General features: G+C 40.0%; 2 protein-coding genes across 5 annotated transcripts; both read left to right on the top strand.

Annotated features, from left to right (window-relative positions):
* Nucleotides 1–4,867: 4,867 nt before the first annotated feature.
* cpne9 (copine family member IX) lies at nt 4,868–113,275 on the top strand. 3 transcript variants are annotated; one of them, XM_014410837.3, is made up of 20 exons: nt 4,868–5,556; nt 8,570–8,610; nt 36,665–36,711; nt 42,440–42,543; nt 44,293–44,332; nt 48,280–48,356; nt 74,199–74,262; nt 79,724–79,827; nt 82,250–82,354; nt 84,853–84,894; nt 85,216–85,291; nt 87,503–87,556; nt 87,782–87,843; nt 88,277–88,323; nt 91,675–91,856; nt 93,484–93,611; nt 96,283–96,385; nt 96,961–97,018; nt 102,960–103,033; nt 110,315–113,275. In XM_014410837.3, the coding sequence occupies exons 1-20, from the start codon at nt 5,477–5,479 to the stop codon at nt 110,495–110,497; spliced, it is 1,671 nt and encodes a 556-aa protein (XP_014266323.3). In that variant the 5' UTR covers nt 4,868–5,476; the 3' UTR covers nt 110,498–113,275. The 3 variants fall into 3 exon arrangements, with proteins under 3 accessions (XP_014266323.3, XP_014266322.3, XP_076734539.1); XM_014410836.3 differs by having other exon boundaries at nt 4,869–5,556; nt 48,277–48,356; XM_076878424.1 differs by lacking the exons at nt 4,868–5,556; nt 8,570–8,610; nt 36,665–36,711 and adding an exon at nt 41,965–42,255 and having other exon boundaries at nt 48,277–48,356.
* A 15,083-nt stretch (nt 113,276–128,358) lies between these two features.
* LOC101470285 (Krueppel-like factor 15) lies at nt 128,359–141,965 on the top strand. Of its 2 annotated transcripts, XM_023153953.3 has the most exons (4): nt 128,359–128,527; nt 129,201–129,309; nt 130,337–131,906; nt 138,682–141,965. In XM_023153953.3, exons 3-4 carry the CDS (start codon nt 130,423–130,425, stop codon nt 138,857–138,859), a joined length of 1,662 nt encoding a protein of 553 aa, XP_023009721.1. In that variant the 5' UTR covers nt 128,359–128,527; nt 129,201–129,309; nt 130,337–130,422; the 3' UTR covers nt 138,860–141,965. The 2 variants fall into 2 exon arrangements, with proteins under 2 accessions (XP_023009721.1, XP_004570065.1); XM_004570008.5 differs by lacking the exon at nt 129,201–129,309 and having other exon boundaries at nt 128,360–128,527.
* The last annotated feature ends 67,529 nt before the right edge of the window (nt 141,966–209,494 follow it).

Raw genomic sequence — 209,494 nt, 5'->3', positions numbered from 1 at the left:
ATTTCCCTCCAGTTCAGGCGGATCTTCTGCAGAAGATCTTTGAAAACACAGTCCTTGGCAAAGTGTGCTCCCCCACACCGGTAACACTCCAAAAGCTCCCTCGGTTTGCCCCTCACACTCCGAGATACATGATGCACCTCGGTTGAGTGCATATTGTTGTTAGCTTTCCGAATGTCTTTAGTGTTATTAGCTGCCGTTTCTATTGCCTGAGCAATTTCCAAAGCTTTCTTAAAGTCCAGTGTGGGCTCCCCCAACAACTGACGCGTCATGCCATCATCATTTATACCACACACCAACCTGTCGCGGAGCATGTCATCCAGCACGCCTCCAAACTCACAGTGCTCCGATAGCTGTCTCAGCTCCGTCACATACGCAACCACCGAAACTCCCGGCTAGCGTGAATGAGTGTGGAATTTGAACCGCTGAACAATCACGGAGGGTTTCGGGCAGTGATGATTTTGCACCAATGTCACCAGTTCTTTGAAACTGAAGTCGCTGGGTTTCTGAGGCGTCGTCAGGTTACGTATCAACTTGTAGGTCCTCGCTCCACACGCACTGAGAAGAACTGACCTTTTTTTTCCTTCGTCCGAAATGTCGTTTGCCAAGAAAAAGTGTTCCAGCCTCTCGACATATTCAATCCAGTCGCCGTCTCCCTCGGCGAACTCCGTGAGCAATCCGATCGTAGCCATAGATGCGAAGCGGTAGTCCGACTGCAAAATCCGTAGCAAAAACTCAAAACTGTCCGCGTTCGGCTTTTATCCTCGTCGCCAAAAAGGTGTTATAACCTCAGGATAAAAATGCTCGGAAACTCAAGTGCCAGTTTTAGGATGTTTACTGACCACTTTTAGAAACAACCACAGCTAGTCGCACACATACAGCAAACTGTCCCACACATAACATTCCGGCAGGGAGAACCCTGAAAAACCTCTGAAGGTTCCGGGGTGCAACGCCCCCAAACATACATTAACAACAACACTGTCTATAACAGAAATCATCATTAAGATTGGCCCATCTACAGTAGACTTTTTGGCATCACACTTGGAAAATAACATCAATCTTTCAACCAACTTTCCTGGTAACTTTCTTTGAGAGCAGCAGGGTCTAATTTAAACCTTTACCATTTAAACCAGGGGTCCCCAATCCCAGTCCACGAGGGCCAGTGTCCCTGCAGGTTTTAGATGTTTCCTTGATCCATCACAGCTGATTTAAATGGCTAAATGACCTCCTCAACATGTCTTGAAGTTCTCCAGAGGCCTGGTAATGAACTAATCATGTGATTCAGGTGTGTTGACCCAGAGTGAGATCTAAAACCTGCAGGGACACTGGCCCTCATGGACTGGGATTGGGGACCCCTGATCGAAACTCTCATGTTCTTTTTGCTATTAAAGTGTGTGGAGTAATTAAGCCAAGATGTTAAGAACCATTTACAGGCTTTAGAAATTTCTTATGTATATGATTCCAAAGAGTCTGGCAAGGAATTTAAAAAAGAGATCTCTAAATTATTTGAAATACATCATACATAACAGTCAGCCCAGGAGCAGACTGTTTGATGTGAAAGAAGTCTCCAATAAACCCCAAATTTCATTACATCATCTGCAGGCAACTCTTGCAACAGCTGGTGTCAAAGGAGAGTGATTTCATGAATCTGAATAGCATGGGATCCGTATCCAAAAGTAGAAGAAAAAAAATCTCACATTCACTGCAGCTCTTGTTGGTGGAAATATTTCAGTTTGGGGTTACTTTGCTCCTTCGGGAACTGAGAAGCCTAAAGTCACTGATTTAACTATGGATTCCACATCATGCGCTTAGAAGGTAATGTAAGGCCATCTTTCTAAAATTTCATTTTGAACTAGGATAGGACTTTTCAGTAGGGTAACAAAATAAGTTAGCTTGCAAATCCACTAAGGAATGGCCTAGAAAGAAGAAATGGAGGATTATGGCGTGCTCTGGTGAAAAAAAAGCCTAGATTTTAAACCTTCTGAATTAATATTTTTCAGCAGAGGAAATTTTATATGGAACAAATTTAGGTCAAACATTTAGGCAAACCCAATGGCAGACTCTGGCACAGTTATACAAAATGCTTCCAAGAAGGATTTTCTGCTAAAGGGTAAGGGGTATCAGTTCCTGATGGTAAGACTATATTAGCTATAAGAGTTTGTATGTTCTCCCTGTGTCATGAATTCTGGATGAGAACCCCAAATGCAGACTATAATATAGGCAGGTGAAATGACACTTACAGCATACCTTAAATGAATAGCAGCTGTAACAGTCCAACTGAAAACAAGTTGAAAAGGGGAATAATATTCAAGGAAGACATAACAGAACTGTCACAAAAGACTCTGTAAGGAAAAACTAAAACCAAAAATGACAAGAAACACTACAAACAGACAGTAAACAGTAAAAGCAGACTGGAAGCAGTTCAGGAGGACAAACAAATGCACTGACAAAGGACTGAGTGGGCTAATATGCACACTCACTGACGGATAATGGGAATCAGACACAGGTGGAAGGAATGACACAGCTTCACACAATCGGCAGAAGAGTGGAGGAACACAGGAAACACCTAACTACCAAAATAAAACAGGAAATGAAGAACAGTGACTGACAAAAACTGACAATGACTAAACTGAAAAGTAAATAAAACTAACTGAACCTCAGAATATAAACAAGGCAAAGACAAACAGAAAAAAAAATTAAACTGGAAAACACAGCTCAAACACCATGGCTATGAGCAAACTACGATTCATATAGAATTAGATAATTTGTGATAAGATAATTGGTGTTTAACCAGATAATTACTCTGGATGGCATTTCCTTGGCCTCAGGTAACACTGTGAGGAATCTTGGGGTCATTTCTAAACAGGATTTGTGCTTATTAAACTAATATGTCAGGCTACGTTCTTGGATTTGTGCTATATTTCTAAAATTAGATACATTGTGTCTAAATTATTAACAGCCTGTAGTTGATCCAAAATGCTGCAGTAAGAGTATTGACAGGGGCTAGAAAGAGCGACCATATTTCTCTCGCTTGGCTTCTCTTCATTGCCTCCCTGTTAAATCCAGAATTAATTCTACATTTTCACGCACAAACTCTTGAATAATCAGGCCCCATCTTATCTTAAAGACCTCATGTATACCTCGTATAACTCCATTAGAGCACTTCACTCACAGACTGCAGGCTTGTTGTGGTTCCTAGGATATTTGAAAGTAGAACGGGAGGCAGAGCCTTCAGCCTCCAGGCCCCTCCTCTGTTGAACCAGCTCCCAGTTTGGATTCAGGAGACAGACACTCTCTCTTAAAATTAGGTTAAAACTTTTCTTTTTGATAAAGCTTATAGTTAGGGTTGGATCAGGTGACCCTGAATTCTCCCTTAGTTCTGCTTCAGTAGGCCCAGGCTGCTGGGGACTTCCCATTAATGCTTCTTCACTCGCTTTTTTTCCACTCACTGTGTGTTTGCACACCACTTTGCATTTAATCGTTAGTGATTATTAATCTCTAGCTCTTGTCCACAGTGTCCTGTTTTGTCCTGTCTCCCACGCTTTATTCCCAACTGATCATGACAAATGGCTGCCCGTCCCTGAACCTGGTTGTGCTGGAGCTTTCTTCCTGTTAAAGCTGAGTTTTTTCTTCCCACTGTCCCAAGTGCTTGCTCATAGGGTGTTGTCTGATTAATGGGGTTTTCTCTGTATTATAATAGGGTCCTTACCATTCCATTATAAAGCACCTTATTGTGGATTTGGCACTATATAGATGAAACTGAATAGACTACATTGCATAATATGGCGAACTTGAACTTGAACTCTGAGTCGAAAACCCAGGACCACAATGCCCTGTACATTGCTTCGGGTGCTGTCACTTCCTTCCACCGTTCAAAGACAAAGAAATACCTGTAAATGGAAACTACTACTGGATGCTTTGAGTCATCGGGAAGACTATAATGCTATAAAAACACAAGCTACACTTTTTCCAAAGAAATATTAACCCACTACTGCACAGTGATGTCCTCAGCAAATGGAAAACTGTGTTTGTGTCTGTATGTGTCACTGCAGCCAAAAGGAAATGGTCAAAAAAGTACCAAAGAACAGCCCGATAAGGTGTGGGAGTCACTATTCACTGTGTGGAGTCACTTTTTTGTGACTTTGAATGTTATCACATATCGTATTTATGTGAACAACATAGACTTTAAATAATATCTGATAATGATGGTAAAAAAAAGATAGACACTTAGGCCTACTGTACCTGCACTCAGTAGATACACTGCTTCTGCCAACCAAAACATGCCTGTCCATTCTCTCACTACACTACAACAACCTAATATTCTCCTGTTACATCCCCCAGATTGGAAAGGCGAGGAGAGGAACACAGGGTCACTCAGTAATATTCAAGATGACTAATACATGACCTTTTAACCAATCTCATAAATCATGAGTTGATCATTTATATAACAGGAATTCATGATACATTAATTCACATATTTAATCACCATGCAGTTGTTATTCTTACCTACATAAATAGCCCTAAAAAAAAGCATTTATGCATTCTATTTTTAGTGTACAGCTGACCCAAGAAAGGCAAAAACGGAGCTTGCATCACCCTCTTGTTGCATAACATTTAATACAAACCATACACTTGTGTGGAAGAGGATTAGGGCCACTGGTTAAAAGCAAAAACAAACATACACACAGAAAAAGAAAAATAGAGGCATCTTGGATTTTTATAAATGAATTTTGAGGTATAAATTCAGACTTCAATCTCTTGAATCTTTTTTTTTTTTTTTTTTTTTTTTTACAAAAGACGCTGCCCCCTCACCACCAACACACACACACACACACACACAGACACAGACACACATGCTTTCCTCAGTGGTCCAAGTCCTCGTCCATTGTTACATGTCGTCTTACACAACTTAAACGGATAATTTGGGTGCGTCTCTGGCGCCACAGAACAGAAAAGGCGTTACATTTTGTCACACGTGGAAATATTCTGCCCGCTGGTGACAGACAGGCAAAGGACGAGAGGAAAAGATCTGAGGAATTTTACTCACTTAAATTTATTTTAAAAGCATGTAAGCTCCAGAAAATATTTCACAAAGGAAGAGGACGATGAAAAGAGAGAGAGGGAGATAGAGAGGTGGAGAAAGCACCTTGCTGTTGCCGGTGCCTCCGGTTGGCTGCGCTCGCCTCCCTCCTCTCTTCCTCAGCACCGGACAGATACCGGGAGCGCACGGTGAACGCACGAAGGATGAATGAACTTTAAATTTGCCTCACAACTTTCCCCCCCTCTCTCTCTCTCTCTACCTGACAGTTTCTCCCCCCTCCCCCGCCGCTCGCTGTTCCAGGAACGAAACCCCTAGAGAGGAATATCTCTACAATGGATTTACCGCAATCACGATCCAGTAGTGATTAAATAGATTTTTTCCCCTCTCACCCTCTTTTCCTTATTTCTTTGCGGATGCTCATTAGCTTCGTGAGTCGAGATGATGGCATCAATAGGGGAATTCGATCCTCTCAACACCAGAGTCCCCGCAACTAAAATAGAAGTTACCGTGTCCTGCAGGTAAGGGCAAACTCCCGTACACATACTGTAGATGCTTTTCAGTTTAAACCCTGATCTAGAGTCTGTTATTTCACCCACTGTGGGTAAAATATGCTGAAAAATTAGTTCATCAGATGTGCGTGAGGAATGTTTTGTTCTTTCATGTAACACTGATGTTTTCTATCTATCTATCTATCTATCTATCTATCTATCTATCTATCTATCTATCTATCTATCTATCTATCTATCTATCTATAGATGACCTTATGCTTTCAGATGCCCTTTGCTCTCATGGTTGCCTCCATATGTATTAAAGCGGTTTAAAAATCGTGGAAAATATTTTCATATGGCATCAAGTCTGGCCAGTGCCCTAGCGTGCCACTGATATTCATAGACATGCCTTGATGGTGAGCTGTGTGTTAGGCACAGTGCAATAGCACGTGCAGTTACAGAGTGTTAAAATGCTGCAAATAAATACACTGATAACAGCCGTTTAATTTGTCCTGTTTAATTTGTAACCCTGCAAGAGAACTTCTACAGCTGGATTTACAGTTTTACAGATGCCTTAGCTGAACAGTTGACTGAGTGACTAACAGACCAAGCGGAGAAGCTCACCCAGGGCTTTTCCAGACTGTCAGTCACCCTGCCTACCTGGGTCTGCTGACGGTCTTTCCAATTCACTCCTGAATAATGAATAGCTGTTGCTCCTGTGCTGTCCCTTCTAAGATCAGACAGATTTGAAGTGGCTAGACACCTGACAGCAGTGTGAGCTAAAGGTGAGCTCAGATGAAGAGATAAATGATAAAGTTCTTTGTGTTTTTTTGTTTGATTGTTTGTTTGTTTTTTACCTTGGGTTTGCACACTGAATGCATGACCGTATCTATGCCTTGAATTACTGAATTTCTGTTTGATACAATGACAAATGGAACAGCTGACCACTTAATATAAAGACTGGAAGCAGGAGGAAACAGTATGTCTAGCTCTGTTTAAAAGTTTAAAAACCAGCATAATGTGAGTTTCTGGGCACTGTGTGCAGGACAAAACATGAAGTAATACATCAGGGTATTAACCAGACTGAACAGACCTCTATATAACTCTCTTTAATGATGTTGGAGGTTCTGGTAAGCATGTAGAGACGGGCAACTGATTTTCTTTAGATGGGCAAAATTGCACTATTGCATTTCATTTTTATGATCCCTCTTCTCCCAAAGATAGAGTTATCCTGCACACTGTTTCTGGATTTTTTTTGAGCAACAGCTTGATATACTGATACATTTCAGTGAGAAATACTTTTTCTTTTTTTCAGACTGACACGAGACAACCCTTGGGGCTTTAAAGCATGTGAAATCTGAAGCCAAATCATGGCCTTAACCAAGTAGTTTTGTTGACTAAACCTAACAAAAGTAGGGTTGAAATGATACAGTAGAAAGATCCATGTACACAAACCAAGGGAAATCTTTGGGATTACATCACACATAAGGCTTCTCTGAATATTAGTTTACTTGTGAATTAACCAGTGGAGTAATTAAATCAGTACTTTACAAACGTATGAATGTCATGACATGAACTTTTGTTAGAAATGATTATAAAGACTTTTACAGCTAATCTATGGAGTGTTTTACCCTCATAGAAGAAATACGAATGCACTATTTCACTCACTGTTTCTGCATTTTGGCTTAATTTCTGTTATTAAATAATAACATGGTGTAAAATGTCATGTTTTGTGGTTATTTGTCTAGTTTCAAGACTTGCTAAGGACCACATGATTTGCATTATTTGCTGATATGTGAGCAAAGGTGTGTGCTTTCCTTTTTTTTGGCTTTACACTTCATGGCTCAGAGTGGTTTTACATGATATACAATCACGCTGTTTGTGGATGTTGAAATGCAACCAAATCATAAATTCTGTGGACATACAATGAAAAGGCAGAATCATGTTACATAATGTTTTGGACTATAAAAAGTGTAAAGCCCATAGATTATGTGATAATATATGATTTGTCTGTTACTTTGGTTCATTTCTCAGGTGACAGTTGTCCAAATAAATATGTGAAGTCTTTCACTTGATTTTGTAATATGTGGACAACAGGAAGTACCTTCTTCATTCTGTTTGGTAACTTGTCATTACTGCCTACAAGTTGCACAACTGTTATTTTTATATACATCTTTCAGGTGTGACGCTAATGACAACCTGTCGCTAAAGAAAGCAGAAGGATTACCACGACAGACTCCCAGTATTAGTTTGTTCTTTTAGAGTACAACTGCACACAGTAGAAATATTCCGTTTCTGTATGTACTAGCACTTGTGTGAAGATTGAATAAAAATACAGTTATTTTTCCTCACATTAGATGCAAATGTAAGCGCTCTTATTCCACAAAGTAACTGCAAAACCTTGTGCTCTTGAAATCATCATCTCAAGCGTATTCACTGTGATGCATAATAGCAGGTACCTTCAGAAAACTAACAGTCTGACACATCAAGTCATCACTGGCAGAGAAATATGTATGTATGACAAGACAGGAAAAGTCATTGTGGAAATGACTGGAAATCACCAGCCTGTTTCACACAGTACCAAAGGGTTTGAGTTTTTCATTTTTGTAGGACTCATTAATTGACATTAAAACTTTTTGACACATTAATGTAAAAACCTTTGGCGAGCTAGAGTCATGTAGTGTTTCTCTGCTCATGTTTTGGGAAATTAATCTTTGGTTCTGAAAGATATTTCACAAAATGTGCCAGAGTAACTGAGTCACCAGCTACCTATTTATCTTGCTGATCAGTCCTTCACTAATCATTCAGTGCTTTGTTTTTTAATTTTTTCTTTCATTTTGGCTTAGCGTTACTCAGAAAGGCTTCTCGTGATTTTTGTTTTCACAGAATAACTTGGGGAGCAGTTTAAATTTGCCCATGACCTAACTTTCAGGGTTTAGATGAAAACCTTTGTAAACATGCAGGAGAGTTAAGAACAAAAGAGATAAAAATAGGATGGAGCGAATGTTAATGAATGAATACATCTTTTTTATTGTTTCCACAGGAGTCTACTGGATGTGGACACATTCTCCAAGTCAGATCCTGGTATGTATGAACCATTTAGAGTCTGAAGTGCTGGTACTGATGATTAAGTTTAAATAAAACTGTTTGCTGGGGATGGATTTGGGTTATTTTTTTGTTAGTTTGTGTTACCTAAAATGAAGTTAAATACATTAAAAATAATAAAACAAATAAGGCACACCACAGATAAATGACTCATATTTAACTTATTTATTAATACACAATACTGCAAGATGTAGTATTGATCTGAAACAAAGTAAATACAAGATCAGTATTGATAATACCAAGTACTGAAAGTACAGCTACCGGTACATTGTGTGCAGTGTAATGATTTATGAAGTGAATACATCTTCCGAATGCTAAATGTGAATACATTTTAATGAGCACCAAATGACTTTTTTACGTTCCACTGTTAATTAGTTTACACAACAAAACATAACTTTCACAGTTTTTCAACTTTTTAGTTTTTTTGAGACCTAAAACACATTTGCATGGAAAACAAATATCCATCTGTGCAGGGATCTTTATTAAAACAGTTTTTTCCATGAATTCATTTAAAAAAAAGATCTCATTTTATATAAAATACCTCATATTCAGAAAAAAACACTGCTGACATGAGGATAAAATGTTTATCAAGTTTACAGAATGACCCGTGTACGTGTGGACACAACCATGTTCTCAGTCACATTCAGGGTGACAGTCTGATTAAGGTGTTAGGCTTGTTAGTTTTGCTAGCAGTGTGCATGTGTCAGGTTCTTATTAGACCGGTGTGTGGATGCACATGTCTCTGTGTATGTAAACATGATCAGTCAGATCCAGCAGCTTTGACAGATCATACATTTTATATGGTACAAAATAGCCTCAGAGTTGTTAGACAGCTGGGGAAAATTGTGACAGAAAGTTTTGATAAAGGAGTTCATGCACTTACTTTCTCCTACTGTTCTCCCCATAATGCCATTGGCACGATAGCTGTTGGCCACAGTGGATTTGAATGCACCAGCCGGAGCTAAAAAGTTCAGAGAATACAAGTGTTGCATACAGATGTACCTTCAAACACTATTTTTGAGTGGTTTCCATCAAACTGCTACATTTCTAAACACCAAAATTGTCCATAATTACGCCTCCATGGCAGGATGTTTTCCACCCCCACTGCTGCACTCACACATCTTGATTTTACAAACCCATGTAGAAATTTAGGTGATATCTCAATTTTTTCCCTTTTTTGGGGAGTGGGGTGGGGGGTGGGGGGTTGATTCTGAGCTGTCAATAGCCAAGCCATACTGAGAACATTTCACAGCCACTCACCTCCACAGCAGCAAGTCTGGCTGTCTCTCCACCACCTCGTGTTCATTTTATTTTCAAAGCACAAGTGATTAAAAAAAGGACTAAGACATGCTGGCCAAAAAATGGCAGTTAAAAGAAAACATGATTTTCAGAAAAGGAGAAATTAGCAATCGTCAGAGTGAAAGGAAGTCAACAGAAAAAGAGCATAACAGCTTGAGTTCAACAGGTTCACGTGTTGTAGTCAGTGAAATTAAATGCAATTGGTGAATTTAGATATCAGTTATCTCCACTAGAATAGACTAGAGAATACAATCATAGCAAAAAAAAGTGTGAGCCATTGCATCTGATAATCTGACTGCTCTGTAATAGTTTTTTGGTGTTTCCCCTCATTTGCCCTCCTGGCACCAAAGCTTTTTGCAGTCTAAGTAGAGCAGTGTGGTAAGCTTGAGAGGCCACAGGGCTTAACTATCTCAGACAAGAAATGATACCTTAAGAAAGCCTAACAGTTGAGCTTTAAATGAGTTACTCAAATCACAGCTTGAGAGCACAGCTGTCCAACCACCGGTCTTCAGGCTTGGGCGATGATGACTGATCACAGATGTGAGGGCTGCCTGAGGAGCGACTGGGCTCCAACCAGTACAGACAGGGTGAAGTAGTGCGTGAGGTTCGTCTTCAGTCCAGCACACACAAGCAGATGTTGGAGAACAGCTCTGAGCCGCCTGTTGCTACATGCACTGCAGCTGGAAGATGTAATTAGCGGAGATGCTATTATTAATCAACAAACAGAGGCAACAGGGAAGATTCAAGATTTAAAACTATTTAAAAAATAATATTTCAAGCAAAGAGTAGAGGTTGGATTTTATCATTAAGTCGCTTATTTTTTGTGCTCTCTCTCGGATCCACAGAAAATTGAACTTGCACAATAAACGTTTAACGTGCAGCATTAACAAAAAGTGCAAAGCTTATGTTAAAGACTTCCATAACTCTGATGTGCATCAGTAGTACAGTCTTTAGGAGGAGCTATTAGATGTGCAGAGTGTGCAAGATTAAAAGTCATGTTAAAGAGGATTAAAACTTTTGTTAACAAGGCAAATGTTCTTGATTCACTTCAGAAGAAATGCAAATCTTATGATGTACATCAATAGTAATTCTAAGAAGATTCAGTGCACTCATGTGGCACACTAATTAGGGGTATATGTAAACAGTATTGCATTTACTGCACTTATTGCTGATGTGAAAAGCAGCAGCTTGCTGTACATCAGCCCTTTAACCAAAATACCAATCAAAAACTGAGATACAGCTTGACATGAAAAAATGAAAAAAGGCCATTTAATATACAGTCAGTTATCATTATGAAATCAGATGATTCAATGTTGTTATGAACTGTTAATAATCATCTTTTAGATTACCTTAATATTATAAAATAACTATTGCTGTCAGAGTTAATCTTGTTAAAATGACGTTAACGCCATAACCGCATTAATGCAGCAAATCTCTGTTAGCGAGTTAGTGCAGATCGCCCCTTGCATGACCTGCATGGCGTCAACGCGTTAGTTCGTTTAGCTCTTAATGCGTTAGCGCCGTGCAGCCCCAGGCACAGGGCGATCCACGCTAACTCGCTAACGGAGATTTGCCGTGTTAATGCGGTTATGGCGTTAACGTCATTTTAACAAGATTAACTCTGACAGTACTAAAAATAACCTTTTTGTTTTGCAGGGACACATTTTCTTTTAGGTATTTTGATAAGGACATTTTATTTCACAATGTCAACTTTTATACTTCTTTTAAGCTAGCAAGCCCAATATGTGCTACCAAACTTAGCTTTTATGTTTACGGCTACTTAGCTAGTCAGCTAACTGTCTAAGCCAGTGTGTGGGTTAGTGTTATAAGCATTAGAGTTAGTGGTCTTTGCTTGATTTCTTTTTCTCCAATTATAAAGTTTAGGTGTAATATATGTAGATACCACAGTGGTTCCATACAGCTTCCCACCATGACATTCTTCTAAAATTACGCATACTTGCATGATAGAAAACCCACATGAATTTTCAGTTCATTTTCTAGCTCGAAGGTTTGTGACAAACAAATTTATTATTTTGATGTAAGAGATGGTAAATGCACTACCTGAAGAGCTTTACACAACATGACTCATTCACCCATTTACTTTTTTTCTGTGCTCAAGTGGATTTTACTTAATATTCACACACAGAGAAAAATACATCACATCTGTAAAATCAGTTTTCTTTAACTGAATAAAAACACATCAGCTAAATGTTTGATTGAAATTTAAAGCTTTTTTTTTTTTTTTTTTTTGCTTTCTCTTCACTGAAAGTTGGCCTAACTTAATATATCAGCTTTATCAGGACTCTCAGTCATCAGTTAGTTTTAGCTTGAAAGAAGAATTACTTAGTGTGATGCATCAGCAGCAACATATTCACCTCAATAATGCCACAGTCACATTAGGGAAAGCAGTGGTCAGAGACCATGACATGAACAAAATAATTTCAAACGTGTGGAATAAATTTGGGATTTCATTGCCTTTGAAATGGCTGCTTCACAGACAGGAACTTTGTCTGCAGCTTGTAGCAGTTTCTATCTTTAAAGTGACTTTGGTGTCAAGACGTTGATAAAACGGCCATAAGACGAATTAGTCTGCTATCGGGTTGCAATTGAATGGTGTCAAGGTAGCAATTACATGCATTCTGTTTGTGATAATAGGTCATTGAATGTGATAAATTTGCTAAAATTGCCTAATTACATTCAGAGTCGAGCCAGAACCTCATAGATTCCGCAAGTAGTGATGTAGTTTTTGCTGGACCGAGATTTGACTGCACAATGAATGAGGTGCTTCAAAGCCTCTTTTTTGTATAGGAAGATAACCAGAACACAAACAGTTGGCAACCATTTAAGTTGAGTCTTGTAGTGCAAAGAGATGCGTTTCAGAAAAGTTGTACTTGTACACATTGACTCAGATTAATTGTAATGTATTAGAAACCATATATAAATTAGACAGCAGTTATTTGCAAACCTTAATCAAGTCTGTCTGAGTGTGACTGCAAGCAGTGTAAGTCACACTGCAATTGTTTGGAGACAGGTTGCCTCCAATCACGTGACCTTAATATAGGTTGCCTTAATATGGTCACCCAGTAGTTGCTGATGTGCACAGTCGACCTCTGAGTGAGAAGTTCGTTAGTACAACTGCTTGCATTTACGTAATACAAAAAATATAATCAATGCAATCACCAGGCATTTTTACTAGTCCCTTTTTTTCTTTATGTAACTATAAAATATTCTTGGCTCTTGACATTTTAGGTTTCATTTGAACATTTCCACATTTAGCTCTGAAACTAGATGAAATGTGTGGGTGCCCATATCCATAGTCTCTAAGAAGTGCATTATATCTTTAAAACACACATGCATGTTCAAATGATTAATAAGAATACCATTTTTAAAATATTTTTAAGGAAGCATTTCCCTCTGGCAACATAGACATCCACAGCTGCCAATTAGCACCTCCACATCTGGCTAAAGTCAAATGTATTTTTACTGCAGCAAGATTTTATCAGTCCTCAGCAGCTGAAATACCTTTCTTATTCTGTAATTATCAAGAGTGCCTGTGTTCCTTATGAATTTCTGTGATATAGTATATGTACTGTCTTAGTGGTCTTTCTGTGTTTATAGTGGCAGGAAGGTTTAGCATGGCTCACAGGAACTACATACTTTGATCTGTAATAGGAACCAATCATCTGGATATGTCTGCCATCCAGGAAATTCTGCTGGATAATCTTGCACGCCCAAGAATTTTGTGTGAATGGTGCACTTTTACAGTTCAATTCACAGTTGTCAGAAGAAACGATAAAACGATTCCTGCTGTGTTAACTAAGTTGTGAAATTGCTTGACTAAAAAGCTGCCTGTGAGTTCTGGCATCAGATAAGCCTGCAAATGCACAGTTTTCCTAGGTAATATTTCACTGGTACCTGGAAAAACACAGAACACCAGCGCCAACCTTTGCAACGCTAGAGTGCTGTGGTCTGAATGCTCTGTAACTCCCCCTCATCTAACAAGGTAGAAAAACAACTCCTCACTGCTTGCCAATCAATCCTACTTGGAGGAGATCATTGTCAAAGGAAGCAAAAATGACTGACAGGCTTAATAACCTCTTATTTGAAAACATGTTCTGTGATCTCCAGGAAATTGCAGCTACTGAACTGATCACAATCTAACAATACCTCCACCCTGTCATTCTCAATTTATTTTAATATGCAGAGAGCTGTTATACAGGCATGCATCTGTATACACTTGTCTACAGGTATTTTCGTAAGTCAGACCAGTTCACTGATTTAGTTTCTGTTGACAGATGCTCCCTGATGCATGCATCCGGGCTTTAAGACTGTAGAGAGTTAGCTGTTGGATGTTGGGCAGTTACAGGAATAAATGCTATGGCAGTAATAAGGCTGCAGCGTATGACAGGAAGGAAGCTTAAAAAAAGGACTAAAGAACGTGGCTGTGTAACAAGAGGATACCGGCCCGTTCAATCAATCAGACGTTCTTTTTCCACTTCACATGTGAATGTTTTAATCAAAGTATATTCACCCAATCAGGGCTGCGTGCACTGCATCATTGAAGCTTCTGTGATTGCTAAATATAGGAACTTTAGATGAGATAGCAAAAATAACACAATATGCAATCGGGTCAAAAAGAGCATCTTGGCCTCATAAAACTGCAGGCGATTTAATTACTTTTAATATCGTTCAGAGATAATTTAGTAGGTGGTACTCATTAAATGGGTCACTTCCACTTTCACGGAGGTGTGTGAGGAGTCAGGAAGATGTTTTTTAATACTGTTGTCCATTTTTCACCGCATAGCTTAACTTATTACAGTCATTTCACAGAAGATGAGACTGACTAAAGCAGGGCATACATTTACACAGACATCATAAACTGCTGTCTTCATCAAAAATGCATTAAAGTGCCTAAATTACTCAATTCAAGTAAGGCAATGATCAGTGAAAATTTAAATTGTTTGATCACTATAGCCCTCTTGGGTTTCATTAACATAATGGATGGATGAGGGAGAGATGCTTTCTGTTCCCCGGTGATTCAGCTCTGTGTTTCAGATCAGATTTTAAACCTTGCACAATTACAGGACTTATTTGAAGGTTGTGAAACTGACATAAATCCACTTAGAATTACCCCAGACTCACGAAAACCTGTTTTTAGTATCAAAGTAATCCAGTGTTAGTTCACTATGCTTCCAGACAGAGATCGATCATGTATCCATGTATCTGTATACACGCCACGTCTCATATTTTTACAAACAAGTCATCTGTATTTAAAAGATGGGCAGTCATAAACTTTGTGTTTTACTCAGTGTGACCTCAAATTAGTAAATACTTTCATAGTGAGACCATAACATCACTAGGAAAGTGTTTTCTCAGGTCATAGAACAAAACAGCTGAGGGCTGTTTCCCCACAGACACAATATAACTGTAAGCTTTGCAATCAGACGAGTCGCCCTCTACTGGCCATTAAAAAGGATATAGATTTAGCGACACTTCCACAGTATAGACAAGTTAAATACTGTTAGCTAGATAAACAATAATAATGCCAAAGGATTGTGCGACTGTTAGAAATCGTACGTACCATCTGTGTTCAAAATCAAATCCTAGCTATGTGTTAGGCAATGACTGCCTCTGTGTTTTGGAGCACTCTGTTTTTTATACAATTGTAAACTGAGTATTTTGCTAATTAATATTTATATAGAGATCTATATATTATGTATACTGTAAATACCATATATTCCATACCACTGGTTTTTTTGCACTATGACAGAAAGACAAGCCTCCTCCTCCTCATTGATGTACAAACTTGGAAACAAATGTAATAAAAAATGTTTCTAATAATATCAGTCACAACTTAGTCATTTATTTACATTCCACAATACCACAATAGTTTTGTTTAACTTACAGAGTGGCTTAAAAAGAACTAAAGGAGTTCTATAGTCTGGATTTTCAGGTTCATGGTTATTCACAGAAATGTTTGGGAACTGATGACATCCCTCATGATTTCAGTATTGAATTATTGTTGCAGCATAGGAAGGGTCTTTAGGATAAAATAAAATATGATACAAAAACTTGTCTGTTGAGGGAGATGTAATGATTCAATTTGATTACATTCAAATTCATTTCAAATACATTTAATTCATATGTGCCTGTTTAGGCTCATTTATCTGCTTTTTTAGTGTTTCTGTTTTCTCTTCATGCTCTCCTAAATGCATGCTCTGTCCTTTACATTAGATATTGTGATTGAGTTGTTTTTGAAAATGCAGCACTATTAGATATGACTCAGTTTCACTGAAAAGTAGAAAGAGATTAAAATGGCAGGTAAAATTACGTTGTGACAGACCAGTTCACTTTTTACAGCTTTGTCTGTCAAAATGATGGACAATGAAATGCAACCTCTGGTGTTACCTTGTGTTAAAAGCTCTGTATTTGCTCACTTCTCTTCTCTCAGTGATTGACTTGGATAATGATATCCCTGCATCCTGGTCTGTGCTGGTCTTGGCTGAATGTAGTGACAAGGGGTTTCTGTTCAATGCCAGGGATACTGGCATTGTACAGACCACCAGCCACTGTTGTCTTCTGTGTAAATACAGGCCTTTTGATGTTGCCGAGCTCACCGCAATAAACCAAGCTAGTGATGTGGTCTCTGCCAATATTCCCCCTACATTACTATGCAAAGGTCATGAGCCATGACTGGATCCCATTTCTTTAATTAACTCATTAGAAAAAGACAAAGATAACACAATTTGACTGGCATATGATGGTATTTTTGCATCAACAAGGTGATTCCCAAAGAGCTATTAGCTGAAAACTCAGGAAATCTTAGCATGGTGTGTGGTGTGTGCTCGAAGAAATTGAAGGAAACTGGACAAGTGAAAGACAACAGGAAGAAGTGGCATGTCTAAAAAATCTACACCGGATGAGCAAATTCTGAAAGTCATGTCCTCAAAAAAAAGAAATGATGTCACACTATTAAGCTATTAATAAGGTATTAGAAGGTGCTTAATTCATCATTTATGTATCTTTACATCATTACTGCTCCTTGGTATGCCATTTATAAATGCAAATATACTGTTATGACTATGATTCTGATTATTACTAGCAGTGATAGCTGTACATAGATAAACCATGTACAGCAGTGATGCACATGCACATGCTCATTATATTAATGCTGCTATCCTGTATATATTGTACATACTATTGTTTGAGTACTTACGATTGTTTTTTTTGGACTTTTTATATTTTACATTTATATTTATTATTGAAACTTGCACCAAGGGAGTGGCACTCCAATTTCGTTGTACTCTGTACAATGACAATAAAGGCTATTCTATTCTATTGGTGTAACAGTAACAGATGGATAAACATATCTGTATTTATAAATGACATACTAAGGAAGAATAATGATGTATAAATGCTGAATTAAGCACTTGCTAATAGCTTACTAATGTTGAATAGTGTGACAGTATCATAAAGTTGAGTTGAGTTAATCTGCTTGAATTGATTCATCTACTATTTGACGAAGCCTCATCAGAAATGGTGTCAGTGGAAAGATGTCTCTCAAGACAGCATTCTTAAAACAAAAGAGTAAGAAAGGAAAGAAGGCTGAGGTATGACAAATTACACAAAAACAAAATATAAAGAAATTGGTGTCGTTTGAGACTTTTGTACGCTACAGTATTTTGGTAATAGATTTATTATTTTGTCATAATGACCTCCAGATTTTACAAATTTAGTTAACCTCCTAGGGCCTGATGTCCACATATGTGGATGTCATATTTTGGGTTGTCTAGACCAAAGTACTTAATTTTGTTCTACAAGGGCCTGATATCCACTTACAAGGACATTATACTGACACTGTTCTATCGACATTTAAAACAACTGTCCTCATATGTGGATCTCATTCTTCTCAGTAACAAAAATCCGGTAAAAAAATAAATAAATCACGTAATTCTTTGTTTTTACATTCATCAGGTCCCAGTCAGCCCAAATAGCAAAGAGAAATTAAAAATGCATGCCATTGAAGAGTTTGGGTCTTAGGAGGTTAAAGATAATAGCCAGACTGGTCTGTGAAACCGTTTTTTGAATGAATTGACTACAGTTACAGTCTGCAAAACAGTTTTTCAAAAAACATATTTTTCAAATTCGGGGATCAGTGATCAAAACAAATACGAAAGCACATGGCTGCATCTTTGGTTTAAAAATAGGCAGACCAAATTACAGATAGACCCCAGTGCTTCTGAACTTTGATGGCACTTCATATCAAGTGGTACTCGACGAAACCCAGTGATCCGGTTGTTGATATTCGCTATTTCAGTGCTGTAGTGAGTCTCTTTTTTCATACCTAGGTAGCTACAGCTTTGGACTTTGGTAATGATTGGATTTTTTTCTCAAGAACACAACAATAAATATGTGATCTCTTTTCTCCTGCATTCACATTCTGAGAATTTCAGCTGTTCTTGTCAACAGCTTTGAGCTAAGAGGTTGTGCTTGTTTGCGTCTGTCTGTCTGCGTATCTGTCTCCTGCTCATGAACTTGTCTGTCACAGCTTTCTACAAGAATGTGTTAGATGCCAAACACTCATCTCTTCAGGCACTTCTTCTTATCTAATTTATTGATGACTCAGCGTTTGTCCTTGGAGATGTTGTGTCACGTTGCCTGGTCGTTGTGTAAATTTAATTTGAGTTTCTCTTACTCCACCATCAAATTAGCTGATGCCTCTCTCTCACCGCCCACACAGGGATGGAGGATGTACTGTATACCTGCACTGTTCATGTGCTCATCTGTGTAAAGTACAGGACTGTTAAGTTGGCTTGCAAATAGCTTTTTTTCCCATTTAGATGGACATGAATAAACATGATGCTTTGAAACCAGTAGGCTAACCAGTAGGTTTTTACAAAGAATATATTGAAGATTTTGTTGTTCTTTTACTTTTGTGCTTAAATGTAAAGCGATTTAGGAAGACCAGGTGTTTGAATGTTTGCTTTCGGCCAAATGTGACACTGTGCACTATGATTATGCATCTTCAACCCTTCCAAAAAGGCCATACTTGTACAGTCTTTCTCTAATTGTACTGGTGTGAGCTTGTGTGTAGCTCTTTGGTTTTGTTGCAGTTTCCCTGATTGCATGGTCTGACCTTGAGGTGACTTTGCTGGGCATAGAGTGCTGTGAAGACTGTGGCACTGTGTTAACACACCTGAATGCTCCAGACTACAAATTGGCAAAGATTCAGTTTTTATGGAGGTGCTCACACATGCTGGTGATCAATTAATGAAGTGCATTTGACTAGCGGCACCTGGCTTCTACACTTTGCTCATCCTGACATGCTTTACACCACTGATGCCTGACCTTCGTTTTTGCATTTCATTAATGTGTTTACTTTCATATTTGTTGCAGGTCTTGAGCTGAGTCTGTAGCAACCATTAAACCATTAAAAACTAATTTAGGTCAGAAAAAAAAATTGCAGGTATACATTTTGATTTGAAGGTTATCTTTAAGGTATCTTTAAGGTTTCTCTATTTTTCACCTATTCTAGTTCTATTGATCAATCATCTTTGAAAGGTTTTCATTTCCTAGAGGTAACCACTCCATTTCTTATTAAATCTATATCTATATACACGATGTTGCTGAAAGTATTTTCACATCTGTCTATACACTCATATAAACCTGAGTGACATCCCATTTTTAGGGTTTAATATGGTGTCTGCCCACCTTTTGCAGCTATAGCAGCCTCTTCTGGGAAGACCTTTCATAAGATTTAGGAGTGTATTTCACTTTCTTTTTTTTCTTTTCTACCATTCTGTCAGATGTCATGTATGAGGTCAGACACTAATTTTGGAGCTTGCAGTCTCCACTCTAATTCATTCCAAATATGTTTGGAATGAATTGGTGATGTGGTGTAGAAGAACTTGACTGGCCTGCTCAGAGTCCTGACCTCAAACCCACACCACGATTCCCCCTCCGCCAATCTTTACACCTGGCACAATGCAGTAACACAACTACCGTTTTTCTGGTAACTGCCAAACCCAGACTCGTCCATCGGATTGCCGGATCGAGAAGCATGAGAACATGTTCTCTAGCGTCCACCACTGTTCTAGAGTCCAGTGGTGGTATGCTTTCCATCACTGCATCAGATGCTTTGCATTGTGCTTGGTGATGTGAGGCTTGGACACAGCTGTTCAGACATCCAAACCCATTCCAAGAAGCTCTGTGCACTGTTTTTTTGTTTTGTTTTTTTTTGCCTGTCCCATTTGGTTCTTTAGCCATCAGAATTGTTGTCTGAAGACCAACAAGGATACCCAATGGATTTACTTTGCCAAATGGATCATCGTGGCATTACTGTATTGGTCCATTTGATCGACCTTTGTTTTTATTATTTATTATATTTTATTTTCAGATGTTACAGACGGGACAGACATGAGTGAGGGATAGGAAAGGGAGAGAGAAAAAGGAAGGAAAAGAAAAACAGAAGGGGAGAGGGACAGTGAGAAAGGGGGGGAGAAAAAAAAATCTCCTGGATCACCTGTTGAGAGAAGAAGAATAGAAAACAAGCAAAAAAACAAAACAAAGCAACATACTAAACACAACACCATCGCATTAATCTAGCTAAGTGTAAACAGCAGTAAATACTAAATATTCAATGTTGTTGTGCAGCACGCAGGACAGACAGCGCACAATGTGCTTTGAAGTAGCAGCCAAGAAAGGTGTAAGTCTACGAGCAGTGAACACCCGTGTGCATACCTGTGTGGATCAGCGCGCTTGTATTTAAATGGTTTCCATATGTAATGGTCTGCAAGATGATGTAGCAAGCCATAGCCCCGTCCCCCAGGGCATGAAGCAGGCATGGAGGAGATCCAGGCCCCAGACATCCAGAGGCCTCAGAGTGCGAGAGCCCAAGGAGGACCACTGGAGGGGCATCCGTGCCACCCTCATGGGAAGGGCTGAGATTCCCCAGACGAGGCGTCACCCAGGAGCCACTGAGCAGAAGCTAGAGGGGGCTGCACCGGCGTGCCCGCTGGCTCTGCCGGCAGCCAGCTGAGCCAGAGTGAACCGAGCCGCAGGCCCAGAGGCCAGAGGCCCGAGGGCCCACCACACCCCGGAGGAGGCCTGACCGAGCAACAGGCGCCAGGCCCCGCCAGGCCCCGCCAGGTAGGCTAACCAGTAGGTAGCCGCCAGGTAGCCACCGGGAGTGAACCGGTACATACCTGGGCGCCCAGCCCCGGACACCAAGAACCACCACCGACCCCTGAGGGCATCAGTCACCGGCAGGGAGTGTGGTGAGGGGAGATAGGCCTTGGAGGGCCTGGGAGTTCCCAGAGAGGTGGAGTCTAAGACCCGACCTGACATATAGACACAGAGAAACAGGCACACACAGACACAAACATGCATTCCCACCCTCATGCACACATATACAAACACTCAGAACTCACCCAACGTAAGGATTGACATAAATGGACATGTATACACAATCACACTCCCCAAACATACTCTATACCCCGGGTCCAGGTACCCTCGCCCCCAGAGGGGGAAACAGAACCCATACCCAAGAGATGTTACCCTTCCCCCCGGGGTGGAGGCAAGCAGACCATCCCAGGCTCCGCAGCAGCAGGGAGGCCAATCGGACAGCTAACATCTCCTCCCAGCCCCCCCGCCCCAATGGCTAGCAGAGAACGGGGGTGTGTGAAGACCCCATACCTCCCTCCTCCCGCTCATGTGTAGTGTTGCTGCGTGTTGTTCTAAAGTGCATTTAAAACAAGGGAGAGCATGGACGCCGTTAACGTGCCCACCCTCAAGGCCCTATATACAGTGGGGCAAAAAAGTATTTAGTCAGCCACCGATTGTGCAAGTTCCCCCACTTAAAATGATGACAGAGGTCAGTAATTTGCACCAGAGGTACACTTCAACTGTGAGAGACAGAATGTGAAAAAAAAAATCCATGAATTCACATGGTAGGATTTGTAAAGAATTTATTCGTAAATCAGGGTGGAAAATAAGTATTTGGTCACCTCAAACAAGGAAAATCTCTGGCTCTCACAGACCTGTAACGTCTTCTGCAAGAAGCTTTTCTGTCCCCCACTCGTTACCTGTATGAATGGCACCTGTTTGAACTTATCATCTGTATAAAAGACACCTGTCCACAGCCTCAAACAGTCAGACTCCAAACGCCGCCATGGCCAAGACCAAAGAGCTTTCGAAGGACACCAGGAAAAGTATTGTAGACCTGCACCAGACTGGGAAGAGTGAATCTACAATAGGCAAGCAGCTTGGTGTGAAAAAATCAACTGTGGGAGCAATCATCAGAAAATGGAAGACATACAAGACCACTGATAATCTCCCTCGATCTGGGGCTCCACGCAAGATCTCATCCCGTGGGGTCAAAATGATCATGAGAACGGTGAGCAAAGATCCCAGAACCACACGGGGGGACCTGGTGAATGACCTGCAGAGAGCTGGGACCAAAGTAACAAAGGTCACCATCAGTAACACACTACAACGGCAGGGAATCAAATCCCGCAGTGCCAGACGTGTTCCGCTGCTGAAGCCAGTGCATGTCCAGGCCCGTCTGAAGTTTGCCAGAGAGCACATGGATGATACAGCAGAGGATTGGGAGAATGTCATGTGGTCAGATGAAACCAAAGTAGAACTTTTTGGTATAAACTCAACTCGTCGTGTTTGGAGGAAGAAGAATACTGAGTTGCATCCCAAGAACACCATACCTACTGTGAAGCATGGGGGTGGAAACATCATGCTATGGGGCTGTTTTTCTGCCAAGGGGACAGGACGACTGATCCGTGTTAAGGACAGAATGAATGGGGCCATGTATCGTGAGATTTTGAGCCAAAACCTCCTGTGTGGGTGAATGTGGTGGAGCGGGAAGAGGGAGGTAGCCGGGGATGGGGAGGAAAAGGAGGGAGGGGAGGATGCCCCTCCCTAGGGCCAGCTCCCCTGCTGACCCCAGTAGGCACCCCCCGTCCTCTGGTACCCACCAAGGCAAGGGAGCCCAGGTCCATCCAGACCGGGGCCTACGGTAGCACTGCCAAGCCCCACAGGACCCGGGGCAGCCCACCCTACCCCACCGCAGAGGAAACTGTACCCACCCCAACATTCAATCGTCTCCCAGACTACACAAGACAACAGACACCCAGGTTAAGTTTATTCTCCACCTCTCCTATGTCTCTCCCCCACCTGCAGAGTGGACTCCTGCAACGATGGAACAACCTCCCTGCCAGTTGAAGAGCCCCCCAGTTAGGCCGATGCACAAGAGGCCCCCTGCGCCAGGGCTGAGCCCCCATGCACCCACCCGCTCACAACCTCGGTGACACACCGACGAGGACCGAAGCCCCCAAGGCCCAGCCAGAGCCCCAGCACGGAGGCAAAGCACTCCCGAACCCCAAACCCCCACGCCTGCCCCGGATCCACTCAGGGGCAGCCAGGCCACCAGGCCAGTAACCTACGTCCACCAGTACAGACCATCCTCCAGCCCCGCTGCATGCAGCCACGAGGAGAACAACCTCTAAGAGCGACCAGAGCCACTAACCAGGTTATGAACACAACCCCCGGGTTAAGCCCTCCAGGGATAACATCTCTAGGGGTCCTCCAGGCGCCCTAAGCCCATCCCAACTCCATATGAACCACAGTAGCTAAGGCGGGACCAAACCACGACCCCCTACCCCCGCTAGGTGATGGAGCCGATCAAAGGAGCCCAGAGGGATTGATCTAATGTGGTGGCAGAGGCTATATCGAGACTAATGTGATCTATTAGAAGGTTTCTATATTGGCTAGAATTAAGATTATTTTTATTTTTCCAGTTCATGAGGACCGTTTTCTTGGCGATGCATAGGGCAGTAAAAACCATGTGGACTGTATTAGTTTCTGTAGTGACCTCATCCAGTTTTCCTAACAAGCATACTAAAGGGGAGGTTGGAATTTTACATTACATTCTCTGTGCACTGTTAATGAACTAATCTGAAGGCCACATGATGTTTGGAGATCTGTAGTGATTGACACTGCAGAAAGTTGACCCATTAACTCTGCTGTGATTTTATTTGGCTTATGACTTTCTTGGCTGAGATGCTGTTGATCCCAATCACTTCCACAATGTTATAATACTTCTAACAGTTCACTGTGGGATATTTAGTAGTCAGGAAAATTCACAACTGGATGGGTTGCACAGGTGGCATCCTATCACTGGAATTCACTGAGCTCCCATTCTTTCTAAAATGTTTGTAAAGCAGTCTGCATCCCTAGGTACTTGTTTGTATACACTAGGGCTGGGCCATATTATACCGTTCACGGTAATACCAGTGTAATTTTGGGCAACGATAGAAAAATGAAATATCGCGATAGAATATGAGTAAAACGCGCATGCGCAGTGCCTTTGGTTTCATATGCACACGTCGGAAAAAGCATGGCGGCGAAAGCAAATTGTTGAATGAATCGGATAAACCAGAATTGGTTTGTAAAAATGCTGCAACTTCAGTGGTGTGGAACTGGTTTAGCTTTTGTCCGTCAGACACACAACAAAGCACTATTTTTGGTAGAGCATGCTAGCGGGCCGTCATTATTACCGTGTTTTTTTGGAAAATACGGCACAGAAAAATCAGAAAAAAATCAACCCTTTGATTTTTCTGAAAATCGACAGTGCCCCTTATAACCCCGTGTGCCTTATGTATGGATTCTGGTTGTGTTTACTGACCTCGAAACGATTTTATGTCGTACACGGCGCTCGAAAATCTGTCAAATGTTTTAGTACTACTTTGCTAAGCTACGAACCTGGACTGCTTGATGGATTGTCGGAGCATTACGGCTACCGTAGTCAGGAGCCTGGCGGAGTGATACGTACTGTGCTTCAACATAATATTACCGTATTGTGTGTGTATAACCTCTTTTTTAAGTGTTGTGGATATTATACATGGTTATGCTGAGGATATGTCGGCCAATTTCCACTGGAAATCCTGAAAAGATGAATTATGCAACGAATCTATGAATTATAAAACAAACATGAACTTAATTGTAAATTAAAATTTAAAGCAGACCTCTGGCACCTACAATACTTTTGACAATAAATCATATCAATGGCCATTGGATGGGTCAGGAAGTGTCGAGCTGGCTAGACCAGAAGACTCTTTGAGGGTCTTCTGATCTAGCCAGCTCCCCACTGGCTCTAGCCTCCTTTTAATCTCCAACTGGCTACTCCCAGTAATTCTTATTATAGAAAGCATCCACACATGCGGGTTTATGTACAAGTCTGTCTGTTAATAGATGTTAGTTTGCTTGCTAGATTGTACCATATTATGCTAAGTCACAGTAACAAAATTACAGATTTTTTTTTTTTACATGAAAACAGACAGACCAGTATAAAAAATGTAACCCTTTTTTTGTTTAAATCCCTCACTCATATTACTTGGTGTGAAAGCAGGTTGCACAGTCATGGAAACTGTTTGAGTTTGGGCCATATGCAAAAATCAAATCCGTCACTCAGCAGTATACTACACTACTATTTTCTCCACCAAGGAATGAAGTTATGTAAGTTCCTTTGAAAAGAACTCTGGCGTGCTGTGTACCAACCTGTCAGCCAGCGTTTTAAAGGAGGTGTCACTTTTTAAAATGATGATAGATGTTTAATTTTGAAACATAACTCCTTTCATTATTAATATTACATGCTCTGCAATGCTGTTAGGCAGCTGGATATGCATTTTTTCAGCCTTGTCTCAACCAGATTTTAATGAATTCCAGGCATGCGTGACCCCGACCACACAGACTTTGCCCTTGGACAGATGCAAACAGGTCTTGTGCGTTTCAGAGAAAAAATTCTCTCCAAGTACGGCTCCCTGAAGAGATTAGGGGCTGGGAGAAATAGAAGAAATTTCAGTCTTTTAGTGAAATAGACAAATATATCTGTCTGATAGATTGCTGTGGTCCCGGATACAAAATAATGAAATTCATGAGATATTTTTCTTCTCATTCCCAATAACTTTGACTGTACCGCTTTGCTCTTTTGGGCACAGCACTGAAGTGACCTTTTAAACTTCAAAGAGCATAATTTACAACTTTAATTCCTATCCAGATGGGATATTTCACTGGTGGTGGAGCTCTATTACACAGAAAATTACTGATGACATCGGATTGCTACAACTTTGAAAGTTTAAGAGAAGACACTTTAAAAGTAGAAGCAATCTCATTCAGCTGCTTCATGCTGTCATCCAGCAGCTCCCAAAGCTACTAGCTCAGGAATTATCTGACTCTTTTATTTCTATCCACCACCATCTAAACTGCTCTCAGGCTCCCATATGAAAACATCCCACTTCTCTTATGTAACATCATTTGCTGGTGGAGTACTGACAGTTTCCATCCACATGCATGGGTGTTTCGCTCCATTAAAATCTGTAGGAGAGGCAACCCCCCAGCTGACCGTCGGTCCAGGAGTATATAAAAGTAAAATCAATTATTGTATCAATTATGATTACTCTTTGTAGTCTCTCATTGCAAGTTGGTGAGTCATGTTTATCAAATTCATCACATTATATGGTATTTCTTTTGCATTCATTTAGCTGTAGCTGCTCGAGGATTGTGACTCATCAGCAGGTAGGAGTTAATGTTTTGTTGTAACACAGAAGGTGTGGTTATAGTTTGGAGAGCTTGTCCACGTCTCCTAAAGATCTCACCATTATATTCATTGTATATGGATGAGTTTTTTATATATATATTTTAATATATATATATATATATATATATATATATTAGAGATGGCACGATACCACTTTTTTATGTCCGATACCGATACCGATATCATAAATTTGGATATCTGCCGATACCGATATGAATCCGATATAGTGTTTTTTAATCAACAAAACTGTTTTTTAAAATATCTTGCTGCATTTTGCAAGTCTGCAAGTTCATACTCAAGTTTAAAACAACAACTACACTAAAGCTATTCTGTTATACCTGTATACAAAAAAAATATTTCATAGTTCAGCAATACTGATCAATCTAATAAACTTAGACCTACACCATCCTCCCTATTCTGGTATTTTAAAGAGTACTTAGCGTAAATATTAAGCAACCTAACTAATAGGGTTCCAACTCCCAGCAACAACAAACATAAATAAATAAAAAATAGGGAACCACCCCTCATGCTCCACCTCATGATGCTTAATCAACGTAATCAACCTTAATTTGATGCAGTGTGAAAAAAAATGCACAGAAATCAATTATTTTTCAAGAAATATTAAATAGATTCAACATCTTTCTTCAACAAAATTGCAGACTGCACAGATGGTACCTTCCCAAAGTAAAAAGTACTATAGCTTACTAGGGTATATATATTAGACTTAATAGTCACTATATACAGTAATTGACTTCTATTCATTTTACATCAAATTAAAACTTTGGGTGTCAGATAATTATTTATTAAAAGCTCGACATTTTAAATGAGAATAAGAAAGAAAAGTATGTCTTTGTGCCCCCTTTTCCCTGTTCATGCCCTATCGGCCCCCCTGGCTAAACTTTGCTAGATCCGCCCCTGCACAGTTACCAGCGTCAGCTACGTAGAAAAAGATCCTGGTGTAGAAAGAAATATTAAATAAATTCTAACAACAGCTTATCAAGCTTAAACGTTCTGCTGTTGTTCAGCCGCTGGTTTCCTCTTTCTGGTGCAAAGTGGGCCAAAAACAAACAAGAGACACGGACTCGCGACAGAAAAGCCGATCAGCTGATCATTTAAGCAGTTTCACGATTGAAGTAGCAGCCGGAGAGCGAGAGGCAGTCGCTTGTTAAGCTTAACGCAGGAATGCTTTACAAACATTCAGAGATGGACTTACACACTTGCTTTACTTCTCTCGGGGATAACTTTGTCGGAGATGAAATGCCAGGTTGCTAGCGAAGCTCCACATGCTATCCAGACCACCGACAGGTCCGGCATGCCACAGCTGCTCTATCACGTGATGCATACTGCTCCGACGTGCTAACGTTCTGAGGCGAGTTACGGTGTGTTGCAAGTTTTGCGAGGTGCTTTCGTGATATTTAATGGATCGGATTACATTTTTTATTTTTCTCCGATATCCGATCCAGTAATTTAGGTCAGTATCGGACCGATACCGATACGTAATATCGGATCGGTCCATCTCTAATATATATATATATATATATATATATATATATATATATATATATATATATATAGAGAGAGAGAGAGAGAGAGAGAGAGAATGATATATATGTAAAATAAAACACCCAGCACGCCCCAGCGGGCGGTTTAACCTTCAAGCTCGGGTCCTCTACCAGAGGCCTGAGAGCTTGAGGGTCCTGCGCAGTATCTTAGCTGTTCCCAGGACTGTGCTCTTCTGGACAGAGATCTCCGATGTTATTCCCGGGATCTGCTGGAGCCATTCGCCTAGCTTGGGAGTCACCGCACCTAGTGCTCCGATTACCACAGGGACCACCGTTACCTTCACCCTCCACATCCTCTCGAGCTCTTCTCTGAGCCCTTGGTATTTCTCCAGCTTCTCGTTCACACAAGTACACACACACACACACACACACACACACACACACACACACACACACATATATATATATATATGTAGAGAGACAGAGAGAGAGAGAGAGAGGGAATGATATATATATATATATACTTGTGTGAAAACAGCCGGGACACGTGAGGCCGAATGCCTCTTGCAAAATAAAGGATGGCAGAATTTTACTATTTTTTGTCATCCATTGTTTACACATTAACATGGGAAGTTTTCTTTCCTTCACTTGGTCAATTATATTTCAATAAAGGCTCAGTGGGGTGAGTAAATGCAAGGCCTGAGTCATACCTTGAAACTAAAGGTCACTGGTCTCTAATTACCCCCAAGGTCTCCTAATGAGTTCTGAGGAAAGAGTGAGCAGCCCCTGTTGATTCAGACATCGAGGGTTGTCCATTCCACACCCACAACATCCATTAACCACGACCTACCTGAAAAGAGCACTTTAAAAAAAAAATCAGGAAGTATAAACAGAGCATTAGGCATGCTATTATTACAGGGTTTAGCTTTAGCTTTCCTAGTGAGTCTGGACATTCTTCATCTTCCAGGTCACTATAGCACATGGATCCATATATTTGATTTGATACTATTTCACGTGCAACACTCTCAGGGTTTTGTGTTTTGAACTGGAGACCTTTTGCATGTTATTTGAATTTGTTCAGCACTACACTATGAATATGTCCTTCATATTTATTATACACTGAGTGATAACTGAATGCTAAATAAATGACCTTGATGCCTGATTCCAATAATCAGATGCTGTATGTAGCCATTCACTGAGCATCTAAACCTCACGCGTACACCAAGGGGACCTGTTATGCTTCTCCCTGTTACATGGCCAAAGTTCGAAATAATTAGGTCAGTGTATGTATAAGTAATTTCTTGTGTAAATGAAAACCTCAGGGATTAGACTAAATAATAATTTTAACTGTATTTTTTTCCGTTGTAAAATACATCAGTCAAAGAAGCTAAGGCTCACTGATGCATATGGAGAGCGAAGGCTGGCATGTGTGGTCCAATCAAATGGGCAACTACTGTAGGTGGATTTAGTGCAGTGGTGTCGAACTCCAGGCCTCGAGGGCCGGTGTCCTGCAGGTTTTTGATATCACCCTGGGTCAACACACCTTAATCAAATGATTAGTTCATTACCAGGCCTCTGGAGAACTGCAAGACATGTTGAGGAGGTAATTTAGCCATTTAAATCAGCTGTGTTGGATCAAGGACACGTCTAAAACCTGCAGGACACTGGCCCTCGAGGCCTGGAGTTTGACACCTGTGATTTAGTGGATTGTAGTGGATGGGTTCAAGCTACAAACCTATCACGTAGTTTATCGGCCAGTTCTGATGAATCACATTTTCTTTTACAACATGTAGATGACCGGGTTCTTGTGTGTGGCTTAGCTGGAGAACACCTGGCACTGGGATGCAGTATGGGAAGAATGCAAGGCAGGGAAGGCAGTGTGATATTTTGGTCAGTGTTCTTTTGGGAAATGTAAGAAATGTTTACAAGCTACAGCCAGTCAGAAGAAAGCTGGTGTAAAGCTATATAAGAGGGAAGTAAAATGACTGATTTTAAGGCTCAGTAAAAGTTGTTCATAGGGATTATTAATTTGCAAATCATACAAAGCTACTCTTTTAGAGTCCAAGAACAATGGCAAGGAACTTAACATCAGCACAATAAGTCCGGAAATGTAGCTAGAATGTGGTCACCTTAGCTGAACATAAAGTTTGTAAGGCTTAGTCTTATAAAATTTAAAAAAAAAAACAACACTTCCAACTGGACTGGAATCATGATGATAGACTTGATAAACTGGCAGCTTGTGCCACCGGCATCTGCCCATCTTTCTAATAATGACTTTGCATGTTGTCCTCAGTGGTTGATATTGATGAATGAAAGAATCAATGAGGTTCGAGAATTTAGTCTCCAAACATTAGCAGATCAGCAGATTTGTGAGGAAGTGCTGCTAACCTAGCTAACTCATATGACAGTCTTATAGGACAGTTTGTGTATCAGTGAAGGATTTTTGACAGCTGAGGTCTTAAACCTACTCCTTCTTTTCCTAGCTAAAATCTTACACTGCCTCACTGTGCTGGAATCAAATTTGCACTCCACTTCTCTTTGCCAAACAATCATCTATCCATCTCATCTCTCTGTCTTTATCTCCTCTGTTTTCCTACTCCCACCCAGCCTGTCTAATATTCTTACTCCACATTCCCTCCCTGTCCTCACCTTTTAGCTAGATTTCTATCAGTCACCCCTTTCTAGCGCCATCCCCCCACAGCCCTACATTCCATCTACCTGACCACTTTTCTCTTTCACCTCACAGTAAGCAGCTTGTATCCTCAGCCCGTAACTAAGTCTGTGGAATCTTATTTGTGTCTGCCTTCACTCTTATGAAATTCTCCTTCAGTGCAAATCTTGGAGGCAGGCAGCAAGAAATCCCCAGCAGACAAATAAAACCTTCACACAGGTGACTGTTGATGTAACTGTTGCTCAACCGAGAGTATGCTCTGGCATTTTCAGCTACTCTCAACATACTTGTGGGACAGACATGTTGATATTGAAGGGCAGGGTGTCCTGGAAGTTATCTGATGGGTATCTCTTTAAGAAATCTGTAGACAAAATAAAATGCACAGCAGTTTAGATGTGATGAAAATCAGTGCTGGAGGGTGCAGGACACATAGTGTAAATAGTTCAAGCCACTTCCCCTCATTCCCTTTGCTAAACATAATATTTGTAGCAGTTGTTAATAATACATCTACTGTTCCTGCTTCTGCTGATTTCTGCTGTTTTATTTAGAACTGTTCATTACATCAAAACAAAGGCCGAAACATGATTTCCCTCAAAGAAAGTAGCAAAGCTACTCATCATATAACAATGTGTAGTGCTGTAGGACTGTTGCACAAGTATCCTGTGTTTCCATATTTAGTGACAGTTTAGATAAGAAGACACTGAAATTGAAATGCAGACTGGGAATTGTTATCAGAGGGGAACAAGGAGCCACCTCACAAATTTGCTCTCATCTAGCTTGAAACCTGAGCTCTCCAAGTGAGCTCAAATGCACCTTTGATGTGCTGCAGAAAATATTCATGGAGGAAGAACCTAAGAAAATGACATGTAGGGTGTGCAGTGTGAGTGCCAAGCTCTAAATATTAAATCAGTCATATTAGTGTGCACTGCATCCTTTGCAGGTGCACAAAGTTTTTGGGATATTAAACATGTTAAGGCTCACAATAGCAATTGAATCATGATGAAAATTCTGGCAATATACTGTTAATATGACTTCAATGGCTAAAATTCAGTCACCTTGTTTTGTGTGAAATAGATGCGTGTTTGTTTAGGTAAATATGAGGCGTTTCTTTCAAAGTTCTCTGTGACATTCTCTGTTTTAGTGGTCTAAGTTTTCTCTGATCGTCCGACTCACATGGCAAATATATCCATAAATACATGCTGGTGCACCTGCACTGGCCATCAGTGTTTAAGATGTTGTTGTATTATCTTGTATAGCTGGAACCATATGATTTCTATGGTACATACAGCAGTAAAAAACTCTCAAACCCGGGTCTAGAATATGGAGTGAAATCTTCAGGATGAATTTCCCTACACGCTAAAAAAAAAAAACAATCACATGATAAATAGCATTCTTCTTTATCCTCCTTTTTGACATAAACTTTTTTATATTCAGTATGATTCAAAACTGACTGAGTCCGTGAGGAAAGGCAGTCTGCAGCTTTTTTCCTATATATTTCTATGTAACTGGATACTGTAACTGTATCTGGAAATTTTTACAACCCTGCTGGCCGAGAAGGCCTGCAGTGCAGCAATATCTGAAAATGTTTTTGTCAGTGCTAGCTAGTAAACTGTGTTTATGTGGATGTGGATCTGTATGATCTGGCTCGTGTGGCTGAGCTATTTGATATTTACCTGAAAAAAAAACTGGTAGTGAAGTAAAATGCTCTTTTCTCTTTTATCTGATTGGCTCTTTGTCTCTCCGTGACAGACACAAGGAGCCAAGATAAAAGCAAAGCAACATTGTTCTTTGGAAACCAGACTTCAAAACATCAAGTGGCCAAATGATCTGAAATCCTGGATTCATTTGCTTTAGAAGAATAGTAATGGTATAATAATCATTTGTGTGTTTGGACAAAAGATTCTGGTATGAATGTGTTAACATCCTAATATGCAGATTCCTGTTTGCTGGAGATATTCTATTTCTGTAGGATGACCTGTACACTGCTAAAATGTCCATTCAGATTAGAACTTGATATGATTTGTGCTCAATTCTGAATCATTCATGTTTAGTGTCCCCTGTGTGGCCAGCCTGCAGCCAGACTGTTGTCAGGAGTCATGGGAGGAGGGATATGGAATTGCCTTGTGATTTGGCCGCTGTGCAGTTGACCAGATGGGCTCCTTCCTTTGTCAGTCACTTTCCATAAAGCAGGCAATCAGTCAGGTTCTTCCGAGACGGACGACACTCAAATGGCTTTACCGGGGATTAGTATTTAGTATTTATTTATTTATTGTCATTGTCAAGAACAATGAAATTGCGTTTGGGGCTTCCATACAACCCAAAAAAAAGAAGAAAATAATAAATACCCCTTAAAACCCAAGTGTACATATTTAACCCAGTGTGACTCCAATGCAATAAGACAATCCTTAGCAATAATGTTCGTAGAAATTCAGACAAAGACCTGAGAAACATGACAAAATACAACAATGCAACCCATTCAATATTATTGTACTGTGAGATATGATATCAGATATGATAGTTATCTATTTAAGAAAGAGGGGGGGGGGGGGGGGGGGGGGGGGGGGCAGGAGGGGGAAGAGAATAAAGATATGATGCACCAATGCAGACCAGTTCATTGCTATTAAGAAGTTGGATATGGTTATTGTCCGTGAGAGGGGGGCAGAGAGTTCAGGAGCCTCACAGCCTGTGGATACAGGCTGTTGGCCAGTCTGGATGTTCTGGCCTGTATAGACCTGTACCTTCTCCCTGAGGGCAGCAGATGGAAAAGGTGGCGCGCAGGGTGATGTTGGTCCCGCAGGATACTGTGCACCCTCCTCAGACAGCGAGTGGGGAAGATATTACTGATCTCTGGCAGACTTGTTCCAATAATTCTGTCAGCTTCTTTCACCACCCGCTGGAGTGCTTGCTGATCGGCCTTGGTGCAGCTGGGGAACCACACTAGAAATCCATACGTCAGAACGCTGCTGATGGCACAGTTGTAGAAGTTCAACATCAGAGATCTGGGAATGTGTGCGCTCCGCAGTCTCCTCAGGTAGTAGAGGCGCTGTTGTGCCTTCCGTACAACTGAGTCTGTGCTGCTCTAACTCTGCAACCTTCGGGGAACATTAAGGTCCCAAGACTCTGATCTCGGTCAAAGCACCGTGCTCTCTCTCAAACATCATTATTGCAGTTAAGAGGTATGACTTTGAGACAAACAGATTGAACCCCTGATGTTCATTTGCCTTCAATTTTTTATTTTCTGTTATTCAATTGTGGGCTAATTCACTAACTGATTAACTTGGATTAATCAGATTTATAAACCTCATTTAAGCAGCAATATTCCTGCTAATAGTCAGACAAAGAAAAGATTGTTTTATTTCAAACCCTCTGCCCAAAACGCTTGCTGTCTGCTCTTCTTTCTGTCTTATCTCGCCTCTCTTAATTGCTCATTAGGAGGGAAAATGTGGTTTTAATCGTCTGTCGGTCCAGACAGTCTGAAGTTCATTAGAGCTAATGTCCAAACTTCACAGAGGCACAAAGTGGCTGATGGTTCCTGTCTAGACACAAACAGCAACACTTGGCCAATTATTAATACACCTCATAAGGGCCTTTCGTGAGTGTTACTTGTTAGCTTAGGCATGAACATGTTTGTGTTTGAGCTTAACATGATAAACATAATAAATCTGTGGGTTATAATTGGTCTGGCTCTGTGTTTTTGCATATTTATGCTGTTTTAAAGTAACTTTTGCCCTCAAAAGACAGACATAATGTTAAACAAAGCACCGCAGGACACGGTAAACATTACAGTAAAAATTGTAACCAGTTGGAGAACTTACTTAGGCCCATTTTATTTTAACAATTCAAGAATTTATACCGTAGTCACGAAAAAGCTAATTTGTAAAGGCTGTAATGCTCGTCTGTGAAGGAAAACAATTTGACTAATCAAGAAATTTTTTTGAGACTTAATGAGTTACTGTAAAAATAAGCCAGATTACAGTGGCATTGCTATTGATTATTAAGTAAAGGTAAATTCTTTGCTTACAACAAAAAATGTCATATTAAGTCTTTTAAAATAAACCCTTTCTGCCTTAGCCTTTCTAGGCTAAAACGCTTTAGCCATGCTAAGTTTAAAAAGGCGGTCTCTAAGGCTTTTGGTAAATGAACTATCCCAGCAATTACTGAATGCTGTGAAATTCTGGGTCCCCATAGAATGGATCAAAAAAACGTTGGTCATAGCATCACTGGGCGGCTGATATTTTTGTACTTTGTCCAATGAAAATAGCAGATACACAATCCACTTATAAATTGGAATATGCTTGGTGACTTAACACTTCCTCTATGAGATCAGCAAACTGTTTTGAGTGAAATATAACTCAACAACCTGTTGGTGAATTATAATCAAAATGTAATAAATCTGATGCATTTTTGTTCAAATCTTTATCAGAAATATTGTGGAAGAACTAAGTCAAGTATTAAACTGAAGTTAAACCTTTGTTGGTTTGGTCATTTGCGTTTGTAGACATGTAAAGACAAATACGCTGCTAATCAGTTTGGTCATTGCACTGTCCTCTGCTCAGAATGACTGTCTTTCTGTAATGTGTTTTATGAACAAACACAATGACAAATCTAATGACATCATGGTTATTATTATTATTATTATCCAAAGAAATACTAGGAAGCTAGACTGAGTAGACTGTGGTAACAGTTAGACCTTCATACCTGCTAAATGTCAGCATGTTAGTACTGTAATTGCGAGGCTTTCATAATTTAGCTCAGAGCACTGCATGGCAGGAGCAATGCATTAACAGAGCCAGGGCAGCTGTGGTGCTTCAGGTGCACTGTCACAGACTGTATATATAAAACATTTTAAACATTTTAAAGCCTAAATCTGTGTTTGCTGGTGCTTTACATTTTTCATGAAGCAAAGATTTGGCTTGAAGGAAAACAGGGGACAGGCTACTATGAACACTATGTGAAATATACGACTCACAATAAGTGATTATAAATGAGGGGTCATTTCCCCATACACTTCTGTTTACTTCTTTTTTTCAACTAAAAGAACTTCAGGATTGCAGTTGTTCATCTGATATTTATAGTTTCTGTTCATTATTAGATGTGAGCTTTGGAAGCGCTCACTGCTCACTACATAACCACTCCAGTTACATGCATATAAGTATCTTGCAGGGTTATAGCAAGAGGTAACATTTTCAGTTATGTCAGTAAAGACATAAAGATCAGAAAGATTTTAAAAACATGGATGAAAGGTTTCCGTGGAAACCTTTTTTGTTTACATGGAAGAATAGTATTTTTCATGTAATACATTACAGTATTTTAGCCAAGCCTGTTTGAACAAGGATATGCTAACATGCAACACTGAACACTAAGTACAGTTGAGGCTGATGAGATATCATTAAATTTGTATGTGTTTGCTCACAACTGATTCTGTTATTTTCTCTGAGAGGGGAGTTTGCAATGGCACTCTACCTATTTGGTCTTTAGATCCATGCCTTGTAGCACTTCTGCATTTTTTTTTGTAATATTCATGCATATTAATAGCCAGAGAGAGGCCTGGCTGAAGGTGGTGACAGCATATCTGTGAGGCAGAAAATGTAGAGAATGATTACTCCCTCACAGTTACGCAGCGAGATCAGGATGAAAAGTGTGAAAATGAGAGAAATGTACAATGAGTTGTTATTGTTCTAATGGACAGCTGTTTTATTAATAGAGTGTAAATATCACCACTGGATATTGAAAATTCCACATTTTTTAAATGTTCTTTCATTGCGTTTAAGAAGAAATTGTTTACTCTGCTTGCGGCTACATCAGATCTAACTGAAATATATGTGGATGTGAGTGTGTTGATATGTAGGTGGCAACATGCAGAAACCATTACACTAGTGACTGAGATTAAAAAGTGTGTTTTTTCTTTTCTTCATGCTTCCTTTTTGGCCTCTACTCCTCCACTTTCCCTTCCAGTTGTTGTGTTGTATCTGCAGGCTGTGGGAACCAAAGAATGGAGGGAGGTAAGTTAAGCAACCTTTCTATTGCCAATGACAATATCCAATATTTTTGTCTACATATCTGCCAGATTTTTTTATTTTTATTTTTTTTATAGGGAATGAAATAAATGAGTTGTCTTCAGTGTTAATGATTTTCAATCAGAACTTAAAATGGGGGTTATTAAGCTGAAGTCCAGAGGCAACTCACAAAAACCCCTGAGAACATTTTGTAGAAAATTGGAAGTGTGAGCCTCTTCACTTGCCCAGAAAGTGAAACCACATCTTGAACACCCGGGGGGGGGGGGAAAGCCCCACATATCAGACCCAAACTGGTGAATTTATGTTGGAGGTGATGGAATAAATAAATTAAAAGACTCATAATTTTATGATGTTGAATGAAATGGATTCTTGTCATGACTCAGGGCAGTGAGAGAAAGAAGGTCAGTTCTTTTTCCACCTCATCAAAAATGCACCATCTGCTCCCCTTGACATCTTGCTGTCTCATCCACTGTCACTGTTTTAAAGGCAAGGTCACGTGACATTCCATTGCTCATTAACATTTTGAATACATTTTGATCTGTTAGGTCCCTCACACAGTTCATGTCTCACATCTTGGCGCTACATTCCCTCATCTAGTTTGCCTACACGTTGCCTCTAGTCACTTTGTGTACTTTAGTCACACTATTTGGCTACCGTTGATCCCCTCATTTTAACGCACCTCACACCTTTGCTTTCCATGTGGTGGGGCTTAATCAAAAAGCACTGCATGAATTGCAGCACAATCAGCAGAGTAAATATCTCTCTGCCAGCCTTACATATTGACACCTCGAGGAGATAATTGCACATGGATGGAAACCTGGAAATCCTTTGTGTGCTTTTGACATCATTATGCATTATGTAAATAATCTATATGTCATTTGTAAGTGCAATTCATGCAGAAATTATTCATTAACGTTCAGTTACACTTACATGCAAACGTCCTGTGAGCATGATGGGTTTTTTTGTATTGTGTGACTGTTTTGTTTATTATGTGTGCGCAGTATATAAACCTTGTCCATCAAAATAAGGTGCAATAAATTTGTATAATATTTCAAATGCACGCAGTAACCATGTGATGGGAAGGACTCAGCAAATGAAGAATCATCTTGACACTGTATCATCTTACTTATAGGCCATATTTGTTATGCAAAACAAAGCAATCAGAATCAGAAAGGGTTTTATTGCCAAATGTTGAGCAGGTTTACAACATTAGAAAATTGCTGCGGTACTTAGTGCAAAACATTCTGTAAATAAACATAAAAATAAAAATTAAAAGTGCTAAGTAGATAGGTATATACATGAGTGCAGGTGGTGATCAGTGCCAAACATGGAATGATGCAGTGAACACAGCGTAGGGTCATGTGTTAGTGGTGGGAACAGTCATATGGTTATTGTTCATGTGTCCAACAGCAGAGGGGAAGAAACTGTTCTTATGGCGAGAGGTTCTGGTGCGAATGGACCGGAGCCTCCTGCCTGAGGGGAGCAGGTCAAACAGACTGTGTCCAGGGTGAGAAGGGTCAGCTGAGAGCCGAGCTGCACGCCCCAGTGTCCTGGGGGTGTACAGGTCCTGCAGAGATGGGAGTCTGCAGCCAATCACCTTCTCAGCAGAGCGCACAACACGCTGCAGTCTCTGTTTGTCCCTGATAGTGGCTCCAGCGTACCACACGGTGATGGAGGAGGTGAGGATGGACTCGATGATTGCAGTGTAGAATTGCATCATCGTCCGTGTTGGCAGGTTGAATTTCTTCAGCTGCCTCAGGAAGGAACATCCTCTGCTGGGCTTTCTTTATGACAGAGATGATGGTGGGCTCCCACTTCAGGTCCTGGGTGATGGTGGTACCCAGGAAGCGGAATGAGTCCACAAAGATGATGAGGGTGTCAGTCAGGATGATGGGGGGCAGTGGGGCTGTGCGCTTCCTGAAGTCCACAGTAATCTCCACTGTCTTCTGGGCATTCAGCACCAGGTTGTTGTGGCTGCACCAGGACACCAGACGTTCAACCTCCCTCCTGTAGGCAGACTCATCCCCGTCCGAGATGAGTCCAATAACGGTGGTGTCATCTGCAAACTTGATTAGCTTGACAGACTGGTGGGTGGAGGTGCAGCAGTTGGTGTACAGGGAGAAGAGCAGAGGAGAAAGAACACAGCCCTGAGGTGCTGATGGTCCGGGAGTCCGAGACCGAGTCTGAGACATTCTTTCCTAGCCTCACATGTTGCTTCCTGTCCGTCAGGAAGTCAGTGATCCACCGGAAGATGGGATCAGGCACATTTATCTGGGAAAGCTTGCCTTGGAGATGGTCTGGAAGGATGGTGTTGAAGGCAGAGCTGAAGTCCACAAACAGGATCCTGGCATAGGTTCCTGGGGAGTCCAGATGCTGCAGGATGAAGTGTAGAGCCATGTTTATAGCATCGACGGAGGACGGAGGGCCAGAACCAAAACAAGCAAAAACAACGAAGTAACAAACCCTCACAGGTCACAGTCCCAAAGTCAAACCGTGCATCCCGCAGCGGTGCAAAAAAAAGAAAAAACCCCACAAAACAGTCTCAGGCGGCCCATCACTACAACAAAAGAGTTCAAGTGGCCTACCTCTTGTCCCGTGATAGGAAAATATAAATATAAACATACACTAAAATACATGAGCCCTGGGTCCCTAGACCCAGGCCATGACAGTTTACTCATTTGTTTTATGATCACAAGCGGTTCAGTTTTCCTCTGTGAACAGCTATGATCCTCCACTTAAAGGTCAACAAATCAGCAGTAGTACCCCATAGATGACTGCAGACTACTCCGTCTCAGCTCTTTCTGTGTGATTACATGCCCTTAAGCCAGAAATGAAGGTAGAGCTACACTGGCAATGGAATTTTGTGGTGATACAAACTGTATTTCATCAAATCAGTGTTATAATTGCATTCACTGAGCAGACTAAACTCTAGGAAGCTATAGTAGGTTATTAAGCTGGTACTTTTATTTATCATCCTCCCCACAACAAAGGAATCTTATTGTCTTGTTAACGGACAGAAAGCATGTGGATTTTTTTTCTGTCTCTAATGAAAGTCTTTATAGAATTAAACCAAGGAAAATCACCAGAAAACAATCCTAAGAGTTAAACAAGTCCCAGATTGTGTTTCTGCAACTGTAATCATCTATATGTTCTCTTCCCATAAACCTTGTACAAGTTAATCTGTGTTTCATGTGTCCAAAGAACTTTTATTAGAACTGTGCAGATTCTTTTAGACGTTTCCTGCCGAGGTTTAATTTTGTCTTCTTGTTCTTGAGTGTAACCAGTGGTTTGCACCTTCTTGTAAACCTATATGTCCACTGATGATGTTGCCACCTGATGGTAGACTTTGACAGTGATACACCTGCCTCCTCAAATCTATGTCTAGATTTTGTGAATTAATTTTTTCTCACCATGGAAATAATTCTGGCATCATGCACTTCAATATTCTGTGTTTTTTACTATCATAGATTGATTTTGTTTTCTCAGCCTATCCCAAAAGGTTGATTCTGTTCATCTGGACGTTGCGTTTTCAGTCGGAGAAATGTTTCCTCACTCATCCGAGTGATTTCTTCAGTCTCAGCTGACTCCAGGCTTCCCCAACCTTATAAACAGTACATTTGCGCAATAGCTGAAACTAGCACCACTGAAGGAACAATGGCCTGGGAGGTCACCCTCATCATAATTATGCAAATTATCTTGACCACTGATCAAAGCCCACTGATCAATGTCCATGAGTACCATTCACAGAGAGCTGGGGAATGGCTGCAATCACAGGATTGCAAGATGGCGAAAGATGTACCCTTAGGCCCCCTCCTCGATTCATCCATCCATCCATTCGCTTCCGCTTATCCTTTTCAGGGTCGCGGGGGGCGCTGGAGCCTATCCCAGCTGTCATAGGGCATTATAGGACACAGACACAGCAAGATTGCTATCCTACTACGGATTTCGGGGCGTTACTTCTGTTGATTCACTTGAAACATTTCTGTGTTCGTCTTTAATGAGAGTTTCTCTCACTTGCTTGAAGTGGGTGGGAGTTCATTCCCTGCAGCAATCAGGATTTTGCAACCTTTGAATCAAGATATGATGACAATTATGGGGTTGTTTTCTTAAGATGTCAAGCCTCTGCTCATTAAATTTGTTCAAAACACACCCACACAGTCCTGGTGAAGCAGATTAGCTTGATAGCTAGTTGAACTCCTACCTTTAAATCTGATTTCGGGTTATTTAATCATGACTATTCAATGCTACAGAAAAAGAACACTTTAAGTTGAAAGAACTTTTGGATTTGAAAGGCTTTAAGATCACATTTAAGATGGCAATTATCGCCTCTTCCTATAAGCTGTTTGAATTGTTGCTTGTATACATGTTAATTTGGGTTCTGAGTGCTAAATCCAAGATCAGTTTACTCTCGGGCAAATATGCATCCATGTTGTGCTAAGGAAGATACTATTGAATTACACCAATTACAATATATGTGGTAGTGCTGAATTCTTATTCTAATACCTGTCAAATATGCTTTCAGACATGTCTACTTACCAGGCTGAGAACTGCAGATTTCCAAGGAAACAAATCTCTTTAAACCCTCTGCAACAAATGGTTCAAAGATCCCTTATGCAGCTTTTGTATTACAGTCTCTATGAACTCCATTTAGCTTACCCAATAAACGTAAAAAACGCTCCCATAACAACATACACGGAAAACAAATTGAAGAGCAGGTCTTTCTTCTGTGCACCAATGTTGTTGTTATTTAACAGTTTTTTAGCCTTGAGTCAGTTTTTCTGTGACCCAGTGTATTTCTGACAGTGAATAAATGTTCCCTGGCAGTACTTTAGTGAAAAACAATAGATGAAAGGAGTGGAATGTTGATAAAAAGCATGTATGTGTAATAGGATTACATCTGTAACCAACTCATTTTACAGTCTTAGCTCCTATGCCGACGCTGCCTTTAAAACTCCTTACTTACCCAAGAATAAGAAAAAAAAAATCACTGACAAAGCCATTCCTAACCTTTGCCCACAATGCTCTAACATCTATTAACCAATCATGTCAGAGTCAGATTATAAACCAAAGGCCTCCATCCCTGGAAATAGTAACACCGCAAGAAAATATCACGGGCTTTTCCCTGCGGGTCGATACGGCGGGTCAGTTCTAAGGTCTAATATAGTAACCTGCGAGCCCTTGGTAATGGATAGGCTGGGGACACGGTTGATAGCGCGGATTATGTGCGCTGGGCACTAAGGACATGAGTCGAGGTATTGTGGCTGTGGTGAGGCAGTGCTAAGATCAATAGCTCATTACACGGTGCTGTCAGGCCATGCCACAGCCCCGCGGCCGGCAGTCCACCGGGGGATTACTGGCGTGATTGTCAGTATGATGGAGAGACAGTCTGGCCCAGGAGAGAGGCTGGGACTGAGTCTCTGTGGGCTCGCAATGTGGAGAGCCTCCTCCAGAGTAACACTCTGATTTCTCTAGGGAAACGAGGTTCAGCAAAACACAATGCAGCTCAGTGTCATACTGAGTTTTGCAAAGGTGAATTTGTGTCTATGGATTCCAGTTCTGTGTATAAATTTATTAATGACTTGTTGCTAAACCTCATGAATTTTACTTGGTTGTATCTCTGGTGTATTTTTTCTTAAAACAAGTTTTATAGCATATATATAAAAAAAAATCGATGCTACTGTTACCGCCAATTATCACTTCTTTTTTTCTGTAGTTTGGCAGGACAGAGGTTATCGATAACACTCGGAATCCTGATTTCGTCAGGAAGTTTGTCCTGGATTTCTTCTTTGAAGAGAAACAGAATCTAAGGTTTGATGTGTAAGTAGCCTGACTTTGCTTGCTCTTAATAAATCTAAAGTAATTTAAACATGAGCACACTGTGGAAAAACTGAAATGTGGAGGCAGAGATAATTAACCTAGTAATGCCTTTGATTACACTTCAATAATTTATTTTCTCTGTAGATCCTCAGTTTATTGACTTTACTAAGTAACAGACCAAAGTCAAACACTCGACTGTTCACAGAATAGTGAAGTGGTTAGCACTGTCACCTCACAGCAAGAACGTTATTGGTTTGAATCTGCTGGCCAGTCTTTCTGTGGTGAGGTCACACGGTCTCCCTGTACGTGTGGGTTTCAGTTTAACTGGTGGTTCAAAATTAGCTGTAGGTGTGAATGATTGTCAGGCCTCTGATGAACTGGCGGCCCAGCGACAGCTGGAATAGGCTACTTCCTCTTCCCCCAGCACTTTTCAGTATCATATACATGTACATATACCCATACTTAAGGGGCATCCACATGGAAAGAGACTAGCATTAACATAGAAACCAGAGACTATGAGATGCTAGCAGAAACAAAGTGGGTGCACATGTGGTCCCACTGTAAAGTTTTTTTTTTTTTACTTTTAGGCAGGCAACTGAGTGGCAGCAAAGGATACTCAATGTTTGATCTGCCAGGGGGATGTAAATATGTTAAACTACTCTAATGCGTTTAAGCAGTGTATATTACTGCATTTCCATAGTTTATTAATTTATACTGCTTATTATTTACTTAAAAACAAATTGTTTGCTGATAAATACAATCACGTTGATGTGATGCATTTCAGAGGAAAGATCCTAAAATATCATTAATGTTGTTATTCATTAATTTTGAAAAAATAAAAAAATGTGAGAATTCTTAAGAAATATTATTATTATTATTATTATTATTATTATTATTATTATTATTATTTATTTTGGTTTATTAAATATAATTTAGGTTATTGGAGATTATAAAATCATAGACTGTGTATAAAAGATGGATGTAGATGGCATCAACTGGTTAGTGAAGTCCTGCTGTGAAGCTGAGGATATTTTAGTGTTGCCAGTGTTTAAGACCACATTTCACACTTTCACACTATGCAAACAAAAGCCTATTTTACCAAAGCGTCGCCCCCTGCTGGTAGCGATAAATAATGTTCGTTTAGGGTACATTCAGACCTGGAAGCATTATTCACATGCTTAAAAATGTCTTCCTGCTAGATAACCCAGAAGATAAAACTCTGCAATTGGTCCTATAATCAGAATTTTCTGCTGAGTTGCAAAGTCATGGCATCACAGTAATGTGGCTCATCACTACTGTGAAGAAAACAAGTAACAGAAAAATCATGCTTCTCTCCTCTGACCAGAGTTACTCTACTACACTTTTCAAAACTGTAATAAGCAGGGCAGTTGTGGAAGGTTTTGGACTAATTTGAAACAAATATTCAAGACCTATGTGTGGCTTTTTATCCAACTTTTGGACTATACTCTAACATTAAGTAAGCAGACTCTTTTTTTGTTATCACACCTGTTGGTTCCCATGTGAAAAGAAAAATCAGTTTAAGAGCTTATTACTCTGACTGTTCAAACCTGTGTGTTTCAACTCCAGGGTTAACATAATTTCTCTAAGTTAGAACTGCTGCTTTCTGAATAAACACCCTCATTGTTCCCAGACTAATAACAAGGAAGCCCATTTATGCACTTGTCCAAAATCTCCTCCAATATAAACTCACAAGTTCTTCCTCTTGTGCCATCTATTTGTTTCTCACAGGTACAATGTGGACTCCAGAAGCTGTAACATATCCAAACACGTAAGTACAGTATGTCAACCTCAAACGACAGTTTTGACTCAGAGCTGAAGGCTCCTGGCAGCATTCAAATGTATCATGTTATTCAGCATTACTCACGCTGTAAATGCTAATTTACAGTCAATGAGTGCAGCAGCTGACAATGAATCAGCATGAAGAAAATTCCTGTTTAATAAGTGGAATTCCATCTCATGACAATGTCTTTTATTCTTCTTCTTCCCCACTAAAATAAATCACACTGGAGAACAGAAGGTGAGTGGTTTCAGCTGAAGAGTGTTGGTCTCATGAGTCCTTGTATTATTATGTCCTTTATTCATTTTATTTTTTTTATGTTCCAGTATATTTCAGCATCCCCAGAAGAATCTTGTGATTTTTCTGTGTGTGTGTGTGTGTGTGTGTGTGCGTGTGTGTGTGTGTGTGTGTGTGAGTGTGATTCACTCCCTTTAATTTCATCATATTTTTTCTCCCATTCTTTCATCTCATTTCATCAAGGACAAACAGCAGCAGCTCCCACCTGGAAAGCCCCCCTCCCCGTAGTGTTGTTCCTCATTTTGTCTGTCTGCATTTTATCATTAACTCAGGTAAAAGCAACTTTCACAACTCCACTTCAAAGTGAAAGCAGCTGTCGTTGTTGTTCCAGGCACTATACTACAGCAGATTGTGCATGTCAGGGCATTTACAGGAGCTACACGCATACCCGCTTTGCAGGACTTGCACCTACACCTGCTCGTGCCCACACACCGCAAACATCAACGCTCTGCCCTCGTTGCTGTGCAGGAGTTTCATTATGTTGTGTCATCGCCTCTTTTTTTAATGTTGCCATATGGTTTTCTCTGTAGTGGTTGGGAAGGTTGTAAACTTCCAAATCTGTTGTTGTCAATAAAAATGCTGAACGAAGGGGAAACCTTTATTTCTACTAATAGGACATTTGCCCCACACACAGTGTCGGCCCTTTTAAGAATAATCAATCGGTCAACAAGCAGCTGAATAATGCAGTCCTCCAGGACTTCCTGGGCTTGACCTAGTTGGAATAATGAATGCTTATGTAAATCATGGACTCAAACTCGGAAGTTAATGTTTCATTTAAAATGGCACTTCAGTAAGATGAGATTAAACTTTAATGGAACTTTAATAACTTTAATATCTTTGATAATATCCCTATTGATTTTATAGTCTTTCTCAACTGTTATAGAGCCCATTATCTTTAGTGTTAACCCTTTAACGTTAAAACACTGAAGAGCCAGAGGTGTCTAGTCAGATGTTTCATAGAGTTTAATGGGCTGGTTCCCTCATTGCCAACTTTTATAACTCTAGTGGATAAAGTTGAGGAGCTGCAAAATGAAACGAGCATGTGCTGTCACAACCCAGGCCTACAGGACAGGGCAAGACTCGCAGTGATCCACATCATGAGTCCAAGCAAACGCCAAAATAAGTGATACCAGAGCAAAGGTGAAGGGAGGCATGGGGTGGCGCTGATCCCCCAACATTGTGTTGTCACATATTGCAATGAGTACTGCCCTCCATTTAACAAAAATTATTCCAAAGGTGACAACAGCTTGTCCATCAGGGCCCCTCAGCTTTGGATTACAAATAGACGAGTCTCAGGAAATCTGTGACTTCTTTGAAATCACTTGGACAAACCCATTTTTATAAATTTGCTTTTATCTAATGTCTATCTCGTTTGTCACTCTCATTTTAGACCTTAAATGCTATTGTGTGTATATGTTTTAACTGTTTTGTGTATGTTTGAATTTAATATCAATATATCCTATATCCCAATGTCTCTTTAACTTGGCTCCATTTTATTTCTAGAATAGAATAGAATAGAATACTTTTTATTTGTCAATTTCTTCAAATGTACTTGCCATACAAAGGAATTGAAATTACGTTTCACACTGTCCCATGCGTAGACATTGACAACAATAAGGTGCAGATGCACAACAAAAACAGCCCTAACAGTAAGGTAATAAATAGTAATATAATAATATAAATAGTGCTAAAAGAAATACTAAAATATATATATATAGCAGCAGGTGTGTGCAATTGCAATGCAAGTCAGGAATGTTTTCAGTTCTTGGTTCAGAGAGTGTTTCCTTGTTGGAGAGTGTGCGTGGGGGGGGGGGGGGGGTAAGAGTCCAATCTGTCTTCCTATACTTCTGCCAATCTGGTGATTCTGCTGGCTGGGAGCCGGGAGGGAAGAGAGTTCAGCAGTCTCACAGCCTGGTGGATGAAGCTGTTGGTGAGCCTGGTAGTGCTGGAGCGGAGACTTCTGTATCTCTTTCCAGAGGGCAGGAGGCTGAACAGACAGTGCGCGGGGTGGGTTGCATCGTTGACAATTGTGATGGCTTTGCGGGTGAGGCGAGTGGTGTAAATGTCTTGCAGGGAGGGGAGTGGTGCACCAACTATCCTCTCAGCTGTTCTCACAATGCGTTGTAGAGCTTTTCTGTTATAGTCAGTGCAGCTACCGCCCCACACAGTGATGCAGCTGGAGAGGATACTTTCAATAGTGCCTCTGTAGAATGTAGTCAGGATGGGTGGTGGAGCACTTGCCCGCTTGAGTTTGCGCAGGAAGTAGAGGCGCTGTTGTGCTTTCTTGGCCAGTGATGCTGTGTTGGTGGTCCAAGAGAGGTCCTCACTGATGTGCACCCCCAGGAACTTGGTGCTGCTCACCCTCTCCACCGCAGCGCCGTCGATGGTCAATGGGGGGTGACAGGTGTGGCCTCTCTGGAAGTTGACAATAATCTCCTTGGTCTTACTGACATTTAGCAGGAGGTTGTTGTCTCTGCACCACGTGGTCAGGAGCTCAACCTCTTTCCTGTAGTGGGTCTCATCGCCCTTGGTGATGAGCCCCACCAGCGTTGTGTCGTCCGCAAACTTCACAAGGTGGTTGGAGCTGTAGGTTGGTGTGCAGTCATGTGTCAACAGGGTGAAGAGCAGAGGACTGAGCACACAGCCTTGTGGAGCCCCCGTGCTCAGGGTGATGCTGTTTGAGACCTTGTTGCCCACACGCACCGCTTGAGGCCTCTGGCTGAGGAAATCCAGCAGCCAGTTGCAGAGGGAGGTGCTGAGGCCCAGTCTGTCCAGTTTACAGATGAGTTGTTGTGGTATTATGGTGTTGAATGCTGAGCTAAAGTCTATGAACAGCATTCTCACATATGAGTCTTTCTTGTCCAGATGAGTTAGGGCTGGGTGGAGGGCAGAGCAGATTGCATCCTCTGTGGATCGTTTCGCTCTGTATGCGAACTGGTGTGGGTCCAGGGTGGGAGGTAGGGTGGATTTGATGTGTGACATGACTAGTCGTTCAAAGCACTTCATAATAATGGGTGTCAGTGCCACGGGGCGGTAGTCATTGAAACAGGCTGGGGATGGTTTCTTTGGCACAGGTATGATGGTGGCAGTCTTGAAGCATGATGGGACAGTGGCTTGCCTCAGGGAGGTGTTAAAGATGTCTGTGAAGACATTCTTCAGCTCCTCTGCGCAGTCTTTCAGCACACTACCAGGGATGTTATCTGGTTTTTGTTTCTGGTTTCTGGTTATCTGGTTTTTGTTTCTGTCCTGGTTTTTGTATTTTACTCATACTTGCATGTCAAAACACCCCGTACTCTGTTTTTAAAGGCGTTTAAATGTCATATGAGTAATAGCAGTAGTATTAGTTTATCAAAAAACTATGTGTGAACGATTTCAGGGGAAAAAGAATCACAATACCCTTTTGGTGGGAAAAAGCCATTGTTGCACACAGTGCATCCCTGTATATGTAACTATGTTATTTAAAATAACATAATAATAACTATCCTGTAGGGTCTAAAGTTAAAAATGGCTCCATTATAATTATCTGCAGGCATATATTTATATTTCTACTGTAGTGTATTTGAGCCTGTTTTGAGGCCTGGGTTATTGATTAGTACTGTCTTGCAATTAATTGTCTTCTTTCTACCCTTTCCCCCTCGAAGGACTTTCTGGGCCAGACCTTCTGCACACTCGGAGAAATTATCGGCTCCACAGGAGGAAGGCTGGAGAGGACCCTCTCGTAAGTCCCTCACACCCTTTCTATTGTCTCATTGTGAAATGACTTCCCTCCTTTTCTGTTTATTTATTTATTTTCTTTAAGCGGTGAATCATAAATAGAAATTATGCACATAAATAATTTCTTCAGCTGGGCAGAATGAAACGAGTCCCCCCTCCATCTTTTGTTTCATTTTTATCGATGGCTGCTGGGGAAAACAACATCTCACTGATGCAGTGTGCACAGACTCGCCTGGCTAAATAGCCTCATCTATTACAGCGTTAGATCAGAGTAAGCGAGACCAGGCAAGCCTGCTGTATCACTGCACTCTGAGCTGTTGCTCCTGAAGTAGTATTGAGTTTTACTGTGTTGAACGAAAGTGGGATGTGCAGTAGAAGTCAATATAACGTTGGATACAGATATACAGAATGCGCTCATATTTTCTGCCAGGCAGCATGTTGATAGTAGAAACCAATGCTTTTTTTTTTCAGATAATAAAAGGTGGATTAGTGTGCACTCTTTGTGAGCTCAACCCCCCCTATTTTTTTCACACTGCATCCCTGCAGTGTTAGATAACACCCAGTGTTCTGAGGAGTGAACAAACTGCTGGGAGACAGAGAGAAATGTGAGGTCAGAGCAGTAACCGGCCAGATTTGAACCCATTTTATTGCAAGGACGAGGCATCTCGCTTTTTCTCTGCCTATACAGTTCAGAGTTCATCTTAAAGGGTGCAAGGAAACAATTCTTCTTCTCAGTGGCCCTCACAATAGCCCTTTGTGGAGCAGCACATAAATTAGAAGCTGGATTATATGAGCTCTGTGAGTGTCACTGCTGCTTTATTGTCTTAAATTTTGACTTAAATTTCCTTGATGTAAATGATCAGTGGACTCACTTTATGATAAACTGTCACTGACTGGGAATGATATACACATGACTGGAGGTTAAATCCTGTGATGAAGGTAGTCACACTTGTCGAAGTTTGACAAAAGAAAATAACATTTTTAGACTCCACATTTCTCGCTCATTTTTCTCTGATCTACTACAGACTATAGATAAAAAAGTAGCCTTTTGGCTATCTCTGGCATGTTTATATTGATCTGTCCCTTTAAAATAGATACATTCAAAACTCAAAAACTTTGCTTTTCTTCAAAACATTGTAAGGTACTGACATGTACGCCACCAGGTAATAACCGCAATTTAAACCCATGCAATGAAACTAATCTGAGTTCAAAAAGTATCTGACTCAGAACTGTGCGATTCTGACTACACCTCACCTTGTAGCACTGATTCTAATGTGTTTAAAGTGTTTAAAGTGTGTTAAAAAATGGGACAGTTGCCCAGTCTCCAGAATCCAAAGGGATGTACTTAAGCCTTGTTTTATTCAACCAATAGTCCAAAGCTGGATTTAGTTTATGATAACATCAAACAGAAAAAAACATTGGAGGTTGGTACCACAGACTGTATATAACAGATGGATGCAGACATTGTGATATCAATCAAAAACTCAAGTTTGTCATTTTAACCAACAATTTATGAGATTTTTTTTTTTACCAAACATTACAATATTTGGGCAAGAGTGCAGAGGTGGGGAGTTGTCATCTAATGCTAGTGTTGGTTAGGGTTGGTTTCCCTAAACCATGAAATACTTTCTAGAAAAAGTGTTTATTGAACCTGCTGACAAATTTTAAAACAACAAATCTAAAACTGTTTTGTATCTATGAGTTTTAATTTGTATTATTTTTGCTATATCCACTATTGTTATGCATTATATAACAAAGTTTTACTTAAAAAATTATTAAATATTAATAATACATTTTGTTTTACAATTTTTGTGTGTGAAAACAATCACATGATGATGTAGAGCGCTTAAAAGTTCACAATAACTCATGAATCAGCCGAGAGATATAATCTCTCCAGCGTGTCCCCGGTCTGCCCCGGGGCCTCCTCCCGGTGGGGCATGCCCGGAACACCTCACTCAGGAGGCGCCCAGGAGGCATCCTTGTCAGATGCCCGAACTACGTCAGCTGGCTCCTTTCGATGTGGAGGAACAGTGGCTCTACTCTGAGCCCCTCCCAGATGGCTGAACTTCTCACCCTATCTCTAAGGGAGAGGCCAGGCACCCTTTGGAGGAAGCTCATTTCTGCTGCTTGTATCCGCGATTTTGTTCTTTCGGTCACTACCCACAGTTTGCGGCCATAGGTGAGGGTAGAGACGTAGATCGACCGGTAAATTGAGAGTTTCGCTTTTACACTCAGCGAAACTCTTCACCACGATGGACCGGTGCAGTGTCCGCATCACCAATCCGTCTGTCGATCTCCGGCTCCCTTCTCCCATCACTCACAAACAAGACCCCGAGATACTTGAACTCCTCCACTTGGGGCAGGAACTCATCCCTGACCCGGAGTGGGCACTCCACCCTTTTCCGGCTGAGAACCATGGCCTCAAATTTGGAGGTGCTGATCCTCATTCCGCTGCTTCACACTCGGCTGTGAACCGTTCCAGAACACAAAATGTTTAAAGGATAAATATTACACCAAAGAAACACTGAGATAATTCATAGGACCAATAAAAAAAAAAACTGTCTAGTGGTGGTACAAAAATCAGGGGCTTGTCATAATAAACAGAATCCACATTTTGGGACCATGAAACTTTCAAAAAAATGATGTTATGCTATCTAATTAATTATTAATGAAACGTAGATCAAAGATGACCAGACTAACGGTGGCCAGACTAACCTAACATTTTGACTAATTAGTGGTCTCTGTTTTTTAGCATGACAGATACAGAGACCACTGGAAGAAAGTGGACCTTTAATTAAGGAAAGGAAAGTAAACAATACCTACAAGTCAAATTCAAACATTTTTCATCTTCTCTGTAGAATTTCTTGTTGTTGTCTACGCTTGCCAGTTAGTTCTTTTGCACTCCCAAATGCCTCTTTGACGTTGCTCATGGTGGTTTAGCTCAACAAACAGCAACAGTTCAGCTTCTAAACAAATACAATTTCCAGTCTATTGATAGCAAGTCTGTGTGGGTTTGTCCTGACTGGAATGGTAGTACAGTGTGTGAATCACTGCTTCTGACTTTGGCTTGATGTGGTGAGTCAAGTCGGATAGAGGCTAGCTTATGTCCCCCTCAGCTGTCCCTTGCCAGAAGCCTTATTGACATGTTTTAGAAAGCTTATCATGCTCAGACAGACCAAACAATGCGCCTGCTATTGTCCACTTTCTGCCCAAATGCCATGGTACTGTGTGAGTGAGGGATGAAGAGGAAAAACAAAGAAAGTGGTGAAAGATATCTATATTTTCATTTTTGCTTCTTTGGAATGTAAAGTCGATGTGCTGCCAGTGCTTGAATAGCAGGCACGAATACAAAAAGGAGCCATTAGATGCGAGATTATAATAAAATACATTTAATTTTACTGCTTTTGATTTGTCTTCTCTTAACTATGGAACACGCACTCACCACCCCCTACTTTTCTTTTAAATGAAATTGGCTTTTAACGATGGGGACAATTACTCAAACTCATCACAAACCTGTCGGAAGTGCCATGCCATTAATCATCTTTTCACTGTATCCATTATTGCAATTCACCTTGAGGAGAGAAATTACAAAAGTGACATAAGTGAAAGGTTACATGCAATAAGACCCCTGACAGAGGAATTTTTATTAATGACTGATTCTGTGATTGATGGGGGATAACAGCACTTGGAGACAATCACTGGGGGATTTTCCAACACTATCCGACAACCGAAGGTATGATTGTGGAAGAATTCCTTTTTGTTCTCATGCCTTCAATGGGGTATATATTTTATAGCTTAGATTTTAATTGAATTGTATTAAATGTTCAGTAAAACTTGTAAATGTCAGCAAAGGAAAATCTTAAGACTGGATAAACATTTTAAACGATATAAGATCATCCCTCCACCCATCTATCCACTATGGCAACAAGCAGGAAAAGTCCAAACCTCATTTTCCTGGGCCACCTCCTCCAACTGTTCCAGAGAGGAAGCCTAGATCTTCTCAAGCCAGGCGAGAGATCATACCCCAGGGCCTGGTCCCATTAGGACCGCCTGAAACTGCGTTAACCATGTGAACTGGGCAGTCAAGGGCAGAGGCCCAAGAATCACTTGAGCGTGCTTCTGAAATTATGTTTCTTTTCTATTTAGTCTCTATAAGAGACTGCTGTTGTTTTTAAGAACTTGTGGCTTAAAGTGGAATACAGTGGTATGCCTTTGCCATGGTTATTGCATCTGTATTCACTACAGTACTGTATAGTATACTGTATTCACTTAGTGTTCTTTTTGCATCTTTGGGACGTTTTTTCTTCTTTTACCTTCTAGTTATTTCCATCAGATATAGGCGAGGGAGGGATTTGAAATTGCAGGTTCTTCCATTTTCATGGAGCAAAGGTTTCAGACTGGCTAAGATACAGAGCAGAATGCACTCTCTGCCACTGGAAAGACAAGTGTGTGAGCAATTTTTACAAAGGTTGTGGGGAAAACATATCTCTAGGGTTTGCATGGACTCCCCAGTTATGTATATATATTTCTCATAACTTGACATAATTTTTTAAATTTTCTTTAATTAATGCTTTTTAAAATTATAAATGTTTTGGGCTCCCAGCGGACCCCAATTAAATGCACCCAATTCTGCCTATTGCATGTTTAAGAACTGGAACTGTTTATTCAGTTAATGTTAACTATAGGCTCTAAATTAAAGTGTCATACAGCATCAATGGGATTAGGGGCACTCTGGCAGTCACTTTAAATTAGAAATACTTCATTCTACATTCATTCATTCTACGTGGGGAACTTATCAGATGTCACTGAATCTACTTGTGACAGCTGGGCCATACCCTGGCCATGCCACACATGAAAAGGAGTGGTGCTACACTTCAAGCTCTAATCCAAGCAGCAGTAACCCTCCTGGGAGTGAGGGAAAACTCCACCTGCTGACTGTCTAATGCACAGCTGGAAATCTGCTTGAAAAAGGTGTTACCTTTGCTCCTAAATCACCGACAGGAATATTGAAACCTTTTGGCAGCATGCCCTGAGCACAGCATGAGGCAATATAATAATAATAATATAATAATAATGGATTGCATTTATATAGCGCTTTTCGAGACCCTCAAAGTGCTTTACAATTCCACTATTCATTCACTCTCACATTCACACACTGGTGGAGGCAGTAGGTGAAGTGTCTTGCCCAAGGACACAACGACCGAGACTATCTGAGCCGAGGCTCGAACCGGCAACTTTCCGATTACAAGATGAACTGCCAGTTCTTGAGCCACGATCTCCCTCAAATTGTGTGCTACAGTGTTATGTAGTGTGTGTTTAGCATTAGCCATTTTTAATTATTTCTTGTCCCTGAAGAGCTTGGTTCATATTGCCGGCAATAAATCAGAAGCGTTCCTGTGGGCGTGGGGTCTCTACCACCTTTGTCAAAAATTCTGTTAACATCTATGGACAGAATTTACAGACGCAGCTGAGGGGTGATCTCAGGATCTCATCTCTGCTTTTTGCAGATGATGTGGTTGTCTCTCGTTCTCACTCTCTCTTGTTAAAGTGTGATTTATGGTTCTGCAAATGATTGCATACAATATTTGGATTTTTCCGCTCAAAGAGGGCATGAAAGGGGTTTTCACCCACCCCACACACGCTCCCATGCAGTTCTCCAACATCCTGTCTCCTGGAAGCAGATGACATATGCAACATAACTGTTTTTAACACTTTTATTGTTTTTAGCACACAGTTTCACTTCAGCCCTTTGTATGTTATTACTCAGTCTTCTCTGTGGCTGGCTAACTGACCAACAACAATACAAGCAAGAGTGACCTACAGATTGATTTTACTGCATAAACTTTGCAAGCATAACTCTGTAAGCAGACAGACCATACTTGGACTCCCAGCGGACAATGAATGTGGTGCCTCTGCTGTACCATAATTCTGCTTAACCCTTCATCAGGCAGTAACCTCCAGCATGCCCGGAGGTGGTTTGCAGCTGAGCATGAAGCATCAGGAATGAGTATGGGCACCTCCAAGTCTGTCACCCTGCTTCTCAGCCAGAAAAGGTTGGAGTGCTCACTCTGGTTTTGTTCATAAGTAAGGTGAGAGCAGAGGCCAATGGCAGGTAGATTGGTGCCATGTCTTCTGTACAGATGTTATACCTGTATATTGCACTGAATAGAGACCTGGGTGTGAAAGTGAAGGTGGCAATTGACAGGTCACTCTAAGTTCCTGCCCTCACTTATTCCGAGCTATGGGTAGTGACTGAAAGAACAAGATTGCTAAAACAAGTGGCAGAAATAAGCTTCCTAGTTGCTTCCTGTGTGGATGCCCCTTAACACTAGAACTGCTGACATTCCAAACATAACACAATTAAAAACATACAAAACTCCCGAGTGCCTCAGGAATTGTTGTATGCCATCAACAATAGAGAAAAAGCTTGGTCCAATGGTACATCTGGTGCCACTCCAGGGGACTGCATGTCCTTTCTGCAATAAAGAAACATCTGCACCCACTTGATTAAGAAGGCTAAATCAAATTACTACCAGTCATTACGGTCCTCATGTGATTATGGAAATATCATCTTGTGAGAATATGAAAGGTCACGTCTCCTGCTGCAACTTATAGTAGAATGTGGTTACAATTCTAACAGCCTGACCAGCGCTCAGTGTTTCAACTGTCAGTTCTTAACCATTGTTTTTTATTTAGTAGAGAGAGTCACTAAAGCCTTGATCTTCTTCTATTTTCTTTGAGTTTGGTGACTGGTGTAAATTTCCATGGAACCTTAGAATAATTTTCCGCTAGTATTTACTTGGTTTGACTCGACTAACCTTGGGTTCTGTCATTTTACATTACAATCGAGTACCGCCTAATGTGCCTAGTACTGGTTATAGTGATGTGGAGGTCCAGCAATGTCATTTGCATGTGACACAAATGCCACAAAAACGGAGGATGTCAAGGCGATGATATACTGGCTCCTTGCTGTATGGCTTTTTTGCCATGTCCACACTAATATGTTTTCATATGAAAACACATCTTTTTCTCTGTGTTTTGGCCTTAAGTCTACACTGAGACTGTGTTTTCGATCAAGGAAAAGCGGATACATTTGAAAACACCGTTTTCACGTCGCAGTGTGGACAGCGTAACTGCAGGCTTTCGTAAATTGTGCTATACAAATAAATAAAATAAATGATGACGAAAATTATATGATGCAGTTCAGTGACCGATTGAACTAAGATAGCGGAGGGCATTATACTGCAGTTGTTTTGTTTGCTATCAATTTTGACAGCCCTATTAAAGATTAATATCGGTTTGTACATGCTTTAGATAGCTTCTCTTTAAATTCTTTAATTCTCACTCACTTTTGCAACTTTGTACTTTTGTGTTACTCGCAGCAACAACTTCACCTCATTGTTAGTCCATTTAAAAAACCTGGTGCTTTTCCTCAACATTTTGTTGCGACGTTTCAAAGAGCCGGACAGTAAATAAATGGCAGACAGAAATGACGCAGGTCGAATCATCTAACATTTCACGTACAGGAACGTAAGCGTTTTCAGTCGTTTCAGTTTGGATGAACAACTGTTCTGAAATGATTGAAAATGACAGCCAATCGATGGCATGCAGTCTGCTGACGTCACATTTTCAGGTTGCATCACATTGCTTGGAACCCTGGCCGAGTAGGTACTAAAAAGGTACCTGGTATCAGATACTACTACCTAATGGAAAACTCTAAAAACCACCTTGAGCCATGCTGAGCCGACCCGAGTAGATACTAGTGTAAAAGAACCCTAAGTGTAACATTTAGATGAGACCTTTAATAGTAATTTAATTTCCAGCATAAACCTTTTCATCCTTGGACTCTGAGCTCCTCGGTTCATCTTCTGTCTTTAAGACTACCTCCTTTTTAAACCATCTTCCTTCAGATTGGTTGCTTTTTGTAAACATAATCCCAGCTGGATTATGTTGCCAATAGTAGAAATACAGTCTGAAGCCTAAGCTTCTAATCAGGGATTATTTGTACATACACTTAGCCACAGTTTTAAATATTAGGCTATGTTTAATATGAGCATCCACCACTGTAATATACAGTATATGTATATGTGTATGACAGCAAATAAGGAAAAGCATAATAGGTCCACTTTGAACAACTCACTAAATGTGGAGCCACAACAGTCTGGTTTTCCCCTGGGTCACAGCACAATAACAACTGCATTTTCACTAATTGGTAACATTTTTCCTCCACTGTGGATAAAAACAGTTCAGTGCTCCTTTTTTCAATGACCTCTCATAGGCATGTCATACCGTTGATCACTCAAGCCCTCTTAGCATCAGTAATGGATTTCCACAGGTCTTTATTTCTGGTCCATTACTGATTTCATTAAACAACTTTATTCATCTTGCTCAGTTCTTCGGTGCCCATTTCTTTGCAGATGGCACAATTTTATGTGCGCCACGCTCCAACTCATCTTCAGTTTGCTTTGATTGTTTTTCCTATTAACCCTTTACAGCCGATCGGAGCGGGCACGCTCTGTTTTGCGTAACTATTTTTAAATCCCGGTAGCTCTGCAACCACTTAAGCTAGCACAATAATTTCTTTTGCATATGAAACTGGAGGAGTTGTACTTACATCTTATGCCATCAGCTTGTCCTAGGTCACAGTTTCCTTCCACATATAGCTTTGCAAAAACTGCATAAAAATCACTTGCAGCAACAAAAACATGATATTCCAGAAACACGCTTCGCCGATCCATCAGCTGTTTGTAACACTTCCTACGTCCATCAGCACGAACTATCACATGACCGCATGACCTGCCCGAAACCGGAAGTGACGTCATTTTGCGGAAATGTAGTTTTTTACGATCGGGCCCTTATGAGCTTGTGTTTTACTTGTTATGTGTTTTAAAAAGTTATGTTTGAGTTTATGACTTTCTGTGTCGTTTCTGGGATGCTTAGGACTCATATTGCACTGCTGGAAATAGTTTATTTTGATGCATATGCTGTTATTTTGCAAATTTGCACTATAATATTTATTTTCGTTTTTCCTGCAGTATATAAAAATTGGTGTATTTCAAAAATAAAACTATGAAGACACTCAAAATAAATTTCCTGTGGTGGGAAACTAGTTTGTGTAACTTTTTTGTATTTACAGTTTTGAGGGATAAGCCTCTTAAATTTCTCTAACTAGAAATATATGTTAAAAAAACAAAAACGATTTTCAATTTTTTTGTAGTTTATTGCACTTTTTTGCAATTTATGTAATTACTATGCACCTAATGCAGACATATTATTAAAGTTTGGGCTATAATGGTTGTATTGATGTATAGCAACTTGAAATACTCCCAAAAATGGCTCCACAGCATGTAAAAATATAATATAAGCTCTGGCGAACTTGGTTCTATGGTAGGTCTTAAAGGGTTAAACACTAATTAAAGACAGGATTTCTTTCTTATTCAGAAAAGGCTAAGTACATGACATTCTCAACCTGCTCCAGTGACTGACTTTCAACATTCATATTTAGCAGTTAAATGATTATTAAAATTAAATAAGTAGTGGATTAGCAAAATTCCCACAATAACAGTGGTGTTACAGTATAGCACTCCTGCAATATCTGATACAACAGCATGATAATACCACTATAATGGTTACAAACAAGAATAATGCACATAATTGCTTCATGTCAGTGTTACTATGTGCACATTACAGCAATTCATCTTCAATTAGTTTTTCTGTGTTTCGGATTTGCATTCCCCCCAGCGTTTGCCAGTTTGTTTTTTACTACAATTTATTGTATACTTTACCCTTAGTCATTTGATAAATGCCAGTATTATGAGCCTTAAACTTTCAGAAGTTTGAGTAAAATTCATCTTTAGTGTCAGCATATTTTACTAAAAGTGTGGATATTTCATGCTAACATTGCTAATTCTATCACAGGAGGAAGCGTTATGATATATTGCTGGGGGAAATATTTTGTCACGCTCCATACTTCATATTTTCTTTGCTCTTTGTGTCTAATTTCAGCTTTCTTATTCAACATTATTATCCACACCATGAGATTGATTGGGTTTATGCTCTGTGAGGTATCCTATAACCTTAAACCCGAAACCCTGAAATCCTACACCAGTGGTGTCCAAACCCAGGCCTCGAGGGCTGGTGTCCTGCAGGTTTTAGATGTGTCCTTGATCATCATAGCAGATTTAAATGGCTAAATTCCCTCCTCAACATGTCTTGAAGTTCTCCAGAGGCCTGGTAATGAACTAATCATCTGATTCCGGTGTGTTGACCCAGCGTGATATCTAAAACCTGCAGGACACCGGCCCTCAAGGCCTGGAGTTGGCCAGGCCTGTCCTACACCATAGTATATGGTAGCATCTTCCTATGAATGTAACAACACTTTGCATCAACATTGTCCACAAAGACTGTGATTGTTTTGTTCACTATCAAAAGAGTTTAAATGGTTGTAAATGGTGGCAATGCATTTATACAGCTATGCCAAAGGTCCTACATAGTTCATCTATGTTTAACTTTAACTGTTTGTACTTGTGCTACGCTTTGCTTGGTGCAGCTGAAAACCACAAGCCACAGGAAATAATGGGCTTCAGGTGGCACCATTTAGGATGTTTTGCTAACTTTTGTATTAAAACCTTAATATTTTGAGTTGAAATATATCAGTACTAGCTAATTATTCATTAATAATAGTTTATAATGGGAAATGAATACCACATACAGTGGCTGACTTCTGCCCTTGTCATGTTTTAGTTGATTCTTAGTAATTAGGTTTTGTAATGCAGTTGAGATCTTGCATTTTAGAGCTTCTGTGGTCTCTACCACCCTCTCTAATAAAAATTATTACTTTTGGCTGCTAAGTTAACTAAAATTAGTTGCATACTGCAGAGTTAATCAAAACTTTTCTGTGCTGAGGGCAACTACAAAGCAGGTGGATAATGTGGGTTCATCACTATGCGTGACCCATTTTGCATTGTGCAAAGTTTTCAGTAACAGCAATCATAATATATTGTGACATGCATCGTATCAGTGTTGAACTATGCTTAACTGGACAGTGACAAATATCTAACCAAGGTTGGCATTTTATTTCCCATAATCCCAACAAATACTTTTAGTCTTTTTTATCTCGGTTGTTTTATGCCATGAATACAAAATCCTAAAATACCTGAGACAAAAATACCCGGTGGCCTCAATTCCCTTCAAAGACGAATGTTTTGAATTTTAAAAACTGCTTAAAACAACTAAAGCAACACAGCAAACATCCACACCTGTCAAATTATTCCCTAATGATCCCTTGAAACACCTCTTGTCCAATGCCTGCTCTACCTCAACACCACTCCCACACTACACCACAAGCCAGTCTTGACAGCGTGAAAGATTTAGTGAGAAAAAAATCTGAAAGGAACCAAAGGGAAATGGCAATACGAGAAGCATTTTGGGAAGAAAAGACTACCCTGGAAAAGGGGATATAAAACAGAAAGAGACCAGAGGAGCGCAATCACAATTCCTCCCATATGGTCAGTGTCTCTGATGGCTGCCTGCAGGGAATAGACAGGTGTCTGGAGCTTCTGATAGATCAGACACCACTAAAGCCCAGGGGGTGAAACGGGAAAGATGAAGGGGGAGAGGGAGTTGAAGAGGTGATAGAAAAGAGGTATGTGAAGGGTGACAGACAACTCAGTAGAGCGGGGAGACAGGTGGAAGGGAGGGAGAGAAGGGAATACAGCGAAAGGTAAAAAACAAATAAAATGGGTAGAGGCGACTGAAAAGGTGCAAGAGACAGAAAAGAAGAAATGAAGAGAGGGAAGAAATAATAAAGCTGGGATGGAGGAGTTGGGCTGGTAGAAAGAGCAAGATAGATGTAGGGCAGTGTAAATTTCCTTCGAGAGGCAGAAAGAGACAGAGTTGTGTTTACTTTCCAAACTGCAGAGTCCTCTCTATATGTGCTGTCATTTAGGAGATTCGCTGCACTTGTGGAGCAGGCTGGGAAACTACACACACACTAAGCTTGGACAAAGACAAATGCACAGTTGCTGTATATGAAAAGCATCAAATTGTACATAGGTTATTGATTTTTATTTTTGCTTTTTCTCCAATCGCTGTCATCAAACGCTCACGCAAATCCAGAACAACTCCAGGACATATATATGATTGTGGGAGCCTCCTTGTGTTGGTGGGTGTACATTTTTATAGGTCAACAGTTTTAGAAATGGGCTTCACGCTGCGTGGCGAACTAAGCACTCCTTTCCACTTACCTGTTTGTTGCCATGGTAACCGAGGGGGCTATTAGCCGAGGCGGTAAAAGTATAACAATGATCCAAAATACACCCTTTTGAACAAATAAATGGGGAGCTCAGCAGCATGTGTTATATGGACACCCATACAGCATGACCACATACTAGAGGTATTTTAAAACTGGAACTGATGTTAGTCAAGACCAGCATAACCCCACACACCCACATGCAATAACTAACATATGAATTCATCCGTATACGAAGCAGAAAAGTTATTTTTTTTTTACCATATCATCACCCTTCCTGGCTGACGAGCAAGAAAGCAAGCAGACAAATTACCCATTTGTGAACAAAATCAGAAAAAATGAGGTGGATCTATTAACAATCCCACACGCTGTCACCTGCCCAGATGTAGATTGATGAGGTGGATAGTGGACTAAATAAGCTGTCCAGAGGGACGGTTTAGCAGATGTGTTTAGGACAGCAAAACAGCCAGTGTCATGAAATTTCACCTTTTTTTTTTCTTTCTGCGAGACAGTGGTCAGTCTGTCGCTGCAGTGTGTCAGAGTTCATGGTGGGTAATTGGGGGCAGTTGGTGGGACGCCTTCTGCTCTGTGGCTGATGTCACGCAGGCAAAAGCCAACACATACACACATATACACGCAGTGCCACAAAGTTTTGGCAAAAAATACATTGTCAGGCAGACAAAATAACACATTTTCTGCTCTGTGTGTGGTAGCAAACAGTGACAGATTGCAGGCAGTATTATGTGATTGTTACTGAAATGCTGCTGGTGGAGAAGACATCTGCAGATTTCCTAATACTGCTGCACCACAGTGGAATACAGACAGGTGAGGATACATTGTTGGAAATTACTGAGAGTAAGGACAGGGCCCAGATTTGCTGATTAACACAGACTAGGTGTCTATTCCATTATTATTAATATGTACTAATCAGAGATTTGGTTGCATGCTGATGTCACCAGTCTATAGGCAAAATGCTTCTTAAACTTTACTACCTCGGGTAATTGAAAGTGAAAATTATTGGTTGGTTACTTGGTCAGTTCTAACACCAGAAACTCTTAACTGAAACCAGAAATCACTAAAATAAATTTTGTACCCTGATTTTGAACTAGACTGACCCAAATGGGGGTAGCAGATCATTTTCATCAGGTCATCTAATTCTCCTGGAGTTCTGCACATATGAATAGGAAGTCTGAAATACAATTGTCTAATCTGACCTCGGATTTGACCCTCCTTATAGGAGGAACTCTGTAATGCTACAAAGTAAAATAGACTTTTTAAAGTTTTTTAACAATATGCAGTTGAAGGAAATGTGACTCACAGAATTTGCAACATTGAGATGCATATATCCTTTAAAACCAGCATACATGATACTGGGTGATTAATAAAACTGACTTTTCTCCATGTGACTTCCCACCTATACCAAACAGCTTGACCTGGCCTGGTAGGCTGGGCTCTAAATAATGTAAATTCAAAGCAGTTTTACTATGCTACTATTCTTTTTATGTAATACTTCAAACTGATAAACTGATAAATGTATAAATATACAAGGTGGGCCATTTATATGGATACACCGTAATAACATGGGAATGGTTGGTGATATTAAAGTCCTGTTTGTGGCACATTAGTATATGTGAGGGGGCAAACTCCTCAAGATGGGTGGTGACCATGGTGGCCATTTAGAAGTCAGCCATCTTGGATACAACTTTTGTTTTTTCAATAGGAAGAGGGCCATGTGACACATCAAAGTTATTGGTAATTACACAAAACAATGGTGTGCTTGGTTTCAACGTAACTTTATTCTTTCATGAGTTATTTACAAGTTTCTGACCACTTATAAAATGTGTTTAGTGTGCTGCCCATTGTGTTGGATTGTCAATGCAACCCTCTTCTCCCACTCTTCACACACTGATAGCAACACCACAGGAGAAATGTCAGCACAGGCATCCAGTATCAGTAGTTTCAGGTGCTGCACATCTCGTATCTGCACACCATAGACAATTGCCTTCAGATGACCCCAAAGACAAAAGTCTAAGGGGGTCAGATCGAGAGACCAACTGGCCCACGATGACCAATCCACTTTCCAGGAAACTGTTCATCCAGTCCGTTCTCACTCCCGAGGCGTAACATGTCGACGTTTTGTCACGTCCCACGGCGTTCCTGAGGAACGCGAAAGGAGACCTTTGGCGTTCTTATGGTACGCGGCGGGTTATGGCTGGAATCCAGTGCAATGACGCTCCCACGGTAATAGACGTGCCAGCCCTGTATTCCAGCCCTAAACCTAACCTTATCCCTAGCCCTAACCATAAGCTTATTCCTGATGTTAACCAGGACTATAATGATGTTAAATAGTGTGTTTCTAAGCGATTTGAAGAAAAAGAGCGAACATGTGTAGATGGAGTCCAGACGGTTCTCATATTTCCTCTTTTTCCGAGGTCGTCATTTAGGAATGTGGTTGGTAGCCGAAAACGTAATATGTTGACGATTTGTCACCTAGCGTAAAATGTTACGCTTTGGGAGTGAGAACGTGTTGGTTCATCTAGGAATGCTCGGACCTGGCACCCATAATGTGGTGGTGCACCATCTTGCTTGAAAAACTCAGGGAACGTGCCAGCTTCAGAGCATAAAGAGGGAAACACATCATCATGTAGCAACATCATGTAGCAATTTCAAATATCCAGTGGCCTTGAGGTTTCCATTGATGAAGAATGGACCCACTATCGTTGTACCCCATATACCACACCAAACCATCACTTTTGTTGTTCCAACAGTCTTGGAGGGATCCATCCAATGGGGGTTAGTGTCAGACCAATAGCAGTGATATTGTTTGTTAACTTCACCATTCACATAAAAGTTTGCCTCATCACTGAACAAAATCTTCTGCGTCCTGTTCCAATTTTTGTTTTGCCCATTCTGCAAATTCTGTGCGCCAATCTGGGTCATCCTCATTGAGTGTCATGAACCGAAGTTCAGCGCACAAGCTGGACCCAGAAGCAGAGTCAACACACACAGGAGTACGAGAAAATAAACTTTATTTTAACTGAAGGTGTCCCGGGAGGGTAGAAGGAAAACACGCGTGAAACTAGAGATACCAAGGGACCGGGAGATGAGTCGCGCAGGAACGCCAAAAACGAGACTGTGGGAGGCTGCAACAGAAAAAGGAAAAGAATTATTGGGGCGCGGGGAAATAGCAGCATACGTGGGGGAAGAGTATGAGTCTTACGATGACAGCGGGGCTGTGGGAGCTGGAGGGAGGGGTGAGGGTCCGCAGGGGAGCTCCAGGAAAGTCGAGGTGGCGAGTACTGAAGGCGATTCCAGACGGGCAGGTGGACAGGCAGGTGGCTCAAAAAACACGCCGAGTTGTTATCTGAGTGCACAGGACAGAATTAGCGCTAGTTCAGACAGATGAGTTTTCACAATCGCTTTCCCGCAGGTGTACGTTACCGCTGTGAGACGACTACGGACTGGTGTGGAGCAGCAGGCTGGGCTGGATCAAATAGTCCACCTGATGATCGCCTGGGATGGGGTGCAGGTGTGGAGTTAACAGCCACGCCCGTGGGCGTGGGCATCCCATCAGCACCTCGGACGCCGGGCCGCAGACCATGACATTGAGATGCTGCAGTAGCTGGAGTTTGTAAGGGTGCCATTTGTGAGTAGCTAATATCGAAGGGATGTTCGACTAATGCCACTCTCCAGTGACATGCGGAGAGTGCTACGCTCTGGGCTCTTGTTTCTTCATTAGTGACAATTTTCTTGCGTCCACATTTTGGCAAATCCAACACTGAACCAGTTTCACGAAACTTAGCAAGCAGTTTGCTAACTGTAGCATGGGAGATGGGTGGTCTCGTAGGGTGTCTTGCATTGAAATCTGCTGCAGTGACCCGGTTACTGCGTTCACCAGATATCAACACAATTTCGATCCGCTCCTCACGTGTTAACCTCTTCGACATGTCAATGGCTGTGAGCAAAGAGAAACTTGTAAATAACTCATGAAAGAATAAAGTTACGTTGAAACCAAGCCCACCATTGTTTTTCTTGTGACATTACTAATAAGTTTGATGTGTCACATGGCCCTCTTCCTATTGAAAAAACAAAAGTTGGATCCAAAATGTCCGACTTCTGATTGGCCACCATGGTCACCGCCCATCTTGAGGAGTTTGCCCCCTCACATATACTAATGTGCCACAAACAGGACTTTAATATCACCAACCATTCCCATGTTATTACGGTGTATCCATATAAATGGCCCACCCTGTATAATAAATGATCATTTGAAAAAAAATCTTAGAAGGCCAAAAGGCCAGGTTAACCTTAGCATGTTAGCATTATCAATGTCAGGATGCTAACATATGTAACTGTAGTTTAACAGACCCTAAAGTCATACAAAATGTGTTAAGTGCCTCCTAAAACATGTAGAAATGATGGGAATTCTATCAAAACTCATAAGCCTTGTTACCAGTTATATCATGTAGGAAATACCTGTGACACAATTATGTAATGTGTAATGGTATCAACAGACCAATCCAAATTTAGTCTTAATTCAAGTGTGTCACAGGTCGAATATACATATTTTAACCTGTTAATATAAGTGTTAAGATGCTATAGTTTTAGTCCAGTTTTTATTTGCTAAACATTTCCCATGTACCCAGCAAAAGAGTCTACTTAAAATATCAATCTGAGCAACACTTCCCATTTTAATCTCTGTTTTGTATTTCTCTCTGTCTTCCTCATACACATAAACAAACACACACATCACCACCACCCCGTGGTTCTTCTCATTCTACAGCGCCGTCACCTGCCATCTGGCATGGCGGTTCAGGCCTCATCTGGCCTCCTCTCCTGTGACAAGACAAAACACTTCAGCTGCTGCTCTTCTTCTCTAGACAATATTAACTTTATTAGGCTTGAAATGAAATGAATTCTCCCTACGCTCCAGATGTGACGGGGAAAAAAAACAGTGCCGACATCCGTTTTTGGTGTCGAAGTTGAAGCTCAGCAAACCAAATATCACCTATCACCTGTGACACATGCTGTGCGATTAGACATGTGGCAGAATTGTTTTTATAAGCTCTGACTTCTCATTGAAAAAAAAGAAATCTGCCGCACCATCACCGACAGATGAATCAACACAGATTTACAACCGTGTTATCTTCCAACTGGCAAGAATTAGTTGCTATTTTATCTTGTAAACCAGAGACATGTTTGTACATGGCTGTGTTTGAGCAGGCATAAATTCGTTCTGAGATAGTTTTATGCTTGCCAGCTTTGAGCATCTTGGCAAATAATGTGACAGTGTGCGATACGGACAACATGTCTAATCTGTTAGCAGCACCACTTGTTGAAACAACAAACAATTCCATGTAGGAATATGCAGCTTCCTACATGGAAGAGGCAGAGGTACACAAACTTAACGTTTGGCTCTTGTATTTAAACGTTTGTTTTTTATGTTTGTAATTCTTTGCTGAGGTTTGAAAGTCATACTAGAGCAAAAAAAAAAGGAATAAAACCTATTTGCTTTTATTTTTTGAATGTAAATCCGTTAATGATGTTTGTACCTGTCCTCAGGAACCCTCCTGCTCTGTATCATTATTGCTGTAACTTTGCCGAGCAGCAGAGCAAAACGAACAGTAACAAATGAAACTCATAGAATAAGTTTAAACAGCACATTATTAACAACTCACAACATGTGGGTACATTGGAAATGTCTTGCCGGTCCTTATATGTAAACCCTCTGCTTTCCAATGTCTATTTTTGAAAACGCAACTGTTGTAAGCACAATGTAACTTCATCTCTGTGAAGCTTATCAGCCCCCCCTTCACACTCTCGCTAGCAATAAGAACAATATACTTTGATAAGATTTTAAGATGTTTTTCAGCCTCATTAAGTTATTATTATTATTTGTTTTTTAGATTAAGCTCTCTACAACAGGCTGACTTCTTCAAAATCACCTTACTCTCTAATACACACAGCTGACCAATCAAATTAAAATTTGGATTCTCTGTTATGTAACAGAGAATGTCCTGTTACGCCCACTACACATGATATAGACTGACTTTAATCCATGCCAATTTGTATGGTGCTGTTTATTATTAATGATATGGAAATAAGGTGCAAAAGTACACAGACTGTATGATTCTGTATGCAGCTATAGAGTATATTATGGCAAAGCAAACACTGAAGTATGTGTTAAATGGGTTTTATGCTTTCCATTACCATGACTGTACTAGAGTCTCTGTGATGTAAATTCCATCAGTAAATTCAAGCATCCATGTGTCCTGGACATTTTTTGTGAGTCTTCAGCTGATAAGTTAAATTGCAAGGCACCAACTATCCGTACACTCAGTCAATGCACTTTAAGCACACTTCAGAGATGTACAGTGGCTTGCAAAAGTATTCGGCCCCCTTGAACTTTTCCACATTACAGCCACAAACATGAATCAATTTTATTGGAATTCCACGTGAAAGGCCAATACAAAGTGGTGTACACGTGAGAAGTGGAATGAAAATCATACATGATTCCAAACATTTTTTACAAATAAATAACTGCAAAGTAGGGTGTGCGTAATTATTCAGCCCCCTGAGTCAATACTTTGTAGAACCACCTTTTGCTGCAATTCCAGCTGCCAGTCTTTTAGGGTCTGTCTCTACCAGCTTTGCACATCTAGAGACTGAAATTCTTGCCCATTCTTCTTTGCAAAACAGCTCCAGCTCAGTCAGATTAGATGGACAGCGTTTGTGAACAGCAGTTTTCAGATCTTGCCACAGATTCTCGATTGGATTTAGAGCTGACTGGGCCGTTCTAACACATGGATATGTTTTGTTTTAAACCATTCCATTGTTGCCCTGGCTTTATGTTTAGGGTCGTTGTCCTGCTGGAAGGTGAACCTCCGCCCCAGTCTCAAGTCTTTTGCAGACTCCAAGAGGTTTTCTTCCAAGACTGCCCTGTATTTGGCTCCATCCATCTTCCCATCAACTCTGACCAGCTTCCCTGTCCCTGCTGAAGAGAAGCACCCCCAGAGCATGATGCTGCCACCACCATATTTGACAGTGGGGATGGTGTGTTCAGACTGATGTGCAGTGTTAGTTTTCTGCCACACAGCGTTTTGCATTTTGGCCAAAAAGTTCCATTTTGGTCTCATCTGACCAGAGCACCTTCTTCCACATGTTTGCTGTGTCCCCCACATGGCTTGTGGCAAACTGCAAACGGGACTTTTTATGGTTTGCTGTTAACAATGGCTTTCTTCTTGCCACTCTTCCATAAAGGCCAACTTTGTGCAGTGCACGACTAATAGTTGTCCTATGGACAGATTCCCCCACCTGAGCTGTAGATCTCTGCAGCTCGTCCAGAGTCACCATGGGCCTCTTGGCTGCATTTCTGATCAGCGCTCTCCTTGTTCGGCCTGTGAGTTTAGGTGGACGGCCTTGTCTTGGTAGGTTTACAGTTGTGCCATACTCCTTCCATTTCTGAATGATGGCTTGAACAGTGCTCCGTGGGATGTTCAAGGCTTGGGAAATCTTTTTGTAGCCTAAGCCTGCTTTAAATTTCTCAATAACTTTATCCCTGACCTGTCTGGTGTGTTCTTTGGACTTCATGTTGTTGTTGCTCCCAATATTCTCTTAGACAACCTCTGAGGCCATCACAGAGCAGCTGTATTTGTACTGATATTAGATTACACACAGGTGCACTCTATTTAGTCATTAGCACTCATCAGGCAATGTCTATGGGCAACTGACTGCACTCAGACCAAGACCCTTTGCTCACACACCCCACTTTTCAGTTATTTATATGTAAAAAATGTTCGGAATCATGTATGATTTTCGTTCCACTTCTCACGTGTACACCACTTTGTGTTGGCCTTTCACGTGGAATTCCAATAAAATTGATTCATGTTTGTGGCTGTAATGTGACAAAATGTGGAAAAGTTCAAGGGGGCTGAATACTTCTGCAAGCCGCTGTAGGCCCATTATGGCTGCCTGTGTCGCAGGTGTTACGAGATGATTTTGAAATCACATGTTGTATCAATGAACATACAGTATATAGTATGATTCAAAAGTTGGAGACATGCTGCAACAAGCAAATCAGTAAAATCAACACAATCTGGTAATATTTAAGTAGAACGGAGGTTTTCTACACTAAGGCGTCCATGTTTGAAAATTCTATCTGGCCTGAATTATTGTAGGAAATTCTGTTTCAAAGAATAATGAAAAAACAAAAACCAAACCCACTCCTCTTTGCATGCCACTCTGTGTACTCTTAAATGGGCAAACATGATCCAGAGGTTAAAGGCGCTTAGTCAAGATCTATACTTGACATCTCTATATTAACAGCAGATGGGAACCTAGCCTGTTTTGTTGCCTTTGAGCTGTGCACTTCTTATGAAATAGCTCACAGCTGACTTACTCTGAGTGGGTGCCGTGGAAAACTGTAGAAATTCTAAATCAATACACATAAACTGGGGGTTGTTGTTATTTTGCAATCATGCACCTCAAGCTCGCAGCACTCCACACCATGCTGACGTCTTGCAAGTCTCTGTGGTATTGAATGCATCTCATGAAGAGAAACAAATCAGGTGAATACGTGTATAATCTCAGACAGATACGGAGAGCAGCACTGTTATTCTGGAGTTAGAGAGCTATTAAGGCTTGGACAGATACTCTAGAGTCCAGGCAGCTCTTGCATCTGGCGGGCTAGCTGGCGGGCGTACAGTTCGACACACTGCGTAGATAAATTCATAAATAATTCTCTCATTGTATAGCTGCTCACTACAGCTGGCAGGCAGAACAAGCTAGAGAATCCACCGACTTGAAAACTATGTCAGAACAGGCTCTGGGTTTACGAGCCAAGGCGAGAGCTTTCATCTATAAATCTTTAAATGAACTTGTGTCATATGATCACGTATTTTTCTCTTCTCACTTATCATCTCAGAGCGTTTTCTTTCAATAAGTCTGTGTCATCTGTGTCTCGATGTGGCTGTTATTCGACATTCTGCTTTATCGTCACACTGAACTGGGACACAACTGAAATATTCAGGGTGTCATGACCCTGTGCCTTCTCGGCTGACTCTGTATGGCTACAAGTGTTTTTGTTGTGCTGCATCTCCCTCTCTCCCCTTCCGCACACTGCGCTCTACCGGGGCGGAGTCTTGACGGCTCCAGCCCCTGGCTCGGACACCTGCAAACAATCATCTCACTCACTTCTTAAGGCAGCTGCTGGGAGTGCTTCCTCGCTGGATTATTGTGTAACACTCATTTCTCGCCAGCCTGAGGACCGCCGTTCGGTGACCTAAAGACCGGAGCCCGAGCTACCTGAGCTTCAGTGGATTGTGTATATAGCCGTTCCCTTCCCGTGCCTGTGTTCCCCGGAGACCCTCTTCCTGTGCCCCCTCACTTGTATATACCCGCACCTGGTGTCTACGTGTAATTAAATTGTGAACCTTAGTGACGGTCTGCCTCCGAGTCCCTCCTGAGCCTGACACAGGGTCAGTGGACAGCAGCTCATGGCTTTGGATTCAGGCCCTCGGTTTCCAACAAGTTGGATTTGGGCTCCAGTTTGGCACATGGCAGCAGATGAAAATGCATTAAAATCACAGTCCCGCCAAAAATAAATAAATAAATTGATACATAAATAAATGAAAGGCATCTAAAAATGGGATAATGACTTTTGATGAATATTGCAGAGACTGAGCACATTCATTCTTACTTTCACAACAAAACCATGATTCAAATTGAGCTGAAATGAATCACAAATCAAGGTTATAGCTGCGTCTTTAGCACCATTTATATTATTATGTAATGTTTTCTACACACATGAATAACATTTGTATGTCTCACAAAAGTGTGAATTGTGTGTGTGTGTGGAAAGGAAAAGGATTTGAAAAGGGTGTCTCGATATCAATGCAAACACCTTGTGACTGTGCCACCCAATTTAAATTCGCTGTCAGCGAAGCCGACAGCTGTGGAAACAATGGATGTCTCTCAATATACTTTTTCTCAAATTTTTCTAGTTCATTGTTTTTTCTTTTCTGCTTCAAGCTACACTCGACCACTGAATGAAACCAGGGCTGATGGAAAGTGAGAAAGTTCAGTCACAGAAACTACAAACTTACAACATAAAGTACTGAAAGCACTTGAAAGGCTGAAAAGTAAATGAAATATATGAAATATATGCAACCAGAAAAATCATTGTAGACTTGTGGGAAAAGATGGTTTGTAGAACTGGAACTTGCATGGCTACAGATATGTAGACGTTACATCCCAGTCCTCAAATTACAGTGTTTTTTGTCTCTTTGGTACAAAGTATAAACAAAACCAGGCCGTTCTTCTGTGCTTTGTTGCACAGATATTCTTTCTCCAAAAATATGTAATTTGCTCAAATGTACCTATTACCTACAACTACATATATACACTCACAGAGCATCTGTGCACCTGTTAATGTGTTCAGTTATTCAATCAACCAATCAAAGTGAAATCTAGAGCTTTCACTTAATGCTCAGATCAAATATCAGTGATTCTGACAGCAGCATTTACGGTGCTGCACAGAGTTTTTCTGAATCTTTGGAAAACCTTCTGCTAAGTTGCAGCTACCTTCACACTAAGGCTACATAAGGCTTTGCACAAACGTCATCTGTAACATATCCAAAGTTGGCTGAGTTTTCCTGCTCTGGGCCAAAATAAATAGAGCTCTGATGCAGTAGTGCAGTAGGTTTTCCATTATCATGAAGGTGCACACTGGAAAAGAATGTAGCCTGGTCTGATGAGTCTTTGTTTCTGCTGAGCGTGCAGATGGTCAGACTTTGGGCTAAACAGAATGAATCCATAAAACCTTCTTTGTCCAGGCCAGTCTCCCTGTGGTGGTGTGGAGAAATGTCATTTTGGTGCTCTCTGGGTCTCTATAATCAGACCGCCATAGTTTGACTGCTACTGTCGGTACTGACTGTGCACCAAAGTCTACCCAGAACAACATTGTAAAAGTGATTGTAATGATGTCCCTTTAGATTCTAACCCTAAGCATACATTTTGGTGAAAAGTCAAAGAGACAAACAATGAGGGAACACTTAATCAGAGTATAGCATCGAGTCAGTTAAACTTGATATTGATCTGCTCAGTTAAGAACAGAGGGGGTTGTTAATCAGTTTCAGCTGCTTTAGTGTTAATGAAATTAACAACTGCTGCACTGGAGGGACAACAATGAGACAAACCCCCAAAACAGTATTTCTTGATGCATGCTCAAGCATCCAGTTAAGTAAATCCCAAAAGGTTGATTCTGTTCATCTGGATGTAACGTTTTCAGTGGGAGAAACGTTTCGTCACACATCCAAGTGACTTCATCAGTCTCAGCTGACTGCAGGTTTCCCCAATCTTATAAACAGTGTAATTGCATAATGAATGAAACCAGCACCACTGTAGGAACAATGGGCTGGGAGGGAAACATTTCTCCGACTGAAAACGCTACATCCAGATGAACAGAATCAAACTTTTGGGGCCCCAAAACAGGAACGCTGTTACAGCTGGAGGTCTCACACATTTTTCCCTCCTTATCGTTCATGACAGTTTTTACTACACTACACGAGCTCAGTGATGCCCTGGTCCAGATCTATCCCAAGGACACCATCTATCGCCTCATTAGCAGCATGCCCCAATATTGCCAGGCACGCATAGAAGCATGTGGGGGCTAAGTGCTATTTTGAGTTGCAATGACATTTTGGCAAAATGGACTAGCTGGTTGCATCATTTGTGGCTCACACATTACCGGGTCTATATCAGTATAGATTTCCAGCATGATTTTTTTCCCCATTGAGATCTGACCTTTTTTCATAGTGTTCTGTTGATATTTTTGAGCAGTGTATTTTTTATATTTGCTAATTAGAATGATTATTTTCTTTGTTGCCTGATTTCCAAGACCTAATAGAGAAAATAATTTAATAAAGATAAAATAACAAATTCTGATTGCCTAGCATTATTGTTAGAGTTAAAGGTCACCGAGGAGGAATTAGACCTACCAGTGCATACCAATAATACGTCATTAAAACAGAACATTGTAGCGGGACAGCTGTTTCCAGGCTTACTGCGTCATTCTTGACAGTTCAATTTTACCTTGCTCCAAATACAAATTAAATGAATTTGGTTGTTTTGATAGTTACTGGCATTTCATCTCAGGGTGTAATATAATGTCATTTTTGCATCTCCCTGTTTTACAAACGTGTCCCTTTATACACCTGCTATGTCTATATCATCAGCTCAGATTTAACAGTCCTATTTTATAGACTGACAAAATCCACACCGGGTACCTGAACAGGTGGCACTTATTTAAAGATTTGTGAGCCAGGGGACTTTAGTTAAGGATCAGTTGGGATGTTTGTGTTTTGAAAAAGCTTCCTCTTATCAAAAGCCTGGGAATGACAGACCATCTCACCGTTGTCATAATCCAGTGCGTATAAATAAGACAGCACCTTTGACAAAGCTGTGTTAACATGATGTATGAATGAGAACAGGGTGAGATCGGTAAATTAAACCAGCCGATTCTTTCACAATGTCTTTTGTCTGGTCACAAAGAAATGTTAAGCTAAACTGATACAGAGTTACCAAAGGTAGCTTTGAGTTGTATGCTGTGAATTTAATTATGAGTCACAATCAACAGCCCCGCTCTTAGATGCATGTTGCTCAGATCTCGGATGTCAGAGCTTCCTGCCAGCACATGAAAGGACTGCATGTCAGAAACAAGCGCAGAGCAGGCTTCCGCTGTGTGCCGCTTCACCCTGGTAATGATGACAGTCAGTTTCTGAGACCGGGTACAAATGATAACCCATCCAATATGTGGCATATCAGGAATATCAAATGTATTAAAATGTGTGTGTGTCACTGCAGGCTACATGGTGGTTATAGGATGAGCATATTAGAGTTGAATTTACCCTGCACAAATTGACACAAAAATGGGTCTCTCATTTTTCTTTCAACTTAGACTTCCCAACTTCATGCGGACCCCAGCCAATTTTCTCTCTCCTCATTTTCAACTCTTTTAAAAATTATAATGAAACAGCAGTCAGGCTTGGCCCCCTTTGTGATCACAAAGTTACCCCTCATTTTTCTGCTCGTTTTCCCAGTCTGTTCCTCCGTTCTCTTTTTCTTCTTCTAAAGACATCCACTTTTTTCCTGTTATATCCTCTTTTGGAACGGTTCATTTGTCGGATAAGAAATACTGCAAACAGGTCATTCTCAAGGCTTCGCATTTAATTTAAGATTAAAAGGAGGAAGGAGACAAAGGAACGGGATAAAAGAATCATTGCCATCTTTAACCTTGAACACGTTGTAGAAAAGAATAGGGACAGATCAAGTGGATGGATTTGTTCACACGTATATTGCAAAAAATTTTGTTTCCAATACGCTACAGTTGTTAAAAAGTTTTTTTTCGTTGTAATTGCCTCTTATTTTTAGAAATGGCTTGCCCATCGGAAAGTAAGTCACTGTGTGAGCGTTTCTTTAACAGCAGTTTAAAGCTATGAATGACATCTGCTTGGCACTTGTATTATTTATGGCAGGCTACAATTACCCTCTTTTGCAATTTTTCCTTCTGTTTCTCGCTCCATCTATTTACGCTCTCAGCGGGATTCCTGGGAAGAAGTGTGGAGTCATTATCTTAACTGCAGAGGAGCTCAGTAACTGCAGGGTCAGTATACACACGTGCACAAACACATGCACACATACAACCCACATGTCACTGAACAATATTGCACTGTTAATTTTTGTTTTGTAGGAGTTTGCAGTCACATTAGTCTATTTAAGTTTTTTTATACAGGGAGTGCAGAATTATTAGGCAAGTTGTATTTTTGAGGAATAATTTTATTATTGAACAACAACCATGTTCTCAATGAACCCAAAAAACTCATTAATATCAAAGCTGAATGTTTTTGGAAGTAGTTTGTAGTTTGTTTTTAGTTTTAGCTATTTTAGGGGGATATCTGTGTGTGCAGGTGACTATTACTGTGCATAATTATTAGGCAACTTAACAAAAAACAAATATATACCCATTTCAATTATTTATTTTTACCAGTGAAACCAATATAACATCTCCACATTCACAAATATACATTTCTGACATTCAAAAACAAAACAAAAACAAATCAGCGACCAATATAGCCACCTTTCTTTGCAAGGACACTCAAAAGCCTGCCATCCATGGATTCTGTCAGTGTTTTGATCTGTTCACCATCAACATTGCGTGCAGCAGCAACCACAGCCTCCCAGACACTGTTCAGAGAGGTGTACTGTTTTCCCTCCTTGTAAATCTCACATTTGATGATGGACCACAGGTTCTCAATGGGGTTCAGATCAGGTGAACAAGGAGGCCATGTCATTAGTTTTTCTTCTTTTATACCCTTTCTTGCCAGCCACGCTGTGGAGTACTTGGACGCGTGTGATGGAGCATTGTCCTGCATGAAAATCATGTTTTTCTTGAAGGATGCAGACTTCTTCCTGTACCACTGCTTGAAGAAGGTGTCTTCCAGAAACTGGCAGTAGGACTGGGAGTTGAGCTTGACTCCATCCTCAACCCGAAAAGGCCCCACAAGCTCATCTTTGATGATACCAGCCCAAACCAGTACTCCACCTCCACCTTGCTGGCGTCTGAGTCGGACTGGAGCTCTCTGCCCTTTACCAATCCAGCCACGGGCCCATCCATCTGGCCCATCAAGACTCACTCTCATTTCATCAGTCCATAAAATCTTAGAAAAATCAGTCTTGAGATATTTCTTGGCCCAGTCTTGACGTTTCAGCTTGTGTGTCTTGTTCAGTGGTGGTCGTCTTTCAGCCTTTCTTACCTTGGCCATGTCTCTGAGTATTGCACACCTTGTGCTTTTGGGCACTCCAGTGATGTTGCAGCTCTGAAATATGGCCAAACTGGTGGCAAGTGGCATCTTGGCAGCTGCACACTTGACTTTTCTCAGTTCATGGGCAGTTATTTTGCGCCTTGGTTTTTCCACACGCTTCTTGCGACCCTGTTGACTATTTTGAATGAAACGCTTGATTGTTCGATGATCACGCTTCAGAAGCTTTGCAATTTTGAGACTGCTGCATCCCTCTGCAAGATATCTCACTATTTTTGACTTTCCTGAGCCTGTCAAGTCCTTCTTTTGACCCATTTTGCCAAAGGAAAGGATGTTGCCTAATAATTATGCACACCTGATATGGGGTGTTGATGTCATTAGACCACACCCCTTCTCATTACAGAGATGCACATCACCTAATATGCTTAATTGGTAGTAGGCTTTCGAGCCTATATAGCTTGGAGTAAGACAACATGCATGAAGAGGATGATGTGGACAAAATACTCATTTGCCTAATAATTCTGCACTCCCTGTATAGCACCAACTCACAATAACAATCACCTCAACATGTTTTATATCATAAGGTAAACAATAATAGACAGAAATCCTGCCTCGCCTGTGTCTTGTCAAGCCTCCATCACTGTGTCTGGAGTTTTGCCACTTCCTGTTTTATTTTTTAGTCTTTGTCTTGTGTGTATTATGCTTTTATGTCCATCCTCACCTCCTCCATCACCGTGTGGTACGCTGGAGCCACTATCAGGGACAAACAGAGACTGCAGCATGTTGTGCGCTCTGCTGAGAAGGTGATTGGCTGCAGACTCCCATCTCTGCAGGACCTGTACACCTCCAGGACACTGGGGCGTGCAGCTCGGATCTCAGCTGACCCTTCTCACCCTGGACACAGTCTGTTTGACCTGCTCCCCTCAGGCAGGAGGCTCCGGTCCATTCGCACCAGAACCTCTCGCCATAAGAACAGTTTCTTCCCCTCTGCTGTTGGACACATGAACAATAACCGTATGACTGTTCCCACCACTAACACATGACCCTACGCTGTGTTCACTGCATCATTCCATGTTTGGCACTGATCACCACCTGCACTCATCTATATATCATGTATATATCTATCCACTTAGCACTTTTAATTCTTATTCTTATTTTTATATTTTTATGACAGTATGTTTGCACTGAAGCACCGCAGCAATTTCCTAATGTTGTAAACCTGCTCAACATTTGGCAATAAAACCCTTTCTGATTCTGATTCTGATTCTGATTTAGTTTTGCTTACCTTGTCTCATCTTCCTTGAGTGTAGCCATCTATCTTTTTCCCCACCTTCATAGCTTCATAGCTTCTCGTTGTCCTGTGCATGTATTTATTGTTTTGTCTTCATTTGTTCTCATGTTGTGGACTCCATGGCTGTGTCCCAATTCAGGGTCTGCACGCTTGAAGTACGCATTTCAAGTGCGGTTACGTCACCGCCATGCGACGACGGCTGTCCCAATTCGAAGTGTACTTCAAATGCATACTCCAAATGTGCCGTCGATTTCCCCAAATATCAAGCGTGGTCCGGTGCACGCTTCGTGGTCCCATATATCCCACAATTCATAGCGCGGCGGTGGGTGTGGATAATTTTGCCGCAAAATACGGCAGAAGGGAGCGGCCGAAGAGGGGTTTTTTTTCTCCAAACTTTATTGAACTTATAAAACGAACAGTCAGTCATTCCACTTCAGTTTGTACAGTAGACATACTGTACAAACTGAAGTGGACATACAAGTAGACAGTAGACATACAAGACATACAAGGATCTTGAGTGGAGCCCCAGATTGGGGGAGATTATCAGTGGTCTTGTATGTCTTCCATTTTCTGATGATTGCTCCCACAGTTGATTTTTTTCACACCAAGCTGCTTGCCTATTGTAGATTCACTCTTCCCAGTCTGGTGCAGGTCTACAATACTTTTCCTGGTGTCCTTCGAAAGCTCTTTGGTCTTGGCCATGGCGGCGTTTGGAGTCTGACTGTTTGAGGCTGTGGACAGGTGTCTTTTATACAGATGATGAGTTCAAACAGGTACCATTCATACAGGTAACGAGTGGGGGACAGAAAACCTTCTTACAGAAGACGTTACAGGTCTGTGAGAGCCAGAGATTTTCCTTGTTTGAGGTGACCAAATACTTATTTTCCACCCTGATTTACGAATAAATTCTTTACAAATCCTACCATGTGGATTCATGGATTTTTTTTTTCACATTCTGTCTCTCACAGTTGAAGTGTACCTCTGGTGCAAATTACTGACCTCTGTCATCATTTTAAGTGGGGGAACTTGCACAATCGGTGGCTGACTAAATACTTTTTTGCCCCACTGTATATATATATGTATATATATATATATCTTAATAATCTGACAATACTATAATGTTACCACACATTACCACAGTGAGATGACTTTAGTCTCATGAACAACATTAACTAATTGTTATTTACTAACTAATCTTAAATGACTTTTCAGTACAGAAATGAAGCCCAACAATAATGTTTTACGGTCCGGTGGTTTCAGCCTCAGATATGTCATGAGAGACATCATGACAGAGATGTCATGACAAAAATGAATGACCAACAAAACATTTTTCTCCTTCATTTCTGTCACACAAAGCTGTATGTAACGTGTCTCGCGGTTAGTATCATGGTTGCTAGGCAACCTGAACAGTGCGACGAAGCGTATACCGTCCCATTTCACAAGCCTCTCACTTCCGCACTTCTCGTACTTATAGTGCGCGTACTTCAAGCATGCAGACCCTGAATTGGGACACAGCCCAGGTGTCTGTATTGGTTCCACAGTTCTCAGGAAATTCTCAGGAAGTTCTCAGTTCACATCTAGTCAGAGTTTTGTATTCTGTTTTTGCTCCTAAGTTCTCAATAAAACAGTTTTTTTTTTACCTTTTATTTTATTTACCTATTATTTCTGTATATTTCTGTCCTAACCTGCCTGTCGCACAGTGTATTATGACAACTGGGACATGTGGAGTCCCTCAGGATTCGATTTTCAGGCCACTGTTTTCATTCTGCAATCTTGACCACCTCATTAAGTACACCTGTTTAACTACCGTGTAAAGCAAATGTATAATCAGCTAATCACATCATCATCCCTGGTAATGAATGTTTGAGTTTGTCCACTAAATCACTTTAAATCCACCCACCTTTACACTGAGTTTTGTAAATAGAGTGCCAATAGCCATTTGATATTTTGCTGGCCACTCTTCTCCACAGTTCTCTAAATATATTTAAGATTAACTGTCAAGGTGGTTTCCTGCTATGAACTATGGGATTTTCTCCTTTATTTTTGCCAACCCCTTGCCACAGCAATATATTAACAGGCAGTCAGACGCTAACAGAATTTCGATGTGCGTGTTTGTGTGCTCCAGATAACATTATGTGAACAGGCTTATCTCGGAAATATTTACTATTGCTACTCTGGGACATATCGCCCCTGACAAGCCCCAAATGTTTTTCAGAAATTTTGAGAAGTGTGTGTGTGTGTGTGTTGTGTGTGTGTGTGTGTGTGTTTGTGTGTGTGTGTGTGTGTGTGTGTGTGTGTGTGTGTGTGTGTGTGTGTGTGTGTGTGTGTGTGTGTGTGTGCAAGCTGACAACCCCTAGCTGCCAATGACAAGCTTCAATTTCCCCTAATGCCTTACTTTAGGAGAAAATAGCTAAAAGGCCATTCTATCTATCTATCTATCTATCTATCTATCTATCTATCTATCTATCTATCTATCTATCTATCTATCTATCTATCTATCTGTCTGTCTGTCTGTCTGTCTGTCTGTCTGTCTGTCTGTCTGTCTGTCTAACCAGAAGCAGAAATAATACTGCTCCTTACTAACTTCTATAACGGTGTATACATATTTATGAAGCATTCCCTCTGCTCCTGCTCGTAATATTGCAGCCATCCCATAATAAAATAAGTATCTTTTCCTAATAAAATTTGCAATTTTAATTAAAAAAAATGGATTATAAGCACTGTAATCTGTGCATGCATTCAGTTATTAAAGCATAAAAACTGTTGGTGTGCTGCTGGTTCAGATTCTGTTCCTATTTGCTTCAACATTATGCACGGATTTTTACCTCACCAGGTATTTTGTATTCTGTGCGAAGCTCTGTTTTGAAAACTATTGTGAGCACACACACACAAAGTCCCACAAAAACCTTCACCTTTGTGACCAAGAAAGGAGTTGTTGAAGGAAACAAAGTTGCTGACTTAAAAACTGTAATTGCTTCTGAATTATATTGACACCTGCGCTTCCTCTCTGTCAGGATATTGCTACCATGCAGCTGTGTGCCAACAAGCTGGATAAAAAAGACTTTTTTGGCAAGTCTGACCCCTTCCTGGTTTTCTACCGCAGTAATGAGGATGGAACGTGAGTGTTGACATTTGGGGTGGGCTCAGACCTCAGGCACACACACACACACACACACACACACACACACACACACACACACACACACACACACACATCTCTCTCTCTCTCTCTCTGTCTCTCTCTACATATATATATACACACACACACATATATATATATATATGTATTAGGCGTGCAACGATACACAAAATTCACGGTTCGGTTCAGTTCGATACTTTGGTGTCACGGTTTGATATTTTTTCGATACAAAAAAATGTTCATGCCTTTTTAATTTGTCATTTATTAAAATTATAAATATATATTTTAACTCAAAAGTACAGTTTTTAAATTTAATGTTGCTGAAATAACAAAGTAATAAAAAAAATAATCTATCTGATCGAGAAATCACTCATCTTTGGAAAAGAGAGTTTATTACAGAGAAATGGCTCTTTCCAAAATAAAAGCTATACTATATGCTTCTTCTGGGCTATATTCTCAGCAGCATATTAAACATATCAGGTCCCCATAAGGAGAATCATATGCTAACGGCTGTCTAAATGACTCAGGTAAAGTTTGTAGCATGCGTGCTTGTTGTTTTTGTCTGCTTCCACTTGTCTTTGCACTAGGATGATGTCAGCATAAATGTGCAGTCATATTCATTGTGTTCCCACTAGTGTTGTCAGCGTTAATCTCGTTGAAATGACGTTAACGCCACAACACGGCAAATCTCCGTTAACGAGCTACCGCGGATCGCCCCGTGCGTGGGGCTGGACGGCCAACACGTTAACGAGCTAACTGCGCTAACACACTAGTTCCCACCAATGTAATTGAGCATTGCATGGCACATCCAACATACTGTTTTACTTTTGTCCATGACGCGCTTACCTTCAGGGTCATACTTCACATGAAAACCAAAATACCACATCTGAATGAGGGTGGGGGAGGTTCAATTTGCCGTGTTGCAAGGAGAGCTTAACTTCTGTCTAGCTTGCCCTGCTCTCAGTGAATCTGCGTTCGACTACTCCGCCTAGGCTGCACTGTCGAGCGCAGATCCACTGAGCGCTCAACACAGACAGCATCGTCAGAAGGAAAGTTGATAAAATAAATAAAAAATTTTGTATTGTTCGATACATATGCGTACTGAACCAAAAGCACTGTATCGAACGGTTCAATATCGATACGAGTATCGTTGCACCCCTAATATGTATGTATGTACAAATCTCTGATTAGCAAAAAAATCACATCCTATTTGAGATTGTAAAGTTTTAAATTCCAGGACATATTATTATTATTACGTATATACAACCTCAGTAATGAACAGTAATACATGGCATCTTATACCGTGATGTTATTCTTAACAATTCTACGCCAAAATCTCTGGCTCTATTCCACAGCATGACTTTTACCGTCTTCCTTCTCTCACCCCAACAGGTCATTACAGATGGCTGCCCCTCCCTTTCTTCCTGTTAAAAGGGAGTTTTTCCTTCCCACTGTCGCCAAAGTGCTTGCTCATAGGGGGTCATGGGTTTTTTTCTGTATGTACTATTGTAGTGTCTGCCTTAAAATATAAAGTGCCATGAGGCAACTGTTGTTGTGATTTGGGGCTATATAAATAAAATTGAATTGAACTGAATTCAAAATATGGAAGTAGTGTGTAAAAAACTAACTACACCCTTAGTGTTTCCATAAGAATTAAGAGTCTAAGCCAGGTGGTGGCAACGTGGTTATGTGAGCATGAGCAACTATATAAAAGCAGAAGTTTTGTCATTTTGGAGCTCTGGAGTTTTCAAGTGTGTGTTAATGCACTGGTAAGGAGGAAAGACATCAGGAATGATCTGACATCATTTCATTTACAAAATTTAACACTCTTCAGCCTGTGGGGCTGCGAAATAATGACTGTTGCTCCAAACCGCTTCCAGTACTTATTCCCAAGTGGTGCTGTGTAGCAGAAAGCACTCAATAAGTGCTACTTTCAACTGTGAAACAGCACACAAACACATTATTAGTAAAAGAAAGGTTATGGAAGGTGTTCTGTGAAGGTGTTTCATATGAAGACCACATTTAATAATACCCATTGTCACATCTGGTTCACACACTTATTTTCCATACAAATCAACTTTGCTGCACGTACACTTCTGACTCGAGTTCCACCAGAAGTCACATTTGTTTAAGTTTTTAGATCGCTTCGACTGCTGTGCCTTGGAGAGATTTTTGTAGTAATAAAATAAAAAACAGGAAGGAGAAGAAAATAAAACTCTTCTGTTATATCCTCTGGATATTCTTAAGCAGACAGAAAAAATATAAAAGCTTACAATGCCTTTTGCTCAATTGCAGAGGAAGGAATGGGAGATTAGTGGGGGGATCTTCACTGGTACAAAAGGAGCAGTATAAATGTTCTTTCCCTTTTTGTTCCTCATGGCTGATTTTTTTTTGCTTGCAGGTTCACCATCTGCCACAAGACAGAGGTGATCAAGAACACACTGAACCCAGTGTGGCAGTCCTTCACCATTCCTGTTAGAGCTCTCTGCAATGGTGACTATGACAGGTCAGAAAACATGATCAAATTTAATATCGAGGTATTTTATGACTATTTAGAAACCTTCAGAGATCTTCCATGTTGTAAGCTATTTGTTTTCTCTGGGTAAAGTAAGAACAATCGGGCACAGATAGACTTTTAAGTGGATGACATCGCCTGTTGCTGGGGCGGTCAGAATAATGCCAGCAGTCGGTCGTGGTGTCCCAGGGACCAGCACTGGTGTTATTGAGACTGACCTAGTTTGAAGACAGCCCTGTGTTACATATTCAGTCATGCTGGACCATGCTGAGCATTTGTTAAGCCACTGACTACAGAAATGCACAGTGCCACCGTTGCTATAACAAGGACTCCTGTCATAAATCTGACAGATTTTTGTGAATTCATCACATTTTATATTTGAACCACTTTAAGCCGGTTGATTTATATATAACATTTTGTGATGTTTATCAATATTTGAGACTTTCTAGCTTTATGTAATGCTACAGCTATTGCTGTAATGCTAATGCTACAGCTAATGCTATTGAGGAAAGGCTGGTTGGAGACCACAGCACAAACAAAATTGTTGTGATCATGTGCAACAAACTTTCAATCTTGTTGCCTTTAAAATATTTTTCTTCAAAGACAGAGAACAGATCTGAGACCATTTGCAGTCATTTGCAGTCTTCAAAGGGACTTTGCTTTGTTAGGACGGAGATAAAACTGGAATTAGATGGAGTCATTGGCTATCAGTCTTTTAACAATTTGTGACTTAATGGGGTGAAATTGGCAGTTACATGCCTGTTTGTGACAGTATGTCAAAAACACGGAAATTCACATTAAACAGTCCAGCCAGGACCTCATGCATTTAAAACAGAAATTCAAAATAGTTATATATTTATTGCAAGACTGCAATTTAAGTGCAACATATTAGTAACTGATTCTATAAACATTTCAACATCTGAAGAAAACCTGCAGAAAACAGTCATAGACGTAAATGAATGGTCGTAAAAGTGGGACTGTTCGTGACTACAAGGAAAACTCAAGAATCAACATTTCCACATTTAAAATCAGAGTGAAGAATTCCATATTACAACAAGTTGATAAGTTCAAATTATTTGGATTGCAAAGTCAAAAAAAGCTTTCTTTGACTTAGCAAAGATTTTAGATGATTGATAAATTTCCTTCAAGTCAAAGTGATTCCTTGATGACTATATACATATCTTCATGTATGGAAATGGAGCTGGGACAATAAATAAGAAAACTGTAGACACCATTAACTTCCTAAGACCCGAACTCTTTCATGGCATGCATTTTTAACTTCTCTTTGCTATTTGGACTGATTGGGACCTGATGAATGTAAAAACAAAGAATTACCTGATTTGTTTTACCTGATTTTTGTTTCTGAGAAAAATCAGATCCACATATGAGGACATTTGTTTTAAATTTCGAAAGGACAGTGGAATGTCCTCGTAAGTGGATATCAGGCCCTTGTAGAGCAAAATTAAGTATTTTGGTCTAGACAACCCAAAATGTGATGTCCACATATGTGGATGCCAGGTCATAGGAGGTTAAGGCAGCAGAGAAGTGGTTCGTCAGCAGATGATGAGAATGTCATACATGGAAAGACTGACTATTGAAGAGCTTTTCAAAAAGAGCAAAGACCAGAAAATGTCTATGTAAAAATGTCAGAAAGCAAGATTCTTTGGACACATAATGAGAAGCGACTTTGACTATGACTTTGTACATGTGGAAAAATCTAAGGCAAGAGAAGCAAAGGCAGAAGAAGAGAAACCCAGACTGGAAAAAGAAAACCTCGAATATGTTCCTGCACTGTTTGACTGAAAGAGCACCTTGGAGGACCATGGCCACCAACACCATTCAGCAAGGCACTTACGAAGAATGACACAGGCACTTGCTTTTCTATAGGACTATAACAAGGATACAAAAGGTCGGCAACCAGTTGAGTTTCATTCATTGGTGCAGACTTACTGAGACAGTTTGAAATGTGTGAATAATCTGAGGTTATAAATGACACTGCTGTTGTTTGGAGACAGGGAGACCTGTGCAGTTACTTCATAATGGAAACCAACAACCTCTGGACGACCAGTTGGTCACCACAACTAGTTTTAATCATTCACTGAATGTGAAAAAAAAATCACTGCAATTTACTGGGAACTGACTATTTGTCCTAGTTGTGAAAAGGAGGGTGCCATAACAACCAACTGAATGGAAAATGTCATTGGCTCCATGCAGATCATAAATAAGCAGCTCTCTGCTAGCTGTGGTGCCAAACAACATGCAGCACATTTGGCTGTTCATGAAGCTGAGATGATGCTTCCAAGGTTATATGTGGAAATTTCTATTCATTTTTTCTCTGAAATCTGAAATTGAAATTGAAATCAGCTCTATCTGCTCCTGATATGATGGCGTAAAAAGTATTTTTTTATTCAATCAAACATAATTTGAGGTTCAAGTTTCTCACAAAAAACCCACGGCCTTCAAAAATAATATGTGCTTGTCTGTTTCAGAACTGTGAAGGTAGACGTCTATGACTGGGATCGAGATGGAAGGTAAGAGCATTCGCAGATAAGCACTCACTACACCTTCAGACACTGATCCCTCGTGTTAGAAGGGAGTGAAACGTCTTGTTTACAGTCTGTGAGACAAACTTGGTGGTGAAGAGCTTGAGGGGTTTTGACACAATGTGCTACAAAACTTATGCTGCAAGGACAGATAGGCCTGATTTGGAGATTAATAGGAACAATTCCATATTTGACAGTTATTAAGAAAGAAAAAAATATATAGCTCTGTAGCTCAGATGAAAAAAACGATTTATGTAAAAAAACATTTTGTTCCTGCTTGCTTTTCTGTGTGGGTGCTGTCTGCTGTAGCCATGACTTCATCGGCGAGTTCACCACCAGTTACAGAGAGCTGTCTCGGGGGCAGAACCAGTTCAATGTCTATGAGGTGAGACACAACATGGAGATGGCTTGTTATTTCATACCACCGTCATCATATAAAGACCTCGCAAATCCAATTTAGGTGATTTTAATCTCTAACAACCTCGAACCCTCACAATGGCACAATTTTTTTCTAAACTGAAAGATTGGATTTCAAGTGATGAATGTAAAAACAAATAAAATGAAATAAAAAATGTAAAAGAATGAAGCTGAAGGTTATGAAACCTTCAGCTGAAAGGATAATTTCCGGAACATATAAACAGACAGGTAATTGAAAATACAAAGTCGTGTATTTTTACATACCTTGTTATGACTTTGGCATTGTCACAATAATATATGGATTTAGCATATGCAGTAATGATTTATTGTCCATAATTTAAAAAAAAGTTTTCACATTTATAAGGTTGCATTGTGCTAACTTTGTATTCCTACCTGAAAGAGAGAGCTTCCTAGCTAGTGGGTTAGCACTGATTCCCACTAAAGGACACTTTTCATATATACAGTATAACAAGTTCCATCACATTTGTACATTGATTTTAGAGTATCACAGAGAGGAGGGGGTTCAGCTAGCATAAACAGCACTGATTTCCAGAGTATGTAACAAGGACACGTACTACTGCACAACTGTGTTTTGTTTCTAGACTTCTAGATTACTGTAGAAGCTAGACTTCCTTATAGTTTTATGCTATTGAGCAAAGGTTCTGTGGGGAATAAACGCACAGAGAATGTATCATCACATTTGCAAGGGCCACAATGCATTTGAAACACAAAAGAATTGGTATTTATAATATAATATGATCGTCACACAATGATACAGGTAGTTGCCTGAGGTAGAATCAAACCAGGGCCCTTATATTAGCCCTTTAACATATGAGTCCCTTTCTCAACAAACTGAACCATCTTGGTGGTCCATTGGAAGCTTTTTCACTCATTTTTAGTCTAGTCCTTTAATCCTTTAATCCTGCCTGACTATTTTCAAAGAAAGTTTTTTGTTTGTTTGTTAAGCTACTTAACACTGACCTATGAATCATTCAAGCACAAAAAATGCACCTGGGTCATTCCTAGTATTTAGTGCCATTTGAGTCTTCATGATAGAAGCAAGTGCACTACACTACAAACTCCCCTATTGCACAGCCTGACACATAGTATTTTTGCGCCAACAAGGTGATTCACAATGAGCTGTTAGTGAAAAATTGGCTGATATGCTATTTGTGGTATACCTCGACATGGTGTGCAGTGTGTCCTTAAAAATGTTGAGGAAGCTGGACAAAAGAAGAAGTGACGTACCTAAAAAAATATATCTGCATCACAAAGTCATGTCCTTAAGAAACAGGAAAAAAATCCAGCAAAGACTTAAGAGATACATCTGGCACATCATAGATCCGTCTTCTCTTCACCAAATCCTCATCAGAAATGGTCTCAGTGGAAGGGTGGATGCCAGGAAACTAAGAAAGGGAAAAAGGGAGAAAGGGCTGAGGTATGCCAAGTTACACAAGAACTGGGCTGAAAATCAGTGGTAACACCATCCAAATTTAAAAGTTTCACTTCAAGTTGTTGTGAATATTCATGAAAGAGGTCAGTAGAGAGATGCAGCACTGAGTGTCTGTAGCTGACTGTAAAACACAGTGGAGACTCTGTGGCTCCTGTCAAAGGTGATGAAGTCCAGACAAGCAGATTTTAATCAGCCATGGGATGCACTGTTAACATTACACCAGTATACGCCATGAAATAAATAATATCAGTCATTACACACACACACACACACACACACACACACACACACACACACACACACACACACTCACAAATAAAATAGAAACCAATAAATGTGTTGCATTATTTTGCTGGAAAAATCAACAAGCGCACACTGAACTGACAAATCTATTATTGCCCCCAGCTTATTCAAATCTCCTCAGTAAAGATGTACTTTGTTCCAGCCAAACAAATTAATAGTAATGTTGCAACATAATTACTGGAAAACCACGTGGTCTGAAGGAGAGAAAAAAACAGAAAGCTCTTTGATGAGCTTTACAGTGACGGACGTGCACACGGATGTTCTCTCAATTCTCTATACACACATCAGATCGATTTGTAGGCTGCCACCATTATCAGCAATCTGCTGAATTATTCATGTTCATTTTTGCACTTCATTTTAAGCTATAAGGTGGTTTTATGGAGGCACTCATCATCACTAATGTGCTCTTTCTGTCACGGGCAGGTTTTAAATCCCAAGAAGAAAGGCAAAAAAAAGAAATACATCAATTCTGGAACTGTGAGTGCACCCACGTCACCCATAACTGCCTGTCATTTCCTCTGTATTGCTATTTACTGATGTCTTATAGAATCATATAGTAGTATAGGTATCATCACCTCTTACATCTGCTTCTTTTCACTGGCTGGCCACCTGTTTAGTTTTTTTGCCTGGCCCTGGTCCCTCTCCCACCGTCCTGTTCTGTTTATCGCTCTGTATGCGTTTTGGTATGTGTGTGTTTGCCAGGTAACACTGCTGTCCTTCAAAGTGGAGTCTGAGTATACCTTTGTGGATTTCATCCGAGGAGGGTGAGTAGAATAATAATTAGCCCGCGCTCACAGTGAGTGTCAACAGCCACCATTTTGAGGGTTTGTGTCTTTGTGCCAGTATCTCTCAAGATTATGTTTCCCAAAAGCATCATGCTGAGCACCACACTGAGCTCATATTGGCTTTGAAAGGGTGAAGCTTTGAGGAAGTCTGTGTTTGCAAATCTTATTTGTAAATAACTAATTTATTCAGTTCATTCACTTTTAATTAGCAGCTCTATTTGTTTTATCTAATTAGCGCTTCAAGATGGTGAAGGGAATATTGTCCTTCCATTCTAATTAGCTAGTTACCGAGACCGAGTTACAGCTTGTCGTGTTGGTAGAGTTGTGTGTTCGAAGGGTTTGTAGAGTGTTTGTCAAGTGGGCTAAAGTGCGTGTTACTCTTTCATGTTTCTTTTTATTTTATTTACCACAGAACGCAACTCAATTTCACTGTGGCGATAGACTTCACCGCGTCTAATGGTAAGTCACTGCCTCACAACCATTTTGCTTTATTGTGATGTGTGCACATATTACTTTTTTTTGACCTACCAAAAAATTTTAATACAATGTTTGTGCCATTCTTTGGTTTTCCCAGGAAAATACTCCTCTGCACTTACACCTATTAAGTAGCACCTATTAGCATGCTAGCAAGCAAAACTAATGTAGGGTACATGGTATGAACTTATTCTTAATATTTTGGTTTTGCCCTTGTTGGTATGCTCAAAAGCTCATGTGAGCATTTGCAAAGCAATACTTCACAGTATGTTGTGACTACAGTCTGTTTTGCTTTGGTTATGATGTGCTGCTAATCTGTAGTTTGGCGCAGGTCAGCTGTTTCTACTGGATTCGATTCCTTACGTTAACCAAATCTAATCACCCACTCAATTTAGCTTCCTAACTGCAAATATTACTGCATAATAGCATTGTTATTGTTTTTTAATAATAATATGAACTTACTTATATTGTATGGTATTACCTTCACCTCCAGCACTACTCCCAGGAACCTTGGAGTCCGTTTTGGCTAGGACATGTCCTTTAACTTCCATATTTAACAAAGAACTATGACTGCCTTCTTTTATCTGCACAATATCGTCAAAATGAGAAGCATCCTGTCTTAAACAGATGCTAAGAAAGCATTTGGTACTCTAGGTGGGACAACGCGCACTCTCTGAGTACAGACTTGCGATTCCTGGAGTTTCCAGAAGTCGAGTGGAAACAGCTTCCAGTTTGGGTTTAGGAGACAGCAATAAGGCTTTAAACTGTACTTGTTAATCAAGTTTATAGTGAGGGCTGGATCAGGTGACCGTTAACCATCCCTTAATGGTCCTGCTGCTACAGGCTAAAGCTGAATGGAGGCTTCCCACAATCCAGTAAGCATCCATTCCCCCTCCATTCACTCCCCATACACTTATATATATTACCTTTGCATGTCTTAAACTTGTTTTTGTCCTGTTTGTGCTCTTTATGCTTCTCTTTCCCTTCCTCCCCATCACTTGTGGCAGATGGCTAACCCTCCATAAGTCTTCTGACAGAGGTCTTCCTTCCCACTGTCATTAAGTGCTGTCTATAGGGGCTCATGTTATCAAAATATAAAACTATTACCGGTGTTGGGGAGTAACAGAATACGTGTACCGCTGTTACGTGTTTAAAATACAAAATATGAGTAACTGTATTCCGTTACAGTTGCCGTTTAAAAAGGTGGTACTCAGAATACAGTTACTTTCTTGAAATACAGGGATTACACGGCGGTCTTTTCCTGTTTCATATGTTAGGCTGTCCCCTCTCTATTTTTGGTAATTCCACGCCGGTGGAAACCCAAACAAAACATACATTAAGAGGCTCTAATGCTCAACCTTGCGGCCCATGTCACCTCTACTTGCACAATGAGGTGACGAAATATTTTTTTAAATTATTGTTCAAAAAATGATTTAATATGAAGGCAATAGGCAGAGTGTTACAGGCATAGCCCTAAAGAATTTAGCCTCGTGGGCAGTATAGTCCAGTTGTAAGTAAGCTATTAAGACTCGACTGTACACTGTGTTCGTGTTTTCCTCCAAAACAATAAGTTCAGTTGGAGCAGCCTTTCAACGCCTCTCTCTGTCTCTCGCTAGCAAAGTTGACCCAGACAACAAAGTAAAGCTAGTTTTCGGCTATGAGCCCCACACGGAACCCGCCAGAGGTCCCTTTACTACGGTTCGCAGCCGCGGACCTGTTTTATATACCTACTGTTACTCATTTATGTTAAGATTATATTAATATTATATTAATATTAATATTATATTAAGATTTAAAAATCTAGTTGGTATTGGTATGGCGAGTAACCTTCAGTAATAGTAATAAATCACACAGCAATAGTACATTCATGTAGTTATAAAAAGCTTGATAACATATTAAGTAATCCAAAGTATTCAGAATATGTTACTGTCATTGAGTAACGTAACTGAATACATTACAAAATACATTTTGGGGCATGTATTCTGTAATCTGTAGTGGAATACATTATAAAAGTAACCTTCCGAACACTCACTATTACTTTTAATCAAACTATGTAGTCCCTCGCAATTGATCTGCCAAGTTTGAGGTAGATCAGATGGACAGGTAAAAAGATGAGAAGAACAGACAAACAGACATACGTGGATTTATTTGTGACGATGTTAAAAAGCATTTTTACACTGTCTGTTCTTTTGGTGTGAGCATTGTGGAGATTCCCATGCTTCAATCAAAAATATATTCTACTCCAGGTGCTCTTGACAAAACTGTACAAGCTTAAAACAGTTTAGTTTAAAAGCATTAAGCTGGAAGTGGTGGTAAATGTGCAAATCAGCTGTATTTAACAGAAGTCTGGATTCAGCACGAAGCTTGATTGGCTCTTGCTGGGGAAATGATATATGAGAAATGTGCCTTTATGCTACTTAATTAGCATGCTATTCAGTTATATCACCTCGTGTTTTCTCCTAACTGCAGTCTCCTCTGTCTGAAACTGTGCTTTCTGCTGTTAGACACAGCAAAGGTATTTCTTTCCCTAATATAATTTGACCCTTCACCTTTCATTGGCAGGTATACTCAACTTCTTGATGGTGGGTGCTGGATAGATTGTTACATTAAGGCTCTTATTTTCACATGATGGAACGTGCAGTCAACCGTGCAACGTGCACAGGGAATGGTGAATGTGTCTGGTATTTTCATGGCCAGAGGTGCACCTGCAGCGCAGTTGGGAGCTTGATGGGATTAGGGGGAATACATTATCAGTGGGTGTGTGGGGAGCAGGCATCTGTCGTGGATAATCAAATCACCCCCCCATACCCCTCCCCTTCATCCCCTTTAAAAGCAGGGCACTCTTTTTAGAATGGAAGAGAGAGTCCAAACCACCTTATCCCAAGGGGGCAAAGAGAGAGCTGTCTTTTAGTCACATTCTGTGATCTTTATATGTGTGCAATAATTACAGCGCTAGCAATACCAATGCATTTTCTTAAGACATTTAGCATGATTGCATAAACTCTTTAATTCCCCATACAAAATCCTGTTTCCGTGAGTCTTTGATTTTCCAGAGATAAAAAGTGTCTTCTTTCCCTGCAACTATCAGATTTTACTGGTACACCCACAAGTCTTTACATAATTCATCACAGCCATAGCCTGTCTCTGTTTGCTGCATCGGGAAAACCTGAAAGAAGGAGATGAAACATATGGTATTTTCTTGGCATTGATCATCTCATAGTTTTCCACTGGTGATTTAGTGTTGCTTGTATTTTGCAGATGAAAACAAACCAGAGAGAAGGAGGCACTGTTCACTTCACATTGTGCTCTGTGTGCATGTGTGTTTCCTCTTCTAAGGTAACCCATCCCAGCCCACCTCCCTCCATTATATGAGTCCGTACCAAATGAATGCATATGCCATGGCACTGAAAGCAGTGGGAGAAATTATCCAGGACTACGACAGCGATAAGCTCTTTCCTGCCTATGGCTTCGGTGCTAAGCTGCCCCCCGATGGCAAAATCTCCCACGCGTTCCCGCTGGTAAGAAACACACGCACAGTTTAAATGTAGAAGGCAAATATGCACAGTTCATCTGTGGCAGGGTGTGCTGGACTAGAAGATGCGGCCGTGACACCAGCTGTTTGTACAAGTTGAGAAGTTGGCTCATCTGCCTGCCAGCAGGAATCTCTCAGGATCCGCTCCACTTCCTCCCGGCTCCCTCCCGAGGGGACAAACCAATAAAAAATCAGTGGCTATGAAGCTGAAGTACCTACCTGTGCTGTGAAAGTATTGATTGCTGCGGTCTTACAGAAGTGCTTCAACAGACAGGACAACTGCAGGATTTTTTTTAAAAAAATAGGAAAACTTCTTAGAAATAACTACTACTTAAAAAAAATGCATTCATTTTTCTTTGATTCTATTGTTTTCTTTCTGTAACAATGTTTTTTGCATTTAACTGATCTCACTTCTTATGATCCAGAGTGTTTTAGCTCTTTCAGTTTGAAGACCACAAGGGCAACAGTCCTTTCCATTAAAAAATGTTTTTTTTTCCCCCAAAGACACTGCAGTGAATGCAATCACCGCATATAAAAAGTTGGCAAGGGGAATCTGGCTGATCAAAGTGATTTAACATTTGGCATTTTTATCCATATGCCTTTCGTCACGCTGGTTAAAACTGGTTAATAACGGGAACAGAGACCTGACAGTTTCCCATCTGTTTCCAACCATGCATTTTTGGATCATATGTCAAAAAACTAAAAGAACAACTGAAGTTCTTGGACCTTGTAACCACTGAAACAGCAGCTTGCTGGTGATGTTTACATATATGCCAGGATGGGAGAAAAGTGCAGATTGTTGTATGTATTATTTACTATGTTACTGGTTGGAATGTTCCTGTGTAATATTACTGTTTGGAAGGAAAAGGACAAGAAAGTAGTTAGCATTTAAACATTTACAAAAAATGATGAGAGCGGATTAGCTAACATTTGCTAGCTCTTTAACACTGGTCCATCTGCTGTTGGTTTCAGGGTGATTATAGTTAGTGTTGTGAAGTAGTAGTGACAAAGGAGTAGTATTTTGATGTCCACATAACATGTAACTCATCTCCAGTGTTAGTTAAAATATTCCATCACTGATAAAAAGGGTGAATGTGCAGAATATAACACGCAGTGCCATGACTCCAGTTTCACAAGTCTCAGGCATCAAATCTGGTCAAAAATGACTTGCAGGTAGTAAAAAAAAAAAAAAAAGAAGTTTCTTTTGTCCTTCTGGTTTCTTTAAAAATGTGACATGATGTGGAAACTTTGAATAGAAAATATCTATCTGTGCTCATGTTTCATGTTGATGAATGCTTCAAGGACAGAGTGCATTTCCTAACATTTGTATGTGTTTTTGAAACCTTTAAAACTGGATACTTGCTGCTTGTGAGAAAGTAGCCAGTTTTTTAGTTTAAAGAGCGAAACTGACTCAGGTTGTAAATGTGTGTACTCTCTTTTTAAATGAGCTTCATCACCCAGTGATGAATCTAATCAGATTATAATCAGTTAAATGTAGATAGATTTGATTTTATCAAAGCTGACAGCAGCATATCCAGCCTGTGTACAATATTTAATATACACTATATGTGCACTGCATACTTCATAAGGGCAATGTCTGCTGTTTGTTGCAGAATGGTGACAATGATAATCCAAACTGTGTGGGCATCGAGGGAGTCCTGGAGACTTATTTTCAGAGCCTGAGGGCGGTGCAGCTGTATGGACCTACTAACTTTGCACCTGTTATCAACAAAGTAGCAAAGTAAGTTTGAAGATTTGATTTTGATTTTTTGATTTGATTTTGATTTTATTGATTAGCATTCAAATTCAAATCTCAGTGAAAACAGTGGAAAAAAAAACCAAGATGGATGTATGCGGTAAAATATTATATTTTTAAGTAGTAGGTGTGCGTAGTTACATCAAATTAGTTTTTAATAATTGTAAATCCTGGAGAAAGCTATGAATTTGAGTAGCATTAAGATTATATATATATATGTGCAATGCTGTTTGTGAAAGTTTGGAGGTCAGAAGTTTAGACAGGAGACAGCTGTGATGAGGAGTTAAATATCATTTTTTTATACAGGGATATATAATAATTAAAAAAATCTTTATAATCTCTTATATTAAGCTGCAAAAAACAGTAAGTCTAGGCTCCTGGGCTTTGTAGCTCTATGGACACCTATTTGGTTCATCGCATGTATAATTTGCGCAGCATGGCATTTTTTAAAGTTGAAATGAGCAGGGGAATTAAGAAAATCTGGTATTCTGATGTCCTCAGTAAGTACCAGTACTGATCAATCTGATGTTTGTACATCATCCTGGTGTTATCTGAAATCTGATGAAGGCAATAACAGTGGAGTCAAAGACTAAACAAATGACAAAAAAACATATTGTCACTTTGTATCAATATTTTTTATGACTTTGACACTTAAACACATTCAAAAAGTAAAAGCACTGGAGACACAGGAAATGTGTAAATCTTTTTTTTTTTTTAGTATTTCAGAATTTCAAGGTTAAGATTCTTTGTGCAAATAGCCGTTATATATATCCTGCATCGTTATTTCTGAAGTGGTTCCTAGATGTGTTACAAAAAAACGGGAAAGAAAAAGATTTTGCTGCCATAGTAAATTGCATGTTTTTGCTCTGGTTGTTCGAGCAGAACAGAATGTTGGACGTTAAAACTTACGTGCACTGAATGATCAGTTGTCATTTATATATCCCACCCTGTGTTGGAATGCCACCTGCCAAGCAGCAGAAGGCATTAAAGTGGTGCTAAGAGAGTATAAATAAAAAACTCACATACTCACAAAATCATCCTAGCAGTATGCTACAATCCCATTTATTAACACCACACCCACACACAATTACACACAAAGGCACAGAAACACTGACTGACACAGATTTATACTGTTTTCATCAACACAAAACAGGGAAGTCAGTGGTGATAGATTCTTCCCTCTAACAGTAAATTCACAAGCAGCAGGTAAAAAACACACGCAGACACATCCAGCTTGAAACTCATTTGACTTCATATCGAGTTAAAGTTGATCTTTAGCGATGTGAGTACATACTCTTGTTTTCTTATCATTCCCCATGATGGACAGGGAATGAAGAGCAGTGGAAAAATGAGAAGCGCGGTTGCAGGATTTTATCTTTGGGGTGCTTGTTATTATTAAAAGGTTTCTGGCTCAGGGTGTGAGTGGATGGGTCGCTATGCTGGGTGAAAGATATGAAGTCCACTTTTTATTGCAGTAACTATATATAGTTTAAGTCTGTATTGTGTTATAGCAAGGCAGGATTGTGTAAGAGAAATAGTAGTCATTGTCAAGCATATTTTGCTAACATTATCCACCATAAACATCGGTCATATTAGGTATCGGCAAAACTTTAGCATTTATTTATTTTTTTGTTATTAAAAAAAGTTATTTATTAGTGTATCCCTTTGTAAGCGCTACAGAGCCTAGTCCCACATTAGCATCTACTTTAACATAAATAAAGTAGAGATTAAAATAGAAGCTAAAATGCCTTATTTCACACAGAGGATGAATTGAGGCTCAGGATAATATAAATTAATCTTTTTTCTGTTTCTCAGCTGGTAGAGCAGGTCAGCTACTAACTGGAAGGTTGATGGTTCGATCACAGTGTGCTCCAGTCTTTATGGAAAGTATCCCTGGGAAAGGACCCCCATGTTTCTCTCCATTGCATCCATCGGAGTATGAATGTGTGAGGAAAGAGGATGTTAGATAGGAAGCACTTAGAAACAGCGTAGAATGGGTGAATATACAAGTTGTGTAAAGCGCTTTGAGTGCTCAGATAGAAAAGTGCTAAATCAGTCCAAACCAGTTCATTTACCATCTACAACAGAAAGTAGAAAACGGGCCATTTAAGTGGTCTTTGTGTCCAGGCAAGCTGTTTGAAACTTTCAAATCTATTATCAGTTCAAAATGTGTAAAAAGAAATTTCTGAAGCTGACATTTTCAAGTTTAGTGTAATTCATGATTTCAATTCAAAAGAATTTATATTTTGCATTTATATTTTGAAACTGCAGTTTCCTATGGGACTAAGGCAAGCATGTATCCAACAGCAATACTCAACATGGCAGTAATTTAAAGAATGGATGACACGTTTTATGACAGAACGATCACTTTCACTCTGGTACTTTATAATTGTCTGTTTTTGCATTTGACTATTTGATTATTATTTATTAATGTTCTACAGGAGCATTAATAATTCTATATAAGCTCTCAATAAATTTTGTTTTGTCTTTTTTGACAAAGCTTGAATCAGTCTCGTCTGCAGCTCATTGCCCCGAAAACAGACAGGCCTTCTTATGTTTTCTTTGCACAGATTATTAGCTTTAACCTGTGTATTTCTATGTGTGTGTCTATGTGTGTGCGTGGGTGTCCGTGTGTCTGTCTATGCACATTCCCCAGCTGTGCAGCAGAGATTACAGATGGCTCTCAGTACTTTGTCCTGTTGATGATCACAGATGGAGTGATATCTGACATGGTCCAGACCAAAGAGGCTGTGGTCAATGTGAGTAAACAAACACCACATGTATACAACTCCCTTGCATGCATGTGTTAAAAATTAAAGCTGCAGGCGTACTGATGAATAACAGCCCTCTGTGACCCCACTGACTCTCCTGCATGTGGGGTGAAGATAATGTTTTTACATTGTTTGGATAAAAACGATTAGCATTCTTTGGTAAGAGCCTCTAAGTGAAGCTTTTCTTGAACAGAGGGGAGTTTTTTTCATCTTTATTGACGTAGTGTTTGAAGAGGTCAGTAATTTCAGTAACCCATCAAATTAATTTTTAAGCAGTGTTTGGTTGGGTTCTGAGGTTTCTCAAAGCACACAGTGTAGAGCATTAAAAGCAAGCTCTCTGTTATTGTCTTCATCCTAATTACCCATCACGCAGTGCAAAGTAAATTTCTCAGGTCATTACTTTAAATCACAAAATGTAGGCTGCTGCATCAGGTTAATAGCCTCACCCAAAACAAGATAAAACGTTTAACAAGTGTGAATCAACATTTAATTTCCTGCTTCTCACCCGTGGCTTTAAAAATCTAATGAGTTAATGTGGATCATCTTTCCTTTTGTCTGAACAGGCGGCATCACTCCCTCTTTCCATTATCATCGTAGGTGTTGGGCCGGCTGAGTTTGATGGTAAGTGTTTGGGTATACTAACAGGGTCTATTATTTATTTTATGGCTAAATGTGAAGGTGGAAAAAAAGGCCTATCCTGCCTGTTTCCATGTCACAGTAGATGATTTTCCATCCATGTTTTTATGCACATTTTCAATTTGCCCATAAAAATTGCAAAGAAGTTTTTTTGCCTCATAGAGGTGGATGAATGCTCACTCATTATGTGACAGATGACCAGCCCCTCAGCAGCTGAGCCCTGGTAATTTGCTGCATGTCGTTCCCCTTCTCCTCTTCCTCAACAGTTCCTGTCTGTCTTTACTATAAGATGCCTGAAAAAAGAAGCAAAACCCAACCAGTTATAAGCCTTTGACTGAAATCTGTATCAACCTGTCTCTTTGCTCCTCACCTATCTTTTTGTGCGATTGCTTCAGACTCACCATAAAAGCCCCATGACATTTGAGAGATTGTGAAAAAATGAGAGGCAGCCAGCAAGCTCTACCTACCGACCAATATTTCATAGGTTTTTTTGTTGTTTTTTTGGAGGGTTACTTGTTAGATAATGTGACAAAGGACTTCAGTTACTCTATCGTTTCTTTTGGACAGCATTTTCTTGAGAAAGCTGTTTAGCCTCCTGTGCGTCCCAAATCTCAGTGCTAACCTCGTTACGCTCATACACTAATTTGCAAATTTTGCATTGTCATGTTTTTAAGACCTACTGTTAATAATGCCATCATCTGCATCAACTGGTAATCAGCTACATCATCAGTGGCCTTGCCACTGTGTGGAACGTTACATAACATAATCCTCATGTGAAAGAAATAGCACTCGCGATAGCCACAGCAGCTTTATTCAACATGTTTGATAGAGCTGTCTTTACTCCATGCACTCTATGTGCTGCTATTGTTTTGAGCATTTCTTACAGATAATGGCATAACAGTCATTGTTTTGGTCTGCTGAATAATACGATGCCTGGTAGTACACACAAGACTCCATTCTGTAGGTATCTGAAGAGATTAGAAGAGCTGTTCGTGATGCAAGACCTGCACCTATGAAATCACATCGTCTTTTAAAAGTCTTTCACCCAGTCTTTTTTGTTGTCCTGCTAATTCTAGTGGTGGTGCTGTTTCTTCTCAGCCTCATATGCACACATCCCGAAAGCACCAGCACACTCACTAACACATACATAATGTATGGGATCATGGCTGTTGAAACACTGGGGAGTTAGACCTCAACAGTTCCTCTTCTACATCTCTCCAGTAGCTATTACTGTGTGTCATGTGTCTGTGTCTCTATTTCTGGTCTCCTCTCTGCTGTAGTGTAACTTTGAAAAAGAAAAAGCATATGTACAGTTATACAAAGATTTAACCTATTATTCTCAGTCTGTGTATAGATTTAGGCAGTTCTCAAGTCGTCTCTCTCTAACTCTTGCATTAGTGAAAGTAATGATTGTCCAATATTAGTTAGCTCCAAGTCCAACATGATAAGCTCAGTTTTACTAGTGATACTAGAGCAATTCTGCATTTCAATGCAGGATTCAAAAGAGAACTACAAATCAAGCTTTGGTCTCATTTATAATGAGCTAAAGAGACCTTACCTTCACAGACCTGAGCTTGAAGATAAGGTACTGGCAGCCCTCATTTTCTGGCACATTTGCTGCTACAGCAACAGGAAATAACTCTTTCTCTACCTTCTCGCTCTTGGAAAAATACTTTTTTACCCTCAGCTACAAAAGACAATGCACAGTGTTTTTCTTCCTCTCTCTTTTTTATGATGCACCCATAGCAGCTTGTGTTCAGTAGAGCTGCAGCTTGAATGACGTATGCTTGTAAATTGTATGTGGGTGTATAAATAGACATTGAAATACATCTGAATCAAACACTTAGGGGTTAGAAGTCACTCAGATACAGATTTCTTTTAAGCGTGTTACCACTGCAAGCAGCATTCTATTGGACAATCTGGAGTGCCTCAAAAGGACGCGGAAGGGTACCTTTAGCATTACTATGAGACACCTTGGGCCGTGACAAATCGTAGGTATGTTAGGCGTTGGGAAATAAAATGCTCTGTATTTTTGCTGGTGTCAAATGTCAAAACAGGTCAAATTTGACCAGAACACTAGGTAAGGATCAAATCTCTAATTATATTTAATTATATTTAACAGTGTTTTGTGTGCGTGCCCTATGAGCGTCTCCACAAAACAAGCAAAATAAAAATAAAAAAAACCCCCCACTAATAACACTAGATTAGGTTTTCTTGAAACAAAACAACAAAAAAGTCAGACTTTGTAATGTCAGCCTCCATTTTTTCAGTTTTTCTGTTTATATGTAATGTCAAAAACAAAGTATCCAATAGTGAGAAAATAATATTTACCTTTGGCTTTACTCCAAAGAAGGCATTTGTTGAGTTAAACGTTAATATTTATCACCAAAATGCACATAAAAAACAGAGTAGGAAAAGTTGATTGAGTCACTGAGATTTTGTTTATTTTGTTTGAGCACGTGTTTGTATGTGTACATATGTGCGCATGTGTATGCAGTGTGTAAATGTGTATGCATATGTATATATAGCTGAGCAAGATCTTCCCACAAGCACCGTGCACAGAATAAATCTGAACTCCAAACACATTTAATAAAATTCAACGAGCCTGACTTTGGAAAGGCACAAAGATGTGGTGTTTTATCTGACAAACAGCACTTGAATTTTGCTTGTCTTGATGGAACTCGAACAGGAAAAGCAGCTGTGTCATAATTGGTTCTTTATGTACACCAGCTCTTTCTGACCCCTCCTGAGAAAATAGCTGAGGAAAGTCAATGGACTCAAGTGTGCAAGCAGCTTACAGCCCACAAATCAATGAATGACTTTTCAGTGGGAACTGTTTGCGTGTGTGAGTGTGTTACTGCTCGACAGGGTGTGACAACATAAAGTCTCCTCATTATGTTGGACGGCCCATTATTTTCTACTTGTTTAAGGAATCAAATGCTGGGATTGGTGGTGAAAGTACTCAGGCGTGCTGGGAGGTCGCGAGGTCAAACTGATTTAATAGAACCTCAGAGTGTGGATGTGCTAGCTGCTGCACACGCTATGAAGACGGTGTTATTTGGCTGCACAATGACAACCACTTAGCAACTAGAAATGTTGATATCAAGTTCTTAATTGTAATACAGTGAATATTTTCTTGGTTTGTTCTTATTTATATAGAGACAACATCACTATAGTTTCTGTTATATTCCCTTAAAAGAAAGTAAGGAGGACATAGATGGTTAATGTTTACCATGCTTTGGTAGCTGTAGCTCCAGAGGTAGAGCAGGTTATCTACTAATTGTAAGGCTGCTAATTTGACTCCTGGCTGCTCCAGTCTGCATGCTAAATATCCTTGAGTGAGACACTAACCCCAGGTTGTTCTCTGATCCATCCATTGCAGTGAATGTGTGTGAATGTTAGATAGAAGAAACTTAAACATAGAAAAAAGTGAATGTGTGAATGAGACACGTTGTGTAAAGTTCTTTGATTGCTCAGGTAAAGTAGAAATGCACTATATAAGACCCAGCACTTTTACCATTTATCATGCTACTTCCAGGTCCTGATTTTCATGTCATTGGCTGAGATCTTAGTCCTGCAGTGGATGGTAGCCTGTATAGGTTGACTGAAGTTGCACTTCAAGGCCTTTGGCCATTTTGGTTGTCAGAGCACGATGTGTTAATGAGTGTGTGCCTTTAGCCTTTGCTTTGCTTGCCAGTTTTTGTCAAGTTTCTTATGTTTCTCTTTCTGTTTTGTTCATCCTGATTGAACCTGATTCATCTTTTGTTTCTGTGCCTTCGGTTACAGTGAACAGAAAACGCTTTTAAAGGAGAGCTGCCATTTTCTGTTGATATTCTCCTGTTTTTCATTGGTTTATAGGGAGGTTTCTGATGCCTAAGTCAATCAATTAATCAAGGTTTTATTTTAAGTTAGTGTTTGCTGTGTTGCTTTGACTGTCCCTGAAATCTTTCTAGTAATATTACACCCAAACCTATCTGGAAATGCAACAACAACAGCGACTCTCTGTCTAATGTGCGTTTTATATCATTGTAGCACAACCAGTTTTGATGTTTCCATTATTTTTAGTTACGTCATTAATGGATTGGCCTGAACTTTGTTATTTTGGCTGTCAAGTCCCTTCTGCAGTTATCCCAATAGGTTAATAATTATTCTCCAATCCACAATGTGGCTCCAAGAGTTTCTTCAGGCTCCTGGTAGACACGTAATACATTGAACTTTTCTCCTCCAATGCCCTCCTTTCACTTACATGTGTTTTCATTGCATGTCAATATTTTTTGCCTGCTAAGTGGTTGCAGCAGATGGTTTGATTGTGGTGGAAGTCTTTTCCTGTTTAGAGGGATTTCTATGCTCCCAACAAGAGCCGTTCAAAAGGGACTGTCTAATCACTGGCATTCTCTGTTATTGGCACCTTTACACAATTGTTGAACTGTCAGTATAGAAATAAAACTCAACTGAAATTGAATTGAATGAAAGGATATCATAAAGCAATTCTCAAGCACAGGCTTAGTTTTGCTTCAAAGTCTAACAGTGACATCGAGGGGATGTTTAAAAAGGGCATCCAGCAGGCGGTGAGGTTATGTCTCCGATACTGGCACAGCGTCCATTTGGAAACAATTTTAAAATCAGAATTATGTATTTTTAAAAAATGGTCAGCCAAGGATCTTTCATTGTTTGCCAGGAGGTTTTGCCCCCTATTACCTAAGATTCTGTATAAATGTATTTGCATCCTCAAGTTGTGCGTAGCGACCTTACCTTTTTGTCTTGGTCAGATAGAAGATATGGAGTTTTATGCAGGTGCTATTTTTCATTGCCTTTAAAAGTCGCACCTCCAGCCTGGCGCAAAGTAGGTAGCACTTTATAATAAGGCTCATGACTAAGGGTATAAGCCCCCATATTCTTTATGTTGATATTCATGATTGATTTTCTATTATTCAGTTGGGCCTTTTTTTATTTATGCTATACTTAAAAATACTTACAGTCTCATTTCCTGTAAAAATATCCAGACGTTGGGCTAAGTTAAGTCACTCCATAATACAACCTGTATCCTGACACATTTTGTTTCCCATTAAATGACCAGGAAATGATGCTGTACTTACAGTTACAGCATAGTTTAGTAGATGTACAGCAAAGAGAGAGGTGGCAAAGGAAAAGGCTTAAACTGGGTTCTATTGATTGGCTCAGCAGAGACATTGAAAGCATGTGCAGGAAGCTAGAGTGATTAAGGATGCAGAAGGAAATTTGCTAACAAGTGAAGAAAGTGTGTTGAAAAGATGGAAGGAGTGTTTTAAGGAGCACTGACTGAAGAAAATGAGAGCGAGGAGGATGGATGGAGGACAGCGAGCCTTTGTGGATCTAAAGAAAACGTATGATAGGGTGCCAACAAAAAGAACCTATGCAATATTTAATATGACTTACGTACTACTTAAATGTGTTTACTGTATTTGTAAGTACTCATCTTTTGTGTAAAACATGACTTGTCACCCCTTATTCTAGTGACTTTAGGCATGCTTGTAAATTACATGCATACATATGATAATGTTGTAATTTCATATAAAACACATTACAATTCCATTTAATTACTGGGGAATTACGCCCTTAGTCATGGGCTGTACTGTAAAGTTTTTCCAAATTTCCTTCTGTGTTTGGTTGTAATTGAACTTGCCTTCTAAACACTGCTCTGTATTCTTAAGCTACTCAGTCCCACTCTTGAGTGGCTGGAATTAGTTTCAGTTATTATTTTCATTTCCATATTTGGCTCGAGGTTTTTGCTATATAAAATATTCTAACAGTTCTGCGCTTCTTAGCCTCTGTGCTTTGTTCTGCTTCAGCAATTATACAGTGAAATACAAAAGAACGTGTTGTGCCTTCTTTATATTCTCCCCCTTTGGTTGAGTCATGTACGCTCTGCCTCTTTCTCTCCTTTTAGCTATGGAGGAGCTGGATGGAGATGAGGTGAGAGTATCCTCAAGAGGGCGTCTTGCTGAGAGAGACATTGTTCAGGTACGCCTCGAAATTCGGTTAAGTCCTCGGGTTAGTCTTGAGCATGTTTCTGTCAACAACATCAGCGTGGGGTTTATGTCCCCCGGTGGAGGACGGCTTGCATTTATAGCACACACTCAGACCCTCACTGGGGACTGCCTCATACAGAATGCAGTATCCATATGTATTACACAAGTTTACTGTATAACAATGCCGACGTTTCTCATCCATGCCTTTTGCTTATCACTGATCAGTCAGTGCAAAACCTTGACTAAAAACAACATTTGGTAACCTTTAACAGATAGATTACAAAGCTTAAAGGCATTACTGTAATTTTTACTGTTTCTCATCAGCTATGGTACATTTCATCACACAGACTAATGTCATAAGGATCAATTATAAATGTAATTTTGCTAATGAGTGGTTTATATTAATATATATATCAATCATTCTTTTTCACTGTAAAAAAATTTGCAACATTTAAATTATCTTGTAATTCACCATTTATTAACAGTGGTTATTCTAAACTCTCAATTTAAACATTAAAAAGTGACTTAAAGCCATAAAAGGTCCTTTCTTTTCTGTCAATCAAATTTTCATAACAACAACTAATACCTCAGGACACTTTATATTGCAAGTTAAAGATGCTACAATGAGACAAAAAATAGAGGACAGGGAGGCTCAGTGTTCAAATGAAGAAGCACAGGAAAATAGCAAATAAAAATTGGGATAGTTAGTGAGATGAAGAAAGGGTAGAAGGTAGATGTACAGCAAAGAGAGAAGTGGCAAAGGAAAAGGCTTAAACTGGGTTCTATTGATTGGCTCGGCAGAGACATTGAAAGGATGTGCAGGAAGCTAGAGTGATTAAGGATACGGAAGGAAATTTGCTAACAAGTGAAGAAAGTGTGTTGAAAAGATGGAAGGAGTGTTTTAAGGAGCATGACTGAAGAAAATGAGAGCGAGGAGGATGGATGGAGGACATCGAGTAAGTCTTTGTGGATCTAAAGAAGACGTATGATAGGGTGCTGACAAAAGAACGGTGGAAGTCAGGAGTGGCAGAGAAGTGTGTTACAGTGAGCCAGTGGTGAGGTGTGCAGTAAGACTGACACATGGGGTAAACCTAAAGGGTGCAGCAAAAAGAAGGAAGAAATAAAGAAATACATGAACATTTCAATCAATGTCATGTATGAAAATGATGTTAAAATGACGTTCATGAAGTGGTGATATTAATATATGTGTTGATGTGTTAAATAGTCGTAACTTATAAAAGGCATGTGCCTCAGTATTAAATCTGTTTGGATATTTACTTATGTAAAGCAAAAGGATCAAGCGTTCCGGGTGTGTGACTCAGGGTTTTTCAGTTGTTTGTGAGTTCATAGTTTGTGTTCATTTTAAGAAAGGTTTTATATTCTTGCTTTATAGTCTGCTGTTAGCGATCTGATCAATTGTTTCTTTCTACTTGTGATTTTGTTATTCTGTGCTTTAGTCCTTTGCCCAGATTTTGTTGACTATAGCTCCATTTTGTGATCCTGGTCGTGTTCTCGTGTCTGCTGTCTGGTCTCTTTGACCTCTCCCTCTGTAGTTCGCCTTGTCTCAGTGATTTTTAACTTTTTAACTGTTTTAGTTTTTTCTGTTATGTCTGCACATAACAGAAAAATATCATAGAACCCGTGTTAAACTATATCTTTAGACACTTTGTTACTGGCAGGCTGTTGGAAGAATAGCATAGACAGTATAACAGATGGACGTAGCTACAGTGATGCCTCCCGTTATTTTCTGAACTCCTTTGAAACCCTGTAAAGAATTTTTCTGGTCTTAGTTCCAAGAACTAACAAGATACACGTCTGACTTTGGAACCGCTTGCTCACTGAACAACAGCTGTTTTTTTTTCTTATTTGATAAGTCTTAGCGGTGTTAAGGTAGGGTTAACACCGCTAAGACGTTACAAAACAAATGACAAAATGAATTACTAAGAAATGAATTCAAAAGCAAAGTGTTTATAGGGGTCGGGAGAGAAATACTTTTTTTCCTTTTTTTATAGGACCAGAAGTCTTTTTGCAACCACAGCTCTCGCCACCTGGTGGCCTTTTGCTAGAATGCAGGTGTAGGGCACAATGGCTTAGTTTTCTGAACAGGAAGCTGCATCTATATTTTTACTGTCTATGCAAAGAAAAATATTATTAGTTCCCATTTCTGTAGTTGAATCTCTGAGAGATGCCAAAGATAACAGTTTGAGAGACAAGGTCATTTCCTGAAGAGCTATTAGCCAGAAAATTGGCATATCTCAGCATGGTGTACAATGTGTCCTGTAAAAATCTTTTTTAAAACTAGACACGTGGAGGACAAAAAAGATGTGATAGGTCTAAAAATTGTCAACAGTAGATGAATGGTATCTTAAAGTCATGTGCTTGAGAAACAGCAGAGACCTGACACAGGACGTGAGAGATGCATCTGGCCTTTCAGCTGATCCATCTGTTGTTCACTGAAGCCTCATCAGAAATGGGCACAGGGGAAGGGTGGCTGTCAAGAAGCCATTCTTAAGGAATGGAAACAGTGAGAAAAGGCTGAGGTAGGCCAGATTACACAAGAGCTGGACTGAAAATCAGAAGCAACAGGTTTGGCTTAAATCATCTTCAATATGAGGTTAAGAGACAGGTAATCCAATTAGTTTCTACAGCCATCTGTAAAACACGGCTTACCTAAGAGAGACTGTATTGTAGAATAAAGGTGGTCATACCGAATACTAATATTAATAAGATTTTTCGGACACCAAGATTTTTTACTTTATAAATGCATGAACGTTTATATTTATTTATGCAAAAGGTTGCTGAAAAGATCCTCATCTTTCAAAAGACACACTTATAACATTCCCAATTCCAAACTCAACAAGAGAGAGCGGCGCTTTCTGAAACTTATTTAGCTGAGAGTATGGTGAAGAATAAGCGGTGATCCCACTGAAGAATGGTCTGGCAACACTAAACAGTTATTTTAGACAGCCTTTTAGAGATATGAGAACATAAATGGGTAAATACAAGGGCCTCTGATAACAATGTACTGTTGAAGTTCCGGATAACAGTGAAGAAGAGTCAGCAAAGGGTAAGATGATAAATGAGCACTTAAAGAGATATATGTATGGCGTCTAAAAGCCGAGAGGAAAAAAATGCAATCATGTTTAGAAATACTAAATATTACTTCAAAGTTGGTCTTGCTTTTTATTGTTCCATGTGATTTAGCATTAATTTCAACATTGTCACATTTTATGGCAATAAAACACACATCCTAATCTTGTTTGAGCCAGCACAGAGACAATAGCTATTTTGTAAGTTTATAAAGAAGGAAGGAAGAGCTGTATGACTCTAATGGCTCATTCAGTTGATGCTCCTCAGCAGTGCAGTGCATAGATATGTGCATATGTATCACAAGTTAAAATCAATGAACTGTGTCATAAAGGCAAGTGATAATTGAAGTTTCTCCTTCAAGTATATTGTGAGAAAACAAAAAGAAATGTAAGTTGACTCTCCTGAAAATCTCCATTAGGGTCTGACAAACACAGCATCACCCTGAAATTAATACCAGCCATAGGTAGCCAACACCTGTGGTGGATTGTAAAACCCATATAAACTAACAAATCAGGAAGATCGTAATACTTGAGGAAAGGAAACACTATGAACCTATAGAAACAGCACTTAAGTTTATCGTGAGTCTTAATTAAGATGTTCAAGAAGTGGCCCAGCGTGTCTGATTCTGCCTCTTCAAAGTTATATTTTACAAATGTAAAATGTCACAGTAGCTTCCAACTGCTCGGAAACCAAGTAAACAAATTAATCACAGGCTATTATAGAAATAGCAGGGAGTCCATCTCATTTTTCAATTCTGGATTTTTAGCGGTCTGAATCGTGACAGTAAAAAATGTTTCTCGTTAGGCACCGCTTCAAGGGCAGCTGCTTTTATGGAAGCAGGGCTCTGTGTCCCACTTGATTGCAATGGACCGCCACAGGATACTTTCAATTTTTTTTTCATAATCCGTCTTAAATCTGCTTTTTTGCTCTTCGTGGAACATAGGTGAAAGTGCTGCAGTCAAGCCAAGAGCTTCATTTTATGTCTTTCTGTTGAGCACATCCACAAATCTTCACACACTTTACTGCAGCTATTTTTAACTTCTCACCGTAAAGCATTGCACTAATGAAAAACAAAATTGACCCCTCACAAGGTTAATAGCCATATAATTTATGCGCTTGTTCTAAAGCTGTTTTTGTATAGCTTATATTGTCTTTGAGTCTGTTTTACTTGCAGCAGTAATCACATTTGCATGCACACAGTAATCCTTTGATTGCCTTTAACCTTATTACCACAATAATTCAATCAGGATTGTTACACTTAGCAGGAAAAATATTCACTCACTCTACATTTCACGCTTTTTTGTTGTTATTGATTCAATATGTGTACTGCCATCACTGAGCACCCATGTCTATACCTGTGAGCATGAGCGCGCTTGTATTTAAAAGGTTCTTTCATGTAATGATCTACTAGTGGGTGTGGACAGCCAAAGCCCCGTCCTCCTGGGCATGAAGCAGGTATGGAGGAGACAGTTATTTCTCTAGCTTCACATACTGAATAGGGTAGTAGAGTTATCGGCGCAACTTTGTGCTGAACATTGGGGGGGTCAAGATCTCTGTCTAAATAAATAAATAAATCTGGGTAAATTCCTAGATGATTAAACATGCTACTATTTTGCTGGTAATAACTGAAATGAGTAAAGAAAATGAACAGCCTATTAATGCAAGATAATTCATAATTTTATGGGGGGGTGGGGGGGGGGGGGGGTTATATTGGTTGGGTATGATTATTGGGTGGGGGTCATAACCCCCCTGGAAATTAAGCCCCTGAGTAGAGTAGGGCTCCATGGCGCAAACTAGCCTTCATACATGTAGTGTTTTATGTCCACTTAAAAGTCACATTGGCAACATAACCAGGGAAAATCTCAGACAAAAAAAAAAAAGAAAAAAAGAATATTAGGGTACCTTTTGTCGAATCTCCAGCGTTATAGTTTCATTCTGCAACTCGAATATGTTTCTTTCAATTCCATACTCTGTTTGAAACAATCATTTTACCTTCCCTCCATTTAGCTTTATTCTGATCGGGTGGTCCTCGTAAACAAAATGTTTCAACACAAGTTTGTGGAGCTTTGGTGCTCACAGCTATGGCTGTGCACCTGAGATGCTCGCGTACATGATGTACATGATGCTAAATACAGCTTTTTGTGTTAATAAGAAAGAAAGTAAAAAAGTAGCTCTTTGAAAGATATCTTTTTTTCTTCTTCTTTTTTCTTCTTTTCTTTTTTTTTTGTTACCAGCTATTGTAGAAAACTAACTAAAATTTCTATTGAGAGCTCCAGCAGATTTTCCTTCTGTTCGGACTGTAATCAGCTGACCTGAGCTGCTGCTGCCCTCAGCCACTTTTCCAGCTGAGTTAAAGTGGCTGAGGCAGAGTGTAATGTTAGCATGTTGGTTATGTCCAGCTTTCACATACAGTCTATAACAGTTCTCCATGTCAGCACCACAACCACACCCTGATTTGAAAGAAGTCAGTAGGTTGAGCTAATGAGAAGTATCTTGGGGAGTCCTGTTTCTTTTTCAGAACATTTAATGTGTGAAAAAAGTCAAATAAATTGTGGTTGAAGCCATGAAAGCACAAAAAATGGCACAAATTTAAGATAATGAATGTAGAAAAACAGCAAGTGAGCCATATGGCAGTTGGGGAAAAACACAGAAAGAGAGCAAGAGAGATTTCTATGGCCATATTAATCATTGCAACATCCTCTGCATGTATTTTCTACTTTTAAAGTACTTTAAAGTATGCTGCTGAAATCATTATCTAATAAAAGCTGTAACCGATGAGACAGCGTCTGAGAGGATTCACTGTGAAGGGGGCAAAGGTTTCCCTCATGCTCACAGTGGTCCTTAAGTAAGGCTTCGGAGGCATGAACAGCTTTAAAATCCATCACTGATGCAACCAAAGCGCTGTCTTACTTGGTATCATTATTTTCCCCTCCCTTGTCACGCAGCACCTGGTGCCAAATATCACATGACAAATGCACAAAATGCAAGTGGTATGTCTTCAGGAGACAGATGAAGCCAGCTGTGTTTCCATTTTTCATGTCTGAAAAGATCTCTGCAAACATTAAGATGACAGAGAACTTCTGAAAGTTTTGTCTTTTGGACAAGACCTCCAGTGAATGGCTACATTAACCTCCTGATGTGGAATTGGGCAAAAAACATAATACCCAAATCAAGCACTCTTTCTCATTATTTAACAAATGTGGCGTCACCTGTTTGTCAAATGTGAAATTAGAAGCTGGTTTATCAGTTTTTTTGTTAAAAAAGGACATGATCCACATTGTTTGAAATCAGAATGGACAACGAATCTTGAAAACTCTGCAGCTAGCCATGAAAAGCCTACAAATGCAGCTTCCTAGATATGCTAAGAGGTATTCTTTGATACCTTAGCTGCTGTCTCATGCAATAGACTTAGGGAGTTATAAGTACTGTATCTCAGAGCTGCTGTTTCCACATATGCTGCTATATATTATCCTAATGACACCGAGGTCCAGGGCTGATGGTCCATGTCTTTTTATTCCCAGGTAGTGATGTTTTGCCCAGCATGATTGTAATGCTGTAATACCACGTATTGTCCTGCGTGGGAATAATTCTATCCGAGAAGGTTTGATTCTACCTTTTACATGGCATGAAATGGTCAGTTAGAAGATCCACATATTACTTTGTACCCCCAGAGACCCTATACCCATCATCACTGGCCTCCCTGCATCATTGCTAGTGTGGCGGTGATGCAAACATGGCATCCAAGGTCCTGAGCCCACTGTTTCTCCTTGTGAGAGTTGGTCAGATGGAACCTTTTGCACAAATGCCAGGCTTGGGAGCATCCAGCATCCACTTGAGGATTTTGGTACTCCGGAGACACCGTCAGCTTTGAATATCAGTGGCTTTTTATAGCTGCCTTTCAGTGTTATTTGTCTAAGGGAAACTTTCCTTAATGAGCCTTTATCTAACTGAATTCATCCGTACTCTGAGTCACTCGCTAATCTTTTCACGGTTTGATGATTTCTTCAGTTTATGTGAGATATTGGCAGTTTTCATCACTCTCGCAAAACATTGCACTATTCCAGGCTTTTTAATCTTTTGGGAGATCTTCAGAAAAAAAAGATTTTTATGTTGTCTATACTGGTATGCTACTTTTTTATCTGTACTAAATAAACAGGATGTATATAATGATTTCTGCTTTTAGTTCGTTCCATTCAGAGACTACATTGACAGATCTGGCAACCAGGTCCTCAGCATGGCTCGACTAGCGAAGGACGTCCTTGCCGAGATCCCCGACCAGCTGCTGTCTTTCATGAAGAGCCGAGGAATCGAACCGCGACCAGCCCTGTCCTCCTCCCCACTACCGCAGCTGCACAGACACATCTGACCCCCGACACAGTCTCTGCCTTTCTTGGTTCTGCTTCTCCCTCCTTGCTTACCTCGGCTCACGTCCCTCACTCTTGTTTTTCACTTTAAAAACAATAGTGAGAGAAAAATCGACCCGTCACTCACCCTTCTTCCTCTCTCATCACCCGTGGGGATAAACAGGCATATCGTAGCTACACAGCGGGTGTCATCCCTGACCCACCCACTGCTGTAGCTCTAAATCGCCCTCTTATTGCTTTCATTTACTGTTTGCAACTGAACCGTGACCATTCCTCTCCTCTGATACCAGACCGTTCAGAGCCTGGCTTTTTTTGTTTGTTTGTTCTTAATTGTCTGATTCCCCTCTCCAGACACATTTGGAACAAAAGGTTTTGCTGTTGGTCTTTGGCCAGTGTTGCCACTCATCACATTTGGCAGGAGTGCTGAAGCTAAATACATTCAAATCTCTTGATGAGGAATAGACTCCAGCTCGTATCAGGTGCTGTGGGGTTACTTCGACTGATTCTTTGCAGTGACCGATCACAACAATAAAATCTATTTTCACCCAGCCGTTTTATGATCTCTTATTGTTGCTGAGCCAAATCTGAAACTGTAATCGAGAATGCAAACTACTTTAGTATAATCCATTCAGAGAAAATAGAGTCCTTGGGTTTCTCCTTTTTAAGGTAGGAAATAAGTGTTGTTAGAGCTAATATGGGGAATCCACACACATGTGGCCTGTCACAGGCTTAGACACACACTCGCCTCTGTCAGACATGCCACACCCACACTCTCTTTGCCCAGCATGGGCCGAGGCTGGGTGCAGATTCCCCTCCTGCTGTTAGAGAAATGCCAGACTCTCCGGCTGCCCTGCAGAGAGGAGGAAGAGGGAGGAAGGAAGGAAGGAAGGAAGGAAGGAGAAATTGTAGGTGGGAGTAAAGGGAACCGAGGGGAGGAATGGGTAAGAGAATGAGCAGAGAAAGAAAAAAAAAGTGAGGAGAAAAGAGATGCACAAAGAAGCGAGGAAGAACAAAGCATCGGGAGATCTGTTTTGTTTGAAGGGAAAGAACAATGAGGCAGATGTGAGCTGGGTTGGAGACAGCAGCAGAGAAGGCTGTAGCTCAGTGCCATCTTTAGTTGGAGAAGCCTTTGTATGCATATTTACAAGGTGTGGAACAATCTCAATGAGGGATAAACGCACATTCTATGAAAAGCAATATACCTGACTTCCAGTGTAATGTTTGCCCTATGCATGTCCCTTCCTCTCCCCTGCCATGACTTGACATTTTATTCCCCAGAAGACTGGAGCTGTGTGCAAAGTTGGCAAAGCCTGCCACCTAGTGTTCACCCCTTGTATAGCAGGGTATCTTTATTATGCATGACTACTGTACATTTCTATACTAACTCAAACAGTACCCACGCATGAACAGATGCAGCTCATCTTACTATCTTAATTCAAGACAGGCATTCCAACAAACAACAGAGGCCCGTGTAAAGAACTACAAGCATCTTTGTGAAACGTGTCACTCTTCAGAGTTAATGTCAAGTGTGACAATCGTGGTTTATATGGGATGTTTTATTTGCTGTGTGACCATATAGACTTTTTCTAAAATAATCCGTTTCAACGTCATGTTTATTGCATGTCGGGGAAGCAGAAGTGTTGCAGTGTTTAGATAATTGTCATCACTCAAAGTGATTGTCCAAAATAATCTGTACTGTACATTTTCATTTGCAGATTTTGGAACTAACTTGTATGCCTTGTGTCCTGCAGAAACATGTGAAATTACATGTATTTTTGATATTTTGGCAGGGTCATGAAAAACAGAAATGCAAAGACTCTGCGAGATGCCAGTGGTATTAGAACGTTTTCTGAACTTATTTAAAGCCCTGCTGTGATTTTTGTCTATCCCCTACTGTTGTCCTATGGCTGTATGAACTTAAAGGCAACCTATTATGCTTATTTCTAACTTCATATTTTTATTCAAGTACTCTACTAAAGTTGCTTTGCATGAGTCACAGCTCAAACATAATCCTTATTTATCTTATACTGGGGCTTGGTGCAGCGCATCAGTTCGTAACCTGTCTAAACCAAGCTGTTTTATGCATTTCCGCTGATTGGCTACCCAACATAAAAATCTGACTTAAACAGCAGATTGGTGGAGCTTTGTGCTTGCTGACTGCGCTGTGGCTCTCGGTTGACCGTATCAGTGATATCTGCTCTGTGAGACATCATACAGAGCCATGGTTAGAAAAAACAAACTGAAAAGAGAGTTTTCAAAGCAGCTTGAACCCTGAGTTTTAGCTTGCAGGGATAACTGACACCTACCCTGAGCTCATTAGCTGAACCTTTGGTCATGTGAGTATAAGGAAAAGCATAATAGGTGCCCTTTAAAAAAACAAAACAAGATGGTTAAAGTTTTATTGTATATAAATGTTCTTTTTGCTTACAGTAAAGCTTCAAGAAACTTTTACATCTGTATTTCAAACAGCTAAATTGTATGTTGACATTTTTTAGAATGTCCATATAAGGGGAATGTAGATGTTTGACCTAGAAACCCTTAACTGTTCTGACAAATATCTTGTCGTGTTTCAATATGAAGTTTGACTATGTCTGTGTTTACGCATATCACCTGAAGGTGATGATCTGCAGTACAATATATCCAAACATAAAGCAACACACTCTTGCTGGTTGTATGTTGTATGTAGTAATTCATTCAGCAGCACTATAGAGATCACTCAGAATGAGTTCCAGCTTTAAATTGTTGGTTCATTAAAAAGATTAAAGAGCTTTAATACATAATGGGGGTGCATTTGCTTCATTACCGATTTGGATTCATTGCCCTATATTTGTTTTCATCTTGTTGTGAAAATAAATACAGTACTTAACAGAGCTCCTCAGTGAATCGCCACCTTATCACAGTGGAGGGTTTGGGTGGCTCAGTGATCCCATGTTTGGCTATGTTGTTTCACAGGGCAAATTACGTTCACTGTGTATTTGACCAGCTTTGCTAACATGTATCTATGTGTTACATAAGTAATTTAATTAATATTACAAATTTAGGTTTAGTTTTGGGTGCCCAGAGCAAGTACTGACTATTACCACTCATTTGTGGTAAGAATAATTTAGAAACCCAGTGGATGACTTGGGAATCCAGTGGTTTTAAGATACAGATAACAGATGTCCAATTCAAGGCTTCCAGTTTTATCGAACAGTTTCTTTGAAAAAACAGATGATTTTTAAAAAGCTAAATTATTGTCAGAAAAACAGCATTCTTGCAGACACAGTTAAACTGATTTGTCAGTAGAACTGGGTCTACAAAGCAGAAAGCGTCTGGTGCCAAAGCCCCTTTCCTTTGAGAATATACAAATATCTGTTTTGAGAGATTATGGTAAATTTGTCTAAAGTGGAAATGAGAGAATAACAGAAGAAAAAAACCTTACTGTTCAAATTACTCTCAAGTATCCACAGTGCCAACACTATTCAGTTGTAATTTTGATGTAAACCTAAAAGTCTTTAAGTGTTTATTCTGAGTAATTGAACTTTCAGTATTGAAGCTTCGAGGAGTCTCTCCACAGCAGGTCTGACAACATTATTTCCATCATAGTTCTTCAGGTCTTCATTAAAAAACATTTAAAAAAGGTAGATAAATATTTTCCTCTGATATCCTGATTTTGAAACAGTTACTGTGTTTGTTTCATAAAAGACTTGGTCTGGCAAATCTGTTGGATCCTTTCAGTTTAATTTACCAGACAAACAGGTCTGTGGACGATAGTGATGGGTCGTTCGCGAACGAAATGGCTCTTAGAGCCGGCTCTTTGACGTGAACGACGCGAGCCGGCTCCTTATCGCGAGCCATCACGTGGGTTTTTTTTTTCTTTCTCTCAGCCTCTCTCTCGCACTTTTTTTCCGCTTCACTCTGCACGCGAGCCTTGTGCTTTACGCTGGGCAGAGGGGGGAGGGGCGGTAGTTACACTCAGTAGCACAGGAACAGAGCCAGAGAGAGAGAAAGAGAGGCAAGGACAACAACATTAGAAAGGTATAGTAATCATCCACAACTATTTTCGGTTGCAGATGATAAAGGATTGAGAAAGTTTATTCATGCAGGTCCATATGACAGAGAATATGCATGTTCTTTTAGTTTTCATATTATAATTTATATTTAATTGTGTTGTGGTTTGCAGTGTTTTGTGTTCTTTTCACTTTAAATTTGTGAAAGGAAAAAGCTGAAAATTTAAATAGTTAAAAGTTGAAATGTGAATAGTTGATTTTTGTATTATATGATTTATTTATTACATTTTATGTGGAGTGAATAAATAAAAGTATATTTACGGTGGCCCCTAGAGACAAAGCACATACAAACTTCAAATCACGTACGAACTCTGAAGCATGTACAAACTCCAAAACACGTAAAAACTCCAAAACACGTAAAAACACGTACAAACTCCGAAGCACGTAAAAACTCAGAAGCATATAAAAACTCAGAAGCACATACAAACTCAAAACACGTACAAAAGACAACAGAAGTGCTCCAGGATGCTGGGCGCAGTGTTGAGCCTTTGTTATCTTGTGGCTACACAAGCCAGCAAGTACCAACGACCGGATTTGGTGTGTGGTAATAACAGGTAAATGAACTTTTTTTAAAATTATTTGAATATATATATGAGTGCCTGTGTATAAATACACAAATACACACATGCTTTCAATTGTGTAATTTAAGTGATCTAGTAGCTCTGCTTTGGAAGTTCAGTTAATGCTAGAAATGTGTTTTGGAGTTTGTACGTGTTTTGTCTCTAGGGGCCACCGCATATATTTATATATAAACATATATAAATAAAACCACTTGTTTTTACGTTAGTAATTCCTTTTGTGCATAATTTTATATTATTGTTAATAATAAATTAATTAAAGCAACAAAACAACCTGAAGAGCCGGTTCGGAGCCGAAAGAGCCGGCTCTTTTTAGTGAGCCGAACCGAAAGAGCCGGATCTCTAAAAAGAGCCGGAAATCCCATCACTAGTGGACGATGCAATCAAAATCAGATTACATCATATTTGCCAAACCTAGACTTCCTGAAAGCTACGCAAAGACACCATTTATCATCATCATCATCATCATTTATTTATTTATATAGCACTTTAAAAACACACCTGGTAGACCAAAGTGCTGTACAATACTAATATGCACATAGTAATAAAACCAGACATAGCAATAAAGTTAAAAAACAATAAAAAAAAATCAGTTACCCACAGAGTTAAAAGCCAGGGAATAAAAATAGGTTTTTAATAAAGACTTAAAAACTGGCACTGATGTAGCCTGTCTAATATGGAGAGGAAGGTTATTCCAAAGCATTGGCGTGGCAACAAAGAACGCTCGGTCTCCTCTAAGTTTCAGCCGTGACTTTGGGACCGAAAGCAGCAACTGCTCAGCTGACCGAAGGGAACGAGTGGGGACGTGGGGCTTCAACAAGTCAGACAAATAGACAGGTGCCAGACCATTTAGAGATTTAAAAGCCAATAAAAGGACTTTAAAACGGATCCTGAATTCAATTGGAAGCCAGTGTAAAGAGGCCAAAATCGGAGTGATGTGATCAAATTTTCTTCTGCCAGTTAAAAATCGTGCCGCAGCATTTTGCACTAATTGCAAGCGTGACAAAGTGCCCTGCCCAACCCCTGTTAAAAGAGAATTACAATAATCTAAACGTGAGGTAATAAAGGCATGAATAACACTTTCCAAGTCACGCTTGGAAAGAAAGGGCTTAACCTTTGATAAACGTCTGAGGTGATAAAATGCTGATTTTACCACCCCGTTTACATGGTCATCAAAGGTGAGTGCAGAATCAATTTTAACTCCGAGATTTGTGATCGAACTCTTTAGTTGGGAAGTCAAAGCTGCAAGATCAACATCCAGAGTATGAGAAGAACGATTTGGGCCAAATAAAATTGCTTCTGTCTTCCGATCATTAAAATTTAAAAAGTTTTTTGCCATCCATGCTTTGACATCAGTAAGGCAGTCAAGCAGAGGTCCAGTTGGAAGACTATCAGCATGACTAAAAGGTAAGTAGAGCTGGCAGTCATCTGCGTATAGATGGAATGGCACTTCATGCTTTCAGAAAATCGCGCCAAGAGGCAAGAGGTACAATGAAAACAATAACGGCCCAAGAATAGATCCCTGTGGCACACCCCAAAGCAGAGGGGCCACAGAGGATGAGGCCGACCCCAACTTAACACAAAAGGTCCTATTTAAAAGATAGGACTTTAACCACAAAAGTGCCGAACCAGAAATTCCCACACAGTGCTGTAAGCGGGAGATCAGCAAATCGTGGTCCACAGTGTCAAATGCAGCTGTCATGTCCAACAAGACCAGCACTGCATATTTACCACGGTCTGTCGCTATCAGGATGTCATTCATAACTTTTACGAGGGCTGTCTCCGTGCTGTGGAATGGCTTAAAGCCGGATTGAAAGATTTCTGACAATTTAGATTCATTCAAGTAGTCCATCAACTGAGTATAAACAACCCTTTCCAGAATCTTACTAAGAAAGGGAAGCTTAGAGATGGGTCTAAAATTTGATATGACTGAACTGTCTAAGCCTGGTTTCTTTAAAGGATGTATGACTGCATGCTTAAATTCCCTAGGTACTTGATCAGACAAAAGACTAGTATTAATAATGTTCAGAATATGTGGTCCGATGACAGGAAATACCTTTTTAAGAAAACGGGGAGGAACAACGTCATTTGGAGAGCCACACGGTTTAGCATTCAACACAAGTTTCTCTAAATCAGATAAAACAATTGGTAGAAAAGCAGAGAACAGACTTGAGCAAGAACCATGCATGGCTGGGTCAGCAATAGGTAGAGTCGGAGGTCTCAAACTAGCAACCTTTTCCACAAAATAATTAAGAAACTTATTGCACATAACTGCAGAAGAGTGCAAAAGAACATAGCCTTCTGGATTAAGTACAGAATTTATAGTGTTATATAGAACACGAGGGTTATGCGAGCTGGTAGCAATAAGTTGAGAAAAATAGGAGTGCTTGGCAGCCTTTACTGCTCTCTGATAGACTTTCCAGCTAGTCTTAAGAGCTTCCATAGAGATGCACAGCCTATCTTTTTTCCACCGTCTTTCACATCTTCTACATTCTTTTCTAGCGGCTCTGGTTAGCCAAGGACTAGCCTTTGGCTTGCATTGTCTGAATATAAAAGGAGCGACAGCGTCGAGGATTTATGGACTTTAATTCAGCTTTCTATCAAATCATCTCTGAAACTCTTGCCATTGCAATCACCCTGTTTGTTCTCTCCATATCAACCCTGGAAGCTCTCACAAACAGTGTGTGCATCAATACTGAAATAAAGATACTTTTCATCTTAACTCTTTAGTTACCCTTTATGACTGATTTAAAGTTTAGGTAGGTAATACACATTTAAAACAAAACAGACTTTTTGGTATAACTATTCTACATTTGCAAACTGAAAATGGCTACTTGAAATAACTTTAAAAAAAAACTTTGTATTGTATGTCCCCCTCTGGAAATCGACTATGATGCTTTGTACTCTATACAATTTTTAGTTTACAGACTTTGAAATTTAAACCTATTATTATATTATATTATTATAGATAAAGCTACCCAGCAGCATATATAAGTAATTAAAATAATCTCAAGATGCAACATTAACAATGAATACATATTAATAAATCAGTTAATACAATCCAGCAATATAATGTATTTGAGTACCTGCAGTTTAGGTACATATTTTAGTTCCAGTTTGAAAGAATCATACAGTGTTTGATCCCAGGTTACCCAGATGCACCATTCTTTGAACTATGACAACAGTGGACCCGTTGGTGCCAGATATGCTGTGACGGCCAATTGAACACAATCACCCAAAGAGACAGAGGAGTAACTCTGACTGGATGTAAAGGTGTTTCTAAAAGAGGTGTTTTGAAGCAGGCCAGAGTCAAGGAAAGTAAGAGTTCATTCAGACAGACTGAAAACAGGTCAGGAAATTACCTCTGAGCAAAGTGTAATGTTACTGCAGATAAACTGCTTTTCATGTAGCAGTCACCCAAACATCTTTTCATTTTCAGTAATCCAAAGCACCTCAGTGTGCTACACTTCTGGACAACAAGCAGATCCTGATGTCATTACAACGCTCTTCTTTCCCCCCCCTCCTTTCTAAACATAATATTTTATGAGTATGTGGAAAGAAACAAGGAACAACATCTGGCAAAAACGTGTGTTTTTAAAGGGACTTGAACAAACCTGGTTTTGTGGGACTTTGGGTAATAGGTCAGAGAGGCTTAGCTCAGGGAAACTTTGGGTAAATATAAATGAAGCTTTCAAGCCCTGAGAGAAAAAAAAGCAAGCAACTGGAGGCACACGTGAAATTTTCAGGAAGCTGCTTTAGGGCTACCGGGGTTGGGCAGACTACGGTCAGAATGTGCATAACACTTTTCAAGAAAATTGCTTTAATTACTGGTTAAAGACAAAAGCAGTAGAGTTTTTGAGTTTGATCCAGAGTGGTTTGCTTAAATGTTAACTATAGGACCAAGGTAGGGTACAGCTCAGCAAGACTTTAAGAATACTTATGAGATTCTACGATGTCTGCGCCCAATTCAAAGTGTCAGAATCCATCATATAAGCTGCAAATTAAAGCAGAGTAAATAATCAAAGAGAGAAGAAATAAATCGTGTCAGGTTTTAAAAGACTCCATAAAAGCACCAGTAGTATTACCTATAACAACAATGCAGCCTTTCTGTTTTTCCACTTACCTCACCACCAAGCTGCTTTATAAAACAGCTTTTTTGTTGTTGCCATGCTGTCATAGCCGAGAGGTGCTGCAGATGAAGGTAAAAACCAAAGAGAAATAAAGAGCAAGCTGGCAAAATCTCATGCTGCGTAAATGCACGTAATGTGTCTCTTGAGGGGATGACTCAAATACCTTTAAAGAAACACTTTGAAATTTAATCAGATGATAATTTGAACACTACTCTCATACGAAGTCAGTTAGCATAGTTTGTAAACCTATGCTAACCTATGCTGGACCAGTGTTTATGCTAACTGGGTTGAACCGTATTGGCAAGAAGAGCTAGCTCTCCTCCTATAAGCACTTCAAAATTTATTAAATAGATAAATAGTGATAACTAATAGACTTTTGTTATTTAATCCATACAAAAATTGGGAAAATCTTTAGGACATAACTATATCTAACTGAGAGATCTCCAGTCAGATATCGTTTTCCACCCAACTTTTACGTTGACCTTTTGGTTGTGCTTTATTTCTGATGAGTCAAAGAGATATGTCAATGCTTCACTACAGTTTCTCCTTTGTGAAGAAACAATCTTTGAATGTGGATTTTGTTACTTAGCCAGACTAGCTGTTTGTTGTTTACGCTAATCTAAGCCAACCAGTTGTACCTACCGTAATTGTACTTACCAAGTATGCATTTTGTGTATTATATAAAATGTAAACTCATCTGTAATTTAAAGGTCTATATTTTAATGATCTGCATGAACTTTTTCACACTAAGGAAAAAGGATCCAGCTTAGCCTGGGGCTTCTGAGGCAACCTGCTATAATGTGAACTGCTATTTTGGATCAAATTATCCACTAAATCCCTGGTATATTTTGTATATTATGTTAACAGCATACTTGGAAGACACTGCTTGCTACATATTGCATTTATTCTCATTACAGTCAGTTCTGTTAAATCCAATCAAAATTGATGATCTCAGTGCAAGATGTCCAAAAGTACCTGACAATACTTCTCTTCCTCATCATATAATCTTTGCATCTTTTCCCATCACTGGATTCTGTGAATAGGCTGAGACATAATTTAAAGCTATTAAATCATGATTTGGCCACTACATACTGAAGCTAACCAATTTTTAGATCAGAAGAGACTGACGAAGAAGAGGGATACATAATACCCCTGTTTTGGACTTTGAATAAAGGCAATGCTTTGTTCTCTGTGTCTGTAAACGGTTTGGATTAGGACTACAGATGCAAGACTTGGAGGCATAATATTCTCAGCGGAGCATGGCAATAGCCATGAGAGCAGCGTTAAACACTGCAGCCTCTGTCCTGGAAAAACAGTATCTGGGAGCTGAGGAGTCTTGGAAAACAATGTTGCAGATGACTTTATTTAGTACCTTTTAGAGTATAGCACATCCCACAAGCAAAATGTCAGACCTTTAAGGTAAAGCCCCAAAGATTTTCATTGTCGGCCAGATTTGTGACACCATTTATGCTCAGTGTTAACCTTTCAGATCCACTTTAAATGCATCTGAAAAATAACCAGTTGACGTCTTCCTCCATGGTATCAAGTCCAAGCTCTTTCTTTTATGAAAATACGACCTGTACCATTTCTTAAAGATTGATGATCATTGCACATTTCACTGAAGAGGCCGTAAAGTTCTACTATGACAACAATGAATCTAATATTTGCTTGTGCTTCCATCCATCCATCCATTCTTTACTGCTTATCCTTTTCAGGGTCGCGGGGGGCTGGGGCCTATCCCAGCTGTCTTAGGGCGAGAGGCAGGGTACACTCTGGACAGGTCGTCAGTCTGTCGCAGGGCCAACACGTAGACAACCATTTGCACTCGCATTCAACACTCACATTCACAGCTTTGGGCAATTTAGAGTTTCCAATTAACTTATCCCCACTAAGTGCATGTCTTTGGACTGTAGGAGAAAGCCGGAGTACCCCGGGAGAACCAACGCAAACACGGGGAGAACATGCAAACTTCACACAGAAAGACCCCGGCCTGATGGTGGAATTGAACTATGGACTTGTACTTATTTTCTTAAAATAACAGATTCAACCACTGTCAGCAGTGGCGGTTCGTCAACAGAGGGTGCTAGGGCCGTAAAAATATTACCAGGAACAAAATCTAAAACAACATACATTAAATACATACGTACAGTTTCCTCATATAACATGTGTTGTTGCCTGCAGGCGCTGACCAAATTCCATTTGGGAGTTTTTCAGTCACATTTGGCTACCTGCCTTGTTTAAGAATTTGATTGGACAGTTTGGTGTCATACACATACATGTCTTGAAGAGTACTCTATTTGAACACAGAGAGGTTCTCATATGCTGCTTTAAGAGCATATGAGACTCAGGTGACCCACAAGTATCTACACAGTGTAAATATTTGTGTTTTTAAAGTTATAAAATATAGATATTAAAGTTTTAGTGTTTTTTTCCTGATCTGTAAGATGCTTTACATTATTTGACCCATCGGCCCCAATCACTTGTTTTTTTTATTCGGTGTATGTGTCTTTAGGCTTCAGCAGTTAAAGAGTTAAAAAAATTAATTTGTGTACAAATAAAGCACAAAGGTCAATTCTTGTGTGTCTATGTGTGCATTAAAACATTAAAATATCTCAGCTGCTACCAGAAACTATGACAGCAGTGTTGCTGTCGTTGACTAAATATTGGTTTTCCTTCTTCCACTCCTGATGATGACGATGGTGACTCTCTGTTATCTACAGGTTTGTGCAATCCCATTTATTCCTATCCTTTACACCGCCACAAAATGTTCTTGTGTCTTTTTTTCTGGTCTTCTTCAAAAGGGGAATAATCAAACTACTGCTCATAAAACAGGAAAGTAAACTGCTGTTTTAAAGTTAGAATGCAGTACCATTAATGGAAAAGCCTAAATCATACTTGTCTATTGAATCAAATAAAAAATGAAAGCAATATTATAAGCACTTGATCTACTCTGTCACTATACTGTATAAAACATCAGGAAATTCAACAGAATGGAGACATAAATCTCACAGCAGGCATTTTGCATAACGCGATGCCATGAATGTGCTTGGGTCTGGTATACCGTCTTTCTTCCACATTAACAGCATGTATTTATTAAACACCCACTCACATAGCCAGATAACGGCTTTCCATTAGCTCCTGAAATGGGATACTTGATTTCAAAAATAAGGCTTATATGACTATAAGACTATAATATGACTAAACTGTTTGTGCAACAGCCTGTTAGAGGCTTCAGGAAACAAACTGTTAGTAAAATGAGCTCTAATGAGTGAAAAAAATAAGAGCTAACTGAGGGTATACGTATATACGGCCAATGTTTCACATAATTCCCTCCTGTAAACAAATGTGTGTAGGCAAACGTAGGCAGATAAAAGATTGACCCGTGACGTCTGTTGACGACAGAATTGGTTGACGACCTTGAAAGGTGGGTTATGCACTCTGTCCCGATCATGTTTTGATTGGTTAAACAAATAACAAAGGAAGAAGAGCAAACATCAGCAGGATGTATGGACCCTGGGGGATTTAGGTCAGACTGTCTTTCTTTTTTCGTGATCTTAGAATGAAAGTACAGAAGCTAATATGATGACATAAATGTTTTAAAAAATGTAAATTATATGACAAAGCTATAATGTCACAGTCTTCTTTAATAATCTATACAAAGTAAATTTTTCGATGTCATCATGTCACATGCCAAGACTCCTACTACACTGTGCATAGGATTACACATACTGTATATGTATCCTGCTGTTTGAAAATGGAAACATTAACAAGGTCACTTAATGTTTAAAAAGTCTCATTTTAATGTCCCTAGGGCACCTTCCTCTATGGATACATTGTAAGAGGACACATTAAGAAGAACTGGACATGGCTTTCAAAGAAGGCTCTGACATCAGCCAAAACTAAATTAGTATTGCCACTCACATTTGTTTTGGGCACAGTGCTCTGGTGGGATTTTATATTCCATCTGGACTACAAATCCTCCAGGAAGAGACAGGATGTGTCTGTGGTAAGTAGCAAGAAATAAATGGTTGGCTAACTCTGACATTCCTTACCTCCAGTCTTGACACTTGTCAGCCAACATGTGTTGTATGTTTGCAATAAACTAAATGGTCTAGTGAATAGGCCCTAACTGACAGCTATGCGTACAATTAACTATCTTTAACCTTGTGAGGACTAAGTCATCCATGGTGATGACTTTAACCCTAATCCTTTGCTATCAGAATATTAAATTTTTAAATGTCAGATCTTAGCAGGAATCTGGAAGCTAAGAAATAATCATTCTACCTGTAGCTGACATAGATTAAAAATTGTCTACTTTAAAAACAAAAAGGTTCTGCTTGACTTTCACAAAAAAATAAGGTTAAGGTTAATGTTTGAAAGTAGAGTTAGGGTCAATTCCAACCACAGTGTGTTAAAAAAAAATCAGCATACAAAGCAGTTTGTTTGCCAAGTATCTGTATGGCTTTGAGTGAGAGTCAGTACGAGGCATAAGGCAAAGCAGTTAATCCATCAAATAGGATGAGACTTGCCAGGTTAACTAAAAGCCAACTAAGCTGTCTAAAAAGTGCATTAGAGTCGAGAAGGGTGTTTGTACCAGTGTGACTGTTTGTGTTGGTGGTAGCAGCATGACTGGATGGGAGTTGGAAGAGCTGAGGTTCTTTGCAGTTTTATTAAAGCCCCATTGCACAATTCTCAGAAGGCATCTTTGTTCCCAAATACACTTTTTAAAAAACAAATATGAGTTTTTTAGTATTGTTAGTATCTCAAGAGAGCGTCTAATAATAGAAGTGAGTGCGTCTATACTTGTATTACTCACATTGCGGGGACATGATTATATGCTTATATTGAGGGACCCACGCACGCTCAAAAGTATGTAAATCTGGTTAAGGTTTATGTAAGGTTCAGGCTAGACAAAGTTTAGAGTAAAGGCTAAGTTTACAAGAGTAGTAGTTTTTCAGTGTGTGTGTGTTTGTGAAGGGTCAGCTGCTCCTGAAAACTGTTCTTGGAAGTGTATTCCCAACATTTCCAAAAACAAAACAGGTCACAGTTGAATTAATTGTGTGTGTGTGTGCGTGCGTGCGTGCGTGTGTGTGTGTGTGTGTGAAGGGAAATAAACCTGTTCAGATCACACAGTGGACTGTTTACATGGCAGGATTAAACTCTCCAGGGGTCTGCTGGTCAGCTGGTGGTGCTAAATCCAGTTACAGCATGAGCACCCAACCCATGATAACACTTTAGAAAGGGTACAAACACTGTATCTAACATATGCATTTAGCAATCATATCAAAGATCCAACTGATACCCACCTAAGACCAAAGTCTCAAACTGTTTACATTTACATGTGAGTACTTGTGATTTTTATTTTGTGTTCTTCCATATGCAAGAAACTTGTCATACAAAGGAAGTATTTATCTATCTCCCGGCCAGTGGTTCTTCGGTGAGAATGCCAGCTCTTTTGAGGGTATTGCCTGTGATCAAAGAAGCACACATTTTACCCATTTCAGTTTTGGCAGATTGCTAGCGTTACCAGAGGAAATAAATCAATTTGATTAATTAAGTCCATCTGGGGCTTACATAATATGCATATGTGTAGGTGTTTGTGAGTTTGAATGGAGCAGCCGAAACCAATTAGTATGTGGGGCAAAGAAAAGAACCTCTGTAGGCTTCATGTGACTGTTGCAATGAGTAACTGCTCTGAGCTCTGCATTTCCTCAAATACTAGCAGCACTACAGTTCTTGCAGTACAATTTCCAGCAAAATTTTGCTTGAAAAATATCTTGGGACCTGCAGTTAATCACAAACTCCAGTAACTTCTAGCTCATGAAGATACCAGGGCTTCCTGACATTTTTAACAAGCTGTCTATTGATATGAGCAAAGATGTAATCTACATGAGGAAACAGTCTTTACAGGGTGCAGTGTACAGACTTTGTCCTTCATCTCCTTGTTTTTTCTTCTTTCATTACAGGAATTCTCTCTGACTCAGGTATGTGTCAACTGAGAGAGGCTGAAACTCTGGTAAATGAGCCATGGTCCATTCAATTAGCAGGGAAAGAATGTTTAAACTCAAACTGTGATCCCGGTCAGCCTCACGTTAGGTATTTACTGTATCCAGCAGCAGTGGTAGGAAACAGAATACCTTTCAATGAACAGATTCTCATGTTTCAGAGCAAAAAACTACTAATAACAGGCCCGATTCCACTCAAGTGTCCCATTAAGTCAATAATGTGAAAGTGAAGCAGCTAAATGGAATTGAATAATCATTCATGACATCATTTATAATTACACTTCACTGCTTTGGTGCTGTTGTGGCAATAATTGTAGTAACAGCAGCATCAGTAGTTGCAGCAGTAAAAACACTACAACAACTTTCATGCTGATAGATGTAGCCTGGTAGTAGAATTAATAAGTATAAGCAAAAGCAGTAATAGCAGCACCGGTAGTTGTATTTGTGAAAACAGCCATAAGAACAGTAATCCCAGTTGTCCCAATCTGGGGGTGTTCTTTGATGGCAGCTTCTTCCAGCTCAGGGCACTTGCAAAGCTTAAGAATGTTTTGTCGCCTGCTGCAGGAAAGTAATTCATGCATTTATTACACCAGGCTTGACTACTGGATTAGTCTGTATTTAGGTATCAGCCAGGCTCTGCTCTCTCGTCATCACCTTGTTCAGAATGCTGCAGCCCGACTCTTGACAGGCACACGCAAACATGACCATATTACCCCGGTGTTGGCTCATTTATATTGGCTTCCAGTACATTCTAGAATTGATTTTAAGATTTTATTTCTTGCTTTTAAGTCTCTAAATGGATTAGCTCTCTCTTACCTCTCTGATCTTTTAGCTAAACATACTCCAAACAGAACTCTAAGGTCAGCTGATAACGTTCTTCTGATCGTTCCTAGAAGCAGACTAAAACACAGAGGAGACTGGGCCTTTGCAATTGTTGTGCCTAAACCTCAGAACAGTTTGCCTCTTCAAATGAGGACCTCTCCAACACTCAGCATTTTTAAAACCCGCCTGAAGATGCATCTTTACTTGCTAGCTTTTAATTGTGACGGAGTTGTTTAGCTTCTTGTCTTATCTTCTATTTGTGTGTTTGTTTATTTATTATTTACTTTTTCTCTTTGTACAGCACTTTGGTCAACCTGTGTTGTTTGCTTATGAATAAATAGATTGATTGGTTGATTGATTCATTGATTGGTCCCTGTGCTGCTGTACCATTTGAAGTAACAAAGGCAATAATAGCAGTGTTAGCAGTAGAAATACAGCAAAGACAAAGGTGTAGCATTAGCATCGCCAAGGAGTATTGAACCTGTATCCTCTCTATGGCCAGTGAGGAAAACTTCTCTGATAAATCTGCATTTATACAGAAGTCTATCAGCAAACAAGCTGACCACTCACTATCATCTCAGTCAACTTTTTTTTTTATGGCTTTATGATCTAAATTGACCACTCCAACCTCATCTTTACCATTGGCTACCATTACTGGAGGCTGTAACATTAGTAATGACATTAGCAATGAAAGCCTTCTTCTTATACGGGCTATCTGCTTCCATCTCATCCTGTTCCTAGCATCCTCTTCTATCTCACCAACCCTCTGTAGTCATAATATTAGTAATGAGAATAGCAGTCTAGCGATGGTACGAGGCATAGTTCAGGTAGTAGCAATCATAATTATACTAGTTCCAATATTAGTAGTCATAGTAGCTTAAAAGCAGTGCTAGTTGTCACACTAGTAACAGCAGCAGTAATAATGGTTCAGATCAGTTCTATTCAGTTGTGTTTATGTCGCACCAAATCACAACAGTAAAAACTCTACAACAGCAACAACAACAATAATAATAATAATAATAATAATAATAAATGTGACAAACATATGATATTTATATGATGTCAGCCTAACTTTAATAATTGTACTGCACTGTATTGTTTCTAATGATTTCCTGCACTGAGACTGTAGATGCAAATTAGCTCCATGGCAAACTCTAATTCAACAGTTGTGTTGCACCTGGTGCCTAGGAAACAAACTAGAACATTTAACTAAACAATAACAATTTTGTACTAGAACAAAATAGCAGTGCCACGAGTGTCAGTAGCAGTTTCAGCAGCAGCAGTGGCACTGGAAGTGCTCAACGGGAGTCATGCACACAACGAACCTCCTCAGTGTGGCATTGTGTGTGTGTTTTTATACATCATAATAGCCAGTGACTGTGCTGCATGCAAGTACACACTGAAACACTTCTAATGTTTACAAGCAGGCTGAAAGTGGATCATTTATCCAAACACTGAACGGTAATCTAACCTACGCAGGCAAATCAAATTAGGCTGTAGCCAGTAAAGTTCCTTCAGCCCTGTGGAGGTGTTTATATGAGGTCTGCTCAGCTGGAGTGAAAGCAAAACTTCTCTTACTGATGTCATTAGGCAGCATGTAAACACGCTCACTTGCCTGCTCAATAGCTCCCTCATTCACTCAGTCACTTGGCCACTTATCCAGACATGGTCATCTGTAAAAAGCGAAAATCTCAGCTTGCTTTCTAGGCAGCAGCTGCTGATGCTTTTCCCTTCAGGAAAATTGGGCTGTTACTTTTTAGCAGCTTTAATACCCTAATTTATGATTTATCATGTGTCAGCCTCGAACACAGTCTCTATGGTAATGTCGTGTAAAAGCTATTTATTTCTACACAATAAGTGATACAGGAAAGAAAATACATGCAGCTCTGACTGAGAATATTATAGACACTTCTTGTTGCAGGGTTTCAGTGAACACACATGGCACACTCCCTGGAAGGGCAATGGAAATATTACCAGTTGCCAAATGCAAATGAAGCACATCAACACAATGTTGAAAATGACTTGCGCCTTCAATAGCCTCAAGAGCAGTTGCTAAGATATGAAAGTGATTTTATGATCGAGCCTCATTGGCACACATGTTCTCTCTTTCCTTTACTCACACTTTCTTTCCACTGACGCCAAGCCCTAGGGCCGGCCTCCCGTCATCGAAGGCCAATTACCGTGCGCCGAGCAGACGAGCCTTCGTGAGCCCTGATTTCACTGGTATAACATGCCGAACTTCGATCACGTGACGGTTAAACGAACCAACGACTACTCTAGAGAGAGAGAGAGAGAGGGAGAGAGATCTTGTGAGAGCTGTATGAGAGAGAGAGTGTGCGAAGACAGTGCGGTGGAGTTCTATTGCCATTACGCACTATTACGCACGGACTTCCAGGAGAGAAGCGCTCAGCTTTAAAGGAGCGGGGTTTGGATTGCTTGCATATACAGGTGAGTGTGTTGGCGATTTGCTAAAAGATACTTGTTTATATGTGACTGTGTGTCTTCTGTTGATCCGTGTTGTGTGCAGTGAAGCGTGGCTCTGATGAAAGACATGCATGCACGCAAAGCTGTTACCGGATGATACGTAGAAATATTTAGCGAATTGGCGCAGTATTACAAAAAAAGAAAAAAAAGTAATCCCGTGCCTGTGATCGGAGGAGCTGTCAGCCTGCAGCGTTAAACATGCCGTGAATTCCGAAGTAACCTCCACACCTAACTAAGCACGCAGCATGGTTAAGAGCAGGAGAGCACCATGCTGTCAAAATTCTTGTTTGATGTTTAATGGCTGCAGGGTTACTCTAGGGCAGATCGTTTAGACGTGGCCAAACCTATCTCTTCCAAACCCCTTTTTCTCCCCCCTCCCATAAGGTATCACGTAGAAGCAGCAGCTGCAGAACACCAGACCCTCAATGTCATATGATGTTACCTTGTTCTGGCCTGAGATCATACATTAGATAAAAGTTCGTGTGTGTGTGTGTGTGTGTGTGTGTGTGTGTGTGTGTGTGTGTGTGTGTGTGTGTGTGTGTGTGTGTGCATAACAAAAACATTTTTTTGTTTTATTTTTTTTCTTAGGATCTCTGCACTTGAAAACTTTTTAAAAATTTTTTTTATTCTTTTACAGAAGAGGGCGCACTATCATTTTGTCTCTAGTCCCGTTTTCATGCAGCCTTTTGAAGTTTTAAAGGGGGATTTCAGAGTTGCGTTTAATCATCATAAGCCACTCACTGCATGTAAGTGGATTTGTGTCTAGTGTTTTTTTTTGTTTTTTTTTAATCCACGTAAATGTAGATGTGGTGCATTGTTTTTCTGGCATAAAAATAGGCACTAAATCCCTCACTCTTCCTGCAGTGGCACCGATTGACTCCAAAACTGCAGAAAGCTTTTGGGCTCTAGCTTTACATTACACAGGAAATCATTCCTGCCCGTGGCCATCTCCCTATACAACTCATCCACTTAACACACTGTATACTGCAATAGCTACACCCTTTTGCACACGCTCTTCCTCTTATTCAGCTATTTATCAATAAGTGACTTATATGTATATAAGTCATGTATATATTATATATATTGTGTCTATTTCTTACTTAGTGCATTGTCTGTCTTGTTAATGTTTATACTGGAGCACTGTAACCAAAATAATTTCCCCTAGGGATCAATAAAGTATTCTGATTCTGATTTAATGTCGAATATCTGCCGTATTGAAAATCTTATTGATACAAAATTTCAATTGGTGTCCTCTTTGAGACAAAACCTCTGCAAAGGACCACAGGTAGAAAAACACATTTAATGACCATATGGCTTTAATGTTAGAAGAAACCGGAAACCCAAACTCCACATGGTCAACTTGAAGTCTGAACCAGCAGCTGCAGCATCCACGCTCCCGCACACATGCACAGTCTTTAAATTCCACTTCTTTCACACATGATTGACTTTCCTTTTGAAGTGCCATCAGCTGCAAACCTCTTGAACAGGCAGCAGGTAGAAACCACAAAGAATAGGAGATCATTCTCAGTCTGTTAGTGCTGGTTTACTTATTTGTTATTTTTTCTTGTTAAAAAATTAACCTCATAGACAACATTGCTGTGTTTGTGTCACGCTGGAACTTTTTAGGATTAACCATCACCCAGGAACACAAGCCTGTTAAAAGTTCCATTTCATTAAAATTGAACACAGTCTGAGCAGCTGCCACTAGATGAGGATTGTGGAGAATCTCTTTCAATTTCATACCTAATAAACGTAATCATTTGTGTTTTGTAGGAACAAGAAACACGCTTGAACGTTCACAACAGCCCGATCTTCAGAGCAGAGAGAAGCAAAGCCAGCTGCCATTCATCCGCACAGGAATGGTTGATCACTTACCATTTGGTGAGGAGACCTTCCTGTATTACACCGGCTCCCCAAAGTCTGACTATAGCTGCCTCTATTGCCACACTAATGGTGGCATCATGGTGACTGACGCGTGTACCTACCACCACCACCACCACCTGTACCAAGGAGTGACTCTCTCCTCCTCTCCTCGGCTCTCTGAGGACGACCTCAGTGACTCCTCCAGCCCTCGTTCGTCCCTCTGCTCCAGTCCCGAGTCCTCGTCCCCAGTGTCACGACATGTCCTAAGCTCCAGCTACAAAAGCAGGAGCAGCAGGAGCAGTGGGAGCTGCAGCTCCTCGGGAGGAGAGAGTCAAGACAGCCTGCTAGACCTCCTGCTGTCTCAGGCCTCCCACACCACCTCATTAAGTTCTAACACCAGCAACAGCAGCAACACTCTTTCATCCTCTCTGTGCCTGTCCTCTCCACCTTCCTCCACATCTTCTTCTCCTACTGTTCCCATTTTACCTACGGGGCTGGCTTGGGAGCAACAGCTGAGTGTTCTGCAGCAGCAGGCCAAAGAGGATTCTTACGAGTTCCCAGTCTTCCTCGATGAGTTGCAGGATCCTGCGGCATTCCTGTTTCAGCCCACTCTAGAGGAGATTGAGGAGTTCCTAGAGGAAAACATGGTTGTGGCAGTAGAAAAAGAAGAGGAAAGGTGCGATGAGATGATGTCCCCAACATCAGAGGATGTAGATGCAGAAAATTCAAGGACATTAGCAGGAGAACTAGTGTCACAGAACTCGGATCAAACTGTGCCTGTGGCTCATTCTCCATTCTCCTCCCACACAGAGACCAAACATGCACCATGTGCATCAGACATGGACAGCTCATCATCATCGGTAGATGCTAGCTGTGTAACTAGCTCTGCCACCAGCCATGCAGAAGGGATCAAACAGGAGGAGTCTGGATCACTGCCTTCCTCATCCGAAAGTTCCAGCTCTGCTTCTCATGTGCCTGTCATCCTACAAATCCAGCCTATACAGATCAAACAAGAACCAAACTCCAGCGCCATTTCAGAATCTGACACACAGAATCCTGAGAAATCCCAGTCCCAACAAACCCTGGCCCCAACTGACATCAAAATAGCTCAGCTCCTGGTTAACATTCAGGGGCAGACTTTTGCCTTAGTGCCTCAGCTGCTTTCTTCAGCTAACGTCGCGAGCTCAAGCAAAGCCGGGATCACCACTTCGTCCAAATTTGTCCGGATCGCGCCGGTGCCCATCGCAGCTAAACCCACAGGGCTTGTGGAAGGTGGGTTAGGTGGCAGTTCGGCTACAGGGGTGCTTTCTGGAGGTCAGAGGTACCAGAAGAATGCAGTCGCAGACCTTATTAAGATGCACAAGTGCTCTTTTCCTGGCTGTAATAAGATGTACTCCAAGAGCAGCCACCTTAAAGCCCATCTGAGGAGGCATACGGGGGAGAAGCCATTTGCCTGCACATGGCCTGGCTGTGGATGGAGGTGAGTGGGACCAAATGTTTTTATAGTAAAGCTGGTATGACTTCAAATGAAGTGAAGAGCAAGCCAGCTTCACATGACACACATTCAATTGCTTTAGCCTCTTATAACATCCACCAGGTAACCAGCAACCCACCTAGGGTTAAGAGTAGGGAGTGAGTTAGGTCATGCCCCCCCCCTTTAAAGAATTTTCATCTATTTGGATCACCCAAATGGAAAAGAAATCATGTAATGTCAAAATGAATGTATTAAAGTTCATTTGTAAAATTTCCTATTTAGCATGTGGTTAACCAGTTACATGGTGGATACTAAGAGGTTTAATGTTGCATATAAATCCGTATCTACACTACAGAGATTACAATAACCAGGATTATCGACTTCCACTCTATAGGATACTTGAATACTGTGTACAGACTTTAATGAGGTACCACAGTGCTACACATTAATGTGTCATGTAATGAAGAATACTCTACTGTCAGGTTAATACTGATAAGAAGTGATACTCTAGGAAATGTAATCCATCGAGTGCAGCAGCATTAAGCTGTCTTATTGTCCTTTTTGACTTCTGAAATATGCTAGAAGGGTTTTTTTGCTTCTTGGAGGAAGAGCAAATTGTTCCACATCCTTTATCTGTCTTTGAGGCATCTTTGATGTCCCCACGTCATCTGAAAGAACCAAAAATATCATTTTACAAGAGAGTGAAAACTTTAACAAGGGTATAAATGTATGTTAAATGCACAGAGAGAGGATTCAGGAACCTCTGTTTGATTAGTTTATGGATGGGAGTGAACGGAGGAATGGGTCATTGTCAGGGAAGCTGCACTCAAGGCTTTTTTAGAAGGTTACAATTTGTTCTTTTCTACATGTTGGTTGTATCCCGGCTATCTGTGTGTTTTTCTACCGTGGTAAAATTGCAGATTAGATAGAGTGCCTTTTGAAGCTGTCTGCATGCAGACTTTGTCCCCTGTTAGTTATTCCATTTGTTTGCTCACTGTCTGCAACCACTTTACTCCTGTTCTCGCAGCAGAGCATTAGTGCAGAATCAAGTTTAAAGTTATCAGTGTAGGATACAAGGTAAAAGTCTAATTTGCTGCAAACTGAGTAGCTTTTCCATGTTTAAATCATGGACTAGATTTGAATAAGAAATCCTTACTTGAACTCTTTGATCTTTGGTGCAGTGGTCATTTATTTCAGTCGTTGCCCAAGAGTGTGCATATAGAGCCTTATAGACAAAGGCCAGCCTACATTAGGGCAAGCATTGGTAACATTAAAATAACTCTGCTAAGGATTTGAAGTAAAGGGTAGATTTAAATTTAGGTTAAAGTTAGAGTGAAAAGGTTAATGTGTTTTTGTCATGGAGTGATATGTTGGATATGGTGGTCCAGCTCAGCAGTTGTCCGGTGCAGAGTTACACCTGCAATCAGCACACACTGTGAGGAGGCCGTGCTACAACTATAACCATTAAAAAAACATGTCAGACATTTTTTAACAACATTATGGATGGACAAACATCCAGGTATTTCTATATCAAGTTATTGTGATCTGTCACTTGTTATGTATGTAATGATCTCTTTTTTGGAGTCTAAGACATACTTTTTCCATGTTTTCCATGCTATAGGCATTTGTCCTTTGGTAACCTGTATCATTCCATCAAGCTTGCTGATGAAGGACAGATGAGATGAGTGATACGACTCTCATGTCTTGGCTTTATAGGGAGGTTTTAAGGCATCCAGGGGAAACTTGATGAGGTCACTGGACCCGAGCACTCACTGGAAAGCAACAGTTACAGCTTGTGGATGTTAGTTTTCTGCTTTTTCCTCAGACCAAACAGATGAGATCAAAAGCACTTTTATTAGTAATCTTGAAAAGGTGCACTTGGCTAGCTCTGCCCTCCTTTTCAAATTTTAATGCTAAGCTAAGCTAACTTCTGATCTGAAGCCCAAAATGAATTTGTATCGAGCTTTGTTTTGCTGCATTGCTGTGTTATTGTTATCAGTGGCAGACATATGGACGTAATGCATGTAATCAGTTTGCAGATCACTTGAAACTGGGGATACCAACGTGTTAGTTTTGTAGTTCAAGTAATCGGTTATTTAGTTACTCTTTACAATAATCAATGTGATGCTGTTAAAAATTTCTTCACATTTTTGCTCCTTGTGACTAAAAAGAAAATCTCAGGAATGTTTCCAATCATACTGTTGATTCAGTGAGCGTGATCAGGTGCTAAGACAGCTGAGTGCATGTTAAAGTAGGACATGCAAGCTAAGCACTCACCACGACTATGCTAGTGGCAGTGAGGTCCACCGAAGAGGAGAAAGATGCAGGTGCTACAGCTCAGAAACCAGCTAGGTGTTAGATGGAGTTCTCATTTCAGGGAAATTAATGAGCTTGTTATGTGGTGGAGAAAACTCTGCTGATACTTATTTAAACTTTAGATCTTTTTGTTTGGATTACGAGTGTATTTTGACAGAGTGTGGCAACATTAGCCATGTTTTTCGATTGGTCAGGTGTAATGGTGCACTCGCTTTCATTTATGACTGGATTTAATCTGTATTGTCAGGAAATGCAAACACTGAGTACTACATGTTTCTTTAAGTGATCCTAAATGTTCTTTCAAAACTTCATCTCCAACGTCTTTACGTGACAGCAGCAGCAATTTACTATATTATAAAGTTACCTCTTCCACACTCCTCTCCCTCTGAGTCAGGAAATGGACGTGAAGTAAGAAGTCAGGCTCCCTGTACCCTCTGTAACCTTAGAGTAGATCCATGTGTTGGCTCCTCTGAAGTAGACAGGAGAGGTATTTCATTGGCTGGATTCCCACATATAACTCAGTCAACATTATATTCCTTCCTTTGCCAAACGGTTTTCCTTTTTAAAGCTTTTTGGAATTTTTTTCCCCTCTTGTGACCATCTGGTCACATGTAAACACTTAAATTAGCACATACATACAAGCAACACACGCACACACACCCATACACGCACACAAACATGGAGCATTTTCATCTCTGGCCTGCACTGAGGCTCTCATGTGAGGATTGTGTTGAGAATCTGGGCTGGAACCCAAAGTTTGCTGTAAAAACACTCCAGCGTGTGCGTGCTCGGCATCTGTCATCAGGGCTGTGGCTTGTTGTCTTTGTCAGCTGATGCATTCATCATTACAACAAAACAATGTTGGGTGGTGACGGGGCTGTCACAGTCAAACTTAGCCTCAGATTTGGACACTTAGAGCTCAAAAGAGAGACAAAGGGAAAGGAAGAGAGGGTGCTTAGTTTATGATCCATCACTCACGAAGGGTTGTTGATCTGGCGGGGACCACAGTGGATGGAAAGTTGCTGCTATTCAGCTAGATAAAAAGATAATATCTATTTTGCAAAAATCCTTCAGAAGAGTTTCATGGCCTTTGTGTTGGTTAACATGTAGTAGGCATACCTATACCTATATATATGCCAGCATCTGTGTTACTGTTTGTTACCGCCACACCTTTTAGGCTGTTTTCTTTGAATGCTGCTTTGGCGGAAGATCTAAGTTCAGGGACAAGTTAGAACAAGACCTGCGTGTGTTTCCCACAGGGCCCACGCTGTTATGTATACTATGTGTTGTGCAGCTCCACGCCAAGCTGCCCCAAGGACTTGAGGCACAAAAGCCACAATCCTCAGTGAAAAGCACAAACTCACGTAATCAAGAAAATTGCCCCTAATCCCAACCTGTAGCACTTATGAACTCGCTGAACTCACTGAGCTTGAGGACACTCTCTCTCTCTGTCCACAATCTGTGACATGTAAGCTGAGAAAAAGTGACATTGCTAAAATTGTAGACAAAGAACTATAGCAAGAATGGGCATGAGGTGGCGAGAGAGAGAAGGTGGGGTGACAAAAGAGAACAGGCGTTACGCCAAAGAACATACATGTGAGGAGAGTGAGGTTGAGTAATTGCATAACTCCTGCATGAATGTTCTCTTGAAAGATCTTTCTGGCTACAGTACATTATGCTATAGTTCTTATAGGCTCAGCCCAAATTTAGTCGTAGAGTACACATGTATGGGTTCTACCATGCCCAAGCTTGTAGCTGATATAGTAATGCTTTAGGGTTTAATGCTTGCATTCACATCATCCAGCAATTACCAAGAGTGTAGTCGCATAAAGAAGAGAACGTAAAGACATGGATCAGTATTTATTTCTGTTTACTTGACATGTTCTTGAGGTAGGGAGAACTAGGTTAAAAAAATCCCACTAATCCCTTCAACACAAAGGTAAAAGACTTCAGTAGACAGTCTATCACAAAATTAATGTTATTCAAGGCTCCAATAAGCCATAACTGTCTGTTAACAAAACTGAATGACTGTGTGAAATGTAAAGAGGTACATGAGGGTGTCAAATGAAAAGAAACCTGTCATAGAAGTTTCCATTGGCTCGTTATCCAAACTACAACTCTTTCCTTATTTTGCTCTGCTGTGTCTTCTACTGTAGTTGTGCAACAAACAGATGAGCTTGTTAGCTTTATAAAATGGCATTTTATAACTGCATTCAGGGCTACAAAGAGATGAGCAAATCATCCCTAGCTGTAGTATATACTGTAGTAAACATTGTGTTTGTGTAAGAGAGCTAGAAAGACACCTTTCATTTGCCTCTTTTCTGTCGCTCAGTTAACTTTTCAAACAGCCTGCAACAAAAAGTGTTTTTCACACATTTGGAGAGCTTTGCAACTTGATATCAGTAACTGCGTTTTGTTTTACCTAAAGGTCCTTTGTAACATGGTTAGACAATAACTGGTGAATGTCATAACTTTTAGTGTCAGCCCCATGTGCTGCCCCCAACAGACCATAAAGCAAATAGTTATATGGTGCGGTTTTACTGAATACAGTCACAAAAAAGAAAGTACACCCCAGTATTCACTAGCGTGCACAAACACCTTTAACAGCAATGTATGATAATGTGTGACTTCATCATTATTATTGTTACTGTGGGGGAATCTGGTCTGACTCTTCGTTGCTTCAGTCCATTGAGGTTTGCAGGCGTTCGTTCATGCACAGCTCTCTTAAGGTCAGCATGTCAGTCATGTTGAGATCCACACATGACTGGGCCATTGTAGCACCTTGATTCTTTTCCTTTACAACAAAAGGATCATTGTCCTGATCCATGATCCAGTTTAGGCCAAGCTTTAGCTGTCAGACTGATGGCCTTACATTTGACTCTGGAATACTAGAAGTCCAAACCTCCGGCTCGGCAGTTGGTATGAGCTGTGTTTGCTGAAATGTTGTTTTTCTAGTTGTTTGGTTGCATTTTTTGCATTTTTTTCCAGACACGGTGATGTGCATTATGGCCTGACATCTCCACTGTGGTTTCATCTGTGCAAAGGATATTGTTTCAAAAGTCTTGTGGTTTACTCAAATGCAGCTTTATAGAGAAAAGGCTTTCTCCTGGCATCCTTTCCAATTGTAGTGTCATGAAGTTTAACATTAAACATGCTAACCAAGGCCTGTAAAGTCTGAGCTGTAGCTTTTAGGCTTTTTGCAGGTACTCTGAGCACTGGATGATCTGACCTTGCAGTGAATTTGCTGGGAAGTCCATTCCTGGGAAGATTGGCACCTGTCCTGAATGTTTTCACTTGTGACCAGTCTTTCTCTTTTTAGAGTGGTAGGATTCAGATTGTTTGGAAAATGGCCACAAATGGCCAACACTTTCTAGATTCACTGGCAGCAACAGATGCTTTTTTAAAGATCATTGCAGACAGGTTAGCTAAAACATTTCTGGCTATTGTGTCACCTTGGCACCTGCCTCCTACTTACCATCTTAAAGTCTCTGAAAGCTGTAAGGGTGTACTTGGCAAATATTCTACCTGCTCAGGACAAACATGTTAGCATTGCCACCTTTGAGCATATTGGCTCATTGTGTCTCACATAATAGCTATTATGGCTGCAGACTCTTTTGTTACACTGGGGACTGATTATCTGTACTTTCTGGAGTATTATATGAGATTATGTGGGACTTGCAATAGAGAAAGAGCTCCATATCAACAACATGAGTCATCTTGTTTTGTTTTAAGATTCTTGCTGTCTCAGATGCCACTGCTTAGCTTTGTAAGCTCTGTCATTTACCTTCTTTTTATGACTGGCCTATTAAAATGATGAATAGGCCAGTTGTGTAATACATGTCTACAGTGGAAATGGTTTGAAATAACTGTGAGTGACATCTTTACATCTCTGAATTATCGCCTTCATGTCTACAGCCTGCCTCTGCTCCTGGAAATGTGCTAGAAAATCAATCTGTGTTGCAGATTGTTCAAATCTTAACAGCTTTACTAATATATACGGAACCAAATCAAGGTATAAAGGCACTGCTCTGTCATCCACTTAACCCTTCACTGACTTGATACCCAAGCTGGCCGAAGCCCATAGAAACCACAGCGGAGCAGGCCAGGAATAGACTGGGTTTGGATTTACAGTGCTCATGTGTTAAGCTAAATATGGGATGGCTCTTTAACTTCAAGTCGCAGGGCAATACTCACATCTATCAGATTACCCTGAAATAAAAAAGGCTGGCATGGCTTTTATATCATTTGGCAGCTTAAAGCGTGACTACATTAGTTTGTTTTTAGTTTGTTTTTAATATATATATATATATAACAATAGCTGTGTACAAACGGATCACATTACTGATAGTAATAATAAAATGGAACATTTGGAAGCACTAATGGGAAATTATTATAGCCAAATGTTTTTAATGTACAGCGAAATTTGATTAATTTGTTAACCACATGCTGGGGTTCCTTCCAACAGGTTTTCTCGATCGGACGAGCTATCCCGACACCGCCGCTCCCACTCAGGAGTGAAACCATACCAGTGTATAGTCTGTGAGAAGAAGTTTGCTCGCAGTGATCACCTGTCGAAACACCTCAAAGTCCACCGCTTTCCACGAAGCAGCCGGACAGGACGCTCTGCAAATGGACCCCTTTGACCCTGCTCTGGCAGCCTGACAGATATGAGGGAAGGGGAGGGAATGTGACGAAAGACAGAGGAGGGTGGTGGGGTGATAGTCCAGATGCCCTTTAAAGGAGTTTGCGCCGGACTCCTTTTTGCCCAAGTGTGTTTATGTTCAAATACGTGTGCGTGACGTACACTCATGGTACTGTGATAATTTATTGGGTGACGAGGAAAAGACTGTAACGAACTAAAACAGAAAACTGTTACTTGACAAAGCACCCTCACAGGTGGAATAAGCTTCTTGTATATTACAACTTTATTCTCAGATATTTTAGCTAACCTAATTTGGAGAAAGATCTGCTATTTTTTACATGTTGGGGTGTGTGTTATTGCTATGTTCAATCAAAAGCCTTATATCAATAAAAGGTATAACACTGGTGGGTTGGCTACTATTTAAAACTAGGGATGCTATAGCGACTAATTTGCTAGTTGTTTAAACAAAAAAAAAAGGAATCAGATTAGCTGACTTGTCTAAAAGGTAGAAAACAATGAAAACTTAATGGACGAGGTTAAACATTGGCTGTATCTAAGAGCTATGTGAAACTTTCAATCGCGTTCCTCCGTGATCAGATTGCATTTTAAATGTCTCTGACATGTGTGGAATTCTGAGCTGTATGTAATGTTGCACACAGATACAATGATTAGTTTGCCATTAGCTTGCATGCTAGCACAGGTGACATACAACCATTCATTTTCTGCGTCAAAATACTGCTGAACCAAGCTGGTTAGTGGTAATCTGGTTACTTTCCATCTTGCTACCAGGTGTACCAGTCTGTGTAACTGACTAATATTTCTGGTGCTGACTAGCAATAGCAGTAGGATTTAAACATCTAGTTGACTAGTCACATGCATCCCTGTTTAAAACCTCCACTTTTTATACTCTTCCTGGAGCCAAATGTTTTGAAAAGTAATACTAGCAAAAACTTACTGCTTAATGGCTTGAATTTCATTTGTTGCATAGCAACAAGGGCTTACTGGGCATACTATTAGGAAGTAATGGGGACTATTAAGGTCTTGGTTTAATTCTTTCTCAGTAGATAAAAAGATACACCAACATTCCATTAGCTTTGAATAAGTCTCTTTGTTGCCTTAGAGTCTGTTTCGACCTCAAACACAAGAACAAAGCTCAAGTTGATGTTGAATTACTGCTCACCAACAAATATCATGTAATTTGCACTGATACACATGACATTTTTGGTTGTCTGCCCATACTGAGAATTCTGAGAATTTTGTGTTATCTTAATGCGGTCTGACTCTTTTTGATTCATCTTGTCAAAAAATTACTTATCGTAATAATTGTAAATTTAATGGCCTTTATTGGATCAAAGCTGATGACCCTAAAGCCAAGCTTTAAAACGCTGTCTTTGTTCATCTCATGAAATGTCACAACTTCTGTTTAATGATTTTGTTATACCATATCAGTTATTACTTAATGTGACTTTCTTTACTTTATGTCACTGCTGTCATATGATACAAGATGGTAAATCTGCTGGCATCAATGTGAATCTTTTGTCTTGCCCCAGATTTTTTGAACATCTGAAATTAAATGAAATCGTTACCTGTCAAATTGAGTTTGTCTATTTGGTAGCCAGTTATTAAGGCTAGCACCAAGGACACCAAAGTAAAAAGATTAAAGATAAGCTATGTTGTTTTTGCTAAAGAACTGGCCAATGCTGTCACATGTTGCAATGACAGGATCACAGTACATATGAAAATTATAAGTACCTTCAATCGTTTATCATAGTGCATAGCGTAAATGATGTACAATTACAAAACAGTAACTAGCATTATAAAATGTTAGCTAACATCAGCTAGTGTTAGCTAACTTGTATTAGCTAATAGTGACCAACTGCAACAGAGGCAAAATACCCAAGTACGTATTGCATTTTTAAAATCAGTGCTTTATCACTGAAGACTTAATTTGTAAGAGAATAAATTGTTAATTAATTAATGTATGAAATATTTTGGATCTTGCTTAAAGAGGCATCAAATAGATATTGTCCTACTTTTCTCCACAGATTAAAACTTAAAAGAGCTCAGTTAACTTTCCATTGAGAGTGGAAAATTAGTGTCATTGCAACATCAAATGCCACATCTAAAGGGAAATCTTCATGAGTAAGTTTTCTTACTTTGGTTGTGCCCAAACATGAATTTACAGCACATTTTTCAGAATATATACCATTTTCAAAAGCATTCAAGAAACACTATTGCTGGTCTTGAACATATCAATTCTTCTAAAAGAGGTATTGTACTGTAAGGAAGCAGTGACTGTTAAGCTTTTTTTTCATATCTCACTTAACTGAGTAGATTGCTTTAATCTCTTATTCTGAATTTCCTTTGAATTAAACCAAATATCATAGGAGGAGCTCAGAGGAAATTTCTGTGCCATAAAGTTGAGAATTATTTGACAAAATTCACAGATTTGAAACAGATTTAAAATGCGGTTTTAAGAAAGACTTTTGTGGTTTTAGAAATTAATGATTTGCTGAAACCTGCAGTGATTGTCAAACCCTTTGTAGTCTTTGGTTTGCCACCAGTGACGCTATATAAAGGAAGTATGTTAACTCAGTCAGCCATTCCTTCCATGCAATTAGAAGAAACACTTTTCAGAAAGAGTGTCGTACGTGATCCCGTGAATGTATGTAAATACTTTATATTCATCTAAAAGAGAATTGAAATATTCTTCTAGTGATTTCTGTGATTGTGAAAGATTTTTAAAACTGTAAAGAAAGTGTACATAACATGATAATTCAAATATATTGTTTTAAAATTAGTTGACTTAGTGTTTGTGAGGTCTGTACACAACACATACAATATACTTATTACATGTTTCATGATGCATTCTTTGTAAGAAGTCAAAAAAATGCATATCAGCAACAGTTTATTTACATGCACTTGGCTTAACATTGAAAATAAAACAAATTGAAATTACACCTGAGTTGGAAATAAAATTGTCCGTGTGTTATGAAACACTGAAGTCATTTTCAGATGTGTTCTGTACATACCTACAACAAAAAAGCTAAAAATGTTATTTTTTGCTTTTGTTCTACAATGTAAAACATTTACAATAAAAAAAACAAACAAACACGACTTGCTTTTACTGTTTAAACAGCCAATAAGTGTTTCATTAGATTTTTTTAATATATTGCTTTCCTGATGTTTTTGCTGAGAGACTTTCAGTCACATGATACAGTAAAAAATGTCAGATTTGGGCCACATTATTTGGGAATGACAAAATGAATTTATTTCTGACTGCATGTGTGCATTTATTTTAAGTGCTTTTAAGAGTAAAGAGTAAAAAGTGTTGACACTATCAATATCTATAGTTGTTGTTTAGTTATAAGATTGATATAGTCTCTAGCTAAGGTTTGCTTATGCCATCTAATATTAGCTGTAAGTGATTGGCTTTACCAAACCTAGGCTTGCTGACTTGAGTGAGTTAATTAATTAATTAAATGTCACTGTAGTAAATTACTACTACAATGTCAGAATACAGCAAGATAACTACTTCTAATAGATAGAGCATAATAGACCAATTAAGCATGAGTTAGATTTACAAGAGTGTATAAGTAATCATCTTTAAATGCCCCAGGAATCAAACTACCAATTAATATATAATCTGGTCTTCCTCCTAAGCTACAGTTAACCCTGTTAAATATATCTCATACTTAATAAGGACAAAGTGTTGCATATTAACAGAAATATTCTGTATATATTGGACAGACCTTGAAAACTCAGTCAAACATGTCTGGCTCTGAACAAACGCACAAAACCACATACATCCAAAAATAGCCAGTGCCCTATATTTGTCTCATACTTTCTTGTGCACATTTCTGTACAATGGTTACACTACAGTACTGATGTATAGAACTTAGATCAACTGTTTTGGTTCCGAATCATTGCGCTCTTCAATTTTTTGTTTTACTGACAACAGGTGATTCACATATAAAAACCTGTGCTAATGTGCCCAAAACCAAATGATAGGTACAGACAGTGAGCTAAGTGTTAAATAAGTGTGAAGTATCTAGCAACTACAAAGCTAATAATTTACAGCGTTATGTTTGCCAAAGTCCATATAAATAAGCAATAGATCGTATGTAACAGATGTATGCATTTTATTTTTTATGCAGATGTGATCTTTACATTCTTTAATTGATTAAGGTGCTTAAGATGCATTTTGCATCACTAATGTTTTGACACAAATACATTTGACTGACAGTTTCTGGCTGTTAATCACCATTTCAGCAATGTAAAATTTGACTGCTTTTGACTGGAGTTATTATGTGTGTGAAATGAGATTTTGTCCCGCTGGCCTCACTGGTTAATCAATCAATCAATCAATCAATCAATCAATCAATCAAGGCTTTATTCGCCACGTGCAGGTTGCCCTGCAGTGAAATAGGACCCCCCCGACCTTACACACACAACACAGACATCACATGGGGATACAGGTCGGAGATCGGTAGCGTTACAGAAAACAAACACTGAAATGTACATTACAATGGGAAAGTACAAGAGGAAAAAAAGAGACATCTATTCATGCTGGGCTCCTGGGAGGACAGCATGAGAACAGGAAACAAAAAAACTCCTATGCACAAAAAAGCACATAAATGTCCACAAAAAAGCACATAAATGTCCACAGCACAACATTATGGAACACGTGACAAGCCACAGGTTCAGGTGAGGGGTGAGGAGTAATCCGAAGCAAACACAGCAGCCATCCTGCCCAGCGCTACCATTCCAGCGCGGGCTCAGACCCGCCGTGTTCCCAGGAGGGAACAAGCATCAAAGGCGTTTGGAAAGGGAAGGGGGATGAGTTTGTGCATCAGTGTATATGTATGTGTGTGCGTGTCCAGAGTTCAGCTGAGACAGTGTCCTTCGCCCTGCTAGGCTAAGTAAACAGTCTTCCAGCCAACCCAGGTGGCCTTGCATGAAATGGGAAGGAACAGACTAAACACAGTCGTTATCAGGGTGTTTTTGTTCAGCTCCAGCCTTTGCGACCGCAGCTGGCGCCGAAAGGGTATCCGCATGAAGTGATGGTGCTTTTTACTTTAGTGCGAACAGCTCATATGAATTTCAAAGCAGTTCTAACAGTCCAACACTGGTCTCTCAATCTCCCGTTGGAGAGCCGTAAGCTTCTCCATGATGTTATCAAACTTGCGCTCTGTGATATTGTCATTCTTGTGCTCAAAGAGCCGATTCTGAGAACTCACGACCACAGTGAGCCTCCCCAACATGTCATCCAATTTGCGCTCAGAGATGTTATTCCGAGTGAGCCCTTCTGAGATGTAATCCACATTGCGCTCAGAGGTCTTATTCTGAGTATTCACGGCAGCCGTAAGCCTCTCCAAGATCTTATCCGTGCTGCACTCAATGATCCCATTTTGAGAAACTCATGCCTCGTCCCATCGTTTCAGTCCCAGCGTGCAGCCTTGTGGGGGTTTGAACAGCCAGTTCTGCTTTCTTAATTCTTCGATAAGTCGGGGCCAAGCCAGCTCCGATCAGCAAGAACCCTGTTACCATGGTTCCGAATAGGTAGATATCTTCAGCACTCAGGCTCACCCAAGCCCAAACTTCTCGTTGAGAAAGGGGTGTCAATTGCATTTAGGGACCAGTTGATCAAATCCATAATTCCTCTTTTAGGTTTTAGAGAACAGACTGTGAAAGAGTGTTCCAGGGAAAAGTAATACAAAAAACACGAGACTAGACAAGGACATAAGAGGCTAAGCAGGGAAGCTAAGGGAGAGGAGGAGAGGAGAAAAGTGCAACCGCCTCCGTCAAGAGCAAGAGCAGTTATGGTTATGGTTATCTATATCAAATTAGCAGGCTAATGTCATAATAAAATGTGTTCTGTTTGCACCTTTTTGCTCAGAACATTGTTGAGCTGCTGTGAAGCTCAAATATTATACTCTATTTCCTTTTTTTTTTTTACCTCTGTACACGTCTCTCCCTTACTGTCTGGAAAGTGCGAGACTGCTACAAGTCTTTTTTGTTTTCAAAAGTCAAAATAGAATCCCACATAGCCAGGATAAAATTCACAAACGTTTAATGACATGCCTTAACATCGTTTCAAGTGCTATATAAGGGTAACTTATTCACATATATAGTTTATAGACATGTTTTTTAACCACATGTAGCTCAGAAAGAGAGATCCAAGAAAGAAAAAAAAGAGAAGCTTCCCGGAAAGTTGCGTAAAAAACCTAAAGCTGGGAGACGTGAGGTATGTCAGTTTAAGATTTGTACCACATGGCAAATTTTCATGGAAATTATACCCCCATCCACTGCTGTTATAGCCAGAGCCTTTCCTTTACTCCCTACCACATAACCCCCCCTGTTTTTCACAACACTTTATAGAATAGATGTTTTCTGGCATGTTTGCTGAGTCACTGTGTAAAAGCGGAGATATAGGTGCTAAAAAAAAGGTAGCAAAACAAGCTGTGTCTGTGTCTTGTCTGTTCTAGATATAGATCGTGTTGATTTATGAGCTAGCGCAGTCTCTGAGGCATTCTGGGATGCAGCAGGAGGATTTAATTCAACACATCTGGAGCTGAACTAGACCCTGGCTGCTCGTCTGAGATTTAGCACTGAGGCTCCTTTTTCTGTTGATGGCTCCAACATTTTTCTGAAAGAAGAGAAAAAAATTGAAGGTTAGTTAAGTTACTGCATGTCAGGTATACTGAACCATATACAGCTAAGGCTGATTGCTTTAAAATGTTACTCTGAGCATGTAACTAAAGAAAAAGATGAATACAGTGTATGGTATTAAAACAGCACATACAAGCAGAGTAAAAACACACAGCTGCACTCGATTGTGGACTCTGAGAATTTGGATTTCTTACATTTACTGAATGTAGCTTTCTTCAAGGGTTCCCCATTATTAACTCGTTTTAGACACAAATCACTTCAGAGCTCAGATGAGCAAAGGAAGGAACTTAAACGAGTGAGTTTACAAAGAAAGCGGACCAGGCAGTCAGTGAAGATGACCAAGGCTCATCCCATATGAAATCAATCAAATCTGGAAAATATTTCCACATGATTCCTCTCAGCATAAGCTTTTAGGCGCAATAAATTTACTACAGCTAATTAAGCCATGTCGAATTTGAAAGAATACTAATGAAAATCCATTAATAAAAGAACATTTGCCTAGTTAAAGACCCTCAAATATTCTAAATTATATGAGTCCACATGTGTGAGTTGAAATGTTGTGCTTTGTCATTCTGTTTTTTCCCACAGGACTTAGCCACATGAAAATTTCAGGGCTGAAAATCAAATTTAAGCACAATTTCTAAAGAGCAACAGGAATGCAGCCTTGTGGTTGAGTCCCTTTCATAAAACCTTATAGCCCAGATTAACCCTTTGAACCTCAGACCGCCTTTAGGTTTCCATTTCCTTCAATTACAGGCTTATGCATGTCATATATTGTTATTATCCGCACAAGCTGGACTACTTGGAAATTCATATTTTAGTTTTCCAGCTGCTATCAATATGCATGAGATGCTCTGAGTAAAGTCAACAAACGTACAAATAAATTATTCACAGATTGGCTCACTGCATTTTCCATTATGGTACTTTCATTTGTGATTCATGTGTACAGTTAGCACCATATACACAACATGTGTAGTCTCTGAGTTAGCTGAGGGGCACACATTAGCTACTTCCACTCCTGTTTGTGTTGTAGTCATGGAAGTACCAACAAAGTGAAGAAAAACTACATTTGATGTTGCATGATCTGAATGAGTGTCCTCTTTATGGCTGGTGTGGTTTGTTTATTGGGCTGTTCTGGTCCAGTACAGCAGACAATTGGTAGTAGAGGGTTGTCAGCTCATCTAGTGGTCTGGTCTAGTCTATGAGCAAGCTAGTCCATGTACTCAGTCCATTAAATTATTTCCACTTTGCTATCTGTTAGTTTGCATATTCAGCACCCCCATCATCCACTCAGTCATGCACTGCATCCAGTGCCGATCATGCTGACCGACTTGTCCCCTATGTTTCATTATATGTCACTTTTAATAAATTACATGTGTTTACAGTAAATTTCCTGCAAGGGCACATTCCTCGATCCAGATTATGGAAAAATAACATGACAACAAGAGCTGTGTGCTCTTATTGTCATCACACAGAGCCAACAGTAGAAAAACTGTTTGACTCATAAGGGTTGCTTGTACATAGTTGACCTGATTTTTATAACCTTTGGCCATGTTTAATGAATTGGACATGCATAAACCATTTGAACAATATTTATGTGGTAGCAAATAAAATAATATTGTCTTAAATATGTCAGTCAAATCTACATTGTTGACCTTTTGCAAATTATTACAGTTTAGTTTATAGTGAAACATTTATCACTGGTGTTGGAACTGGTTTGGCGATCATTTGTTTTGGTGACATCTTTGTTACTGGGACACCTTTTGGCATGGGCCATGCGGCAGTGCATTATCGGGCACGTCCCAAATAGAAAGAGATTCAAACTAAACCACAGGTAAAGATTAAATAGTGCCTCTGGATGGTTTAAGTCTGCAGTCCACAACCTTTTTTGTGCCACGGGCCGGTTTATGTCTGACCGGCCTTTAAGGTGTCGCGGATAAGTACAAAAAAATAAAACCAGTACCAAAAAAAAAGAAGATTTATTCATAACACAGGGGAAAAGACCCAGGAAAACTGAGTTAACGATAAAAACGATTAAAAAAATAATGATAAAAACCCTGAAAACCATAAATTTCACACCCGAGCTTCAACTTTCACGGCCCGGTACCAAATGGGTCTTTGGCCCGGGGGTTGGGGACCACTGGTTTAAGTGATCAGCTGACTGAACAATGGTTTACACTCATCCTAAAACTGAATATGTGGCTGGTGCATCTGGTTGCTGAATACTCAGCTATCTCTGCTTAGACAGTGTAAAAACCCAACCAGGAGAGCTGACACAACAGCCAATATTTCACTAGCATCCATCATGGCCTGAGACGCACAACTGTAATAACCAACCGTCTGGCAAATGCTGCTGCTAGGTTTCTCACAGGCACCTGAAAAGGAGATCATATTACATCTTTTAGCTTCTCCTCATTGGTTGCCAGTGAGGCTTAGAATTAAAGTGGATCCTCCTGTTTGGTGTTGCTCCTTCTTACATCTCTAATGTCTTACACCCCTACTTGGCTTCCAAGTCAGCTGATCGGACTCTTTTGACTGTGCCCCACTCTAGATTTATACTCAGACGAGATGTGAATTCTCTGTCACCGCCCTCACAGTCTAACTTGAGTTTTCTTTTTTTTAAACTAGACTTAAAATTAGCTTTTATCTGATCTATTCTTTTGTTTACTGTTATCGATTCTGTCTTCTGAACAGCACCTTTGTCATAGTGAGTTGTTTTTAAATGCACTTTATAAATACATTTCAGTTGAATTGAGTTAAATTGTACAAGCTAAGCCAGATTTATGGTCCAGCAGAGGTAGTCCTGCAGTGAGTTCTGTTGCCAGATAGGTTCAGTGTTCCAAGTATGTAGTAAAACCAGTTTTTAAGCCACTCTCGCAAGTGTTTTTGGTCAGTTAGCCAGTTGGATCTAAATACTGATAGTATCAATACAGATGGTGGTACTGGCATCAGATCAGCACTAGCACTATAGTTCCCCTAAGTTCGGTATGTAGCTCACTAAATTGTGTTAAAGAATGCTTCTGGAAATGGTTTTTAGTCTTTATGTTGGATATTACCTCTATTTTATTGACCCAAAGTGCTTTAGAGATCCAGGCACTCCAAAAGCAAAAACCCAAAATACATGGAAAGCTGAAAAGTGTGTTTTGGTGTGTTAGATAATTATTGTGGAATGTGATCACAATACAGTAGTGGTCATCTAAATGTGTTTAAATTGTGAACTCTGCTGTCACTCACTGTTCTATTGTGGCCCACTTGCCAACCAATCAGCAGATGCTTACATCATCCACATGCAGCAATGGGAAGTCAGGATCTTGGAGGACTCAATGGGAGCACGTCTGTGGTCAGTGAAAACTCCTCTCCCAGATCTCTGTCCGACCGTAATTGTGTTTGCAGACAGACACGTTTGCCTGATCATAAATCCTTCGTTAGCTGTAACAGTATCTTGGGATGGAATCATGGCTTTGTATTCTGCCCCCTCGTGGACGGAAATTGATGCTGCATTAATGTCTAATAAATTTTTTACATTTATATTTTTAATAATTGAAGTAAGGATGAAAATGTAATAATAACTTAGCATTGTGTTTAATTTTTTGGTAAGCATCAGTTGATTAAAATAAAGAATATTTTACAGTATAAATGCATTCATCAAAAAAAAGTTTGCCAGCGATTGTGTGTTTGTGTCACACTGTCTCATCATGTTGAGGGAGCTTGTGAAATAGATACTGTACACACATCTGAAGGTCAGAGGCAAGTTACCCCACAGCAAACTACAGCCCATGTGCTGATTTGACATGTGGGATCAGATGATAACTGTTATGCAACTGTGTACGACTCTGCCAAGTTCAGGCCCAGTGTATGGACTAAATAAAACACTAATAAAACAGAGCAGCACGTGTCACATGCATGTTGCAATATCAGTGAAATCTGATTCTCATCAAACTGTACGTGTCTTCATTCATGGCAACAGTGGAGACTCACTTGCAGGTTGCGTTTCTTAGTGTCGTAGTGGATTTATTTAAGAGCCTTTAGAAGTTGTGCTAACTTTCTCTTGATTTCCTGATCACGGTGAATTATTGTGTTTGTGTTGGATCTTTTTGATCATGTAGAACATTCTTTGTGATGCAGCTGTCCAGTTTGGAACAAATTATTTCTCCACGCCCTTACTCCTCATTTCCTTGACAGTAGTATGCTCAAAACTGTAGCTTTGCATGCGATGTTACACATATTTAGTCATGCTGAAGTGCTAGTATGGTGCTATATCAGTCAGTCCAACACTTTGATCCAAACTGAAGCATATCAACAACTTTTGAATGGTTTAATGGAAAGTCGTGGTCCAGCCAACTCATTTTTGATGTAAATCCAATAATTATCTAATGGCTCAGTCACAGTAGAGAAAAAAATAGGATAGCAATCAGTGGTTTCTCATTGATTGTGCTGAATTGTTTTGCTGTTGGAGACTGCAAATAGCTGTGTCACCTGACAGCCTCTTTCAATCACAAGGCGGTTGCACAGGTTGCCTGGTGGAAGGCATTCTCTCTCCAAACAGTTGGGGTTTAACTCAGACTGCTCGCAGTTGGAATGGCACTGATGAGGGAAACTCATCTGCATCAGTCATGAGTCTCTTTGCATTACAGGACTTGACATAACATTTTGCAGTCAAACTGCTAAATGCATGAGGTTTTGGCTGGACTCTGAAAGTAAGTAGTTAATGTGATCTTAGTTCTGTTTAATTGGTGAAAACACACAACAGCACACATACAAACACAAAATGACCCTAAATGGATCCCAAAGTACCAGCAGTTTATTGCACTATTCTACAACAATGGGAGAAGTACAGTCAGTACGTACTGACGTGTACACTTTGTAGAAAAGAGGTACACACAGACAGGTCACTAAGTGTGTGACAGATGCACACATATGCAGGAGTGGAGAATCTTTTACATGTTAATAGTAATTTGGTTATTCATAGGGTACAAAGAAAACCCCCACAGGACACAAAATACCATCCTAAGTATTGAAGCAAGCAGCAGTCAGGAATCTGAGTGCTTTTTTAAATCACAACTGACTTCAGGTCTGCCATTCCCTTTTCATGAAGAAGATGACTATGTGTATATGTGCCCAGGTATTGCTGGCATTTATACAGATCATCCTAACACAGCAGTCAGCACCTCGTCACTATCTTTTACACCAAAGGAAAGATTTACTGCACACGGGTTTGACTCCGGTGGTAATACACACCCTTTTATTCACATATTTTGGACTCTAATTTGAGGTAAGTCATTTCAGCATGGAGCCTGACATGGCTTATCAAGAATTATGGGTTTGTTTGTGTACATAATGATCAAAAACATCAAAAACATACCACTGTGTTAAAGCACTGCACTTCATGCAGTAAAGACATGGAAATTTCCTGAGGGTAGAGTGTTCCAATTATTTTCAGGAGCCACACAAACATAAGGAATCCATGAATGTTTCAAAGAAAACAACATTTCATGTCCAGCAGTAGCATCAACGCCATTGTGCCCTTTGTGCAGCAATATCTCGGTCACACTGCTACCTATAAATCAACAACACGTGTCTTTATGGCTCGATGGTGCTAGAGATGAAATAATGCTTTTGAGAATCATTACTACACTTTAGCATCAAAGCATTCTAGTTAAAGCACTCTTTTGTTTGTTTAACCTTTATTTAAATCATAATTTAGCTTTATTGTTCCTGGAGAAAACATAAAACTGCACTAATAAGGACCTTGGCTGAATCCATGAGTCTCTTTCTGTAAGATAAGGCTGTGAGCACTAACCACTGAGGTACTGTCCTACTTGACTTCCATCAGGAGAACCAGGACATTTTTTTGTGACCTGAGGGTCCTCATGCCCTGTGTTGCTATAATATGACTGCTCAGCACTCAAGTTGAGCAGTGATATTGCAGCAAACAAGCGTGAGTTGGCAGTCCTGTCAGAAACCACACATCGGGCAGGGTTCTCAGGTCTCTATCACAGCTGTAGATGATACGCTCATGCTGCACTGTTCATGGGCAGTTTGGTCTCACAACAGTTTATGAAACACCAAGTTCTTCTTTTAAATGTGAGTGAACAGGAATTTGTTAGTAATTGATTGCAATAACAAATATATCTCATGTCCAACCAACTGTTTTCTTTACAAAAAGCAGGGAGTTGTCAACATAGCAACCAAGAAAACCAAGTTTTAAAAGATATGACAACCACTGGATTTTAACCCAAGCCATGCGAAGTGTCTAAACCTAACCTGGTAGTTTTTAATGGTTAAATCTAATCACAGTAAAATTTTGTAGTTGTTAAGAACATATTTTAAAATCATGCAAATGATGTATGACAAAAGCAGTGACATGTATGATATGAACCTGGGTCTCTGGTGTTGGAGTCAAGATGGCCTGCCTCTCCTCTACAACATTTTACGTGCCTTTTATTGAGTAATAATAATAAAAGGTAATAATAATAATGATAAGTGTATGACAGCATCCAGGTTTGCGCTTATGCTATGCTTTGATTCATACTCCTAGATGTGAGGTGCATCCATAGCTTTGGCTAAACCCAAGGATCTGTTAGGTCCCATTAGTCCCACATTATTTGCATCTGTATTCTGATTACTTTCTTCCCTGGTGGACGTAGTGGATACATTTCAGCTGTACAAGTGCCACTACATACAAGTGACATACTGGGATCAATTCAATTTAATTCCATTTTTTTATACAGCGCCAATTCACAACTGCAGTCACACAATACAATTTGACAGCCTACAATAATATATACAGAGAAAAACCTAACAATCATATGACCCCCTATGAGCAAGCACTTTGGCGACATTAGGAAGGAAAAAACTCCCTTTTAACAGGAAGAAACCTCCGGCAGAACCAGGCTCAGGGAGGGTCGGCTATCTGTCGCAACCGGTTGGGGCGAGAGAATGAAGACATCATGTGACATCATGATAATAACATGTGTAGAATGTTAAATAAACCTTTTTGACTCTGATGAAGGCCACAAGCCGAAACATGTTGCTCAGTCAATAAAGTTGTTCCTCTTCCTCTTAAGTGTTGCTGGAGTCCCTGCATTGTGATTTTTTTCATCCTCTCCACGCACCTTGGAAGCACGTGAAGTTGTGCCAGAAAAATGTTTGCTGTGAAATAAACCTTTTTGTACAGGTTTTGTAGCGTTATGGATACAGAGGGGAAACACACATATGGCATTTGAGTATGAGTGATAAAATATTCTCATTTAAAATAGTGTCCAAAAAGTCCATACTAAATGATATTATCAAAGTGATATTATTGCTCATAATACTAATATTGAGAAACTCTGTTAATGTTAGCCTGCAGTGAGTGACATGGCATGGAGTGAAGTTCCCAGCATGAATTATTATTTCCATCCAGCTCTGAGTGTCTGTGCCTAATTTACATAGAAAGGGAGGAGAGGATGTTATCTTTTTCCTCAGATCTCATTTTCATTTTCTTTCTTCTCATCATGCTGTAATTCTCTGGGCTTGACAAAGAAGTTTAAAAAAATGAAAAAAAAAGTCTGTGCAAATGCTTGTTTTGTCCTGCTGATCCAACACAGAAGTAGCTGAACATTGACACCACTTTCTTCTCAGAGTTGACCGACACCCACAGACTGGAAGAGAAGTGAAGTCAATGAAATTTCATTGAAAAGTAGTAGAACAGAAGTGCAAAAGGAGTGGGCTGTCACTGGCATTCAACATGGTTGGCAAACCAAGGAGCTCGCACACATCCGTTTGGCCTTTTTTTCTTTTTAGGATTATATGTGTTTGGATGTATATAATATATGTTGTAAACCTTTCAGGAAGCGTCATCGGCAAAGATCAACCCCGATCTACTAGATGGTAAACTAGTAGCATCAAATCAAAGCATAAAAATTAGCATCATATTGTGTAGAGACAGTGTACCACTGTCTCTACACAATATGATGCTAATTTTTAGAGACAATACCTGTCACAATCTCTTTATATTTTATTCTCCTTCTTTTTCCTATCTGTCAACATCAGCATATGTTTTATATTGTGGGCATTTGTAGTGACTCAGAGTGAAGGCAGAGTAGAGGGGAGAAACCAGCCATTTTTCCCTCTGCCCTTCCTTTCCTATGTCTCTCTTTGCCAGTTTGTTCTGCTCCATTAAAATCACCACTTGCTGTCAAAGAGTTGGGCAAAGGGCCAAAAAGGCCAGGGGCTCATGAGGTTGGGATTGGAGCGTGACAGCCAGACCCAGGCGAAAGACTTTCAAAGCATTTTTAACTGGTGTTGCATATTATGGTGGCATCACTGCTGAGCATAAATTGTAGTTTCGAAAGCTAACACAAAGCTATTTATCCGCTTGGCACCTGGGAAAAGAAAATATGAAAATCTTTGGAAATGAAATTTATGAATTTCTAAATAAATATTGCACATGTCAGAAAATAATTAGTGAAAACATGTGAACGACTGGAAATGATGTAGGGCCAGCGAGCAAATTTTCCTCATTTCTGTGTTTAGGATTATTTGGGAGGGCCAGAAGTCATGGTAAATGGTAAATGGCCTGTATTTATATAGCGCTTTTCTAGTCCCTAAGGACCCCAAAGCGCTTTACATATCCAGTCATCCACCCATTCACGCACACATTCACACACTGGTGATGGTAAGCTACATTGTAGCCACAGCCACCCTAGGGCCATTGACAGAGGCGAGGCTGCCGGACACTGGCGCCACCAGGCCCTCTGACCACCACCAGTAGGCAACGGGTGAAGTGTCTTGCCCAAGGACACAACGACTGAGGCTGTCCAAGCTGGGGCTCGAACCGGCAACCTTCCGATTACAAGGCGAACTCCCAACTCTTGAGCCACGATCGCCCCATCATGGTCTGATGACTCACTGGAGCCATACCTAGCACCACTTAGACCCTTCCTCTAACGCTATCTTTAGCCTCAGTGGTTCTCCAGCTGGATGATAAACACACTTACAGTTACATCAGCCAGCAGTTAGCTGGCTAGCTATACCTTAATCTCTCAGATACTTCGGAGACTCATTTGATTTTTGTTACTTTACTTTTCAAACAAATATAAGATGGAAAATAGGTGTTATACAAATATTTGTTCAAGATAACAAGATTCACAAATAATCTGTTGCCTCCACATTTATCTGCTCATCCTACCAACGTCTTTGCACCGTCACTGGTGGTGCATGCCAAACAATGACTGTAAGTGCTTCTGCCTGTATTCATAGAAAAGTTGGTTAGTTTATTACTTTATAACTGAAATTAAAGAGGTGAGTCTAATGTAATTTTGTATGGCATAGCCTAGAAACATTTAGGCATGGTTAAAGCTGTTTCAGCAGTCAGACCTCAGGTCTTTAAGGCATAATATGAGGAGTTTAATCCTCTGATTTCTAAGCCACCAGAGTTAATATGATATGATAGGGAACTATAAATGATGAATTATGTGTGACATTATTAAAGTGCTAAAATAAACGCAAACAGTAATGACAAAGTTAAAATAATTTGGATTTTTATAAATTATATTGGTAACTGAACTTGAAGAAAGAATGGAAATATGACACTTTTCTTGCACTAAGAAAAATGTCTACTGTAAAAATAATTGAAATAATGTTTAAATAATTTTGGATACATATAAATATTTTCTATGGTAAGGGTGGGGGTGGGGGCAGTCATTTAAATAAGTAATGGCCTTCTTTGATACCCCACTGCCTCGTTGTCTCAACTTGCACCCACATTCTAGGAATGAGCTTTGACTGTGTATCGATTTTAAACAAATAAACACTAAAATTAATTGTTGAGCCTTATAGTAGGTGAGTACAGTAGGACTGAGACATGCATTAATTGCTAATTTTAATTGAACAGTTGTCTGGAATTTGAGTTCAGTTTAGCTAATGTCTCTATTTCAGTGTCACTGTTGGACACGCCAGTATGGCAGTGAGCCATGTGCATACCATGACCCTGATACCAAAGCAACTAAATGCATCAGAAAGCCATCAATCTATATATACTAATTTACATGTGTGCTTTTCCTACCGCGACATGTCAAAATGTCTGCAGTGAAAAAGCCTTATTATGCAGCCAGAGTGGGTTGAGTGGGTACTGTTGACGTTTTGACACTTTTTTTTTTCCTGCCATTAATGCTGGCCGCAGTTGGAATCCACTGTACCTGCTGTGAATAAAGCCAGTACCAGCTGCTGTTTTCTGTGAAAGAGACATCTATAAACTTTAAAAAGCCACCTTTTTAAGCTCACAGGGGGTGAACGCTGGATATTTAAGACACAGAATATCTTCAACAAGCAGTTGTGAGGATACTACACTTTAAGGTTTTTCTCCAATTATTGGGATGAACGGCAGAGTGACAGAGAACGATGGTTAAGGATTTATACATTGTTGAGGAACACTTTGGATCATATACATAAGGAGAATGGGCTGACTACAGAAAATTATTGTGAACGGATTAAATTAGCCGTGATCATCCTTCACTGTCAGTCGTTTTGTACACAGCTGGTGTAATGTTGATTTACATAAACCCGGCTGTTGATTTGAGACTCTGAACAAATGTATTCTGTCAAAAATGATTAATAGATCATTTTTTAGTGGCTAAACAAAGACTGTGCTTCTACTTATTTAGAGAATACACATTTGTTTATTAGTTTATTAATGTTTTCAAACCATCAGATTTTCTCTTTATTTCTGGCTGTCTGGGAGGTTGAAACCTTTGATTTCAGGTTATTTTATGCGATCAAAAGTATTACTCCTAGTAAAGGAGTAGTTAAAGGGACTTTTAAGGAGACTGGTGTGCTGGTCACAAAATCATTATCTGTGAGCACTGTACTATCCACTGTGGGGGAAAAATGCATAGCAGTGCCAATGTGAGGTCTGGTTTCTTCATGTGTTTGTCTAATGAGTCATATCCCCTGAAGGAAGGCCGTGATGACCACAATCTATCCTTGACAGCATCTGCAAAGACACTCACTCTGTCTCAAAGCAGTGTGGGTCAGTGTTTGTGCACTAGCGTGGGTGGGGTATGTGCTGTACAATGTGTTTTGCTAGTGTGCCAGCAGGCCTGTATAGTACTATCAGCTCTTGTGTAACATTACAAAAAGCATTACTGTCACCGTTGGAGCAAAAATCACCGCCAGTCTGAACCCCATTACAAACATTACGCATGTGTTTGCAGTAATTAAGCTGCAATTGGCACTTTAGCACTGACACTTTTTAATGTGTTTTTAATCCAGTGTGATATTTACAATGTCTCTCTGCTGCGTTTCCATTTATTCCATTTATTCATACACTGCCTCTTTGGAACAAACGGCCAAGTATTACAGAGCAGTTCACAGAGGCACCCCTGGGGTTTCAAAAAACAGAAGTTCCAAAAGTTTTGACGTGTTTCAAATGTTTTGACGTGCCAGTGTGGGATACGTGACAAAAAAGTAATTGTGGGTTAAAAGTCGAAAGCACTAATGCTCAGTCTGGCAACCTGGTTCAGTGCGAGTGTAGTGTATCCTGTTTTTATTTACAGAAGAAAAAAAACAAAACCGTGGGGAAGGTGTTAAGATGTTGGATGGGCATTTTTGACTAATTCTCAATTCCAGAGGTTGCTTACTGAAAGTTCTTCATCAAACTTTATAAGTAACATAATTTTACAAAGTGGAATGTATGGGTTAGGTTAATTTCCCATAGGTGTGAATGTGAGGGCGAGTGGTTGTCTGTGTCTATGTGTTAGCCTTGCGGCAGACTGGCAACCTGTCCAGGGTGCACCCTGCCTCTCGGCCCAAGACAGCTGGGATAGGCTCCAGTCCTCCCCATAACCCTGAAAAGGATAAGCCGAAGAGAATGGATGGGAATGTATGTAAGACGGCTCACTTTAAATTGTCTATAATGAATTTTATAATGTGTGGATTTGTAAAACCATCCAATATTTCTACCAATAAGACTGTTCCATTGCTGTAACCCCTGGAAATATCGCCATATTACAACCCTAATTCCAAAAAAGAAGGGACGCTGTGTTAAATGTATATACAAACAGAAGGCAATCATTTAAAAATCCCATAACTTTTCGTTCACAGTAAATGATAGTAAATATATCAAATATTTAAACTGAAAAAATGTACTATTTTAAGAAATAGCTTATTTCAGCTTATTCTCAGCAATACTTCCCCAAAAGGTTTAGACGGGAGTAACAAAAGGATGAAAAAGTAGGTAGTACTAAAAAGAAATAGCTGGAGGAACAACTACTCAGGTTAACTGATAACAGATCAGTAACATGACTGGGTATTAAAAGAATTAGCATTTCTCAGAATTAAAGATGGGAAGCAGTTGACAAATCTCCCCCAAAAAACTTGGTCTACAAATTGTGGAACAATTTTCAGACATTTTTTGTAAAATGCAAAATTGTGAAGACTTTATATCTCAAACACAGTATCATGAAACAATTCTGAAAAAATCTCTGTGTAAGGGACAAGGATGAATATCAATAATGGATGCCTCCGCAGGCAATGCTCTAAGAACAGGCATAACACTTTCAGAAAACACTGTCCGTGAACACAGTTTATTCTGCTAAACACAAATGCAGGTTATAAGGCTCTGTCCTGAGAAGACGAAGCCAAGTCATGTGAACATGAACCCGAAACCTCACTCTTCACCAGGCCAAAGCTCAATCAAAATGCTATGGGGTAGACTTCCACATCTGGAAAGGCACCATTAATGCTGAAAAGTATATCCAGCTTTTATATTTGTTCAGTTCCAGATGAAGTCTTTTTCAGGGAAGGCCTCACATATTTCTGCATGAAAATGCTAAACAACTTACTGCATTTACAGTTTTTTCTGATTGCTTAAGCACATTTTTTGTAACTATTGGCTAATTTTGCAAAACTCTTCACACAAATAAGAAAACCTGTCACCCAATAATCAAAACATTGTAGTTCTCTTGCAAAAGCAAACACAGCTAGATTAACTCTTCACACCTTCGTAAAAATGGTCTTTCCGTATCAAACAGTACACACAAGCCATCATCTACTAAGCACACAATGCGCCAACTGCACACTGATGGTATGAATACAAAACACATCTGGCTTTTGCTTTCTCTGTGCACAAGGTAGGCTATGTCAGTTTGAGCTCATACTTCTGTCATAGATCCATAAGCATAGAGGGATCCAAACTTCAAGTACTGGTGTTTATTCAAACACATCAAAACAAACACAAGTGTTTATTTCCAAGTATAGGATTATTTGCAATCGCCATAATGACTATATGGGTTACTTGGTCTGCAGTGAACATGCTTCCTCTGCCCCCAGCATCTGGTCATCTAGCAATTCTGTAAAGTAACAATTTCAGTATTTTTACATCAATGGTATTGGTGTGTTTCTCATTGGCATATGGCAGTGCTACAAATCTTTGTGCGAAGTGACTGTACTAACCGATTCTCATTTCAAGATGTCCTTATGGTACTTGCTACAGTGTAGCGGCTCGAGTTAGGCTGGACCCGTTGGCCAGCTACCCTCAGGGTCATTCCACGGTTGATTACATGGTCCACTATTGTAGCTCTGATGTCATCAGCAATTCTATTTCTTACTCTTCCTACCCTTCCTCTCCCCCCCTCCTCATCTTCCTCTCCCCCCTCCTCGTCTTCCTCTTGCTCCTCCTTGTCCTTGTCGTCCTCTTCATCCTACTTCTTCACCTCCACGTCCTCTTCCTCGGCCTCCTCTACTTCTCACTCTTTCTGCTCCCTCCATTGTACTCCGCACACACAGCTTACCTGTATTATAGTGCTTAGGCTGATTGCAAAGTGAACTAATTATCTAAAAAAGTTTTCACATGTGAAAGTGTGCCAGACAGTTGGCAAATTAGTGTTAATGATAGCCATACATGTGTATGCTTTTGCTAGGAGTGTGTTGGAAATTTGGTAATTGAGTGTTGTGCAGTGAATAGTGCCTGCAGTTTTGCAAAGTGTGTGTTACAAAATTGCAAACTGAGTGCAAAGCAGTTTTTGTGCTTTTAGTTTTGCAAATTCAGTGAGTGGTTTTGCTATAAGTCTGAATAGTTTTAGAGATTGTGCTACAGGAATCACAGTTAGGGTTTAAGCATTCAGAAAAAACTGTATTACAACAGCATGGCTCCCCCAGTAGACGAATCCAGGTGCTGAACTGATCTGCCTCCAGTCCAGACTTTTCACCAACTGCAAACATTTGGCAGACCATGAAACAAAAAAAATAAAATAAAACACAAGACCCAAGACTACTGAGCCAACAGAATCCTGTAAGAGAAGAATGGTAAAGAGTATTCCTCCCCCCCCCCCCCTCTCACCATCTCTTCTCCCCTTTGGTTTTCTTTCTCTCCCTCTCTTTCTTTCATTCTCTCTCCCTGTCCTATCCCCCAGTCATGTCTGTCCCGTTTGTAGCAACTGAAAATAAAATAAATTCATAATTATAATAAAGGTCAATCAAATGGACCAATATGGCAAGGCCATGATGATCCACTTGGTAAAATAAATCCGCTTGGCATCTTTCTTGGCCTTAAGACAACAATTCTGATGGCTAAAGATCCAAACGGGACACAAAAAAAGAAAAGAAAAAAAGAGTATTCCTTTGCCTAAAGTACACAACTGGTCTCAGTTCCCAGACATTTATGGACTGTTGTTAAAAGAAGAGGTTGTGTCACACAGTGGTAAACATTCCCCTGTCCTGGTGTTTTTGAGACATGTTGCTGTCAAATTTAAAAAGCACTTTTTTTTCTCAGTTTAAACACAGAATATTCTATTCTATTGTTAATAAAATATGACTCTAGGAGACTTGAAAATTATGAAAGTCTATTCTGTTTTTATTTACATTTCAGACAGCATCCCAACTTTTTGAAATTAGGGTTGTAGATATTTCCATGTCTTGCAATTATGCTGAATGCAGTGTAAAATTATTTTTAGCTAGTGCATCCAGTCTGCACTGACTCAGGATCTGGCAGCTCTAGCTTAGGCTCAGGATACACAGAGGTCACCAGCTGAGCCTGCAGAAACTCCCAAATACTCTCTGGGTAAGCACCAGGCGGAACAACAGTCAATAAATTTCAAATCTCAAGTTGAGTAGCCACAAGTGATACAATCTGTGATTCAATTCAATTTTATTTGTATAGCGCCTCTTACAGTAATACAAATGAAACCCCAAATATCAGACAACCACTCTATAAGCAAGCACCTGGCGACAGTGGGAAAGAAAAACTTCTCTTTAACAGGGAAAAAAACCTCTGGCAGAACCAGGGAGTGCAGCCATCTGCTGTGAGCGGTTGGGGGTGATGGGGTGAAATCAGGACTAAAGACGCACTTGTTCGAGTTTGCCAACTCATGTTTTCATAATTCTAAAACAAATGACATAGTCTCAATACGGTTACACCCATAAATGGAACACACAGTTTTATGATCTGCCGGCTCAGAAACAAAAAAATGCACAAATTAATTATTTGTGGCAATTTCAGACTGAAGTGATGCAGTGAGTAGCAAGTTTGTTTGTGAAGTGGCTTCTTCTAGCAAAAGATGAAGACACGGGATTAGTTCAAGGTTACTCGAGGCAAAAGTCGGATACACCCAGTCTCAGCAGACACACGCAGAGCGCAATGGCAGGAGCATCGTTTCCTCCTGGAAGTGAGCAGGCAAAAAAAAGGCTACAGTCCTCACCTTCTAAAGAGGCTTGGCTTGACATGACCACCGACGGACCGGGCAGTTGGAGGCTGGCAGCAGAGAGTTCATGAGTCCCAGAGCCAAGTCTAACAGGGCAGATGCCAGCTTGTCTGAGATAATCGAGATCACTGGCAGTTGACCCTAAATCTGTGCCATATTTCAAAAAACATGTTTATTTAATAGGAAACTGTATTTGAAAGTCCATTTTTAAAATGCTGGATCAAAGACTCAGGACCATGACATATGATCGTGAACCAGAGTATGGCCAATAATACACAGATGTTTTTATAATCATCGTGACCATAATGTTTCCTCAACATTGCAGACAGTTGAGTAGTTCGGTTGGAGCTGCCCTTTTTACATCATTCATCAATAAACCTTAACGTGACCAAAAACTGAGATGAGAAAAATCTGTTGCATATTCAAATATTTTCAGGAATGTTAATAAAGGTTTCATGTTGGAGGGGTGTGTGTTCTTGTATACCTGTAAGAACATAAAACAAGCGTAGAGTTTGTTCTGGCAATCCAACACATCAGGCTACAATCCGATCTTTAAGTCTGACGTCATTAACCGTGTCTGAGCCCAAACTCAGCTGCAGGTCCATAAGTCAAACGATCACTGCGGCATCACTGAGAGTTAAAAAAACTGTCCAAATCCTTTCATCTTTAATAAAATGATCAGTGTGGCCGCTCTACCAGGTTTAACAATTAAGTTTAACATCCAGGCATCCATTAAAACAGAATTCATGAAATTTAACGGAGATAGAAGTTAGCAGGAAGTTAGCTCACTAGTTTCCATCTAAATATAATATACCATGTTCTGACTGAGAGATTTCTGAAATATCCGACATAAATGGAGACAGGAAACTAAACAGCAGTGATGTTTGTAGGGTTACTGAAGTTTGGCTAGCTGGTATATAATGATGTGCTACGTGATCGCTAGCGACACAGCTATGTTAGCATAATGTAAACAGTGAAACTAAGTTTTTTCTACTCGATAAAAGTTAACGTGACGGTTAGAGACAAATGCAGTCACATGGATGGAGGATGCTGTAAGCGGACCAAACTTCAGCCAGGAGAACAACTGAGATAATCTGCTGCATGGTCTGGGCTGTAGTAACATTGTAAGGGTTTAAAAACTTAGCTTTAAAATGGATAGCGGTAATAAGGCCAACAGTGATCACTGACTGTTTTTAGATTAAATAGAACAAGAGACAAAGCATTAAAAAAGGTTAAAAACACAGCAGCCTTATTAAACACAGAGTAGTTTGGACCCAGAATCAGAATTTATCACGTCATCACTTAAAGACCAGATACCAGCAAGATCAACTAATATCAATGCAACCCACATCAGTTGACGGGCTCAGCTGATACCTTTCTGCAAGTCCAATTGGTTATCTTATTTGAGGTGTGCTATTTAAGCAGCTTTAGTCTGTCCACAGTTGCTGCACATCTGCAAACGGTCTAGAAAGCCACCTTCCTTCATGTTGTATCTGACGCGTACCATATCATGTCATGTCATATCTACTGTCTGCTCTGCGCATGGTCTTGCTGCCAAACTCCCTGTCTCCAAATTTTGTTTATGCACGAGAAATGTACATGCCATCAAATATAAGTAACTGCAGATGGAAGCATCACCTCTACTGTAACTTTGAACTCCTAAGAAACAAATACTGTTTCTTTCTTTACATTCAAGGAAAAAAAATTATTATTTTTTATTTGGTATCTGTGCCGGTTCTCATAGTCCCAAGAGGGATTTCTTTGTGTCTTTGTGTAATTAGATTAAGTTAAGTGATGTCATTCCACAATGTAATATAAAAATGTTATACGGAGACCAAAAGGGAAAGCCTTATCGCTCTCTTAAACCCTTTGGAGGAACAAATAAGAATGTTTTGGAAAGCAGAATTCGGCCTGAGGGCCATTGATTGAAAAGCCTAATTAAACCAATGACGCACGAAAACGAATCTGAGGTAAGATGTGAGCTGTAGCCTGGAGCTGCTTGCCAGAGGTCATTAAAAGCCTTTAAATTTGGATTTCCAAAAAAGAGAGAGACACTTTTTGTGTATTTTAGTCAAAGCCACAAAAATAAACATTAACCATACTGAATGTTTTCTCTGGATTCAATGATTCTAGCATTTTCAAAATGTCATTGCTGTTAATGCACCAGTACAGCAGACCCCCTCCGGTCGTTCCAACATTCGGAACTGACAGACTGCATCCATTAAGTTTATTTTAACACTTCATGCAGCGACTTGCCATGTGGGGTGGAGGTGGAGGCGGGGGGTGATATGAGTTTCCCTGTCAGGCTGTTATTTTGTATTTCTCACTCAACTCCTTCCTTGAATCCGTTTGAGGGAAGACTCTCCAAACATCTGCCCTATTGTACCTAGAGTCATCACATTGGTGCTAGGACAGGAGGCTGTGCTCGTCTTTAAAGGTGTTCAGATGCTACTTCATAGGAAGTAATTTGTTTAGACCATGCTGAAGTCATTAATGGGCACATCTGATAGTAACTATCAATTCCCAGGAAAAGCACTGAGGAAAAGTCAAAATGTTCATTTTTCCCTTTCCAACATTGAGTCCAGCAGTTTTACTTTTTTCTTTCTTTCGTCTTTTATCTCTTGTGTAAAATTGAGGCTCTTATTAAATTATTATTTTGGCAAACACTGATTTGACTACATATCTGACAGATAAAGAAGGAGATGGAGGAAATAAATACATAACTTCTTGTTTATTGTTTGTTTTTTAGCCACAGCAGGTAACTTGACATATGTGCGTCTCTCTTCCCAGTTTCAAACCAGAAATATTTCACTGGTTAGGCAAATGACTATGGAGCAACTTTTTTTTTTAAAATATAGTGAAAATAATGAGGTCTTGACAGCCAGGAAAGAACAAGGAAGAGAAACAAAAGCATTTGCTTGCTGCTGATTAATGTCAAACATTTGTTTCTTTGCTCTGCCCCCCCCCCCCCCCTCTGTTTTTAAAAGATGTTTATAATTACCCACAAACGTTAACATGCCAGGGTAACAATACAAATACACGAACTGAACTCAAACAACATGTTATAGCATAAAATGGTCATATACCCATTCATTATTCATAAAAGAGAAGTACACAGGCAACTGCATATTATTTAATTAGCTTAATGGGCTAAAGTCCTGTTCAAATCCTTAGCATCCACCAGAGCTATAGCAGTAGGCTTACATCCACCCCAATTTTAATGCAAGAACTATAAGGACAAAGTCACTGGACATGATTTGAAAAGTTTGATTTACCAATTAATGGAAGTGTGTTTGTTTAGCTTGTGATTACCAGGACACCAGTGTGCTTGTTTGAATGTGAATGCTGCAATCAAGTGAAGACAGTGGCTGAAGACCATAGCATGTCCACTATTATTGCATTATTGATATTGAGCAACAAGATAGTGTTAAAATGGCAATAAGAGGGAGTCAGTCTGCTATCAGTTTGTAAGTCTGTTGGGTCAAGTCGGCAGTTAAACAGAAACTCTGTTGATTCCAGCTACAACCTCCCAGTTATAAAACATACATTTCTCCACAAATAGAGACGTGATCACAATCTGTCTGCATTTAGAGATTAGATTGTGCACTGCAAAACTCAAAATGCTACGTATCTAATTATTAATCTAGTATTTGTCTTATTTGTTCTCAAAATAATCTTGTCATATTTAAAATAAGACACACTCAGCTACAGAGTAACATTTCAGTAAGATATAGGGACTTGTTTTTAGACAGTGCATCTTGAAACTGGAGAATTTTCACTTGTTCCATTGGCAGATTTTTTTTACTTAATACAAGATATTTTTGCTTGAAATAAGTGAAAAATCTGCCAGTGGAATAAGTGAAAATTCTCCAGTTTCAAGATGCACGACAATTATTTTGACAACAAATAAGGTTTAATAAAAAGAAGATGTCCCAAGTCTTGGGAACAAAAACAATGACTTAGATGAGCATTCCCAAACAACACGCATTTTTACCTACAACATGGTAGGTGATTTAGACCTCACAGGGTTACTGAAAAACACAATATTAAAGTTTGACAGTTCATACCTGCAGTGTGTCAAACAGCTAGAAGTCACAATTGGAGCCGTGACCCCCCCTTTGCCTTGACACACACAATCTCTGTCTTATGTAATCATGTATATGTCAAGATTACGTGCTGTGTATGTGCAGTGTGGCTTATTTCCACACTTGGGAGCCATATAAAAAGCAATCCATTCGCCGCCCTCCCACCCTTGTCACCTTTTATCACACGTTATTTATGGCTGCATAGAAACTCTGCGGCTACATTATACTTATTTACGCTCACTCTACCAGCACTTTGAGAAAAGAAGCCATGAATTAGAGGCCGACACACACGCTCACACACCAGGCACAGGGAAGTGTTGTAAAAAAAGAAAAAAGAGAGAGCAGGGGAAACACAACACACTTGTGCTCTCACTCCCATTTGCCCTCAGGTCTTGTGAATGTAAGGAATTCACAGCGAGGGGTGGAGGGGAAAAAAAGCTGTTTGCTAGTGCTGCGTCTGCTGTTGTGCAGATGGAGAGATGTGCTATGCAAAGTCACACACACACACACACACACACACACACACACACACACACACACACACACACACACACACGCACACACACACACATGCAGCTGGCAGGAGGCTTTTGAACCAAACACATACACAGTGCGCATACACACTGGATTCATCAGTGCACACAAACGCAGATGAAACACAAAAATAAGTGTTTGCAAATAATGCCCAAATATGCAGAAGCACACACACACAAAGCCACATACAAAGCGGGAGGCCTCGCAAATAAAACCTTAGATGCTTCTCATCCAGCATGTTCTAACACAAACTAACTGCCGTAAGGCAACACAGTCAGGTCACGTTTTCAAACTTTGTTTAATAATAATGATTTTAATAATTTACCTGGAAGCAATTATTTGCATGGTTTAGGAACGGGAATGATTACATCCTCTTGTCTTTTGTCATAATTTGCCATTTTCCCTGTGATTTGTGCAAACCAACTTTGTTGTTAGATCGGTTTTAAGTTGGGTGTGTGACGTAAGGGGTGATTCAAAGACAGGACTTGAATGCCATCCAAGGACAGGGAACAGGGCTGTTTCTTAGAGCCGGATTACCAGCTAGGCAAAGCTGGGTAAGCTATCCAATGGTTCCACATCATGGACCCAGAAAGTGATTTTTTAGACTGAGATCATTTGAGTAACTGTAAATTCATTAAAACTTTGCATACAGTGGAAAAGAAAGTCTTTTCTGCCAGCCCCTCTATTTTGTGGCTCTGGTTTAGTGTAGGGCTGAATATGTGACAAAGGGCAGCCCTGGCAGAGCCCATCATCAAGTTTTTTCCCCACATGCTTAGTTTCATTTTCACCTGTTTATTACTTTCAGTTTTACTTGCTGGTGAGGGTTAGACATTTAAGGATTGGGAAATGATTGTGGTTTAGGTTTAAAAGCACTGCATACTGGCAACCCTTGAAGTTAAAAAATAATGAGTTGGGAATGACAATCTAATCACACTAACGCCATAACCCAGAGCATCACCCACTGCTGCCATAAAGCACCAATGGACCATTCTATAGTAACATTTGTGGGTTCACCTACATTGAAGAACTCATATGGTTGAAATGTGAATTCTTATGGTGCTACTGACTAGTCTTTCCTAAAAGAAAACCTCTAGTGTCCAACTTGACGTAACACTTCAAAATCCTCCCTGTGTAGTTCCCATACACTTGCAACACTATACACCAAAGCATGTCACCAATGTTGTTTTGACTGTTCCATGACGTCTTTACGGGGAGTCAGTGTGAAGAAATGTAGTATAAGAAGTTGATCATAAAATGTAATCAGGAGAGATTTAAATTCCACCACAGAAGCTCTTCTGTACCTGACCTCTGATATCCTTTTGGAGGGGGAGTTAATCAGAGAAGATAATTGCCCCACAGGGGTCAATAAAGTACAACAAACTCAGGGTTTTTGGGTAGCTTTTCCCCTCAAGTTCCTGTCGTACTTGTTTCCATGAGTGCTGGCTTGTGTTCACTGAACCCAAGTGTGGTGGAAAGTTAAGTGAGAACACAAGTGTCTTTCACAGAACACCTTGGGAAGTTTACTTTTCATGCATGTTTGTGTGTTTTCGCGACAAAGAGAGGGAGCTGTTGTGGGCGAGAGAGCTCTCAGTAGGCAGTTTGCAATAATGTATACAGACACACTTTCACTTGTGTAAAAAGAAGGAAGCACATTAACCTTAATTGCATCTGACTTTACTCTACTGACCTAGTGAAGATAAGGAAATGTTAACATCAACAACAGGAAAAGTATGTTTTCACTGAGACTTCAGATATGCCAGCACTCGAAGTTGCAAAAGATGAAAATGCACAGTATGTGACTCAAGAACTGAGCAGCAGAACTCTTTATCCTGCAATCAGTGGGGATCCAAGAAATAAAACAAATGGAAACTCTGCTAAATCGTTTGCTGCTATGCAATGTAATGTTTTGGCTCCAAATATTGCCTGTGGGCAGCAGCATGAGGCTAATTGAGCAGTTTAATGTGGACTGTCTTACATCACTGATGCTGTCTCTTTCTCTCTTTGTGAAAACATTGTAAAAACCACTTTTGATGATTTTCATGTCTTAACATGAAAGCAAGGATTCGTCTCTGTGGACTGAGAAAAATACACAGCGAGCGCTGCCGCTGTCTCAAGCCTGACTGAATATTTAGTTGTTGTTTTAATTCAGTAACTAGTACCAGGGTAGTGCAATTGCTGCCAAAGCAGAACACACTTTTACAGGTGAGTAGTTCTTATTTGTGGGAAACGCGTGAAACCTCCTGGGGAAAAAACAACACATGAAGAATGAGTCACACTGATCCCAACACATGCCAACATTTTGTTATTATCAAATCAGCATCAACAGCACAGGATTTCAGAAAGTGGCTTTCTGGGGGAGGTTTCACTGGTCACAGTGCACTACCCTGGATACAGCAGAGGTCACAAAACCTTTATTTTAGGTATGATGCTACTCAGTCATGTAATGATTATGTGAATTTTAAGTACCTGGTTCATTTACTTATTTATTTTACCATGAAATAGTTTAAGCTACAGACTGTACAAAACTATCCTATAATTTCTACACTGCATAACAACTATTACTATCTTTTTTAAATGGCCAGATGCTGAATCCAAAAGTTCATCCACTTAATAATTTTCTCAAAGATTCAACAAAATTGCAACAGTATCTGTAATCTAATAATAACTGGAAAAAAATTTTAGCGAATGAGAACAGATTTCAGGAAGGCTGACATCTATCTTGTGAAACTTTTCATCTTTTCATGGTGCAAAAAAACCTAAAAAACAAAGATCCCCCTTTTTTATGACATATTTATACAAAAACATATAATTAGTTAAAGAACATTTAAATGATAAAAACGGAGACATTTCATGCCTGAACCTAGTTAACATTCAACATTTGAACGCTTTCTTCCACAGTGTGTTTCTTGAACGTAAGCAACCAAAGACAGATCTGTAAGAAAACTCTTGCGGTTGGTTGCGCCCCATAATTGAGGTGTTTATTGGTAGTTATTTGCCCTAAAATGTAGGAGAACTATTTGAAATTACAATAATGGAGGTCATTATTGGGATCTCACATTCTGTCTCAGTCCCATTAGCAACCACGGGCTGGCTAAGCATACACATACAGTAGTAATCTAAATATACAGATACAGTAGTATATTCAAGCCCTTACACTCAAATACACACACACACACACACACACGGGGACTGTGACAGGTAAATGAACACTACCACGATTACTAAGGAAGATAAAGTTATTTTCTCATTTCCTTTCCTTTACTCCACCCATGTGTATACCATCCTGTCAGGAATCTGTGACATTACTCAAATACTTCTTTAAACATTTAAATGGTGAGATGAAAATAATCCTGTTTAGTACTTTGTGAACGTTCACATTCATTTATCTATTTTCAAGTGCTAATAAGGGGTTGGTCTGCAACTGCAGCTATTTCTGCAAAGCAGCCCAAACAAGTTCTTCAGCTCTTCCGTCAAGATCTTGGAGCACTCATAGGGTACACGAGTTGTTAAATGCTCATCACTCTTTTCTCTGTTATTTACAAATTAAATATCTTTAAAGACAGAGAATAACGAAGGCCTGAACTTTACTTGGTAAGTGACAAAGCAAAGCTCTCTTCTTTGATGATGAAGCCCAGAGTAAGGTAACTGCTGTTTGGTAAGGATGAGATCCAATGACTTGGCCAATCTAAGCTGAAAATTATTCATTATTTTTAATATAACATTTTTTTTCATTTATTCTTCTTTATTTTTTAAACAAGTTTACATACTTTTTAAAAAAGCAAAGCTAACTTATCACATTTTACAGTGTACTGTTTGCACTGGCTGCGTTCCTGAAAGGGAAAGATTGTCAGACCACAGATTCTACCCAGGTACATTGAGTACCATTTGCAAAATGCAATGTAAATACACTCAGCTCTATTCACAGACTTGCTGTAGTATAAATAAGTTGGCAGAACATTTGGTATATGCACATATTAAGAAATAAAATTAAAGAATCTCAAAGCAGCTTCGGCCTAGACTAATCACTGGCTAAATCTGGCAAAATGATGAGCCGAGGGATTTCAGTGTATGTTGTTTTTAACTTGAAGCCCAAGATTCCTTTCTCTTACTAGGTGTGAACTTGTAAGCTGCACAGGCTCAACAATACCATATGGCTGCTGAAATCATGTTACTGTCATCAAGAGTGTTTCTGTGAAGCAGATAATCTGTGGATGTGAACTGAGACGTGAAGAAACCCATTCCTGTATTATCTTAAATTACATATGACTGATGAAAAATGAATGCATATCAAAACGGAGTGTTTTATGCAATTCGGTGACTACATTAGTGTCAATATGTGTTAAAACATGTTAACAAATTGTTTAGTTTAGCACATTCTAACAACTTCTCTAGTAAAATATGCAAGGCAAGGCAAGGCAAGTTTATTTGTATAGCACAATTCAACAACAAGGTGATTCAAAGTGCTTTACAGAGACATTAGAAACAAAAACAAATAAAAAAGCATGATTTAAAATGGATTAAAACAAGCAAACAAACAAACTAATTAACAAACAAACAAAACAGTATATAAAATCAAAACAGATAAAATCAGTAGTTAAATGTAAGTTTTGAAATTTAATCTTAAAAGTGTGGATTTGGTGCTATGCAGTGTTTTATAAGCAATGTGAATAATCCAACAGACTAACCGCGTGAGATTACGCGACATGTTACGCCTCGGGAGTGAGAACGCTCTGGTCAGTAACATCTTGGAAACCTCTTGGCAACCACCTGTTGCTAGGGACATAAGGTGTGTGTGTGATTCTCTACCAGCTGGCAAAAAAATCTCCTTATGATTACTTTAGCTATTGTTGTGATTTTGTAGTTTGAATGACGTGTTTAGTGACATGTCTACAACAACACTGTGTAGCTATTCTCCGAACTTTAGCAAAACTGTGACAGAAACCAGAAATGGAGACCATTTGCCTTCAAAGCAAAACTTGCTGAGGTACAACGCAAACTTTAAACATGAACTGTTTCCATTTTCAGTTTGCATCGCAGTTTATCAAGTTGTACAATTGCTCGGCTAATAGTTAGTATTTGCAGACGAACATGAAAAACAACAGGCAACCATGGCAATCTGTTAACAACTAAAAGCAGTCACTAGGAAGTTTGGTGCAGCACTTTCTCTGCAACCAATTTGAACAAGCAAGAACTAGCAGCTTCCAGGAACTACTCCCAACTATTTGGGGAATACGTTTCCCTAGCAATCGGTGGTTGTATCTCTGTGGAATGTATGGTGGCTAGTTTATACATTTATGCATTTACAGTATGTGTTTGTGTGAGTGTGTGTTTGTGACTGGCAGGCTCAGCTGTGTTTCCACCAGGTTAGCGACACTGTAATTCAGCCAGGAACAGAGCAGTACTCGTGCCATTCGAGGACAGATAGAGCCAATTACTGAAGAAACAAAGAACACACTTTCACATTTCCACATGATAGGCTGCCAACATACACAGTGGCCATATTAATCATATTTAATGTGCTACAGGAAATTTCCCATCACGCGAATGTGTGTGATCTTTCATCAGTTTGCACCCCACAACCCTACTTGTCCCAGCTAATTTTAACCAACCTCACTGGTTGCCCCAGAAAGTCGCTGTGAGAAGTTTGTCTTTAAAAAGCTGTCTTTTACTTTATTACTTTACTTTGCCTTTTCCCACAATGCCTTTTGCATTGGCCTCTGTTTTCTTTTCTTTTAGGTCACACACTGATGCAGTTGTGAAGTTGACCACTACGGTTTTGCTCCACAAGTACTTGTGGTGGATGTCTGGGATATTGCATCTCATCTGATGTGAGTTTGTTCTGTCCTTCATGTGGCACCGCTTCACAGCGTTGTTTCAGAAACACAGAGTTATATTTTGAAATCTTGGAATAATTTTCTTCCTTCCTGCAATCCTCATCTGCTTCATGGAGCTTGACGGGTTTTCCATTAAATATAGAAATAATGGTTATTTTAAGCAAGACTGAATGGAGAGATGCTACTGGGACACTTTGTGAGTGTGATCAGTAGAGGTGAATGGAGCAATCCAAATATCAATATTATCGATGCCAACACTGACAGTTTCAGATCGATACGAGCCAATAGGATCGATATTTGATTCCTGTCCACCAAGTTCAGTATGTAGTTTAATGAATTGTGTTTAATAACTTGTTTTGTGATTGTTGTTTTTTTGAAAACCCCACTATGAAAAATGTCTGAACCTTTTTGTTTTGACTGTTACGACTAGTTTATTTATAGCCTATAGCACTGACACAAATGTGCTTTAAAGACAAACACATTTACATTCCAGGTCTCCAAGAAACACAGTTTCAAAACACGCTCAGAAAGCTGTGCTTTTGATGTATTAACTAATTATTGTGGAAGGTAAAATCACTGTGATTTATTGGTCAATAAAATTTGCAAATGAATAACAATTCATCTCATAAATCATGACACGCTGCTCTCTACATAACCCTCCCTTTTATAGATTAAAAGCATCTGTATCATTAATACTGGCCCTGTATTTACTTGTTATGTGTAATGTAAATGTAATGGTTAACATTGTACTTACATGGAAATTTACATGCACACTTTAACAAATATCTAGTCAAATTACTTAAAGTCAGCATTTTGTGCATAAATACTTTTTTGAGTGTGTGGCCATCACTTTAATGTAGCCACTGGTAATCAAAACAAGTCATCCAAATCTATATGGAGTTTCTCATTTGTTCACATGAAAAGATTAGTCTATTCATCATTAAGTCGATGCATTCACAAAGAAAACTTTTGTTTGCTTCAAAGCCTTCTATCTCATTGCAAAAATGCCATCTTTAGCTCATTTTTTGGCAATTATTATATTGATCAAAGATTTAATCTATTGATCAATATATCAATCAGTGTTCAAAACAGTCAGAACAGAACAGAAGTTATTCAAATACTGTGCACATACCTGCAAGTCAGTGCATTCAAGCACACACAAGTGCTTCCTTCCACTGGTCATATACTGACTCATAGCACATGACGGGAATAAAAATTAATGTGAGACATGAAAATGTAAAATTAAAGAGATAACTAAAGTAATAACATAAAATGAAGCAGATGAATGATGAATGAATTGCTTTGTGAAAAACCAAAAGCCATGCTCACTCTTTCAATCAAACTGCTCTACTGGCAAAAGACCTCCCAAAAGCTCACATACTCTACCGGATTTGGAAACATTTCCTGTGTTCAAGTTTGTGGAAACAGTTCTCCTCGGGGATAATTGAGCTATTATTGTTGGCCTCTCTGAATTTTGGATATATACAGTGGGTCCAAAGTCAGAGACCACTAATGATGATATGTCTATTTTGCATATGTTTTGAATTTCACAGACATTTTTTCATTACAAATGATAATATCGGCTTAGCAATTTTGAGAAACAAGAAAAATGCAGATAAGCAGATATTTTTGGAAAGTATTTGATTGTTTCTTTTAGCTTTAATGACAGCTTGCACTCAAGCTGTGTGAACAAAACTGTACAAAACCTGAGCAAGCTTTGATGTCTAAATGATGATGGAGTGACTGAGAGAAGAATGTGCTTAGACTGCATCTTCCTGTTGTAGTCCTGCAAAGTTGATTTCTGTTTGGGCTTATTGTTTTGCTTTACCACCGAGATACAGGCCACTGGGTGAAGTATATCTCTGAAGGACAGAGCCTTATCACTCTTTGGTCAAGGAGAAGAGATTACTTCAGGGTAATCAAAACACTCCTATCTTTGATCTCGTTGTCTCATTACATGATTTTCACACATGAACTTTGTGAATGTTCACATTTTTGGGAGAATCCGGATGTTGTCTTGTCTCTCACAACAGGAAACAGGAACCACTGGAAATAATGTGGTGTTAGGTGAGGGAGCTGTCTCACTAAGAGGTCAGTGCACTGGAACATTAGCAGCACTCCTTTCTGGCATCTGTTTGCATCAGAGCTCTTCTAAGGCAATGACAAAAAAGGTGGTAGAAGTATAGGTTCCTGGGGAATATTATACACACTGCTTGGCTCCATGACCCACTCTGTAGGAACCTACATAGGAAAAAGAAAAGACTGAAATTTTTTTTTTTTTTTTTAGACTGACACCTAAGAATGTTATCTGGATCTGTGCACACTAAAAAATGTCAATTTTATAACCTAATTTGGGCAATTCTCTCTCTCTCTATGACTGGTGGTTCTATAGATGAGGTACTTTCATTACAATGATCATTAAAACTTGTTAACTTAGGTCGACCCCTGAGGTGATAATGAGACAGCTGCCAAAGAAGGACTTTGGTACAAAGCTTTAGTCTAACCATGGATTTGACACAGACAAAGTCCCCTTTGTTTACACTGACTTCTGAAAATGTATCCATATTGGGCCCAAGCATGAGTATCATTCGAATCCTGCTTCAGTGGAAGGAAATATAAGCTTTTGTACAAAGAATTAGGTTGGTTAATGCCACAAATGATTCTTTTTTTTTTTTTTTTTTTTTTTTTTTTTCGCCTGTCCCATTTGGTTCTTTAGCCATCAGAATTGTTGTCTGAAGACCAACAAGGATACCCAATGGATTTACTTTGCCAAATGGATCATCGTGGCATTGCCGTATTGGTCCATTTGGTCGATCTTTGTTTTTATTATTTATTATATTTTATTTTCAGATGTTACAGACGGGACAGACATGAGTGAGAGATAGGAAAGGGAGAAAGAAAGAGGAAGGAAAGGAAAAACAGAAGGGGAGAGGGACAGTGAGAAAGGGGGGGAGAAAAAAAATAAAAATCTCCTGGATCACCTGTTGAGAGAAGAATAGAAAACAAGCAAAAAAAAGACAAAAAAAAAGAAACAAAGCAACATACTAAACACAACACCATCGCATTAATCTAGCTAAGTGTAAACAGCAGTAAATACTAAATATTCAATGTTGTTGTGCAGCACGCAGGACAGATGTGCTTCGAAGTAGCAGCCAAGAAAGGTGTAATTTGGGTCTACGAGCAGTGAACACCCGTGTGCATACCTGTGTGGATCAGCGCGCTTGTATTCCAAAGGTTTCTCCATGTAACGATCTGCTAGGGAGTGTGGGGGGGCCACAGCCCCGTCCTCCAGGGTGTGAAGCAGGTATGGAGGAGATCAAAACTCCAGACATCCAGAGGCCCCCAGAACACAAGAAACCATGGAAGACCAACAGAGGGGCAGCCGCGCCACTGTTCCAGTAAGAGCTGAGGAGAGTCCCAGATGAGGGTTCACTCAGCAGCCGCGGAGCAGAAGCCAGGGGGAGTTGCAGTGACGCGCCCGTGAGCTCCGCCGGCCGCCAGCTGTGCCTGAGTGACCGAGCCCCAGGCCGAGAGGCCGGGGGCACCCCACCCCCGAAGGGGCCCGAGCGAGCCCCAGGCTCCAGGCCCTGATAAGCGGCCGCCAAGGAGTGAGCCGGTGTGTACCTGGACGCCCACCCCCAGACACAAAGAACCACCAACGCACCGACACCTGAGGGAGTCCGCCACCGGCAGGGGAAGTGGTGGTAGGTGGAGATAGGCCTCCAAACCTTGGAGGGCCTGAGGTGTCCCCAGAGGTGGCGTCTGATACCCAACCTGACATATAGACACAGACATACAGGCACACACAGACACAAACATCCATTCCCCCCCTCATGCTCTCATATGCACTCACTCCACACTCAACCAACGTGGAGACAGACATAAAGAGTCGCTGTACACACGATCACACTCCCCAAGCGTACTCTACAAACCGGGTCTAGGTACCCTTGCCCCTGGAGGGGGGAACTGCACCCAGACCCAGGTGGTGTTACCCTTTTCCCTGCGGTGGGGAGAGGCAGACCACCCCGACTCCGTAGCAGCAGGGAGGCCCCACACTCCAGACCGCAGTCGGACGGCCAACTCCACCTAGCCCTCCCGCTCCAGCAGGCCGCAGAGAATGGGGGTGGGAGAAGACTCCAAACCTCCCTCCACCCGCTCATTGTAGTGTTGATGCATATGTGTTCTAAGGTGCATTTAAAACCCAGGAGGGCATGGAGCTACCTGCCAAGGAGCAGCAGGTAAGCGCATAGTCCCTCCTGATAGCCCTCAGTGTCTAAGTGTATTTAAAATTGAGAGGTGGGCAACGACGTCAGGGGTGAGGTATACACCCTGATGGTAATTTGGACTCCGTGATTGTGCCCACCCCCAAGATCCTATATGTATGTGTAATGAGAGAGTGTGAATAATGTGAATGTCTAAGTTGTGGGATAAAATTGAGGCAGAGGCAGCCAGAAGGGGACAGGGGGGGGGGGGGGGGGGGGGGGGGGTAGCCTCCTCTGCACCCTGGTGACATACCCCTACTCCAAGGCCCTGCATGTGTGGGTGGTTGTGGTGGAGCGGGAAGAGAGAGGCAGCGGGAGATAGGGAGGGAAGGAAGGGAGGGGCAGGTAACCCCTCCCTGGGGCCAGCTCCCCCGCTGACCCCAGTAGGCACTCCCACACTCCGCGACCCGCCAGGGAAAGGGGGCCCAGGCCCATCCAGACCGGGGCCCAGTGCAGCAGCGCCCCCCACAGAGCCCGGGACAGTCCACCCAACCCCACCACAGAGAAAACTGCACCCACCCCACCATCCACTCATCTTCCAGACTACATAAGACAGTAAACGCCCAGGCTGAGATCTTCCTCCACCTCTCCTGTATCTCCCCCTCCTGCAGAGAGAGTTCCTGAAGAGAGGAAAGCTCCTGCAAGATGTGACCATCTCCCCTACCAGTTGAAGAGCCCCCCAGGCGGTTCGACGCACCGGTGGCACCCTGCTCCAGGGCCGGGCCCCCATGCACCCACCCGCCCACAACCCCGGCAACACACCAACCAGGATCCAAGCCCCCGAGGCCCGGCCCGGGCCCCAGCCCAGAGACGGAGCGCCCCCAGAACCTCACGCCCATCCCGGACCCACCCAGGGCCAGCCAGGCTACCAGGTCAGTAACCCACGTCCGTCAGCACAGACCCTCCCCTAGCCCCGCTGCACGCAGCCGCGAGGAAACAGTCACCTGAGAGCCAACAGAGCCCCTAACCGGACATGACCGCTACCCCGGGTTGAGCCCCCCAAGGAAGATGCCTCCGGGGAACCCCCCGACGCCCTAAGCCTGTCCCTACCCCCACACCAATCACAACAGTGAAGGTGGGACCAAATTATGACCCCCCACCCCCACTAGGTGATGGAGCTGATAAAATGAGTCCAGAGCAATTGATCTAATGTGGTGGCAGAGGCTGTATCAAGACTAATGTAATCTAATAGATAATTTCTATATTGGTTAGAATTAAGATTATTTTTATTTTTCCAGTTCATGAGGACAGTTTTCTTGGCTATGCATAGGGCAGTGAAAACCATATGGGCGATATTCTTTTCTGAAGTGACATTATCTAAGCTGCCCAGTAAACACACTAAGGGGGAGGTTGGAATGTTACATTTCAGACACTTTGATAAGTCTTCACATATCTCGCGCCAAAACTTTTGCACTGGTGGACAGAACCAAAGAGCGTGGATGTAATTGTCCGGTGTATTGCCTTGACAGTGTGAGCAGTTGTTGGAAGATGTAAAGCCCATCTTGAACATCCGATGACCTGTATAGTGCACTCTATGTAGTATTTTGTATTGTATTAATTGCAGACTGGGATTTTTAATTAATTTAAAGGTTTTTAAGCAAATCTGAGACCAGAAGTTTTGGTCTAAGCTGACTGATAAATCTGCTTCCCACTTTGCAATAGGAAGGGATATTGATTCATCTAATTTAGAAAGTGTTCTGTATATTTTAGATAATAATTTGGGGGATTTAAGAGTAAGAAAATGTGCCGCACTTAGTGGTGTTTGTAATTCAACTTGACTGAGGTTAAATTTCTTTTTTACTATGGATTTAATTTGTTGATATTCTAAAAATCTTGTCTTGTTGATCCCATATTGTGCAACTAGTCTGTCAAATGGAATAAATTCTGTTCCCTCTAATATATGTTCTAAGTATTTAATTCCTTTACAACTCCATTCTGGGAAATTAATCATATTATTGTTTTGTAATATGTCAGGGTTATTCCAGATAGGTGTACGTTTGCATGGGATTAATGAAGACTCCGTTATTTTTAGAAACTCCCACCATGCTGTCAGAGAAAAGCTGATGTTGATACTTTTAAAGCATTCATGTCTTTTGATGTTTGAGCTAATAAATGGTAGGTCTGAAATCTCTAGATCCTTGCATAGTGCCTGTTCAACATCTAGCCAGGGCTCAACTAAGAAGGTATGTTTTAACCATTCTGAGATGAACTGAAGCCTGTTGGCTAAGAAGTATTGGTGAAAATTAGGCAGATCTAATCCTCCTCTATCCTTGGTTCTTTGTAGCGTTTTTAAGCTGATACGCGGGGGTTTATCTTTCCAAAGGAATTTGGAAATATATGAATCCAGAGATCTGAACCAATCTTGTGATGGTTTGTTAGGGATCATCAAAAATAAGTAATTTATTTTTGGCAAGATCATCATTTTTATAGTGGCGACCCTTCCCATGAGTGATATGGGTAAAGATTTCCATCTAGTCAGATCGCCTTCTACTTTCTTTAGAAGTGGGATGTGGTTTAATTTGATTCTTAACACTGACTGCTGACATAGAATTAGTGCCAAGTGTATACTGTTTCAGAATCCTCAAACTATGTGATTATTTCGAGGTTTACAAGAAAATATAACAGACATCGTATTTGGCCTCATAATTGTGGATACATGTAGCCATATTTCCACTGCAGGACATCAGGGCAACCACGAAGTGGCACAAATGTTTACAGGAAGGGCTCTAATTCTGGTGAATCTGTTGAATCACCTCTCAGTGTGGATTCGGGAGACAGACACCCTTAAGATTAGGCTTAAAACTTTCCTTTTTTATTTACCATATAATCAGAGCTGGATGAGGCGACCCTGAATCCTCCCTTATTTAAACTGTAAGGGGCCTAAGCTTCTGCGAACCCCCCATGATGCACTTAGCATCTCTTCTTCACTCACCTTCTTTCACTCTGTTTGTTTATCACTCTGCTTTTAATCATTAATTATTATTAATCCCTTCCACGGTGTGGCTTTGGTTCTGTGTTCTTCTTCTCTCCTCCAGTATCTGCCAGAGGTTTCCTCCTGTTAAAGGGGAATTTTTCCTTCCCACTGTCACTAATTGTTTGCTCATAAATAGGTCATCTGATTGATGGGGCGCTCTCTGTATTACTGAAGGGTTTTTACAATAAATTGGAGGCAACTATTGTTGTGATTTGGTGCTATATAATTAAAACTGAATTGAACAGTTCTATATTTCTATGTTCCCCTATGTTCTTATGTACTTCATTCAGTGTTTCAAATACATTTCTATTTGTCTCTAACAGAAAGATGAACATTGTTTACTGAGACAATGGGGCATGTACTATTGTGTACACAGCATGCAGCTGAGGACAATTTGGCTTAGTATGAGATCCCTTTTAAACACAGTGTAATTGTTGCAGAGCAGATTAAGATGAATGACACAGTAAACATCCAGAGACACCGAAGAACAGTTTGCACACGAAGTTTGCGGCTTTGGTTCTGTTATCAAAGATTTTATTACAGCTGGAGACTGCAGGCTTTACTGTAAAACTTTGAAGCATGCTAAACAAAATAGCGGTTAGTTTTATATACTATGTACTTTGCATCCCACATGTGCTCAGAGTAATGCTATGCATAAACGTGCCCCAAGAAAAGGAGGAAGAAAGTGGTGGAACCATGCCAGCAAAATATTTATTGGCACCACAATTAGCTTCAGTGTGGCGTTCTTATTTGGCTGCATACTGTACTTACACACCTACACACTGTACACAACATTACTAATATTATCAAACCCAAATGCTTACAACAAACAAGCTCATTGTGTGAAAACAAAGCAGTATAGCTTGGATTTGTAGCAATATGACAATCTGTGTGTGTGTTTGTGTGTGTGTGTGTGTGTCTGTGCATATGAAGGTCCAGTTCTCATTGAGTGTGTCGCCAATATCGCCGTGCCCTATAAGTCCCAAACAGAATTTGCTCACTCGTCTGTTCTTCGGGTTAATAGATGACTTTGTGGGTTTACAGCACATGGCCTCCCAGGTTGATTTTCATAGACTGAATTTGATTCAGTTGGTCAAACATTTCCACCGTGCAGTTAAAAGGGCTGAAGGTGGCTGAATGATGATGGGAAGTTTATAGGTGATGTGCCAGTAATCACAGTGAGTAATCACATTACATTTTTTCAGTAATGCAGTAACATGTTACTGCTCTACATTCAGTACTTACAAGTACAATTATGTCATCACTTGTGTTACAAATGTTCTTCAGTTATCTGCATGCTAGACACAAAGAAAAAAACATCAAAAAAATAAAACACTTGCGCTACAGTCAGTTGATTTTAGCTCAAATGCGGGAGAAGGAAAATGTTGGAACGGTCCACTTTGATATAAGTTCATCATATAACCTAAGAAAATAATGTGTGGTTAATTAGATAGCTTTAACTTTGCTATGATGGTTTAATTAAACGAAGTACTTCCAAATTGGATAGCTAATTTACTAGATCATCTCTGGAAGTTTGAAAGAATTTGATGTGTTCATTGACTTGCAGCATTGGGCCTGTAAAATAGCTTGCAATATGTCTGGTTTAGCAGGAAAGCTAGTATTAGCTAAGATTAGTCAGAAAAACAAACAGCGCCATCTCATATTTCATCCACAAAACCAAACAATACCTCTATGAATCAAATTCTCACCTTATGTTGAATATGAGCTTGATCATATTTTTATTTGGTCATTCGGCTTAGTCAGTGAAAACTGGCTTTCTTCTGGCTATTTTTGGCTAACCCTGAGGATAAAACTTGTCAATAACAAGTCATCAATAAACACATCCTCGATAATCCTCTATTCTGACATTTAAAATGAGCAAAACTTCCAAAATGGACTTAATGTTTTATTCAAAAATTTTAAAAAGGGACTGAGATTAAACTCATTAAGAAACTGTTTACTAATATTATTTTCCCATAGACATCTATAGGACCACGAGTCTTTTTGCAAACACAGCTATTAAAAAGAACACAAAGAACACAACACGTCTGCCTTTTGTACTAGCTATGCTTGACTCCCAGTGTAGCAGATAGCAGATAGCTAGATAAAGTTAGCTTCCTTGCTTGTTAATGTAATCCTTAATGTTGTTCTATTTTTGGAGGGGGGGTTGTGATGGATTCAAGAAGCTGTGTGAAGCCAAGTACTTAGCTGGGGTTTAAAATGCTAGCGTTAGCAAGCATTGGCTGTTGCTCATTGTTGATATTGGTAGCTAAAGACAGAAACAGGCAAGACACTCAGAAGCATCCATATTAGTGGCAACGGAAAGGGTCGGGCAAAGTTTCAGTTTTTTAGTCACATTGCAATGCATTCGCATATTTGCAATAAAGAAAAAAACCATAATTCATAAAAAGTGGCATTGACTGCATTTAGCTTCACCACCTCTATGAACATTCATCTCTCTAAAGCAGCCAATAAAGCAAAATTTACATCCTTAAGAACAGTTGTCAACAACTTTGTAGTTTCATTAAATGTTTTTATCTTGTTGGATTTGGATCTTGAACTAAATCACTGCACGAAACAACAAACATAAAAATGTAACTTAAATCAAAGTGCTGACTGAGACTGAGAAAGCTATCACCTCCTTGTTCTAAACACAGTATGGGCTCAGTTGCAACAGCACAAAAACCCAGCAATTCCAGTAATTAAAAAGAAAGAAGCAGTAAATTACATCCTGAAATGCTGCCATGATGGCAACACATTTTTTTCCTCCTTTTTCATACAGAGATCCTGCCATTATTATACAATATACATTCAGCATCTGGTTTCCATTTGCATCGTGTGGAGAAGATGGTGATTGCAGTTCTTGTCAGTGAAACTTTTTCCTGCCTTTGTTTCTCTATGGTTTCTATTCAGTCCCATACAGCAGGATAAAGTTTGTGTGCTTGTGTGAGCCTATGAACAATACTGTACTGCCTGATTCCTCTGTTGGCATCCACCGCAGAGAAAAAGAAGCCACAGCAGAGAAGAAGGAAACTGTGGATAGTTAATTCAGCAGAGAACAAAAGATGCTTTCATCATTCGATTTCTCAGCTTTTCTGTCTCCATCTGCTGATCTGTGCTGCGTCTGTCATATAAACGCATGCTTGGATGCACGTTTATTTATGCAATCGTTTTTCACAGCCTGAAGACAAATGATGGAAAACAAATTTAAAAAAACCCCCACAGAATTAGAAAAGAAAGGGGAATCAAAGACAAACTAAATGTAGAGTAAAATACCTGTGTACAGTTATTTTACCTGGGTTCTAGACAAAGTGGGAAAAGGAGATCACAGCCCAACAGATGATCCCTTCTGCAGAGCCCTGGATTATGTGGGCAGCCGATTTCAGCAGTCACCAGTATCTGTTACAGCTTAGCAGATGTGCTTTGTGGTTACTGTATAATACAAACACACACCACATACACATAGCTTAGATGCATGAGCAAAAATGCAGAAGTGTACTACTTCAGCGCTGAAGCTACTCCTGCATTCATGGGTTATGGATTATTGTCATTTAGGAGCCATCTTTGAGCATTTATATTTATATGTGATCAGAACTGATATGGTGACAAGAAGAACTGCAGTATTGTATAAATCAGGAGTAGCAGAGGAGCATGTTAGCATGGTGCAAGACATGTATAAAGACAGCATGTATGAGGTGTGCAGTCTGAGTGACTGACTGCTTCAAGGTGGGATTGGATCAGAGATCTGCTCTGACCCCCTTCTTGTTTGCTGTGGTGATGGACAGGCTGACAGATGAGGTCAGGCAGTAGTCTCTGTGGACTATGATGTTCCAAGACGACAGTGTAATCTATGTAGAATAGGGAGCAGGTGGAGGTATTCTTGAAAAAGGAGGTATGGAAATCAGTAGAGGCTAGACAGATTACATGTGTGGGAAAGGGAGCTGGGGTCTGAAAGCTGAAGGATCCACAAGTAGGCCAGCAGTGTCTGCGACCAAAGTACTCTATTGGGGTGATACTTTTTTTTAGTTCCAGTACAGTCCCTTTTAGGGCATTGTAACAGTAATGAAGTGCAATAGTCCAGCCTAGAAGGAATAAGTGCATGAAAGAGTTTTTCAGCGTCACACTAAGACAGGATTTTTCTCATTTTAGAGATATTGCAAGAAATCAGTCCTACTTATTTAATATCCATGATGAGGGACATATTCCAATCAGAAATGACTCCAAGATTCCTCAGAGTGTTACAGGAGGCCAAGGTAATGCCATCCAGAGGAAGTTTCTAGTTAGACATTAGATTTTTAAAGCCAAGTATAGTTTCCTCAGTTTTAAGAAATCAAACATCTAAAAGAAGAACATTCACATGCAGTCCCCAAAATGTACCAGTGCAAACTAAGTTTTTATAGACTGAAAACTCTGATACCATTTTGTTTCTAGAGAAGCTTAGTAGGATTTCCCCTTTTTTATGCAAAACAATTGTTGCTTAGATGTCATGCACATGCAACATTCTTCTTTTAATAAATGAAGTGCCACATTTGTGAAATAAATTAGGCTGTAAAAAGCACTCAAATGTCACACCAGAGCCTAAAGTTTTGGTTCATAATGAGCTTAGGACTTTTCCAGTCTTACTAATAACTCAAAGTGCTTTAAACTACCATTTTAACCACACGTGCATACAGCACCTTCTTCTAAACACTTAAAGCTCTTTATCCACCACCAGTTTAGAATAAACTGTTCACCTAACATGTCTTTGGACTGTGGTCTGTGGGAGGAAGCAGAGTACTCAGATGAAACCCGTGCGCACAAGGAGAACATGCAAAACGAACACAGGAAAGGCCCCAGTTGGGCTTCAAACCACAAACCTTCTTGGTGTGAAGTGACAGCGCTAACCACTGTCTCTCTGTCCCACATGAGGTATAAAAAAAAAGAACTTTTGTTATGTAGTAAGATTGCGATCATTTTTAATTTAACCAGAAACCGTGGTCAAGTCAGCTGGCTTGAGTGAAAAGCTCTGACTATGATGCTTTCTGTCTTTACCGCTCTCATTATGTTCAATGTTTGGAAGCTTTTACTGCTCGTATGGCGACATAGCGTGTTCTCGCCAACTCCATTAATGTTACTACACTTCATCTCTCTGTCAGCGCCACCCCACACACAGCCAAGTTTGTGTGTGAGGACTTCTTTCTTCAGCTCTGTGGAAAGACAGAAAAGAGAGAAAGAAATGAGATGTTAGTGTGGCTGTAAATAACAATATTACGACTTGCACTCAGCTGAAAAGAGACGAGTGCAGAAGATGAACATGAAAACATTTTATTCCTTATTATTCATTTACATCCTGTTGTCATTATTGTGTTAAACACCATTCAGGGAATTGATTCTTCCCAGTAGGGGCTAAGCAAGCAGGGGGGTAACCATCATTATCTGTGGTGTTTATTCTCTATATTTGATACCTGCATTCAACAAAGGAGTAGCAGTTGGAACTGGAACACCAGATTATGTGTCTGACTGGCAGACTTAAGAATCACATCTTCTGAACAGACAACATCTTTCTTTCGTGCACATTATCCACTCTTACGCCACACAATCTCTCTTTTTAAGAACTAAAACTTTGTATCTAAGCTAAACTTTGTAACTCAGTAACTGAAACCAAGAGATATGTTTGTGGCACATATTCTTTGTAGCATTTAACAAAACCCAAGAAGTGAACCCCTGGATCCAACCCAACAATTTTATATGTACTGTCACCAAATAATCAAGGCAGCAACTATGCATCTTACAGTTTTTCCTCAAATGCTAAAACACATTTCACAAACGTTTCCACCATGTTCCCCAATGTCTAAACACAACCACACCTTCCCACTGCAAAACTCAAACTGTAACACCAAAAGAGCAGCTCGAAGCTTTCGAAAATGTAAACACTATATACATCATTACACACTACAACAAAATTGAAAACACAATGCTCAATTTGTGAAAATCCTTTGTTTCATAACTGCCAATGCATATTTTTAGAAACTATACAGTAACGGATCGTCGTAGATCTCAGCAGAAGATTAGGCATTTAGATTTGAGAATTTCAGATGAAGAGTATAAATCTATAGAAAATCCTGCATGTACGTACACTACTGTAACACAACTCAATGCAAAAACAGAATCTATTGCACACAACAGTACTCTTGAAAACATGATCAGGGTGTGAAGTTTTTTTATTTACGTTATTCACACCACACACACACACACCACAATCACTGTGCGGCATCATATCGCTGAGCTGCATTGGGCCACATCACCTCATCCACATCGCAGGTTATATTGTCTCTTGCCAGGCACCGCGGGAAAAACGCCCTGGAATGGCGAATCCATCCTTGGAAGGCCTCCGCTGGGATTTCAACACAGGCCAGCTCCATTGCCCTTAGGAGGTTCTCTCTTGTGTATGGTTGTCTGTCATAAACCTTCTATCTCCACGATGAGAAGAACTCCTCTATAGGGTTCAGGAAAGGGGAGTAGGGTGGCAGACAGATGTTTAAAAAGTGGTCACTGTTGGTGGTGAACCACTCTCTGATTTGGTTTGTTCTGTGGAAGCGGACATTGTCCCAAATGATCACATAAATGTGATGTGCGGGCCCAGGATGGTGTTGTTGGCGGTCCAGGAGGATGTCTTTTAGCCCCTCTAGGAAGGTGAGGAGACGTTGGGTGTTGTAAGACCCAAGACAGCATGCCGGTGGACAAGCCCCTCCAAACCCATGGCACAAAGGGTAATATTACCCCCCCATTGGCCAGGGACCTCAGTGATGGCTCTTTGGCCAATGATGTTATGGCCTCTTTGCCTTCGTTTCTGCAGGTTGAAGCCAGCCTCATCCAGGAAGAGGTACTCATGAGGTCTGGCCATCGCGTCCAACTGTAATATCCTCTGTGAAAATGTGAAAGTGCACAGGTGTTCAGAACAACAGTCAATCAGGTAGCACAGTATTGTCCAGAAGTAATGTAGGCCACTGAGCAACACAGTATGTCCACTAACTGTACTGTGAACATGGATGTATACCTACTTGCACATACTCGTAACGTAGGTCTTTGTGTCGCGCAGAGTTGTGCTCAAAGGGAACCCTATAGACCCATCTCATCCGCGTCGCCAGAGAACTCGGTCTATTGTGGCCAAGCTGACATCGTCAATGCTCTCAAAGTTGACATTATCGGCAATGACTTTGTCTCTGATCTCCTGGAGTCTGATGAGGTTGTTCCCACGAACCATATCCACAATGAGGGTTTCTTTTGTCGCTGTAAATATGGCAACCCTCCCACCTCTATGTGGCGTTCTTTCAACTCTAAAGAAAGAAACGTGTTGTCAATTGACATGTGTTACAATACAGTCACCACTAGGGATGGCTATCAATACCGGTTCTTGTTGAGAACCGGTTCCCACTGTTTCAATTCCTTGGAATTGTTTGCCATTTTTGCAAACGATTCCCTTATCGATTCCAGTCTCCCCGAATGATGTCACCACGTTGCGGAGCATCATTTACCCGGCAGGAAACACGGAGCCTAAGCGGCTCAAACGCTCAAAAGTTTGATTATACTTTACAAGAACGGATGACAACAGGGCAACTTGCAATACTTGCAAAGTAGATATTTAATTTAAGGGAGGAAACACTACGAATATGCAAAAGCATTTGCTCACAAAACTCGCGATGACCTTAAATGAATGTCGTGTTTTTAATTCCGCTCCGGTCTCATGAATCTCAACCCAGCAGCAGCAGTAACGTTTGCACGTCCTCTCCCGTTAATGTGGCAGGTAAACAGTGCATATTATTTTAGCGCTATCTGCTTTATTACAAAACCTGCCATTACTGTGCATTTAGGTGACCATGATGAGAGAGACAGACAGAGTCTGGCTCAGATGCTGGCAGTTCTCGCTGCAGTCTACCGGTAGCGTCTCCTTTCAGGCCAGGATAGACGAATGTCACCGAGCAGTGACTGAGTTTGTGGTAAAAGGCTGCCACAGCAGATGCCCCCGATTTTCGGTAAGTGAATGTGTTTAATTGTAGGCAGGGACATTACTGGATATTCTTGTGTAATTGCCACAGAACAATTTATATTATACTTTGTTATTGCTACAGAAGAATATTTATTTTATTATTTTACATTTACAATTTTTTTTCCTGGGGACCCTGTGACACCCCATTGAAGAGCTGTAGCCTGGATCTCTTAAGATCTCACTGTTGGGTTTGTAAGGCCATGCTACTCCTAAATTTCTACCTTGTTCAGATATAAAACAAAGTTCTAAGCTATTCGACCTTAGTGTTCTCCTTTTTTTTTAAAAAAAAGAATCGACAAAGAATCGAATCGTTAAACAGAATCGAAAATGGAATCGGAGTCGTGAAAATCTTATCAATACCCATCCCTAGTCACCACTGATTTGAAACCAATAGACTGCTTTCACAGGTTTGTAAAACTGTATTGTGACAAAGAAAGCAATCGAGTACAATACCTGTTGTGTTGTCTGAATGCCCTGATAATGGTGGCCACAGTGAACCTACTCAGGTTTGGACGGACTCTTAGTCCTGCTTCAGCCATTGTCATGCCATGGACAATGACATGGTCAATGACTGTTGCTCGCATCTCGTCCGTAATGATGGTGCGAGGTTGTCTTGCTCTCCCTCCTGGACCTTCTCCTCTCCCATGTTGGCCTCCTCCTCTTCCTCGTTGGCCTGCTCCTCTTCCTCCTCTCCTTTGAACTCCTCTTCCTCGCTGGCCTGCTCCTCTTCTTCCAGGGCCAGCTCTTCTCCCTCCTCTGCATCGACTTCCTCTTCCCCAACTCTGCCTTCATCCATTGTGTTTGTTTGGAATCTTCAGCATACTGTGCACTCTGAACTTGCTTTTATACATGTGGTCACAGCATTAGCAACAAGTGTCTTCAATTTTGAGTCGTTGTGTGTACTGATGATGCCAGGTGTGTTCATTGTGTTCAAATATTGCTGACTGTGGCAAGCATGTTGCATCACATGAGCTTTCATTTGGGAATATGAGCAGAGTTCTTTTGCAACTTGTGTTTTAGCAAGGAAAGATGTGATTAGATTTATGACAACGGAGGATTGTGTTCTGTGAATTGTCTTCATGTGACATGTGTTTATGATATTGGTAAATGATGGCTAGGTTTAGTAAATGTGTTTAGACAACTGGACATTTGGTTTAGAGGATTGGCTTTTGTGTTTTAGCATTTGAGAAAAACTGTAATTGCAGTAAATGCAACATGTCGATGTGAAAATGTGTGAAACTGGTCCTGCCTTTTGTTGCTTTTCCTCAACAAATGAGATTGTTTCTGCCATCTGTTTACATAACTGAAGCCTCAATCTGTGTCCAGTTATTCATATCAACATATCAACACTTGTTTGTCGAGACACAGTCTACCCAGAATGCTCCACGTTTCTAAAAGCAGTCCGTTGGTTACTTTCCTTTTGTGCCCACGAGAATGTGAGTTTATGTTTCACTAGCTGGGCTTTCATCAATCATTCATCAGCTCTGTGTTTTGTTACTGACAACATAACTGCAACATCATGGCAGAGAGAAGACGAGAGAACAGAGAGGCAGAGAGAAAAAGAGTATTTTTTCCCCTTTTCTTTTTTTCCTTTGCAGCCACCATATCATTTGTACTGGAATCTGAAAATTGGACCTCTGAACATCTTCAACTCCCCTGGAGAGTCAACGGGCTAGTATTGTGGCTGGGGAGGAATGACTTGAGGAACGAGGAGGCTAAACAAACACAGAAAAAAAATGGCAGAGAAAAAAAACAACATCCTCAGACTGAATGCTTATAAAGAAGAGCTTTGATAAAACTGCTGATGAAAGGCTTTCATAATACTAGCTATTGCTTCTTTTTTCTTCTGTGTTTTGCTGCATCTTTCTCATTCTTCTTGTTTAAATTTCAGATGGAAACATCCTGGACAATGATTGTATCTGCAGAATGTCCTGCAGATTGCAAGGAGGAGGAATTCAATAAGAAATTAAACTGAAGATTATCAGTATTTTTCTGCAGGCTATTCAGTACAATTGCATCTGTAACGCAACATAAACCATGCATAATGAAGAGTTGTTTTTATATATTTTTATATTAGGACACACAATCACAGACAACAACTTAACTTCTTGAAATTAAAGGCATCATTGGTGACACCCTTACCCCCTTCTCCAAATCCAAATCCACCCATCCTCTTCCACTCAGATCTCCTTCTCCTCAGCCACTTTCCAGCTTATCTGGGGGAAGACCAAGCCATTCCCCCAGGCCAGCCAAGAGATCTAATCTTTCCAGCAAGTCCTGATCATTTCCCTGAACCACCTCAACTGACTCCTTTTAATGTGGAGGAGCAACAGCTTTACTCTGAGCCTCTCTCAAATGACTGAACTCATGCTCTCTCTAAAAGAAGAGGCCAACCACCCTTTAAAAAAGGCTAATTTCCACTGCTTGTAGCCACAATCGCATTCATAATGTAATGGTTGTTTTAAACAAAACAGTTTTAGGTATAAACAGACTCTTACAACCTCAAGTATTGACAGCGTTTCCGCTTTCAACGCTGTCCCAATAATTATTTTTTACTGTTAATTATTATTGCCATCATTTACAAAAGCATGTTGTAAACAATCATGTTGTATGTAAAAAGACTTAAAATTTGCTTTTGTGGGCATAAATCATCAGGAAAGTGTTTGCTGTGGTCATACATTTCAGTGAGAGGTAGGGAGGTTGTACAGAAGCATAAAAAAAAAAGTTTTCACACCATGTAACTGTTTCTAGACTAATTAAGAAGCTAAGTAGCAGCCAGATAATGCTAATCAAATGTACTTGATCAGCTAATCAGAGGGTGCCTGTACAAAAGCAGAGGTTTTGCCATTTTTCTGGTCTGGAGCATTAAGCTGTGTGTCAGAGATGGTCAGAGAATGCAAAAAAACCCTAGACTGTGTTGGCCCCAGTTAGCACGTTACGTGTTAAAGCTCGTGTTAACTAAAACATTAAAACTTCATCTTCATCTCAGTCCAAAGTTTTCATATTTTGCGTTCAGTTTTTTTAACACAAAGTTGTCAGGGAAAAATAAATAAATAATAAATAAATATTTTTTTATTTATATAGCACCTTTCAAGACAGAATCCCAAAGTGCTGCACATAAGATTCCAAGTCATAAAAAGATTTAAATAGAGAAAATAAAACAGGCAAAAAATTAACCAAAAGCAGTTTTAAAAAGGTGAGTTTTGAGTTGTTTTTTAAAAACAGCTACTGAGTCCACAGTTCTTAATGCTTGGGGGAGAGAGTTCCACAGTCTAGGGGCCACAGTGGCAAAAGCTCTATCACCCTTAGTCCTCCTCTTAGTATTTTTTATAGCAAGTAAGCCCTGATCAGATGACCTCAAAGACCTGCTAGGAACATAGGGCTGTAGCAGATCAAAGTCAGGACAGCTTTCTTTTATACAGTTGATGCTCCTGCTATTAATCTACTTTTAAAAATAGTATCCAATAAATGCATGGTTTTCACACTTGTTAAAAAAGAAAAGAACACATACAGTATAATGACCAAATAAAGTGAATGTTTTCAGCAAGTAACAGGCTTGGAATTGAGACACTTGTTTGAAACAGATATTGAGGGACAGGCTGACACAATGGTCAATAAAGTTAAAATCAAAATGATATTGTACATGATTCAAGGTAAATTCAGAAACATGAAGTATAATTTAAATCAGTTTTGTCACAGTGATGTATTATTGTAGGAACAGCTGTAAGCATTTTTTGTTGTTGCTTCAGGGTTTGATAGGGTTTGATAGCCCTGAGGTTTGCTACTTGTTTGCTTTACTTGTTTAGTTTATTGTAAAATACAACATTTGTCAAATGCCCTGCAGTGTCTGTTTCCTCAGTTTTGCAAGAAACAGTACATAAATTGCTCACTTGTTTCACTATGATATTTTGTGTCAGTGGGATGCCCTGCTGTGCATTTCAGATTTTCTTTCAGCAGAACCTTCTCTCGGGAACATTTTCAAACATATCTTATTGTACATTTCTGATTGCCTCCAATCTCTGAGGCTCGCCGTTGAAGGCACCCTGCAGGGCATGGCTGAGGGTGTCTGGGACCAAGTGGTTTACCACAGCTGAATCCTGCCAGGCCACTGTAATGTTAAAACAACCACTGCATTCCTTACCCCGCAGTACAAGCACTGAGCCAGGCTTGGAAAGTTACCAACCTGGGGCCTGTGATTTCCCAAAAGCTTCTTGGAGCTCAAATAACAGTAGTCTAGCTATGAAACAAATAGATAAAGATCATCTTTGAGTGAAGAGGACTTAGTGAACTTAAAGATGGTTCAGAAAATGTTGCAGTATCGTAACTTTGCCAGCCACAAGATTGAGCACAGCTCTGACAGATGAATGTGATTTTGTATTGGCTCATCATGTCATGTCAATATTTTGTCCAAAATCTTCACACATTCTACACGCACATCCAAAGGAGTCTTTTACCAGTGCTGAAAGTAAGAAGATATAGATGGCCAAGTCAAGTAATTATCACATTAGAGCCTTCTTCAACCCTATGTTTAGCCAGTCATTTATCCTAACTGTCCAAATTAGACTTTGCATCAATATTGAAACAAAATAGCAAATTAAATATTCAAATTAATTGAATTGAATATCACATAGTAATAAATAATGAACAAAAAAAAAACCTCAGTAATAGCACATGTACTGATGTAAATATCAGAGCCAGATGCAAAAAAAAAAATGGGTAGATTCATGATCACAACTTGTCTTTGTTGTCATATTGATAAATCTCCAGATTTCTGGATGCAAGTACCTGAGTCCTGGGGAAACCTGACACTGTGCCTCCTCAGCTGAACTGTTTTGACATACTCTTAAGTGAAGTGAAGTAACACAGCTTGGTAATGAAAGATTTAAACACCCACATTGTCAGTAAAACCCACATTCCAGCCTAAAGCACAGCATGACTGAGGAGGCCACTGACCCCACCAGGGCTGAGAGGCTGATGGAGTGTAACATCTATTGAGATAATTTTGGGTCATATCGACTGGTGCAAATCATGGAATGGGAAGGACCCCCTCCTAAACTCATTCATCAGCTTGCACAACTAGATTTAAAGCATGATCTCACTTGAAAATTGCAAAACAATTAGAAATGTGTTGAGGAGATTCTGCACTCACACTCGGTGGACATATGCAGACTATGCATATGTGGTTGGGATATTCATTACATTTGATTGGCTTTTGCAGTACTTTTCAATGTAAATGTAACATGTTTTTTCCTGCGTGTATTTGTGAAATTATAGTGTGTGAGTGCAGCACAACCTTATATTTTCCCTCTCTGTCCTGGTTTATTTCTTTTATGAATCAGCAGAGTGAAGCAACCAAATGTCCCTTTTCTCTCCAAAACATAGGTCTGTTCACTACAACCGTGGTGAACATATGTGCTTTAAATGGTAGGGTTAGACAGATTACAGAGACGTAGCTTTTGTTTTGCCTTTATGCTCCTCTTTTCCATCTTCTCTTTCCCCTTATGCCCCCCTCCAGCTTTGCCAGAGGTCTCTTCCACTGGTGCCAAATTATATTTCTATTACGAAAATACAATTTTACCTTGAAGAAAAGTTTATTTTTGCTTGTATATGCCATCAGTTACACTTAGAATGAAATGAGTATGCCATCAGTTACACTTAGAATGAAATGAGTATGCCATCAGTACATCTCTAACTAGCTCTATAGAATTTTAATTGGCTGCCTTGTCATAATTAAAAACATTTCAAACAGAGAGAATGTCAAACTGTCGTATAAAGCCACAGAGGATACCGAATCAGAGTTACAGATTTCTCTAACCCTTAAAAACTATAGTGTAAAGACACCTGGATTTTCAGCATAAATCATACAGTGTGGACATATGCATCAAAAACTTAGAATAATAATCATAAATGCACTTTTCACTTTCAAAATAAACTCAGGCTTTGAAATTTATTATGATTACTACGCATGCAGTTGTGAGGAGATTATTTTTTTCTGCAGGATGTTGCTCAAGATGATTGGATCAGCACTGGAAAACATGTGTGACTGGTAATACTTTTTGCAATATGTGATATATAATATGCTTGCTATGCAAATTGTTTCTTTACAAAGGTGTGATGCAAAATTACTATTCAAACGAGGCCAAAATGTCCAAGCCAACAGGGAACTTTAAACGGAGCTCTTTATAAAAGCAGTATATGGCTTTCAGAGGGGCACCTATGCCGGTATGTTAAAAAAACACAAATATAACACACTGACTGGCAAAGAAAAACATTTGGCTGGCTGAAAAACCTGTGTATGCGAGTGTGATCGCCATCATACAAGTTACTCATTAACCTGAGATTTGAACCAGTGACCGCCCTGGTCAGTCACATTTCCAGCACACTGTGCCAGCCCTTTCAGTTCAGCGCCCAGCTGACTAACAAACTCAAGTCGATTCATTATTAGCGCTGCTGGCAGCTGCTCTGAAACACACAGAACCTGGAAACTAAATATCTCAACCTGAAGCTGTTTTACGTATATAGGCGCATTTATAAGCCACCGGTGGAGCTTTTACTGTAGCTTTTCTATTCTGCTTTGAGTCATATGTTCTGTAGAAAGTCATTTATTTTCCTGTAGTGAAAAAGGTCTTTGTCAGGCCAGCGCTGGGTTCTTACTTAATATATTTCTGCTCATTTTTATCTTCATGCAGTGCTATACAAACACTTATAATTGCATGTATTTGATTTGCATACAGCATGATTTGCAAACACATGATCTGAACGAATTACCTTGGATTTTACATGAGGCCAGTCTTAGACTTGTAATTGGGCTTAACTTCCTGTATGTTGTCCAAATCAGATACTGCAAGTTTGGCATTACACACACAGTCAGAAACCTGGCAGACACATAGTGAAACTTTGTGTCGGCTGCAAGGCGGGCACAAATTCAGCTTCAGATGTCAGTTTAGGGCTTCTTCTCTTTCACACAAAGTATCTTTCAGGTTAAAAAAGAAGGGACTTTTTCGTATAAACCTTACACATAAACAGGGTCAGTCATCTTTTGCTTACTTTAAATCATCTTGCGTTTCCTGTCAACTGTATATGCCCTATGTTAGCCAAGCCCTTTGGACTGAGCCCATTCAGCAGGTTAATCTTCTCTATTATGTAATTGCAGTAGCATGTGCTGCTAAGCGTTTGTTTAAATTGGATGGTCTTTCAGTGATTTTACTAAAACAGATAAGCGATCTCATCACTTATCCTACTCACACACAGCCTGCTTCTTTGATAGAGAGGTCCGACTAACAACCCACTCAGACCTTGCAGGCAAAACAAGTCAGATAACCTGCGTCAGCCGGAGTGGTGGCCTCATAATCTACTTCTAAATGTTTGTCAAGCGTAGATCCTCATTAATATCTTTAAACACATCAAGCAAGTCAGTGAATATAAATACCTCGGGCATCGACTAATGCCATTGCAGCTAGCGTAGGCCATTTGTGCACAACATGTCCTTTGACGTCAGGGCCCTGATACACTGGGTCATGCCATTAGTCAGACAAGTGTGTCACTCCAAACTTTTTCCAGAGTTCCTGTTGTGAAGTGGCACATTTCAAACCAAACACCTGTGAACCCAGTAGTTCCAGCCATCCATGCATCCATTTTCTACTATTTATCCATGTTTAGGTCATGAGGGCGGCAGTCTGAGCAAAGAAGACCAGACTTTCCTCACCCTGGCTACCTCTTCCAGCTTGTCTGGACAGACGCCGAGTCAATCCCAAGGCAATTCCCAAAGGCCTATCCCAAGGCCTCGTCCAGATAGGACATGCCTGAAACACCTCATCTAGGATGCGTCCAGGACGATGAATGTGGAGGAGCAGCGACTTCATTCCCTCTCGTATAACTAAGCTCTTCACACTATCTTTATGGTAGAGCTCAGCCCCCTTTAAAGGAAATTACTTTCCGCAACATGTATCCACGACCTCATTACCATGATCATAGGTGAAGGTAGGGATGTAGACTGACAGGTAAATCAACGGCTCCATTTTAATATTCAGTTCTCTCTTCACCACAACTGATTCGTACAGCGTCCACATCAATCATATATCACCTAAACCTAACCAATAGTTTCACCTGCATAAATCTACCCAGCTAGTGGCAGCAAAGACAACACGAACATCCCAACAGTACATGATTCAGAGTATCCTGGCAAGGCCACCCCTCAACATCCTCCATGGACTTAAAGCTTCTTTTTGATGTAGGTCTCAGTCTTGTTAGCGCCGAATAAAGTGACCAGTTGTTGTTTTTTTGGGATATGGCTATTTAAAAGAGCAAGGAGCAACCATGCTCACTCTGCTGCCCTGCCTGCCACCAGTTTATTTAGGTGCTCCAAGCCACAGACACTTATTTTACTTTACTGCTTGTCCATTTTTAAGAAAGGTGCACAGCAAAGGATCCAAAATTGTTTCTGAGCATGCATGAAAAATGCTTGGGCCATCACCAAAAAGCAGGCCTGGAGCACATCATGCATTCCGGGCAAGAGCAAAAAGGTTGTCAAGTGGCTGAAAGAGATGGTCACTCAGCCAGAAATCCTGGACTTAAGAGCCAGTGTCAGCAAATACCTCCTCTGCTGTCAATACATTTCATTAAATTTGTTTCAACTTTCTAACAACACATGTAGGAATTTTCTATGTTATAATGAAAGAACAACTGACACCATGAGTGTGTTCATGCATGATGATGATGATAATTACCTTGAATGATGGACCTTAAGTAAAGCAAGGTTTCCGGATTCAGGCAAATATGAATTATTATGCTTTTTTATACCGGCGAACCGAGGTACTATTACAACCTGAAAAATATTTAGCCTCAAACTGTTAACTGCCATAATTCCCATATGATGTGGGCATGGCATTCATTAGGTAAAGTGTTTGACCTTCTTTACAGAAAAGGTTAAATTCTCAGAGTAGAAACAAAAGTAATGAATGAGTTCTAGAACTCATATTGTGCACATGAGCTTAACCCTTTAAGACCTACCATAGAACCAAGTCCACCAGAGCTTACTTTATATTTTTACATGCTGTAGTACCATTTTGGGGAGCATTTCTAGTTGCTATATATCAATAAAACTATTATAGCCCAAATTTTAATAATATGTATTATAAGTCCATAGTAACTACATAAATTGCAAGAAAGTGCAATAAACTACAAAAAGATTTAAAATCGTTTTTGTTTTTTTAACATATATTTCTACTATCCCTCAAAACTTTAAAAAACAAAAAAGTTGCAAAAAATAGTTTACAACAACAGGAAATTTATTTTGAGTGTCTTCATAGTTTTATTTTTGAGATACACCAATTTTTATATACTGCAGAAAAAACAAAAATAAATCCTATAATGCAATTTCGCAAAGAAAACAGCATGTGCATCAAAATAAACTATTTAAAGCAGTGCAATTTGAGTTCTAAGTATCCCAGAAACTATTCAGAAAAGCATGAAGTCAAACATGACTTTTGAAAACACCAGTATAGGCTTATAAGGCCTATCAGTAAAAAACTACATTTTCCGCGAAAATGACGTCACTTCCGGTTTCGGGCAGGTAATGGCGGACATGCAATAGTTCGCACTGACGTCTATTTCAATGTAGGAAGTGGCCATTTACCATAAACAGCTGATCGGATTGGCAAAGCGTGTTTCTGGAGTATTATGTTTTTGTTGCTGCAAGTGCTTTTTATGCAATTTTTGCAAAACTATGTGTGGAAGGAAACCGTGACCTAGCACAAGCTGATGGCATAAGATGTAAGTAGAACATCTCTGGTTTCATGTGCAAAAAAAAATTTTGCGCTAGCTTACGTGGTTGCAGCTCTACCGGGATTTAAAAATAGTTACGCAAAATGGAGCGTGCCTGCTCTGACCGGCTTTAAAGGCTTAATGTTACAAAGCAAATGCACAAAGTTTGATTCTGTTCATCTGGACGTAGCGTTTTCAGTGGGAGAAACATTTTGTCACTCATCCAAGTGACTTCCTCAGTCTTAGCTGACTGCAGGTTTCCCCAATATATAAAAAGCAAATGCTTTAAAAGATAAGCTAGTTCTATTAAGACTAAACCTTTTTAATATTAACAGATCAAGTACCTGAATACCTCCGCCTACCGTGCTACGACTTGTTGGTTTGGCTAACTGCACTTAGCAGCTAGCATCACACCTAGCATTGCAAATAGCACTCGTATCATTGGAACATTTAAACACTTATACCACGCTACAAGGAACACAACATAAGTAAAACAATACAACACATTTTCATAGCTCCCGGTTGTTTTGGGGTTATATTTCCAAAGTTTCTGAGCTTAACTGGATAGTAAAATACATTCTCTAAACTTAACAGGAAGCTAAAGTATGTAACTCACCAGGATTTTCTAAAACAAATAACTTAACAGATGTTACTTTCTTTGTGGTCAAAGTTTGGGGCCTTATTAGTATTGATATTTAAAAGCAATTTGGTTTTATCAACTGGCTTGTAGCACTGCATACCATGATACTTTTGTCTTGCTCTGACACACACTCAACCATCATTACCGGGAAAGATCTCACAGGAAGAGACAGACAGCACTTCCTGTGCATGGGATGTTAGGTTGTCTTTAAAAATAAGTGGCATTGTAGCTTAGCTATGTAGCTTACAAAGAAGACAAATACAAACACACACACACATGCACTGTTAGATGTACATAGAATTTTGTTGTTAAGAGTTTAGTTAAGTTTGTCTCATCTGTACATTCCTGTACACTTCTTTTTGCAACTAGAGGAGTTGCCCCCCTGCTGGCTACTAAGCCACTCCCAGTTTGGTTTCACTTTTCAGATCCGTAAGCACCAATACACTCAGTGTCCCTAAACAGGTAAAAGTTTCTTTTTAGAAACATTTGCTGCTGCAGATTAATTTTATATAAAGCCATTTCTAGAAGACAGAGCAGATTGCGCAATGACAATTCTGATCCTTTGAGTTTTCAGGATTACTTCAGCATTGTTGCAAAAGGCATAATTCACTATTGCTTAAAAAGATTTTCACCAAATGTTGCATGTAAGACGAGATTTAAAATCACCTCCAGACAGAGCAATCACTTGATGTTGGCAAACGCAGTACACGCAATAAGTGTCATATTAAAGAGGTCTGCAAAGCACTTGTTTATCATTCCAGAACATACTGAATTAAGAGTTTCAACCCTATCTACAAGCTCATTTACATGACTTTTTGGAAGCCACACAGAGGGGGTTTTATGTCTGGCTTTATATGGCTTTTTTACTGGGAGCGGCTGCTTTCAATAATGAAGCCTGGGATAGGTTCTGTTAGAAAACAGTACCTCTCCTGAGATATCTGCTTCCTCTTTTACATAACAATATACAGAAACTGCTTAAGACTTGAGGGTAGGTCATCAAAGACAAAAGAGAAAGGGAGAAACGCACACACACGCATGCACACACACACACACACACACACACACACACACACATGCCTGCACACAGAACTTTATGAGTGTGCCTAAGTTCTGTCTTCAAGACAGAGCTTTTAAACACTACCACATGCGAAAGAGACACTGTGTTTTTGTGTGTGCTTATGCAACTATATGCATCACAGTTGCCTCTGTTTTTGGCAACATGTGTGTTTTTGTATTTATGCTCACTTATCTGAGTGTGTCTGAGAGTAAGAGAAAGCGGGAGGGGACAGAGAGTTGACTGTTTTATTATTCACTCTTAATGCCTCACACCAATTATAAGAGTGATTAGACTGTACTTGGCAGAAAACCACCAGGCTCTGCCCCGCCTGTTTAAAGTCAATAAGGAGCCCAGCCAGAGGAGTTAGTGTTGATTAACTCAAGTCACTTACACATTCAGGATGACGCTTATTACAATGCACAATAGTTCTGCGGGACAATTATGTAACAAGATGCATGGCCAGTCAGAAAATGTGTTTTCCAGAAACTGTCATCCTCGTCCAACATTTCCTGGTTAGCATTACAATTTCTCCTGCGGTCTGACTATTCCTTGCACTTTTGTGCGCATGTGTGCGTGTGTGCGTGCGTGCATATGTGTGTGTGTGTGTGTGTGTGTGTGTCCTGTAAATTTCTGTTATGTGAATGTCAGACTAGTCTTGGACATTTCCAAGAGAAACCATTCATTTAATAAACCGATCCCACATCACGCTCCAGAACCACAATGAGAAAATCACATCCAGCACATCTCGCAGGCCCGTTTTGTCCCGCAGTTTGATACAGAATCTTTTATGGGAATGAGGTTTCTATATGTTGGGGAGTGTGTGTTTGCATATTTATATGTGAGGGGTTTTTGTTTCTCTCAAGTGCTGAGTTTGACACTTAAACAAGCTTCCATTAAAAACACGAGGGCTAATATTGCAAGAAGGGCTCAGCATTATTGTAGAGCCAGTTTTGCTCCTGGAATGTATTTTTAAAACACTATCAATATATAAGTGTCCAAAAGTATTAACAAGCAAAACTGACTTAGAGAAGAACCTTACATTGAATTAGTTTCTTTGCTCTGCACTTAATCACATAGGCTCGTGTGATTCTAATCTGGTTATTTTTCCAACCGAGCTCATACTGTGCAGAAAAACAGCTCATTCAAAATTAGCATGCATGGATTGGATTGCCCAACAAAAATAGTCCCCTGAGGAGGTATTTTTGACATCTGTCACTCGTACTTCCCAAAGAAGAGACGGATTTCCACTCTGTCAGCTGCTGCTGACTGAGACAATGGCCGTAAATGGAGGTGAAAAACAGAGGGGAAGATTTGAATGCCTCTTTCCACTTCTTCTTGCAATTTCTTTTAAATACTTATTCCCATTAACCTAACTCAGTTCGTGTCTAATGTGGTTACTGATAGTCAGCAGTGTACAGTAATGATTTTTCTTCACCCACTTCAAATTTTATCAGCCCATTTGAATAAGACTCACAACTCATTATGAGTCATTATCAAGACTGATATGTATGAATATCATCCACCCGTCCATCCATGCATTTCTTTAACTTTCAGAGTAGCAGCAAAGGCTGCAGCATATACCAGCTATCAAGTCATGATTTAAAATCAGTTAATCTAACATCAGTTTGTTTATTTGTCATTACTTTGTATTTCTTTATTTCCTTATTCACACTGAGCTGATGCCAATCAATAAATACGAAAGATCTTATTGATCATTGAGTTTTGGGGTTTGAAGCTCAACACTCTGAGGTTTAAGTCATCACTGGTGCCTTACCCTATCATTTAGAGAAATATGAAGTTTTTGGAAAAGTATGTAAATACTTTTTGATCTGTGTCAGTAAGAATGATTATTTTCTTTTCACTGTTCCCTGACAAGACTTGGAATGACTGGATATGTTTGTGGACTCCATTGTGGACAGGGATAGCTGGAGACACTACAACCCAATTATCATTTCTGTTATGCTCTTTTGAAGTCCACCTCTTGGGTTCATGAAAAACAGATCAGTATGCGGACATCCACGTGGATCCTCACACTCACTATCTGATGATGAAATTTACATCACATGGGCCCAAGTGTACCTTGGTAGAGTCCCGGCCTTAGACCTCAGAGAGCTAACCCACTGCACCTCTGCCAGCATGCTACTGCACATCCAGCTAGTTCTTTATTCTGACAGTTTCTAGCAGTGAAACCTCAAGGCTGTAAGCAGCTGCTAACCTTCGTAAATCTAGTTAGCTGAACTGAAAATTGAGCTTTTTAGTCCATGGTAGCAAGTGGTAAACCGACCGCAACACAAGGAGACATCCAGCTGCGGTGAAGAAGAACATATAAAAAATGTTAGCAACTGTAACTTTTATCATGCCTTTAATGTTGGCATGGGTCCAAACCTAACCAAGCAGGCAAATTCAAAAGATGGGTCTTGAACTCATGATTCAGAACTGAGGTGAATATGGACTGGAATATCCCACCTGACTCTACTATGTGAACTTGTTTCTGTTTCTGTTCAGAGAAGAATGACCAGCATTGGATGAGGTGATGAAGTAGGTAAAGGATGCTATCTAACTGCAATAATTATAATTTTAGGCTGAAATCTAATCCGTTGTTGACCCAAAGAGACATAAATGTTCTAGGATAAAACTATGATATGATTAATTTTAATATGAATGTTCTAAGTAAAACTCCTTGGGAGCATCTCCTGCGTCTTAGCTGCAGTGGGGGCAAACACTTTTTCACACAGGGCTTTGTAGGTTTGGCTTTTTTTTAGTGGTACCCCCATTCCTTGACTCTGCACCATGGATATGTTTCCAGAGGCAAACCTGATGACAAGTCATTTGAATAAAACTTATTGATCTGGTTCCCACGCCAAAAATAAGCAGTTTTAATAAAACCGTGATATGGGTGCGTCTCTGATCTGAGCTACAGTTGAAAATGTTTTAATCCACTGAACAGACCTGGTTCAGGTGAAATTGATGTTTTGGATTCATGCTGAGGAACAGCCTGAGGACCTGCTGGCTTTAGTCCTGAGAGGTTTCACTCTCACACACACGAGAAAATGCTGCTTGAGAAACACAAGGTGGTTCAGTGGCATTCTTTTGCATCATTTTGTGTACTCACATGGAGTCAAACAAGCTGATTCCCAAACAGAAACAGCCGACATGGGCAGAAAACCCTCATCAAGGCCTGCGTTTTCACACCCAAAGCAAAGCCACGCACACACACAAAAAAGATACAGCTGTAAACACCACTTATTTCTCAGTGGTGAACCCTTTGACCCACATTATTTCCCGGTAGTCTGTGTATGTATGCATATTCGAGTACACTGGTGCAGCCCAGTGGCCGTAATCCTTAAGGACAATCAATCCTGTGCAACGAACTGGTTTTGAGTACAGTACACGTTGTGCTCAGTCAACAGCTAGTAAACTGACATACTAGCTCGCTTTTTTTTCTAAGAAAGGGCATCAGCACTTAAACTTGTAACCAAGATAAACATTTCTCACAGATTGCCTCAGATAAGTTTGATTTGAGTATGCGATTATGTAACATTGCATCAGCTGTTATTTTTAGAGGTCATTTAACTAAATATAAAAGACCTTTTACCCAATTTTCCAATTAGAATGATCAAATAAAGCAGCTTCTGAAAACATTTCTGCCTTAATCTTGTGTCGCGACTGGTTGGTTTCGGATGAAGATGTAGGAAGGAATCGATTTATGTCCCAGATTAGTCGTAGCCCGATGCAGGAGAGAAGAAAAACTTTATGGGCAGCTGATGTGGAAGTGATTTCAGATTGAATATGGAGAAAAGAACTACTACAAATGCATGCAGCAGTATTAGAGCACAGGAAGTATTGGTAATTAAATATGGTTATGACATTCCAGCAACAGAAAAACACTAAATGATGCACAGCTGTTGTACTCTGTTATTTAGTTAAGCCATGGTGACACCAGTCACGGAGGGCTGCTTGTTGTTTTTTTTGCCTCTGCCCTGTTTTACAGCCTTCCATGCTTTCTGGCCTGCTTCCCTTTGGCCTGCTTCCTTCACAGCAGGCCACTGGATCTGTTAGCAAAATCAAAGACTCTCATAACAGCACTGCTGCTTGTTATCAAGCTCTCTGACTTGTCACATGCCACTAAACCCACAACAAAAACAAGAGTAAAAATTGGATTAGATCTTCTCTAATATAACTGGTGGAATGCCAAATAGTTTTGTAATATTAAAATAATCTTTTATGAAATTTCAGTTTACTTTAGTACAAAATACTGACAATTTAATAACTTTAAAAATGTCTCCAAAAATAGCAGCTAGATAGAAAAATAAAATCATGTTCACTTATTTTCCTCCCTTTGCTCAGCTGCATAGTTAACTAAACCTCTGAAATTAGCTCTAACTTAATAAAATAAATATCAGTTTCATTAAATGAAATTACTACAAAACAAAAAAAGAGACACAACTTGGGGACACTTGAGTTCATACACTGACAGGTAGTGGCAGATGTTACACTGTTTTTGGATAAGGGTTTTTTGAATTACTAACTACACTAATGACTTGTTTCATGCTCTGACTAAAATGTATCCTTTTCAGTTTCAGTAATGTGTTTTATTCCTACAGAGAGCACCACAAAGTCACCTTAAATAGTAAAAGTATTGTATTAAAAAGAAAGCTGTATAGTAGGCTGCCAGCCATATCTTTAAATAAATTGGTCTGCCATGTTGTTCCCTTTGAACAGGTTTTGTACTTCCTAACATAATGATAATAATATATATAGTTTTTTGGATTCCTTTATTTATCTGTATAAAGGCCAGGAATAATACCGTAGTCTTCACTTTGATTGTAGTAGTTAATCTGTGACCAGAGTCAATATTTTGACTGACGATGGAAAAGTTCAAAACAGCCCAGTGAGCAAAGTTGTGAACCCAAGATTCACTGAAGATCAATAATGTTTAAAATACAAGGATTTACTGACACTACCTTTACTTACGTATACCTGTCTTACATGCCTGTTTCGTTAAATACGTAACACAGATAAGATATTTGCGAACAAGCAAAAGAAGCAAAACATAAACGTTTAAAATTAGAAATTGTGGAATTTGTAAAGGTGTCATTTATATTTGGCCCAAACCAAAGACATGATGTGACACTATCATATTCTGTTGTTTTGTTGTTTAACTGTTGTTGTTTATATTGGGTTTATCTTTTGAGTGAGGTGCCTTTTTTTTTTTTTTTTTGCTTGAACGATGCAGAGGTCAATGTTAAGTGGCTTTACAAAAAAAAACAAAAACCAAAAAAACCAAAAATCCCAAAACATTATTCTAAAAATGATCAGGACTGGAAATGAGTCAAAAGCAGCTGATGTCCAAATCATCCTTTGAAAGCCCAGCAAATGATTGCTCAACTCTGGCTTCTTGGAAGCAACACATGAAGAAATGAGCTGAAGACTTTTTGCCCAGCACTGTACTACAGTCCCAAGTGGCAGTCCTTAAGGGATGAAATATAAGCCAATGTAGAAATATCACAAAACTGCAGTTCCTGAGATGTCCACTAGTGGCTGGCTATTACTCATTCACAGCAGAAATTGACAAAATATGCACATAACCTGGCGCAAAAACAAAATATGACTCTGTGACTTAATCCTGCAGCTGTACTCAGAACAAATTTCGAATTAAGCCTATGTTGTTTTGGCCTGTATTTGTATAGCGCTTTACTAGTCCCTAAGGACCCCAAAGCGCTTTACACATTCAGTCATCCACCTATTCACACACACATTCACACACTGGTGATGGCACAGCCACAGCCGCCCTGGGACGCACTGACAGAGGCGAGGCTGCCGGACACTGGCACCACCAGGCCCTCTGACCACCACCAGTAGGCAATGGGCCCAAGGACACAACGACTGAGACTGTCCGAGCCAGGGCTCGAACCGGCAACCTTCCGATTACAAGGTGAACTCCCAACTCTTGAGCCACAATCGCCCCAGATCTCATCTCATTTAACAGAACATTGAACAATGCATGCATTATCTGTGTTTTAATGTGTCAAAAACCAACATGATGAGAATGAGGTGATGCACTTTGGAGCTTGTATGTTGCAAATCTCACGAACCTGTACCACATGAACAGTGAAGTCAGCTGTAGCCTCAAAATGTGGGTACAACTAAAAATGACTTCCAGGAATGAGACAGAATCTGGCAAATCTAGACTAAAACGCTTGTGGTTCAAACTGACGACACTTTCTCGAAAACCATAACAAACATTAACGCCAACAGATAGAGCTGTGGGATAAGAGCAATAATGACTGCGGTAGAAGCATTGGTAATAGCTGGAGCAGCAATGATGGCGCCACAGGGTGACATGTGAGCAACATGATCTGGTGTTTCTGCACCTGTGTCCTCATGGCACAGTTCGACAACTGGTGGAGCCACTAAGATTTAATGTGACAGCATGTGGAAATAAATCTGACACACACATCACGGCACATAATGATCTCACGAGAAACGAGGTTTGAATGCAATATGCTCTTTATTACAAGTAATGATACAATATAATTAGACAGTATTGTGAACCGACATTTAGAAAGGAGATGTAGACAGAAAAAAACTCCAATTTAATTATTTAATTCTTTTGAGACATTTTTACGCAATTGTTGGGTCTGTGTTTCCACAAACCCCGCTAATTCTAGAGGCTTATTCATCATGAAGAAAACAAGACAGTCGATCGATCGATTATTTGCGCAAGGGAGGCCTCGTCTGTGTCCACCACGAAAATGACCCCCAGATCTGACCTCCTCCTGCTACCTTTTATTGAGAGACAGTTCACACAAAACACGTCAGAACAAAGCCACGCCCCCTTGGTTCTAAGACAAAGCATTTTATGTATATGTGTGAACTTCTGTAAGAATGTGTGTGTGTGTGTGTGTGTGTGTGTGTGTGTGTGTGTGTGTGTGTGTGTGTGTGTGTGTGTGTGTGTTAGACCTCCTGCTGACCAAAGGGTCGTAAACGCAGGAAGCCTACATCAAAAGAAGCAGATCTTCCAGATAGGATGTATCTGCAATAAAACATTACAGCCCCCCACCAGAACCTCGAGAATCTGGGGGGAAGGACAGTGGAGTTTCATCAGTTAAAACACTGTACAAATGGTAAACATAAAAATGACAAACATCTAACAATTCAACTCTAACAGCAATACTAAAATATAAAAGTCCAATGCAAGATTTATCGACCATTAATTTGTGCAAGAAGAGAAACAAGCAGCACCTCCTGCTCTCATGTTCAGAATAGGAAAGTGCTGGAAAAACTGAATAAGAGGTGTGGAAAGGTGCAGAAAGGAAGTACAGCAGAGCAGAGAGCCAGTACAAACAGACTGTGTGTACACAGTAAACTGATAATCTATGCTTTGATTATGACGCTCGGTTTATGAAACAGAGGGCCCCCAGGCACTGGCAAGAAAAAAGGCCCACCACTGTTCCATCTTTGTCGTTATTTTGCATCCTTTCTTCAGCATGTCGGGAATTCTCTGGAAACTTTTTGGTCATTTTTGCCTTGTTTTTGTATTTTCTTTCTTTCAAGTTTTTCCTTTCGAGTTTTTAGCATCAATTATTGTTTCAAGCATGCGTGTTTGTTCCTCTATCTGACAGATCTAACAGAATTGCTAAAAATGTTTTGAGTGAAATAAGAAATTCACAATCATTAAAATTTGCCTAAGATCCACCAAGGTCTTTAAGGTCAACCTAAAAATGTCAAATTTCTTCTAACCTTCAGACTCAATAGGTCAATATTGATCTGATGGTCAATGTCATAAAAAGGCTATGAAGAAGTATTTACATTATTTAAAATGACAATGGGTTTTATAGTTGATTACTTTTATTATGACTTAATTATGGTACAGTAATGGATTATAACCATTTTGGTAAATAGGAACTGGAATACATGTACAATATTCCTGAATAAGTCTTTTTAATAAGCATTTAAACCAATTTTACTAAACAATAAATTAAATCCTTCACATGTATTATATCTACATACATAACAAAATAATAATAATTCATAATTATTCTCATTATAATGTCAAGTATATTAAAATTTGTTTTTACTGCACTACAAACTTCTTAAAATATGAAAAGAACAAAGAAAATAAAATTAATATATAAATATCTATAATACAATACTCTTCAATTAAAAGTAAATACTGCCCAAAGAATGCTTGCTGTCTGAAGCTGTTTTATGTCTCTATGAAATCTCGGTTTAGGGGGGTTTATTTATTATGACCCCCCTATGAGCAAGCACTGTGGTGACAGCGGGAAGGAAAAACTCCCTTTTAACAGGAAGAAACCTCCGGCAGAACCAGGCACAGGGAGGGGTGGGGCCATCTGCTGCGACCGGTTGGGGTGAGAGAAGGAAGGATAAAAGAGATGCTGTGGAACTGAGCCAGAGAGTAATGTCATTCTGCAGTTTACAAGTGTCTTCACAGCTGTAGCACTGAGCTTCTCTTTCTTCGCTGCCACAGCAGAAAGCCCCACGCCAGGTGGTGATGTCATCAACACCGCCATTCTGAAAAGGTCAAATATTTTGCATGGACCCTCTCACATGATCATTAAACAGATTTTAAAACCACAGGAAAAAGAAATATAAAGAACCTTCTTTTGTAATTTTTCAGGTAAATTTTGGTTGAATTTGTTCCAACTTTATTTTGTTTTCCTTTTTGCAGTCAGTCACTTGACTTTGAAGCAAAGAATTACAGCAAACCCTTTGACCCCTTGGGTTTGCGCTCAGCAGGCTCATATAGTAACCCTCATGCCACTTCACTACTTCCCGTCAGGCTAGACCTGTAGACTGACCCCACTCACATAACCATAGCTAACCCCAACACTTTGTGCACAAAAGTCTTTGATCCCAGTGCTTGAACCCGACAACTTCCACATCCATAAACTCTTTGCTCTTGAAGGGAGTAGATTAGTAAATGAGAGTTGTCAACTGACAGTTGCAAAGGTTGGGCCATGTCTGTTTAAATAACATATAGTTGTGTGAAAAACTAGAATCACTGCATTATAAGAAACATTCTTTTATTTATTTTTTATTTCTTTACTTTAGATATAGTGGATATAGGTATCACTCAATAAAAATAATTTTTGGTATGTTTTTATTTTTATTTTTATTTTTTGTAGTTGTCTGACCTGTTTATGACATCATAAACATGCTGAAATTTGATCATAGCTTGTAACTATGTAACTAACAAATACTTTTTTGTTTAAAAAAAGATCATTCATTGTTATTCACTGTATGAAAAAGTTCTGCAGGGAAAAAAAAATTTGGTGTTGCATAAATAGGCTGTCATTGTGCAATAAGCAATGTACACTTCAGCAGGATTATGCAAAAAGTCGCACTGTAGACACTCGACGGCAACATGATGCAGATGCCTACTGCACAAGCATATACATACAGAAGATACCCCTAGGCATACAGGGTGGGACTATACAGTATGTCTGTTATATCCTGCCAATGATTACCAAGTGAGCCATGTGGCAACTGTATCTGAAGAAGAATGTGGAAGCAAGAATGATTCATTACAGTACCTCAGTGACAACAGTTTTATTTTCATATATATATCCAATCCACACATGAAAGAAATTAAACTGTGCAATAATGACAAATGACAGTATTTAGTAAGTAAATAGTATTGATTACATGAAGGAAGGGATGCATAAAAAGGCACAGAAAGTCATGACACCAGCTGAAATCTATCAGTAATTAGAAAACAATCCTCCAACTTAGTGCAAATTAATATCAGCTGGTTCAGTCCCAACTGATTGCCTGTAAAAAGGTGCTTCGTTACAAAGGTGTCGCACTAGAAACATCCCATGATGGGTGAAGCAGTGAGCTCTCTCAAGACCTTCACAATCTTATTGTTGTAAACGTACTGATGGCAGTGGTTACAGAAGGATTTCGAAACTACTGAAGCACAGTGAGAACTGCTGGGGTCATAATGCAAAAGTGGAAAGAACATAATTTCACCATAAACCGACCACGACCAAGATTTAATACATAGGACGGAAAAAATTGATCAGAAGAGTTGTCCAAGAGCTACAGAAAGACCTGGAATCTGCAGGTACAATAGTTTCAAAGAAAACATCAACTAATGGACTTACTCACCATGGCCTGTATGCACGCTCACCACTCAAGAGTCCATTGCTGAAGAAAAATCATGCTGAAGTTTGCTGATCGACATTTAGAAAAGCCTGTGAAATACTGGGAGATTATAGTCTGATCAGATGAGACCAAAACTGAACTCTTTGGATAACATAACACACACTATATTTTGAGGTCAAAGGGACATGCATATCAGTCCAAAAGCATCATACCAACAGTGAAGTCTGGAGGTGGGTACATCATGGTGTGGGGCTGGCACACTTCATATCATTGAAAGAAGAAAGAATAGAAAAATGTGCTGAGACATTCTTGATAAAAAATCTGCTGCCATCTACCAGGATGATGAAGATGAAATGAGGCAGGATGTTTTTTAACAAAACAATGATCCCAAACACACAGCCAAGGAAACTCTCAGCTGTTTACAGAGAAAGAAAGAAAAAAGCTAGAATGGCCCAGCCAATCAGCTGACCAGAATCCAGGATTTGAGTGGTAGAATGGGACAAAATCACAATGCATGTGACTAGTTGTTTTTTTTTTTTATTCAGAAGGCATAATACTTGCCTTTATGCCAGGTATTACAGTTTTTTCTGAATGCTTAAACCCTAACTGTGATACCTGTAGCACAATCTCTAAAACTATTCAGACTTATAGCAAAAACTGCTTTGCACTCAGTTTGCAATTTTGTAACACACACTTTGCAAAACTGTAGGCACAATTCACTGCACAACACTCAATTACCAAATTTCCAACACACTCCTAGCAAAAGTATACACATGTATGGCTATCATTAACACTAATTTGCCAACTGTCTGGCACACTTTCACATGTGAAAACTTTTTTAGATAATTAGTTCACTTTGCAATCAGCCTAAGCACTATAATACAGGTAAGCTGTGTGTGCGGAGTACAATGGAGGGAGCAGAAAGAGTGAGAAGTAGAGGAGGCCGAGGAAGAGGACGTGGAGGTGAAGAAGTAGG

This window comes from Maylandia zebra, linkage group LG20, assembly GCF_041146795.1.
Source record: "Maylandia zebra isolate NMK-2024a linkage group LG20, Mzebra_GT3a, whole genome shotgun sequence".
Classification (NCBI taxonomy): Eukaryota; Metazoa; Chordata; class Actinopteri; order Cichliformes; family Cichlidae; genus Maylandia; species Maylandia zebra.
This window is presented reverse-complemented; position numbering and strand designations above follow the sequence as displayed.

Coding starts and splice junctions, on each gene's coding strand:
- LOC101470285 (XM_023153953.3), top strand. CDS start 130,423: ATGGTTGATCACTTACCATTTGGTGAGGAGACCTTCCTGTATTACACC. Junction 131,907..138,681: donor TGGCCTGGCTGTGGATGGAG/GTGAGTGGGACC, acceptor TCCTTCCAACAG/GTTTTCTCGATCGGACGAGC.
- cpne9 (XM_014410836.3), top strand. CDS start 5,477: ATGATGGCATCAATAGGGGAATTCGATCCTCTCAACACCAGAGTCCCC. Junction 44,333..48,276: donor GCTGTAACATATCCAAACAC/GTAAGTACAGTA, acceptor CTTTCCCCCTCG/AAGGACTTTCTGGGCCAGAC. Junction 96,386..96,960: donor CCAAAGAGGCTGTGGTCAAT/GTGAGTAAACAA, acceptor TTGTCTGAACAG/GCGGCATCACTCCCTCTTTC.